The following is a 288,358-nucleotide window of genomic DNA, read 5'->3' as shown; positions in this document are numbered from 1 at the left end:
ATTAGATCGGTCGTGGACCCAAACCCAGGCCGGAGTGAAAACAGACGTTTGAAGATGTAAAGGACGCAGGATGTGGAACATCAACACTTAAAAGAATGAGACACCACTTGCCAAGTGAGGAAACGCCTTCTAGGAAAATTCTTGGCGGTTGTGTGTCGCAATTCTACCACAACCACTGTAGGCGGTACGCAACAGTTAAGAAACTTGTTGCAAAAGAATCTGATTGACCAGAAAAGAAATGAGCTGCCAATCGGCTGCAGGACTGCGTGCAGAACGCTAAGAGCGAGATCGTCTTAGTGGAAGACAGGTCTTCGAGACAGCAAAGGAGACACTTCAAGGCGAGACTCGATAGCAGAGACTTCACTTGGTGACGCCAAAGTAGAGACCTAATGATTGTCTAGCTGAGGCTCAGCTTGAATGAGCTCCTCCTCCTCCCTACGAGTATTCACTGACATTAGCGAGGAATGTGCACTCTCTGTCTTTATTAAGAAATCACGAAAATTCTGTAGCCCGATTTCTCCGTGATGGCAAAACGGCCGTTTTACAAACACCATTCGAGCGAAACAACTGGTGCTCAGAAAATAGACATTTGATTCGGCTGGCAAAATCGATTCAGCTCTAACACGTAAACAAGACAGCAAAAATCTGTGAGGGTAATTGGGTTTCGTGCTTCTCAAGTTGTGTTGCATGTGAACGTGACGACTGGCGGTGAAACCCCGTGTGGCACGCCGCTGGGAAGCGATGACTTGTCACCCAGCCTGCAGGTAAGCTCCTGGGAAAGAGGCTGACCTCGGCACGAGGCAGCGCGAACCTTCCGAGAAATGCGTGTAGACAGCGTCTCAGAAGACTGCGGCGAAACCGGCCTCCACCGCCTCACTTGCAGGACTGGCAGGAGCGTGCTCTGTTCTGGGGGTGGGGGTGGTGTGGGAGGCGGGGAGGTGGGTCATAGCTTTTTGTTCTCTCTCGACTTCCCCTCCCCCCCCCTCCCGAAATATTGCTTCCTGTCGTCCTCATATTAATCGTGGCACAAATGTCCAGCATTTTAATCCCAATAACAATAAAATGTATTAAATGTGATAATAATACTAAACTAACTTGCAGTTCAGAGTAATATAGCATTTGAAAAGCATTCGTTCAAAAATTTGAGAAGCGCACGTGTCATGCAAGTGATTTAAGAACTATAGTAGCTAGAATCTCTCACAACTTTGACCAAGTCACAACCTACGCGATATACAACCGAAGAGTGGTCTCACCATTTTCAGTATTTCATTTAGCACTACGGTTGTTGTCACAAGTCTGTACAATATTGTTATGCGAACATGTAAACGGGAGAGAGCTGTTTCTTTCCTCCAACGTTCGGGAAAATTAGTCTATGTGTTATTTTGCCTCCCCTCAACATCCTGACCTTTGCCGGTTCACAAACGGCGTCAGCTTTTTTCTTGTCAGCAGGTATGATCAGCCTGTGAAACGGCGCCTTGGTCTGTTCAGAATCTTTTCTGTTGTCGGTTCGACTGCAGGCCCATCCTAGCGGGTAATTTCTCAGACGAGCAAATGAAAAGTATTCCATGCTAAACTTTGCCTGTAATGTCCCAGAATCCTTCACCATTTTCGAGATTCTTAGTTTTCTTGCTACTTTTTTCCCTGAAAGTTATCTGACAAATATGGAAACTGATACATCTACCTATAAATAAAAACGTGATGTCTGTGTGAATGTATGTATATCGCACATCTCCTAAACTACTGGATGGATTTCAAGCAAATTTGACACACACACTACTTCTTGTCCGGAAAAAAAAACTTGTGGCGTTAAGTACCACCTAGCTACCATATAGGTGCAGGTGAGGGTGAAAAATGATCAGTAACATCTGATATCAGGCTGACTTCCACAAATAGCATGTTGTGCAGATAGTATTGGAATGCATTCCAGGGGTTTGCAGATGGATAGACGTGGCTCAGCAGGGAGACAGATAGTAGGTCAAGGATAGTGAGAGGGGGAAGTATGACATAAACAGAGAAAGGAAGGTGAGGAGATGGACAGATAAAGGTGGATGTAGGAGATGGACAGATAGAGGTGGGAATAGAAGCTGAACAGAGAGAGGATGTGAGGCAGAGATGGACAGAGAGTGAGTGGGAGGAGGCGCTGAACATATAGAGGTGAGAGGATGAGGCAGATAGAGAGAGTGGGAGGAGATGTACAGATGGGAGGGGGGGAGGAGGAGAAAGCAGACAGAGGTGGCAGGATTAGGTGGACTGAGAGAAAGAGGGAAGTGAGGATGGACAAAGAGAAGCTGAAAGAGGAGGTGGAGAGGAGGAGGAGGAGATGTATGGGAAGAGGAGGTGGATGCAGAGAAGGGGGAAGTGGAGACGGTTGAGAGACGTGGGAAAAAGGAGATGGTGGGAAGGAGGGAGGGAGGGAGAGCGAGAGAGAGAGAGAGAGGGAGAGTAGGAGGAGATATGTGCAGTATACATTACGTATGGATACATGGGCAAAACAACTGGTAAAAGGCTGGAAGTATTATTCCTGTACGTGAAGCCTGACTCAGGAACTACCAAATGGATTTTGATACTGTTTTGAATAATAGATAGACCGATTCTCGAAGAAGGTTTGGGCATATAATTTATTATTATAGTAATGATCAGTATCAAATACATGTATTGTTATTTATTCCATATTTAATTGGCGGGTCGAGTGATATCTCGTGACAGTTGTAGGAATTACGAGCTTATCAGATAAAGAGGAGGCGGTACATAATAAGTTCTTCCTTTTTTAAATGAAGAAAGGATAGAAATTACCTTAACGTCGAAGTCAAGAACACCAGACAAAGATAGCGAGGGAAATCGGTAGTATCTTTGGCCAGGGAACGATCCTGAGATTCGGCTAAACTCACGCAGGAAACAACACGAACCTGACAGGAAGCAGTGGACGGGGATTTGTACCCCGCTCCTCTTATTTTTCTATATAACTTGTTGCAATAGTAGTGCTACTTTCTCTCCCTTTCTGAAGACTTAACTGCTACGTTCAGCAAGAAGTTTCCTGACTACAGCACTTGATTATCGATCCATCAGTAACTACTGGCTTGGATAGAAGAGGCTGCCTAATTAGTCCGAAAAGGCATAAAGGAAGGTACTATTGTTTTAGCCACATTAGGCACTGAGTAATAGAGAGAGTTCTTATCAACCTTAGTAATTTTTTTAATTTTGTTATGGAGAATAAAAGCTGTTCTATTTTTTCTCAAATCAGTGTTTAGTGCTTTTTTTTATTTATTTGCAATCGATTTCAAAAACGCTACACCTTCATCATTAGGCACTTCACCATCGTGGATGATGCGATGTACCACCGGAAGTAAGTCCACCTCTCTGCCTCATTAAAAAGCACAATGGTCGCTCCCGAGCGTTGTAAATGGTGTACCAAACCGTTATGTGGACTTTCCACCGCCAACTTCGGTCATGGCAGTCAAGTGGTTTATTTGTGATAGTCGGTCCTACGGAATCAGCGCAGCCAGATGGGTCGACGTGAAGGTGACAAAATTTAGAAAATGAACTATCGTGTTGGAATATGCACATAATGTGAGAGGAGTTGCCGAATTTTTTGATGAATCAAAGCGCGCTGTGCAATATATGTGCAAGTAATAGTGAACCACTGGTAGCCAAGTAACAAATCGTACGAATAGTGGTTGTGAAAAGATATCTTTGCCAGAAGTGTTTTTTAAGTTTCTGATAAAAGCAATTTATAAGAGAGTAGTGGGTCATTTCAGTACACATAATTACCTGTCAGGCTCTGTTTGGCTTTGGTAAGGGGGTAACCACAGAAAATGCTATTTATTCGTTTATGTGTTAATCACTACCAGGACTGAACCATAGGTTGATAGCTTGTCTCTTTAACGGAAGCATTTGATTATGTGGACCACACAATGCTTCTGCATTAGTTGGAATATTGTGGGGTTAGCGAAAAAGGCGCAATAGCAGTTCACTTCGTATCTGGAAAGTAGCAAGCACAACTGCCTCCGTAGCTGAGGTCGCTAACGCATAGTTGTATGGTGACGCTCGGTTCGGAGATAATCTGCTTCGAATCGTGATGGTAGATGAAATTTTCACTCCTTGTATTTGTCCGGCAAGGAGAGGAGAGGCGGTGGGGTGAAGTTGCTGGTCAACACTCCTCGAATCAGTGTCCTGAATTAAATTCCAGGCCTCACATCAAGTGAAGCCACGCGACATTCTTGATCCGCGTGTTGGATGCAGACGTTAATCCCGGCGGCCCCCTTGGTGCTTTTCTAGGGAGGTAGGCTATGTACAGCACTGGGACTCGACTTCTCACATCATAATACAATACGAACCAAACACTACACTATACATGCAATCATTGCCTTCACCTATACACACCGCGCATGTAGGTCAACTCTCACGTATTCCCAAGGAAAGGAGCGAAAGTTCGCGGGAGAAGAACGCCCTTTCCAACCCACACTATGTGATCGAAAGAATCCGGACACCTGGCTGAAAATGACTTACAAGTTCGTGCAGCCCTGCGTCGATAATCCTGGAATTCAATAGGGTGTTGGCCCACCCTTAGCCTTGATGACAGCTTCCAGTCTCGGAGGTATACGTTCAGTCAGGTGCTGGAAGGTTTCTTTGGAAATGGCAGCCCGTTCTTCACAGAGTACTACACTGAGGAGAGGTATTGACGTCGGTCGGTGAGGCCTGGCACGAAGTCGGCGTTCCAAAACATCCCAAAGGTGTTCTATAGGTTTCAGGTCTGGACTCTGTGCAGGCCAGTCCATTACAGGAATGTTATTGTCGTGTAACCAATCCACCACAGGCCGTGCATTACGAACAGGTGCTCGATCGTGTTGAAAGATGCAATCGCCATCCTCGAATTGCTCTTCAACAGTGGGAAGTAAGAAGGTGCTTCAAACATCAAGGTAGGCCTGAGCTGTGACAGTGCCACGCAAAACAACAAGGGGTGCTAGCACTATCCATGAAAATCACGAACACACCATAATACCACCGCCTCCCAATTTTGCTGTTGGCACTAAACACGCTGGCAGACGATGTTCACTGGGCATTCGTCATACGCACATCCTGCCATCGCATCGCCTCATTGTGTACCGTGATTCGTCACTCCACACGTTTTCTCGCTGTTCAATCACTCAATGTTTACGCTCCTTGCACCAAGCGAGGCGTCGTGATGTGTGGCTTATGAGCAGCCACTCGACCATGAAATCCAAGTTTTCTCACCTCCCGCCTAACTCTCATAGTACTTGCAGTGCATTCTGATGCAGTTTGGAACTCCTGTGTGATGGTCTGGATAGATGTCTGCCTATTACACATTACGACCCTCTTCAACTGTCGGCGGTCTCTGTCAGTCAACAGACGAGGTCAACCTCGAGTGTGTGTGTTCGTTTGATTGTTGTTTAGGGGCGCTCAACGACGAGGCAATCAGTGCCTGTGTCAAGAAACAGCGAAGAGATTTGAACCTAATTAGAGTCTTGTAAAGTGTCAGGTGAAACAAGACTCCGTACTTTGTCCATTACTTTTCTTGATATACAGGAGTCCCTCCTAAGAGTCACCTGGCACATTTTCTCTGCTGTTTCGGCATATATTTGCAGTTTTGTTTTTGCAATGTATAGCTAGAGTCAGCCTAAACAAATACTGTTCATCACGTCGTTCGCGTGACACTCAATAAGTTTGCTTCCCGTTACGAGTAGCGTAATTTTAGTGCATATCCGATACAGCGGTCCAAAATAAAGTCTACTGCGATATTTGTTTTAGCCATATGTATTAACAGGGACAGTAAAACACGAATAATAACCAGCACTCCAATAGCGACACTACCGCCCTGACCCGCATATACTGTTACGGCCACGCAGCAGTGCTGCCCAGTCTCTGCAGTTCTGGTTATTCTTCGTGTTTTCTGTCAACACAGGGCGACGCTTGAAAGATGTGATGGGCCATATTTCTTTAGACTGATTTAAGCTACTCATACCAAAAACGAAATTGTAATTAACAGACAAAATGCGCCCGAGAATTCTTAGAAGGAGCACCTGGTATATTTCAGTGGTCTGACATAAAAAATGACAGGTGACACAAAAATTGTTCTCATTGCAGATAAGGGTTATTGAGGAAGATGTGGAACGGAATATAAATTCTGTAGCTAACAGAGTAGTCGGTAACATCAGGACGTGGCTTTCAGAGAACAGATTAAAGCTTAACTGTAACAAAACGCAATGCATACGCACTCTGACACGAAACTCATATAACATCGAAATTTTACTGACTTGAGGTGGGCGTACAGTCAGCGAAGTCGACCATTTTAAAATTCGTAACTGAGGGTGACAAATGACTTTCTTCGAAGTATCGCGTTCAGGATGTGCAGAAACAGTATGCTGCTATACGCACTACATGAATTGTCTCCACTGTCTCCTTTGCTTACTTTCTCTCTTTTACCTGGTATAATGTTATATTTTGGGGTAAGTCTGTGCACTCAGCAAGAACATTGTTAGTCCAGAAACGAGCGGTCAGACTGTTCGCGAACTTCGTGTTTTGTTCAAGTGCATCGAAATTATAATTTTAGGGTCCCTACGGAAATATTCCATCATATCTTGCTGACAATATTAATTCTTTCAGAACATGCTAAAACACTTATTCGGTGAACACTAGAAGGGAAATCAATAACCCTTCCTTAAGCATTGTGCAGATTCTACTTTCAATAAACTTCCAGGAGAACTGATTGATCAACCCTAAGTATTCAAATCCAATTTGAAATGTTTCCTTGTCGTACCCTCCCACCCTTCTGTATAGGAATTCCTCGTAGTAGTTGAGAACTTTCTCTGCAATGTTTTATATATTCGTAGAAACTATTTTTCGTGTTATATTAAGTCATTAATAGAGGTCTGTTTCTTTGCTCATAAAGGTTCTAACAAGCATTCCGTAAATTATGTGCTGACACGTACCACGACGTGGCTCCTTTAGAACCAGATTAATAAAGAAACAAAATAAAACATAACCGAGAGAGAATGGAGATGACTGTCGCATCTTGTCAATGACAATCTATATCTACATCATCACCTTGCAGTTCACAATTAAACGTCTGCCAGAGTGTTCATCGAACCACCTACAAGCTGCATCTCTACCGTTTCACTCTTGAACAGCGCCTGCGAAAAACAAACGCTTACGTCTTTTACTGCGACCTCTGATTTCTCTTATTTTATGGCGATGAACGTTCCTCACTCTGTAGGTGGGAGCCAACAAAATATTTTCGCTCTCTGAGGAGAAAGTTGGTGATTGAAATCTCATGGGGAGGTACTGCCGCAGCGGAAAATGTCTTTATTTTAATGATTGTCACCCAGCATTTTAGAAGACGACTGCGAAAACTACAAAGTATGTGACTAAAGAGAATTGACACAATCAATGGATACAGCCTCTCTCCAAGTTTTTAACTCACCTTATAGGTGCACAATTTTGGGGCCGTTCGTGCTATGGCAACTTCATTCAGTACGTGCGAAATATTTAATTAGCCCAGAAGGCGCAACAGCAGCCCGCTTCGGAAATGTGTTCACTGGGTTGCCTACCTACAGATGCTAACTAACTCGGTGCAATACGGATCGGATGATTTGTCTACGAGTTCTAATGCAAACATGCCACAGCATTTGCTACGAATTGAAACTCTTGTGAATCACTGGAGGTACTTATGAATAATCTTCTTTATATGTGTGCAGGATTCAAATGTTCCGTCACTGTCCTCTGCGACAAAAACAGAAATAAATGCGGACTAAAAAGACATACTGAGGTGATTGAACGACTGCATAGACGAAAGCCAAATGCGAAAAAATGTTATTCGACGCTTTTTACTCTCAGAAATAGATGTATCGACATCAGAATTTGTGATTCGCCATTCCATTAAATTTTATTCTGTAGAAGTTACGCCGCGCGGGATTAGCCGAGCGGTCTAGGGCGCTGCAGTCATGGACTGTGCGGCTGGTCCCGGCGGAGGTTCGAGTCCTCCCTCGAGCATGGGTGTGTGTGTTTGTCCATAGGATAATTTAGGTTAAGTAGTGTGTAAGCTTGGGACTGATGACCTTAGCCGTTAAGTGCCATAAGATTTCACACACATTTGAACTTTTTTTGTAGACGTTACTGTAATTCGGTCACTGAACATATCCTCTTGAACTTCACGTGTCTACGAAACGAACGATACCCAACGTAATTCTGATCTCCTCATCGAATGACGCAACGTGTGAAATGAAAGCTGTATATTACTTTTGGCCACTTCATAACGCTTTAGCGAATTTCCATATATCTGTCAGGAACTCGCATGTTTCCCCTAACATCATTAATTCCGAGAACTAAGGTTATATACTAACAAAGTAAGCTGCTTCTGACAAATCTGAGTGAGGGAAAACAAGATCGTAAAGTACTAACAACAACAGCCGACTGCAGGAGGATATCCGTCATTCCACCAACGTCTACACCTGTACCTTCACATCCCTGGTGCTCTAAATTACGTCTTGATTGCATGCCAATTTCTATCGTCTCTCCAGAACGTTTAACGACAAGAACTCCATTTCGGTTTACTTCTTTGCCAATAGCCAGCTCATAAAACGTTATGGTTCTTGATGTTTTTCCGGCGTAATGAACTAAGGTTCCAGAATTGCACCCAGGTGACGACGATTTCTTGCCATTCACCTGAAGATGGCTGAATGGTTATCAGCCGAAACATCGTGGTAAGTTGTCGACTCATCCCACTGCAATCCTGGAACCTCGTGGCATATTCATAAGACATTTCCTACACGGTATCCTCAATCATTTGCGCTCCCAATTAATCTTGTCTTAAACACACTCCACTCATCCAGTAATAGAGCCTTGGATAGCTTGTGGTGGCAATTCACCGCCATCCACGCATCTCCTAGTTGTTTCCTTTTCATCGCCTGCCGCTGTGGCCGAGCGGTTCTAGGCGCATCAGTCCGGAACCGCACTGCTGCTACGGTTACAGGTTGGAATCCTGCATGGCTGTGTGAGATGGCCTTAGGTTAGTTAGGATTAAGTAGTTCTAAGTCTAGGGGACTGATAACCTCATATGTTAAGTACCATAGTGCTCAGAGCCATTTCAACCATTTTTTTTTTTTTTGCCTTTTCATCCCAAAACAAGTCCATCGCTCTTCACGTGCAAGTCACTAATGCCGTTGTTACAGCTAGCCGCCGAACCAACAATATACTCAATCATCTCTTTCTTATTTTGGCAAGCCTCCGATGGTTCATAACCATCTTGACACCTGGTGATGTTGCGCCATTGTCCGATGCCTCGCATTTAGGAAAAGCAGAGTTCGAAGTACTGGGTAGTCATCCTTGGTTAAGTTTTCTGGGACTGTATTCTCACGGGTAGCGAGAAAGGCGCTTCGTCATGGCTGCGAGAAACTTTCTGCCCGATTCAAACGCACCTGAGCCAACGTTGCAGCTTAAGAGCTTTCACTGTTGATCATAAGTAAGTTTTTTCCTTCTGGATCATAACTATACGCTGGGTTTTACGTACATAAATTAATCCAGGCACCATGATCAGAGCTATATTAAGGTATACTCATAAAACGTTTAAAGGAATCTATCAAAAACACACTGAATTAGCTTCAGGAGTTGCATGAACTATTCTAACCGTATTAATTGTGGGTTGCTCTTTAGAGGATTACGACCTTACACTTCGTCCGACGTAGAAACGACTACTCCTGTTGCAGCGTGTTCTCTCTTCTCTTCTTTTCTCTCTCTCTCTCTGCCTGTGTGTGTGTGTGTGTGTGTGTGTATGTGTGTGTGTGTGTTCTTTAATGTAATTTTAATTCCCCATGCAGGGGCGGGCTGTTACAGGCGATGTAGCCACTCTGTTGCCTACAGTTTGTTAATATGAGAGTGGACGGTGAGCCAAATGTAGATAAAAATACTAGTATTGTACAGCATTAAAGACGATAAAAAAGACGATCTTTTTTAGAAAGCGGATGGTGCTGATTCGGTGGAGCTGACTCTTGTGTTATGAGCTGCTCGGAGTTGCTGAAGATGATTGTGGTGTCTGTTCTTGTTTGATTACCAGCTCCGGGTAATGGACATGTGTGACGAGATCGTGGTAGAGACAGAGAGTGACCGGAGAGTAAGTACAGGGACCTGACATTTTAGTTTTGAGTGTGGAGAAGAGGATGTAAGGTGCAGTTGCGTGTCGACAGGACGGATTGGGACGGTCAATTTAGGTTTGGTTGAAGGTGACTTAGCTTTGCATTTTTAGGAATAGGTGGGATAGGATCAGTTGTAGGTATTACAAAGTGAAAGTTTGGGAAATGTTGGTACAGTGTGTGTGTGTGTGTGTGTGTGTGTGTGTCAGAAGAGTTTGTTATTGGGTTTGTCGAGGCAGATTGAATGAAATAAATCTGGAACGACCTTATGAGAGAAACTACTGCGTAGAGGCTACTGCATTGGCCGTGAGCATGAATTATGAAGTGGCTGGCCTTCTCCGAGAATGAACGAGGAAAGAGGGGGCTTGGCAAAGCATAGGCAGCCGCAGCAGTTCGCGGAAGGCTCGCAGTCAGCCGGCAGCCGGGAAGAAAACTGACTCCGCCCCCCCCCCCCTTCCTATCCACCGGCCGGCCGCCAGAGGTCGCGTGGTGGCTGCCCAAAACAAAACAAGTGCGCGCCAGCGCTGCAGCCGGTTTCCCTTCCGCCAGCTGCATTATCTCCGCGCGCTCATGAGAATTTCACAATGGGAGGAGTGGCGACCGTCATCACCTCCTCACAGGTGGAAGCCGCGTCAGGGTTCTTACTGCTAATACGCACTCTACAGTGGCCTACGGAGTATTTATATCGTATCGGTATGCGAGAGCCAGGTGTAGAAGTCCTCCAAAACACAGGCAAGAATTATAGGATGAAGCATTCGTAGCTTCCGGTCACATAACCTTTACCTACAAATCTAGAACCTTCTCATCCACTTAACTAACACTCTAAAAATCTCGAACTAACGCTCGACCAGAAATAATCATGGAAACCGCATCTCTTAACTATCCAATAGGAAGCCGACAATAGCTAAAACTACTGACTGACCGAACATGGGGATCAGAACACTCCGCTATATTCCATACTTACAAAACGTTGATCCCCTTATCCACTCCTACTCCAGTTTTGCATGGATAATGGCTCCATTCAAATTATATCACTCTTTCCTAATCCCTAGTGCCATGAGCACAGTCGTTCTTTTCAAATCCTTTTAGCTTGCCCCCCAAATTGATTCTCTACCACATCTTCAAATTCTCAGTACACACTGAACTCCACAATTGCTACGTTATCCGCAAACTAGATTCCAATAACCCTAGTGTTTCTCCTGTGTTCACTAATTCTGGTTTGCTGCTGTGCCTATAACACACGTCTCACCATCCCGACAAATATAGGATGTAGTGACAAAATTCATGGGATAGTGATATGCACATATACAGATAGTATCGCATACACAATGTATAAAAGGGCAGGGCATTGGTGGAGCTGTCATTTGTACTCAGGTGATAAATGTGAAATGCTTTCCGACGTGGTTACACCCCCACAATGGGAATTAACAGACTTTGGAAATGAACATATGAAACATTCCATTTTGGAAATCGTTAGGAAATTCAGCATTCCAGGATGCACAGTGTCCAGAGTGTGCAGAGAATACCAAATTTCAGGCATTACCTCTCACCAAGGACAACGCACTGGGCGACGGCCTTCACTTAACGACCGAGAGCAGCGGCACTTGTGTAGTGTTGTCGGTGCTAATAGACAAGCAACACTGCTTGAGGTAACCACAGATATCAATGTGGGACGTACGAAGAACGTATCCATTAGGGTAGTGAGACTAAATTTGGCGTTAATGGGCCATGGCAGCAGACTGCCGACGTGAGAACCTTTCCTAACAGCACATCGCCTGCAGCGCCTCTTCTGGGCTCGTGACCATATCGTTTGGACCCTTGATGACGTCAGCTCGTGCACAAAATAATGCACCGTAAACATCTTCGCAATTATGGAGATTACACAGGCAGTGTTGCTCAATAGTTCTGCAGGGGACTTGCAACGACTTGTTGAGTTTATGCCAAGTCGAGTTGCTGCACTACACCGGGCAAAGCGAGGTCCGACACGGTATTAGGTCACTTCAGTGCACATGCTGCATTTCCTAACCATACGCAACTTCAACCGACTCCACCTTCCAGATGATGAAATCTGCCGCAATATTTATCCATCCTACGAACTGTAACTCTTCTCTGTCTACCCCACCCCACTCCACAACAGGTCTGTCCTTCTCTGTCTCTTTCGCCGTCCATTCTCCTCTTGGTACTAGAGCCCTGCCCACACACCCACGGTCTCCTCCCTGTCTTCACAGTAGCCATCCGAACGCTTAGCTTCGTCTCCATAGGTATGACCCAGCGATATCGTATATTTACAACCGCACCTTTCAGTTCTACAGAGAACCAAACGTTCCTCTTCACAAAATCATCTTTACCCACTGCAGTCCCTTCACCTTTTTAGAGAAAGTGCAGAGCTCCTTTGTAAAGGGCATTGCCATTTATGGAAAGTGTTGTAAATATCTATTTTTGTTTTTGTCCTTGCATTCTAGTCTGTCGATTTTCATTTAAAAACAAATGTAAACTATCAGTTTAGTTCTGTTATATACCATTAGCAACCTTTCTTTTATGTATTTCAAAAACTTTTGTAAAACTTTTTACCTTTTAATCGTATTTGTTTCTTTTTAATACAGAGTGTTTCAGAAGGGATAGTCAATATTCAGGGATATGACAGGAATGAACATCTGAAACAAAAAGGTCAAGTAAACATGGGATCTAAAACACATACCTTAAGAGCTATTAACAATTCTTGATCTTTGATACTGTGAAACAAATATGTTCTACTACAAGCTCTTTACTTTCCATATTTTGGGAAGTGGCAGTATGGACCAAAACAAGAAAAAAGTACAGTAAACATGTGCTCTAAAATGCAGACCTTAAACGTTATGAGCATTTGTTCATTAGAAGAGTTATGTTTCAAAGTAGCGAAGATGAAAAAGTGCTCATAGCTCTTAACGTATGCATTTTAGAGCACATGTTTATGGATATTTTTTCTTGTTTTGGTCCATACTGTCACTTCCCAAAATATGGAACGCAAAGAGCTTGCAATAGAAGAGATTTGTTTCACAGCATCAAAGCTCAAGAATTGCTAATAGCTCTTACGGTTTGTGTTTTAGACCCCATGACTTTTTTTGTTTCAAATGATCATTCCTGTCATATCCCTGAATATTGACCATCACTTCTGATACACATCGTATAAAGTTTGAAGATTTTGGCTGAAGAGTGAAATGCCGTCCCGCTGGCACCCCGGGTTACACTCATCTGGGGCGGCTGGAACACGAGACTAAATGTATGGGTCATCATCAACTATGGTTAGCTGCTTGGAAACGCTCTACAATGCCGCAAACTCATTCACTTTCCATGTGTTGCGATGTCTTCCCCATTTTTGTCAGTGAGAAACATCGCCTCTGTGCTTTATTTCCATCAACCTACGTGTTGTGGGAGCAGTATAGTTTACACCATGCGATGTTCAGCTTTCTGTGAGAGCCAATGGATCGAAATGTGTTAATGGTAGTTTAGCACCTGACACAGACCTCGAAGTCAAGGTAGAAAAACAAACTGTATGGCAGTGTACAAAGCTATGGTTTGTAAAAGAACAACAAAGCATACCTCTCTTGTGATTGATAGTCTGTTGGACATGGTTTTCCTCCAGTAGACAAACCTTTACACAGGTCAGTGCAAGCGACCTCAATCTCTGGTCACCTGCCCCAATGGTGCGATACATATATATGTAATATGCTCGATGTCAACATGCAGATGGTATTTGTTTTTCGGTATACTGGAAGAGAGAGATGCAGTAACATCTTATAGGAGGTTCTATTACAAGGAGTGGTATGACTCGTTAAAGTTTGGATGCAGATAGTGCTCTCAAAACTATACCGATTTTGCTCCTAAAACTAACAGAAATTGGCTGTATCTATTCTTGTGGAATCATGACTGTTTTTATTATAATCGTCACAATTTCATGTTTAAAAATAGGTGTTACCTCAAGTCCTATGCTATTTCATAATTCATAACCTCTAATTATAAAGTAGACACCACATGGATCATAGCTCACTGTGGAACCTAGAAATGATAATGTTTTTCCTGACATGTGAGTAGATTCCGTGAAACAGGCTGTGGTGATCAAAGTGATTACAAAACTAGGACGCAAGAATTTGCTGCTATTGCAAATGACTGTCCACTGTATGACAGAAACTTTACAGGCAGGTCGGTCGAGGGGAGCTATGGACCAGAAATGCCAAATGCAAACATGCAGATGGTACTTGTTTTGGATGTATCGGAAGAGAGAGACATAGTAAAATCCTGTAGGAGGCTCTATTACAAGACAGGCTCCCACGATTTGTTTCGAAAACGCCAGTGTGATATAGCATCACGTTGGTAAAATGGGACCTGCCGTTCGCTGTTGGCAAGCGGGGTGCACTCAGCCCTTGTGAGGCAAACTAACGAGCTACTTGACTGAGAAGTAGCCGCTCTCGTCTTGTAAACTGACATATGGCCGGGAGAGTGGTGTGCTGACCACATGCCCCTCTATATCCGCATCCAGTGACGCCTGTGGGCTGAGGATGACACGGCGGCCTGTTGCTCCAGTGGGGACTTCATGGCATGTTCGGGTGTTTAGTTTTTTTTCCTTTTTTGTATATCGCTGTGCATCCTGTCTCAATGGATCTTTTGCAAACTCTTTATTGTGCTGATTCACGGCTTTAAGGCGCGTCTGTTTCTCTTCTGTTGAGTTTGATATTTCTGTCTATTGATGGTTCTGTTACTTTACCGGTATTTGCTGCTCTGAGATTGTACTTTGCAGTGTTTTCCATCTTTACTAGCTGTGCTCGACACCATATTTTACTGAATTTTGGTACCTTCTTTTGTTGGTGCGTTACTGAACAGTTTCTCAATGTGCAACGCACGTTTCCATGTTTGGTGCCTATGGTCAGCACGGTTCCCTTCCAAGGATTTAGCCATGGAGTCAGTACGGAATTTCAACATCGTTTGCGCAGAACGTATCACTCACGTGTCCCTATCAAGCTCTTGTGGCTGATCACATTTGCCATCGTTAAGAAAAATTAGCGAGCATGTGTTCAATTGTGCTGCCCTTGTATGTCCGAGAAGTATATACAATAATAAAATACCACGAGGTTGTTACCGCAAGCGCTACTGTAACCGTCCATTTCTGAAGAGGAAATCTTACACAAATAACTCACCGACAGTCGCCAGGAAACGGTTTGTACAGCAAACACCGGAACTGTGCTTCATATCGATGAACTGATACGTTTCCGTAGTTTGGAGTTTTATTTTCTCTAGGGAGTAAATCATCTGACGATGCTATCCTGAATTTCCCAGCCCTTGAGTAATACAGAGATATTAAAATGAAGCAGTCAGTGTCTTTAAGGTTTGTCACAAGTGACGAAACTAAAACAGTTTACCGTTATTTAACGTGAAAATCCATCTATGAGTACATTTCTGAAAGTTCAACACTTGAACGATCTCTGAAGTAGTCATTCACATCCAGCGGTCAGACAGACGAATGCTCCACAGTCCTCATTAATGTGCAACCTGCGAGGTGTCAGAAGTGACACAGGTGCAAGACCTATAACGTCGTTACGTCGACATCGTCTTAATGTCCACGCCCCTAAACGGCACTAACAGCGAACGTAATGCGCCGCCTCACACAACACAAGTGCCGACCTTTTGGCCACTATTACTTGTCAAATCATTACGTAACAAGAACGAGAAAAGACATCATAACACGAGTCGACACGAGGACATCTTCCAACCCGTCAGCTGACACAAAGTGGAACAGAAAACGACGTACTTGACGCGCCTAGGTACCGCATCTGTGTTAATGATTCGTCAACATACTCGTATGACGCGGCGATATTAGCTTCAGTCAGTTTCTTGACTACGGCAATTCACACGTACGTCTTCGTCTGATGGAACCATTTGCAGTTTTTTTAGATGCTAGTCTGTAAGAAGCACCGGCAAGATGCTATTTTTGCAACTCGATAGCAGCACTTTTTTACCGTCGCTGCGAGACCTGAGCACATGTGAAAAATAAGCACTGGTCACTTATCCCCCACCTCCCATCCCCCCACACTCACGTATATGGATAAGAGGCCTGAATTTAAGCATTTCATACTTTGTTATAGCGATCTTAAAAGAGGCATGTTTCTCACTAGAAACAGAATGCATTTCCACGGCTTGTTTCTTGCAGTGCGAAGCCTGTTAACATTTCTGTAAGCATGGGAGACATTGTGACGGTAACGTCTTATAGCTTCCATCCAAGCAGATTTACCTTTAGTAACGTCTTGAATGGTAGGAAATGCAACAGACAAAAGTTCAGTTCAACTTGCATACTTTTCTTCGTTTCTCTACTTCTGCGAGGTAATTTGTAGAAATACTTTAACATGAAAATGTCTGCGTGGTGGCTCCGTCTTTCACCAACAGTTTTTCGATTACCCTTAGATGATATCCCGTCGGGTAGGATATCAAATATTGAAATTAGCACAAGCGTTGTTAGCGTTTGAAATTTATCAAATGCTCCTCCAGTGAAGGATTTACTCATGTACCCACTGCTGTGATACAAAAAAGTGATTTCATAGTTTTGACGTACTTTTACGCTCTCGACTACGCGACTGCTAAGCTAAGACGACCTGGGTTTCAGGACTCGCAATTAGAGACATTGTTATATTGTTCCTGCAGGTAGAAAATGTTATGCGCTCGTTAAATACCTTGCAAGACAAGTGACTGCGCCCTTATTGCGATCGAAAGTATTCGTGGATAATAATCACATGATCCCTATTGTCGTCTTTCTTTTTGCATTACTTCAATTATCTCTACTTTTCGTTACATATACACCAGCTTAGCCCAATTGCGACTAAAAGCAGGCACGTGATTAATGAGGACAAGTTTGTCGGATGTTGCAGGCTTCTTAAGAGCCTACAGCGACTTCATTTGCTACCTCTGCAAACAATAATTCTTGAGCTAGCATCTTTTCACCAAATAGGCGGCGTAATGGTAAGACATTGGACATGTGTGGTGGGCAGGATGGGGGGAGGGGAGGGGAGGGATGGGGATGTGGTTTAGCTTCCACGCGTACTATGCTTGGTCGGGCCATTCAAGGTTAGAACTGTAACTGCGGACCAGCATTAAAGATACACAGGACACTACTATAGAGCGCTTTGACGGTGGATCAAATTTCTCTTTATACCTCAAATAAGAGCACGCACACAGCGATGTAGTCCGACCTGCATGCGCGAAAACGATGGAAAATTCTTACAGATCGATACCTAAGGAATGACAGAATTTACCTTGGCTCAAGAACTGCTAATTTTCTCCATCGCACGTACACGTGACTGCAAATTGCAATGGTCAGAAACCTGGCAGAAGCTAAGATAAACAGTTCAAATGTTGACAAATTATTATCACGCTTCTCGTAGACATGTGTTACATCGTGATGTGCTCCACTCCGTGTCAGGAGGCTCTCGCGGAAACGTGTGTCATAATGACGTATCTCATTCCCATTACTTAACGGAACGACAGTCAGTAACACCACAAACTTCCGAAAATGTATGCGTCTATGGGATCGACAGCGCCGTAGATAAAGGCCTCCAGGTTGATGCGTTGTTTCTCGACTTGCTTTCGATACGGTGCCGCACTGTCGTCTAATGAATGAAATGCGAAATTATCGAGCATCGTGCAAGATTTTTTAGTTTTTCTTCTTTGCAGTTAGAAAGCAACACGTACTTCTTAATGGTACAAGAACGACAGATGTAGTTTCGGAAGTACCCCAAAGGAATGTCGCAGAACGGCGATTGTTTGCAGCTTATACATAGAGAATAACTTTGTAAGCTGAGCGAAGCTCTTTGCGGACGATGCTATTGTGTACAGGAAGATTGGACACCAGAAGACTGTAGCAAAATACAGGAACACCTGCAGGGGATAGAGATTGTTGCAGGAAATGGCAGTTGATCTTGAAAGTAAATACATATACATAAATAAGTGAAAAGATCCACTGCTGTTTGATTAAAGTACTGGCGCCAAGACACTGGAAAAGGAAACTGCCTTAAAATACCAAGAAGTAACCATCTGGAGCAATCGAAAGTGGTACGACCACATAAAACTAATAGTATGGAAACAGTGTCACTGAAATTCATTGGAAGAATCTAAAGAAAACGTATTTCATCCACGAAAGAACTGGCTTATGAAACACTTGTTCGACCGATTCTTGAGTATGTTCCTCAGCCTGGTTCCCTTACCGAGTAGGATTAACGGAAGAAACAGAGAAGAGCAATGGAGAGCGGCGCGTACCGCCAAGGGATCGTTTGCTCGACACGAGAGTTTTAATAGGATGTTCAACAAACTGCAGTGGCACACGCTACTACGAAGGCGTTTTGCACAACAGAGGGGTTTAGAGACGGACAATATACGGGGTGGACCATTGATAGTGACCGGGCCAAATATCTCACGAAATAAGCGTCAAACGAAAAAACTACAAAAAACGAAACTTGTCTAGCTTGAAGGGGGAAAACCAGATGGCGCTATGGTTGGCCCGCTAGATGACGCTTCCATAGGTCAAACGGATATCAATGGTGTTTTTCTTTTTTTAATAGGAACCCCTATTTTTTATTACTTATTCGTGTAGTACGTAAAGAAATATGAATGTTTTAGTTTTTTCGCTTTGTGATAGATGGCGCTGTAATAGTCACAAACATAAGGCTCACAATTTTAGACGAGCAGTTGGTAACAGGTAAGTTTTTTAAGTTAAAATACAGAACGTAGATACGTTTGAACATTTTATTTCGGTTGTTCCAATGTGATACATGTACCTTTGTGAACTTATCATTTCTGAGAATGCATGCTGTTACAGCGTGATTACCTGTAAATACCACATTAATGCGATAAATGCTCAAAATTATGTCCGTCAACCTCAATGCATTTGGTAATACGTGTAACGACATTCCTCTCAGCAGCGAGTAGTTCGCCTTCAGTAATGTTTGCACATGCATTGACAACGCGCTGACGCATGTTGTCAGACGTTATCGGTGGATCACGATAGCAAATATGCTTCAACTTTCCCCACAGAAACAAATCCGGGGACGTCAAATCCGGTGAACGTGCGGGCCATGGTATGGTGCTTCGGTGACCAATCCACCTGTCATGAAATATGCTATTCAATACCGCTTAGAACCAACGCGAGCTATGTGCCGGACATCCATCATGTTGGAAGTACATCGCTATTCTGTCACGCAGTGAAACATCTTGTAGTAACATAGGTAGAACATTACGTAGGAAATCAGCATACATTGCACCATCGATAAAATGGGGACCAATTATCCTTCCTCCCATAATGCCGCACCATACATTAACCCGCCATGGTCGCTGATGTTCCACTTGTCGCAGCCATCGTGGATTTTCCGTTGCCCAATAGTGCATATTATGCCGGTTTACGTTACCGCTGTTGGTGAATGACGCTTCGTCGCTAAATAGAACGCGTGCAAAAAAACTGTCATCGTCCCGTAAATTCCCTTGTGCCCAGTGGCAGGACTGTACTCGACGTTCAAAGCCGTCGCCATGCAATTCCTGGTGCATAGAAATATGGTACGGGTGCAATCGATGTTGATGTAGCATTCTCAACTCCGACGTTTATGAGATTCCCGATTCTCTCGCAATTTGTCTGCTACTGATGTGCGGATTAGCCGCGACACCTACTTGGGCATCGTCATTTGTTGCAGGTCGTGGTTGACGTTTCACATGTGGCTGAACTCTTCCTGTTCCCTTAAATAACGTAACTATCTGGCGAACGGTCCGGACACTTGGATGATGTCGTCCAGGATACCGAGCAGCATACATAGCACACGCCCATTGGACAAAAAAATGGCTCTGAGCACTATGGGACTTAACATCTGTGGTCATCAGTCCCCTAGAACTTAGAAATACTTAAACCTAACTAACCTAAGGACATCACACACATCCATGCCCGAGGCAGGATTCGAACCTGCGACCGTAGCAGTCGCGCGGTTCCGGACTGAGCGCCTAGAACCGCTAGACCACCGCGGCCGGCTCCCCATTGGACATTTTGATCACAATAGTCATACATCAACACGATATCGACCTTTCCCGCAATTGCTAAACGGTCCATTTTAACACGGGTTATGTATCACGAAGCAAATGCCGTCCGCACTGGCGGAACGTTACGTGATACCATGTACTTATACGTCTGTGACTATTACAGCGCCGTCTATCACAAAGCGAAAAAAGTGGTCCAACTAAAACATTCATATTTCTTTACGTACTACATGAATATGTAATAAAAAATGGGGGTTCCTATTTTAAAAAACGCAGTTGATATCCGTTTGACTTATGGCAGCGCCATCTAGTGCGCCAACCATAGCGCCATCTGGTTTCCCCCTTCAAGCTAGACGAGTTTCGTTCTTTGTAGTTTTTTCGTTTGATGCTTATTTCTTGAGATATTTGGCCCGGTCACTATCAATGGACCACCCTGTATTACTTCTACCTACATACGGCTCGTAAAATGATCACGGCGAGACAGTTGGAGAAAATGAGCTCTTACGGAGCTCTTTCTGTAGAATAAATCTTCCCACGTGCCATTCGCGAACAGAACAGAAAAAAAGGGGGGGGGGGAGAAGTTGTGATACTAAAAATCCGTCTGTCGCTCACTGTAGGGTGACTTGCGGAGTAGCAGCAGGTACACCATCTGATCAGTAGTGTGCGGACACCGCCATGTAATGAGGAATGGACCACTATATGTCACGAGAGGCGGACGCGCCAGTAGAAAGGGAGGCATGGAACATACACCATCGGGACACCTGGCTGAAAGTGACTTAGAAGTTCGTGGCGCCCTCCATCGGTAATGCTGTAATTTAATATGGTGTTGGCCCACCCTTAGCCTTGATGACAGGTTCCACTTCGCAGGCATGCGTTCAGTCGTGTGCTGGAAGGTTTCTTGGGGAATGGCAGCCCATTCTTCACGGAGTGCTGCTCTGAGGAGAGGTATGGATGTCGGTCGGTGAGGCCTGTCACGAAGTCGGCGTTCCAAAACATCCCAAACGTGTTCTGTAGGATTCAGGTCAGGACTCTGTGCAGGCCAGTTCATTACAGGGATGTTATTGTCGTGTAACCACTCCGCCACAGGCCGTGCATTATGAACAGGTGCTCGATCGTGTTGACAGATGCAGTCACCATCCCCGAATTGCTCTTCAACACTGGGAAGCAAGAAGGTGCTTAAAACATCACTGTAGGCCTGTGCTATGATAGTGCCACGCGAAACAACAAGGGGTGCAAGCCCCCTCCATGAAAAACAAGACCACACCATAACACCACCTGCTCCGAATTTTACTGTTAGCACTACACACTCTTGCAAATGACGTTTACCGGACGTTCGCCACACCCACACCCTGCCACCGGATCGCCACATTGTGTAGCGTGATTCCTCATCCACACAACATTTTTCCACTGTTCAGTCGTCCAATGTTTACGCTCCTTACACCAAGAGAGGGGTCGTTTGGCATTTACCGACGTGATTTGTGGCTTACGAGCAGCCGCTCGACCATGAAGTCCAAGTTTTCTCACCTCCCGCCTTGCAGTGGGTCCTTCAAAATGGTTAAAATGGCTCTGAGCCATATGGGACTTAACATCTGTGGTCATCAGTCCCGTGGAACTTAGAACTACTTAAACCCAACTAACCTAAGGACATCACACACATCCATGCCCGAGGCAGGATTCGAACCTGCGACCGTAGCGGTCACGCGGTCCCAAACTGAAGCGCTAGATCCGCACGGCCACACCGGCCGACGCAGTGGGTCCTGATGCAGTCTGTAATTCCTGTGTAATGCCTGCGTATTACACACTACGACCATCTTCAACTGTCAGCAGTCTCTGTGAGTCGAGAGACGAGGACGGCCTGTACACTTTTGTGCTGTACGTGTCCCTTCACGTTTTTACTTCACTATCACATCGGCAATAGTGGACCTAGGGATGTTTAGGAGTGTGGAAATCTCGCGCACAGACTTATGATGAAAGTGACACCCAATCACCTGACCACGTTCCAAGTCCGCTAGTTCCGCGGAGCGCCGCATTGTGCTCTCTCACGATGTCTAATGACTACTGAGGTCGCTGATATGTAGTACTTCGCAGTAGATGGCATCACAATGCACCTAATATGAAAAACGTATGTTTTTTGTTGTGTCCGGATACTTCTGATCACATAGTGTATGTAGAGTAGCAGTAACAGCAGGTTGGGTCGGTCAAGAGAGCTCAGTGACTTCCAACTATGCCTAGTCATTGGATGTCACCTGAATAACAGATCCATCAGGAATGTTGTACGTTGTAGCCCTTCTAAAGCTGCCAAAGTCGACTGTTGGTGATATGACTGAAGTGGGAAGGCGAAGGGACAGGCTAAACCAAGACTATACAGACCCCAGGTACTGACAGACAGGCGTAATCAAGCAATGCGGAGGTGGTTAAAAAACTGCTTGAAATCAGCAGCTAGAGTCACTCGTGAGTGCTATTAGCAGTCCAGGTAGCAAATGACTGTGCGTACGGAGTTAAAAACAAAGGCGTACAGTGGTCGATCAGTTCCTCATAACACACACATTTCTGTAGTCAATGGTAAGCGAAGCTTCAGGTGGTGTAAAGATCGATACCACTGGGCGATGTATGATTGGAAACGAATGATTTGGATGAGTTTTGGATTGGCGATTTGCAGGAAATGGTTACCTGCCATAATGTACAGTACCAAGACTGAAGCACAGAGGAGGTAGTGTTGCAGTGTGGTGATGTTCTTCGTGGTTAGGCTGCGGTTTCCTTATTGTGCTTAAGTAAACACTAAATGCGGAAGCATATGGAAACGTTTTACTGCACTGTGTGGTGCGTACAGTAGAGTAATAGTACGGAGGAGATGACTGTTTGTATAAGCTTGACAATGGGCCCTGTCGTACAGCAGCATCTTTGAGACAATAGTTTGTGGACGCAATAACCTTCCTGAAATGGACGCAATGGAACACCACTGTGTTGAGTTAGAACTCGACTTCGCTTCTGACCCCAGCGTCCAACATCGCTACCTCGTCTGGTTTCGGCTTTTGAGGAAGAATGGGGTGCCATTCCTCCACGGACATTCAGACACCTCATTGCAAGTCTCCCAGAAGAGGTCAACAGTCATAGAGGCGAAGGGTGGACACACCCCACATTAACGCCCACTAATAGGAGTCCGGATACTTTTGATCAGGCAGTGTATTTGTGTAAGATGAGTGACGACATAGAAAATGTAATCGAATGGATCATGTACGTGGACAGCTTTTGAGAACTTTTACAAGGATACTCGTACTGGAGATTCTTACGTTTCCAGGTTTGTGGACTAGGGTACGGTGGCTTGTTTCCTGCGGCCGAGACTCGTGTACAGTCGGCTAGTCACTGCAGGTCATCGCCCAGAAACCTCCCTTACAGCTACCAAGGCCTAGGGGAAGGAGAAGATTATTTGTACTTATCGTGCACAATATTTGACGTACGAGTTTATGTTAAAAATGTTTTCAGTTTTGTGGTAGTTGTTGTTCAGATTAGTCAGTGAGAAATGGTTAATATGTAACAACTAGAAGCAGTTTCTTATGAAATAGAAGCAAGAAGTATACTATTTTGTTAGAACATAAGTAGTAATATGAAAAGATTAACGCTCGAAACGAATTCGCACACTTCATGAACCTACTGAATACCATTATTAATAGCACCGTCGACAGTTACGTAGCTATGCCCACATCTACAATCCGAAGGACACCTTACGGTGTGTGGCGGAGGTACTTGTGTACCTGTGAAACTTTCCAATTTCCTGTTCCAGTCGCGAACTGTGAGTAGGAAGAATGACTGCTGGTAAACCTCCTTGTGGGCTCGACTCTCTCTAATTTTACCTTCATGATCTTTTCGCGAGATATACGTGGAAGGTATGAATATACTCGTTGACTCGTCTAGGAAGATACGCTCACGTAACTGTAACAGCAAACCACATCTGCGATTAGCGAAGACTCTATTGTAGAGCCTGCCATTGGAGCTGGACAAACATTTTTCGTGATGCTTCGGCGATTATTAAACAAATCCGCGATGAAACACGCTCATCATTTTTTGGATCTCTATTTCCTATATCAGTAGACCCTAGTACGTTGAAATTGAGGAGCAGTACTGAAATATCAGTTGAACAATGGTTTTATAAGCTACCAGCTACTTTGTTTGTGGGTGAACCACACTTCTTGGGGATTCTTTACTTGAATCTCAGTACAGCATCTGCCTTTTATACGAAGAGATTCATGTGGCGTTCCACTTTAAATTCCTCCGCACGCGTACTCCCAGACTTATAATGAATTTGAATATTTCCAGAGATTGGACGGGAATCGCGTAATTAACCAGTAACAAGCTTTTGAGTTTATTTATGTGAAATCGTTACATTTTCAGTTTTCATTTCCATCTATTTGCCTTGGCTTTGTGTATACGAGGTGCGGCTAGAAAAAAACCGGACTGATGCTGGAAAAAACATTTATTTACAATTATTTACAATTTCATGTTATCTCCTTCAATGTACTCTCCTCCTCGGTCTCTACACCGCTCCATACGAATTTTCCACTGTTCACAGCAATGCTGCAGATCATTTTCGGTAAGTCCATACATTACTTCCGTCGCTTTTTCTTTTACTGCTTCAACAGTCTCAAATCTAGTTCCTTTCAAAGCTGACTTGACTTTAGGGAAAAGGAAAAAGTCACAGGGGGCCAAATCAGGTGAGTAGGGTGGATGATCTAAGATGGGAATGTTGTGTTTTGCCAAAAACGTCTTCACTGACAACGCACTGTGAGCTGGGGCATTGTTTTGGTGAAGGATCCATGACTTTTTTCTCCACAAATCGTTCCGTTTTCTCCGTACTCGCTCACGTAGGGTAGCCAGGACGCTAATGTAGTAATGCTGATTCACTGTTTGTCCCTCTGGTACCCAATCAATGTGCACAATCCCTTTGATGTAAAAAAAAAAAAACAATCATCATTGCCTTGAATTTCGATTTTGACATTCGTGCTTTTTTTTTGTCGTGGAGAACCAGGAGTTTTCCAATGCATCGATTGGCGTTTAGTTTCCGGATCGTAAGTAAAAAACCACGATTCATCGCAAGTAATAACATTTTGTAAGAAGGTGGGATCACTTTCAATGTTTTCCAGGATGTCAGAACAAATCATTCTTCGGCGTTCCTTCTGTTCAATTGTGAGACACTTTGGAACCATTTTTGAACACACTTTGTTCATGTTGAAACTTTCATGAAGAATCTGCCTTACACTTTCCTTGTCAACTCCTGTTAACTCAGACACTGCTCTGATTGTTAAACGGCGATCTTGTCGAACAAGTTTACCGATTTTTTCAATGTTTGCATCAGTTTTTGCTGACAATGGTCTGCCAGTGCGAGTGTCATCACTGGTGTCTTCGCGGCCATCTTTAAATCGTTTAAACCACTCAACACTTGTGTTCGCGATAAACAATCATCGCCGTACACTTGTTGTAACATTACAAACGTTTCACTTGCAGATTTTCCTAGTTTGAAACAAAATTTGATGTTAACACGCTGTTCTTTCTGTACACTCAACATTTTCCGACGCACAGACAAAACGTCAACTACTTAAAACAGACGCCACGGGCAGACTGAGTGCAGGAGGCAGATGAAACTCGAGCAGTAGGCGGAGCGAGAGTCACGTGACAGGCCACGCGACTTTCAGCCTTATTGCATTCGTTTTATTGTTTCACCAGTACTAGTCCGGTTTTTTTCTAGCCACACCTCGTACAAACATTCTTTTCCTATGGTCAAGAATACTGACATCCAGCACAGAGTTGGTACAGCCATCCTCCAGACATGAGTGCTGGACAGTATTTCAAGTATTTTAGGAGATTAACGAAGCTCACGAAAGCTGATCTCACAAAATCAAAATTAACTGAAAAAATTCCGTATTTTTATTTTTTCGGTCTCCTGACCTATCTGACAGCGCCCACCTCAGATTCCTCTCCTATCCCAATCTCTCCTTCTCAGAGTCCCACTTGCATTCACCGTCTTCACTTGTCTGTTGAAAATATACCTCCACAATTCTCGCCCTCTACTGTTCCCGACTGCCGTCGTACACAGGAATTCTTAGGCGAAGCTCGCACGTTGAACGTCAGCAGCTTCAGGAGCAAAAGGCGGGGCTCTTAACGCAGTCGCACAGGTTAGCGCAGAGATGAGCGAGACAGGTTGTCGCTTATGTACATTGAGGGCAAGCTCGCTCCTTAACTGACCTCAAGGCTGTCTCTTTCTCCCTCTGCGCGATGCCGAACAACAGCCTCTGTCGTCACCAGCCACAGCAAGAGCGAGAGAGCTTGAGGGTAGCACAATAGACCCCGCACTCGAGGGAATCGGGGAATACCACCTGGCCTTTCAAATTTAAGGCATGCGTGAATGTCACGATAAATCCTTAAAGCTGATGTCCTTCTCGTTCCCCTGCCCCACCACACACACACACACACACACACACACACACTTTTTTTCATTAGTCTTTTGACTGGTGAGATGCGGCACACACCTTGATGTCTTAACACATATTCTTTAATCCTGCCCCTTCTTCTTGACGTTGTTTTCCATACATTCATCTCCTCCCAGACTCTGTGGCGGACCTCCTCCTTCCTTTAGTCCTCCTAATCTTGAATGTTCTTTTATAGCAGCGTCTCTCAGAATCTTCGATTCTCTTCCTCTTCGGTCTTCCCACAGTTAATTACTCACTTCCACGCAATGCTGTGCTCTGGCAAATTTCTTCGTCAAAATTAGTACACGTCGTTTGGGCGAGAATGCCCATTTTGCCTGTGCTACACTGCTTATTATGTCATCGTCGCTTCGTCGGTCGTGTGTTGCTTCAGTTAGCCTACTATGTGGTCTACAATGTTGATATTATCGCATGTTCCATTTCTCCTGTTTCTCATTACTTTCGTCTTTCTTGTTCGGTTCACAGTCAACCCACAGTGTGTGATAATTAGGCTGTTCATTCCATTCGACAGGTGCTGTAGCTCATCCTCACTTGCACTGAGGATAGCAATGACAACAGCGAATCGTATCACTGGTACCTTTTCACCACGAAAATTCACCTCGTTTCCCATCTTTGTCCTATTCGAAATTGTGCTCCATCACTAATAACGTCGGTTACGGATGTTTTAGCGGATTAATTACCGCGACCGTGGTAATTTACTTCGTAAGCCAATCTCGCTTGAAGATGATGTTTGGTAAACATATCTGAGGCATGAACCATGGTCCAGAATTGGGGAAATTCACCATGAAAAGTATATTGCAAAAAGCACGATATGTATCACACGGCACCGCTGTCAATGTTGCAGCTGTCAATTGGCCGACAACAGCGGTTAGCCGACGACAGGGCGAGAACGTAGCAGGCTTCAAAGAACACATAATCGCAACGGCCGAAGACTGGCCAAATATAACATATTAAAGGAAATAAAAAGAGCAGTGCTGTGATATATTAGTCTTGGTCACGTACTGATCTATACGGCGACAGTTAGGATTGTGGATATATTCTTAACTATTGTATTGCACTGAGAACTAGTTTGGGATTTTAAGTGGCGCATTAATGTGTTCGTTCCAAGTAAATATAACGATGTCGGATTTGAATTTTGATGGAAATGTTTAATAGTTTGGACGTGGAGTACTACTTCTGTTGAAGGTTTACGAAGTATGCTGAGGTGAATTGGACTTGTGCTTAGTTAGAAACATTCTTGAAATAAGATTGAGAGCTGTTTACGCGAGCGACAGTTCATTTACTCGATGGCAATGAGATCACTCTTCGACTTTGGTGAATTTTTCGTGTATTGTCGTAGTTACGAATTTTTCCCTCGACTTCTTCTGATCCGTCACATTTCAATGAGACAAATCAGGGCTTACTAACTATTAGTGGAATCGTATTAATTACGGGAATTTCTATTAAAGCCCAGTTTTGTGCGGCTTCTTCCTGAGTTGGTGACTACATATCGACGCACCAAGGTTTTCTCAGGACAGTCGGTTCATCGAACATCTCTACCCGAAGAACATAAGAACCCGCAGGATATAGCAGCACCGCCACAAGGAGGTATCCTACCCAAATGATAAACTGTGGGGAAGATTGTAACCGATGGCCAGGCCAACAGTGGCAGTGCCTTCAAACGTCCAACCGAGCGAGGTGGCGCAGTGGTTAGCACACTGGACTCGCATTCGGGAGGACGACGGTTCAATCCCGTCTCCGGCCATCCTGATTTAGGTTTTCCGTGATTTCCCTAAATCGCTTCAGGCGAATGCCGAGATGGTTCCTTTGAAAGGGCACGGCCGATTTCCTTCCCCATCCTTCCCTCACCCGAGCTTGCGCTCCGTCTCTAATGACCTCGTTGTCGACGGGACGTTAAACACTAATCTCCTCCTCCTCCTCCTCAAACGTCCAGAATATCGATGGCTACATTTGCATCCAGAAATTTTGTTCAGTCTTATAAACTACCGTATTTTATTCTCTACTGAACTTGTCACTTCTTTAATGAACTAACAGACACATTTTAATCAAAATTTCAGTCGCAATAAATAAAAATTCTGACAGCTGTATGCGGTAGTTAGCATGTTTACCAATTATATGAACTTGTGGAGTCATCCGTCTTAAAGCTAAACTTTCCTGTGCAACCGCCGCGTTAAGTACCTACTGTCACTTGTAATGATAATCGACAGAGATTAAAAGTCAGTCTCAGTTAGCTGGCCATACTTTCTATCCATTGTGTAAGCGAATACTTGTTACGTGGCAAATTGTATATGTAAGTTTATTAACCGAATGACCAGAGCAGCAGGGCATACAATAATATTACTTTATCAGCCTGAACAATCCCCTTAGGTCGCGAAGGTCCCCCTGTTGTATCCTACGCTCGTACCTCCGGGCGTTAGGAAGCGTTTCACCCACAGTTCACCTGTTGGGTACCACTTAGATACCACCTTTCTACCTGAATCCATAGCTGAGGTTGTTGACACATGTTCCGACGGTGGGGTTCGACTCGGAGGCACCTAGGGAATCCTGCAGTAGAAGAAAATTCCATCACCAGTATTTCGCCGCTGATTGAATTAGATGTAGCGTGTGCTATTTTGTCAAATAAAAAACAAACTATGGACGGTTGCTGCTGTCTACTGTCAACATTCTACATGAAATGATGTAGGTTTTCTTATAACCAGCCTGGGTATCAATGCCTTTGTTGTGGATTGGCAAGACAGCCAACCCACTAGGAGGAAGTCGAAAGGCACGCGTTTAAGCTCACGCAGGCTGGCGTGAGGTCTGGAACAGGATACGGAAATGAGACTAGTAAAAAACGTACGTAGCTTCTGGAATACTTAACTTTAATCCATAATTGGTGAATATCGCTCTTGACGGTACATGTTTTACAGCATCAATATTGACTGGTAATGGCGCCTTGCTAGGTCGTAGCAAATGACGTAGCTGAAGGCTATGCTAACTATCGTCTCGGCAAATGAAAGCGTAATTTGTCAGTGAACCATCGCTAGCAAAGTCGGCTGTACAATTGGGGCGAGTGCTAGGAAGTCTCTCTAGACCAGTCGTGTGGCGGCGCTCGGTGTGCAATCACTGATAGTGGCGACACGCGGGTCCGACGTATACAAACGGACCGCGGCCGATTTAAAGGCTACCACCTAGCAAGTGTGGTGTCTGGCGGTGACACCACAGCCTTGAGTTAAGTAAACTGCTCAGAATGAGTTTTGTAGTGTTTTAGTTTTTCTTTTATACATCGTAAACATCTTTCTTAATTTGCCTGCTGCCTACAGCCTCCCGTGTATTCGAGGAAAAAATAAATCTGCAGGTCAGTCGAGCGTGCTGTGTCTCCATTTGTGAACCGAGTACTGTCTTTGTAAAAACAGCTGGGAGTACTGTGTCAACCCAGAAAAAATACGATCTATTTGGCCTGCACGCGCCCATTGCTAGCAATGGTACAAAACCTCCAGTATCTTGCAGTAACGTTGGCTAGGGAAGACCATGAATGGCATCTGGGTTAGTAGCTTGAGGTTCTCTACATCAACATAGTATTTTTTGTTGATTGTGTTTCACAACTTTGACAAACTTTAGAAATGCCATTGTATGACACGGTAAGCAGAAAATTAGTGAATGATATTTTGGTCCGGTATAATTTATGGATAGCGACTGAGTGTAACTTCAAGAGTTGTGGAGAAGCGCGACATTTAGATGATGGGTTCAAGACGACAGTGCACGAGCCCACCGCACATATCTCGTGTACCGCTTCCTCCTGATGCAGGAATCAACGGAACAGAATGGCCTTCGGCATCTCCTAACAAAAATCCAATAGAGCTTACTTGAGACCAGTTGAAACTTGCAGCGTTTCGTGTCGAGAAATCTCGTCACACGCTGGAAGACATTAGGAGAACCAGCGTTGATCCGTTAGAAATAGATTAGTGCCTGATATCTGAAGGATTCGGTCGGAAATAATTGACTGTGGATAGGAAAGATTTTTTTTTTTTTCTTGGAAAGGGGGGCATCAGTTTTCTGACTGTTTGGATACGGCACCCATGACTTTCTCTCCTGGCCGACCTCTTTATCTCAGACCAGCACTTGCACGATCTTCGTCAGTTATTTGTACGATATACTCACGTCAGTTGCTGCCCCCTACGGCTCCCTCTACTAGCGTGGAATCTTCTGTGATGTCTTAGTACATGTCATGTCATCGTTTTTCTCCTTGTTCTTCTTCTTCTTGCTAGCGTTTATCCTGTCTAGTACGAGGTCCTCTTTCTCAGAATGTCAGATTTTTTTTTTTACTTTTATCTTTGTGTCTGGATGCCCTTCCTGAAGTCACAGTCGTCAAGGTAAGCCAAGGGAGGAAAGTCATGTGCGACACCTGTCTGCGAATCGCAGGAACTTCTATTCCGTTTGTTGTAGTACGTTAACTGCTTGCGTATCGTATTCTCTGATATGGAAGTTGGGGACCAACCAAGCGTTTGCCTAAACAAGCGTGAGTAAATGACTAAAAAGCACACTCAGGAAGGTCTGTTGCCCAGTCCGCGGTCCTTAACCCGCCGTGTGGATCCGATGTGGGTCTGACCTGCCTCGCTCTCCCGCTACACACTGTACGCTCTATCCTGAAGTACATGCTGATCCTCTTTCTAGTCAGTGTTCTCTACATATTCCTTCCACGTCGGTTCTGCGGAGAACTTCGCTTCTCATCTTATCAGGCCACTAAATTTTCAGCAACCTTACATATCAACACATCCCAAAAGCACCGATTATACTCTTTTCCTGTTTTCCCGTTCCCCATGATTTTCAGAAATTTCTTCCTTAAATTAAGACCTATATGTGATGCTAGTACATTTGAGGAAGTAACACAACAATATAAAATAAATGAGATACGGAATGGAACGGTACATTTAGGATAGGCTGAAATCGAATATGTGCTGAGATACAAGCCTTTGAAAATAAATCATTCAGAGCAAATACGAACCTGTCCGCATATACATTACATGCAAAGGAGAACTAGAGCACAACGGTCAATAGGAGACGCTGATTGAGTCACGTGATTCTCATTCCAATCCAGGCCAGACGTTGACATGCACAGTGGATGTTAGTATTAGTTTGTGCTTGTGTGCTCCCTCGCAACACTATTGCCTAGAACTACACTACTGGCCATTAAAATTGCTATACCAAGAAGAAATGCAGATGATAAAAGGGTATTCCTTGGACAAATGTATTATACTAGAACTGAAATGTGATTACATTTTCACGAAGTTTGGGTGCATAGATCCTGAGAAATCAGTACCCAGAACAACCACATCTGGCCGTAATAACGGCCTTGATACGCCTGGGCATTGAGTCAAACAGAGCTTCGATGGCGTGTACATGCAGCTTCAACACGATACCACGGTTCACCAATAGTAGTGACTGGCGTATTGTGACGAGCCAGTTGCTCGGCCACCATTGACCAGACGTTTCCAGTCGAACATTTTCTGTATCCAGAAAGGCCCGTACAGGTCCTGCAACATGCGGTCGTGCATTATCCTGCTGAAATGTAGTGTTCCGCAAGGATCGAATGAAGGGTACAGCCACGGGTCGTAACACATCTGATATGTAACGTCCACTGTTCAAAGTGCCGTCAATGCGAACAAGAGGTGACCGAGACGTGTAGCCAATGGCACCCCATACCATCACGCCGAGTGATACGCCAGTATGGCGATGACGAATACACGCTTCTAATGTGCGTTCACCGTGATGTCGCCAAACACGGATGCGACCATCATGGTGTTGTAAACAGAACCTGGATTCAAAATGACGTTTTTCCAATCGTGCACCCAGATTCGTCGTTTGGTACACCATCGCAGGCGCTCCTGTCTGTGATGCAGCGTCAAGGGTAACCGCAGTCATGGTCTCCGAGCTGATAGTCCATGCTGCTGCAAACGTCGTCGAACTGTTCGTGCAGATGGTTGTTGTCTTGCAAACGTCGCCATCTGTTGACTCAGGGGTCGAGACGTGGCTGACGATCCGTTACAGCCATGCGATTAAGATGCCTGTCATCTCGACTGCTAGTGATACCAGGCCGTTGGGATCCTGCACGGCGTTCCATATTACCCTCCTGAACCCACCGATTCCATATTCTGCTAACTGTTATTGTATCTCGACCAACGCGAGCGACAATGTCGCGATACGATAAACCGCAATCACGATAGGCTACAATCCGACCTTTATCAAAGTCGGAAACGTGATGGTACGCATTCTTCCTCCTTACACGAGGCATCACAACAACGTTTCACCAGGCAACGCCGGTCAACTGCTGTTTGTGTTTGAGAAATAGGTTGGAAACTTTCCTCATGTCAGCACGTTGTAGGTGTCACCACCGGCGCCAGCCTTGTGTGAATGCTCTGAAAAGCTAATCATTTGCATATCACAGCATCTTCTTCCTGTCGGTTAAATTTCGCGTCTGTAGCACGTCATCTTCGTGGTGTAGGAATTTTAATGGCCAGTAGTGTAATATTAATAATTATTACTAAGAGGACACCGTTACTTACCTGCTGTCCACATTTTCGGTAGAGTAGAGAAGCTTCTACGAAAAAAGCCAACAATTGTAACAAAATAGGAATATAATAAGGACTAGCAATCAGCGTATGAAGTAAGAGGCCTTGGTGAAGACTGGAGAGTGATAGATGTTAAATACCTATCTAAAGGTCTACGAAAGCAACATCACACATGTGAAATAAAACGAATTTTCATATACAAGTCTTAATCTGTGGGGAAGATAGTATTGTTGTGGAGGCAACTGCATTCCAGAGGTCCCAGCAAGACATAGAAGCCCGGAAGTCTCTTTAGAAACGCGGATGGACCGTTACGGAACTCTTTCCTAAACCACGAGCTGAAATACATCTCATCCATCCAATCTCATACCACAAGAAGAAAGACGTTGATGATTTACCGTAAACTATTTTCGGAGAATACTTGTGAAACCAAGTGGACTTACGTTGGTATGTATATCCATCATTGACAAGGCACTCATATTGTCCAACACAGAGAGAGAGGAAATTGCTTCTAATTATTTACAAGATGATTCTGGTTTATATGTTTAAGTGGAAAAGTTACCTCAAATAATCTTCTCTAAAAACAGTAAATTCCATTGTTACGTTACTGCATTCAGTTATGGAAATCTGAAATATTTTAAATAATTGTAAAGCAACAATAAAATCAGGCCTGTCGGTAAGAACATCAGTGATACGGTTGCCAAAAAATGGTTCAAATGGCTCTGAGCACTCTGGGACTTAACTTCTGAGGTCATCAGTCCCCTAGAACTTAGAACTACTTAAACCTAACTAACCTAAGGACATCACACAACACCCATGGCCGAGGCAGGATCCGAACCTGCGACCGTAGCGGTCGCGCGGTTCCAGACTGTAGCGCCTAGAACCGCTCGGCCACAGCGGCCGGAGATACGGTTGCCTATTTATAATTTTTTCCTTGATATCACATACTAAATTGTTCCAAATAGTAATATGATATAGTACAGCAAACATTATACTATAAGATTTAACTTACTTCGAAAAAAAGATATTTATGTTTGAAAAAAATTCAAAGCTGAAGATGTTCGGCGTTTTACAGGAATATACGAGAGTTGAAACTTAAATTGTGGCAACTATTTATTCACAACCGATACAAAAGAGTTATATGTTTGCACTTGTTACTGTCCTCCAAAGTAGTCACCAGTGTTGTGTAGAACCATATACCAATTGTGCGGAAGGTGTAGTATACCGTTAGCAGAGCCTGTTCTGCTGATGGTGCTAATGGAGCGGTCTACTGCCTGTCGAATCTGGAACAGTTCTGTAGCGAATATCACGAAGTGGTTTCTTCATCTTCGGAATCAAATCAAAGTCACAAGTCCGGGGAGTATGTTGAATGGTGCAGTACTTCCCAGTCCCATCGACCGAACAGAGCAGCCACAGCTTGCGCTGTATGCGCCCGCGCATTGTCGTGCAAAATGATGGGTGTGCTTCGCAGAAAGTGTCGCCGCTTCTTTCGCGAAGCTGGTCGCAGGTGATGCTCCAAAAACGAACAGTAATACTGTGCATTGACGGTCTGCTGTGGAGGAACGTAATGCGTTAGGATAACACCATCACAGTCGTACACGAGAATCACCATAACTTTAGACCGCTCCATTCGCGCCATCAACAGAACAGGCTCTGCTAACGGTATACTAAGCCTTCCACATCGCTGGAACACAACGCTGGTGACTACTTTGAAGGACAGTAACAGGTGCAAACGTAGAACTCTTTTGTATCGGTTGTGAATAAATGGTTGTCACTATTTAAGTTCCAAACATCATATTCATTATAAACTGCCTTTTGGCCCAAAAGTAAAGACGTTTGCGTAGCAATATGTTATTTTTATTCGTGTATATGCTTGAAATAAGTTTTGTTTTGATTATAAAAAACTGCATTCAGTGGATATGTTCGTCTTTGCATGTCATTTCCTCATTTGCTTTAGCGAGGAATGTCCTCTTTGTCTGGGATACTTGTTTTGAGCTACAGCAATTAGCAAACATTTACACTGTTAGTGTATTTACTGGTCATCAAACACAAATACATCTTACAAGGGTCACTCCAAAATAAATGCACACTATTTTTGTAAAAATACAGTTTTCATTCTGCATGTGTGAATGTTTACAGTGTGTAGATACATCCTTCCCGCTAGTTTTCAAAATTAATTCAACCTGATGTCGTGAGTGGCGCCGTCACAGCATGTCTTCAAGATGGCTGCTACACTTGACGTACGTCAGAAGCACATGTTGTCATAGAATTCCTGTGCTGTGAAAATGAGACAGTGGGAAGCATCCACAAGAGGTTGAAAAAGGTGTATGGAGATGCTGCTGTCGATCGCAGTACAGTTAGTCGGTGGGCAAGCAGGTTACGTGATGAAAGCGGGCACGGCAGTATTGAGGATTGTCCTCGCAGCGGCAGGCCTCGTACTGCACACACTCCAGACAATGTGCAGAGAGTTAACGAACTGGTGACTGCTGACAGACGCATCACAGTGAACGAATTGTCACGCTACGTTGGGACAGGGGAAGGAAGTGTTTGCAGAATACTGAAAGTGTTGGCGTTAAAAAAGGTTTGTGCCAGGTGGGTTTCCAGGATGTTGACAGTGGCTCACAAAGAAACAAGAAAAACAGTATGCAGCGAACTTTTGGAACGGTACGAGAATGGTGGAGGTGAATTCCTTGGAAGAATTGTGACAGGTGAAAAAACATGGTTCCATCATTTTTCACCAGAGACGAAGAGGCAATCAATGGAGTGGTATCATGCAAATTCATCCAAGAAAAAAAATTCAAAACCACACTTTCTGCTGGAAAAGTTATGGCTACAGTGTTTTTCGATTCCGAATGACTCTTGCTTGTGGACATCATGCCACGTGGAACCACCATAAATTCTGATGCATATATGACGACTCTGAAGAAACTTCAAGCTCGACTGAGTCGTGTTCGACCACATCGGCAAAAGCAGGATGTTTTGCTGTTGCACGACAATGAACGGCCACATGTCAGTCACAAAACCATGGAAGCGATCACAAAACTCGGATGGACAACACTTAAACACACGCTTTACAGTACTGACCTGTGACTATCATGTCTTTAGGAAACTGAAAGATCTCTTCGTGGAACATGGTTTGAAGATGATGAGTCCCTTGTGCACGCTGCCAAACAGTTGCTCCAACAGGTTGGTCCAGAATTTCACCGTGCGGGAATACAGGCGCTGGTTCCAAGATGGCGTAAGGCAGTTGAGAGGGATGGAAATTATGTGGAGAAATGAAAATATTGTTCCTAAAGGATGTATCTACACACTGGAAAACTTTCAAACATGTAGAATAAAAGATGGATTTAAAAAAAAACACCCCCCAAAGAAAGAGAAACAACATCAAACTAAGGAAAAAGACAATATATGGGAACCTCTAAATGAAGAAGACGTGAAAGAAGTAATAAAAGCACTGAAGAACAAGAAAGCAGCAGGACCCGAAAATATGTATAATGAACATATAAAAGATGCAAAAGAGGCCCTCCAACACATATGGACCAAACTATTTAACAAATGCCTGGAACTTGGAAGAATTCCGACACAATGGAGACACTCGACAATAAAAGTTCTCTACAAAGGTAGAGGAGACCCAATGGACCCAAACAAGTACAGAGGCATAGCCCTGGAAAATACTCAGTTAAAGATGTTTTCAAAGATAATAACACAAAAAATCCAAGTCTCCGTGGACAGTCATCTCCCAGAACGACAAATGGGTTTCAGATCTGGAAGATCAACACTTACGGCAGTCAGGCTTCTTCTAAACAACATCGACGAAGCGCTACAAAAGAAACAAATGTTCTACACAGTGTTCATAGACTTTACCAAAGCCTTTGACCTATTGGAAAGAGATCTAATAGTCCGAAAACTGGAAAACACAATGGGAGAAGATAGCGTATGGGCAAGAATAATCAAGTCAATCCTCGAATACAACTTAATCACAATATCAGACAACCTCTTTTTTTCGAACCCCATTCTGCAATCAAACGGAGTCTTACAGGGTGACGCAATGAGCCCTTTGCTGTACATTGTTGCCACTGAAGAAGTACTCCGAATTGGAGAAAATGAAGACGTGCATGTATATGCATACGCTGACGACATAGCCGTAGGTTCAACAGATATACAGAAGCTGCAGAAAAAAATGGTTCAAATGGCTCTGAGCACTATGGGACTCAACTGCTGTGGTCATAAGTCCCCTAGAACTTAGAACTACTTAAACCTAACTAACCTAAGGACAACACACAACACCCAGCCATCACGAGGCAGAGAAAATCCCTGACCCCGCCGGGAATCGAACCCGGGAACCCGGGCGTGGGAAGCGAGAACGCTACCGCACGACCACAAGCTGCAGAGAATCATTGAAAAAATAGACAGACGGTGCAGTGAACACAAACTACACATAAGCTTAACAAAGACAGAAATGGTAATTTTCAGAAAAGGAGGCAAAACACCCAAGAATGCGGAAATCAGCATCAGAGGACAAAAAAATAAAAATCTCATCAGACTTTAAATACCTAGGAGTGACATTGCAACCAACAGCCAAATGCTTCACAAAACATACAACAGAACGTGCAGCCCAAGCAATAACAGCAATACAGGACATCAAAAACATCCGTCTACTCAGTCTAGAAACAGCCATGAAATTATTCAACACAAAAATCTTGCCAATCCTGGCCTATGGGATGGAGGTTATATGGGACCACCTGACAGAAAAAAACCTAGAAACACTAGAAAAGGTAAAGTCGACGTATCTAATAAGAGCACTAGGTCTCTCAAAGACAACAAGATCTAGACTAGTGTTCCTGCTAGCGAGAGAGACATTCCTAATTGAAGACATCAGACTTCGATATATGATGCCACACACCAGGGCTTCCAGAAAGCAACTGAAGATCATGGAGGACAAACGAGAAGAAATATTGCCGGAGTTCTATGGCACCGAAGCAATGACGAACCGCTCATGGACAGCACCAAACTTCGAACATCGACATGTCGTAACTAGACTTTCTATTCACGGCTTTCATCATCTAATCTGCAAAAACAAAACTTATCACGACTCAACCACAACATGTGTATGTGAACTGTGTAACGCAGCCTGTGAACGATATCACATAGAACTGTGCAGTAAAAGAGTGAAATCGATAAATGAATATGCAAAAATGTAAAATGTAAATGTAAAATGTTAAGCAAAGTAACTGTATATGGCTATTTGGCTGCAATTTTATTAAATAAAAAAAAATAGTGTGCATTTCTTTTGGAGTAACCCTCGTAAATCGCAGGATCCTTGTATCTCGTAAAAATTAAAAATTAAAAGAAAATAAACGAAGTGGATTAATTGAAACAGTAAGCTCGACGAGTTCACCATGTGTTAGTTGATAATAACATAAGTTCAAAGCATTCCACGCGACACATAGCCTGTGATAACACAGGCAACCAGAAGAAATGTGAGACCTGAGTTTCTCCTGGCGTATACAACTTTCAAATAACTTCCGGGAATTCAGCCAGGTAACACTTTCAGCGACCGCCCACCTGTTACCTGGCTGAATTCCCGGAAGTTATTTGAACCAGAGGAAATGTTTCAGAGAGTATCGTGTGTAGCCGAGGCTGCTGACGGTGTCAAAATCGCGCGACAGTACAGCACGGCGTGATGACGAATTCGGCTAAGTCAAGCGGGGCGGAGCTACGTCATAATCATGACTCCAGCGGCTGTGACACAGGAAAGACGGGGGCTTCGCGTGGCTGGCCGTGATGTGCCGGAGTTGCCGGTCCCAAGAGGACTGACGTTCGCGCGCCCTGCGGCCGGTGCCATTGTCAAATTCGTAGTTCTTCCTTCATGGCCGGCAGTCAGCTGCCTAAATTTGCGATGTCCACGGCCTCTGCCGTATATTCTTCTTCGTCCTTCGACTAGTTTGGTTCTTATATCCTCCTTGCTTCGTACGTCGTACGTTATTTAGCTTCCAAGGCAATAGAATTCGTTCATTTCGTCTACTGCTTGGTTCCAAATTTTGATGTTGTGTTCATCGCTAACATTGTTTCCTGCACTGCTTTCTACATACAGGCGCTTAATAGCGACAAGAAGCGGTACGTCAAACTGGGGGAGCTGACCTCAGCAGTTCGCGCCATGTCGGACGAGCACATGTGGGGGCGGGGGCCGTGAAAGCGGCGATGGCAGCCCGTGGGCGAGAGCGTCGACCCTAGCCAGCAATTGGCCTCGCCGCCTCTAATTGCGAGTGCGTGGCCGGCCCGGCGGCTGTGTGTCCGCCGCCCTCCTATCCGCTGCTGGCCGCACAGCTGTTGGCACCGAATAGCGCCCGCAGCCCCACCATGGGGTTCCGGCACCGGCCGGACACCTCCCACTGCCAGCCTGTTTTTACCTACTTGCATCGCGTGGCTTTTAGGTGGTTTTCCACTCTCGTATAAACGAATGCTTGCGTGGTGCATAGTAACCACCTCTGAAAATACGATACACAAACACTTGAAATACAATAGCATGGAGAAAAAAGTTTACACGATGTACAGACAGATGGGGAACATGACTTCCTTTCCTTAGGTTAACTGACTAGGTTGATGATGATGATGTCCCATACTCCTTGACAGAGCGTAGGGGAACGATGCGGGAGACCCGCCACGCCGTACTAGGCAAGGTCCTAGTGGAGGTGGTTTGCCATTGCCTTCCTCCGACCGTAACGGGGATGAATGATGATGATGACGAAGAAACGACAAAACAACGCCCAGTCATCTCGAGGACCCCGTGCTCGGGAAGCGAGAACGCTACCGCGAGACCACGAGCTGCGGACTGAGTAGATTACAGGAAGTTAAAAAAATGCCTCTGAGCACTATGGGACTTAACATCTGAGGTCATCAGTCCCCTAGAACTTAGAACTACTTAAACCTAACTAACATAAGGGCATCACACACATCCATGCCCGAGGCAGGATTCGAACCTGCGACCGTAGCAGTCGCGCTGTTCCGGACTGAAGGGCCTAGAACCGTTCGGCCACACCGGCCGGCTACAGGAAGTTAAATAAAATAAATTTGCGAAGTCGTGAAAGACAGCTGGAACCTAACGATAGAGCCGTTTCTCTGTTTTTATTCTGTATTCCATTTTTCCCTGTCTTGTGCTCAACTTTTCATCCTTACATAAGCATTAAAACATCTGTATAATCCGTTTTGCAAACTCATATATTTTTCTGCCCCTAGTATTTTTTCCTCTACTACTTCTTCCAGTGCAAAATTAACTATTCTAGTACAATGTAACCCACAGACTTACCCCCTTCCTTCTGACACGATTATGTGTGGATATGCTGTCTATTTCGACAGTGGTGTGGACTGTCCGGCCACTGCAGCCCAGCATCGAACCGTTACACGCGAGTGCACTGTAGTTAAACAACCGTATCTTCCGATTGCTCACATTGCGTTACTGTATCACCTATCATTTTGACTACGGGGTTCTTTTCAATGTGTCTAAGCATGACAGAAACTGAAGATTCCTCCTCGTATGAGCAATACTTCAGTAGTTATTAGTGTTTTATCGAACTTAGATTGAAATCGACAGCGGCACCGGATTAAACCTACGAACACAAAATTTCGAATGAAGATCTTGGTAGAGATGGGGTTAGTGCTATTATGTGATCAGAGCAGCAGCTTTTGAGTTATCGTGTTTCTTTAGGTTTTTAATTGTGTCGTTGCACATTACCCGATACCAATTTTGGTGTGGGTCAAAATTGTTAATTTCATTGTGTAAGGCAGTTCAAATAATGAAGCTGTGCCAAGTTTGATGTCCTTCGTATCGATAACGCCGGCCTCAGGAACGTTTCAAGGATCTCATGTAAATCGTTAAATAGAATTCTGTCAGTCAGAAAAATTCCTTCGGCCACTTTGCACTAACGTAAGAAGAAAGCAAGTAATACCCTTCTAAGGAAAAATTACATGGAACTGGTACGTGTCCGAAATGGGCAGCGGGAAGCGGTTGAATGCTTCATTAGGCAACCCTTTGACTTTAAGAAGTCTGTGCAAGTCTAAAAATACCTAAGTGTTTTGCAGTCAGTTCGCTCCCCTCATATTTATAAGGCTCAGGAATTTCAGCACAGGAGTTAGTCGACAGTGAAGCTACGCCGAGATCACGTCGTTCGATTCTTTGACCTGCGGTGGTTACATAGCTACGGTCTTAAGTGAGGCCTTCAAAAATGATTTCCACATTATCATGGCAACTCAAGTAACTTTTATTGGATGCTACTACACTTCAAACTGACACAGATATATGACGCTATTTTTAACCTATCTAGGAAGTCTCTGTAAACAACTATCGGAACGTTCCAACACTTTACTTACTTTTCCGTGTCCAGAAACCAGGTCACAATCTTTCAGCCCAGTACAGGACCACATCCAAGACTTCTTTCTTGTCCAGCGATCAATCGTCGGGGTTGCACCTATAGAGCCAGTTTGGGCAGGCGAGCAGATGCTTCATATCCTGCACAGCGCGACAGTGACACTTATCATCCATGGTTCCAAGACCCCACCTAATCATGTTTGTCGTCACTGGGACCACCCCTGTCCTTATTCGGTTCGGTGTCCTCCACGTCTTCCAGTTTGTGCTGAATCCGCTGAGCACTTCTTGTGCAGGTGGGTAATCAGCTGGTGGTTCTTCAATTATCGTGGCTAAGAACCTTTTACGGAATTTCAGTCGCCCAGATTTACACTCACTGCAAAAACGGGGATACCTATCGTCAATAGTTTCTCTGAGCCTCTCTGTGAATTCATGTGATGTTCTCCGAGAGTTGGGACTCGCAAACCCGGCGGCTCTGAATACTTTTGCTAGGGAAGTAGGTTTCATGCATCCCGTTGTTAATCGACGTATTTCATTAAGACTTATGTCGATCTTCTTTTCATGGGTTTATCTGGACCATACTTGGCAGGCATATTCGGCTGTAGAGAAGCATAAGGCTTGTGCGGTGGCTCTTAATATGGAAGTTTTAGCACCCCATTTGCTGTTAGCTAGTTTCCGCAGAGTATTATTTCTGGCAGTTACTTTTTGTCGCGTCTCTTCGCATTGGTACCTGTAAGTGAGAGACAAGTGGGGGACTAGGAAGGAGCCTCCGCGAGAGCTTTCTATAGCAACATCAGATTGTAGCATGCCGGCGTTCCCTGGAAACTTTATCAGTAACGATAACGGCCAATCCTTCCACCACCGTAAACCTTGGAAGAAGGTAACAAATAGGCACTTCTCAGAGCCAATCCTGACGATTGTAAGCCTAAACGTCCAGAGAATTACAAACAACAAACAAGACATCTTATCGGAACTCAGCCAGACGTTCAAACAATCGTTCAGTTCCACCACGACGGAACTCCGCTCCTTGGTCACGGAGCCATTCGAGAACCGCTGCGTAAATGTCCTCATCGTTGTAAAATCTCTTCCCCCCCCCCCCCCCCCCCCCCCGTACAGTGTTTCAGCTTGCCGAAAAGATGGAAATGGTGTCGGGAAAGATCTGGACTGTATGGGGAATCAGGCTTGCCCATGCCTGTAAGTGCTTGGCCAAATTGTTGTCACTATTTCGCTATGGCTGGACGCGACATTGCATTTGGTCCATATTCCACCAAAATTTCGCGGCGAATCTGCGTGCCTGTGGAAGTCGTAATGCCTCGCGTACTTCGACCACGTTTCCATGTGCAGGGTCATTCCAGTCGTACACAGTGATGCACGTGTTGTCCGTCCCGCAGCAGGTCTGTATTTGCAGGACGTCTGGAACATTTACTCGCTTCACAATGCGCCGTTCCTGTTGCGTAAAGGTCTTATGCGCGGAACAAAATGTGCAACTTATTTTCTGAAGTCTCCACGTAAGACATTTTTTGCCAGGCAGCATTTTGTTGAGAAAGTACGGTAGTTTGAAATTTTTACAGCGAGTTTTGAACTCTGTACCTACAGAGTAGCACGCGAGGAGGCGTAAAATAATTCTATAGTGTGCGTGCTGTACGTTTCACATGTGTGCCTTTAATATGTGTGCTGAAGTTTGATTTTGAACAGTTACAGAGAGTGGAAACTTAAAATAATTTCGATCAGATATAGCATTGGTAAGTAGATCCAAAACAGAATTAATCTTAAAAGCGCAAGAGTATGACAAAATCGCTGAGGAAACAGGATTACGTGTTCATGGTGAAAAGGCAGAATACTTGGTCATAAGTAGAAAAATCAAGTGATGGACAGTTAGCTGTGTGCGGTAGCGTTCTCGCTTCCCACGCCCGGGTTCCCCCGTTCGATTCCCGGCGGGGTCAGGGATTTTCTCTGCTTCGTGATGACTGGGTGTTGTGTGATGTCCTTAGGTTAATTAGGTTTAAGTAGTTCTAAGTTCTATGGGACTGATGACCATAGATGTTAAGTCCCATAGTGCTCAGAGCCATTTCATTACAACAGTTAGCTGTATATGGATTCACTCTCAAGATAGTTGACCGTTTCAAGTACTAAGGCCTTCTTGTTTGTTTGTTTTGTTTTAGGGCGCAAAAACAACTGGGGTCATTCGCGCCTAAGGGAGTCTTTTTTTAATACCGGCAGTAGAAGGAATGTGTTAATAGATGCCGTCTACCAGCAACGAACAAGACACCTTTTATTTTCATCAAAATTCTAAACGAAAAATCACTTAGTAGTAACTTCAAAATCTGCTTGTATGAATCTACTATCACACCGGTAGCATTATACGGACGTGAAGCATTAATATACAGAAAGAAAGATGATGAAAACTGTTAATGTTGGAAAAAATACTTAGGAAAACGTTTGGATAGGTGTATGATGAAAATAACATGAAATTGAAGATAAAGGGGATGTACAAGATCCGTAACATTGTCGAAGTGCTAAAGAAGAGAATGTTGAACAGGGCGGGCAATATAGCAAGACTGATGGAGAATAACTACCTAATAGATGGAACAAGAGAAAGAGGAGATCCCAGAATGAGCTGGTGACGTAACATCCAGGAGGACACAGCTAGAGTGAACATCAACACAAAATGAACAAACAGTGCCTTCGACATCCTCGACGTAAGGAAAAGAAAGAAGCATGTAGAGCAGGCGCATTCGATAAGGCCCTTGTCACATGTGTAAACAATGTATTTAAGTGCGGCCTTCTCAACGTTTTCGTGTGTATTCCGTTCCGTGCTATAAAAACCGCATAGCAGGAGAAACGCATTTCTGACATTTGGGGGCACCCGTATTTTACGGCGAGCAAATATTTTATGAACTTTTACTGTTTATCATCCTTGCACTGATGAGATGCCAGGATTTTGATAGATTTTATCGTGCGTCCTTCCAAGTAAGAACTGGTGCATTTTATGAAAGAATGTACGAGCTATCTGTGCTTACCACTGTGCCGTGGTGGACACTCCACCGCTCCACGGCTGCCAGCAGCGCAGCTTTGAATTTGGCGGCTGCCGCGCTGAGCGCCGTTTGTCCTCGAGGGGGCGCACAACATCCTCACGGTGGAGCAGCGAGGACCGGCGGGCACACCGAAAGGTGTGGCCGAGCTGATGAAGTCAATACTGGTCAGGCTGGCGGGCCGGTTATTACTGCTGTCACAGGGCGACAGCTATGCTTCGGTTCAGTTTGGAAGTCTTGCCGAGTTTGGTGGGCCCGTCCTACACAGCCATGTCAACAGGACTCCGAGAGTAACTGCCAGCTGCGCAAGGGGATACTTAAAGAGTTTCGTAGAATAATGTCCTGAAGGCAATCCTGAATGTATATTTATGTAAAACAACTGATCGAATTTGTGTGTTAAAACGTTTCTCTGTTTTGTATTGGTGCCAATGGCAGTATTAGTGTGGGTTTTAAATTTCGGGCGACTAAGTTGTAAAAGTTTTTGTGAAAAGCTAGGTAATCAGGGGCACCGCCTACGTTGTTTTCTTGGAGTAGCCATTGGAGCTAATTACTGAATTAAAACTGTTTCCTATTACAGTGCCTGCTCAAAAGAGGAGAGTGAGGCCACAGCCATCACTGAGTCAGCTCTAAGCGAAACAGCATCGGTTGTGTATTTCTTTGCATTAAAGGAACCCTTCTGTGCACAAGTAAGGGATTTGAATGCCCGAATAACGCTTTATTTGAATATGTCAAGTAATCTGCATTGCATCAAAGGCAGCAAGCAGAGGGATAAACAGAAAGACGAGATACAGGAACAAGCCTCTCTTGAAATGTATTGGGGAAACATATGCTCCAAATTTAGGAGAGAAATCAGAAGCGAAGTTCAAAATGGTTCAAATGGCTCTGAGCACTATGGAACTCAACATCTGAGGTTGGTTGGTTGGTTGGTTGGTTTGGGGAAGGAGACCAGACAGTGTGGTCATCGGTCTCATCAGATTAGGGAAGGATTGGGAAGGAAGTCGGCCGTGCCCTTTCAGAGGAACCATCCCGGCATTTGCCTGGAGTGATTTAGGGAAAACACGGAAAACCTAAATCAGGATGGCCGGACGCGGGATTGAACCGTCGTCCTCCCGAATGCGAGTCCAGTGTCTAACCACTGCGCCACCCCGCTCGGTAACATCTGAGGTCATCAGTCCCCTAGAACTTAGAACTACTTAAACCTAACTAACCTAAGGACATCACACACATCCATACCCGAGGCAGGATTCGAACCTGCGACCGAAGCGGTCACGCGGTTCCAAACTGAAGCGCCTAGAACCGCACGGCCACACCGGCCGGCAGAAGCGAAGTGTTCGCAAGCTACTCAAGGGGAAACTGGATATGGTAGTCTGATCAATAGGCGAGTTGTTGATAACCGAGGTAGCACAGCACATCTAGAGTGTACTCATTTGTTTGCTAAGTTACGTAATCCTTTATTTGACTTGTTAAGAGAACGGCAAAGCGTCAGTCAATACAGTGGTTCCTAGATGAGTTACAAGAACAAGGCGAAAATTGTGGCTTGAAGAGACGTCACTTCTGTAAGTGCTACATCCAAAGTGTACAGGGCAGTTAATGGATTCTCTTAATGCAGCTAGGGTGGCGCAGTATAGCCTTAGCGACTTTCAAAAGTATTTCTGTAAACAACTGATACCCTGCAAGCACTGAAGGAATTGTACAAAGGCACTACTGCTGCGCGCTATGTTTGCCGCATAGTGAAGCGGAGGTTATCAACAATATTCTCAAAGGGATAAGTCTGGCGGACAGGTCTATGTTGCTGTTTGCGTGAAGAACACAATCACTTGGGGATTTAGAAGGTGTATTATAGCAAGTGGTTGCTGTCCGTTATGTGGATGTGAGCCAATGGCAGAGATTGGGATACAGGATTCGAAGGCACCTAAGAGAGGCGGAAAGGGCTCTCTTACAGATAATAGAACGCCGTTGGCCTTCATGGGTTTTAGATGTGGGACTCCAAATCATCATAAACGACTGTCCAGTCATCCAGTCAAAAAATGGGGGTGGGGATTCTTATTGATCAGAGCCCATTATGGGGGCAAGGTTAGGGCAATTGAACCCCTAGTGCCTAATAGGATACGACGTCGCCTATTGCTACTGTTCCATTTATTTGTCTTAGTGTGAGGGAAGAACCAATTTGGCACTACTTGACATGGCAAACTAATTAACATTAATTAATGAAGAGTGGTATCGCAAGTGCCAGTTACCATGTCAGTTTCCTCCACTAAGCACGGAAGTTGGTAACTCACGGTGGCTAATCTAGTAAACTGTACGTGTTGGGGAACTCACCATTAACCTGAGGATCCAGGGTTTCACTTGGACGTTTAGGGGAAGATAGTGAGTCAGGTAATCGTTCCGTGATTCTTGGCTCTGACTTTATACAGCACACTGGCTTTATTATTAATTGGAGGATTTGAGAATTTTCATTCCTTTTAACTAGGGAGCGAACTTATAAATTTTGTAACATTTTTGTGAAGTACTGGCGCAGGTTGTCACAGTCAAAGAAACGACGAACATGAAAGGAATAACTTTAGACATTTGCCATCCGAGCAGGCCGCACAGTTATGGTGCGTATGTTAGGCTTATCTGGATGTGCTTACCGATGTTTTGGGTGTTGCAAAATTCCGTGAATACAAGATTAAACTTGCTGACAGTATTCCTGTAAGGCGTCCATCCTACAGGCCTTCTCCTCCAAGATGAAACAGCTCAACTTGGATAATGAGGAAATGTTTAAGGACACACTCATTAGACCTTTCAACTCTCTGTACTCTTTACCCACTTCCTTGGATCCAGAAGCAGATATGGGATTTCGACTTGTCGTATACTATCGTGCTTTGGCCGAATGGCATCTCTGTTGAATGGATTAAGAAAAAAAGAAAGCCGGCTGGAGTGGCCGTGCGGTTCTAGGCGCTACAGCCTGGAACTGCGGGACCGCTACGGTCGCAGGTTCGAATCCTGCCTCGGGCATGGATGTGTGTGATGTACTTAGGTTAGTTAGGTTCAACTAGTTAAACGTTCTAGGGGACTGATGACCTCAGAAGTTGAGTCCCATAGTGTTCAGAGCCATTTGAACCATTTGAACCAAAAAAAGAAAATTCGAATGGGGTGCTTCCCAACAGGCTGCCCTTAGGGTTCTTAAGATAGCTTTATGAACAGTCCATTCAGTTGCCCGACCTCCATTCCTCTTTCTCCTGGCTTTGTACATCTGCATCTACATGACTACTCTGCAATTCACAATTGAGTGAGTGGCTGGCAGAGTGTTCATCGAACCATCTTCAAGCTTTTTCTCTACTGTTCCGTCTCGAACCGCGTGCAGGAAAAACCAGCACTTAAATCTTTCTTTGCGAGCTCTTCCTTTATTATGATGATTATTTCTCCTTGGGTAGGTGGGAGCCAACAGAATATTTTCGCAATCGGAGAAGAAAGTTGGTGATTGAAATTTCACGAGAAGATCGTTCTGCAACGAAAAAAGCTTTTGTTTTAATGACAGCCATCCCAATTCACATGTCATGTCCGTGCCACTCTCTCCCCTTTTTCGCGGTGATACAAAACGAGCTGCCCTTCTTCACTGCTCTGGATCGCAAACGATCCTATTATCAGATACCACCGAAGACTCTAAATCGATCGCAGTCTTCGCAGCCGATTGGAATTTCTGTAAGTTTAACTGCGTCCCACTCTTAACCGGAGCAGCAGTACTGTTGCATCTCCTAGATAGTATTTTCCCAGGCATTGGATTTACATTTATCACTGCCTAGATGACTTGGTTATCTTCAGAGAGAATTTTTCTAATGATATTAGACACATTGAGAAAGTCTTACGCCGGCTAAGGGTGAGGGAGGGGCGTGCGGGGGGGGGGGGGGGCGGTCAGGGCTCACAGTTAAGCTTTGTAAGGTAAAATTGCTTCAATCAAAGGTGTCGTTTTTGGGGAAAAATTGGAAATTTGTGATAAGTTCCTGTGGGACCAAACTGCTGAGGTCATCGGTTCCTAGGCTTTAATCTAACTTAAACTAACTTCTGCTAAGGACAACACACACATCCATGCCCCGAGGGAGGACTCGAACCTCCGACGAGGGCAGCAGTCGTTTTTGGGACATGTAATTTCTCCGCAGGGTATTACGGCTGACCAGTCGGAATGAGGTTATCCGCAATGGTATGGCATCTAAGAGTCCCAAGGCTGTGGCGAGGTTCGCGTCACGATTAATTTTTTTTTTCGAAAGTTCATACCTAACTTTGCTCAGTTGGCATCTGCGCTGAATGAGTTAAGAAAGAAGTGAAGGAAATTCGAATGGGCTACTTCCCAACAGGCTAACTTCAAAGGATCTTAAGACGGCATTAGCAATAGCCGCCTCGTTACCAACCCCTGACCTTTGCAAACAATTTGTAGTTCAAACGGTTCCCTCCATGCCATGTCTGGCAGCTGTTCCTTTACGATAATGCCCTTCAGGGAGACGACCGACAACGTGTGCCTCTTGGGGTTTGTTAAAATTAGAGGCTAAATATTCAGTTTGTGAACTAGAAGCGTTGGCCGTTCGGTTTGCCCTTCAGAAACTCTATATATATCTGGAGCACTGTCCATTCATCCTAGAAGCTGATAACCTGGCTGCTGGGATGACCACTGCGGACAGGGTGTATCACTAGATGACTATTCCGGATATCTGTTGTCCAGTATAGAGTGTGTCATACGGGGAGGGGGTAACGTTGTTGCTGACAGCGTTAGCCGTGTGTTTGAGGAAGAGGGTATCGAACTATCTACATTTGCACTGCATAGACATCTACATTTACATCTACCTCAATACTCAACACGCCACCTGACACTGTGTGCGGAAGGGTACGTCTGGTACCGCTAACTGATCACCCTCCCTTTCCCTGTTCCACTCGTGAATGGTGCGTGAGAAATATGACCATTGATAAGCCTCTATATTAGCTCTAATTTCTCGAATTTTTTCTTCATGGTCATTTCGCGAGATGTATGTGGGGAAGGGGGGGGGGGGGAAGTAATATACTGTCCGACTCTTCCCCCGAAAGTACTCTCTCGAAATTACTACAATTGTCAACCTCTACGTGATGCACAACGTCTCTCTCGTAGCGTATTGCACTGCAGTTGGTTGAGCATCTCTGTAACTCTTTCGCGCCGCCTAAATGATCGTATATAAAAAAAGTGAATTGTTTGATAACCTGTCTAAAATAATGGTGCCGAATGAACTTGTGTAATTATCGACAAATCGTTGTCTCCTTATTTACATCATGCACGTATAACAAAATTTGTATTTTTTTAAAGTAAGGAGTGGTAGATCCTCACTACCACTACTCCTGATATCTTCCAAATTGTATTAAGTTAAGCCAATATAAAATAGAGGGTATTACTAGATAACCTGTGTAAAATGAGGGTGCCCACCAAACTTGTGCAGTTGTGGGCATGCCGTTGTCTTCTTATGTGTATTATGTTTGTATATTAAAATTTCTATTTTTCAAGGAAAGCACAGTAGGTCTTCATCGTCTCTACTCATGCTAGCTATCAGTTTAATCCTGAATTGGAGACAGAGCTATACTAAAGGAAAGGACTTTGAGCAATTTGTTTGCATTGTAGTGTCGCGAATAGTAGAAGATAGAATTAAAATCATGTAGGCTGTAGGCTGGAAAATTATTGCTACAGATCAAGCGAGGCGGACGTGACCAGACTATCTCATGTGTAATGTGTAATGTGTATTCGACTAACAAGAGCGGAGTATGCAGTATCACGAGGCTCAAGCACAGTTAGTGGCAACCCTTGGACACAGCAAACAGTGGAGAATGGCTAGCTCATCACGTAGGCATCACATGCTGCCGCGTGACTAGCCTAAAAATGGCTCTGAGCACTATGGGACTCAACTGCTTAGGTCATTAGTCCCCTAGAACTTAGAACTAGTTAAACCTAACTAACCTAAGGACATCACAAACATCCATGCCCGAGGCAGGATTCGAACCTGCGACCGTAGCGTGACTAGCCTACTCAGGGCTCAAAGTTCGGGGGTGCTAGAACCTGCTAGAACCTTCTAGAACAAGTGGTGCCGGGTGCACTACCCCCTATAAAAGCGGATAGCCGCTAGATCGAAGGACAGTGATGGAGTGAGGTACTTAGGACGCTGGTCCACGTTAATCTGCGTCGGGATGCTGCAAGAGTTGCAGGAGAGTATTGATCACAGCAACAAGTAGGGACTTAGGCTGAATCGACGCAGCTGACACTTAGTCCGGTGCGCTCGCCTCTGCTGTATTAGGACTTAGGTTTGGGAAGTTAGGGATGGCAACTGCATAGCCAGATAGACAATCGTTGGAGACTGTATATAGAATCTTATTTAAATCACAAGTGCCAGGGGTACTTCCAGTATAATCGTTCTATACATCGAGTGTTTATACATGAAAGCTTCCCTAAGATCCTATCCGAGTTCCGTACTCTAGCTCACCTTGGAGCCTTCTCTACAACGGAGCAGTGAGGAGTTGGCGGCCCACACCACCGAGACCTCATGCCGAGTAAGTTCTCTGACGCGCACTAACGCAGTCCTTCCACTCCCTCTCAGGACACGTCAGTGGGACACGACAGTAGTTCCCCGTGAAGTGGCGGCCTAACATTGTCTTTTTGAGTTCCCTAACTAAGAAGCTCCTACCGATGAAGACGTTGTGCGGGTGAGAGGATGTGGCGCGACGGACACTGCAGCGTTCAGCGTCTGCCGGCTGCGCAGCTTTGAATTACGCGACGGCGGCGAGGCCGAGCAGCGAACGCCGGCGGCCAGAACGACCGCTGCGGCTGAGCTGATGGGCTCACAGAGGAAGTCTGCTTGCTTCGTTAATACAACAGCGCCGAAAAAACGCTAAAGAGATCGAATCTTACTAGAAGAAATATCTTAGTGTAAGATTGTTATGATTCTCGTCGTCAGTTGTTATGATGACAGATGGCCAATGCTAAATAGCAACATATATTGCAGGTTTGGCAGTGAAGTCGGTAAGGAGCTAGTTGCATAGTCTGTATGTGCAACGAATATAATTACAAACAGATATCTAGAGAGGCATTACTTATGCCATACTTGACTAAGCGCCTCGTTAGAGGTTGCCTCCTATCAGCTGAAGGCTATACTACATTCCTAGTTGACGTCCCGAGCGAGAGTGGACGAGAGCTCGCTAGACATTGTCACAAGCCGTGGAGCGGCGCCAGCGGCGCTAATCGCGACTCGCGGGTCCAGCGATATCTATTACGGACCGCGGTCGATATCTGCAACCCCTAACAAGTGTGGTATCGAACGTTGATACCACAAAGATACTGAGCTGTCCTTATATAGGGTGTACAAAATAGAACTGGCCCGTAAAACAATCTATAAAACTGACGGGGAATTGACCCACGTTAATGACCAACGGCATCAGGATGCAGAACGCAATGGAAACCACTGCATTAAATGTGTATCTACAAGACATAAGTGTCGTGATGATATTTCCATCGGCAAAAGATTCTGGACTAGTCCCACATTCGGTTCTCCGCAAGGGATTGCCTAGGGGAAGGTGAACGTGAGAAAAATATTGAATCATCAGTGAAAGAGTAACCTTCTACGAATTGAGGCGTGTAATGTCAGAAACCTGAGCGTAGTAGGAAATCTAGAAAATCTGAAAAGGAAGTGCTAATTGGGTGAAGGGGGTCATTGCAACGAAATGGAAGAAAAGGACGTTTGGTCATATGAGTATAGAGCAATACAACAACAGCAAAAAATGGTATAACGGGATTAGGATTCGTTATGAACAACAAGGTAGGGCAAAGAGAGGGCTACTGTGAGCAGTTCAATAATACAATTGTTCTCATCATAATCAATAGAAAACCAATACTGACAAAGGTAGCACAGGTATACATGCCAACGCCGCAAGCAGAAGATTAAGAGACAGAGGAAGTGTATGAGGATACTGCACGGGTAATTCAGTACGTAAACGGAGATGAAAGTCTGATAGCCAAAGGGGTTGGAATGCGGTTGTGGGAGAAGCAGTAGAAGAAATGGTTAGAGGAGAATGTGGGCATGCTACTAGGAATGAGAGAGCAGAAATACTAATTGAGTTCTGCAATAAGTTGCAGCTAGTAATAGCGAATACTCTGTTCAAGAAACACGATAGGAGGAGGTTCAAATGGTTCTGAGCACTATGCGACTTAACTTCTGAGGTTATCAGTCGCCTAGAACTTAGAACTAATTAAACCTAACTAACCTAAGGACAGCACACACATCCATGCCCGAGGCAGGATTCGAACCTGCGACCGGAGCGGTCGCTCGGCTCCAGACTGTAGCGCCTAGAACCGCACGGCCACTCCGGCTGGCGACAGGAGAAGGTATACTTCCAAAAGGCCTGGCGTTGCGAGAAGATTCCAGTTGATTACATCATGGTAAGGTAGAGATTACGAAATCAGATATTGGATTGTAAGGTGTACCTAGGAATAGATATGGACTCAGATCACAATGTAGTAATGATGAAGAGTAGGCTGAAGTTTAAGAGCCTAGTCAGGAAGAAACAGGGGGGCAAAGAAGTGGGATACGAAGTACGCTTGAAGTTCTCTGAGGCGATTATGAATAACTCAGCAGGCAGTTCAGTTGAAGTGGAATGGGCATCTCTAAAATGGGCAATCACAGAAGTTCAAAAGAAAAACATAGATACAAAAAAGGTAACTGCGAAGAAACCATGGGTAACAGAAGAAATACTTCAGTTCATCAACGAAAGAAGAATGTACAAAGATGTTCAGGGAAATGCAGGAATACAGAAATGCAAGTCTCTTAGGAACGAAATAAATAGGAAGTGCAGGGAACCTAAGTCGAAACAGCTGAATGAAAAATCTGTTGATACTGAACAAGAAATGATTCTCGAAACGACTGCATACAGAAAAGTCAAAACAATCTTCGATTAAATTCAGGCAAGGATGATAATATTAAGAGTGCAATGGGAATTTCACTGTTAAATGCAGGGGAGGGAGCGGATAGATGGAAAGAGTACACTGAAGGCATCTATGAGGGGGAAGGCTTGACCGATGTCGTGATAGAAGAAGAAACAGGAGTCGATATAGAAGATATAGGGTATCCAGTATAAGAATCAGAATTTGAAAGAGCTTTGGATGGATAACATTCCATCAGGATTTCAGAAATCATTGTTGAAAATGGCAGCAAAACAACTACTCTCATTGGTGTGTAGAATGTGTGAGACTGGCAAATATACCACCAGATCTTCGGGAAAACATCATCCAGACAATTTCGAAGATATCAAGAGCCGACAAGAGCGAGAATTATCGCACAACCAGTTTACCAGCTCATGCATCCAAGTTGCTGAAACAATAATATACGGAAGAATGGAAAATAAAATTGAGGTTCTGTTAAATGACGATATGTTTGGCTTTAGGAGAGGTAAAGGCGCCAGAGAGACATGCCTGACGTTGCAGTTGGCGATGGATGCAATAATAAAGAAAAATAAAGACACGTCCATAGAATTGTCGGCCAGCAAAAAGCGTTCGACAATGTAAAATGGTGCAAGATTCTCTGAAAATAGGGGTAAGCTGTAGGAAAGATAGGTAATACACAATATGTACGAGAACCAAGACGGAACAATAACTGGAAGACCGAGAACGAAGTGCTCGGAAAAAAAGGGTTTAAAACAGGAATGTAGTCTTTCGCCCCTACTGTTCAATGTATACATGGAAGAAGAGTGCGCTTAAAATTCAAAGTTAAAGAATATCAGTGATAAGATTCACTGTGACATTACCATCCTCAGTGAAAGCGAAGACGAATTACAGATATTTTTGAATGGAATCAACAGGCCAATGAATATAGAATTTAGACTGAGAATAAATCGAAGCAAAACGAAAGCGAGAAACTTAACATCAGAATTTGCGATCACGAAGTGGATGAAGTTAAGAAATGTTGCTACCTAGGCTTCTAAATAACCCATGAGAATTTACGTTTGGAGCACAGGATTGTATGGTAATGAAACATGGACTATGGGAAAACCGGAACAAAAGAGAATCGAAGCATTGGACGTGTGCTACAGAAGATGTTGAAAATTATGTGGGGTAACAAGAAAAGGATGAGAAGGTTCTACGCAGAATCGGCGAGGAGAGGAATGTACGGAAAACACTGACAAAAAGAAGAGACAGGACGACAGAAGAGCTTTTAAGACATCAGAGAATAACTTCCATAGTATAAGAGGGAGCTATAGAGGGTAAAAACTGTAGAGGAAGAAGAAGATTGGGATACATCCAGCAAATAATAAATAATCGAGGACGTATGTTGCAGTGGCTACTCGGAGATGAAAAGGTTGGCACGGGAGAGGAATTTGTGTGTGTGTGTGTGTGTGTGAGGGGCGGGGGGGGGGGGGGGTGCAGCCAATCATCGATGTGCTCTGTCCCGAGGACTTCACTGTACCGTTACGTTTGAGTGAGATGAGCATTTACATTTAGTCAGCAGTTGAATGCAGCACAAAATGGTGCTCGCGATAAAACAGCGCATGTTCACTGGAGTGTTGAGCGAAGCAAATTCGTGGAAAACGTCTGAGGAACTGGAACTGTTCGTGCAAGAGTTTAAAAATGAAAGTGTGTTGGTAAAACCAGCAGCAAAATCTGCAATGCAAAATTTAGTGGCAAAGTGGCGCCCAACGGGCTCTGTAGGAAATAAAAATTATAAGCATTCCAAAAGATTCCGAGTACAAAAAAAGCATCGCTCGAAAGAAGGAGAGAGTGTAACGAAGTCGGAAGAAATTTTTAAGAGGTCGTTGTCTCAAAAGGTTAGCAAAAAGAAACTGCATCTGCATCCTTACAAGATGAATTCTGACGGTGTTTGTGAGTGAGGTTGAACCAAGACTTATTGGTCCTCAGTTTTTGACTTTCTTATATGAGGACTGGTTCAGCCCGTCACGGTACGTGAACTTTCAAAACATGGACCATTATGCGTCAGATAATACCCATCAGTACTTTGAAGAGCCGTTGCATAATTTCAGGATTGGTGTTTGGTGCGCACTGTCTGATGTCTATCACCAATCTGTTAATTATAATCAGTACGTCCAAAAAGCGTTTAATCCAGATGTGGATCAACTCACAGAAGATGAACGACTGTGTGGACATTTTCGGCAAGACCGAGTAACAGCACACAGCGCCTTCTCAATCTTGACACGAGTGTGTGAGGTGTGAGGTGAGGAGAGGGCAATCAGCAGAGGCAGTGCAATCTCCTGGTCACCACGATCGCCTCATCTCTCTTCCTGTGGGAACTAAGGTGAAACTTGAAGGAACAGGTATACTCAAATAATCCAGTTTCGTAAATCGAGCACAGCACTGCATCGATGTTAACTGTGGCCATTTCCAGCACCTTCTGTGGCTTGCATTAACAAGGGTCAGTTTCGCGACAGTCTTATTGGAAATATTTTCCGGGTTAGTTTCATTTTGTCAACCCTGTATAATTAGAAGATGGTGCATGACTTTCCGCTGGCAAACGAGGCATGATGGTTTAAGACATTGTATTCAGGAGTGCGGTTTTCATGTTTACGTTGAAGGTATTTGTGTTCCTATGATAATTTCATTTCTTCGAAATATCTATTGCAACTGGAACAGACCGAGTTTCCAGTATTTAAAGAATGACAGAGTGCATGTAACTGCACAGTTAGTGGAAGCAAATAATCCGGAGATCACACGTGTACAGTACTCTTGTCTGAGTTCGGAACTGTATTACCTTATGCTAGCGAAAAAGTTTTGTACTTAATAAGTACTAACTAGTATTTCTTTCTCCTGTTTCGCCGCTTCTTCATTTTTCCTTACTCTTCTTCATTCTGGCGTTTTTCAACTCCAAAAAAGTAGTTGTTTAATGTGTGTAGCGGACAGTTCACGCATTAGCATGTCTTCGATTGTAGACTTGATTTTTATCCCCTGTTCTGGTAGCATAGGAACGTGGTTATAGGTCCAATTTTTGCCAACAGAGGGGCCTGATGACCGTGCATTGCGTCACCGAAACCGGTCTCTTTCGAATATAAAGAGATTTAAACACATAGCTGAAGGTGTTACCGTTAATTCTCGTTTACTGACCAGCTGTTGTCCCACACTCCATCCGAAATAGCAAATGGATGTACGAAAGGTAAACAGCGATCGCTGTATCTGGTTGCAGTCAGGCTGTGCTCTCTGATCTCTGGACTCGCACTCGTGTTCTCCTACGTCTGGCGACCCGCCTGGTAGTTACGATGCGCGGAGGGGCGACAGTGATGGAGGAAGAGCGAATTAACGCAGGCTGACGAGTGCTGGCCGAGGGTCAGTGATCTGGCTCAGCGCTGGGCCCTCGAGTCGTCTCTCTCAGTTGAGAATGAAGGCTACCGCTATAAAGTTACCCTGATGTTGTTGAAGCGAGATGAAATATAACCAAAGAGACTTACATTGTTGGATTTAGGCCCCGTGTCTATTCTATTAAGCATTATTTTTGCTTATGTAAAAGGTACGTTCCTAATGCGAATGTTCAGCTTGAGCAGTCTTTGTCGTAGAGTGATTGCAGAGAGAGGTTGTTCGAGTTTGTGGTTGACTTTTGACATCACATCAACTGTACGGTTCTTTGTGGCAATGACCAGTGACTGAAGTCTTCAGTGACAGGGAAAATGTGAGGTTGTGAGCACTTCCGTCAGGTATATTGATGAATACAGAGAGAACCGATAAGTAGTCACGATGCAGTCCGCGTGTGGTGGGCACTTTCAGTGCCCCTGTCCTAAAGAAACACCGACTTCCACTGTGCATCTCATTTTGCAATATCGGCAGGTTCTCTGAAATACGTCTTCACCACAGACGTCAGTAAAGCAGCCGCACGTTACCTGACTAAGTCTGCACGTACTTTTTTCTCTTCAAAAAATGTTCAAATGTCTGTGAAATCTTATGGGACTTAGCTGCTAAGGTCATCAGTCCCTAAGCTTACACACTACTTAACCTAAATTATCCTAAGGACAAACACACACACACACATGCCCGAGGGAGGACTCGAACCTCCACCGGGACCAGCCGCACAGTCCATGACTGCAGCGCCTGAGACCGCTCTGCTAATCCCGCGCGGCTGTTCTCTTCATAAACGATCATTTCTCATTACTTCACGTACCGTGCATCGAATTATAGAAACTACCTGAAGACAACTGGTCTACTTATTGCACTGAGAGGAATGGGAGGTGTCACACCATGAAGCAACAGTCAGATATTTGTCCACTTCGTACAGATCTTCATCACATAGCAGGTATTAAATGATTAAACTTTGACCGCAATGGGAACTGACGCCCGTCATCATCTGTATGAGATGTGGCCTCTACCGGCACACACTTCTGCATTCATTATGGAACGGAAGCAAATGGCTTCCGGATGCAGTCCTGAGGAAAGTCCTGCGACGCCTAAAATATATGCTGCGTCAGTTAAACGGGATTGCTGAAGCAGTTGGGATGTGGGCTGTCACCGACCCTCTGTAAGCTATAGGTAGAAGACTTGGGATAGAAAATGTGAACTTACGGAAGTGACAGCAAAAGAAAGCAAGTTATTCAGCCGGTATTTTGTAGCTGACCAGATTGTACTAGCAGAAGATGCAGATGATCTGAGCTATATGATAAGAAAGCTTGAAGATGAATACAATGAGGCTGGCCTGAAGATGAACATGAACAACCGTGAAGAGCCGTTGGAACGAATAATGTAAATTATCTGGAGGCTGATGGAGTAATTGTAGGTCTGGAAAAGATAAAACATCTTCGTGTGTTATTTAGTAACCACAGCACGGCTACTGATGTCATCACTTGTAGGATTAATAAAGGACGAGGTGTAACAAGGGCAATGAATTCTCTTGTGTGGGAAAAAAAAGATATAAAGAACAACAAAGAAGAGGATGTTTAAGACTATAGCGCAGAGTGTAGTTTTGTACGGAGCAGAAACTTGGGACGTCAGCAAAAAAATAAGAATAAACTGCTGCCACTGAGACGAATTACTTAAGACGAAGTTCAAACTGTACCAGACTGGATAGGATAAGAAATGACGTAATCCGACAAAGGATGAAAATGGATGCAGATCTTCGTGACGATGTGGTTTGGCCATGTGAATAGGACGAATGAAGGCAGGATACCGAATAGGATACTACGGTGGATATCACCCCAGCGGAAGAAAAGGGGTCGCGCACGACGCAACTGGCGAAATGATGTGGAGGGATATGAACACTGAGGGAGGTCAAGACAGAGGAAGCTGGCGACTGGGAGCAGAGAAGCGGTGCCAGCCGTAGATAATCCGTCTTCCCATCGCATCTCAGACACGCTCTGTGAGTGATAAATAGGGGGAACCGGCAGACGAGTCAGGTATCCATGTATTCCGCAAGGTGTTTGAGGCGTGAATTTCAGTGTGGTATCTTGAATTGTCGTGAAATGAGATGGTCTGTACCTACTGAGGTGACCAATGAATTCTGTATACTGTTGGATTCTGAAAGTCAGTGCCTTGGTTACATAATATTGTATTAAAATTGATTATCGGTATCGGCTGTTCAAAAATATTGAACTATTATGAGACCGAGACATTGACTCCAATTATTCCTGCTGGAATATGCCACTTGGTTCACTGTTCATGAAGAATATGTGAACCAGCTTATATCATTCTTACCACATGACTCCTTCAAGCGCTATTCAACAACTGCCAAATTTGTCCTGTTGTCGAGAACCGCTGCTCCCTGTGACATTTCACCGGACACTTTGGGGACAATCTTACGGTTCAAACAGTAGCGAGACGTCGCTGACCATTACAGAATGTCACTTGGTGCCCCGTTGACTCTGGCTCTGTACCACGCAATTATTCGTTTTCTGTAGAATGGTTTTGGCTGTAAATAACACATGACAACTCGAGGTGTCAATCGAAGTTCCAGTAATCTGTTGTCGACAGTGCGTGGTGTAGCTGTACCTGTAACCTCTGCTCAGATTTCGCTTGTTGTCGTCAGAGTCGATCGTTCTGTAGCGGTTCATACCCCTTCCTACCTAGTGAACTAACTAGGGTGAGAAGTGGAATGTTCCTCCCGTGCCAACAGCGCATGTTATTATTTGTGAATTGTTGCATATGGAGGGGCTACGTTGATTGACTCATAAAGAGGAGGTCCAGCAAGCTTCTTGCAACTAAACAGGAGGAGGTTTGCTTACCTCGTACCTTATAAAGCTGTCACGTTGTCACCAATGGTTTCTTCTGTACCAGTCGCAGATTTTAACATGCATGCAATCAACTATGACTAATGGAACGGCAAGTGGGAAAGTCTCAACGCCACTACAGTGGAAGCCTCGAAATAAAAGGACGCTGCCTTAGTTTATTCAAAATTGAGGAAAAATAGTCTTTAGAGTCAGCCTAACAGAAATACTTGAATGTAAGTTCGCGGAGTTTAATTTTCACTTATCGAGCACCACTGCAAGTTCACAAAAAATTCTCTGCATGACGATCCCATACGGGATCGCACACGCGGGAAATGGCATATAAACTTTATCGGTGGCCGAATAATACTTTCACGGAAGTTCAATAACACAATTCATGCTCTCACAGTAAATACGCCGGCCGAAGGGGCCGTGCGGTTAAAGGCGCTGCAGTCTGGAACTGCAAGACCGCTACGGTCGCAGGTTCGAATCCTGCCTCGGGCATGGATGTTTGTGATGTCCTTAGGTTAGTTAGGTTTAACTAGTTCTAAGTTCTAGGGGACTAATGACCTCAGAAGTTGAGGCCCATAGTGCTCAGAGCCATTTTGAACAGTAAATACATGGCATCGGTGTGTAAGTTAGTTCTATAAGAGAACGCAGCGCCACTGGTCTGAAGCTCGTTATAGTCGCGGAACTACAGCGGCGCCTTCATATCTTAAGTATGCACAACACGAACGTTAGAATCGTCTCGTTCCGTTTCTGATCTCTACTGTACATATGGCTTTAATGCAACCAAAACACTAAACATAAGGTCGCGTAAGGATGAAATTTCAACCGACGTATAGCACAGGCACGGAAATACTGGAGTATTAGTCTGGTAGCATTGGGTCAAAGTGTAAGACATTCCGCTTCGATCGGTGTAAATCTTACGCTGCAAAGCGCTTCGCTCAGGCCAGCCATGCGCGATCAAGAGCAGCGCGCGGCGAGCCGTAAACACGCGGCGCTCTCCCGCGGGAACGCGGCTTAATTGCTGGTGACGGATTGGCCTGACTTGCGCAACGCGCCGACACCGCATCGTGGGACCGCCCACCGACCGCCACGCACCGGCTCCTTCCGCGGGCCGCGGCCGGCCAAGTCGCGTCGCAGCCTGCGGGCTGCGCTCCCCCACGTCACCCACGCCCGGACCAGCCTCTGCCAACCAACCGGTCGTACTGATCCAGTCCATGGAACAGTACAAGACTCTTAAGCTCCCCGGACAAGAAAAAAGTCACATTTTAGCTGACAGCTTCAAGTTACAGCAGCGACTCTCTGTAGCATGTCCTGGAAGCCGGCCGGAGTGGCCGAGCGGTTCTAGGCGCTACAGTGTGGAACCGCGCGACCGCTACGGTCGCAGGTTCTAATCCTGCCTCGGGCATGGATGTGTTTAGGTTAATTAGGTTTAAGTAGTTCCAAGTTCTAGGGGACTGATTACCTCAGCAGTTAAGTCCCATAGTGCTCAGAGCCATTTGAACCATTTTGAACCACACCGGACAAAAAAAAGAAAAATCTGTCACCTCCAGAGATCATCCCACTAATACCGTGTAAGACCACCTCCAGCCTTTAAAATGGTCTCAGTTCATTGAGGAAGAGCGACCACAATTTTCTTAAGGCTTACCATACCCAGCTGAAACCATTCATTGTTGTCTATATCCTGTAGAGATACCAAAATTCGGGCGTGATGATTCTAACATTTCACCGCTTCTTTAATAGTCTCATACATTTAGTGAGGTCAGCGGAGGCGCGACAGGATGGCTAAACGTTCGTCAAGCCACGAAAGTAGCTGTGCAGTCCTATGAACACGTTTGTCCTCGTCTTAGAAGAGGGGAGTGTTAACTGCAAACTGCCGGCCGGTGTGGTCGTGCGGTTCTAGGTGCTTCAGTCTGGAACCGCGTGACCGCTACGGTCGCAGATTCGAATCCTGCCTCAGGCATGGATGTCTGTGATGTCCTTAGGTTAGTCAGTTTTAAGTAGTTCTAAGTTCTAGGGGACTGATGACCACAGATGTTAAGTCCCATAGTGCTCAGAGCCATTTGAACCATTTCAACGGCAAACTCATCATTAGTATGCAGAAAATAGGACACTACTTGGTCACCGTGAATTCTGAACGAAACTTGAGCGTTTACGGCCACGGTAACACGAATGACCAGTGCGAAGTTCTCAGCAGTTAAGTCCCATAGTGCTCAGAGCCATTTGAACCATTCATTCGTAACGGTGCTCAGTAGTGCGAGCACACATGTCCATATATCGTAAACAGCACAGCCAAAACGTCTGCATTTGATAATGGCCAAGGCTGAAATTGCAATAGTGGAAATAAAAAGTTTAACAATCACTGGCGTAAACATGATGTCTTTCAAAAAAAAAAAAATTCTCATGACTGTGACTCCCAGTTATGAAAAGTTAATTAATCTATTCCAAACGATTGTAATCACGCTGGGGGACATTATATCGAGATACCATATGTATGTTCTCTATTTGGAATATTTGGATGAATCCACATATATAATAAAAACAGATGTATGTAACTCTGTATCTGTGTGTGTGTGTTTCACATTTCCTCCTAAATCAATGGCTCGATTTCAACCAGAATTGGTACATATGTACCTTACTGTCAGGCAACAACGGCTGAAGGGGTAATGACCACCAATCTATCACACTTCAGGAGATCTGACGTCATAAACAATGAGATATGTGAGAAACTGCCTCCTATTGAGTGACGTTTAAATGTATTACTTCCGTGCTACTAACTGCATTCGCAACAAGTTCCGTTGGTGGTATCCACTTATGTCGCTAAATACATCTACAGAAGTACATCGTGGTGCGACACATAGCCCAGGAGATATGACGTCATTAATACTGAGGTACGAGAAAAACGCTGCATAATGCATGAAGTTTTAATACATTTACTCTCTGCTATTACGACACTCCCACAGTCGAGTCAACTTAGACAAAACCCCTGACTTTCGACAGCTTTAAATTGCGAAGCGCAAAGGGCTGTAGGCGAGAACGATAGCCGTCTGTAGAGCAATGAAGAGGCGTTGCCGAAGAGACGTTTACGAAATCGCCCTGCAGAAACGCGAAGCAGCTGCCCTCAGAGTACAGAAACTGACGAGGATCGTGTTGCCCAGTTTAGATACCGTACTTAAACGTTTCTGCATTATATATTTCTTTGTACGACTGTTTCGTAATTTCAAAGGAGATTTCACGAATACATGTAAATGAAAATTTTTCCGGTACTTAACTACAAACACAGTTAATGTTTTATTTTCGTTTTTAATAGAAAATTAACAGAATTAATAACTGGGCTGTGGTGGGTTTCTCAGCTTGTAGTTAAATAAATATTGTTGACTTTCGACTTGGTGTGTTGTGTCTTGGATATCGACATATAATCGTGACAAAATGGTTCAAATGGCTCTGAGCACTATGGGACTTAACTACTGTGGTCATCAGTCCCCTAGAACTTAGAACTATTTAAACCTAACTAACCTAAGGACATCACACACATCCATGCCCGAGGCAGGATTCGAACCTGCGACCGTAGCAGTCGCGCGGTTCCGGACTGCGCCCCTAGAACCGCTAGACCACCGCGGCCGGCTATAATCGTGACAAGGCGGTTCCGGGAGGCATGACGAGGACATGTGGACGTTATGCGTTCGTATGAAATATTCATTGCGAGAAAAGTTCTACGCTAAATGGCAATATTTCGCCATTGGCTGAACAGTCGGTTTGTCATAGCGGTGTGGAAACTACGAGTGCATTCATACTACGAGTAGTAGCGACAGTTGCGCGTGCCTCGCGGGATTAGCCGAGCGGTGTAGGGCGCTGCAGTCATGGGCTGTGCGGCTGGTCCTGGCGGAGGTTCGAGTCCTCCCTCGGGCGTGGGTGTGTGTGTTTGTCCTTAGGATAATTTAGGTTAGGTAGTGTGTAAGCTTAGGGACTGATGACCTTAGCAATTAAGTCCCATAAGATTTCACGCACATTTGAACACTTTTTTGACAGTTGCACGCATCCTCGTGGACAGCAACTTAGTGTCACGCAGTTGTTGTGGCTTGTGCGTATCAGAATGGAATTTATCTGTGTGCTGCAAAACTGCATCCAACAGGCAAAGCGATAAGAATACGGCAACCTTAAAAGTAGCTAACGAATGGCACGCCGTATTTACTTTACGTTTCTATGATCTCAATAGACGAACAGTTTTACCAGAGCTTCGTGTGATTGGGTTCAAAGTGTACTTCTTCCCCCTGCCCAGCAGATATTTGCTGTTGGTGATGATGATGATGATGATGATGTCTGGTTCGTGGGCCGCTCATCAGCGCCCGTACAAATTCCCAATTTTTTAACTCTCCAATTTTTTTACGCAGTCCAATCTAGGCACTATTACGAATGATGATGAATTATGACGACAACCCAAACACGCAGTCCCCGGACAGAGAAAATCCCCAACCGGGTCGGTAATCGAAACCGGGACCCCGTGATCCAGAGGCAGCAAAGCTAGCCACTAGACCACGAGCTGCGGACCATGGTCTTGGTGGAACAAAAGTACATGTACAAGCGTGATGCTGCACGACAGGTATGTTTTTTGACATAACAAACCCGGTCAGCATCAGTCATTACAGTGAAGGTATACGAATAGTCATCAATATTTATTACTGCGTTGAGTGTACGCGAATAGTCATCAATATTTCTGCCGGACCGCTTACTGGATGCAGAGCTGGACTCATTTTCACTCAGTTAATTTTCCCTCCCTGCCATAGCTAATGAAATTGTTGCAGAAGTGTTCCTGATGCTCATTTCTTAATCTTGACTTCGGTTCCGCAGTTTTCTTAGGTGAATCGCCTTAAAAAATTAATAAAACTCAGATTCGTCTTCTGCTTTTTATATACAGTGTTTTTCATTTTCATTGCGTAGAGTTTGTTTAGGATAGGTACATACCTGCAAATTAATTGATGTTAGCTCCATTCAGAAAGGAAGAAGCACTGATGGCGAGATAATAAGTTTTCCGTCCTAAGATTGAAGAAATGACCGCTATATACTTAGGACAAATACACAATGAAACTGACCAATCGATCAGGGTGCTCTTACTACTGTTTTCACTAAGTGCGATTACTAAGTGCGAAGAGAAAGAAGACCGTTGTTTCAGGGTTTTACCACAGCCCGAATCACCAGCATGCAACATTAAAAATTGGCAGCCACTGCAAGTGCTGAATTGCGTAGACTGTCTCTATTATAAATTATTGCAGCTTATATACCAAGGTGGCTTGTGTGGATAATGCTTTAGAACGTATGTTTGTATCTAGATTGGCCCCTGCACTCAACGGCAGACACGCAACGTTAGCGCGTTGGCCGAAAATATGGCAATTACACTACAATTCGTATTCTGGCTAGGTCGCCAGGAGCTTGGGCACTCAAAAAAAAAAAAACCACCACGATTATTACATACTTTAAAGTTCATTACATTCATATTACTAACGACTTTATAAAATCGTCGGCATAGCGTAGTAAATTTCAACACGTCTAATACGCTGCTGGTTTTAACACATGGCTCATTCTAATTCTCTTCACAAAAATCTCATACTTGCAATCTTCTGCATATATCATAAAATGTGCGAGGGATGTTTGAAAAGTCCGTGCAAAGTCCGAGAGATGGCACCACCGGCACGTATCGAGGTCATGTTTAGTTAGTAGCATCTTTGGAAAGAGCGCACACCAAGTTTCAGCCATATTGGTCTATTTCTTTGTGTTTGGCATTCGTGTGAATTAACGAAGTCGAATGATTGTCAAAAAATGGACGAAGAAGAATTTCATGTGGTGATTAAACATTACTCTATGAAAGGCAAAACGCCTCAGGAGAATAAAGAGAAGCTTGAGAAACATTACGGTGACTCTGCACCTTCGATTAGAACTGTTTATAAGTGTTTTCAAAATTTTCGGAGTGGCCATATGGGCACAAGTGATGCTGAACGTTCTGGACGTCCTGTGGAGGTTACGACTCCAGAAATCATTGATAAAATCCATGATATGATGATGGATGACAGAAGAGTTAAGGTGCGTGAGATTGCTAGTGCTGCGGGCATCTCGAATGAATGGGTACATAATATTTTGCATAAACATTTGGACATGAGAAAGCTATCCGCAAGATGGGTTCCGCGATTGCTCACGCTTGACCAAAAACGGAATCGTGTGAAGTGTTGCATTGATGGTTTGCAGCTGTTCAGAAAGAATCCGCAGGACTTTAAGCGTCGTTTCGTCACGATCAAACATAGATACACTACTACATTCGTGAGACCAAAGAACAACCTAAACAATGGGTTACCAAGGGAGAATCTGCACCAAAAAAGGCGAAGACCATTCCTTCGGCTGGAAAGGTTATAGCGACTGTCTCTTGGGATTCGCAAGGGATATTCCTCATCGACTATCTGGAAAAGAGTAAAACTATTACAGGTGCATATTATTCATCGTTACTGGACCGTTTGAAAACAAAGCTGCAAGAAAAACGCCGGCGATTGCACCGCAAACAAGTCCTTTTCCATCACGACAATGCACCAGCACACACCTCAGCAGTTGTGGTCGCAAAATTAATGGAAATAGGATTCCAACTCGTTTCACATCCCCCCTGTTCTCCAGACTTGGCTCCCTCGAACTACTATTTGTTCCCCAATTTGAAGAAATGGCTGGCGGGACAAAGATTTTATTCAAATGAGGAGGTGACTGCAGCAACTAATAGCTATTTTGCAGACTTGGACAATTCCTATTATTCGAGAGGGATCAACAAATTAGAACAGCGTTGGACGAAGTGTATAAGTCTAAAAGGAGACTATGTCGAAAAATAAAAAATGTTTACCCCAAACTCGAAAGTAGTTTTTATTTTTGCACGGACTTTTTAGACGCCCCTCGTATGTACTGTTCACGCAAACTAGGTCTACACTGGGAGCAAAAGAGAGTGACTGTAAATGGGAAATGCCTTAATGGTCGCTCCCATCAGCCACCGCGCCGAGTGTCAAATACGTTAGTGCGAAGAGAATGTATGTATGTACGCACATACATACGTACGTATCTATGTACCACATCTCCTCCTGAATCACAGGATCGATTTCAACAAAACTTCGTTGACACATTTTTACTACCTGGAACGAAGCACTCCATAAGAACCACGTACCTTGCCTGGGTGTCGAGGTGAAAACTGGATGACACAGAAGCATAACTCAGGAATTTCTCGAGAAATTTCAAGCAAATTTTTTTATATACATGACTTAGCGTTTGCATTATTTGACTAAAAATTATGTGTGGGCAATATACCGCTAGCAACCACGCGGCCCGTTAGTATGTGCTACATGTGCTGTATAGATGAACTGCCTCGCCAGAAACACGCGCGTCGAATGTGCGTAGTGTAACATGCAGTAATGTGGTTGCGAGGCTAAAAAACGGAATCTTGGTAGTTTATGCAGCGAGACGTATACGTGACAGGTTGCAATGATCGGTCCGTCAGACTGTGCTGACGTTTGTTTAGTGATCAAAGTGAACGTGGGCGTTTACGCATTCGTACCAGCAGCAGTCCTCGTGACAGGCAGCGTGAAGCTGGAGTACGTATTCCAGCCGCGTAGCTGGACGGGCTCGCCTGCGTGGCGCACGGTTTTTGCAGCGGTGTGCTGATATGGTTAATGGCTGTGCGGCGGCGCTCCAGCTACGTAATAACGACGTAATTGGCGTTACTGCAGCTGAATGACGCAGCAGATGCACGCAGAACGGCCTGGCTGCCCCACATTGCTGGCCTGATGTGACACCAACTCGAGGCTTAATCTGTTTTAGAATGACGACGAAGATATGCCGCGTAAATTCAGTTATGATCTAAACAGTTTTCCTGTTCTGGTTGTTAACTGCCTACAAAGCCCACAAATGACTAAAAAAAAAAAATATTTTGATTGGTCTCGCTATGGCATTCCAATGGAGACTCATTGTCGGCGTAATTGAACTGGTACCGTCGTCGTTTGATTACTTACACGTAATTAGAGCTGTGTCCGTAAAGCTTGCTCTCGATGGTAATGGTTACCGTCTCAGTTGGTACATGTTAGGCCGGCTGGTGTGGCTGAGCGGTTCTAGGCGCTTCAGTCCGGAACCGCGCGACCGCTACGGTCGCAGGTTCGAATCCTGCCTCAGACATGGATGTGTGTGATGTCCTTAGGTTAGTTAGGTTTAAGTAGTTCTAAGTTCTAGGGGACTGATGACCTCAGATGTTAAATCCCATAGTGCTCAGAGCGATTTGAACCATTTCTGGTACATGTTAATCGTCAATTTACTTGTGCTACTCACTGACTGACTGATGTATTCAACTAGGAGTTATGTACACAGAAAAAAATTCAAAGACATGTTACAGATCACTGATAAAAATAATTGTCTGTAATTATTCTTTCGTTAGTAATTTGCGGTGGAATTTACAACACCAAAGTGACGTCCCGACTAGGACAAGATTCAACGCTCAGGTTTCACAGCTACGAACCACGGTAAGACTTACAGCTTTCTTGAAGACCCATGTTTGCAGAAAGCTTCTTGAGATGTCCTTTTTCACCGGTAGAGTCTCATACTTAGAGAATATTCTGAATTTGTAACAGTGCACAGCACTAGATCGAACAAGAACAGTAGTCCAACAAAATGTTGAAATTTAAGCAAAATGTTAGTAGCCGTCGACGCAGCGGAAGGGCGCAAGAAATGATGTCAAACTGTTTAAACATAATGTGTCGTCCAGTCTTGGACAGCAGACGCAGTATGAAAGAGTAGCAATAATGCACAATGTACATGCGTTGAAGAGAGTAAGCGAACGAATGGCAGTGATCATGACGAAATACGAACTTGCAGTGAACTAATTACCGCGTATCACGATTTACTTTACATAAAGTTACCGTATTATATTATACGTATGGAGAAATGGAATGACTGCTAGAAGTTGACCTCGGAAATGATCAGTCTGGATTCAGGAAAAATGTAGGAACACGCGAGGCCGTAAAACTCATCTTAGACGTCAGAAGGAGTAAAGGTAGATCTACGTATATAGTATTTACAGATTCAGAGAAAGCTTTTCACAATGTTGACTTGAATACACTCTTTGCAATTCTGAAGACAGAGGAGATAAAATAGGGGAGGTCTAATCTTATTTACAACTTGTACAGACCCTATACAGCCCTTACAAGAGTCTTGGTACATGAAATGGAGGCAACAGTTGGAAAGGGAGTGAGACAGCCTATCTCCCATGTTATTCAATCTGTACATTAAGCAAATGATTAAGGTGTCTTAAAAGAAATCTGGAAATGGAATTATACAGTGAAGGGAAAAAATCGCAAAAACAAAAAATAATTTATGTTGATAATACAGTTACGAGAAGACATTGACCTAGGTAACATATTTAAGTGACTACATTGCAAGATTACAGGTTAATTTAAGTGCGAGATAAGGTATTCCAAATATGAAATACTGGTACATTAATAACCGGCGTAACTGCCAGAATGTTGAATGAAAGCATCCAAACGTGCATGCATTGTGTTATACAGGTACCAGAAGTCAGTTTTTGAGATGGATTTCCATGCCTGTTTCACTTATTTCGTCAATACAGGAACGGTTAGTGCTGTTTGTAGATGACACTGGAGTTGTCGCCCAATAATGTCCCATATTTAAAAAAAAATTAAAAAATTAATTAATTTTTGTGCAAAGAAAGCTTTGTTAAAGTGAAACGTTCCACATGATTACGAAATGTCGTATTCATGATCTATGAAAAAATGATTTATGTGTGTATGTGCTCGATTGGAGACAGATCTGGTGATCGAGCAGGTCAAAGCAACATGTCGACCCTCTGTAGAGCATGTCGGGTTACAACAGCGGTGTGTGCGCCAGCGTTATACTGTTAGAAAACACCCACTGGAATGCTGTTCATGAATGGCACCACAATAGGTCGAATCACCAGATTGACGTACCAATTTGCAGTCAGTGTGAATGGGATCACCATGCGAGGCTCCAGCTCTCATACGAAATCACACTCCACGCCGTAACTCCAGGTGTAGGTCCAGTGCATCTAGCACGCAGACGGGTTGTTTTCAGGCCCTCAACTGGCCTCCTACTAACCAACTGGCACCGAGACAGAACGACCTTTCATCAGAAAACACAACAGACTCTGTGATATGCAACGTGCCTCTCACAGCGCCTGTCACTGGTGTTTGATGGTCATCTCTGTAAGGCCCGTGATGAAATGCGGCACTTTTCGTTGAAGCTTCTCGTTTCCTTTCACTTTCTCTCTCTCTTCCATTGGTCCAACCTAATAAGGTCACAGGCTGATGAGCCCCAGCTGTGACAGAAGGGAGATTGAAGGCACCATCGGACCTTGATAAGAAACATGAGTCCTGAGACCAAAGACACGCATCCAGTCCTCAAGTCAGTTCTCGCGGTACAGCCAGTCTAGGCCGTCCACTGTCTCGGCGGTCGTTGCCAGCTGCCAAAGTCATTTTGGGGCTTGATGGGACTACACCATGCCTGGCGTGAATGCCGTCCTTGAACTGTAACTAAACCAACTGATGGCCTTTATTCCAATATGCAAGCACGTATTTCTTAGTTTCATCTTTAAACTAGACGTGCACCTGAGTAGTGTCTCGTTTCATTGTTTTCATTTACACTTCTAATCCTAGAGAACGCCAGATCTGCCTTATACTTTCTTAACGTCCCCGCGCCTGGAGAAGTTGCGGCAGTTTCTAGGCATGCTAGCTGGCACCGACGCTTCAGATTAAACTACCAGCTTTGGCCCACTTTCTGCACTACTACCATTAACAATGAGATGGCTAATATTTGCCGCAAGGACTTGGCTACTCGTGTTGCGCATGCGGAATAGGCGCTTTCCTATTACTGTGCTCCTCACCCAATCCTCACGGACATCTCGCAGCGCAATCACAGTATGCTGACCAATCAAACACTTCCGTTTACTGGTGTACAAAACTTAAGCACAGAAGTAGCTCTCGCATGGTGTCACAACCAAGTAACACAGTTCGGTGAAATTTGGACCATACACAAAAAGAACTGCTATAGTATAGTACCGAAGGCAACTGAAAGAAGTACAAAATGATTCGAACAGAAACTACACTTTTATTCAAGGAAAATAATTACACTGTGGTCGCTGCGATTTATGATGGCCCTCTGGACATAACAAAAGACGCGACGTGTTCTCAACAGTCTGTGTGATCAAAGCGGACGGCAGAGTGGTCATCATAAATAAATCAGAGCACGCAAGGATAGATTTAAGTTCAAAATGGTTCACATGGCTCTGAGCACTATGGGACTTAATTCTGAGGTCATCAGTCCCCTAGAACTTAGAGCTACGTAAACCTAACTAACCTAAGGACATCACACACATCCATGCCCGAAGCAGGATTCGAACCTGCGACCGTAGCGGTCGCGCGGTTTCAGACTGTAGCGCCTAGAACCACTCGGCCACTCCGGCCGGCTAGATTTAAGTGTTCATTTTTCTCGCGCTCTGTTGTTCGAGAGTGGGATGGTAGAGAAATGGCTTGAAGGGGGATCGACGAACAGTCTGCCAGGCAGTTAAGTGTGATTTTCGGAGTAATCGTATCGATGTAGAGGTAGATTAATGCATGCTCTGCGATGTGTTCCCACGCTAGCCGCACGGTTGGTAAGTTCTTGTGACAGGGCGTTCCATTCCTCATCCAGCACGATTGAAAACTTGTGAAACGTCGATGGTGCAGGTGGACGCGCTGCAGTACGTCTTTCCAACGCTCCCGCTCGTACTTGGTGGGATTTAAGTGTGGGGAATGAGCAGGCCAGTCCATTCGCTGAATATGCTCTCCTACCAAGAACTGCTGCACTTGCGCGGTTCGGTGCAGCCACGCATCGTCATCCATAAAAGTGAAGTCAGGGTCGAATGCACCCCTGAAACGACGCACATAGGGCGGGAGTAGGATTTCACACTAATTTTGACTGAAGTGCACCATGTTCAATGATTTGGAAGCCAGTAAGACATTATGTCTCCCCACACCATAACTCATGGACCAGCAAAACAATCATGCTCGACAATGTTTCTGGGGTTTTGTGTATTCCCACCTTTCGCTAAATGAGGGTACGTAATGCACCCGTAATGCATGCGAAAGCTACTTTCGTCCTTAAGTTTTGGAGACCGGTGTATTATAGCTCTGTTGATGGCCACTTGTGACAGTGGTCGAAAAGTTGGTTCGTACTCTATGATCACAAGCTCACAACCCCTGAATTTTTTTAAATATGATCTGGTGGTCTAAGCTTGCACCCACACATGTCGGCAGTTGTCGGGAGGATACAGCACAATTGATGCACTGTTATGAGCAACTTGAGGAAACTTCGTGAGTGTAGATCAAGTTCTTTCCTCGAAAAATTCGTACGAAGCAAGACAGCTACTCATTGCCTCGAGGTCTGAGATGAGTCACTGTCCGCTCTCACTTTGCAGCGCAGCTGAAGTCCACGGAACGACGTTTTACAGCAAAATTGCAAACACTGCAGTAGAAACAGGCTGACGCGATAGTAGAAACAGTCGGAGTTATGTGTCCAACATAAAAGTGACAGGTGTTACTGTTGAAAAACTTTGCACAATCCTGTCATACTGAATGGATGTTTTATTTTTTCAGACAGATCCGTTATATTACTGAGATTTTCACATCTCAACAAACTTATGATTAACAAAGTGAAACCGAGCGAGGTGGCGCAGTGGTTAGACACTGGACTCGCACTCGGTAGGACGACGGTTCAATCCCGAGTCCGGCCATCCTGATTTAGGTTTTCCGTGATTTCCCTAAACCGCTCCAGGCAAATGCCGGGATGGTTCCTTTCAAAGGGCACGGCCGACTTCCTTCCCCGTCCTTCCCTAATCCGATGAGACCGATGACCTCGCTGTCTGGTCTCCTTCCCCAAAACAACCAACCAACCAACAAAGTGAAACACGTATTCGCTATAAGCAAGTGATAAGATAAACCATTTTTAGATGGTCGCATATCGATGATTTTCTGTCGGGCTAGGACTATATATAGACGGGCTATTGATTCAATGGTATGGGCAGGTGGGTGCGGGTAATTTATTTAGTGTTTCCATTGGATAAACCCTTCACAGTTGCGACTATAGAAACATTTTTATTGCTTGCCAAATACCATTCTGACTGTCTCTGGAGATTCACGATTAACACGACTCGTAAGTATACATCGAAAATAAAATAGTACGAGGTAACAATGAAGTCTTCAGATCAGTAGATGAGTTTTGAACCTAGGCCCTTTGAAGACTGAACAGCAAAAGAAATAAACAGATGGAAAGAAGACTTAAAGTGCTTTCGATAAACTTTCGAAACCGGTTATGAATTACGGTATTGAGGCTTCGAGATTTAATGTGAAAACCGTTAAAGAAAATGAGGATCGGTCAGTGAGAAACAGAGAAAAGTATGCTGGAAATTAGTAGGAGACATGAAAAAATAAACAAAAACATCAAGCAAGACACATAAATCTGACTAATGAAAATGAAATCGACGTGAGGCGACATATGGCCGAGTGAATGGGCGATAGATGCGTCAAGAAAACTCTTTCCTCGATTCCAAGACGGGAAACCACCTAGACAACTACCGAGCATCAGATAACGTTCTGGAGTATCATAGAAGTGTACTATATAACTGTAGGCAGTATCTAACTGGATGCTAAATAGTTAGTTGATGACGGCTCCCACGTAGTCAGGTCCTCGTCAAAATCGTGCTTTAACGTAAATGAATGTGCGCGTACTGTGACATTACAGGTGACGCTGTGGGAGCACGCCGTGGCACAGGCGAGCAGAACTGGCGAGTAGGTGGCGGCCGAAGCTGTCTGCTATCCCAGCAGACGACATTTCTGTGTCTGCAATCAGCGGATTGAAAAACCATGAAATAAGACGACTAACAGAAGGGCAGAAGGTAGCCTGGCGAGATACTGCCGTTGCTGGTCGCTGGTAGGGTGAGGTGCCGCCATGTCGCCGAGACGGAGGCCGAAAAATCGGTTAATACACGCACGGCAATGGCACAAAGAGAGGTGAAAACTAATAACTTGTAAACACCATAAGCGCTTTTAAACAATCAAGTGTGCTTAACATTATGGCTGGAGCCACAGTGATGTTAAATTTTCTGAATGATGCTACCGACATTTGACTGTAATAATTTTTATTTTATTGTTATTCAATCCAGATTTCGGCCTTAGGCCATTTTCAAGTACAAAAAATTATTTATATAGTTCCAGAACTTTTATTAATGACTTATGCTAGTTCCAAAACTAAAAACGTATTGTAACGCTAAATAAATTACGAATCAGTAAATGTAGGGGCACTATAAGACGATAGCTACTGTAAGCATGTAAATATTATTGTTCTGAATAATAAGTAATAGAAAATAAGGGCAACTTGGCTATCTCACTAACTAAAATGTAAATTAAAAGAAAACCAAGGACACCAGAAATACAAGGATACCAGGAAAACACTAATGGGAAATATGGTGAAACCATAGTCATAACTCATGTGTAATAAGAGCAATAAGTCCAACATAAATTTGAGAATTTCGCCTCTATTTAAAGGCGGCGGCACATTGGCTGGGGAAAGTTCGTTTTCAGAATAACCGAGGAAAATCGTATGGTTTGGTGAGCGGAGTGTCGGTCGCTCTCTTAAAGTGACTGAATTTTTTCAAGTGGCGGTTTCGTGGACTTATAAAATTTTGTGCAAACCCTCTAGACACTTAGAAAAGTTTCGACATTTAGCATCTTGTCCTCTAATTTGCTTCGTATTTGGACACGTGAATTCTTGCAAACACATCTGTCAACATTAATTTTGAACAGTAACATGTGGTGCCGGACTTAGCACTTACGTAATCTAGCTAGTGACTCTACATGTAGTTGCTGCTTTCTTGATATTAAGTAAAGGTTTAATAAATATTTTTGTATCGAACGTTAACCAGCTGGTCTTTATAAATCTTAATTTACACCACTGACTACAATCCTGCGTGGAATTGATAACGTTATTGAACGTTAACAAAATAATCTATAGCGTAATGCAACGGGTCCGTGACTGTCGCCCAGGCACCAGCGTAGCCAACGAACATTAAGTCGGTCAAGCGCTTAGTAAACCCTTTGACTTGTCAGAACGCTAAAGGAGCAGGTACAGGCAGGTACGTAGCCGTACGTGAGCTGCGCAGCTCAATGTTGTGAGAGTGATGTTAATGGATAATGTGGACGGGTCTATTCAAAGATTCACCATTCTTTCCTCCCGGATGGGAACAGAGGGGAAGGTATGGAGAGGCTGAAACATCCAGTCTATTTGAAAAATATTTATCCAATTTCACAAGCCTGTATCTTCGGCACAAATGAAGACAGATACTTTGGCTGAATTTTAATTTTCGCACAAGACAACGAAGTTCTTATTTTGAAGAGAACCATCCGATCTCGGAAAGGTTTACTTTTACAAGCATGCTCATTCAGCTTTGTGGAACTTTTTACGATTACGTTGAGAATCGAAGTTTTCATTTACCTCCAGAAAAATGGTTCAAATGGCTCTGAGCACTATGGGACTTAACTTCTGAGGTCATCAGTCCCCTAGAACTTAGAACTACGAGGTGCATTCAAGTTCTAAGGCCTCCGATTTTTTTTTTTCTAATTAACTACTCACCCGAAATCGATGAAACTGGCGTTACTTCTCGACTAATCGCCCTGGAGACGTACACATTTTTCACAACGCTGACGCCATGATTCCATGGCAGCGGCGAAGGCTTCTTTAGGAGTCTGTTTTGACCACTGGAAAATCACTGAGGCAATAGCAGAACGGCTGGTGAATGTGCGGCCACGGAGAGTGTCTTTCATTCTTGGAAAAAGCCAAAAGTCACTAGGAGCCAGGTCAGGTGAGTAGGGAGCATGAGGAATCACTTCAAAGTTGTTATCACGAAGAAACAGTTGCGTAACGTTAGCTCGATGTGCGGGTGCGTTGTCTTGGTGAAACAGGACAGCCGGCCGCGGTGGCCTCGCGGTTAAGGCGCTCAGTCCGGAACCGCGCGACTGTTACGGTCACAGGTTCGAATCCTGCCTCGGGCATGGATGTGTGTGATGTCCTTAGGTTAGTTAGGTTTAAGTAGTTCTAAGTTCTAGGGGACTGACGACCACAGATGTTAAGTCCCATAGTGCTCAGAGCCATTTTTTGAAACAGGACACGCGCAGCCCTTCCCGGACGTTTTTGTTGCAGTGCAGGAAGGAATTTATTCTTCAAAAAATTTTCGTAGGATGCACCTGTTACCGTAGTGCCCTTTGGAACGCAATGGGTAAGGATTACGCCCTCGCTGTCCCAGAACATGGACACCATCATTTTTTCAGCACTGGCGGTTACCCGAAATTTTTTTGGTGGCGGTGAATCTGTGTGCTTCCATTGATCTGACTGGCGCTTTGTTTCTGGATTGAAAAATGGCATCCACCTCTCATCCATTGTCACAACCGACGAAAAGAAAGTCCCATTCATGCTGTCGTTGCGCGTCAACATTGCTTGGCAACATGCCACCCGGGCAGCCATGTGGTCGTCCGCCAGCATTCGTGGCACCCAACTGGATGACACTTTTCGCATTTTCAGGTCGTCATGCAGGATTGTGTGCACAGAACCCACAGAAATGCCAACTCTGGAGGCGATCTGTTCAACAGTCATTCGGCGATCCCCCAAAACAATTCTGTCCACTTTCTTGATCATGTCGTCAGACCGGCTTGTGCGAGCCCGAGGGAGTTTCGGTTTGTTGTCACACGATGTTCTGCCTTCATTAAACTGTCACACCCACGAACGCACTTTCGACACATCCATAACTCCATCACCACATGTCTCCTTCAACTGTCGATGGATTTCAATTGGTTTCACACCACGCAAATTCAGAAAACGAATGATTGCACGCTGTTCAAGTAAGGAAAACGTCGCCATTTTAAGTATTTAAAACAGTTATCATTCTCGCCGCTGGCGGTAAAATTCCATCTGCCGTACGGTGCTGCCATCTCTGTGACGTATTGACAATGAACGCGGCCTTATTTTAAAACAATGCGCATGTTTCTATCTCTTTCCAGTCCGGAGAAAAAAAATCGGAGGCCTTAGAACTTCAATGCACCTCGTACTTAAACCTAACTAAACTAAGGACATCACACACATCCATGCCTGAGGCAGGATTCGAACCTGCGACCGGAGCGATCACGCTGCTCCAGACTGACGCGCCTAGAACCGCACGGCCACACCGGCCGGAATTTACCTCCCACAAATATTCAATATGCCGTTCACCTGACCAACCAGAAACATCCAGGCGAAACTCAAACTAGTCCCTCGTTTTGGCATGCGTATCTGGAGTTCCTACATACACTGTTGTAAGCTATGCAGCGCTTCAGTTTACCCAAAGATGGTGAAATGGAAGCAACATAGACGGAAACAAAAAAACATCTCGTACCTTGAGACAAGGCGACTTCGGAAGCCACTGGTGCAATGAGAGGATCGGTCCGCTCCTGACGGCCGATCCTAGGGCCGGGCAGCTCATTGTTCAGAAATGCTTCTAAGGCGAGGATGTTAATGCAGTTACACTAAGTCCGCCGGCCACTGGTGGCCGAGTGTTTGTAGGCGCTTCAGTCTGGAACCGCGCGACCGCTATGGTCGCAGGTTCGAATCCTGCCTTGGGCATGGATGTGTGTGATGTCCTTAGGTTAGTTAGGTTTAAGTAGTACTAAGTTCTAGGGGACTGATGGCCTGAGATGTTAAGTCCTATAGTGCTCAGAGCCATTTGAACCATTAACTAAGTCCGTATTTGGTATCAATATTGTTCAACTGAAAGCTAAACGCAACTGCTCTGTCAAATAAGGCTTGTAACATCATTGTTTTATGTCATTTAGCCCCGCCCCTCGGGCTACCCGGAGTAGGGACTGCTAGGTCAACAGTTTTTTGGCGTTTTCGCACTCTTTCTAACCCTTGTGAGCCTACTGACGTTGCTGTTCTCAGGGCTGGTATCAAGCTGGCTTTATCGCTAAAACGTGCCTGTTGGTTACAAAGCTCTACGGTGGCAACCTACCACAGCATCTAGACGACATACGAAGTTACATGTTAATTCCCTGGAGAGTAACTAGCGCCCTGGGACCGCGTCTGGAGGCGTCTGCATTTTCGCAAGACTCTCCCCTTACGGTTTACTTCATGTAACAATATCTCTCCTAGTTTCGTCTGCCCTCAGCATCGTCTCTGCTTCCGCGCCTTGGAGCGCCTGTCATTTCTCACAGCTTCAAGATAAAACTACGCTAGCAAAGAATAATCAATATACACTACTGGCCATTAAAATTCCTACACCATGAAGATGACGTGCTACAGACGCGAAATTTAACCGACAGGAAGAAGATGCTGTCATAAGCAAATGATTAGCTTTTCAGAGCATTCACACAAGGTTGGCGCCGGTGGCGACACCTACAACGTGCTGACATGAGGAGAGTTTCCAACCGATTTCTCATACACAGACAGCAGTTGACCGGCGTTGCCTGGTGAAACGTTGTTGTGAAGCCTCGTGTAAGGAGGAAAAGGCGTACCATCACGTTTCCGCCTTTGATAAAGGTCGGATTGTAGCCTATCGCGATTGCGGTTTTTCGTATCGCGACATTGTTGCTCGCGTTGGTCGAGACCCAGTGACTGTTAGCAGAATATGGAATCGGTGGGTTCAGGAGGGTATTACGGAACGCTGTGCTGGATCCCAACGGCCTCGTATCACTAGCAGTCGAGATGACAGGCATCTTATCCGCACGGCTGTAACGGATCGTGCAGCCACGTCTCGATCCCTGAGTCAACAGATGGGGACGTCTGCAAGACAACAACCATCTGCACGAATAGTTCGATGGCGTTTGCAGCAGCATGGACTATCAGCTCGGACACCACGGCTGCTGTTAGCCTTGACGCTGCATCACAGACAGGAGCGCCTGCGGTGGTGTACTCAACGACGAACCTTGGTGCACGAATGGCAAAACGTCATTTTTTCGTAAGAATCCAGGTTCTGTTCACAGCACAATGATGGTCGCATCCGTGTTTGGCTACATCGCGGTGGACGCACAATGGAAGCGTGTATTCGTCATCGCCGTACTGGCGTATCACGCGGCGCGATAGTATGGGTGACACGTCTCGGTCACCTCTTGTTCGCACTGACGGAACTTTGAACAGTGGACGTTACATTTTAGATGTGTTACGACAGTGGCTCTACCCTTCATTCGATCCCAGCGAAATCCTACATTTCAGCAGGATAATGCACGACCGCATGTTGCAGGTCCTGTACGGCCCTTTCTGGATACAAAAAATGTTCTACTGCTGCCCTGATCATCACATTCTCCAGATCTCTCACCAATTGAAAACGTCTGAACACTGGTGGCCGAGCAACTGGCTCGTCACAATACGCCAGTCACTACTCTTGATGAACTGTCGTATCGTGTTGAAGCTGCATGGGCAGATGTACCTGTACACGCCATCCAAGCTCTGTTTGACTCAATGCCCAGGCGTATCAAGGCCGTTATTACGGCCAGAGGTGGTTGTTCTGGGTACTGATTTCTCAGGATCTATGCACCCAAATTGCGTGAAAATGTAGTCACATGTCAGTTCTAGTATAATATATTTGTCCACTGAATACCCGTTCAGCATCTGCATTTCTTCTAGATGTAGCAATTTTAATGGGCAGTAGTGTATTACAGTGCCCGCATGGTACCACTCTACTGGTCGGCGTCGGAGCTAACGTCTTGCTGCATCGATAACTTTCCCATCATCCACTTACTCCTTCCCATTTAGTGCGTCCTTCATTTGGTCAAATAGATGGAAGTCTAATATTTTGTGAGCTCCTCTCGGGCGCACAGACTTGTGTGAGGCCTTGCGTTGTCATGGAGAAGGAGAAGTTCGTTTGCATTTTTGTGGCGACGAACACACTGAAGCCGTCCTTCAGTTTCCTGAGCGTAGCACAATACGTTCATCGTTGCAGCATAATGGAGGACATTAAACAGACTCCCAGCAGACCGTCGCCATTACTTTACCGGCTGAGAGTGCCGCTTTGAAGTACTCTTCGGAGGACAAGGGGTTTGGCATCACTTCACGGGTTGCCATTTTGTTTCCTGTCGAAGTGATGAACCCATGATGCATCTCCTCCGACCATGTTCGACAAAAAAATTTTCACGGTAGCCTCCTAATGAGCGAGCAATTCTGCTCAGGTGGTCCTTCGTAGCTCTTTATGGTCTTCTGTTTTGCGACGAGGAACCCACCCAGTACCTCAGCTGCTGGACGAGTGTGGTACCATTACCTGCACGGACGTCCAGTTGAGCAGCGAGATGTTTGATTGTGATCTGTCGATGTCCTCGAATTAGAGTGCCCACCCCGCACGTTCCAACATTGGAGCTGTTTGTGGACGCTTGGCACCTGAGAGGTCGGATTGGTTCGTGCGACCTTGTTGCGACGTTGAGAGACGCCTCGCACGACTCACCGCGGTTTTGTTCAGTGCCAAGTCTCCGCAGATATTCTACAATCGTCTATGAATATCTTTGATGCTCTGGTTTTTCGCCAAAAGCCGGCCGCTGAGGCCGGCCGGGGTGGCCGAGCGGTTCTAGGCGCTTGAGTCTGGAACCGCGCTGCTGCTACGGTCGCAGGTTCGAATCCTGCCTCGGACATGGATGTGTGTGATGTCCTTAGGTTACTTAGGATTAAGTAGTTCTAAGACTAAGGGACTGATGACCTCAGATGTTAAGTCCCATAGTGCTTAGATCCAATTGAACCATTTTTTTCGCCAAAAGACACTGAACGCCAGCTTCCTGCCTGGAACACACCTCCGTTACAGATGCCATTTTGAAAGCTACGTATAGCGAGCGCCATCACCAGTCGGAAGTTCATGAGACTATAGGGCTGAAGCAGGAATATTCGACGATGTCGCACAACGAATTCCGCATTTTTTCAACCGAAATTGGGCAAGACAAAAATGGTTGTATTACTTACTGAACGCCCCTCGTATAAGGTGCAGACAAATGTAAGTAAACAGTTTATTATTTCAAAACAATAAGTAAACAGAATGAAATTTTCACTCTGCAGCGGAGTGTGCGCTGATATGAAACTTCCTGGCAGATTAAAACTGTGTGCCCCCATAAGGCAAACTTCCCCAGTTCGAGTCTCGGTCCGGCACACAGTTTTAATGTTCCAGGAAGTCTCAGTAAGTCAACAGTTTATTATTTCAAAATTAATCGCTATAACTCTTAATACATTTATCTCGCTCTGAGACAACACAGTCAGTACCTTAATGGGAAAACGTTTGCGGTTGCCTGAGGAGCCATGATTTTATCCAGGAGTGCACCTGCTCGTCTGCATCAAATCGACGGCCACTAATGTCATTCTTCAATGCTCCAAAAATATGGAAATCGCATGGGGAGAGACGCAACTGTATGGAAGAAGTTTAAGGGCTTCCCAGCGAAACGTATGCAGCAAAGTGGAAACAAACTTGGTAACATCTGGGTGGTAATTACCCTGCGAACACTGTGATGCCGCCCTTGATCCAACTGGGCATTGACTTCCTGGAACACGGCGCCGCAATTAGCGCACAACGATACATGGGCAGTGAAAGAAGCGAATCGCGCAAACGAACGCCCGAGAATGTTAAAGGGCGGCATCATTCTTTTGCAGGTTAATACCCGCCCACACGTTGCCAAAGTTGTTTTGGCTAAGCTCCAGAAGTGTCATTTGGAAGCCCTTACACGTCCTCCATACAATCCCGATCTCTCCCCACGCGATTTCCATATTTTTGGAGCCCGTAAGAAAGACTTTCGTGGCCGTCAGTTTGCTTTGGACGAAGAGGTGCACGCCTGGGTACAAGATCATGGTTCCGTAGTCCACCGCAAAGATTTTTCCATGAAGGCATTGACGTCTTTTCTCATTTTAGGATAAATTTATTAACAGTTACAAGATTAAATTTGAAACAAGAAACAATTTACTTCATTTTTTCTATTTGTCTCGTTATCATTTGGCTGCCTCTTACAGTTATCTTTATTTCATTATTTGCTTTGTTTCCGTCATGAATTGCACGAGGAAAGAAAACGCCTGTATATGCATTAGTGAGAACCTAAATAAATAAATGTTTTTCATGAAAATAGTTTCAACAGTGAATATCCCAGATCTCGAAAAAAATAAATATTTTCGATGTTATTTGGCACTTAGAAAGACAACAAGATCCAAAGCATTAAGTGAAAATTCGCAGTTTCTAAATATCGTTTAACATGTTTTTATGTATATATTTTGTCAGTAAACAAATGTAGCCTTTTAAAATATCTGGACTACACTTTTGGTATTTCTTCAGGTGCCAAAATTGTGGGAAATTTTCTATGCAGTTTTGTCCATAACATCCAACATGAATTTTGAATTAGTCATTATTAAACTTTTTAAAAAGGGAACATGCCTCGGATCACGGAACGGATTTAAAGGAAACCGACCGAGCAATGGAAAAGGATTACAAGATGGTTTACGACTGGGCACCTTAAACGTAAGGACTCTAACTGGGAAGTTAGAAGAAGTTGTAGAAATGATGGAAAGGAGGAAATTGGACATCTTGGGACTTGCTGAGACTAGGTGGAGAGGAGTTGGTGAAAAACCACTAAGTAAAGGATGTAAACTGTACTGGATAGGGAATTAGAGGGGAAGAAATGGAGTGGCAATAGTGGTCAGAGAGGGTCTGCAGGAGGAGGTGGAAGGTATCAATGATCGAATGATAAAAGCCAGAGTACGAGTGAAAGGAAAAAGCATTGAAATCATCCAAGCACATGCCCCACAGGTGGGGTGTACAAAAAAGGATAAGGAGGAATTTGAAGATGACATGCAAAAGCAGCTAAATGGAGGTAATCAGATTATAATAGGGGACCTCAATGCACATGTTGGCACAGACAGGAAAGGATTCGAGGTGATAATGGGACCAGAGGGCTGGGGGAACCGAAATAGAGAAGGAAAATTGTTGCTGGAATTCTGCAAGAGGAATGGGCTGGCGATCGCAAATTCCTGGTACAAGAAGAGAAGTAGCCACAAAATAACTTGGTACAGTGGAGACTGGTCCCAAACTTCAGTAGTAGACTATGTACTAGTGGATAGGCAGATGATGAGCAGCCTCACAGATGTTAAGGTCATTCCATCTGAGGCCTTAGACAGTGACCATCGGCTGTTGGTAGCCACCCTGAGAGAGAAAAAAGATAGGAGGGCAACAGATATACAGGAGAAAAGGTTGAAGACATGGATGCTGAAAGAGGATGAACGGAGGACCCAGTACCAGACACTGATCAGGAAGAAGCTGCCAAAGGAAGATCAGAGAACAGTGGAAGAAGAATGGGGAGATTTTAAGAGGGCTCTAGTTGAGGCAGCTGAGACTGTGTGCGGAAGAACTAGCACAAAGAGGAGAAGTAAGGAAACCCCATGGTGGAACAACATACGTAAAGAGGCAGTACTTCGAAAGAACAAAGCCTTCAGAGAATGGTTCCAGACCCGAACAGAGGAAGCTAGGGTAAAATATAAGGAAAGCAAGAAAGCGGCACAGACCATAGTAAGGGCGGAGAAGAAGAAGTGGATGGAAAAATGGACAAGAATGTTAGAAGAGGACAGTGAAGGGAACAAAAAAGTACTTTACACCATGGTAAGAAATAAGAGGAACGACAGAAGCGAGTGCCTGAGGATCATGGATAATAATGGAAGAGTTGTGGAGGAAATGCATGAGCTCAAAAAGATTTGGAAGGAGTACTTTGAAGATCTGTTGAATGCCGCCAAGCGGGTAACTAACAGCGATGGAGAGCCTAAGGCAGCAGACGATTATAATAGTGGGGAAATTGATGATCTAACTTGGAATGAAGTGGAAGAAGCCATAAAGAGGATGAAAGGGGGCAAGGCACCAGGTTGGGACGAAGTAACAGTGGATATGATACGAGCAGCAGGAGAAGTAGGAACCCAGTGGCTATACAGAGTGCTGAGGGTGGTGTGGAAGGAGAACAGAATTCCTGAGGATTGGAAGAAAGGAATTATAGTCCCGATCTTCAAGAAAGGGGATAAAAGGAGATGTGAGAACTACAGAGGAATCACCCTGCTATGCCACTGTGGAAAAATCTATGAAAAGATCCTGGAGAAGAGAATAAGAAGCAGTATTGAAAGTAGACTGCAAGAGGAGCAGTACGGTTTCAGACCGGGAAGATCAACAACGGACCTCATATTTGCGGTAAGGCAACTGCAGGAAAGGCACTATGAGTACGGGAAGGACTTAATCATGGCCTTTTTAGATATTGAGAAGGCGTATGACAGTATTTGTAGGGACAAGCTCTGGGATGTGCTGAACGCAAAAGGGATAGATGAAGAGATAACACGAAAAGTCAGAAAAATGTATGAGGGAAGTGAGAGTTGTGTGAAAGTGGGGAGGGAACGTAATGCATGGTTCAAGCTGGAAAATGGGCTGCGACAGGGAAGTGCACTTTCGCCTTTATTGTTTATTATTGTTATGGATGAAATCCTACAGCAAGTATCAGATGCAATTGGAGATCATAAAATGAAAGCAGTGCTTTTTGCCGATGACCTGATGTTATGGGAAAATTGCGAGAAGGAGGTGCAAGAGCAGTTAGATGCATGGGAGGCAACGGCAGCACAATATGGAATGCATTTCTCTGCAAAGAAAAGTGAAATAATTGTCACAACAAGGAAGAAGAATAGGCCAAATGTGGATATAACTTGTGGAGGGGAAAAACTACAAGTGGTAGAGAACTTCAAGTACCTGGGAAGCATGATTGGAAGTAAGGGGGGAAACGCAATGGAAATAAATGAAAGGTGCAGAAAAGCAGGGCAGTTCTACAAATGCATTAGGGGGCTTATTTGGAGCAAGGAGGTGCCACAGAAATCCAAGGGAATTATATACCGAACCTACTTTGTCCCCATATTGGTATACGGAAGTGAGACATGGGTAATGCACAAAAGCGACAAAAGTAGAATACAGGCTAGTGAAATGAAGTTCCAGAGGAGCAGGTTGAGTGTAACAAGACGAGACAGATTGCGAAATGTGTATGTGAGGGAAAGACTAAAGGAGGAACCAGTACAGGACAGGATAGAAAAATCAAGACTCCAGTGGTATGGACACATGAAGAGAATGGATGAGGGAAGAATTCCAAAGAGGATGTTTGATCTGCAACTGGAGGGGAAGAGGCCCAGAGGAAGACCAAGAGATAGATGGGTGAAGGGAGTGAAGGAATGTGTGACGAGAAGAGGAGAGAACTGGACGAAGGTGGAAGAGGGGGAATGGTGGAAAGACAGAACACGATGGAGAGGCTTGTGTTCCCGACAGACCCAGCCAGTGGCTGGAAACTGTCCAAGATGAAAAAAAAAATTATTAAACTCTATTATCGTTGCTCTTTCCTACATTCTGTTAGTATCGGGTGACAAGTATTGAACTATATGAAAATAACGTAAATTAGTTACAAAGTACAGCGAGCACACACTTTATTCAACATGTAAACGTCACTACAGATATTCGGATTTAGGTTATGACATGTTTGATATGCCTGCCATCATTGGCGATGATGTGTTGCAGACAAATAGCGAAATTCTGCATGACCCGCTGAAGTGTCGGAACTTTAATGTTGTCGATGACCTCCTGAATGGCTGTTTTCAGCTCAGCAACGGTTTTGTGGTTATTGCTGTACACCTTATCTTTAATATAGCCCCAAAAAAGAGTCGCATGTGCGGAGATCCGGAAAATATAGGGGCCAATCGAGGCCGATGCCAGTGGCCTCTTGGTACCCCAGAGCCAGAGTGCGGTCCCCAAAATGTTCCTCCAGGACATCAAACACGCTCCTGCTTCGATGGGTCGAGCTCCGTCGCGCAAGAACCACTTATTGTCGAAATCAGGGCCAGTTTGGATAAAGGGGATGAAATCATGTTCCAAAACATTCAAGTCCCGTTCGGTAGTCACAATGCTATCAAGAAATCGCACCGATTATTGCACACTACACAGTCTCCCGTGAAGAGACTTCACCATCTCGAAATACGGATTCTCAGTCCCCCAAGTGCTCCAATTTTGCTTACTGACGAGCCCATCCAAATTAAACGGGGCTTCGTCACTAAACCAAACCATGTATGCGCATACTAATTCCCATCATGCCCCGCGGGCAACCGTGTAGTTTGAATGTCCTAACGCAACCCGTTCGGAAGTTATGGTGATTTTATTTCATATTGTTCAATGATTGTCACCCAATGTGTTTAGATTTCTTTTGTAAAAAGGATTATTCATCCTAACTTCACATTGATCAGGTGCAAACTGCACCGCAGGCAGCTATCGCAACAAGGGCAATTTAAAGCGCCGACGTGTAAACGAAAACGACACCTCGTGACGGGTGAGGCTCGGTACAGGAACGAAACGACAGAGTCCATGCAGTAGACTCAGTTGCCACCAGTAGCCGCTGGAGGTAGGACAGTCGCTCGTGTAGAGTGGTCATACGGCACGCTCCGCGGCGCACACAAGTTGAAGGACAACGGCAGGCGGCCTGGTTTACACAGACGCCCGGGCGCAGTACGTCACATCTCTCAGCGCAGAGGCGGCGAAAAAACGGAGCGCCCGGGGCTGCTCTCGACGCATATGTGTGCTGTGTATGCGCCCGCTGGCCCGTCCTTGTACAAAATGACCACGAGGTACAGGATTCCACTGAATGCGCTACACGTCTACGCCAATACTCCGCGGATCGCCTCGCGATTTGTGGCGCGAGGTACTTCTGGTGACACAATCATTTTCCATTTTTCCAGTTCCATTCGTGAATGGAGCGTCAGAAGAACAACTGTTCATAGATCTTCACATGAGCTCTAATGTCTTTGATTTTCTGGTCGTGATCGTTTCACATGACGTTTTCTTTTGCAACGTACGCTCTCAGATGTAGAACGCCTCGGTTATAGCGCCCGTCAGTGGTATTTGTTGATGTTTGTTGAGCACCTTCGCAACGCTCTCACGCTTATCGATTCCGTGAAGAAACGCGCCGTTCCTCGTTGGATCCTCTGCGTATGTTCAAGACCGAAAACACCACTCAAGAACCAATAGAACGAGTATTTCGTAAGCTACTTCTCTCATGGATGGACTAGTATTTCTTAAAGTCCTTCCAATGAATTTCAGGGTTACATCTCCTTTACCTACTACAGGCTTTATATGTCACTCCAGTCCACGTTTAGTTGTAGGTATCTTGCAGTTGATACGGTGATCTACCGTCAATAGATTGACCCAACAGTAATGGATCTCTTCGTGTAAAAAATACTGTGATGATAAAACAGTAAAGGATCTCTTCGCATGTTTACCCGCAATGTGCATTTATTTACCCCGAGTGCACCTGCCAGTCTATGCGTACCTTCCTCCAACTCGCTGCAGTGTCCTGGTGCTGCAACCTTGCTATAGACAGTAACACACTCCGCAAATATTCTCAAAGAGCTTATCAACTAGACATTTCTTAAACAGTAAACGCTCACTAATTCGGACTCACCTAATTCGGAGATTCACTAAATCGGACTGGTGGTTGCTTATCACGAACTGACACGCACGTTACTCATTTAGGCTCATTCATTGTAAATTGTTAAACGCAACCTCTCCATTCCCATTCGCTTCACCCGTGGCCGATGATGAGTAACGTATCTATCATTGTGTGTCGCCAGTGCGGAACGAAGTGAAACACTTTTATTTCTCGTATAGGTAACTTCATGTTTAAAATATGTTTGTTTATTAAGGAACAAACAGATTTTAAACACAAAAAATATCCGGAAAATTTTCATTGACATTACAAAAGAAAAAGGGCTAAACAAACCCAAAAAGAAAGAACATCTATTATTTACGTAAACTCGCAAAATCCTATATTCCCCGCCCGCCCCCTCCCCTTTCCCTTTCCCACCTCCTCCCCATGCCCTCTCCCTCCTCCACCTACCCTTTTGGCGGCAATTTTGAGTTTTGGCGGGAATTTTGAATTTTGGCGGGAATTTTGAATTTTGGCGGTAAATTCGAATTTTGGAGGAAATTTCATTGTTCCAGGGCTGTGCAGATGTCCCAGCCCACTCCCACTTGCGAATTGGCACGAAATCAAAAGTGGTGGCCCCCTTTCTGGGACTAGAACCCCCAGTCCTGGATGGAAAGCCCAAGTGCAGCACCCTAACACATGAAAAATATCTAGGTGCAGTATAGGGTGTTAGATTAGCATACTGTATTTATCTTGGTTGGAAACTGAAGTAAAAATCGGTCCTAATTACACAACTATATGCATAGCGCTACACACGGGATGCTAAAATCGCAATACATCTCAAAAATGGACGATGTCATACAACTGGTGTTATCCTGCTGGAAAAAAAATGCACAGTACCACTTGAAACTTGCGGCAGAAATACTCAGTCACTACCCTTCACTTACGAGTTAACGGAAAAAAGGCTGGAGTGGAAGGTAGTACCTTTATTCTTGGCTGGAAACATTTTCAACCGGCGAGATGCTGCTATCTGACAGAGAGGAGTCTAATAAATCCTTGACTATCGCCCTGCAGCCCAGGTAATCGAAATTCTGGAAAGCCAATACATGCTACTACAAATGATTGAAAATACTTCTCTGTTCTAGTTACACGTCGAAATTAACGTGAAAAAAAAACCAACACTAGTAATCAAAGCGTCATAATGCAACACATGTACTGCGGATTGGGGAAAATCATCGTCCCAAAAGATTGCACCAGGAGAGAGAGGCGGCAGTCCCACGTGTATTCTCATCGATGTGTGGTCACGAACTGACCAACTTCGACTCGCTCATACCTCACCTCATCGCTCTCTCTCTCCCCACCGTAGGTAGGGGTGCTGGTCTGTTCTATCTTATCGCCAATGGTTCACAAAGATATCTATATAATGGGAGCGATATACTGTCTCCAGTCTGTGGAAATCCGTCCCAGATGGACGCTTCCTGCAATCTGTTAAACGAATTTCTCAGAAAGACTGGAGCAACAACGAAAACCCGGAGAACTCTCCAGAGCACTTTTTCAAATCACCAGCTGCTGTTGCTTCTGCGCACTGCCAGCACCCGCCCAGCAGGCAGACAGCACATTCGGCCAGGGAGCAGGTGGCTGGGTGATCCACACAGTCGGTCTGCACTAACGCTGCCGGCATACATAATAGGCCACAATTGACCGGAAGTAGGGCGATACTGCACCGGTTACATTCGACGCTTCATTAAGGAACAGAGGGAGCCGTATCCGGAACTACCGTTCCACGAAGACTATCCCACGCCAATCTTACTCATGGCACCCACCCAAGTGCACAAGATCTCTCCAGATAAGTCCATGTCGAGGAGGTTAGCACACCTTATCGGAGTACAGTAGACAGGACTGTTGTGGTGATAGCGCATGGATGTGTGTGATGTCCTTAGGTTAGTTAGGTTTAAGTAGTTCTAAGTTGTAGGGGACTGATGACCTCAGAAGTTAAGTCCCATAGTGCTCAGAGCCATTTGAACCATTTTGTTGTGGTGATATAATAGACGGTTAAGAAGAAACATGTGGTTTACACATGATGGAGCCCCAGCTGGATGGAGTTTGAAACATTTTAAGTAAATAAACTGTCCCATCAATTCTGGAGTACTAGTCCGGTGTCTGTAGTCAAAACCAAGAAGGTACTGGCACGAGACAAATAATGGTAGAGCACACACTCACATGACTGCACGGTTCTGCACCTAAAAATTCTATACTTAAAGTCATAGGGTTTCCAAATTATTAGTCGTGCGGAATGAAACGCTCTTAATACTCTACTGCAGGACATAATCTGTCCAACATCTGACACACAACCACTACGGCGACAAAGTTCAAGATGATAAAACTACATCCTTCTACACTATTCAGATGTTCTACGAAGGGACCGAGCTGTTCCTCACTACGAAGGTATCGTCGGTGCACATCCGTCGTTCGACCTGCTTACAAACAAACTAGAATGAAGTAGGGAATCCAGTGCTCCTAATACTCTAATATAGGACGTATATATCCAACACCACACGTACAACCACCCTGCAAGTTTCCTACCTCAAACACAATGGCGACGAACTATAAAATGATAAAACTACTTCCTTCTACACTATTTGGGTATCCTAGGAAGTGAGTAAGCTGTTCCTCTCTAGGAAGGCATCGTCGGCGTACATCTGCCACTCGAGTTGCTTATAAACTAACAATAACGAAGTCGGGCACTGCTATTCTGTCTCTTAGGAAATTGATGGATTTTATACGTCTTTTTTTAAGTCAGAAACGTACGTACCCTCAATCACACTTCCCACGTCAGTCATGCTTATTATTAGTAGTGGCGGTTAGGTCGAATGTGGGTATACCTCACTAGGAAATAGAGCGAGAATAAAACGACGTTAATACTTTCGGTAGTTGATACATCGAGTTACCACGCACGCCTGCTGCCCGCAAATGCACATGAAGAAGAATCAACTTATTACGAGGGCGTAAGCACCAAGATCCGTAGCCAAAGGAGATGTAACAGTCTTACTGGTGTTAAAAGTAGCATCAGGACGTCCCTGGTAGCATTCCTCTTGCACACAGAAGTCCTGGCCTGATGTTAAGTAGTTTTGCTCATGTGTAGGATAATATAGAAATTTCGTCGTAACACCACGTCTCTCGACTACACCCTCCTCACACTATAAAGGCTGATATATGTGGCATCAGTTCACTCTCCTACAGAACAGTCTACGAAATCGCTTAAGTCCGATAAACGCATTGATTCTTGTCCTTAATACTTAGGGAATAACATTGTTTGTGAGAAACAACCATAATTAGTACCTACATTCGACTGCACGCGTGAGAGCACAGCTCTGGATTGGGATACACATGTTTCGCCTGCTTTAATATAACGCCTCTGTGTGACACTTATATCACCTTTGATGAAGTATGTGTTACAAAAACGCACGTAGTTTACAGGGGGAGGGGGATGGTTAAAACTGAATTCAGACAGAGCAAAATTTTTAAGCTTTTCGCGACCTTGAGTGTCTAGGTACGAGTGTCTGGATACGCACAACCCACCTCAGTTCCCAGCCCTTCATGGTACTTTTTCTCTAATTTTATGTATCATCAGACAATTTACCTAATTTTGCATGTTTTTCGAAACTTTACGTATTTCGTCTTATTTCCCTCAATTTTACGTATTTCCCATCAATTTGTCATAATTATAACAGGTTTTTCTCTATTTTTACCGATTTTATGTCTTTTTCAGATTTTTTCGATAGTTTTCCCTATGTACATAGTCATTTGCTGGCATAGCATGCGTTGTTTAATTTTATACGAGGATATTTGCGTGTCCCATACACTAGCCTATTAAAAAATCCTAAGAATCCCTCCTCCCCCCGATGATCTACAAGCATGCAGTGTGGATAGGACGATCATGAAAAGTATAGTAATACTCGCCTCATACCTAGATGAGGCTCAACGAGAGGTGCAGATTGAAACTCGAAGTCTCGAAACAATTATGTGTACTGGTATGACACATCAGAGAGCTTGTCTGCAGATTCACGTAGCGATTCACGTGATGGAAAATTAAAGTCTGGCACACTTCCACATGTTCATTTGACTTCCACTCTATCGCATAGGGATCGGCAACAGGGGGTTGACTTGTGTACAGAGTTTATTTCTTCTGCTGCTCTGATATTCTTCCCGTAAGTACATGCTCTTATTGCTTACCAGTTGAGCATCGCTACTTTTGTTTATACCTTCCTAATCTGATACTTTCCCACAACCCTACCAGGACATCTACAAACTGTAGATGTAGGATATTTGTTTATCCTAGTAATAAGTTATTCGTCAGTTGACAGTATGTTGACTGCACTTAGCATCCTTGAACGTGGGAGTTTCCCTTCTCCGTACCTACAGAGTGCGCCTCCCTGGCAGAGTAATTTACAGACGAGCAGTTAAGTTAGCAAGTTATGCATTCGGACCGCAACCATCCACCGCTGACATCTCTAAACATATACATACAGAGACTATGCATGCATATTACTATTCGCGAAGTCTCGATTTTAACCATTTTTGTACATTATTTTCGACAGTGCTACAGCCTTGCAAATAGCGAAAACCTTTTCGTAAAACAATTGTGTATGGAACGTAAGCGCATTTAAATTCATCCACCTAAAGAGCATAACATCTTCGATGAAACTTATTTTACTAATATTTCGTAACAATACTCTCTAGATTCTCCAATAATAACAACAAACCAAGGCATCCTCCTTTTATACTGTTATAGATCCAATATGACAGCACGTGATCATCCCAACTCCGCTGTTTTGTGTGTTAGATATCCGTTGGGTGTAGGGAGACAGTCCTTGGTAAGTATTAATATTATGAGAACAGCACATTGGTCGGATGGTATAGTACAGCACTGTACTCGAATGCATCCATTCACTCACAACCATATATTCTACAGATGCAGTGCATTGGCTCTTTTTTCTTTATGTCTATGCGAGTGTCGTCGATGGATCTAACTCCAAACGTTGGTACACACAACTGTCTTTGGAATTTACCTTCTGCACATGGTGACACAATTACATGAACATGCGAGAGGTGCGTTATTTAAATCCTTGAGCTTCCATAGTTTTCAAAAATGGTTTGAAGCACATTCTGGGTTGATTCTTGGACCAGAACATCCTAACCATATCAACTGTAAGCTTACGTTACATCTCTATTGATCTCGATATGTAGACAGGCTGTTAAAATCTAAACGTCCTCTACTATCCTGCCTTCGGCAAACTTGCTTGTTTAGTAATAAGACGTGTTGGTGGTACGTCTTAGACTGATGACGGAGAGAATAATATGCACACAGTAGAAATAAGACGATTGTAATGAAACTTTATTTGAACGCATGAATGACTGGCACTAGGTTAAACCTAAGTAATCGCTTGCCTTATTGTTCTTAACGCGTGGACGTTATCCCAGCCAACTCCCAGGGTGTTAGCTGTGAACCAGCAGTGGTATCTGTGGGACGGACAGGCGCCAGTCTGTTGTCAGACGGAGCAACTTCTCCCGCGGCGCCGTGGTAGTCCGAGATAGCGCTGTGCTCCCCAAGTTGCGCTCTCGGACAAGTGGCCCACTTCTATCTACTCTGAGAGGCACTAGTTTGATACGTCTCGCGCTACTAAGCTTTGGGGTTTTATCTACATGTACTTTACACCAGCGTCAACACTGTGGCGAACAGAAAGTTCCATCAAACACTATTCTTCTGGTAAACGTCACGAAAAATGTTGCTCTCCATATACAGATGATTTTTCAGGTCTTGTTCATTCGCCGATTTTTTTCTGCCATCACTGAAACTTCAACGCTAGAAAGTACCTTCTGCTTAACATGGACGGCAAAAAGGAGAATTTTAATTAAGAAAAAAAGTGAAATGCGGGTTTTGGAACACGTTAACGTTGGATATGTTAGAAAAAATTATTCAATGGCTGCAATGGGCTTCATTTGGACATTACACGACTTACTTCTGTTAATCTTGAGATTTTTCGCCCAAGTCTCGATACACCCTTACGTTTTTTCACCAAGGTTAATCAGCATCACGAGTTATTGCAACAGACAACGCAAGGATAACGTGCAGTCTTGCGCCAGTTTTTCTCCAGAAACATTTAGCATCTACATTCCTTTGAACTGTTATAATAAGGTCACTGTTAACAAAATTGACCTGTACTAACGAACATCCTATTTTAGCAATACATGAAATGTATTCGTAGTTGCGAATACGGACAACCATCAGCTGTATAATGGAACGAAAATCTGTGCCGGACCGGGAATCGAACCCGGATTTCTCGCTTTTCGCTTCGCCTTACCGTTCATGTATGTCCAAGAACTTTGCATTGCAATATCGTATCCTATTTTACAACATGCCATGAAACGAAGTTCAAAAGAAAAGAGGTATTCTCTCTTGAATTCTGTTTTTGAAGTTGACTTTCCTGTTATGAGACATTAAGTTCTAAGAAAAAGAGAAAGGATAAACATAGATACATTCGGTTCACCGATATGAATACAGCTTTTTCCTCGCGCGCATGCTGCGTGCGTTTCCTAGCGTCCGGGGCCAGAAAAACTGGACATTAATACGTTAATTTAAGAAAATGTCAACTACTTATCGAGTCTTTTAATCAGTTGTTAATGTGAACTACTATTTTTGGTTATAACTCACTGTAGTGGTAAGCATGAATTAACCAAAATTGTGAAATGGTTCTGGATTGAGGTCAGTTGTGAATAACCAGTCGCAATAATTATAGTGAAATGTTTTTCTTTAACAAACCGCAGACTGCATTGTTTGTAAGTGAAAAACATCACTGGGGTGAGCTAGCACTATTAGCATGAAAAGTTGTAAAGTTTACTCGCAATTCTCGTTCGCAAGTAACCCCTCCACTACAAACTGACCACTTGAAAAAAATACATACGTATCCAGATCTTTGGAATAAAGTATCTAGTATAGTAATATTCTGAAATCATCAAAACATGCATGTATATTGATGATAATAACTCGGACACATTATTTTTACCTTATTTATTTTTATTACGTAAACGTAGCCATCTTTCTTTGTACACAAAAACTAATATTAACTTTTACTTTTGCAGTACCTAAACACTTTGAGATCAGTGACTATCATGTATAGAGATCAGAGAGAGAGAAGCGCACTTTTAAGACAAGCACCAAGAGAGAGAGAGTGAGAGAGAGAGAGGGGGGGGGACAGAAAGAGAGGGGAGAGAGAGAGAGAGAGAGAGAGAGAGAGAGAAGCACATTAAGACAACCGTCGACACTTGGGTGGCACCAACGATAAAGTGGTTTCCTTTTTTTAGACATCATTGCGACTGATTTGATGTGGCCCAGCACGAATTTCTCTCTTTGCTAGTCTCTTCAGACCAGAGTAGCTCTTGCACCCTAAGTCTTCAATTTTTTTTATGTTTTCTGATCTCTTTCTCTGCAAATTTTACCCTCTACACCCCTCTCTTATATTCCATCGAAGTTATTTCCTGATAGTAGTATAGGCAATGGGGCTTATCGCCCACGATTTATAAGCTTAGTGCCGTACTTTCCTTAGTACATCACACGCTCAAGTTGCCCACTTATAGGGGCGGTTGATGGCGAGGAGAGTGGCAGGGTAAGGGTTGACGCATGCACGCTCGCTCTCTCTCTCTCTCTCTCTCTCTCTCTCTCACACACACACACACATTTTTCTCTCCCAACACAGCCCCATATTTTACTGCAATAAAAAAATGAATCAGCCACAATAAGTAACCGAGAGCTGCCATCTTTTTCTCATACCTCGATCTCTGTATCCCATGTGGGGCCAAAATTGCGTATGTTTGATCTTTGACCAATGGGCGAAAGTTCGATCTTTGCACCAAAAGCAAAATAGCACTTTCAAGAAACGAAAATTTGTCTTTATTATTTGTCCACATACCTAAAAGTGTGTTCTTAAAACGGTACAAAACAAGCGTCGGTCAGTTATTGGCATTACTGGTGTAACTTCCAGGTTAAGATACACTTGGTGCCAAAACGATATTGCTGTTCGACATTTGTACCCACTTGGTGCAAGTGGCAAAGCGACAATGGACAACGCAATATGCCACACATCTCAAAGAGATTAGAAGTGAGGCGTGCGATGCTTTCAACTACCTACTGTCGACTGTCTTTGATTTAGGTGCTTAATGGGTCAAGCAATGCTTTCAACTACCCACTTTGAGCTGCTTTCCAGAAATCATGGTTGCTATGCTTTCAACTAACTACACTGGTGTCCAAAATTAAAGCAACAAACCGCCTTTTCCCCGTGTTGTGTCTAATTCAAGGTATAATCATACAAAATGTCAACAGACATCCGTACAATTGTGTTCTGCACGGAAGATGGCATTCCGGTCAATGGACAACAACGTCAACGATGACGTCAGAGCACCTATCAAGCTGGGTAGTGTTTTCCGGGTAGTCCCACATCCACAACCGCTGGGAGCACAATCACAGACGGTGCAATATGGCACAAAGAAGAATCCTACCAGACACTCTGCGGTGGAGAGCCAGAAGAAGAAGCAGGGCAGTCGCAAACTGATGTGCCCGAGGGCTTAATGTGAATCGCTCTGTAGTTCCTCGGATGTGGAGACAATTTGTAGAAACGAAAACAGTATCCCGAGGACCAGGGCAGGGCCGACCATGCGTGATACAAAAAGAAAAGACCGTTATTTGGCCGTAAGGGCACGACGGCACCGCCTTAGAAATGCACGGCATCTGGCATCTGACCTCGCAGCATCCAGTGGACGTGTTGTATCGACATAAATGACGTACAGAAGGCTTCGGTAGACTAGCCTATATTTTCGGAGATCTTCTGCATGCATACCTCTGATGAGTCTTCGCAGAATGGAACGTCTATAGTAGAGTCGTCAACATGCCACCTGGACGGTCGAACAATGGTCCAATGTTCTTTTCGTAGATGAGTCCCAATTCGATCTGCAGACTGATTCTCAACGATTTCGCATTTGGAGGGAACGTGGAACACGATTTCGGAATCCAAACGTTTTGGAAAGAGACCGATATCGAGGAAGATCCTTAATGGTTTGGGCAGGGATTATGCTGACCACGCGAACATCTATTCATGAAACTGTATGGGTGAATCGGCAAGGTGTAACTGCTGCCAGGTACCGCGACGAGATCTTGGGACCTTACGTGCGGTTATTGCGAGGTGCTGTGGACCCAGACCTCGTACTGATGGACGATAATGTTCGACCTCATACAGTACGGGAGGTTAGTGTTTTCTTGGAAACGGAAGATACTGCAGCCTTGCATGGCCCGCTCGTCTCCCGATTTGAATCCCATAGAGCATGTCTGGGATGCACTGTGGAGACTGGTTGCATCACGTCAGCATCCGCCAACCACTCCATAAGACTTGCGAGCAGCACTGCAGGAAGAATGAACGTCATTGCCTCAACATGAGACTGGTGACGTCAGTCACAGCATGCCCCGCCTTTGTTAGGCCTGTACTGCTGCCAGACGAGGTAACGCCCCAAGCTGAGCACATTAACCAGTTGCCGGAATGCGTATGCAAATCCGTAAAGTTGGAAAAAACGAAGACTTTTTTGTCTACCGTTATGCATGTTGTATTTGTTTACGTTCTGTGTCACTTGCGTTGTTTCTACTTTACTATCACCTGTTTATACTGTTTTGTGGCAAAATAAACGCGACCTTGATCAATTTCCGTTTGTTGCTTTAATTTTGGAGACCAGTGTAGTGCTGACTACTTTTCAGTGTCACCAAAACTGACAGAGTAAACAAATTTAAAGGCAATTTGTGTGCAAAAGTTGTAAACTTAATGATCTACACGGATATTCTACAAAAACGCGCAGGAACAGACACAAAACATTTACATATTGAGATCTATACTTGTTGTGAGATTATTATTCTACAGTTTGCTACTATTTGACAAATATATGGCAACAATCAATAAAATTATAGTAATTTTTGCTATTTTATACAAACATTCAGTAAGAGCAGTAACTATTAAGTGAGAGAAGTCGTGCGTATTACTCATCCTGAACTCGTCCTCTTTTAAAGTCTTCCATTCAGTTACTGTTAAAAAAAGAACATGGAGTGTAGATTGTTCATCTTTTCCACCAAAGTTGGTTTGCCAAGCAGTCTTCAGAATTCAGAAACAAATTATCCCTGAGGATGTCAAAATGGTGCAACTGGAAGACTATGTATTCAACGGCGCTAATGAAATGGAACAAGTTGCTACAGATTCTTGTTTAAATTGATTAAATCAAAACATATAGGTTAATTACTTTTTACAATTTATTAGAAATTTAGAGAAGAATGTGATAATTTGAATACAACTATCTGATTCCAAAGCAATTACTACAGGACTTGTGCGACATCTTACGTAGCTTTCACATGTTGCCATTAGTCTTTCAGACTGATAACTTTATCTCTCAATATCAGTATTTTTATGAGCATTACAATGTGAATGCGAAGCGTCAGATTGGTCTTCCACTTCCGATTAAATATAATTTTACAGTAAAGAACAACCGCCTTCAGTCACACTCGCGCTTTTATTTCAATGCACGATGCATTTCGAGCCCTGAGGGGTCATCCTTAGTCGGTTTCACAGCCTACATTGATTTTTTTCGGATTTGGTTTAATTATGGTTCTGGTAAAATTACAATGGTATTTTACAAAGTGGCAGATTATGAATATAAGTTTTCAAAACTAAAAAAATGGTTCAAATGGCTCTGAGCACTATGGGACTTAACTTCTGCGGTCATCAGTCCCCTAGAACTTAGAACTACTTAAACCTAACCTAAGGACATCACACACATCCATGCCCGAGGCAGGATTCGAACCTGCAACCGTAGCGGTCACGCGGTTCCAAACTGTAGCGCCTAGAACCGCTCGGCCACTCCGGCCGGCAAAACTAAAACAAATCGAAAAGTAACTTACTGTTTCCAGTAGTGGATAGTGGTTTTGAAGCACAGTATGAGTAAACATGTTTATGTATATACATACACTTCTCATTCTGCAGCACATTTGTGTACACTAATCAAAACAATCCAAAGAATTCCAGATGTAAAATCACTTTATTTCTACAAATACACAGCTGTTATTATTTTGAAGAAGATAAAAGCTATTACATTATTATTTATAGGCACTCCGTCTTCAGGCCACGGGTGGCCTACCGGGACCATCGGACCGCCGTGTCATCCTCAGTGGATGATGCGGATAGGAGGGGCGTGGGGTCAGCACACCGCTCTCCCAGTCGTTACGATGGTATTCGTGACCGAAGCCGCTACTATTCGGTCGAGTAGCTCCTCAATTGGCATCACGAGGCTGAGTGCACCCCGAAAAATGGCAACAGCGCATGGCAGCCTGGATGGTCACCCATCCAAGTAGCGACCACGCCCGACAGCGCTTAACTTCGGCGAACTCACGGGAACCGGTGTATCCACTGCGGCACGGCCGTTGCAACATTATTATTTATACTGGATATCATTTACAAAACAAAAAATTGTGAACATGTGGATGTATGTTATCAAATGGTTCCACTTTTAAGTATTTGTTTCTTTAGGGAAAATAAACTTTTAAAATTCTTCAAAGTCTGTGGCTGCTAAACTCTGTTTATTCACTCAACATTTTTTCAGAAGATTCTTCTTTGTACAACATTATTTCTACTTGTTCTCGCAGATCAAGATTTTTACCTTAGTTTTCTGTGTAGAGTACAATTAAGCTGTTGTGGAAGTCACTTAATCTGTGACTACTAACATACATCTGGTTAACTACTGTTGATTTGTCAAAGTGGTCCAGTCTAAAAGCATAAGTGTGTTCTTTGTAACACGCGTGGAAAGTTCATCCTGTTTTGCCTATGTAAAATGCATAGTAGTTTATAAATTCCACTATGTTCTGCTACTGGGTGTTTATGTTTGCCGCGTAAGATGAGTGATGTCCAAGTTCGTTGTTTGCGCAGAATGATATTTTAATACTGATGTTTCTAAATAACTTAGCTGTTTTTTGTTATGCTCTGCCTGGTGTCCTTGCAGTATGCGGCCGACAACTGTCATGACGAAAAAAACTTGTAACAGCTCCATGAATTCAGGCGAAACGCCTGAACAGGATTGCACACTTTGCGGGAGACACTATTTTCTAGGCATTTACGTGCTCACTATGTGCCCAGAACTCAAAAGTGCGACGCAAGACAATAGACAGACACACTAGAGAGGCTGTGTAACACATCTCCACAAAGCTTCAACGGATTTTCATTATGGTTTTTATTTCGCAACTAAACAGAGGTTGAAAAAATGCCCTAGAATTTTTATTCCCCTAAAATGGTGCTTAGTGAGGTACATCATTACTGAAAAACTTATAAAAACCTTAGGTGACGAAAGTTGCATTCCTGTACCACCAGTAGCATAACGTAAAGTAGGCAAAAGTTCGAAAATACTAAAAAGCTATATTAACCAGTCAATAGCATCACTTATATCTTTTTAATGTAGAGTATAATGCATTAGCCGGCCGGTGTGGCCGTGCGGTTAAAGGCGCTTCAGTCTGGAACCGCGTGACCGCTACGGTCGCAGGTTCGAATCCTGCCTCGGGCATGGATGTGTGTGATGTCCTTAGGTTAGTTAGGTTTAATTAGTTCTAAGTTCTAGGCGACTAATGACCTCAGAAGTTAAGTCTCATAGTGCTCAGAGCCATTTGAACCATTTTTTATAATGCATTATCTTTTCCTCCCTAGAATGGTTCTTGGTGAAATGAAGTACTACTGTTTTCGTAACTGTACTTACGTACTGCGCCGGCCGCTGTGACCGAGCGGTTCAAGGCGCTTCAGTCTGGAACCGCGCGACTGCTACGGTCGCAGGTTCGAATCCTGCCTCGGGCATGGATGTGTGTGATGTCTTGGGTTAGTTAGGTTGAAGTAGTTCTAAGTCTAGGGGACTGATGACCTCAGATGTTAAGTCCCAAAGCGCACAGAGCCATTTTTACTTACGTATTGCGAAAATATGCAGTTTAAGTTGCGCCACAACACCTAAACTGATTCACACAGTGCTTGTATCAAAAGGGGCGTAAATGAAACGAGCTTGCCGATTGCTAGCGGACGAGATACATATTAATAGGTCATCGGGATGTCAAATTATCCTAGCCAGTATCAGACCGTGGGGAGGCAATGACAATCTCCCTACTTGCAGGGGACCATTGATTTGTGTGGATACTTGGGTGTTGTGGTAGAAATCGAATTACCAATAAATAAAAAATTTGTAAAATAAACAGGGCTACATTTTGAAATCAGAACAGAACAAGATACTCTTAACTGAGAGCAGCCTCCACTGACATAAATACATCCACTGAACTAGAACCACACAAGCTTAACTGAGATGAGATGAGAATGTTGACCGATGAGATCTGGGTTTAGGCAACAAAAGGCCGGTGGCAGACTCTGATGGACCTCAGCGCCTGGCTGGTCCTGCTGCTCTGCCGTTGTATCATGAAATGCTCGTGATTATCAAACGACCGAAACGGCGACCGAAGCCAACAGTCAGTACTCAATTCTGTCCAAAGTAATGAACAGTCAAACTTTATTGCAGCATGGCGGTACCAAGACATGGTCGCGGGCATGATAGCAGCTCGTGGTTCTTCCAAGAAGATGTTTTCAGAATGGGCCGGTGCATCAGTGGCTAGGGGTTTGTTAGCGGGCCGATGCTTCACTCTAGCGTACCTACGCCTTCAAAAAATAGTGAAGATAGCAACTTGTTGGGCGCACCAATGTCTAACCCTTGCATGCTGGCCCATGGAACTGGCCACTTCTTTTTTGGCCCAGAGCCTCCCTGCCCTATCACCGTTACAGCCATCAGAGCTGGGCTTCTCTGTATTCTTGCGCATCTCATGGACGAGGTGCGCTCCGTTCAAATTTGAATCTTTTTAACATTTGCCACTATATTGAACAAATTTCTTAATTCCTTTCGGTTCCGCTATATGTGCGGAACAATTGTCTTAAACTTTCTTTCTTCTCTGTAATTACATTTATGTTTTAATTTGTAGATGCTTCTAAATAAAGTTGATAGGCAAAATTATGGATACAGCCGTAGTTTGTTCCTCATCGAAAGGTGTTCATCTGTCACCTGACATAATATTCATTGTTTATTTCTCAACTCATCCTTTATTTCTGGCCTTGCACGGCTAAGTAAGTGCTCGTCACGGCCCTTAGCATTTTTTGTTACAAATTGATACACCATGCTAGAAGATCTTTCCACTCTTGGAGATTATGAGTGATGTTGTGTTTGTGTCTCAGAACTTGGGAAAATATTGTGGCACTTGATTTGAAGGTCCATTCTGCTTTGCACCAAGTGGGTACAAAGATCAAGACTCGGGTTTTGACGCCAAGTGTACCTTAATCCATTTTGTTCTGTTTTGCGCTGTTATAGAGCAGATATTTATGTATATTGACAAATAATACAGACACTTTTTGGTTTGTTTAAAGGGCTATTTGGATTTTGGTGCAAAGATCGAATTTTATTCCGCAGTTCAGAGACCCAAATTTCATGCGCGGAGCAGAGGAACCTTGGAACTTTGTTCAAAGGCATTACCACTCCAGTAGCTGTTAGAAGTACAGCAAGTCTTTAACCTGCTGACTGCAATTCTTTCACTGTAATCTGTCTTGGAGATTGTGAGTGAAGGTGTTTTTGTGACTGAGACGGCTGGCTCTGAGCACTATGGGACTTAACGTCTTAGGTCAGCAGTCCCCTAGAACTTAGAGCTACTTAAACCTAACGAACCTAAGGACATCACATACATCCATGCCCGAGGCAGGATTCGAACCTGCGACCGTAGCGGTCCCGCGGAAAACTTCCTGACTGAGACGTGCAAATAAGATTTCGCCTTCCCCATGTAGGTACAAATATGCTGTTTTTGATTTAGTAGCAACTTCCTAACACGGCGGACGTCACAGCTTTGCTCGGCACGTATCCATCTAAAGAATATTGTACAGCACTTTCGCATTTTGCCCGTTGATGCCTCATATTTTAGATCCTAGACATGTATTTTTCACGTTGTCCGTTCAAGTAATCTAGCAAGCTTGTCTGTACAGACGAGAGTCAGTGTGCTTCTTCTGAGAATATTTAAAGGTTTTATGATTCTGCGCAAGTTTTGTGTTTTTCTTTCATCTTCTTCTGTTTCTACATCTACATCTACATTTATACTCCGCAAGTGTGTGGCGGAGGGCACTTTACGTGCCACTGTCATTACCTCCCTTTTCTGTTCCAGTCGCGTATGGTTCGCGGGAAGAACGACTGTCTGAAAGCCTCCGTGCGCGCTTGAATCTCTCTAATTTTACATTCGTGATCTCCTCGGGAGGTATAAGTAGGGGGAAGCAATATATTCGATACCTCATCCAGAAACGCGCCCTCTCGAAACCTGGCGAGCAAGCTACACCGCGATGCAGAGCGCCTCTCTTGCAGAGTCTGCCACTTGAGTTTGCTAAACATCTCCGTAACGCTATCACGGTTATCAAATAACCCTGTGACGAAACGCGCCGCTCTTCTTTGGATCTTCTCTATCTCCTCCGTCAACCCGATCTGGTACGGGTCCCACACTGTTGAGCAATACTCAAGTATAGGTCGAACGAGTGTTTTGTAAGCCACCTCCTTTGTTGATGGACTACATTTTCTAAGCACTCTCCCAATGAATCTCAACCTGGTACCCGCCTTACCAACAATTAATTTTATATGATCATTCCACTTCAAATCGTTCCGCACGCATACTCCCATATATTTTACAGAAGTAACTGCTACCAGTGTTTGTTCCGCTATCATATAATCATACAATAAAGGATCCTTCTTTCTATGTATTCGCAATACATTACATTTGTCTATGTTAAGGGTCAGTTGCCACTCCCTGCACCAAGTGCCTATCCGCTGCAGATCTTCCTGCATTTCGCTTCGCGGGGTCGGCATGTTGTTCTGGATTTGGCAGTGTTAGTAGCAGAGAATCGCCGGATGCCCTTGGTGTGGACAGCCCCCCCCCCCCTTTCCCCCCACTCTCTCCAGCGAACTCATTTTGTGTACACCACCGGCCTGTATCTAGCGCTATTTGATGTGAAAGTACGAGAGGGTTTTCGAAATCTTTATGATTTTATGCGTAAATTTTGTGTTAATATATATATATATATATATATATATATATATATATATATATATATATATATACTCCTGGAAATTGAAATAAGAACACCGTGAATTCATTGTCCCAGGAAGGGGACACTTTATTGACACATTCCTGGGGTCAGATACATCACATGATCACACTGACAGAACCACAGGCACATAGACACAGGCAACAGAGCATGCACAATGTCGGCACTAGTACAGTGTATATCCACCTTTCGCAGCAATGCAGGCTGCTATTCTCCCATGGAGACGATCGTAGAGATGCTGGATGTAGTCCTGTGGAACGGCTTGCCATGCCATTTCCACCTGGCGCCTCAGTTGGACCAGCGTTCGTGCTGGACGTGCAGACCGCGTGAGACGACGCTTCATCCAGTCCCAAACATGCTCAATGGGGGACAGATCCGGAGATCGTGCTGGCCAGGGTAGTTGACTTACACCTTCTAGAGCACGTTGGGTGGCACGGGATACATGCGGACGTGCATTGTCCTGTTGGAACAGCAAGTTCCCTTGCCGGTCTAGGAATGGTAGAACGATGGGTTCGATGACGGTTTGGATGTACCGTGCACTATTCAGTGTCCCCTCGACGATCACCAGTGGTGTACGGCCAGTGTAGGAGATCGCTCCCCACACCATGATGCCGGGTGTTGGCCCTGTGTGACTCGGTCGTATGCAGTCCTGATTGTGGCGCTCACCTGCACGGCGCCAAACACGCATACGACCATCATTGGCACCAAGGCAGAAGCGACTCTCATCGCTGAAGACGACACGTCTCCATTCGTCCCTCCATTCACGCCTGTCGCGACACCACTGGAGGCGGGCTGCACGATGTTGGGGCGTGAGCGGAAGACGGCCTAACGGTGTGCGGGACCGTAGCCCAGCTTCATGGAGACGGTTGCGAATGGTCCTCGCCGATGCCCCAGGAGCAACAGTGTCCCTAATTTGCTGGGAAGTGGCGGTGCGGTCCCCTACGGCACTTCGTAGGATCCTACGGTCTTGGCGTGCATCCGTGCGTCGCTGCGGTCCGGTCCCAGGTCGACGGGCACGTGCACCTTCCGCCGACCACTGGCGACAACATCGATGTACTGTGGAGACCTCACGCCCCACGTGTTGAGCAATTCGGCGGTACGTCCACCCGGCCTCCCGCATGCCCACTATACGCCCTCGCTCAAAGTCCGTCAACTGCACATACGGTTCACGTCCACGCTGTCGCGGCATGCTAGCAGTGTTAAAGACTGCGATGGAGCTCCGTATGCCACGGCAAACTGGCTGACACTGACGGTGGCGGTGCACAAATGCTGCGCAGCTAGCGCCATTCGACGGCCAACACCGCGGTTCCTGGTGTGTCCGCTGTGCCGTGCGTGTGATCATTGCTTGTACAGCCCTCTCGCAGTGTCCGGAGCAAGTATGGTGGGTCTGACACACCGGTGTCAATGTGTTCTTTTTTCCATTTCCAGGAGTGTATATACATTAGTCCGTATCACGACTGGCAGATTTTGACCACATAGTTCTCGAATATTAAGTACACATAGCCACTTGTTAGACAGTTTAACGACACACAAGGTATGTTCCTCTTCATTTAAAGCCGTTTTGGAGCACAGGTTTACTGGTTTAAGGGTCCCAGTGTGCTGGAGGAGTTGTCTTCAGATATTGCTAGATAGTAGTACAGGCTTCTGGCCCACGGATCGTAAGTTTGGTGCAATACTGGCCTTAGTACTGTTCCTGTGAAGTCACGCGGTTGGGTTGCCTGCATGCAGGGGCAGGACTGAGGCGATGAGAGCAGCGGAATGGAAGTCGGCACATACGCCTCATCCCCCTCCCCCCTTCCCCTTCCTCTCGCCCCCTTCCTACACACAAACGCGTTTTGCTCTCTCGATCCTCAGTATTTCAATGCCATAAAAAATGAAAAAATAGTCAATCAATATGTACCCCAGAGCAACCATTTTGTTCTTGTAGTACAATCTTTGCATGCCAGAGCTATCATCTTGATCTCATACTTTGATCTCTATTCGACGCCAAAATCGTGATGTCCGATCTCTGATGAGCAGACGAAAATTTGCAGCAAAAGTAAAATAGCACTTTAAACCAATCAAATGCTGTTCGTATTATTTGTCAACAGTACAAAACACACGTGGCTCACTTATTAGTACTACTGGTGTAAGTTACAGGTTAAAGTACCAAAAATTACCAACAGTACAGGTTAAAGTACCCAATAAAACCCTTCTGATGTTCGATATTTGTACCTAATTGTACCAACTACACCCAACGATATGTAACGACGTAGTACTGCAGCTTCCTCGGACATCTCCGCTGAAATGCTAGGATGTGTGCAGCAGTCGTTCCATACCATGGTGGGAGCGTGTACTGCCACTGCCGGTGCTAATTTTGAACACAGCCTGTGACGGCCAGTTGTCTCGTTACTGGTCAGAATATACGTAACTAGTGTATGCACTTGTGTTGTTCTCTAGTGTGGGCCACCACTGGTATTGTACAAGTGTCAGTGTGGAAACTTTTCAAAATACGATACCTCGTAAACGACTCGCACTAGAATCCTGCAACAAATACTACTGACATTCTAATTTACCCTACTTTTAGTCTGCCAATCTCAGTAGGTATTGTTCCATTCAAAAAGTCTATGTTTGCACAAAAAACACTATCTAACCGTTACTCGAATCTGTTGATTGGCTAACAATATGGGCCGCTGACTATCAGTCCATTCTGTAAAAACCGCATATCAGTAGCACTTCCCATTTCCGCAGTACTTGCGGTGCAAGTTTTAGGTGATTCGTCCTGTACAAATGACCTAGAGGATAACGTCGCCTTGAGGCTTTCCGCAGATGATGCCGTTGTATACAGAGGAGTCGCAACGATAGAAAACTGTATCGAAATGCAGGAAGACCTGCAGAGAATCGACGCTTAATACAGGTATTAGCAACATAAACAATTGCAACATATCACCAGTAAGTAGGCAGAAAGACTCATTATTTTATAATAACAAGATTACAGAACAGTCACAGGAATCAGTTGCAAGCCCGAGAAAGCTAGGAACAGGCGTATGGAGCGATTTAAAGTAATGAACTAATCCCAAGTGAGGCAGATTCCAGGGTAAAATTCATTGGAAGAATCGCTCCACCAACAAAGGAGGTAGCTTACAAAACAATCATTCGACCAGTACTTTAGTATTGCTCTGTAGTCTGGGATCCGTAGAAGCTAGGATTGATAGAGGACCTAGAACACATCCAAAGACGTTACGGGGTCGTTTAGTAAGAGCGAAAGCGTCACGAAGCTGCTCAGCCAACTTCAGGGGTTCCAGACGCTGCTCGAGAGACGTTGCGCATCGCGGCCTGGCTCACTCTTTAAAGTTCCAACAAAAATATGCTTCCCTTCTACGTATCTCTATCGGTATCCTGGACGTTTATCAGTTTCTCTTAGACCTGTTGAAGAGGTAGACCAGAGAACTTCTTGATATGAGCCGGTGGACAGATCAAATCAACAAGTTATCTGCTCTACCTCTTCAGTTGGCTCTAAGAGTAGGAAGTAAACGTCCAGGACGGAGACGATTGGTTCATTGGGTCACAAAGCTCAGCAGTAGCACAACGACTTGTGGTGATACTATCCCGAGAACTGGCCATGCAAGTAAATTAGAGATTCGAGCTCGCACGAAGGCTTAAAAGGAGTTGTTCGTCCTGTGAACCATCCGCTACCTGGAAAGAAAAGGAGAATATCGTAAGGTAGCTTGCGTAGTCTAGGTGTGACCGTAGAAGACTGACAACACACTATGTAGCGGTAGAGATCCAGCCGGACGTAGCCAGTTTGCCTCCTGTTGATGGAGGAAATGATCATGACCAGGGTTTGGACGATAGGAGAGATGGCGGCTTGCTCTTCATAGTCGAGAGACTGAGAGTCAGTTTTCTGGATTAAATAGCTTCTGTTTCAAAAAGTATTTAAATTGTCACTGTTTTCTTTGTTTAATACTTGTGCTTAATTTGATTTCATTTACAGTACTGATTATTGATTTAGTAGAGTAATAATGTAAGACATAGACTATTACATACACTAGTCACAAGATTTTCTCAACCGCAGCGTTTCTTTTTTTTAAATTTCAACCAAATATTTGTTCCTCCATGCATGACCACGTTGTACCTTGGAACATGATTTCACATTTGGAAATACCCTAATGTTCCGGAGCTATTTTTGTAATTTCAGAAAAAGACTGCCGCACATAAAAAAGTGAATACCATGATTTAAAAATAGAATAATAAAATATGATGAACTCGCCCTCCCCTCGCCCCCTCCCCCCTTCCCACACACACACAAACAAGTATATAAGCGAATAAACCAAACGACGAAATCAAAGACCTAACTTAATATGCTGCCAAACGATTTTATGCAGTCTATTGGCTGCGTTATTTTACTGTTAGATGTGGATGTGTGCAGCGATAGTATGCCTTAAGGGTACTTTTATTTGATCTTGCATTGCTAACAGTACCCTCTCACAGGTGATAAAGCTTCACATGTTCCTATGGGACAACTGTGGTCGTGTTATGTAGTCTGCAACAACCAAGAAAATATTGCCTGTGTCTTTCTTTTCTCTATGAGAACAGAAGCGTGCAAGAAGAAAGCTGCAGTTTCACAAACCTCTTGACTCTTTTCTGCGAAACCCCATGACATACTATTTGCAGTGCTTTCATCACTGTTGTGTTTTAAATGAAACTACATGTTCCAGAGATCTTTTCAAGTGTCAGGCATTTATGATGTACATATGCAGACCGAAGCGACGAATGAAAATTCGAACAGGGTTTCCTGCTCACTAGGCAGACGCGCTAACCACTGCACTACACTGCACAGCGGCTTTGCACATCTGCTCGGACTACCCTAGCACCCCTCCCTCCTCAACTCAAATACTCATTCATGCCTCAGTCCGCTTGATATTACTCCTAAACTGGGATCCTGCCTGAAACTTCAAATGGTTCAAATGGCTCTAAGAACTATGGGACTTAACATCCGAGGTCATCAGTCCCCTAGACTTAGAACTACTTAAACCCAGCTAACCTAAGGACATCACACACATCCATGCTCGAGGCAGGATTCGAACCTGCGACCCCAGCAGCAGCGCGGTTCCGGACTGAAGAGCCTAGAACCGCTCGGCCACAGCGGCCGGCTGCCTGGGAATTCAAATAGTGTTGTATGTGTTGGATTTGCTTCATAGCGATATATTAATATCCTACCTTAACGAGAAATACACTACCACTTCAGCACGTTGTAAGTAAAAATTTACTGTGCACTCATCCCTGTTAAATATGGTGCTTCATGAGTTGTTCCTCGCAATCATATGATTTTATGCAATACTGAACTCACCTCTGCAGTAATAAGGAATTCTCTGAAACACTCTGGATCAACTCGTAAATCTTCACAAGACCGAACAGTTCTCTGCACCAGTACGTGTGCTTCATCAAAGGGAGCAGTGCACTCTTCTCATTCGAGACAGCCTCAGGCAAAAAAGTCTAAGTAATCTTTAAGGTCAAGGTATAAGGGACGATCAAAAAGTATCCGTCTAAGAGCGTTGCTGCAGCGTATATACAACGAAGCGCGACTCCGATGCGGGTATATAATCACCGACGTGTAGGCAATGGATTGGTGTGATACTTAGGTCTTTCCGAGAAGCACGCGGTAATTGCGAAAAAGTTAACTACGGCGACGTTATTGCCAAACGCGTCCAAACAGGACCAACGCGCTGTTATTGTTTTCTTGGCTGCCGAAGGAGAAACACGGGCAGACACCCATCGGAGAGTCAAGAACGTGTATGGGGTTGTATGTCAACAAGTGTCGGTGTGCGAAACATTCAACGAAATATTGTCGACACAAAGCTTTACGCCTCGCCTGGGCCCGTCAACACCGATATTGAACTGTTCGTGACTGGAAACGTTTTGCCTGGTTGGACGAGTCTCGTTTCAAATTGTATCGAGCGAATGGACTTGTACTGGTATGGACACAATCTCATGACTCCATGGACGCCGCATGTCAGCAGGGGCCTATTCAAGCTAGTGGAGGCTCTGTAACAGTGTGGGTCGTGCGCAGTTGCAATGATATGGGACTCCTGATACGTCTAGACACGGATAGGCGATACGTACGTAATGATCCTTCATGATCACCTGCATCCATTCATGTTCATTGTCCATTCCGACAGACTTGGTAAATTCCAGGAGTACAATGCGACATCCCACACGTCCAGAATTGCTACAGACTTACTCCAAAAACACTCTTCTGAGTTTAAACACTTCTGCTGGCCACCAAACTCCCAAGCCATGAGCATTATTGAGTTTATCTGGGACGCTTTGCAACGTGCTGTTCCCCTCGTACTCTTACGGATTTATGGATAGTCCTGAAGGATTCATGGTGTCATTTCCCTCCAGCACTAATTCAGACATTAGTCGAGTCCATGCCACGTCGTGTTGTGGCATTTCTGCGTGCTCCCGGGGGTCCTACACGATATTAGGCAGGTGTGCCAGTTTCTTTGGCTCTTCAGTGTATTTTCTCATTATGTGTGTCGCCGCGTAGCACTCTGCGTAACACAATGCCTAAAAGTGAGGCATGATCTGTTTAGAATAGTTGCAGTTCCTTGCGTTGCACTCCGCAAGGTTTTCTTTCCTATTTAGCTTGCTTACTACTGCTGCATATTTTATATTCATCACTTCGAGCAGTACAAAGTTTCCGTTACCACAGGTAAGGCATACGAAATTTGTTAGGACCGGTTTTACAATGCAGTTAGATTAGTTAGAGCATTCAGTTACCTTGCTTTTCAAAATTCATTATAAAATGAGTTTAGGTAAAGTTTATTTCAGATTCTGTTTCATATCTAGATAGTTATTCTCACAGTGTAGTGTTACATTTGCGTGTGCATCATTCAGTGTTTATTAAATTTTTTTGTCAGTTTTGACTACGTAAATTTACAGGGCATTTTTATAGAAACGTTTTGGTTCATTATTCTTTAAAAATTCGATTGGTATTTTTATACAGCTTTTCATTCTGTTAGCTTTGTGTTGGATTTGCAAGTGACGTATTGCGAAGTCGCGTATTATGGCACTTCACTGTGCTGCACAATAGAATTTCACAGAACAGCTTATTTAATACACATTTCAAGTTTTCCTATCATTCTGGCAAAGTTAATTAAAAATATAGTTGTACAGATAGTTTTGGTGCCTCATTTTTTATCGTATAGCGTTTTCTGTAGTTACAGCACTTGTGTTGTTCAAGGTAATAACACAGATACACCAGTATAAAGAATAGCAGACCAGTCCAGTCCACGTTCAGTTCACGGTAACAGTATCTCCTAAGACAAATCGTATGTTCACTATCGCCTCGCTTGTCCGTAAACTTCTTGCGAAACCAAATTGACGTTACCCGAGATCAATCTTTCAAGTCTTCTGCATTAATTTGTATATTTTGCCACCGTGTCTCATTAAACTAATAGCTCGGTAATATTCATTCCGAAATTGAACGGCGAGAGAATCAGTAATGTTAGAGGTCATACAGAGGCTAATCGAGTGACGTAGAACAAACTGTACCAATACCAAGGGTATGTTATAAGATCATTAATGCGTACAATACACTAGTAGATAAATGATCGAAATATTGTAGAAAGCTCCGTGGGCCCCCATCTTGTTTTCCTTTCGTCTGACTAGGTGACGCCTATAGTTGGCGTTTTCCTTGCCGTGACTTTAGGTTAACCTTGCTGATTATCGCGAGGTTAGACTGTGGGGCTCGGGATTGTCGTAGTTACTTGAATTGCGATCGAGGTAGAGAGGGTTTTTTTTTTTTAAAAAAAAGGTATCTTTCTGTTTCGTGAACATACACACGAACGTTGCAAGAATTGGTTCTGCCTATATGGTTTCCTAATTTTTCATTTGTCACGGCCGATTGCTTTGGCAGCATATACTCAAATCATCATTTTGGTGTTTTATGTGCTGTGTGATACATGTCACACATTCCGTATCTTCCAGTATTAGTATTTATCTTTTGTCTCGCCTTCTCTCCTTTCTTTCGGATGCGCTGTATGATACATGTAACATATTCTCCCAACTTTAGCATTTCTATTCCTCTTGCGAATTGCCTTAAACTCCATTCCTCTCCTCCACTCATTCCTCCCCCCCTCCCCCCCCCCCTCTTTATTTACATTTGTGTCGTCAATTTGAACTGACGTTGACCGTCTTTTTACTCTGTCATTGCAGAACGTAGTACTTTATGGTCGTTGGTAATTTCTCGTCACGGCTTGACGCTGTACCCTCTTATGATCCCCTGTGGATTGACGTTAGGCTAGCGTATTACGAACGGCCTTTAGTTTATTCTGCGCTGTATGTGTGTTGTCATCGACTTTTAATTCTTACGGTATTCCGGCTTTTCTTTTGCATTTTGACACTATCTCATCATTACTCTGTTATTACTACTGTGTTGAATTTATTTTACGTTTTCTTGATTTTACGGATGACACGATTTGTATGTCATTTTATGGCCGGATGATTTTACTGATTATACTTGGCCTCGACACACAATATTTCCTGTTATGTATATGGGGTTCAGCATAGCTCAAGATTTACATTTTTAGAAAGAACTGTTTGTGAACTTTTTAATAAGTAATATTATTAATTTATTGTGTGTCATTTTATGTTTTAACGTTGATACGTCACCTGCTGTCAGGCAGGTATGTGCATATTTGTTTTCCTTTTTACTATTATACGTCCTTGGGTAAATAGATGTTACTATGTCACGTTCCATATCTACTCTGTAATCGTTTCTAAAACTATATCTTAATGTTTCTGCATTTATATCTTGAACTTTGTTCTACTTTACATTTCATTAATAATTCCTCTCGTTTTTTAATTTGTAACGGCTAACATCCTGTATTAAGTCTGTGTGTTTTATTTTGCTATATTTACGAGTATTTATTTTCAGTCTGTAGGTTACATAATTCGTGTTTTTAGTTTTATGTCTGCACAGTTCATCCAGCGCTTTCACATAATCGATATATTTTTGTAGTGGTTACGTTCTTTGATAGCCACCTGTTGGTCTGCGTGATTTTTAACGCAGTCTGTTGACGGCCGTTGTTTTCCTTACCACTTCGTTTCTCGATGAGCGGTCAGTTTGGCTGTACATGTATGAAAGTTATATTTTCTGTTCCTCAACTGCCCACTTTTGTGTGGGTTGTTTTTGTACTTCATTATAAGTATTGATGGAATTTGCTGTCCACAGCACATATATTTTTGCTGAGGTAAATTTCTTAATTTTGCATCTCTTTGTTTCTTATTTTAATTACGGGACTTAACTGCTAAGGTTACCAGTCCCTAATCTTACACACTACTGAACCTAAATTATTCTAAGGACAAACACACACACCCATGCCCGAGGGAGGACTCGAACCTCCGCCGCACAGTCCATGACTGCAGCACCTTAGACCGCTCTGTCTTTGTTTTTACCACAGCTATATCTGACGATGATGACGCATCGAAATGCGTCCATTAAATAATCTACGACCAGGGCCTTTGACAATTCATTTTGTGTATACAGAGAAGTTGCGACGCTAGAAATTTGTAGCGAAATGCAACAAAACATGCAGGTCGACTCTTGGTGGAGGGATTGGCAGTCGACCCTCTAAACGAAATTGTAACGTCTTGCGAATAATCAGTCAGAAAGACCCATTACTGTATGATTACACGGTTGCATCACTGGATTCGCATCCATTCACTATCTCGGAGTACGCCTATGGGGCGATTTAGAGTGGAACGGACATCTAAAATATATCGCTAGATTCATTGGAAGAATGCTAAGGAAGTGTAGCCCACCGAAGAGCGTGGTAGTTTGCAACACCATCGTTCGACCAACACTTGACTATTGCTCTTTAGTCTGAGATCCGTTACATAGCAGACTAACAGGGTAAATAGAGAAGATCCATAGAAGAACAACGCGTTTCCGCGCGGAAGCGTTGCAGAGATGCTCACAAGTGGACTGTACGAACTACCCCTCACCGATCTGAGCTGTATCGACGGGATGTGTAGGCCACGACTACGACTTCAACATATGTAAATAGGAAGACGCAACTCTCCATCGTTTTCGAGAAAATCAAGTTTGAACGTTTTACGCGTGCTCACATATTTCGTATGGTCGGCAGTCATCAGGTATTTCGCAGCCAAGAGAGTAAGGTCTTAGTTTGCTAAGCGCGACCTATGTGGACCGAATCTCGCTTCTGGGACTCTTTCTTATTTCATTCTCACGTAATTACAACAATAAACATGTTTGGTACGCGGCGAAATTGTGTGACGACTGAGCAACGCTTAGGAATGTCATCCAAGTTTGTTTTGCAATAGATACACTGAAAAAACCATGCACATCCAAAAATTCGGCATTCATTACAAATGCTGCACGCCGCAGTAATTATTGTTTCCCATATTTCTCTGATCTGCAGCCCTCTGATTGGTACAGTGCTCCATAGGCTACACATTATGTTTGCCTCGAATGTGGATGAAATGATATAAATAAAATGACTGTAATGATTTGATTGAAAGTTCTTGTGCATCCATTTTCGGAATCTCATTCTGAAGATTTTTTTGTTTTTTGTTCAGGATAAAGATTATATAATCATTCAGTAATGACAGTTTGCACAGCCATAGTGCAAGAAGTGGAGGCGAGGATATTCGATCCCTGGACCTCGCGCTTCTTAACTAGCCGCTTAAGACGTGCTTTCTTTTTTGCGACAGGAAAGAACAGACACCGGTAGCTTCAGGCTGGGTAGAAACAAAGTGGGCAGGGTTCGAATCCAGAGACATGGCTACAGTGCCTTGTCCTCTTGGTACTGGCCTCTTTCTTTTATTTATACACTCCTGGAAATTGAAATAAGAACACCGTGAATTCATTGTCCCAGGAAGGGGAAACTTTATTGACACATTCCTGGGGTCAGATACAGCACATGATCACACTGACAGAACCACAGGCACATAGACACAGGCAACAGAGCATGCACAATGTCGGCACTAGTACAGTGTATATCCACCTTTCGCAGCAATGCAGGCTGCTATTCTCCCATGGAGACGATCGTAGAGATGCTGGATGTAGTCCTGTGGAACGGCTTGCCATGCCATTTCCACCTGGCGCCTCAGTTGGACCAGCGTTCGTGCTGGACGTGCAGACCGCGTGAGACGACGCTTCATCCAGTCCCAAACATGCTCAATGGGGGACAGATCCGGAGATCGTGCTGGCCAGGGTAGTTGACTTACACCTTCTAGAGCACGTTGGGTGGCACGGGATACATGCGGACGTGCATTGTCCTGTTGGAACAGCAAGTTCCCTTGCCGGTCTAGGAATGGTAGAACGATGGGTTCGATGACGGTTTGGATGTACCGTGCACTATTCAGTGTCCCCTCGACGATCACCAGTGGTGTACGGCCAGTGTAGGAGATCGCTCCCCACACCATGATGCCGGGTGTTGGCCCTGTGTGCCTCGGTCGTATGCAGTCCTGATTGTGGCGCTCACCTGCACGACGCCAAACACGCATACGACCATCATTGGCACCAAGGCAGAAGCGACTCTCATCGCTGAAGACGACACGTCTCCATTCGTCCCTCCATTCACGCCTGTCGCGACACCACTGGAGGCGGGCTGCACGATGTTGGGGCGTGAGCGGAAGACGGCCTAACGGTGTGCGGGACCGTAGCCCAGCTTCATGGAGACAGTTGCGAATGGTCCTCGCCGATACCCCAGGAGCAACAGTGTCCCTAATTTGCTGGGAAGTGGCGGTGCGGTCCCCTACGGCACTGCGTAGGATCCTACGGTCTTGGCGTGCATCCGTGCGTCGCTGCGGTCCGGTCCCAGGTCGACGGGCACGTGCACCTTCCGCCGACCACTGGCGACAACATCGATGTACTGTGGAGACCTCACGCCCCACGTGTTGAGCAATTCGGCGGTACGTCCACCCGGCCTCCCGCATGCCCACTATACGCCCTCGCTCAAAGTCCGTCAACTGCACATACGGTTCACGTCCACGCTGTCGCGGCATGCTACCAGTTTTAAAGACTGCGATGGAGCTCCGTATGCCACGGCAAACTGGCTGACACTGACGGCGGCGGTGCACAAATGCTGCGCAGCTAGTGCCATTCGACGGCCAACACCGCGGTTCCTGGTGTGTCCGCTGTGCCGTGCGTGTGATCAGTGCTTGTACAGCCCTCTCGCAGTGTCCGGAGCAAGTATGGTGGGTCTGACACACCGGTGTCAATGTGTTCTTTTTTCTATTTCCGGGAGTGTATTTTGAAACGTTACAACTTGCGACTCAAATAAAAAAAAAAGAAACAAAGTCTGTGTTAATTGTACATGGCTGCTGCAACAATATTACCTTTATTTTTTATTAATTAAAAGAAAAAACCAGACAAACAGAGCCACAAAAATGAAATAAACTGTTTAACAATATATCGGAAAAGGGACCATGCTGAAAATACTACGAGTTTTTTGGTTTATTTTTTGTCAGTTTTACCAAAATCAAGTTAACAGGAATGAAACATACCAAAAAAAATGGATTCTGCACATCATCCACCTCCTTGACGATTAAATACGAGATACAGCATATTCGCAAAAACCGCACGATAGCGTGGCATTCTTTCCCATGTTGAATGGGCCGTAACCACATACTGGTAAAAGACACAATGGTCTGGACATGGTTTCTCATCATCACGTAACGAACATAATGCCCGACAGACAACATAATTATGTTGTTCTAAGTTGTGGGGAGCACACTAGATGGCTCACTCCTTGGGTACTAGCGACCACATAAAATATATAAATAAGTGTGAAATTTTCAAACTCGCTTTTCTTGAAAACAGTTGAGAGCTGTGTGTTTCGGCTTAATTTAGTTAAGTCGTAGTCGTGTCCTACACTTCCTGTAAATATGAATGAAAGGCTCTCTGAGCACTATGGGACTTAACATCTGTGGTCATCAGTCCCATAGAACTTAGAACTACTTAAAACTAACTAACCTAAGGACATCACACAACACCCAGTCATCACGAGGCAGAGAAAATCCCTGACCCCGCCGGGAATCGAACCCGGGAACCTGGGCGCGGGAAGCGAGAACGCTACCGCACGACCACGAGCTGCGGACTGAATGAAAGGAAGTTCGTACAGTCCCTTGTCAGCAAAACTCCAGTGGCAGACGTTGCAAGAGAGGCTTTGTGCACCACGTTGTGGTCTACGTTCGTTCCTTAAAGAGGCAACCGTATCTTGCTCCCTCCAACGTATATCCCACGAAAAAGTCGTGAAAGTGGAGATTGGAGATAGGCAGAGGCTTACCAGATCCGTTCTTGCTACTGAAGTTTGCGACTGATACAGGAATGGAGAGGAAGCGGCAGCGCTACACGATGCACCGTCTACCATACACCAGGAATGGGGAAAACCGATCTGTTGAAACCGATAGCGGTATGTCAGTTCTGAATAACCGGTATTTTTCGGTGTTTGCTTGGCCTCGGTTATAACAGGCGCTATTTTTATTTTTTATTAATAAAAGAGTAAAGAACCGAAATATCAACTAACCGCAGCTGTTGTGCTAAAATTATTGGTTTTTATATAAGCATTCTTTAAAAAGATTAGGTTTCATTCGTAAAATTTATAGTAGGAAATTTAGAACAGGAAATGAGAAAATGAATCAGCGCTATTTTAATAATAACGCAGAAGAAACGAGCAACAAACAGATGGCATAACAACGTACACCATTGCTGCGACAGTAGTGTACGAGTTCCTGTCACCGTGTGGTGGTTGTGGCCTACTAGACTGTACGCGTGTACACGCAGTGTGCTAAACTTTTCCCATCTGGTCTGTACGGTCGTTTCTCACTGTCGTCGTCGGACATCAGTTGTACTGCAGAATGGCACCATCGCTAGTGTGGAAATATTTTACGAAGCACGGTATCAATGAAGCACAATGCTCCATTTGGGTTAAAAAATTAAAAACGGAAGGAGCCAAAACAAACTTGAGATCATATGAGAAGAAAACTTCAAACTTAACAATTCATTCATAGTTTGCGGTAGAAACAAAAAGAAGCTCTTGAAAAAGTACAGAGTAACAGGAAAAATATTCTTCGACCTCACTTTTCGCCGTTTAACACTGACTATTCGTAATGCTCAAATAATGGCAGTATGAACCTCGACTACAACCTTATTTCTGAGCGTAGTTTGAAAACATTGGAATCAATAGGAGATATTGGTGGCTTTTTGTAGTACTGAAGCGCTTATCACCTGCATATAAGCAGCGAACAGTGGACGATGTAAGCTAACTGGCACACGTTAAGGGGACATTCGCGCGCCGGACATCATCACCATCCGTTTAATGTATGTGCCGTCGTGTTTGTGATCCAGTGTTTTTCAAGGCCCACGCTTCTTCGTTCGCATGTGTCGTCTAAATCATCAGTGTTTGTGCACAGTGCCGACAGTTTTCTTGTTTTTCGTCGAGTGTGAACGGCTTCATGTTTTTTTTAATTATTGTATCAACTGTTTTTTAACCACCATTATGTTACTTTTCTGTCTTCATTGGTTTTCTCATTTATTGTACTGCTTGTGGCTGAAGACCGGAGTAACATTTTTCCGCTGCCAGCCCACCTTGTGTGAGGTGCAAAATGACAATAAAGAAAGAAAAAAAAGACGATGTAAGTCTTCTTTTCTTTGGCTACTTAATTTAATATTTTGATTCTATGTATCTTGATTCTGAGAAAGTCAAAATGTGTCTTTGTTTATCTGATTTCTGCGTTTATTGCAGGAAGCGTTAGGAATAAAAAACCGAAAAACAGTTATTTTGGAAACCGGTTATTTTGAGCGGATTTAAGAGCCAGGTGAAACTGGCGTTGCAAAACATCGACATAGCCCAAAATCGGTTGTTTCGGCGATAAACGGCATCCGCACCGTACACTGTAAGGTGCCTCGCGGAGTAGAAGTGTAGAGAAGTATGCATTTTTCACACGCACCGAATGGGAGTACGCGAGGGTGACACCAGAAGGACCTTCAGCCGCATATGGAGCCGAGTAGAGACGGAGGCAGTGGGGCGGCTGTACCTGTAGGAGGTCCGCACGGCGGGCGGCGGGCGCAGAGCGCGGCACAGCAGCAGCAGCAGCGCCGAGAGGGCGCCGGCGCCGGCCACCGACAGGTCCGCGATGCACGCCGCGGACTCGCAGGGCCACGCAGGGCCGGAGCCGGAGGCTGGGGCAGGGCTGGGGGACGCGTCCATCGCTCGCGCCGGCGGCACGCGCACTGCGGCCGCCCCAGCCGCCACGAGCCGCGCCGCACTCCGCGGGCCCCCACCTCGGTGCCAGCCGCAGCGGCGGCGCTCCTGCGGCCGACGCTCATCAGCTCTCGTCTGCCAAACCATTACCGCCACTCAAACGCACACGCATTGCACTCTTTCCGAGCCCTGGTCGCCTCAGCTAAGCCTGTCTACATCTACATTTATACTCAGCAAGCCACCCAAAGGTGTGTGGCGCAGGGCACTTCACGTGCCACTCTCATTACCTCCCTTTCCTGTTCCAGTCGCGTACGGTTCGCAGGAAGAACGACTGCCGGTGTTGGGTTGGCAGAAGAGCCAACACCGTGTTACTAGAGGAGGCCGAAATGCACGCGTTTTAGCTCACGCAGGCTGGCGTGAGGAGGGAAGAACTATACTGAGGTGAGGTCTGGAACAGGACAAGGAATTACAATTCAGAAAGCGGACGTAGCTAGTCTGATATTTAACTTTAATCCATTAATGATTAACGTCGCTCTTGGCGGTACACGATTCACAATATTATCTGTTCAGAATAGTAACTGAATATGGCGTCTTGCTAGGTCGTAGCAAATGACGTAGCTGAAGGCTATGCTAAACTGTCGTCTCTGCAAATGAGAGTGTATGTAGTCAGTGAACCATCGCTAGCAAAGTCGGCTGTACAACTGGGGCGAGTGCTAGGGAGTCTCCCTAGACTAGACCTGCCGTGTGGCGGCGCTCGGTCTGCAATCACTGATAGTGGCGACACGGGGGTCCGACGTATGCTAACGGACCGCGGCCGATTTAAAGGCTACCACCTAGCAAGTGTGGTGTCTGGCGGTGACACCACAGCCGGAAAGCCTCCGAGTGCGCTCGAATCTCTCAAATTATTCGTGATGTCCTCGGGAGGTATAACTAGAGGGAAGCAATATATTCGATACCTCATCCAGAAACGCACCCTCTCGAAACCTGGGCACCAAGCTACACCGCGATGCAGAGCGCCTCTCTTGCAGAGTCTGCCACTTGAGTTTGCTAAACACCTCCGTAACGCTATCACGCTTACCAAATAACCCTGTGACGAAACGCGCCGCTCTTCTTTCGATCTTCTCTATCGCCTCCGTCAACCCGACCTGGTACGGATCCCACACTGATGAGCAATATTCAAGTACAGGTCGAATGAGTGTTTTGTAAGCCACCTCCTTTGTTGATGGACTACATTTTCTAAGGACTCTCCCAATGAATCTCAACCTGGCACCCGCCTTACCAACAATTTATTTTATATGATCATTTCACTTCAAATCGTTCCGTACGCATACTCCCAGATATTTTACAGAAGTAACTGCTACCAGTGTTTGTTCCGCTATCATACACTACTGGCCATTAAAATTGCTACACCACGAAGATGAGGAGCTACAGACGCGAAATTTAACCGACAGGAAGAAGAAGCTGTGATATGCAAATGATTAGCTTTTCAGAGCATTCACACAAGGTTGGCGCCGGTGGTGGCACCTACAACGTGCTGACATGAGGAAAGTTTCCAACCGATTTCTCATACATAAACAGCAGCTGACCGGCGTTGCCTGGTGAAACGTTGTTGTGATGCCTTGTGTAAGGAGGAGAAATGAAGACCATCACGTTTCCGACTTTGATAAAGGTCGTATTGTAGCCTATCGCGATTGCGGCTTATCGTATCGCGACATTGCTGCTCGCGTTGGTCGAGATCCAATGACTGTTAGCAGAATATGGGATCGGTAGGTTCAGGAGGGTAATACGGAACACCGTGCTGGATCCTAAAGCCTTCGTATCACTAGCAGTCGAGATGACAGGCATCTTGTCCGCAGCTCGTGGTCGTGCGGTAGCGTTCTCGCTTCCCACGCCCCGGTTCCCGGGTTCGATTCCCGGCGGGGTCAGGGATTTTCTCTGCCTCGTGATGACTGGGTGTTGTGTAATGTCTTTAAGTTAGTTAGGTTTAAGTAGTTCTAAGTTCTAGGGGACTGATGACCATAGATGTTAAGTCCCATAGTGCTCAGAGCCATTTGAACCATTTGACAGGCATCTTATCCCCATGGCTGTAATGGATCGTGCAGCCACGTCTCGATCCCTGAGTCAACAGATGGGGACGTTTCCAAGACAACAACCTTCTGCACGAACAATTCGACGATGTTTGCAGCAGCATGGACTATCAGCTCGGAGACCATGGCTGCGGTTACCCTTGACGCTGCATCACAGACAGGAGCGCCTGCGATGATGTACTCAACGACGAACCTGGTTGCACGAATGACAAAACGTCATTTTTTCGGATGAATTCAGCTTCTATTTACAGCGTCATGATGGTCGCATCCGCGTCTGGCGACATCACGGTGAACGCACATTGGAAGCGTGTATTCGTCATCGCTATACTGGCTTATCACCCGGCGTGATGGTATGGGGTGCCATTGGTTACATGTCTCGGCCACCTCTTGTTCGTATTCACGGCACTTTGAACAGTGGCTCTACCCTTCACTCGATCCCTGCGAAACCCTACGTTTCAGCAGGATAATGCACGACCGCGTGTTGCAGGTCCTGTACGGGCCTTTCTGGATACAGAAAATGTTCGACTGCTGCCCTGGCCAGCACATTCTCCAGATCTCTCACCAACTGAAAACGTCTGGTCAATGGTGGCCGAGCAACTGGCTCGTCACAATACGCCAGTCACTACTCTTGATGAACTGTGGCATCGTGTTGAAGCTTCATGCGCAGCTGTACCTATACACGCCATCCAAGCTCTGTTGTCCCAATGCCCAGGCGTATCAAGGCCGTTATTACGGCCAGAGGTGGTCGTTATGTGTACTGATTTCTCAGCATCTATGCACCCAAATTGCGTGAAAATGTAGTCACATGTCAGTTCTAGTATAATATATTTGTCCAATGAATACCCGTTTATCATCTGCGTTTCTTCTTGGTGTAGCAATTTTAATGGCCAGTAGTCTATAATCATATAATAAAGGATCCTTCTTTCTGTGTATTCGCAATACATTACATTTGTCTATGTTAAGGGTCAGTTGCCACTCCCTGCACCAAGTGCCTGTACGCTTCAGATTTTCCTGCATTTCGCTGCAATTTTCTAATGCTGCAACTTCTCTGTATACTACAGCATCATCCGCGAAAAGCTGCATGGAACTTCCGACACTATGTGCTAGGTCATTTAGATATATGGTGAAAAGCAATGGTCCCATAACACTCCCCTGCGGCACGCCAGAGGTCACTTTAACGTCTGTAGACGTCTCTCCATTGAGAAAAACATGCTGTGTTCTGTTTGCTAAAAACTCTTCAATCCAGCCACACAACTGGTCTGATATTCCGTAGTCTCTTACTTTTTTTATCAGGCAACAGTGCGGAACTGTATCCAACGCCTTCCGGAAGTCAAGGAAAATGGCATCTACCTGCGAGTCTGTATCTAATATTTTCTGGGTCTCATGAACAAATAAAGCTAGTTGGGTCTCACACGATCGCTGTTTCCGGAATCCATGTTGATTCCTGCAGAGTACATTCTGGGTTTCCAGAAATGACGTGATACGCGAGCAAAAAACATGTTCTAAAATTCTACAACAGATCGATGTCAGAGACATAGGCCTATAGTTTTGCGCATCTGCTCGACGACCCTTCTTGAAAACTGGAACTACCTGTACTCTTTTCCGATCATTTGGAACCTTCCGTTTCTCTAGAGACTTGCGGTACACGGCTGTTAGAAGTGGGGCAAGTTCTTTTGCGTACTCTGTGTAGAATCGAATTGGTATCCCGTCAGGTCCAGCGGACTTTCCTCTGTTGAGTGGTTTCAGTTGCTCTTCTATTCCTTGGACACTTATTTCGTTCGTGCGAGGATTTAGAGTAGGAACTGCAGTGTGGTCCTCCTCTGTGAAACAGCTTTGGAAAAAGCTCGTTCGACCACCTTAGTGCCAGGCACGGTCCCATACGACACCCTGTTTCACGACATCGTGTTTCACCTTTCCTTTCCTTTACTGTTTTTTCATGCCGCTCGCTCCTATAGTGAGAATTACGTCCTTCCAGCTACGTCGACGAGGCGAGGTCCTCCTTATTCGTCTCCGCAAAGACCACAGCCACATGCTCCAGCAAGAAGACCTTCCAATGTGTGGTGCTTGTGGCATAGAGGTAACTGTGCGCCACTGCTTGTTCGATTGTGCTTTATTTTCAGACCAGCGAGCAGTGGCAGAATTGTCGATGGATCTTCCCACTATTTTAAGTAACGTTCAAACGAATGCAGCGACAGTTTCAAGGTTTTGTGATTTGTCCAACATGTTTCCGAAAAATTTAGGTAGATGTTTTTCACATGTTAACAGGGTGACTGGCTCACCTGTGTTTATGTGCCCTGTGCCTCTCTTTTAGTTCCCCTCTTGTTTTTTTTCTCGTTTAGTCCCAGCTACAGCACTTTCCATCCTTTCTCCACCGTCTTAAGGCGTGTCACACAGAGTGATCATGTGGTCAACACGAGTGAGGTGCGAGTGACTGCGTGAGTGCCATTTTACAGGTTTCCTGCTCACTGCGTGGTAACGTTTCCGTAATTTCATCCACATTCGTTTCTTTTAGTGTGCATAAGGTCGATGAGCGCCCATAAGATCCAAACACACAAACAAATACACACACACTTACCAAACAATTTTGGGGCTGTTTTCCTATTTTAAATTAAAATTCAAAGACAGACAGTTTTAAAAAACGAAAATATATACTTTTTTTAAATACATCTCTCGTCAGGAAGGTGAAATTCTTCTGATAAAAAGACTGAAGCACTGCGCCTTCACTTAAAATCTGAAGGACTTGCATTGGGTGACAAGCATTGTCGGAGGAGAGAGGACGTTCCATACGGCTGAGAGGAGTGGGTAAAAATATAGGGGTCTATTAGGTAGGAATTGACGTACGTAGTGGGAAATACAGTCGACTGGGGAGACAGAGGGTAAGGAGTAGTGTGGTGTGTGGGTAGGGAAGCAGTTACAAGGGGAACGGGATGTGGATGGACGCAGAGGGATAGGGAGAGAGGAACCCTGATGTGGAGTGCGGCAGGTGGTTAAAAGTTGGTAGGCGGGATAAATATGGGGGCGGATAGTATTGCCTCAGAGAAGGGGTTGGTTGAAGTAGTTTCGGGGGAGGATCTTGGATGTGTGTAGGTGAACGGCGGAAGGACGTGTTTGTGAAGGCGCAGCAGCGTACCGCGGTTGGTGATCAAAAGGGAGACAATTGTATTATTGGAATCTATTTTCCGGATATAGGTGAACAGGGGTGGTAACTTGATGAGGTAGAAGATCCATGTTGGGGAATGTAAATGAATGCGGAAAATGAGGTGGAGCGCTTGGCGTTCGTGGGCATACAGTTTAACGTGGACCCGAACCACGATGCAGCTCGGTGATTTAGACATTAACAAACAACACCAGATTTGAATGAAGTGATAAGTTGTACGAGGGGCGTTCAATAAGTAATGCAACAATTTTTTTCTATTGGCCAATTTCGGTTGAAAAAACGCGTTCTTTGCTGTGGAACATCGTGGAATACTACCGCTTCAGCCCCGATATATTCAGGTACGCCCTCATATCGTGACGGGCGATCTTGATGCCCACCGACATGACTCATTGACACCCATACATATTCCATCGTCGTTTGCGAACATGAAACGCATGAATGACTACAAACGGTCTGCAAGTAGCTGAACATAACCTTTCCTATCTACGATCGGTTCAGTTGCACCCACACCATTATGGAGCCACCACCAGTTTATACAGTGCCTCGTTGACAGCCTGGATCCATTGCTTGGTGGGGTCTGCTCCACACTCGAACCATACCATCAGCTCTTACCAGCGGAAACCGGGACTGAGCTGACCAGGGCACGGTTTTCCTGTCGTCTAGGATCCAACTCATACGGTCACGAGCTCATGAGAGGAGCTGCAGGTGATGTGTTGCTAGTCTAGACACTCGTGTCTGTCGTCTACTACCATAGCACATTAACGCCAAATTTCGCCTCACTGTCCTGTAGGATAGCTTCGATTTCTGCGGTTACTTCGCGCACTGTTGCTCGTCTAATAGCACTGACAACTCTACCGAAACGCTGTTTCTCTCGGTTGTTAAGAAATGGAATTGGGCCACTGCGTTGTCCGTGGTGAGAGCTAATACATGGAATGTTGTATTCTCGGCTCACTCTTGAGACTGTGGATCTCCGAACAATGCATTCACTAAACGTTTTCGAAATGGAGTGTCCCATTCGTCTAGCTCCAACTATCATTCAAAGTCAATTAATTCCCGTCGTGCCGTCATAATCACGTCGGGAACCTTGTCACACGAGTCACCTGAGTAAGAATTATAGCTCTGCCAATGCACTGCCCTTTTATGTCTTGTCTGCGCGATATTACCACCGCCGGCCGGTGTGGCCGAGCGGTTCTAGGGGTCCAGTCTGGAACCGCGCGACCGCTACGGTCGCAGAGTCGAATCCTACCTCGGGAATGGATGTGTGAGATGTCCTTAGGTTAGTTAGGTTTAAGTAGTTCTCAGTTCTAGGGGACTGATGACCACAGATGTTAAGTTCCATAGTGCTTAGAGCCATTTGAACCATTTTTTTTGATACTACCACCATCTGTATATGTATGTTTCGCTATCCCATGACTTTTGTCACCTCAGTGTGCTTTCACGAAGTTCCAAAACGTGGTGGTGCTATACATAGCCTCCAAAATGGCGTCTGTAACCAAAGTGTGTTACAAGCAGACAGCTGTCATTGAGTTTCTTTTGGCGGAAAATCAGAGCACCGTAGACATTCATAGGCGCTTGCAGAATGTCTGCGGAGACCATGCAGTGAACAAAAGCACGGTAAGTCGGTGGGCGAGGTGACTGTCATCATCGCAACGAGGTCGCACAAACTTTTCTGATCTGCCGCAAGCCGGTAGAGCAGACACAGCTGATTCAAGCTGTGACTCTTGCAATGTTGGAACGTGGGGTTCACAATGGAATAGTTCGCTGCACACCTGGAGGTCTCTGTTGGTGCTGACACACTCATCCATCAGTTGAGGTACTCTAAGGTGTCTACCCGTTGGGCTCCTCACCACCTGACTGAGGACCATGAAAAGCAACGAAAGACCAACTGTGCATAATTGCTTCGCGTTACAAGCCTGATGGTGACAATTTTTGTCGTACGTCGTTATAGGCGATGAAACATTGTTTTGTGACTTCGAAGCTGAAACAAAGCGGCAGTCCATGGAATGGCGCCACTCCACCTCCGCTCCGAAGGAAAAGTTCAAAGCCGCACTCTCAGCTAGCAAAGTAGTGGCGACAATCTTCTAGATCTCTGAAAGGGTTCTTCTGTTTGATGTCCTCCCTCATCGTACAATGATCTTCTCTGAGGTGTACTGTGCTACCCTCAGGAAACTGAAGAAAGGATTTCAGCGAGTTCGTGGCTACAAAATTTTAAACGAACTTCTCTCCGACAAAACAAGGCCTTACACAAGTCTGCGCAACCGAGAGGGGCTCAAAAAACTTCATTGGGCTGTTCTTCCTCATCCACCCAACAGCCAGGATCTCGCACCTTTCGGCTTCCACATGTTTAGCTCAATGAAGGATGCACTCCGTGGGAAGCAGTAGGCGGATGATGGGGATGTTATTGAGTTAGCAAGACGTTGCCTCCTAACTCGACCAGTAGAGCGGTACGATGCTGGCACACAGACACTCCCAGGTGGCATAAGGTTGTTCTACTGCATGGAAATTATGTCGAAAAACAGGGTTTTCTAGTCAAAAGAATGGAGAATAACGTAGTTATTGGACTCCTGACTAAAACCGACCCGCTTTCATTAAAAATGATTGAAATGGCTCTGAGCACTATGGGACTTAGCATCTGAGGTCATCAGTCCCCTAGAACGTAGAACTACTTAAACCTAACTAACCTAAGGACATCACACACATCCACGCCCGAGGCAGGATTCGAACCTGCGACCGTAACGGTCGTGCGGTTCCAGACTGAAGCGCCTAGAACCGCTCGGCCACAACGGCCGGTCCATTAAAAATGCATTATTTATTGAAAGTCCCTCGTGAAATGTCGTTACCTGACAGTGCTTGTGTGGTGCCAGCCCTCCATGTAAAAGGGATGGTGTTCGGGGGAGGGGAGAGCGATCTGCGGGATAATAAATTTGTAAAATGTTTAATTTTTACACATTTCCGTTCACACGTTTCTCAGCTAAATTTCAAATATGAAACTGTTTACTGATGACTCTGTATTCAACGGGAAAGTATCGTGTTTGAGCTACTGTAGATGAATACTTCGATAGAACATCTATTTTGTGAGATGACTGGCAGGTTGCTCTAAATGTAACAAAATCTACGTTACTGAAAATGTGTCTTGAAAGCTGTCCTGCAGTGTCTGATTACCATGTTAGTGGTGTGTTACTTGACTCCGTTCCGTCACGTTACAAAGCGCCATGAAATGGAACGACCACATAACGTCGATTCTAGGTAAGGTCAATGGTCGGGCTTGGTTCACTGGGAGAATTCTACGAAATTGTAGCTCATCTATAGAGGAGAACACGTATAGAGCGCTTGTGCGATACATTTCCATCTACTTAAGAGTAGCACAAATATCCTTAAATGTAATTAATAGAATTTAAAAAATTCTAAATCACAATAGCTCATATAGTGTTGATGGAATTTCAAACATCGTTCTGAATAATTGTTGTAATTTAAAGAAAGGAGATTAGTGTGTAATCTCCCGTCGATGACGGCGTCATTAGAGACGAAGCAGAAGGTCGGATTAGGGGAGGATGAGGAAGGAAATCGGACCTGCCCTTTCAAAGGAACCATCCTGGCCTTTGCCTGAAGCGATCTAGGGAAATCGCGGGTAACTAAACAAGGATGGCCGGACGCGGGTTTTAACAGTCGTCCTCCCGAAAGCGCATCCAGTGTGCTAACAACTGCGCCACCTCGCTCGGTCTAATTTGAAAAGTAATGTCCTTACTGTGGACAGAAGCAGCGTGAAAAGTTTGTAAGGGTGTTGCAGGGTATGTAGTGCTGAGAAATAATTGTTCAGAAAACCATTCGATACGTTGCAACGTTTCCGATTCAATTGGCATTGAAGTTAGCTAACCTTGCCGTTGCGCGCGCAAATTCAAGAGGTCCGCCGAAATGGTGTCGCCAAGCGTTTTCTTCGTTTGGTTTCTTAAACAGAGTAGGAGAGCGAAACGAAAATTGGACATGAGCTGATAGTAGACATCGAACCCGGGGCAAAGGCAGGGCAGTCTCTTGCGCTATCATCTACGCTATGAGAACAACTGACAGGGGGCAGATCGCTTGAGTTTGGGCTCGTAACGGCCTGATTGCCTAAGTTCAATGTTAATCAATTCGGAAACGGCGGAACGTATAGAATTTTTTATTAATAATTATTTCACAGCAAAACCCAAATTGCAACACTCTAAGAAGTTTTCAGACCGTTTCTGACCGTCCTGTACGTAACGCATCACGGGTACAAGGAATTTTTCCACAGGTGAAGATATGCAATTGTTAAGCCACTTAATAAGAAACGAGACAAGAAAGGCTTATTACATCCAATTTCGTTATATCCAAAAAGTAATGTACTCAAGAGTAACGCCCGCATCTCGTGGCCGTGCGGTAGCGTTCTCGCTTCCCACGCCCGGGTTCCCGGGTTCGATTCCCGGCGGGGTCAGGGATTTTCTCTGCCTCGTGATGGCTGGGTGTTGTGTGCTGTCCTTAGGTTAGTTAGGTTTAAGTAGTTCTAAGTTCTAGGGGACTTATGACCACAGCAGTTGAGTCCCATAGTGCTCAGAGCCATTTTTTTTCAAGAGTAACCTTACACTTAACTAGAAACAATTTACTTATCACATCACAGTGTGGCTTCAAGAACGGTTGCTCGACTGAAAGTGCTATTTATGCATTCACTGATAAAATAGTACAAGCTTTAAATAAGAAAATGTCGCTAGTTGGCATATTTTGTGATCTTTCCAAGATGTATGGCAGTGTGGCCCATCAAAACTCAACTTTTATGGAGTTGACACTATACGCATAACTGGTTTGAATCACACTTAACAAACAGAATGGAAAAGTTGTGCTGAATAATTCAGACAATTTTGGAAAGGGGGAAAAATGTAGTGACCGGGGAGATATCAAAAGGGAGTCCCGCAGGATTCAGTTTTGGGTTCATTCCTGTTCCTTGTGTATGTGAACGTGAAACAAGCAGAATTGGTACTTTTTCCATATTATACTGGTGTCATAATAAATCCAATTAGAGAGAAAGCAGCAGAGGAGCTTGTTAATGATGCTTTACAAAGAATTATTAAGGGGTTCTCTGAAAAGGGACTATCCCTAAATTTTGAGAAAAGACATTATATACCGTTCTGAACAACGAATAGAATCATATCAACAGTCTTGTAGCACACGAAAAGGAGTCAATAAATAGCGTGTATTTGGATGAAAATTTGAACGAGATTAAGCATATTACTGAGCTCCCCAAACAATTAAGTTCGCCTACTTTTGTTCTTCGTATAATTGCTAGTCTTGGAAACAACCGAATCAGGCTCGTGGCATACTTTGCATATTCCCACACGGTAACGTCTTATGGAATAGTTTCGTGAGGTACTCATCATTTAGAAAGAACATATTAATTGCAGAAAAGCGAGCCGTAAGAATAACATGTCGTGTTCACCCGCAGTCACCATGTAGCCATGAAGCAATGGGTTGGGAATTTTAACTGCTCCATCACAATACGTATTTGCTAATGAAATTCGTCATAAATAATCCATTACAACTTGAGAAGATTACTGATATTCATACCTACAACGCTAGAGGAAAAAGTGACCAGCATTACTCTTTGTTAAAGCTCTTAGTGGCTCAGAAAGATAGATAGACACCAACAAAAAAATTTTGATCGTTTCGCCAATACCATAAGAGAGGGAAAACGGGCACTCGGGCACGATGTGCGGGCCGCGGGCAGGCACAAGCTCGGCCTGTCTCGGCTTTGCTCGGCACTTTCCGGAAGCACGAGGTGCAGCAGCGCCACATTTAGTTTAGTATTACGGTGCGGCACGACTGTCTTCAGATCGACAGAACCGTTGTGTCAGCGCTGTTTAGCCTTCCCTGTTTGTTCGTGATATGACAGACGTTCACTGCTCCAGTGGCTGTTAGCACAAAAATTGGCAGTCTAGTATGAATGAATTGAAATTCTTAAGTCCGCATGCATTATTCCACTGTCTGTTTCAAAAGTTTTCGGTGGAATTGGGTAGAGAGTATGGAGACATAGTATACTACCGCAGAGTACGTCGGTTAAGACAAGAGGAGTGCCTGGAACGATTCCTCGGTTTAAAGCCCGTTATTGTCGAATTTATGAAGGAAAAAGGAGTGCAGGAACGAAAATTAGAACGTCAAGAAATGACTGCGCACCTCCGTCTGTCTGTATACCGACAGTCTGTAGCACACAAAAATTATTTTCTTGTCTTCAGTGCGCCAAAAGTAATTAACTAATACTGAACATTTCTTTCGTTTGCGATCTAAGTTGTTGAGAAATATGAAATGAGAAACCAAGTCGTACGCAGTACGAGTGCGTTGTCATTTAAATACGGCGCATTCGCCGTTTATCCGTCTTCCCCCTTTTCCCGCTCAGACAGCGTGGCGTGGCGGTGGGGATGATATGCAGCCTGACACAGCGCTCGTGAGCCCACCCATGCCATAAAATGTGTGACAGGTTTAAACCGAAATCGTTTCTCTTGGACAACTACGGACGAATTTCTGTTTAAATGTTGGCGGGCTGAAAAAAAAAAAACAAGAGGGGGCATATATAGGAGTAAAAAATAATGTCGTCATCAATGCTTACATTTATCACGTATACCTGCAAACTGACTCGTTCCACATCATTTCAATAAAAGAATCGTTCAAATGATCCACGATACAATGTAGTTAACTAATCGAGTGATTGGTATCCCTACCTGGTCGTTTTACAGGAAAACACCGAAGCAACTCAGAGGAGAGCTTCTAGATTTATTGCTGGTCAGTTATATCAACGCCGCGCGTATTACGGAAATATTCCGTTAATCCAAATCGGAATACCTGAAGCGAAGACGGCGTTCTTTTCGGGAAACACTATTGAGAAAGTTTAGAGGTCCCCATCTGTGACAGACAGCGGAACGATCCTATTGCCACTAACTTGCGCAACGACAGCGATGACAAGATAAGTGAAATCAGGGCTCGTACAGAAAGATACAGACAGTCGTTCTTCCGTCGCCTCATTTACGACTATGAAAAGAAAGGGAATGACTAGAAGTGATACAAGGCACCCTCCTCCAAGCACCATGTCATGGCCTGCGGATTATGTATACAGATGCACATGTAGACATCTTCCAGTTGCTTGCCCAAGCGGATGAGCTCACTTTCTGTTCGCCTGTGGACATCATATTAGCGAGGTAAAGGCACCCATTCACTGGCTGACTGTACCTGTTGCCGACAGTAAGTCCGGCACGGTTCATGGATGTCCAAAGGTAGGAAAGTCAAACCACAGGAAGATGAGTAACGCAAAACAGCAGGAGAAAGGCAACCCCCCCCCCAGCCCCCCCCACCCCCCCCCCCCACCCCACTAATAAAAAGTAGAGTAAACATCGTGCTCTGAGATTTCCGTATAAACTTAATTATGTCTAGAGATGACTGTAATAATAATTTCGAGTGGCCTCGCGCAAGCCTTTCTGTTCCTCGCCACTTCGGCGGCTTGCGTGTGCCTAACCAACCCCAGTTATCCAGCCGGGGAAACGGGACCTACAAGTTCAACGTGGAATCCGAAATGAGAATTGTTTCTGTCGACGCCTCACATCGTTGATATGTGAAAGCTATGTTAAAACGAAGACTGAAAAATCCGTAGTCCAACTGACATTTGATCCCGCGATCTCTCGGTTTCCAGACACGCGATTTACCGCTATATCACCATTGTCTAAACCTATATAGATAGTTTATCTATAGGTTTTGATGACTGAGTTTGCGAATATCAAAATATGAGACATATACGACGGTATCTTTCGTCTGCGTTGACTTAGAAGCTTAAATCATGTGCGCCGCCACGGGGCTGTAGACCTTAGTATTTAACATAAATTTCAAGTTGATTACTCCGTCCTGAGAAAAATGGGCCTAAAAGGCAGACACGGACAGACGGTAACCAAAAAGCTCTATAAGGATTTCGTTTTTTCTCGACTTTGGTACGGAGCCCTGAAGATAACACAACGATCAGCTGCCTCATCGTAAGGAGAAATGAGTGAAGGAAACAACATTCCCTCACACACAGCCTTACTCTACAGGTCCCTGCTCACAATAACGGCAGTGCTGGGTGGAATACAGATACTGGTGAATGCTCACTTCAGTTTGCTATCGTGTAAATTTTGATGTCAAATTCGTTAGAGTAAATAAGTTGCATGACCCAGGCTAGCTACTTCTTCTTCTTCAAATGCAGTATGTTCTAAATTACTAATGTAAGCAAATTATTGCTGTTTTAATACGTACTTTATTGCTATTATTATTATTCTGGTAGGTATCCGGGCACTAAAATAACTATGCGAGCATTGTGAACAGGGGCCCTTTCGTCTCAGAACACAGCTTCATCACTGTGGAAAAAATACTGAGCCACGGGCTGGGCCTTATCATCTAAAATGGTCACAAAATCCTTGGCATTAATGAGTTCTTGCAGAGTAACTCTCGGACCAATTGGTTACCACGATGTGGCTGCCCAAATCATTACCGAAGCCCACCATGTTTCACTCTTCCGACGTAAACTCGCCCAGGAATTGGAAGCAGCATGAAAAGAGACTCATGTGAACGACTTTCTTCCATTGCTCCTCAGTCCAGGTTTTGTGGCTTCGGCACCACGTTTTCATGTTACTGACATTTTCATTACTGATGCGTGGTTTTGCAATTCAAGCTCCCCCTGCAATTCCCCGCTTATGGAGCTCCCTTCGTTTTGCTTTGGCTCTGAAACGTTCGCGAGGGCGACAGTCATTTCTGTAGTGTCTTTTGCAACTGTCGTCCTCTTATTTTACGTCACAATTACCGAACGCTGTGGCGCATTGGTTAGCACACTGGACTCTCATTCGGGAGGACGGCGGTTCAATCCCGCGTCCAGCCATCCTGATTTAGGTTTTCCCTGATTTCCCTAAATCATTTCAGGCAAATGCCAGCGTAGTTCCTTTAACAGGGCACAGCCGACTTCTTCCCCATCCTTCCCTAATCCAGTGTGACCGATGACCTCGCTGTTTGGTCTCTTCTCCCCAAATCAACCCAACCCAACCCAGCGTCACAATCCGCTTGAGTTATCGTCTGTCGCGATCACTCAACTAGCACTTTCATCTGCGCTATGGCTTAGTGGACGAGTATTTATTTGTAATTTCTGGTACCAGTCACATTTTTATTTTTTGTTTTATGTTTAATCTAACATAATACAACACGTTTCGAACATGTTCTGTTCATCTTCAGGCGTTTATACATACATACAGACAGAGAAATGTTACTTAAAAATAAATTGTCTTAACCTAGATTAACCTAGAACTTTTTTCCATTGTTTGTTACTGTAGCGGCTAGTGTGGCATTTGGGGAGGGGGGGGGGGCAGTGGATGGCCAGAAATCGATGTCAGCGATGTCTTTTGCTGGTTTTTGCTTGCGGTTGATTATGTGTGATATCACAGCCTGCATAGGATGCAGATACTTTTGCATCAGTTGTGTGTTGCGAAACTAGCGTGAAAGGCTTTTATATGACAGTTGTTTATTTACGATTTCATCGCCTTGTAGTTTCACACCAGTGATGCAAGGCGATGAAATCGTAAATAAACAACTGTCATATAAAAGCCTTTCACGCTAGTTTCGCAACACACAACTGATGCAAAAGTATCTGCATCCTATGCAGGCTGTGATATCACACATAATCAACCGCAAGCAAAAACCAGCAAAAGACATCGCTGACATCGATTTCTGGCCATCCACTGCCCCCCCCCCCCTCCCCAAATGCCACACTAGCCGCTACAGTAACAAACAATGGAAAAAAGTTCTAGGTTAATCTAGGTTAAGACAATTTATTTTTAAGTAACATTTCTCTGTCTGTATGTATGTATAAACGCCTGAAGATGAACAAAACATGTTCGAAACATGTTGTATTATGTTAGATTAAACATAAAACAAAAAATAAAAATGTGACTGGTAGCAGAAATTAGAAATAAATAATTATCCCGCACAGTCAAGATTCACGAACGTAGCCATTATGACCGAAAATAATTAGTGGATGATGTTTTTCCGCTTTCCCTATATGCAGTATAAATGTTCCATACGATGCCTCTTGAAACAGCAAATTCTTTGGCCACCTTGGTTACGGAAACACCCTCCATACGAGCCCCAATAATTTGCCCACTTTGAATTCGTTTAGTTCCGACATAATGCACTCAACGTTCGACCACGACTGACACTAGCAACGTACTGAGGGCATTGCACAGGTGTCAATTGTGGTCAAATACGAGGGCGTACTGTAAACTAATGCCTCCGAATTTTTTCCCCAAAAATTCTTAAAACTTTTAAAACAAAACAAATGTTGTTAACATTCTACATCTTTACTCTTCGTGTCTACATACTGTATTTGCCGCCTTCTGCCGCTAGAGGGATGCGAATTGTAGCGTCCCACTCGACGGTATGTTACGTAACTATACAGGCGCGCGAGAAACAGCGTGTTGTAATCGACTTCCTAACTGAAAAGTTCGTCCACACTTGGAGCACCCTCTTCTTCAGCATGACAATTCCAGACCACATACGACCGCTACGTCATCTGCAACAATCCGGCGCCTTGGGTTCTCTGTCTTCGATCATCCTCCATGTAGTCCCGACCCGGGCCTATCCGATTTTCAACTGTTTCCAAAACCTAAAGAACACCTCCGAGGACTTCACTGTGTTTTGTGATGAAGCGCCGCAAGCAGAGGTGTAGTTGTGGCTCCTCCAACAAAGTCACACATTCTACAGTGACGGTATCAACAAACTGGTCTCTCGTTGGGAGAAATTTGTTCGTCGCCAGGGTGACTATGTTGAGAAAGAGGGTTAGCTACCCTCTGTAACAAAAAAAACTGAGTGAATGGATCAACTAAGAACCTAAACCGGTGTCTTCGGACGTCCGCCCCAAACAAATTCGACGAACAATCGAGAACAAAATGTGACCAGAAAACATGGCCAACGTGACGGACTGCCGTCCCAAGGGGCCCGTGTTCGATTCCCGCCTTGGTCGGGGATTTTCTCCCTTCAGGGACTGGGTGTTACGTTGTCTTCATCATCATTTCATCCCCATCCGGCGCACAGGTCGCCCAACGTGGCGTCGAACGTAATAAGACCTACACCAAGGCGGCCGGACCTGCCCCGTAAGAGGCCTCCTGGTCAATGATGCCAAACGCTCATTTCCATTTTCTATCGATGGTCAAGCATGCGTTTCTCACTGTGTTCCCGTACTATTGTCCAATGCCTGCACTTAAGGACTTCAGAAAGTAAACTAAACAGCGCACAACAAGAGTGGAACATTGTCAGAAGAGAGTGTACGTTCCAATATTCTTGCAAAGACTGTTCTACTGCGGTACGGGTAACAGGTACAGTCGCTGAGATCCCTAGCCTCGTCATTATGCTCAACTGCACAGCTGCACTGCCTCTCTCACGGCATAACAGGCAAGGAGACGAAGTGCTACTAACATACCATCTGCAGGCATGAAGTAGAAAACCTGTTCGAGCATTGTCAGAGACTATACTGTCGCTTATTAATTTGTCTTTTATGTTTATCTTTGTTCAAGAAACTAACAAAAAACGCTATTATATTTAGCATGCACTGTACTAATAGATATGTATTACACTTTACCAGAAAAAAGTGTCTTTCTTGATAAAACAAAGCATCTAAAATTTTCACGAATTACCAGGACAATGCGTACTTTCGGCTTCGAAACGGCCTTTGACTACGTTCAGTCCACAGTCATACTCAAGTAGCGTACAGGAAGACTGCCACGAAAGTATACAAATGTAGCAATAGTGCTAGATACATAAAGAAATCCAGTTAACAAATTATTCAGCGCCACAATTAAGTCAATACAGCTGACAGAAGCAGAAGAAGCAGACATTAAGAAGTGTGCAATTCTACAAGTTTTTCACCTTCATAATAACAGTGTACAGAATCAATGCAGCGACAAAACTCATGGGAGAGAAGTTTTCTTAAGATTTCTTTACTTACTGTCGATCTGCCTGTTAGTGGCTCTTTCACAGAAGAGATAAAATATCCTGTCTCTAGCGGAATTAGGACTGAAAACTAATGCAGGCTTCCCTTGAAAGCCAAATGCCTGACCTCTCTTTTTCCGTTAAGCTAACATGCAGCAGTAGTAAACAGTGATCCCTTGGTGTTACGGTGATAGCTAAGACGGAGAATTCGCAATGTATATGACGAACTAAGCTGCAGTATCTATTTGAACGAGCACCCTGGACTCAAAAACATAACGTTACTACCTCTATTCATCTTTTAACTGAGAGTCATTCAGAATATTTAATCTACGTGACAAGAAAATATCCAGTGATTTTACCAGGATGATTCTGCACTCCAGGAGGTAAATCGATGGTTACATAGTTGCGAAATGTATTCTGCAACGTTGCCAATTCTCCATTAGACTTGTGGCAGCCAGAATAGATTTCCTCAGCCGATGTTTTTCTTGGGCTGGCTAGCATTGTAGAAGCTCGCACTTCCAAGATGCGGCAGCAGTCTCTATATTGACGAGTCTTGTTCGCATTTCTGTAACTATGATTTGGGTCTAAAGGATAGTTACGAATAATACCGAGATGCACCGACTGCAACTCGGACACGATACATACCATAAAGAGCAGGGGAAATTATTTGGGCAGCTCTCCTATTCAGTAGCTGCCGTAGCTACTTTTGTTTTTCTGCCTTTAGCTGACTGCAAAATAAAAAAAAAACCTTTCATAGTATGCGATTCACTTTTTCAGCATCATCAAACGGTATTAACACTGTGAATAAATAACATTCATTTTTAATACTATACAGGGTGGGCCATTGATAGTGACTGGGCCAAATATCTCACGAAATAAGCATCAAACGAAAAAACTACAAAGAACGAAACTCGTCTAGCTTGAAGGGGGAAACCAGATGGCGCTATGGTTGGCCCGCTAAATGACGCTGCCATAGGTCAAACGGATATCAACTGCTTTTTTAGAAATAGGAACCCCCATTTTTTATTACATATTCGTGTAGTACGTAAAGAAATATGAATGTTTTAGTTTGACCACTGTTTTCGCTTTGTGATAGATGGCGCTGTAATAGTCACAAACGTACAAGTACGTGGTATCACGTAACATTCCGCCAGTGCGGGCGGTATTTGCTTCGTGATACATTACCCGTGTTAGAATGGACCGTTTACCAATTGCGGAAAAGGTCGATATCGTGTTGATGTATGGCTATTGTGATCAAAATGCCTAGAGGGCGATTGCTATGTATGCTGCTCGGTAACCTGGACGACATCATCCACGTGTCCGGACCGTTCGCGAGATAGTTACGTTATTAAAGAAAACATTAAGTGTTCAGCCACATGTGAAACGTCAGCCGCGACCTGCAACAAATGATGATTCCCAAGTAGGTGTTTTAGCTGCTGTCGCGGCTGCCACAGAGACACACTCGTGCTCCCTACATCCAACTGAAAGAGTTTGAAAGGGTCAAATTGTGGCCTTCCGAGTGGCGGGATGGTCCTTTCAGAAAACTGTCACCAAGTTGGACGTGTGGCGTCATTTGTGCAGCGATGCTAGTAACAACGATCTCGTGAATGTTCTCACACCCGTAGAGGAGATTCTGGACGTCCATGCAGCACAGACTCCCGCCAGCATCGTCGTACTGTAAGGGCAGCATTGGCAGATCGTACACCTACCACACCACAGATAAGATGGCTTGTGAGCCCAGACGTGTCAACACGAACTGTTGCCAAAAGGTTGTTAGAACTGGGATTACTGGCACTCAAAACTCACATCTCTAGCCCGTCTTCCACTCACACCACAATATCGAAATGCACGGTTCTACGGGTGCTGTCAGAGGATCACTTGGAAGATGGTCTGGTTGCAGGCAGGTGATGGTCGTTGGGGCGTACGACATAGATCCGGCGAACACTGTCTCGTAGAGTGGATTCGTCCAAGGCGCACTGGCCCTGGTGATGTTCCAACAAGATAATACTCGACCACACACTGCCTGCAAGACGTGCAGCAACTTTCTTGGCCAGCAAAATCTCCGGACTTGTCTCCAATCGAGCGTGTGCGGGATACGATGGGACGAAAAGTGACTCGTCAACAAACAACTCATACAGAGCTACGTAAACAGGTCGAGCAGACTTCGTATAACCAATCCCAGGACAGTATTCGTCATCTGTACAGTCGATCGGACACCCGAGTCAACACTAGCATTGCAGCCCGTGGAGGCTACACCACGTACTGTACTGAACAGCCAAAGAAACTGATACACCTTCCTAATATCGTGTAGGGCCCCCGCGAACATGCAGAAGTGGCGCAACAGGACGTGGCATGGACGCTACTAATGTCTGAAGTAGTGCTGGAGGTAACTGACACCATGAATCCTGTAGGGCTGTCCATAAATTCGTAAGAATGCGAAGAGTTGGAGATCTCTTCTAAACAGCACGTTGCAAGGAATCCCAGATATGCTCAATAACGTTAATGTCTGGGGTGTTTGGTGGCCAGCGGAAGTGTTTAAACTCAGAAGAGTGTTCCTCGAGCCACTCTGTAGCAATTTTGGACGTGTGGGGTGTCGCATTGTCCTGTTGCAATTGCACAAATCCGTCGGAATGGACAATGGAAATGATTGGATGCAGGTGATCAGACAGGATGGTTACGTACGTGTTACCCGTCAAAGTCGTATCTAGACGTATTAGGCGTCCCATATCATTTCAACTCCACACGCCCCACACCATTACAGAGCCTCCACCAACTTGAACAGTACCCTGCTGATATGCAGGGTCCATGAATTCATGAGGTTGTCTCCATACCTGTACACGTCCATCCGCTCGATATACTTTGAAACGAGACACGTCCGACCACGCAACATGTTTCCAGTCGTCAACAGTCCAATGTCAGTGTTGGTGGGCCGGCGAGGCTTAAAGTTTTGTGTCGTGCAGTCACCAAGAGTACATGAGTGGGTGCCGAAAGCCCATACCGATGACGTTACGCTGAATGGTTCGCACACTGAAATCTGCAGCAATCTGAGGAAGGGTCGCACTTCTGTTACGTTGAACGATCCTCTTCAGTCGTCGTTGTTCCCGTTCTTGCAGGATCTTTTTCGGGTCTCAGCGATGTCGGAGATTTGATGTTTTACCGGATTGCTGATATTCACGGTGCACTCTTGAAATGGTCGTACGGGAAAATCCGCACTTCATCGCTATCTCGGAGATGTTGTGTCCCATCGCTCGTGCGCCAACTTTGTGTGACACCACGTTCAAACCCACTTAAATATTGATAACCTGCCATTGTAGCAGCAGTAACCGATCTAACAACTGCAACAGACATTTGTTGTCATATATAGGCGTTGCCGACCGCAGCGCCGTGTTCTGCCTGTTTACATATCTCTGTATTCGAAAACGCATGGTGCGGGATTAGCCGAGCGGTCTGACGCGCTGCAGTCATGGACTGTGCGGCTGGTCCCGGTGGAGGTTCGAGTCCTCCCTCGGGCATGGGTGTGTGTGTTTGTCCTTAGGATAATTTAGGTTAAGTAATGTGTAAGCTTAGGGACTGATGACCTTAGCAGTTAAGTCCCATAAGATTTCACTCACATCTGAACATTTTTGAAAACGCATGCCCATACCAGTTTCTTTGGCGCTTCAGTGTAATATGGGTGTTTCAGCCTGGGTCGATTCCTGGTACCTCGGAACCGCTTATGCAACTGATCTGTAAATGTAGGTCGTTATCTGCCACTTGGTGAAAGAAGTGTGAAAGTAAAGAGACGTCTATTTTGTGTTATGTGCCAACACTCAATAGTTTCTGAGAAATAGAGTGATGCCAGAAGTACTTGTGGACGTTAGCTGGCAACTGGTGTAGCACAGTCGACCTCTACGCAGCGTAGCTCCATAACCACAGCACACAGTTTTGTCAGTCAGTGGGGTGACTGAGTAGACTAGTGGGTTTTCTTGTTGCTTTTCCTGTTTTACGTGTAGAGGGCAAGGAGTTACAGAGTGATCTTCAGGGGTTTACGTTTGTACAACCAGGGGAACCGTCTGATCTTTCGCAATTTCGTGGTAATACAAAGGAGAGTTATTTACGACATGTGAGATGTGGTCGGTGTAACTTGACAGGGCATACTGCAGCTTGTACATACTCAGTCCCAGTAAATTGTATTGATTCTCATTAGTACAGGCATATGACTAGTCAGTGCACAGAGTAAAGATGGATGACGATAAGATGAAAGATGTAAGTGTGCATTGTGTCATACGGCCTGTTGCGAGTGGAGATTAAAGTTACGCAATGGCAGAGTCTGAAGTACAGGGTGTCAATAGTCAGGAGGCAGTTTGAGAACTGGTTAATGAAATGGGGGCAATTGAAAGTGGACAACGCAGACTTGCGTAACATGATTACATCTAGGAAGGAAGAATCGGAATTAACCGACCAGCCTTCTCCATTATTATATCCAGCCTCAGCCAGTTTCATCACGCCCTTCTCTGGAAAGTCGACTGAGAACGTAATGTCTTTTTTGGGTGACCTACAGATAGTAGCTAGTATTTTGGGGGAGGGGCACAGGATCATTCATTACATGTGACAAAGTTACGGTTAGCAGGGGCGGGCAAGATCTATGTCAGATTTACAGAGGGACTAAGAGGCGTGAATACATTTGATGAATTAAAGAAAGGCATGCTACTAAGGAACAAGAAGCAAAACAGAGCGAGACTTTCACGCGAGCCGTTGGGTAGTATGTCAAAGAAGCATTATGAGCGGTAGAAAATTTTGATTACAGAAAACAGAAAATGAATGCGCAGCCATATGGACTGGGGGAAAGTGACAAGCACAAAAATTCGAATCTGTGCTCTTAGCCACTACGCCGTTGACTCGGATAGTTTTACATCACGCACGTGACCTGATGAAATAGTGTTAAAACCAGCCTATATCATTTCTCAGAAACTGTTTAGTGTTGAAACGTCCCCTTAGAAAAATTAATGAATTACTGTACTGATAAACCTCTTACATTATTTGATTTTCAAACAGCTGAGCAGAACTGAATGTACTCAGACATTTCTCTCTTTACTTATTCTGATCATCATTAAACTGACACACAATATTTTTAGCGCAACGCAATCTGACTTTCAATAATCCCTACAAAAGAATGGCCCTGACTAACATTAACCTATACGTTTCACAAATCACTTATCTCACAAAAATCTTCGTTACTCGAACTACTGCAATACAGCGGGCGCCACTACTGCCAGCTAAATAAAAGATTCAAACTACTGAAGGCACTAACTACTGATAGGCATAGTTAGCAAATGAAAGATTTTGATACAGAACAAACAATGTATTTACCTTAATAGTGTTCAAAAGTCATAATATATATAGCAGTTCATGACATCTAGTCTTACAAATTTACTGCCTCTGATGGACACACGTCCAGATCATCCGCTCTCAAAACACCGCCATTTCTCTCCCCACATCCACCACTGCTGGCGGCTCACCTCCAAATGCGCAACGCTACGCGCTGTTAACAGCCAACTGTCCAACACTACAATAGCAAATTCCAACAATGCAAACCAGCCACAGATTGCACACAGCACAGTCAGTGATTTTCATATAGAGCGCTACATGACGTTACCAACATAAAAATCTAAACAGCCTACTTACAGTGTTGACAACTAAGACAAGATAGGTGTTTCTTTGTTTTCACACTTCTTTCGACTAGAGAACAACCTATGGGGGGGGGGGGGGTTCTACTTTCAGGAAACTGCTGGTGTAACACCACGCCTATGCAGGGAACATCGAGTTCTTGTAGTGTTTCCGCAGCAGAAATACAGCTCAACCAATCCCTACGGATTCCAAATGTCTCTCATGAGAAACTAACACACTGTCGAAGTTGATCACCACGTCCTGCGTTTCTCGACCCTGCTATGATGGTATTAGGCTTTTTGAAGTGATGTCTTTCATTTCCTGGGATTTGTAGACTTTTTTATTCTCTCTTTTTGATTCACTTTCTGAAAGTATATCATTGTTAAACTTTTAGAGGAAACTAAAAGGTGTTATTTGGGTTTGCATCGCACCGGGCCAGGAGGACGATAGTACTGGGTGGCAGACACATCCACTGCGCCGTAGAGCTAACCAATTGTTTTTAAAATGACTCAAAAAGAAGTTCAATGACACGTATTTGCCGTTTGTTAGCTATATAGGGATGATTTCAAAACAGAAATACTTATGGAAGTAACGATTTAGGTTTGCTCTCGAAATGTTTAATTCATTTCAACAACCACATTTCATCTAAATTCGTGTCCGCCTCGATAGCTGAGTGGTATAGCCGGCACGGTAAGTCAGCGTGTTCGGTCAGAGGGTTAGCTGCCTTGTTTAATAAAAAAAAACTAAGTTAATGGATCAACGACTAACATGAACAAGCCCGCCCGGTTGGTCGTGCTGTCTAAAGCACGGCTTTCCGGGCGGGAAGGAGCGCCTGGTCCCCGGGACGAATCCGCCCGGCGGATTTGTGTCGAGGTCCGGTGAACCGGCCAGTCTGTGGATGGTTTTTAGGTGGTTTTCCATCTGCCTCGGCTAATGCGGGATGGTTCCCCTTATTCCGCCTCAGTTACACTATGTCGGCGATTGCTGCGCAAACAAGTTCTCCACGTACGCGTACTCCACCATTACTCTACCACGCAAACATAGGGGTTACACTCGTCTGGTGTGAGACGTTCCCTGGGGGGTCCACCGGTGGCCGAACCGCACAATAACCCTGGGTTCGGTGTGGGGTGGCGGAGGGGTGAAGTGGACTGCGGTAGTCGTCGTGGGGTTGTGGACCACTGCGGCTGCGGCGGCTCCGTCGTTTCTAGGTCCACGGTTAACATACAATACATACAATACAACCTGAACAAACGTCATGGGACGTCCGCCACGAACAAATACAACAACCAATAACGAAAAAAAATGAGATCCACAAAAAAAAGTGGTTGGCGCGGAAGAATGCAGTGCAAAGGGGCCCGGGTTCGACTCCAGGCAGGGTAGGAGATTTTCTCAGCTCAGGGACTGGGTGTTGTGTTGTCTTCATCATCATATCATCGCCATCGACACGCAAGTCGCCGAAGTGGCGTCACCTAAAAACACTTGCTCCAGGCGACCGGTCTACCCGACGGGAGGCTCTAGCCACACGACACTTCATTTCATATAAATTCGTTGCCTGACCAATTTTCAAATTTTCACGTTATTGTACGGTGATGTAAAGAGTGAGCTTTCTAATGGTTCAAATGGCTCTGAGCACTATGGGACTTAACATCTATGGTCATCAGTCCCCTAGAACTTAGAACTACTTAAACCTAACTAACCTAAGGACATCACACAACACCCAGTCATCACGAGGCAGAGAAAATCCCTGACCCAGCCGGGAATCGAACCCGGGAACCCGGGCGTGGGAAGCGAGAACGCTACCGCACGACCACGAGCTGCGGACGAGGTTTCTAATACACGTGTCTATTTTTTCTTCTGGTTTTGGCCTATTTACGTGACTATCAAATTTCCAGTTAAGCAAGAGGTAATGGACAATAGTACTAGGGTACAAGTTGATGCGTGCAGTATCTATCTTAGGAGTTCTGTTATGCCTTTCCAATAGCCTCCAAAATTAAATTACCATTTGCTTTGTCCGCTGAGTCAGGTTCGGCCGCAGGTTCTGTTATATTTAACATAACTCCCTGCTTTAACAATTCCACTTTGATAATTCTCGTATGAATGTTGTGATAACCTAGAGGCGTCGTTAGCTGAAGCAAACTGGAAATAAACTATGAGCAAACTCGCCAACTTCTAGGTACTGCATAGAAATTCCGTACCACACTCATCTAGCGTTACCTCCTCTTTTTACTTTGGTTCCTCTCTGTCTTAAGTAGTATGAAAACTATAAAACTCATTGGCACTTTTTGTTTCTTGTTTCACAATGAACAGAAAAACATAAGAGATAAATTAATCAGCAGCAATATAGTCTCTCACATTACATAAAACAGTCTGACAATTCTCGGACAATTTTTCGACTTCACATCCGCACTTCGTCTCCTTGCAACTCATACGGCGAAAGCGACAGTAAAGCTGTGCAGTTGAGGGTAACGGAAAGGCGAGGGGGTCTCGCAAAATCTGTCAGCAAGTGTGTGTACATCACAGGGTGCGGATGAAATGGCGCGGCAGTTGTAAATGTTCTCTGCAATTGAAGTACCTCTGGACAGTAAGATTCTTGTAAGCAAAACTTTAAAAAAAGGCGTGTTGAATTAAGCGAAAGCATTGTTCTCCTTGCAAACAATGCAAGAGGTCACATGGCGCACAAACACAAGCTTGACTTCAGTGTTTCCGATGGGACGTATGGAAGCGTCAGCCATACAGCGCAGAGCTTGTAGCATGCGATTTCCAATCTTCGGGAAGTCTGAAAGAATATTTGGTAGGAAAGAGATTTTTAAACAATGAACACGTTCACACAGCGATTCTTGACTTGATTTGCGACCAAGGAGCAGCTTTCTACGGTCGAGGAAGTGACAATTGGTAGTAATTCTAACTGTTGTTTGCAGAGACTTGTTGGCTATGTTGAAAAATAGTGTAATATGTCTGTGTCACTTTGAAGTGTAATACAGCATTCAATAAATATTACTTAGTCTAATGTAATACTGTGTATCTTACTTTTTGAAGCTCCCTAGTATTACTTCAGAGACACAAACTGATTTAGGATGGCTGCTGTACAAATGTTGTACATTTTTTTAGCTGTTAGGATTACTTGTTGTATGATTTGACCAAGTGTAACAAATGAGCAGTTGCTGTAGAAAAGTTAGGCAATAAACCTTTGTTACCGAAATTCTTTTTTGCAAAATGCTAATAGTATTTCAATAAAATAGCCAACATATGAAATGAAAATTGTGGAGTAACAATTAGCATCACAGATTTACTTCATGCCAGATGTAACGACAATGTGTACTCTCCCAAAAGCAACTCACTCGATCCTGGTGGTGCACACTCAGTAGACAGCAGCAGAGCAACGACTAACATACGCGAGAACTTTCCTTGCGGTGCAGCGCTACCATAAGGATCAGCTGTGCTATGTCGGAGCTCGTATCCCTCTAGAATTTACAGTGCTGCACCACTGGTGGCATACGCCAAAAGCCGCAGGGGCTGCAACAGGGAACACCACTACCGTAGTTCGGAGTGCACGCCTCGCCGACAGGCAGCAGCGCTCCAACAGCTTTCGCACGATCGCGTGCTCGATAGGAGGTCTTACGGTATCCTGGCGCCTCAGCAGTATTGAGGCACATGGCTGCAGCTCAGCAATGCTTCAAGGACGAGCTCTCTGTGGTTTACGACAACCACTGCCACAGTTCCTTAATCAGAAACTCTTCTCGCAGCGCAGCCTGTTGTCCAACGTCGGTCTACCTGCCTGGGACCTTCGCCTCCAATACTATGTCGAGCCACTAGGCATCATCCTCGAGTTACGCAAGGATTTGTTCTCTGCAATGTGAACCTCTGAGATTTTGGCATTTTGGCGCGCCGCAGCGTCAGTGTAATTGAAGACAATCAATTCTTTGTGAACCAGTACAATGACTAGTAACTGTGATCCAGTTTTCCATGGCTGACAGTCCACCTGACGTGCATCTCGCTCACTTCGAAGAGTATGAACTGTTTCTTGTGTTGAGTAATTGCGCTCTGAAGAAGAAGGATTAAAGTTTTATGTTCATTTCAGTGTTTGAGTGAATTTGCTTCTTATTGTCTACCTGGGCTCTGACTTCTCTGTGTCGGAACCAGCGTGGGCCACTTCAGTTAGTGATGAAATTTTCTGTGGACTCGCTTCGCATGCTTATGCTATGCCCATGGTAGAAAGTGCTTCTTTGTGTCTTTTTCAAGTTTCTGGAAAAGTAACATTTTCTCTTCATACTTGTATGTCTACATCTACAGTGTTACGGCTTCTGCACATTACGCAACGTGCTTAAGAAGTGATGTTAGAGAAGATGGCTGCCATCACCATCACATTACCAGTAATCTCCACATAATTGTCTCGCTTCGACTTGTTGGTACAGGTACTCTTCATGGCAACCCCACAGTTCCAGGCATTTGACAGAAAGACAGAGCCATGGGCCAACTACATCGTCCACCTCCAACATCATTTCATTACCCACGGGATCCCAGGTAGTATCCAGTTGGGCACATTTCTTAGACCCATGTCGGAGAAGAACTCTTGTCACCTCTTGCAACAGCTCAATTCTGAGATGCTTTGCCTTATGAGCGTTTAAAATCCTTTCTGTTGGAATATTTTGATGACCAAGTGCACGTGGCATTCGTCCACCACATTTTTTTTAAACTGCCTTAAACAAAACAATCGTACAGGAAGTGGATAGCCCATATCCAAGGCCTTTCTAGAGACTGGCCTTTGCCGTATTCTAATTCTCAGTGCAGACAGTCTTAGGGAGAATCGCTGGTTAGGGATATGATCCTGGACCACACTCCAGAAGAGCGACTCCAGAGTGATCTCTTAAAGCTCAATGACCCATTTGTAGCTACATATCTTCCTCTTTTCCAGACATTTTAATGCTCCATCAGGTCCACAGCAGCTCTGCAAAACCTAACGAAGGTGTTTGTCGTCTGCTCAGCTCGCCAGACCTAGACTCAGTCCTGTCTCAAAAGCTGGCCTGATTCGCTGGCCAGGACCTCCTCCAGTGAGTGGACAGCGTTTCCAGCAATTATCTTCATGCTGTAAATAATCTTTAACACATTAGCACCAGCAGTGTTACTTTCGTAAGCAAAGTGCATATACTGTGAGAAGAATGGACACAAAGCTGAAGTGTGCAGATCGTCCATGAAGATGGAGGTTGAGTGTACCTATTTGACTGCAGAGATTCTAACGCAGGCGAAGCTGACTGCATCTACGGTCCTATGCCCTCTATGTCATATCCAGGCTGTCCTCCGTATCTCAGAGAGGTTATTAACACTATAAGTAGTCACCAATGCTATCCCAGCTGTTTTTCTAAATCCTGGATCTTTAACCACGATTGTCGACTGGCAGAGGTACCGGCGACTGGGTTCATCTACACTACAACTATTTTCTAAGTAGCTGAAATGTTATAGTTAAGTAGAGGGTTTGTTCAGCACTCAGGTCCACTACCAAGCAGAGTCTCTATCAACCTGTATCCTCGAGGACGACATAATGGATGCCATTTACATTCTGGGTTTGGATCTATTCAGTGACCTTAGTTTAGAATTCCATGACTCAACAAACTGCTTCCAGCCAATCACTCCAAGTTCCTACATTCAGTACCTTTGTTCAGAATATGTCTCGGTTTTCTCACATCCATAAAACGGCGTCAGCGAATTTGAAGCACACATTTCTTTACTGTCTTCTGTGATGGCCAGGTTTTTTGATGCATGGAATGTTCCTTTTACTTTGTGCAACAAGCTTCATCTTGAGTTGCAACGTCTATAGGAAGAAGGAAATCTGACCCTCCCCCCCCCCCCCCCCCTTACAAACAGTCAGTGGGACATGTCTGCTGTGATCATGGAAAAACTGAGTCGATCATTGAATTTTGTGGAGATTTTAAATCAACTACCAATGGCTAATCTGTCATAGATGCTTACCAGATTACTAAAATAGAGGATATAATGGAGTGCCTTGCTGGAGGCAAAGTTTTTGCAAAAAAAGTTGACCTTACAGTTGCCCTTGGTTGAAGCCTCCAAAAGCATCCTGCTCATCAACACGCCATTTGGTCTTTTACAGTACAATCGCCTCCCCTTGGCATCATCAACACAATGGACGATATCACTATCGCTGACCAAAATGCTCGGTTTCCAGCAACCAGTTCGGACACCTTGTTCAGCGAGCTCAAATGGGCTAATTCGAAATTCATAAAGGGAAAAATGCTGTTTCTTTGTGCCACAAGTGGAACATCTGGGATCAGCGATAGGCCCACTCTGCGTCATATGCAGGCCATACAAAACCTACCGGCTGCCAGAGATGCCAAATAACTCAACTCCATGTTATGTCAACTCAACTATTACAGAAAATTCATCTTCAAGCAGCAGCTATCGCCGAACCACTACATCAGTTTTTTCGCAAGAATGTTAGGTGATGTTTCGGCACAGAAAGATAAACTGAGCGAATGTGATTTTTAAAAGTTTTTCCCAGCCAGTACTGAGCCACATCAAGGCAGACTCGAACACAGTACCGCAACAGGAATGACAAAAAGATAAGAGAGCCAATACTACAGTATCATGGCACACAACAGAGACCATTGCCACACATCGCTTGAGAGAGAGCTATGAATTGCAGGTTCAGCAAGACGACCTCATTGTGGAAGTAACGTAATGTCATTTTGACAGTGCTCAATGTGCCACAACTACACATAAATCTAACACAAGAACTATCTCAGCCTGTTGATATTGCTGAAAGGCACCAAGCTGGACAGCTATAAACAACAGATGGGACACGAGATCTGATGAAGATTGATCATGAACCTAGAAAGCGAGGCTACATTCAGTCATCTTTCCCAAAACATAACGTCATTACCTCCGATAGACAAGTATAAATACTCTGGCTTCCAAGTCCCTTTGTCTTCCAGTTGCAGTGAGGCAGCCTTGAGGCAGGACCTGTGGTGTGCTGCCTACCTTTCACCAGATGACTATTACTTTCGAGACCACAACCAGTCTGGTCTGCTGGGCTGAGCCACTATGAGCTGCAAGCTTCACCTCCACTAATGTGAAGTCTTGAAGGCGTCTACCACCAGTAGGCTGGGACCAAATTGATGGTGCTTGACACACTATTACATTGTTGCAGTCGGGAGGTGTGCTAGCTGTGGAGAAGACAAATCATTTGTAAGCTACAGCTACTAAATGTATATCTCGTGAATGCTGTTTCATTAGCGCCCACGGCGCTTCATGTACCGTCACCACCATGCTCCACACTTTGTCATCTTGCAGCAATGGTCCTCTGCTTGCACCAAGTATTTTTGAGACAAACAGGCTTTTCTCCATCGAACACACCTATGGCATATGACCCTTCCAAGCGCATTATGATGGTAGCATCTGCATCGAACAACAGCTTGGGGGCTATACTTCTTCACAAAACTGAGAGAGTTGAATGCAATCGACGGAGTTCAATGCACAACTGAGATGTTAATGCAGGCACACTGAAATTGCACTCAAATCGAAAAGGAAGCCTTAGCTATCGTTGACTGATGTTCTTTGTTCGTTTCACTAAACTTCCTTCTCGTTGTCTACCTGGGCTATAATTTCTCTACGCCAAACCCCAATTCAGGCTTCATTTCATAAACCTTTATTATTCTCAATTCATGGACACCCTTAAGATATGGTTCATACTAGCATGATACTGTCAAAAGAACTGCGTGGGTTATTGTAGAGATACACTTGAGGTACAGTTGCTTCTAACATACTACAGTCAAAAGAATGCATGGGGCACGAAAGGCATGGCAGTGTTTTATTCTAAAATTACTGTGACACTGAGAGGTGGCGGGGTGGCCAAGCGGTTAAAGGCGCTACAGTCTGGAACCGCGCGGCCGCTACGGTCGCAGGTTCGAATCCTGCCTCGGGCATTGATGTGTGTGATGTCCTTAGGTTAGTTAGGTTTAAGTAGTTCTAAGTTCTAGGGGACTGATGTCCTTAGAAGTTAAGTCCCATAGTGCTCAGAGCCATTTTTGAACTGAGAGGTGGCATTCCACTCTCTCACTTCAACAACATTGTCAGAATATGATCATGTTTCAGGTCATGATCTCAGTGTTCCCCAGTACTACATTTGCTATATGTGGTTGAAGCCTTTTAGATGAGAAAATTATGAGTAGAATGTTATTACAACTAACTGTGTAATTTGCAGAGAACTTGTACTCTAGGGGCTATAGTGGAGGAGACGGAGAACAGGGAGAGAGACAGATTGGGGGCCATACATAAATGCTGAGTGCAGCGACCAGGCTGTGTGAGTGATTCTGGGAAGCAGCGCTCAGTGGATCATACATGCAGAGGGGCTTCTGGCCGAAGTACCCTCCTCCTTCAGCTTGGGGTCAGACAGGAGGTTTTTCAGATTGCAAAACATTTTACTTGGCCCAGGCAGCAGCCCATCGCAAAGATGGCCAGTTGGTGGAGAGTGGACGAAGGAAGCCATTTAAGATAGTCTGACGTAAACTGAGCATTTGTGCAAACGGTGGGATGGTTATAAGACTCTGAGAATTCTCATGTTAGAAGCTGGGGTGATACGGACAGAGTGGCTGGCTCAGGTCTGTAGTGAAGGCGAACCCGCCTGAGGTCAGGAAGTCGCCAGGTTCTTTTAGCACATGGCAAAAACATATATTTCATGAACAAGAGTGTCTGGCAAGCTTAACAGCCTTCTTTCAGTAACTGGAAATGGTCAGCCCAGAAAAATTAGATCTCTCTGTAAATGAGGGACTGTGGTTCCATCTAGATAGATGTTTTTTTGCGAAATCGAGGCAATGCTTTCCCTGAGAACCATGTCTCCCTAGTCTAAAATCTTCCTTTTTCAGACAAGAGAGATCTGGAGTCGCTGATTGGCTCCTCTCAGGACATGCAAAGTGGAGGCTCGCTTCCCCAGTGTTGGAACCCCGGTTCTGTGTCTGGATTGGCTACCAGGCCAGTTTAGAGGGGAGATTCAGTGAGTAGAGTATAATTTGATTGGTTTGTTCAATGTGGCAGCAGTTTCGTTTTTGCTGATTCTGCTCCCGTACCGACGTTTGGTGGAAAGTGGTTGTGATTTTTTACCTTCTTTGTCTTCTGGTCTTTCCCTGGTGGAAAACCAGATTTTTCCCTATGGGTGCGACTTGTGGTCTGCATCTTTTGGTGGACCGACAGCCAGTGACAGTTTCCAACTGTACCAACAGTGGAACTGTGTATCATCTCAGAGATATCGTGTATCATGAGAGTGATTTCGTCCTGAGTCGGCCGTCTGAGATTTGACAATTCCAGAACGCACCGTTGTGCCTGTGAGTCAAGTTGATATGGTCAGACAAGCGAATGGGTGCATCTCTCAGTGGAATCTGCCGGGCTTTCAGTACTGTAATAGGGAAATTTCCCACGTTCTGACAATCAGAACGCCAGACCGCACGGTTCGCAACTTTTGTGAATGCATCAGAAAATTACATCTGCTCCACGCTCACAGAGTGCCGTCTTCTGCTGCCACGTGAATCAAGGTGAAAGTGTAAAGTATTGCTGCACCAGCTAGGATTGTTAAATGATATTCACGGCTCCCTGTTCTCAGGTGAATCATAGTTTGTCGTATATTCATTCAGTTTGAATGGAGTTGCACCTCACAGTGGATTCATGTAAAAAAAGTCAGATTGTGTTGTGAAAGAGATAAACTCAGAGGAGAATTTGTATAACTTCCAGCTCAATATACACTTTGACAATCAATCAATCACCATTCCTTTTCGTATTTGTGTTTGTCAGTTTTGTGTAAGCTTTGAAGGACATAAGGAATCTGAATACAAGACAGTTCAATCTAGATTTTGCTACAAGAAGTGCAGTAAAAAAGTTTAAAATGTAGCAAAGAAGAAACATTGTTGCTAAAGCAAAGCATATGAACATGCATTTTTGGCATACTAGACAAACTGTGGGAAAGATAACCCCTCAAGTACAACTTCACGCCTGTGATTTCCTGCTTGAATCCAGAAGTGACATTAAACCATGAAGTAACTGAAAAAATATTGACAGTACGTTTGAAATTTTCAAATCAAACGGTACAATGTCGCGTTCAAAGGCAGGCCGTGTCAAAGTTGAATTCGTGGAGATTTGCAGAGAAAAACAATTGAAGACGAGATGAAATTTTACCAGTGCAGCGAAAATCGTTTCGATACAGTCTGGATTGATGTAATTAAATTATTTTCAAAGGTGTGCCCAAATTTCCCGGATTTAGTGCGAACAGTTCTAATAATCCACACGGAAACTCTTCTGTTAAGCGAGGCTTTTGTGTAAACTCCGAAATTATAGTTGAAAATGAAACAGAAAAAAAGCCGATTGTGCGAAGATACAAAGCGGTGCAGACCAGGAGGCTAATGTCGTTGACAGTTTCATCTACAGAGGTCTCATACACTGTTTTCGCAATGCACGTTCTTCCTACACGGGCGATATGAAAAATAAGGAGAAGAAAGCTGAAAAAAAAGGAGGAACGATTATTGAACAACGGAAAACAAGCTGGAATCAAGCAATTAAAAAGAAGAATAAACATGTTGAGTGAAGCCTCGAATATGTTGGCAGTGATAGAAAATTTAAAGAAATGATTTATTCATTATTAATGTGAAAATTTCTATGGTTTGTTCCATTTCATAAATATCGGTAGCAATAATGTAGATTTATTTTCAAAAACAGTTTGTAAGTATTTATTTAGTATTGTTTTGCCGTAAATCAAAACACAGTTTTTAATATTTTATAAATTTTTTAGTTCATAACTATGATTTATGCTACTAAAGAAAATCACCGTAATTAATTATGGCCGTTCTAAGAATTATCAGTAATAATTATCACCTAGAACTTGGAACACAGACACTGCAAAAATGGAAAGTGCTATTGATTTACAGATTTCACCGAGTGAATAGGTAGTCAGATGCTCGTATTGTTAACCAATCAGTAGATTGCAGTACAGCTCACAAAGTGTACTCTTGTATAACTTACACTTTTTTAAATGAAAAGTGCCATTTGAAATTGTTGTTGTTGTTGTGGTCTTCAGTCCTGAGACTGGTTTGATGCAGCTCTCCATGCTACTCTATCCTGTGCAAGCTTCTTCATCTCACAGTACCTACTGCAGCCTACATCCTTCTGAATCTGCTTAGTGTACTCATCTCTTGGTCTCCCTCTACCATTTTTACCCTCCATGCTGCCCTCCAGTGCTACATTGGTGATCCCTTGATGCCTCAGAACATGTCCTGCCAACCGATCCCTTCTTCTAGTCAAGTTGTGCCACAAACTCCTCTTCTCCCCAATTCTATTCAATACCTCCTCGTTAGTTACGTGATCTACCCACCCAGTCTTCAGCATTCTTCTGTAGCACCACATTTCAAAAGCTTCTATTCTCTTCTTGTCTAAACTATTTATCGCCCACGTTTCACTTCCATACATGGCTACACTCCGTACAAATACTTTCAGAAACGACTTCCTAACACTTAAATGAATACTCGATGTTAACAAATTTCTCTTCTTCAGAAACGCTTTCCTTACCATTGCCAGTCTACATTTTATATCCTCTCTACTTCGACCATCATCAGTTATTTTGCTCCCCAAATAGCAAAACTCCTTTACTACTTTAAGTGTCTCATTTCCTAATCTAATTCCCTAAGCATCACCCGACTTAATTCGACCACATTCCATTATCCTTGTTTTGCTTTTGTTGATGTTCATCTTATACCCTCCTTTCAAGGCACTGTCCTTTCCATTCAACTGCTCTTCCAAGTCCTTTGCTGTTTCTGACAGAATTACAATGTCATCGGCGAACCTCAAAGTTATTATTTCTTCTCTATGGATTTTAATACCTACTCCGAACTTTTCTTTTGTTTCCTTTACTGCTTGCTCAATATACAGATTGAATAGCATCGGGGAGAGGCTACAACCCTGTCTCACTCCCTTCCCAACCACTGCTTCCCTTTCACGTCCCTCGACTCTTATAACTGCCATCTGGTTTCTGTACAAATTGTAAATAGCCTTTCGCTCCCTGTATTTTGCCCCTGCCACCTTCAGAATTTGAAAGAGAGTATTCCAGTCATCATTGTCAAAAGCTTTCTCTGAGTCTACAAATGCTAGAAACGTAGGTTTGCCTTTCCTTAATCTTTCTTCTAAGATAAGTCGTAGGGTCAGTATTGCCTCACGTGTTCCAACATTTCTACGGAATTTTCTCCTTTCATCAAATAAATTCAATATTTCTTCTGTTACCCAAGCGTTTCTACTAGCCCTCGTCTTTTTACCTATTTGGTCTGTAACGCCGGAAATGCATATCCTCCTATTTCCATCTATTGTACTATAATTTTTTTCCTTGTTTTGTTACCTCAAGATATGACATTTCTGTTTCTTTATATATTGTAATTGTTTTACTATTTGTATATACACGTATATTTATGCGTTTATGTCGATGTATAATTGGTTTTTTCTGTAAATATTATTTGTATTTTTACGCTGGGTCTGGCCTAGGGAAAAATATGCTGTCGAACGAATACATCGATAGGTCGTGTGGAGAACCAAAGTGTTTAGGATCTTTGGCAGTGTTAACTCTGCCGCTTGGAGCGCGGGCAGAGAGGGAGTTTGGCTGGAGTAGTGCGGTGGAGAGGCGTGTTGTGTGACGCTCCCGCGAGTTGCCGCGCTTTCGGGGTTTGGCAGCATGTAATTGCGCTCGACTTGCTATTATAGTTTCTGACACGGTGTCGCGGACGGGAAGCATTAGCTGGCGCATATCAAGAGCCCGTTTCGCCTGGTGACCGTGTCGAGAAGAAGGCGCGCCAACATCCAGCTTCTGCAACAGCGACGACCGACAATGAGTGACTGTCGCCACCTCCTCCATCGACGACTTCAAACCTTCAATCAACCAACAAGGAAGACTGAAGCACGTAAAGTTTTAAAACTGTATGGCAGACCTCAGTTTTTAAAATTGTTGCATCACAAAATTACAGCAACTTAGCATGAACCTTTGTTGCTCATTGTCCCAATTGCATTACCAAGCAGGGTCCCTTCCTTTTCCGTAATGAACCCGAGTGTCGTTGAAATTCAGACGCCAGCATTAAAGTAATATCATTTCATTTCACTGCTTTAATTTCAAAGTTCACTTAAGGTATTCATAGCTGGCTACAATATTTAGATTACACAAGCACAAATTAAGAGTGAGAGTTTTGTTAGCATATTTTAGCTTACCTGTGACTGCAGCTCAGCTTGGTACGTACTAAATGTTACTATTGTTAATTGTCCAGAATCATTTAATTCAAGTTAAAAAATAAATCTCTTATTTCTAAATCGTGTAGATTCAAGTAGCTTTTGAAATGATTGTTGAGGTAGCCCAAGACTAACCTTATTTTACTGAATTTCGTAGTGCTTCAGAAACAAATCTCACTATTAATTTCAGTCACTAAATTAACTTTCAGTTTTCCGGTTTTATTAATTCTTTTACTAAATTAAGTCAGAGTGTAGCGAAATTTATTACTTCTGACAAACTTTCAGTTTTCACACAACACGTGTCAAACTTAAGTTGCCACGCTTTTAGTGCTAATTATATGTGCAATAACCTTTCTTTTCCAGTTATTATAGTAGTTGTCCATAGGACTGGCGACCGTAATTTTCCACAAATCTCAAATATCTAATTAACGCCAAATAATTGTTAACGTGACGACCGCACATTTACTTTCTTTATTAATTTTACCCTTTTCTCAAAATTAGTTTCCACCAATTTCATTTGCATTTTTCCTTTCATTTAGATGTAACCCTTTCCTCCCTCTTTACCGACAGATTAACTTCGGTGATGATTGCTTTTCCCAAATTTCCATTAGGTACACGCGGTTTAATTTTTCATTGTCATTAAGGTCGATAAGTGAGGGGGAGGTTACAGGTCCTCTGCTGCCTTCACTATTTCATTCCTCAAAGCTACCCATTCTTCTTCTACTGTTTTTCTTTCTCCCATTCCTGTCAATTGTTCCCTTATGCTCTCCCTGAGACTATATACAACCTCTGGTTCTTTCAGTTTATCCACGTCCCATCTCCTTAAATTCCCAACTTTTTGCAGTTTCTTCAGTTTTAATCTACAGTTCATAACAAACAGATTGTGGTCAGAGTCCACATCTGCCCCTGGAAATGTCTTACATTTTAAAACCTGGTTCCTAAAACTCAGTCTTACCATTATATAATCTATCTGAAACCTTTTAGTATCTCCAGGCTTCTTCCATGTACATAACCTTCTTTCATGATTCTTGAACCAAGTGTTAGCTATGATTAAGCTATGCTCAGTGCAAAATTCCACCAGGCGTTTCCTCTTTCATTTCATAGCCCCAATCCATATTCACGTATTACGTTTCCTTCTCTTCCTTTTCCTACTGTCGAATTCCAGTCACCAATGACTATTAAATTTTCGTCTCCCTTCACTACCTGAATAATTTCTTTTATCTCATCATACATTTCATCAATTTCTTCATCATCTGCAGAGCTAGTTGGCATATAAACTTGTACTACTGTAGTAGGCGTGGGCTTCGTGTCTATCTTGGCCACAATAATGCGTTCACTATGCTGTTTGTAGTAGCTTACCCTCACTCCTATTTTTTTACTCATTATTAAACCTACTCCTGCATTACCCCTATTTGATTTTGTATTTATAACCCTGTATTCACCTGACCAGAAGTCATATTCCTCCTGCCACCGAGCTTCACTAATTCCCACTATATCTAACTTTAACCTATCCATTTCCCTTTTTAAATTTTCTAACCTACCTGCCGGATTAAGGGATTTGACATTCCACGCTCCGATCCGTAGAACTCCAGTTTTCTTTCTCCTGATAACGACGTCCTCCTGAGTAGTCCCCGCCCGGAGATCCGAATGCGGGACTATTTTGCCTCCGGAATATTTTACCCAAGAGGACGCCATCATCATTTAATCATACAGTAAAGCTGCATGCCCTCGGGAAAAATTACGGCAGTAGTTTCCCCCTGCTTTCAGCCGTTCACAGTACCAGCACAGCAAGGCTGTTTTGGTTAGTGTTACAAGGCCAGATCAGTCAATCATCCAGATTGTTGCCCCTGCAACTACTGAAAAGGCTGTTGCCCCTCTTCAGGAACCACACGTTTGTCTGGCCTCTTAACAGATACCCCTCCGTTGTGGTTGCACCTACGGTACGGCTATACGTGTCGTTGAGGCACGCAAGCCTCCCCACCAACGGCAAAGTCCATGGTTCATTTGAAATTAAAAAACTAAAATTACGGTAAATTAGAATGTCAGCGGTGTTTTTTGCAGGATTCTAGTGCGAGTCGATACTTTTTCTTCGGTTATTTTTAGTTTTTCTGACATAGGCTTACTGCACTTAATTAAAGAGTATGTCGCACAGATGCATTTCACTTTCATATACAAAGCATCTTTTGTGCTTTTTATGGAAATATGGTTACACAATATGTCGTAACAGTTTAGTGTTCATTGATTGGAAACAGTAGTTCTTAATCGTCTTTTTTTCAGTTTCAGTTGTTCCAGTTCTTACGTCTTCTTTACATCCAATGTTTGTGACTATTTATAATGTGGTGTTCCTTTCTTTTGGTAGCTGTCTGTGTCTAATCGTACTCTTTGTAGTCCGTGAGATATGTACCTAAGTGTTGCTTGATTGTGAGAGTTTGGGTGATTTGATGTCTGATGTGTTATTGCAGCTGCTGTTGTCAGTTTTCGGTATATGCCAAATGTGTGTTGGTTGTTCTGAATCTTTATGGAAATGTTCAAGAAATTTAACTGTCAATTTTGCTCTTTTTCTATAATAAAGTTTATTTTACTCTGAATAGAACTTAACTTTCTATGTAACTGATCAATTTTATTCCTTGGTTCTTCTTTCCAACTCAAGACGTCCTCCATATATGTAGACATATAGATGGCGCCTTTCCTATGGGTTGTCAGCTGGATTTTCTCCGGTGTTTCAGCAGATTTTTGCGGTGTGTAGCTAGAGTCATTCCAAACAAATAGTGCTATCACATCTTTGACGCGACGTGCAGTTTCGATGGAAAGTGAAACCGTTTCCCGTTAGAAACGAAGTGATTTTTAAGGCAGAATTTTATGTATTCATTCAACTGAGTGGTCCCTGTTTAGTGTAGTGCGACATTAATTTTATGGATCTATATTACCGGTGACAGGGAAACACAAAAAGTAGCCACTGTTTCAACAGCGACAATACTGCTCAGGCCCACACTGACTGTTACTGCCATGCAACAGCGCCGTTCTGTCACTGCTTGAGAACCAGCTGTTCTTCTCGTACTACTGTCTCCATTAATACGAAATGTTGCACTAGACTAATTCTGGACTGTTCCATCAAATGACCATGTATAAGTGCACTTTCAAAATTATTTTATTAATTACTAGCACTGGAGACCTTAAGAAAGAGTTGATGAGCAGTATTTGTTTAGCTGACTCCAGCTACACACTGAAAACCCGAATTTGCAAATATTTCCCAAAACACCTGAGAAAATGTGCCTGACGATTTAGGGTAAAGTCAATGTTACGCCACTTGTGATATCAAATTGATATGCACATTAATTAAATTTTGACTGTTGATTCATTTATGATCTTATCCTATTGTTCTGCAAAGTGGTTCATGACCCCCTGGGAATAATCCATCCTTCGGAGAAACCCCTCACCGCATCCCCCTCTCCCTCCTTCCATCTGGAAACTGGCGGAGAAAAGACCCAGCCTGTACTGAAGAGGAAGGATCTCATGAAATGAAACTAAAATCAAAGTCAATAATACAGGGTGTTTCAAAAGTGACCGGTATATTTGAAACGGCAATAAAAACTAAACGAGCAGCGACAGAAATACACCGTTTGTTGCAATATGCTTGGGACAACAGTACATTTTCAGGCAGACAAACTTTCGAAATTACAGTAGTTACAATTGTCAACAACAGATGGCGCTGCGGTCTGGGAAACTCTATAGTACGATATTTTCCACATATCCACCATGCGTAGCAATAATATGGCGTAGTCTCTGAATGTAATTACCCGAAACCTTTGACAACGTGTCTGGCGGAATGGCTTCACATGCAGATGAGATGTACTGCTTCAGCTGTTCAATTGTTTCTGGATTCTGGCGGTACACCTGGTCTTTCAAGTGTCCCCACAGAAAGAAGTCACAGGGGTTCATGTCTGGCGAATAGGGAGGCAAATCCACGCCGCCTCCTGTATGTTTCGGATAGCCCAAAGCAATCACACGATCATCGAAATATTCATTCAGGAAATTAAAGACATCGGCCGTGCGATGTGGCCGGGCACCATCTTGCATAAACCACGAGGTGTTCGCAGTGTCGTCTAAGGCAGTTTGTACCGCCACAAATTCACGAAGAATGTCCAGATAGCGTGATGCAGTAATCGTTTCGGATCTGAAAAATGGGCCAATGATTCCTTTGGAAGACATGGCGGCCCAGACCAGTACTTTTTGAGGATGCAGGGACGATGGGACTGCAACATGGGGCTTTTCGGTTTCCCATATGCGCCAGTTCTGTTTATTGACGAAGCCGTCCAGGTAAAAATAAGCTTCGTCAGTAAACCAAATGCTGCCCACATGCATATCGCCGTCATCAATCCTGTGCACTATATCGTTAGCGAATGTCTCTCGTGCAGCAATGGTAGCAGCGCTGAGGGGTTGCCGCGTTTGAATTTTGTATGGATAGAGGTGTAAACTCTGGCGCATGAGACGATACGTGGACGTTGGTGTCATTTGGACCGCAGCTGCAACACAGCGAACGGAAACCCAAGGCCGCTGTTGGATCACCTGCTGCACTAGCTGCGCGTTGCCCTCTGTGGTTGCCGTACGCGGTCGCCCTACCTTTCCAGCACGTTCATCCGTCACGTTCCCAGTCCGTTGAAATTTTTCAAACAGATCCTTTATTGTATCGCTTTTCGGTCCTTTGGTTACATTAAACCTCCGTTGAAAACTTCGTCTTGTTGCAACAACACTGTGTTCTAGGCGGTGGAATTCCAACACCAGAAAAAGCCTCTGTTCTAAGGAATAAACCATGATGTCTACAGCACACTTGCACGTTGTGAACAGCACACGCTTACAGCAGAAAGACGACGTACAGAATGGCGCACCCACAGACTGCGTTGTCGTCTATATCTTTCACATCACTTGCAGCGCCATCTGTTGTTGAAAATTGTAACTACTGTAATTTCGAAAGTTTGTCCACCTGAAAATGTACTGTTGTCCCAAGCATATTGCAACAAACGGTGTATTTCTATCGCTGCTCGTTTAGTTTTTATTGCCGTTTCAAATATACCGGTCATTTTTGAAACACCCTGTATATAGATGCATATTCATTATTTAATCAGTTTGCGGGAGACAAAGTTCCCAATTGGTGGGAAATTGTTCAACTGTGGTACCTCCATTCTTATGATGACACCTCACATCCTGCTGGTGCAGTTAGCTCAAAATCCTTATTACATCAATCCCAAAATATTGCAATCTGTGGGAATAAAACTCATTGTGTATCAGAGGTCTTCTATGCACTTATGCATGATTACACAAGCACCCTCCTCCACCACCGCAACTCATGTCCGCCGAAAAAACCTTCCAATCGCGTCTCTGCACCAACTGTACACACGTGCTGGACTGCCGACAACCCTCTGAGTCCAGAGCGCTGGGCTGGGAGACCCCGGTCACCTGCGAAGATATACATAATACTGAATGTCAGCTTCCTTTGAAATTTTCTACCAGACTCATTTCTTGTTTTGTTCCCAAACACACATTCCACATCAGGTCAGTGGAAATAGCTGCTCTGTGTGCTCGGCCTGATGTGCAAATACTGACTGAGTTAGTTCACAATACCACCAGCAGACGATGCTGGGGAAAGCAACCTGTCCAACCCCTCCTCCCTCCAATCCCCTCCTCCCCTTTGTAAAGAAACTGGTTCTCTACTTCTGGAAAAAAACTTTTTAAATGATAAAACATGACCTATACAAGGAATCTGACTACCCCTGTTAGTCAGGGACAAAAAAATTTTGGCGTAGTCTTTATCAGAACGTGGCAGAATCTTATGTGGGGCCAATAAGATGTCAATTTTAATCTAAATATGGTATGCCAATGTTTACGTAATAAAGAAATAAATTAGGTATTCAGTACAATTATTATATAGATGCGATAAACCACTGTAACGGGGACCAAATGAACAATTAAAGTCAATATAATTCCAGTAAACCTGCAAAAGTAAAAAATATATATATATATTGTAGGGGCCTACATAGACATCGCGCAACTGCTAGATGCCCACGTAATACGTAATTTTGTTTTGAAACTGACAGCCAATAAGAAAATAGGTGCAAAAATGCTATTGGTCAGTTTTCAAGAGTAATGGCGGACAGCATCAGCTGGTAAGATACGTAATTTTATGATAGCTAATTTTACTGCACAAAAAATCAAATATGTACTCCCTCCAAAAGAAGTTACACACAAACATTAAAATAAAATTATGATGAGAAGCAAAATGTCTGAGAAGAATTTTGAAAGAAAATTATTGATTGAACTTTAATCTGGTGGGTTTTCAACACTGTCAACAAGACGAAATAATGGAACGAATATTTATTGGAACCAAACAAAATTGAACCTTGATATTGTGATAGTATTTTTTTAAATAGATAATATAACTACAGTTGTCTTTAATTTTGAAATGGGAGAAAGCGTAATAATTTTCTTTTAATGTCTTAACTGTATCTGCAGGCAGTGCGATGACGTCAGTGGTAGTCCGCGCGGGGACGATGTGTGAAGTTAATCCTGGTTCGTGGCGTGAAGATAATGATGTATCCTCCTGTTTCATTAATATTCCAGTTACGTCGGTGGTCCACATCTCCGTTGTAGTCGAATCAGCTGGCAGCACTGGCGCGATAATAATACAGGATGTCCAAAAGTCCGGAAACACTCTCATAAAATTCAAATGGAGTAGCAAACAAGGAAACAGAGTCCCTACACACGAGGAACGGGAAGGGGGAAACTTTACAGGCTATGTCACCAACATGGCGTCCATCTTGGAAGCCGCCATCTTGGATTCAACTCCAAAATTTCAAATGGGAATGTGGTCATGTGAAATATCAAACAGATAGAGAATTTCACCAGAAAAACAATGCCATTGTTATTTTAAACATAGCTTTACTCATTCTCGGGTTACAGCCAGGTACATGTGGCAGCAGTGGGATGCACGGCAGCATGTGTGTTATGCGCCGAAGAGACATTATACCGATGTTACACAGTCTCGAGAGACCACCAACAGTCATAGGAATGGCTCGATATGATGTCCATTATCTTGGATTGTTAATGCTGTCCTCCGAACCCAGTCCTGATGAACTTTGACCATGACATCTGGTTGAATTTGACCACACGCATCAACAATGCGCTGCTTCAGATGATGCAAATACTGTATTTTCACAGAATAAACCAGTGCTTTGACATGACCCCAAAGATAGGGGTGGGGTAGGTCATAATTATGCAATGTCTTTAATATTTACGATATATAGCCGGTTAATGCCAATACTTTGAACAGTTCTTTCACCGTGTTGCCACAGGAAAACAGTCACATGTGTTTATCACTGTAACAGTCCATTAAACACCAGTTCAATTTACGCCGTCGTCTTTAAGACAGTTTGGATGATATAATAAATGTTTCTTGATCAAATCACAGCACTGTTCTTTTACTTAACATTTTGGTTTGTTCCACTTTCACGCAATTCTAACAGTTAGTGTCTCCACACGACAATGGTGTCTCCTTCACGGCTAATTGTCACAAGTTCACACAGTTTGTAAAATCGTCAACGCAAACACTCGATATACTTTTCAGGTTTCACTGTTCACTTAATAATGCACGATCTCCTATTAACACAGCGGACGCACTGTAATTAATTGTCCCTCCGCGTATCACCGTCTTTCACGCCGAACTTTGCAACGTTTCTCCACCCGCGAACCGGCCACGATACCACAACAAGTCGCACGATCTCTATCGATAGTCGTTCACTCTCTCTCTGACACAGTACTTCTCCTAGCCTAACCGAAGATTTACAATGCATATAAAACCAGAACATTCATATTCGTACAATATAAAATATAAAACAGTAGCAAAATGAATGATGTATTAACAAATAAAGAATAGTTGAAATAAATGATACATACGTACTATGACAAGGTAATGCACAAAAGAAAAAAAATATTATCGACTTTCGGGGAAAGCAATGTCTTTACATGTACCCCCCATTTTATCATGAGATGTTCCACAGTACATCTTATGATAAAATGTCCTTACACATATAAGCCATATGCTACAAGTGATTTGTTTACGTTTAACTTTGGCACTTTGTCAATTTACATTATGAATTGTCAATCAATATTAAAAGAGATAACTTATCCAACAGCAAAAAAAAAATTACATAACTTTCACATATTAAGCAAAATATCTCTCTTACTGAAGCAAGTAACTAATTAATTACTCTACGGAAATTTGACCATAATGAAAAAGAATATAAAACAGTATGTGTTCAGGCCAAGAAAATATATATAGCTACAATTATACACTACGGACCTGAATATATACACATAAGCGTTTGTATTTTCCCCACACAAAGTATTGTCATTGTATTATTGCTTTTAAAGCTTGCTCTCTCTCTCTCTCTCTCTCTCTCTCTCTCTCTCTCTCTTTTCACGTTTTAACCACAGTGTCATATTTTTTATTTACCCTCACTGCCACAGATACAAAATAAGTATGGTACATATTGCCTGTCTAATATATATATATATATATATATATATATATATATATATATATCATCTTTTGGAGTGAGTATTCCCTAACTGTATGTCATATCATTAAATATAATTTGCAAAATTGCAGATTACCACATCATATTGTCTGTGTTCTTTGACATAAATTGCTTTAATTTGTCACAATACGGTCACTATTTAAAATTTCATGGGCTGACATATGTATACATAAGGTTTATCATCTTACCATCTCATTAACATTTGACCCTGTTCAGTAGCTATAGGTCATATTCCGCTTCTCACAAAATTATTTACTAACCAAATACCCAATTAAGGTTTCAGATTCCTTGCACTATAAGGCTTTAAATCCACTATATTTTTAAGAGCAAAATTCTTTTTCGATTTTGGGTAAACCATATAAAATGCATTCGGGTGGGGTATACCAGCCACCTCAAATGGACCTTTGTACACATCAAAGAATTTAGAAATCTCACTATTTATTTCTTTAGACTTCTCACGTGTTTTAACTAAAACTAAATCCCCTATTTTTAATTCAACACCTTTTACTTTGTCATCATGTCTTTTCTTCCTTTCCAACAGTTTCTTCTCTACCAGCTCTTACTCTTTTCTTCTTTTCGTCCCAACTTGATTCCTCCTTAGTAGGGAAAGATAACTTTTCATAATCTCCTGAGGAGTAAACCCTGTTACATCCTGAACAACAGTATTCATAACCTCTTCAATATTTCCAACTATATCTGCCCAAGAACTGTGGTTACTGCTACAGTAGGTACGGCAGAATCTGCCAATCTCCCTCATATAACATTCTATGGGGTTCCCCTGTGGGTGATATGTTGAAGTGTAAATTACTGTAAATCCCTGATTAGTAAGACCTTCTTTCCACTTCTTACATGCAAACTGTGACCCATTGTCAGACAATATGGCCTTAGGTTTCCCAAACTTCACAAAATAATCACCTTCCAATTTTCTCAAAACCGCTTTCCCAGTAGCTTTACGTAACAGATAGAGTTTTATAAATTTAGAATATACTTCTAAGACCACAAAAGTGTACGCAAAACCTCCCTTAGTCTTCTGCAATGGACCATAAAGATCCACAGAAAACAGTTCCATCACATCATTCGGTTTAATATTATGCATAGCAAGCTAACATGTTTAATTTGTAAATTTTGCTCTTTGACATTTGTCACAGGTTTTGATTCGGTTGTTCACTCTCCTTACCATGTTGTTAAAAGACACAATTTCCCTTTATTTTTGTACACACTTCTTAGCACCTACATGTCCAAAACTCAAATGTATATAATCTATTATCTTATCTATATATTCCTGAGGCCAACACACTTTCCAATCATCCGAATTTTCATCAGTACGCCTAAACAATACCCCGTCATGAATTTTGTAATATTTTGGCAATTTATTGTTACTATCCTTAATTTCCAACTCACGTTTCACCATCTTCAATATTTCATCCTGATTCTGGTACCTTTTCATGTTTATACAAATCCCTTCAATTTTCTTTTCCCCTTGAACACCTTATACACTCCTGGAAATGGAAAAAAGAACACATTGACACCGGTGTGTCAGACCCACCATACTTGCTCCGGACACTGCGAGAGGGCTGTACAAGCAATGATCACACGCACGGCACAGTGGACACACCAGGAACCGCGGTGTTGGCCGTCGAATGGCGCTAGCTGCGCAGCATTTGTGCACCGCCGCCGTCAGTGACAGCCAGTTTCCCGTGGCATATGGAGCTCCATCGCAGTCTTTAACACTGGTAGCATGCCGCGACAGCGTGGACGTGAACCGTATGTGCAGTTGACGGACTTTGAGCGAGGGCGTATAGTGGGCATGCGGGAGGCCGGGTGGACGTACCGCCGAATTGCTCAACACGTGGGGCGTGAGGTCTCCACAGTACATCGATGTTGTCGCCAGTGGTCGGCGGAAGGTGCACGTGCCCGTCGACCTGGGACCGGACCGCAGCGACGCACGGATGCACGCCAAGACCGTAGGATCCTACGCAGTGCCGTAGGGGACCGCACCGCCACTTCCCAGCAAATTAGGGACACTGTTGCTCCTGGGGTATCGGTGAGGACCATTCGCAACCGTCTCCATGAAGATGGGCTACGGTCCCGCACACCGTTAGGCCGTCTTCCGCTCACGCCCCAACATCGTGCAGCCCGCCTCCAGTGGTGTCGCGACAGGCGTGAATGGAGGGACGAATGGAGACGTGTCGTCTTCAGCGATGAGAGTCGCTTCTGCCTTGGTGCCAATGATGGTCGTATGCGTGTTTGGCGCCGTGCAGGTGAGCGCCACAATCAGGACTGCATACGACCGAGGCACACAGGGCCAACACCCGGCATCATGGTGTGGGGAGCGATCTCCTACACTGGCCGTACACCACTGGTGATCGTCGAGGGGACACTGAATAGTGCACGGTACATCCAAACCGTCATCGAACCCATCGTTCTACCATTCCTAGACCGGCAAGGGAACTTGCTGTTCCAACAGGACAATGCACGTCCGCATGTATCCCGTGCCACCCAACGTGCTCTAGAAGGTGTAAGTCAACTACCCTGGCCAGCAAGATCTCCGGATCTGTCCCCCATTGAGCATGTTTGGGACTGGATGAAGCGTCGTCTCACGCGGTCTGCACGTCCAGCACGAACGCTGGTCCAACTGAGGCGCCAGGTGGAAATGGCATGGCAAGCCGTTCCACAGGACTACATCCAGCATCTCTACGATCGTCTCCATGGGAGAATAGCAGCCTGCATTGCTGCGAAAGGTGGATATACACTGTACTAGTGCCGACATTGTGCATGCTCTGTTGCCTGTGTCTATGTGCCTGTGGTTCTGTCAGTGTGATCATGTGATGTATCTGACCCCAGGAATGTGTCAATAAAGTTTCCCCTTCCTGGGACAATGAATTCACGGTGTTCTTATTTCAATTTCCAGGAGTGTATATAAAATAATTTTACATGTTCCTCATCCACATCATACCCTACCTCTTTACCTTCACTCAACAGTAAACTGGATAAAGCATCTGCAATTTTGTTCTGTGTACCTTTAACATACTTTATCTCAAAAGGAAAATGTTATAAGAACAAAGTCCATCTTGTTAACCGTCTATGTACCAGCCGAAACTTTTCGAAAAATATAAGTAATATAAGTATAAGTAATAGTATAAGTAATATAAGTAATATCAGTATAAATGATAGTTTTATTTCCCCATAGGTAATCTCTAAACTTTTCGAAAACCCCAAACTGTTGACAATTCTTCACACTCAGTCACAGTGCAATCTCTCTCATACCTAGTCAATGACCTTCTTGCAAAGGCTATGGTCTTATGATGTTTATACATTTTCCTGATCCCCAAAATTTTGAAACAATTCCACTCCAATACCATACCCACTCAAATCAGTCCCAAACAAAAAGGTTTACTAAGATCAGGATAAAGTAAAATCTTTTCCTCTTTCTGACACTCTTCTGTCCAAACTTAGTTCACTTTAGGGCTCAATAACTTATTCAAACATGGGTTGTTAAAAACTTGCCCTGACACAAAATTATGGTAAAAATTACACATACCTAAAAATAATTTCAACTCTTTTCCATTCGTCAGGGATGGACACTCTTTAATTGCTTTCATTTTGTCTGGATCGACTTTAATACCAGTAGTTGACAAAATTCTACCCAAAAACTTTATCTCCTTGCGAACATACTCACACTTTTTGAGTCTCAGGGTCATGCCCCCTTTCCTTAAGGCTTGAAACAACTCATTTAATAAACAACAATGTTCTTCCCATTGACAACTAATAGGTCATCCACATATATTGTTAGTTTTGAACTCAACTCTGGTCCTAATACTTGATCAAGGGCTTGTATAAAAACAGATACACTAATATTCAGCCCAAATGGGACAACAGTGTACTGATAACACTTCCTGTTTACCACAAATGCTTTATACTTCCTATATCCCTTGGCAAGTGCACTTGCCAGTATCCAGAGGTCAGATCGAGACTCCTAAGATAGTTTAATTTTTGATATCTCTGTAACATCCCCTCCATACTCTCTGGCCTATCAATTTCTCTCCTTACCACTTCATTTAACATTCTGACATCAATAATTAGTCTCATACTACCATCTTTCTTGCCCACAACGACCAAAGGTGAATTATATTCACTCTTCCCTCGCTCTATAACACCAAAATCCAACATCCTCTCAATCTCTTTATTCACCACTTCCCTCTGTGCGAACGGTATGGAGTATGGGTTTTTCGAAAAAGGTTCATGCGGTTTGATATACAACTTACATTCAAAATTCTTTACTCTTCCCGGTTTATCAAAAAAAACTTCTCTATTAACCCACAAAACTTCTTTCAGTTTTTCTTTCTGGCATTCATCTAACCCTTCAACTTTAGACATTTGGTTCTCCAGTTCGTCTATAAGTCCATTTGTATCCTCCTCACTTCTGTAATCCAAGTTCAGCTTAACATCACCCAAACTAGTCCCTACAGGCATCATCTTAACTTCCAAATGCCCTAATAAGTGGTCCTTGTCTATAACCAATCCATCAAACTTCACACTGATCCTTGATCCATCACCCTCAAAATTAACAAAACTTTCCCCACAATTTATCTCTCCTTTGCACTCTGTCAACCAATCCACGCCCAATATACTATTCACTGTTAACCCAGGTACTACAGAAAAATTATGTACTAGACCTATGTCCCCAATCTCAAATCCACAATTATTTGATGTTTAATAACCTTGCTTAATTTCCCTGTAGCACCCACTATCTTCAAACCTACTACTGGTACATTCATCACTTCATTATGCTCCTTTATGTTATTAAATAAACTTTCAGCAATAGCACTAATTTCACTACCTGTATCCAAAAGAGCTTTTTCTTCCCCACCATACATTCCAATTCTCACAAAAGGTTGCTTAATTCTATCATCCTCATCACTACTTTCTTCATGTAACAAATCCTGCTCAATTTCACTATGAACCCAGTCATTACATCTCAACTTTGAACTTTCATTCCCTTCTAAACATTTCTGAAGAGCACAAACACCTACTTCCTCCCTATCATCAGCTGCTATTCCTACATCTCTATGAATAATAAAAACATTGATTTCTTCCTCATTAATTACTCTCTCTTTATGGTTCAAAGCATGTGTATTCATCACTTCTCCATTGACCTCAGAAATTGACCCTTCTCCTAACTTAACATCTTTTCTTAAATCATCACATTCATGGAAAGCACCCTTTTCACTACTTTCTTTCTCTCCTACCCTACTGCAACCATTACTCATATTCTTCCCTTCACTGTTATCACTAGCATTTTGCAATATCAAAATGGTTCAAATGGCTCTGAGCACTATGGGACTCAACTGCTGAGGTCATTAGTCCCCTAGAACTTAGAACTACTTAAACCTAACTAACCTAAGGACATCACAAACATCCATGCCCGAGGCAGGATTCGAACCTGCGACCGTAGCGGTCTTGCGGTTCCAGACTGCAGCGCCTTTAACCGCAGGGCCACTTCGGCCGGCTTTTTGCAATATCTTCTGTTCCTTTATCACCCTCTTTGGCTGCCCTTCATATTCTTTAACTCCCTCATACATCTGGGAAAATCTTTCCATACATGTGTCCCCTAATTCCTTACCACATTCACCATTAACTTCAGGTCCAATTTCTTCAATCACCAGACCATGATTACTACACACCCTATCACCATAATCATAACTAATACTATTACACATCACTGTATCCCTTACATTACCATGGTGATTTGAAAATTCAATAGGCCCTAACCTATGACCCCAGCACAGGCCATCACTGTAGCGGGGTTCCGTTTCCCTGTCGTGACTCCCCCACTGTCTGATAACCTTGGCTATTTCCTCTGAAATTTCCTCGGCCTCGGCCTCTTCCTCTATCTCTAAAATTTACTTGGTTAACTCTTCCTATTCTATCCTGATTCTCATTATGACCATCTACATGCCTGTTTTCATTAAATGAACAGCCCACTTGCCACCTATCTACGTCCCTCACTCTGTTCGGAAAATGTTTAATAGTATTAACATTTCCTATCAACCCACATCTTCTATTAGGAGGCAACTTCCCTATCAATACTTCTATAATGTCTTTGTCACTCCATGGGCTGTCCAAATGTTTCACTTTACTGATCCACTTCTCACAATATTCTCTCATATTCTCCCTACTCCTCCTATCATACCATGGGGCCTTCTTAAAAACTTCTATGACATCACTTTGTTTTTCTTTCGACCAGTACTCTTTCAAAAACGCTGACACAAAATCCTCAAATGTATCACCGTCTTTCACGCCGAACTTAGCAACGTTTCTCCACCCGCGAACCTGCCACGATACGACAACTCGCACGATCTCTATCGATAGTCGTTCGCTCTCTCTCCGACACAGTAGTTCTACTATCCTAACCAAAGACTTACAAAATATATATAACCAGAACATTCACATTCGTACAAAATAAACAGTAGCAAAATGAATGAAGAAACAATGTGACGTATTAACAAATAAAGAATAGTTGACATAAATGATACATACGTACTATGACAAGGTAATTCACAAAAAAAAAAAAAAATATTATCGACTTTCGGGGAAAGCAGTGTCTTTACACCCTCCCCTCACGACAATATGGTTACTTCTGCTGAACAAAGCATCAGCGGGCGGCAACTCTTTGATACTGATACCTGTGAAATTTCTATCGAAACACATGCTGGCTGTCTCTCTCTCTCTCTCTCTCTCTCTCTCTTTCTCTCTCTCTCTCTCTCTCTCTCTCACTCAAGTGTCTACTTCCTGCTACCTATTGGTGGATAGTAGGACTGATATATTTGTTGGGAAATTCTGGAGCTATCTAGTATTACACCCCAAAACTGCCTGGTTTCCAAACCCTTCTCCTGCCCCCATCTGGATTTTCCAAGCTTCCTGTTGTTGCATACTGGCACAGTTGAGTCGTCTGGCGGGATATGCGTTATGTTGGAGGTAGCTGGAAATGATTCAGTCGCACTATGTCCATAAACAACTTGCAGGACAGAATGGAGGGGTTTCACTAGAGTGTGCCCGCAATACAACTATCAAAAACAATGAATTGATTAACTGTGAATTTGACTTTATGATTGGAAGCGGTGCTGAATAAAATCATAGTTGTAATATCAAATTTCGGCGGGAATTTATGCCGCCGTGGTCGTTTAATTCCTGACCTCTTACTGGTCTGCTAACTGAATTTTTTACACCACTATAGAATTCGTAAGTTGGTTCTCTTTGCTACACCAGGAAGAACGAGGGGAAAGGATCTACCGCTTGACAGGAAAGTAACAACAACAATAACAAATAGTTCAAATGGCTCTAAGCACTATGGGGCTTAACATCTGAGGTCATCAGTCCCCTAGACTTAGAACTACTTAAACCTAACTAACCTACGGACATCACACACATCCATGCCTGAGCAGGATTCGAACCTGCGACCGTAGCAGCAGCGCGGTTTCGGACAGAAGCACATAGAACCGCTCGGCCACAGCGGCCGGCTAACAACAACAAATCGACCTTTATTTAAACAAATGCCACTCCACCTTTCCGCTGGAACACAGGATCCACTGGGGAGAAGCACTTAGTGCCACACACACAGCAGCCGTCACGTCATCGACACAGCACTTTGTAAACACAGACACTTAAACCACGATCAATTCCGTAGTAGCTGTCACAGACGTTGGAGATCACTGAAACTTGTTTAGGCCACCGCCTCGTATTGGCCTTAATTTCGACATAAAAATCGGAGAATACTCGCTATACGCGTGATCGCAAACGCTGCCTTACACATGCTATTAATTTGCTATTCACTTGCCCAGAGCATGACACGGTTATGTCAACTGCACCCTCAAACCCCACCTGACTGATTCGGGAGCCTCAGCAGTGGCTCATGCCTTAAGCAAGAAATGTCCATTTGTTCTGGCCACCCAGTACCTCCAACACATTCCCGGATGCCAAACGGAGTCGTCCTAGAAAATCAACCACACATTTATCACGTTAATTACAATTAAATATTACGATGGCAGTTAGCACAGTATCAGAAATGCCTCCTTCTGTTGACTGTGGCTCTAGAAATATGAATTTCTCATGTAAATCTCTATTCTTCTAATGACTTGACATAATTTTCCACATAAAACCTTTCATTCTCTTTATGGCAATCAATGTTTTAAAATCGGAATTTTCCACGTCGTATCTACGACCAGACATAGTCCCACCCACTTCATATTCTCTGCACGTGTCAGAAAACTGGCCCCAGTAACTTACAAATATACATTTCGGACAAGCAGTGCGATTATCGTTTGTATGTGCATAGCGTCTGAAAAAATTCGTATGTCCACACTCACACCAGCTAGGTGTCTCGATTCTCCTCAGTTCTAGCAAATTATTTAAGATTTATGTCTTCCAGCCAATCACATCCGAGGACAGACTGCGAGTATTTCCAGTCAGCGCTTCCATAAGGTGCTGCAAACCTGCATAGACTCTCTCAAACAAGTGTTGTAAAGCACAGGTGTCTGGCACCATGCGATAATCAACAGCGCTCCCACGGACGAAAGAGCTGAAAAGACGAGACTGTTATGGGTTGGTGTTCTCTAATAAACATCACAGTCGATTGTGTGACAAAGAACGTGTGAGAATCTGCTTAGGTCAGCAGATGAGAGGACGTTCTGTATATCCATGATGTTAAAGCCGTATTGCCTGCCCTGTCTGTACACCTTAGCAGACCCACTTGACCCTTGCATTGGTCCACTATTGAATGGATGGTGTGTATGTTGGAGTCCAGTAAAGCTATGAACTCGGTCTACGATACTGTTGTCGATGACAGATAAGGAATCTGTCGAGGTCAGATCTCTATATCAATCATTTTTTTCGTGTTCTTCCTCGGTTTTACGTATTTCCAATCAATTTCGCAATTTTACCAGATTTTTCCGTAATTCCAATGCATGCAGAACCACTGCTCTCGACGACTTCTCATGCCAATAAAACGTCTCAGGGCCTCGATCTCATGATGCTATGAGACAGTGTCATTGCAGAATTTACAATGTTTCACCAAGAACCCACAGTTCATTCAATTAAAATAAACAATTACCACTTTTGTTGGCTGGACTCACCACAGTAGAGATTATGAACGAAACGATCATGTTAAAAAAAATTTACTTAGCTGAAAGTGGATAAATTAAGTACCAGGGAGGTTTGTAAGCAATTAGAATGTCATTTAAAGAAGCAAGCAGAATGTATGGTAAAGGAACATAATCTAAAGACAAGCATATCTAAGTTTCACTTAGATGAACTTCCATTTGTAAATAACTTATCACCACAGTTCTCGAGAGTCGTCGGATGTGCCCCAGGAAAGTGTGTTGGGACCGTTGCTGTTCATGTTGTATAATAATGTCATTGAAGACAATACTAATAGCAAAGTGAGGCTTTTTGTAGATGACGCAGTTATCTGTAATGAAGTCCTATCTGAGAGAAGTTGCATAAATATTCAGTCAGATATTGACAAAATTTCAACATGGTGCAGAGTTTGTCAACTTGCTCTAAATGTTCACAAATGTAAAATTCTGCATTTCACAAAACGAAAAAACGTAGTATCCTACGACTATAACATCAGTGAATCACTGTTGGAATCGGCCAACTCGTGCAAATAAGGATGTAACACTTAGTAGGGATATGAAATGGAATGATCATATAGGCTTAGTCGTTGCTAGAGCAGTTGGCAGACTTCGATTTATTTGTAGAATACTGGGAAAGTGCAATCACTTTACAATGGAGACTGCTTACAAATCATTCGTGTGACCGGTCCTAGAACATTGCTCAAGTGTGTGGGAGCCACAACAAATAGGACTAACAGGAGATAGTGAAAGTATACAGAGAGGGCAGCATGAATGGTCTGTTTAATCCATGGGAGATCGTCACAAAGATGCTGAAGAAACTGAAATGGCAGACTCTTGAAGAGTCTCGTAAGCTTCCCCGAGAAAGTCTGTTAACAAAGTTTCAAGAACCGGCTTTAAATGATTACTCTAAGGATATACTATAACCCCCTACGTGTTACTCACACAGGTATCGTGAGGATAAGATTGGAATAATTACTGCACGCACAGACGCATTCAAACGATCATTCTTCCCGCACTTCATATGTGAATGGAAAAGGAAGAAACCTTAATAACTGGTACAACTGGACGTACCCTTTGTGATGCTCCTCATGGTGGTTTGCAGAGTACAGATGCAGACGTAGATTTAAAAAAAGAAACTAGTAAGTTCTTCCAGTGATATGATGGTCGTTATAAGACAGTTGGTATTACCCATCTCAATGCCATATTTCTTTTGAATCTTTGCACAGACTAAGAAAAAGGTTTTGTATGATGCAGAAGTGATAAAGAGATACCTAACATAGCATATTCCCCCATCCCTTCTCTCTTTTAAAGTTGACAAGAGGGTAGATATTGCCTTTCTCTTTATTGCAGGTAAATGTAAATGACAATATGTATAAATAGAGAACATTGGATAATATCTATTCAGAGATACCTACACGTATCGATCACTTTACAATAATAACATGACGTTTTGCAACTTCAACGAGGAGAGGAATTTAAGTAGAAAATTAGTACTGAGAATCATTTAAATATATTATCAAACTTTCCAAATGCAAACCATCAGTAAAAACAGATGTGAAGAATGTAAAATACTTATATGATAGCCAACACCAATAATACAATAAAATAAGAAATAGTATACGAAAGAGCCTATTCAGCCACTGTTGCAGGTGCTCTATGTTAGCACCGCCACGTACGCTGGGGAGAACAGACAGTAGATATCCACCGTGGCATAAAGCGAAGAGTAGCATCTAGGTATGCACATCAGCATGGGGCAAGGATAGTGTGTGAGTCCTTAACAATGTGCACTCAGGGCAGAGGAAAGCATGTGAGCCACAGTATTTAGGTAAGCTAATCAGTCCAAAAATAAGTTCTATATATAGAAGGATGCAAGCAACCTCGAGAATAAAAAAGTTGTCGAAGGGTAGAAACATACTTCATAATGTACAGGATAATGCACCTCGATATGAACTGGTTAGGTGGACCCCATTGAGGGCGAACCTATACCACAATGGGGTTAACAGGAGCTAGTAGGAGAACATCGAAGTAACAATTTAGGATTGTGCTGGAAGTATTTGTCTGCTGTAAGCATTGTGTTCTACAGGCTCACAGTGGGAAGATAAAAAGGCAGTAGTTGAATATGGAATGTACTCGATGGACAATCGTATGTGTGTACAGCACACACATCCCTGGTAATAAACTTAAAAGAGATCAGATGGTACGAAGAACATTAGTGTGGAAATAGAATTTTTCTTACCGAGTTCAAGTTAAATCCATAGATTGGTGTAAGCCCATGTGCATGTTCGGTTAAAGATGGTGGGCCAAGATGTTCAGAGATTGTTAAAACCTTAAGAGACTACTCTTTTGTGAAGTAAGATTTATGAAGTAGAACTTTTTATACGGGTCAGAAGACGTAAGTAGCACAATAGGAACAAAAATTATTATCGTTAATGTGACTCATTGAAGACGTGAAATGAAAAGTAGCTAATGCTGACTTGATTTAGTTGTAGAGTAAGGGTGTCTCGAAGTCATCCGTCTAAGTGCGGGACTGTGAGATGTAAAAGAGCGCTTTGTCTTAAAGTGATACGTTATACCTCAACATTTCAATTCGACTATGATGTCGCTCGTTGCACCAAGTGCTGTGACATGTCTATTAACCTAAAAAGAAAATTCCTCTTAAAATTCTAGGAAATAAAAATAAAGCATTCCGTATTTGCTTTCAAGACAGAACAGTTAAAGTCGCTGTTACACCATTAACTTTCCAAATGGCACCCGCAAAGTGCATCTGAGTGTGCTAGAAGGGTGCCACCGCATTCCACTGCCGAGCTGACATGACGATAGCCTGCGTTCAGGCACTGAAGTGAGCCGGTTAGCACAATTTTAGCCCTGCTATTGCTGTTGGGGCTGGAACATTTTCCACTCAGAGTGGTACGAGTGCAATAACGGCCTGGACTACACCATATCTGGGCCTGGTGCTGCACCGCTTCCACAGTCTACATCGTTAAAAGTGGTGCGCTGACACGACAGGCCCAGGCCGAACGCCTGTAAATACCGTCTGCTCTGGACATGCACTACCTGTCATTGACTTCAGCCTATCCTGAGAAAGTACTCAATGCTAGTCGTCATCAAGCCACAACTATTAGGAGACACTGCCTCTGCTAGCCATGTGTCTATGGTCTGCACCTGGTCCTGAAGCTGTCCCAACCAGGGCCCCTTGGTTGACCAATATGTCTGAGGGTGCTTTGTTCCTTACCAAGGGTCACCAACTATTGGCATTCAGTGCATCCCCACCTTAGGCTGTTGGCGAATGACTGCCTAAGACTCGATTGTAAGGCCCCTGTCGTAAGTGATTCTGACCAATGGAGCTAGCACTGACACGGGTTCCGCTGCCTGAAGACATCACACACCATTGAAAAATGTTCAAATGTGTGTGAAATCATATGGGACTTAACTGCTAAGGTCATCAGTCCCTAAGCTTGCACACTACTTAACCTAAATTATCCTAAGGACAAACACACACACCCATGCCCGAGGGAGGACTCGAACCTCCGCCGGGACCAGCTGCACAGCACACCATTGAGACGATGCCTTCGGCTACTGTATGAATTCATTGAAATAAACTTGTTATTATTCTCATTGCCTGTATGACTATTTGACGGCCGAGGAGCTGGTTCATGATACCTGCAGCTCTGAATTCCATCCCGCACCGATGTTATGGCCTGTAAGGAGGTTAACAACATTTAGGAAGATCCTGACGCTGTTACAACCGTTGTCAGAAATGACCAGTGACGTTAGGCAACATCCTGGGCTGGCGTACAGCATCGACAGCAGTGGGGTGGGTCAAGAAATATTACGTGTGTATTTGCACCGCCATCTTCCGCAGCAGCAGTTACAATCAGTTATCATCGGTTTTTCTGTCTTAAGCTTAATGCAAGCAATTAAAGAGTGTTTTACACGAAAAACCTTCCACGTTTATTTACAAAGTGTCTTCTGAGGTTAATCTGAAAATTTGGATACGTAATATGGCTTTACATTTTGGTCTTTATAGATCAAAAACAGCATTTCTTTATGAAGTTGGCACGGAGTTTACTTATGGTGTTTCTGCCTCTAGTTAACATATTCTGCAAAACACTTTTTTTTTTTTTTTTTTTTTTTTGTAGCGGAGGCTGAGGTCAAAAGACATGAACTCTTGGCAATTTTTCTTTTTTGAAGTACGAGGAACTGTTACGTCCTTCGTAGCCAAACAACATGGCATTACCAGACTGAAGGCTACAATATAAAACTACAAAACTACACAATGAGTCGTGCGTTTGACCCTATATAACACTGTTTAAGCGTTTTAAACTCTAGCAAACAGTATCTACAATGTGGTCTTTTTTAGTCATCAGTCTTCTGACTGGTTTGTTGGGGCCCACCACGAATTCCTCTCCTGTGCCAACATTTTCATCTAAGGCTAGGCGCAAATTGAGACGCGTATAGCGCGTGTGGCGCGACGCAGCGCAGCGCGCGTTTTTGTAACTTCGCAGGTTCAAATGGGACCGCGCAAATTGCAACGCGACGCGACTGGGACACGACACGCGACTGGGACGCGACACGCGCCTGCGCCAGGTCGCCCGGCGTTGTGGTTGAAGAGTAGCACTTGCAACCTGCGTCTCTGTATACACCTGAAAATTGACTGGTTTGCGAGTTAGTGTACCAGACTCTTAAAACAGAGAAAAGTTTATAAGTTATGCAATGTCTGCATACAGTTTTAACTATCTACCTGTAAACTATGTAGCGATTCTTAACACTGTCTTCAACAAAGACAATATAAATATTACATAGGAGTGCTATATTAAAGCAAGCGAAACATATTTCTCTCAATCCAGGACTTCGTTCTCCACAATAAAGTCAGATACAGCTATCACCAAATTAGAGCTGGTACCCAAGAACAATGTTATTCCACAAGTCTTAAGAAAAAGAACCAATGTGTCGAATAGACTTAACCCATTCACCAGTAACCAAATTACGACTTTAGTTGCAGTTGATGTGATGTGTGTACCAAAAAGAAAACTGGAAATGGAAGAGATCGAAGCCAAAAAACGAAAACTACAGTATATGGCGAAGACAACTGCGATATAGGAAGAATACAAACTAAAATCGGAAAAAGATGAAGCTGTTGCAAATACACAGATAAGGCTTAAATATTGCCTTAAACACAGTGTGTGGCGAAGTCTGGTTACCATTGGGAATATAAAATATTTGCATCTACTGTTGATATCAATGGCTATAAGTTGGAGTCATGGCCGAAAGAATGGATTGGAGCACATTTACTTCATTAAAGGACATGCGAAAAACCTGTTTAACAACCTCCGTTCTCACCTCGATCTACACTCCTGGAAATGGAAAAAAGAACACATTGACACCGGTGTGTCAGACCCACCATACTTGCTCCGGACACTGCGAGAGGGCTGTACAAGCAATGATCACACGCACGGCACAGCGGACACACCAGGAACCGCGGTGTTGGCCGTCGAATGGCGCTAGCTGCGCAGCATTTGTGCACCGCCGCCGTCAGTGTCAGCCAGTTTGCCGTGGCATACGGAGCTCCATCGCAGTCTTTAACACTGGTAGCATGCCGCGACAGCGTGGACGTGAACCGTATGTGCAGTTGACGGACTTTGAGCGAGGGCGTATAGTGGGCATGCGGGAGGCCGGGTGGACGTACCGCCGAATTGCTCAACACGTGGGGCGTGAGGTCTCCACAGTACATCGATGTTGTCGCCAGTGGTCGGCGGAAGGTGCACGTGCCCGTCGACCTGGGACCGGACCGCAGCGACGCACGGATGCACGCCAAGACCGTAGGATCCTACGCAGTGCCGTAGGGGACCGCACCGCCACTTCCCAGCAAATTAGGGACACTGTTGCTCCTGGGGTATCGGCGAGGACCATTCGCAACCGTCTCCATGAAGCTGGGCTACGGTCCCGCACACCGTTAGGCCGTCTTCCGCTCACGCCCCAACATCGTGCAGCCCGCCTCCAGTGGTGTCGCGACAGGCGTGAATGGAGGGACGAATGGAGACGTGTCGTCTTTAGCGATGAGAGTCGCTTCTGCCTTGGTGCCAATGATGGTCATATGCGTGTTTGGCGCCGTGCAGGTGAGCGCCACAATCAGGACTGCATACGACCGAGGCACACAGCGCCAACACCCGGCATCATGGTGTGGGGAGCGATCTCCTACACTGGCCGTACACCTCTGGTGATCGTCGAGGGGACACTGAATAGTGCACGGTACATCCAAACCGTCATCGAACCCATCGTTCTACCATTCCTAGACCGGCAAGGGAACTTGCTGTTCCAACAGGACAATGCACGTCCGCATGTATCCCGTGCCACCCAACGTGCTCTAGAAGGTGTAAGTCAACTACCCTGGCCAGCAAGATCTCCGGATCTGTCCCCCATTGAGCATGTTTGGGACTGGATGAAGCGTCGTCTCACGCGGTCTGCACGTCCAGCACGAACGCTGGTCCAACTGAGGCGCCTGGTGGAAATGGCATGGCAAGCCGTTCCACAGGACTACATCCAGCATCTCTACGATCGTCTCCATGGGAGAATAGCAGCCTGCATTGCTGCGAAAGGTGGATATACACTGTACTAGTGCCGACATCGTGCATGCTCTGTTGCCTGTGTCTATGTGCCTGTGGTTCTGTCAGTGTGATCATGTGATGTATCTGACCCCAGAAATGTGTCAATAAAGTTTCCCCTTCCTGGGACAATGAATTCACGGTGTTCTTATTTCAATTTCCAGGAGTGTACTTAAAAACGATGGTTTCAATCGCTCTAAGTAAGCTGGACTGGATGTTGTACATTTAGCAACAGATCAACCGTTTACAGAGCATAAAATCGACGACATAACAACATTTAACGGTCACTAGTTTGCAAACGCTGTAAACATTAAGTTCTTCGCGGAAATTCCACAAGAACGTGCGGTAGAAGAGCTGTTAGTTTACACCAGGGAAGATATGGAGTGCTATAACAATAGTACAATGCAAGAAATAAGTGGCAAGATTAAAATCACCGGATGCTCTCGTCTAGAAGAACTGCTGGAGAAACAGAGTTAATTGTTAAAACTGTAAAAGACACAGTTTACAGGAAAAAGTAGACACGATTTGGAATTCGAGTGCATACCTTCTTTCTACCCGTCAAATTACTGGCTGGAGAAAGAATTAGAAGAGTACAATGTAGATTAAAATTATAAGATAAAAATTAAGGCGGATGTTATTAAAAATACAGCAACCAAAAATAAAGAAAGAGTTGCTTTCTGTGTGCAAATGTACATATGGGAATTAATAAAGTTTTTATGAGAATATTTCCTTGTCTTATTTGCTAACCTAACAAAAATTTTAAGAATTTCCTTATCTACGATGATCTATGTGCTCGTATTTCAAACGCGGGTAGTGGGTAGTAGGATGACCTTGAAAAGTAATTGAAACAAGGTAGCTGAAGAAAAGGCAACCCTCGTTTCTTACCAACATGAAGGTACTTATATGCTCTCCTGGGTGTATTAAAACCATTCCATTCCTCCAAGAGTGCAGTTGACAACTGATGGTGCATACTATCCCAGCTCTACGGCTTTACGTCCTGTAGAATACCCCTTCTTTCACATGCAGTTATGCATTGTAAGCTATAAATATGAAAGACGCAGTGTGCAAAGATTTGTAGGTCAGCATGAGCATCGCCTAGGACCCGAAACAGTGATCGTATGCCTGGGTACATTATGCAACACCGATATGAGAAATCAATGCTCTTGGTCTCTTCAAAAATGGAACAGAGACAACTACTACTCCTTCCCCGCCTTTATCTCACGAATGCGAAAATACTTTTTGAATCCCATACACATACGTGGAGGTGGTCAATCTTAATAAAATCTAACCGAATTTATAAAGTGTTTTGACTAAAGAACGTAGTTTTTGAACCAAATTTCTGCTGCTAGCTATTTCCCACAATATGAAACAGTATTTGCGTCATTTGATGCAGGCTGTATAAGTAGTGGATGTGTAACTAATGGACGTATCAATGGAGGTAGCGGCTTAGAAATGATATAGATATTGAGAACCATGCGGCAATGTCATTGTCTGATAGCATCACGAGATGGAGGCCCTGAAACGTTTTATTGGAATGAGAAGTCGTCGAGAGCAGTGGTTCTTAACTCAAGTAATTGGGTAAAAAACATTGGACTTACGGAAAAATCTGGTAAAATAGCGAATTGGATAGGAAATAAAACTGAGGAAAAAAACGAAAAGTGACTGATATAGAGCTCTGACCTCGTCAGATTCCTTATATGTCGTCGACAACGGTATCGTAGACCGAGTTCGTTGTTTTACTGGACTCCAACATACAAACCATCCATTGAATAGTGGACCAACGCAAGGGTCAAGTGGGTCTGCTAAGGTGTACACAGGGCAGGCAATACAGCTTTAACATCATGGATTTACAGAACGTCCTCTCATCTGCTGCCCTAAGCAGATCCTCACACGTTTTTTGTAGCACTATCGACTATGATGTTTATTAGAGAACACCAACCCATATCAGTCTCGTCGTTTCAGCTCTTTCGTCCGTGGGAGCGCTGTTGATTATCGCATGGTGCCAGACGCCTGTGCTTTACAACATTTGTTTGAGAGAGTATTGGCAGGATGCAGCACCTTCTGGAAGCGCTGACTGGAAATACCTGCAGTCTGTCCTCGAATGTGATAGGCTGGAAGACCTAAATCTTAAATATTTTCCTAAAACTGAAGAGAATAGAGACACCTACCTGGTGTAAGTGTGGACATACCACAATTTTTTCAGACTCTATACACGTACAAACGATAATCGCACTGCTTGTCCGAAATGTGTATGTGTAAGTTACTGGGGTCAGTGTTCTGACACGTGCAGAGAATATGAAGTGGGTGGGACTATGTCTGGTCGTAGATGCGACGTGGAAAATTCCAACTTCAATGAATCGATCTTCATAAGGGGTGTGAAAGATTTTATGTGTAAAATTATGTCTAGTCATAAGGAGAATATAGATTTACATGAGAAATTGGTATTTCCAGAGCCACAGTGAACAGAAGGAGACATTTCTGATACTGTGCTCATTGTCAAATGTCACCAGATTGGTGCTGCAATCGTAATATTTAATTGTTATTAAACTGATGAATGTGTGATTGGTTTCCTAGGACGACTCCGTTTGGCATCCGGGCATGTGGCGGAGGTAGCGGGTGGCCAGAACAAATGGACATTTATGGCTTAAGGCGTGAGCCACTGCTGAGGCTCCCGAATCAGTCAGGTGGGGTCTGAGGGTGCAGTTGACTTAACCGTCTCATGCTCTGGGCAGGTGAATAGCAAACTATTAGTATGTGTAGGGCAGCGTTAGCGGACACGCGTATAGCGAGTATTTTCCGATTTTTATGTGGAAATTTAAGAAGATTCAGTATGACGAGTGTTTGCATGGGCAATTATTCTCCCATGTAAATTGATCAGTCATGGCATCAATCTCTCTGACCTCTGAGTGTCCAGAATTGCTGGCCTGTGGATGCCAGGAGATGAGCATGAAGTTGGCAGCATAGCCAATGTGCGGCGGTGGCCTAAGCAAGCATCAGCGATCTCCAACGTCTAACTGTGAAAGCTATTACGGAATGGATCGTGGCTCTGAGCACTATGGGACTTAACATCTATGGTCATCAGTCATGGATCGTGGTTTAAGTGTCTGTGTTTACAAAGTGCTGTGTCCATGAGGTGATGGCTGCTGTGTGTGTGGTGCTGAGCGCTTCTCCCCAGTGGATCCTGTGTTCCTGCAGAAAGGTGGAGTGGTATTTGTTTAAATAAAAGTGGATTTGTTGTTGTTACTTTCCTATCACGCAGTAGACCCTTTCCCCTCCTTCTTCTTCTTGGTGTAGCAGAGATGACCAACTTCGGAATTCTATATCGCTGTAAAAAATCGAGTTAGCAAGCCTGTAAGTGGTCAGGAATTAAATCACCACGGCGGCATAAATTCCCGCATAAATTTGAAATTACGACTATGATTTTATTCAGCACCGCTTCCAATCATAACGTCAAATTCCCTATCAATCAGTTTATTGTTTTTGATAGTTGTATTGTCAGCACACTCCAGTGAAACCCCTCTACTGTATCCAACAAATTTTTTATGGACATAGCGTACCTAAATCATTTTCAGCTACCTCCTGCATGATACATCTCCCGCCAGACGACCTAACTGTGCCAGTATTCAACAACGGGATGCTTGGAAAATCCAGAAGGGAACAGGAGCAGAGTTTGCACACCAGGCAGTTGTGGGGTCTAATACTGGATAGCTCCAGAATTTCCCAACAAATATGTCAGTCCTACTATCCACCAATAGGAAGCAAAGAGAAACTATCCCACACAGTGGTTATCGATTCAAGTTACTGGTGAATCAGTTTTATTGAATAGAGGTAGCATAGATGGTTTATTTCCAAGACATCGCCAGCCCAGCATTTGGGAGGCTGGGGGGTCGGGGGGGGGGGGGGGGTTCTGCAGATTTACCAGGCATCCACTAATTTGTTCACGACAAAAGAGCAGTTACTGTGGTTTCCAGCGGCATGCGACAAATATTCATTGGACAGAAAGTAGACACTTAGAGAGAGAGAGAGAGAGAGAGAGACAGCAAGTGTTTCGACAGGAATTTCGCAGGTATCAGCATCAAAGAGTTGTCGCCACCTGATGCTTTGTCCAGCAGAAGTATCCAGAGTAGCCAGAGGGGAGGGGAGGATGGGATTGGAGGGAGGATAGGATGGACAGGTTGCTTTCCCCAGCATCGTCTGCTGGTGGTATTGTGAACTAACTCAGTCAGTATTTGCACATCAGGCCGAGCACACAGAGCAGCTGCTTCCACTGACCTGATGTGGAATGTGTGTTTGGAAACAAAACAAGAAATGAGTCTGGTAGAAAATTTCAAAGGAAGCTGACATTCAGTATTATGTATATCTTCGCAGGTGACCGAGGTCTCCCAGCCCAGCGCTCTGGACTCAGAGGGTTGTCGGCAGTCCAACACGTGTGTACAGTTGGTGCAGAGACGCGATTGGAAGGTTTTTTCGGCGGACATGAGTTGCGGTGGTGGAAGAGGGTGCTTGTGTAATCATGCATAAGTGCATAGAAGACCTCTGATACACAATGAGTGTTATTCCCACAGATTGCAATGTTTTGGGATTGAGGTAATAAGGATTTTGAGCTAACTGCACCAGCAGGATGTGAGGTGTCATCATAAGAATGGAGGTACCACAGTTGAACAATTTCCCACCAATTGGGAGCTTTGTCTCCCGCAAACTGATTAAATAATGAATATGCATCTATATATTATTGACTTTGATTTCAGTTTCATTTCATGAGATCCTTCCTCTTCAGTACAGGCTGGGTCTTTTCTCCGCCAGTTTCCAGATGGTGAGAGGGAAGGAGGGAGAGGGGGATGCGGTGAGGGGTTTCTCCGGAGGATGGATTATTCCCAGGGGGTCATGAACCACTTTGCAGAACAATAGGATAAGGTCATAAATGAATCAACAGTCAAAATTTAATTAATGTGCATATCAATTTGATATCACAAGTGGCGTAACATTGACTTTACCCTAAATCGTCAGGCACATTTTCTCAGGTGTTTTGGGAAATATTTGCAAATTCGGGTTTTCAGTGTGTAGCTGGAGTCAGCTAAACAAATACTGCTCATCAACTCTTTCTTAAGATCTCCAGTGCTAGTTATTAATAAAATAATTTTGAAAGTGCACTTATACATGGTCATTTTATGGAACAGTCCAGAATTAGTCTAGTGCAACATTTCGTATTAATGGAGACAGTAGTACGAGAAGAACAGCTGGTTCTCAAGCAGTGACAGAACGGCGCTGTTGCATGGCAGTAACAGTCAGTGTGGGCCTGAGCAGTATTGTCGCTGTTGAAACAGTGGCTACTTTTTGTGTTTCCCTGTCACCGGTAATATAGATCCATAAAATTAATGTCGCACTACACTAAACAGGGACCACTCAGTTGAATGAATACATAAAATTCTGCCTTAAAAATCACTTCGTTTCTAACGGGAAACGGTTTCACTTTCCATCGAAACTGCACGTCGCGACAAAGATGTGATAGCACTATTTGTTTGGAATGACTCTAGCTACACACCGCAAAAATCTGCCGAAACACCGGAGAAAATACAGCTGACAACCCATAGAAAAGGCACCATCTATATGTCTACATATATGGAGAACGTCTTGAGCTGGAAAGAAGAACCAGGCAGTAAAATTGACCAGTTCCATACAGACATAAGTTCTGATCATAGTAAAATAAATTTTATTATAGAAAAAGAGCAAAAGTGACGGGAGTGCGAATGATTATCTTCGTAATCATCACGCCCGCTTTCCACAATCTACAAACTTCTGCTTTTTATGACGTCTTCTTTCACAACTTGCTGCATCAAGATATTCAGATTATGTACGGGGAGTTCATTGTATAGAAATCGAACCATCGTGTAAGAATGATTCCAACAAACGTACTGTTGAAGTGAAGAAAGTTTTGGAGCTAGCAATTCGTCATTGACAGCTTAAGGAACAAGTCTGAAACTCGATGACTGAGGAATGTTTTTCGATTTCTTTGTCTTGCTTCAGCTACATTGGCAATTTCGACCCATCTTGTTGCACAAAATGACTGGCAAGGATCAAGTTACCTCATTCTATTGGGTGCGACCTCCTGCAGGTGAATCACGAAATAAATCGGTACACGTGCGACAGCATAAGCTACCTAGTATGTTCCGAAACGCAGCGCATGAAAATGGGATTCTCCCGGGGCTCATATCTCAGTTTCTATTGGTGATAGAAAGATAGGGTCAAGCGTTTTGGATAGCCCTTGGGCTATGGACCATGTGGCTTCACAACACAGGGTCTAAGTATGAATATTACACACTTCCTCCTGCTTAGCGAAATGCAGCAAATCGGCTGATTCCTTTTGAATTTGATCGTCTACGGCGTGTCTTAAGCGGCTTCTGGAGGCACCATTAATTTACGGGCGGTTTCTCAGAAAACAGCAAACGATTGTTTTTTTAATAGCAGAACCGAACATCAGATTCCAAGACGTTTATGCACATGAAATGGCTGAAATTTTTATAATGTATTCATAACATCCCGATCTCTAAGAATAGAGAAAATTTTCTTCATATTTTTATCCGTTTCCCAGATACAGACGTTCAAAATTACTCTATTTCTACATGTTAAAAATAATAAATACCTAGGCTTTTATCTAAAAGTGCCGTCTTCCCTTGTTCAAAAGTCTTTATTAGTTCATGGGTGGTTACTTAGAAGACACCAAAAATAACGTTTTTTTACCATTATTTTGTACCAAAGCGGAGTCGCGGATTTCAAGACTGTTATGCATAGCAAATGGCTAAAACTTTTTACGATGTGTTCCTAAGATCCCGATATCGAACAACCTTGAAAATTTTCTTGATGTCTTGATCCATTTCCGAGATGCACAAGTTCGAGGATGTTAGCTAATGGCCGGTTCCTTAGAGAACGCCCAAAACTGCCCGTGCCCCTGCCACAGTCTCTTGAGCCCAGACATTGTGATTAAGCGGCGATTACACGTGGGAAGATGCGTGGAATACTTCCACCAACATTCCCTCTCCTTCGGATCAGCGATTAATACCATTTATATTTCTTTATAATTTTCTTATTTATCTGTAACTACTTTTAAGTCTTCCATCATTTTCTTTTCTTTCTCAGCGTTGAATCTATAATCTATAGTTATTAATTTTAAGGTCATACGGAAAAAAACTATCAAGCCTTAATCTGTAGCTGAAGCAACTAATCTGCAGTGCATTTACTATGTATCCAGTTTCGTCGAATTTCAAACTGTTTGCGTTCCAGTGACCTTCTTTAGGATTTAGCTGTTACTTTTCTCAACAGTAAATGACACTGCTTTTAAAACTGCTTGTTGTGAGCCATAAAGCGTGATCTCGGCATGTTGGAAAGCAGGCCCTCTCGATACCCGATCACAGCCATTATTTACTATAAGTACTACGGACACACTAGATAGACACTGGCGGTTTATACATTTTTTTTTCAACAAACAAAGCATTTAAATGCAAGTTACTGGCTGTCCTATGACCTTCCACTTTGCACAGCACATGTGCCGACGATCTCCCGGTTGACGGCAGCCGACGGTCGGCAGTTTCAGAGGAACAGTGTTCGCTTGCTTTGTTCAGTCAGGTAGCGAGTGAAGTGTGACATAGTGTTCGACCTGTGGTTTATGTCGCTGATGTAGGTCTGTACAGCTGTACTTATTAGAACATTTCATTTGCCACACCGAATTTATTTTTATCTATTAACTTCGAACAGTACTCGCTTGGGTGAAGAAGATTCTGTCACTGGTCCCATCATTCCTGTTGTAGGCTGTACAATAAGAACGATAGCAACAATTGTTTAAAAAGTTAATATTTGGACATTCAGCTGACAATATGCAGGAATCAGTGGTTTAATGTGGAAAGGCCACCTCGCTGTGACGTGACGTGTATTCATTTTGCTGTATTGCAGATGTTTTAAACTCTTACAAAGTCTGACGATGGGAAGCGCCTCTCAGGAAGCCAGTATAGGAAAAGAAACGAGCTGAAAGAGAAAATGTAAACAAAAAATTGAAATTTTCGTTAGATGAATTTGTTCGATCTATAGAAGGTTTTGATCAAGATGATCCATGCACGAATGCAGATGTCGACATAAATCAGGGTAAGCCTGCGGTAGGTGACGGTCAACCTTCATTGTCACAGGGTAAATTAGACATTGTATGCGAGCTCTCTAATGAGTGAGAAACTCTTCCAACTCAGTCTAGCAGCTACACACATCACACTCAAATTAGAAATTATGTTGTTGATTTAGATCCCGCAAAATGGCCCGACGAAGTACAATATTTTGTTAGAACAACTTTAGTAAAAGAGGTCCTCCAGAACAAATAGCTGAATTTGACAGCTGTACTAATCATAATTCTAGTCATCGCTTTACTTCTAAAAATTGCAATTACATTTTGCGCAATGATGAAATTGTTCAGAGAAAATGGATAGTTTATTCAAAAAATGCGAATTTTATTTTTTCGTTTCTGGTGCGAACTATTCTCTAACATTAAAAATTACTCACTCCAGGTTCATAGTAACTGACAGTACATTTCTGAGACATTAGCTAACCACTGTTGGTTCCAAGTGCACTTAGAATCGCATCAAATGTGGGTAGAACTCTCCAGAAGATTAAAATCTGGCACTACTGACGATGTATTCCATGCGGAAACCCATCATTGGAAATGTGTAATCGAACGCCTTATAGCAATTATTCATTTTTGAATAGACAGTGTCTTCCTTTAAAATGAATTTCAGACAGACTGTTTGCTCACAACTGTGGGAAGTTCCTAAAGTTGGTCGAATTGTCTGGAAAATTTGATTTAGTTCTGGGAGAATATATAAAGAGAACAACTTGTGGTGAAAATTAGTCTCATCATTATCTGGAGAAAAAAAATACAAAATGAAGTAATTCACATTCTGCATCAAAAAATTAAAAACAAAATATTGTCTTTACTGAAAGCTGCTAAATATTATACTATAATTTTGGGTTGGACACTAGATATTTCTGGTGTTGAGCAAGTGACCATGATAATATGTTTCGGTAAAGTGAATTCGATTGATGTTGACACTTGAGATATAAATATTAGAGAACATTTTCTTGGCTCTGTACCAGTAAGAGATACCTGTAGTTTGGAGCTAACAGGGGTACTCTTAAAACAGAGAAAATGAAAATACCTTGGGAAGACATGAGGGGAGGGGGGGGGGAGGTGAAGGCTATGATAACGGTTCTAATATGAAAGGGAAGAATGTAGGAATGCAAAAGCGGATTTTGGATATAGATCCTACGCCATTTTGTGTTCTGTGCTGTGCAAATGTTGCTGCAAAGGCATCAGAAGATGCAGTTTCGTTCTTTTGTTTGGTGAGAAAAATGTAGGAATTTTTCCTACGTCTTTGCGAAGCTGGGCAGTGACGAATTGTCATATATCTGCCCTAACGTTGACGCTATTGAGTACAACAAGCTGGGAGTAGGGTTGACACTGTCGCCCCTTGTAAGTATAACATAGGAGGGGTTTATGATGCACTAGTTGAAATAAGGGAAGACGAAAATACCGACAGAATGGTTGAACATGAGGATGCCAGACTGACAAACCTTATCAGCGATTTTACGTCGCTGTGTTCATTGATGATATGGTATGATGTATAACTCCATATTAAAGTTGTCAGTAAAAGCCTACAAAGCATTACCACAGATATATAGAAAGCTGTTGACTTACTCGAGAAGACAACAGATTATTTCACAAGCTGCAGTGAGGACCACATATTCCAAGGTTTCCTACTACAAGCTATGTAACTGACAACTTCACTCGATGAAGATATTATTCGCGCAAACAAAGTTGACACTCGGCGCAGTGGCTGATGGGAGCGACTGTAAATAGGAAATGCCTTTACGGTCGCTCGCATCAGTCACAGCGCGAAGTGTCAACTTTTCGCGTGTAAAATAACCCGACTGTAGGCGGTACAACAGAGATACTAAAGAGACAGAAGAAGAAACAGTCCCAGTATGAGGGAGAAAATGAGAGAACTGAATCTCAGTGATACATTTCAACAGCTTAAATGACACGTGAGATTTTGTTTATTTTTTGTACGATGTTTGTAACATTAAAGATGTGTCACCTGACGTTCTAAGTGACAAGTATTCCAAACTGTACGACAGTTTCAGCCCTGGACAGGCTAAGGACATCAATCTTCTCGACTTTAAAGAAGAATTTAAATTTGGTCTCAACGTTGGTAAAGCGTGGCGGCACACCAATAGAAACGTTAAAACTTGCGTTCGATGTAAGTATAGCCTTATGAATTTCGGTAGCACAACCGGTGACTGTGGTAAGCAGAGAAAGACGTTTTCCGAAGCTTAAACTGATTAAAACGTACCTGTTGACAACAGGCCACGCAAGACTGTGTGGGTTGGCAACAGTGTCGACTGAACATGAGCTAGTTGAATGTTTTGATTTCAACGAAGTTATATAGGAGTTCGCTGATGCAAAAGCACAACATGTAAGGCAAATGTGTTAACTAGGGGTGCCATCCGTCGCAATATATGGACTGTTATGGACCTGAATGAGATTTTCACTCTGCAGCGGAGTGTGCACTGATATGAAACTTCCTGGCAGATTAAAACTGTGTGCCGGACCGAGACTCGAACTCGTGACCTTTGCCTTTTGCGCGCAAGTGCTCTACCATCTTTTTTGTTTTTTTTTCATCTTTTTTTTATTTATTTTTTTCTTTTTTTTTCGCACGGCCACTTTTTTTTTAATAAAATGGGACTAAAAAAACAAGTGCCACCGCCACTTTTAATCCTATAACAAAAAAATCTGGGCCACTTCAGGCGTTGGCTCCTGACTAAACCTACCCCAGAGAGCTGCCTATATACCAGGGGAAATATGGGAAATCAAGGTTAGGGCTATCCTTACAAACAAAACAAAATCTTCCTTTTCCTGAATTTTTATTTTAATTTTTTTTGTGTTTTATATTTATTTATTTAATTTCTTTTTGTGTGGTTTTTTTTTGTGTAATTGATCAGAGGCCTTCTGCGCCCCGCTGGTAATATGTTGAGTCACGTCTTCTCGAAATTGATGTGTTCCGTTCAATTGTTCAGAAATGTTCATTGGTTCAAACAGGAAACCTTCTTCTCTCTTGGCTTAACACATTCCAGCTGCGAGGCGGCTCGTGGAAAGCACTCCCAAGGAAGTTCGAGAAAAATTGTCTGTATTTTGGGTGACGGACAACGACATAATGACGGTCATTGAGGTATGTCCAAAAATCGAGTACAGAGTCTACAGTTTGTCCAAATAAGTAGTGAATGGCATGTCCGCGAATCCAATTCACAGCATTCGTCTTTGTCCGAGGAAAATATTCACGTTCCGGAAATAATAATGAAGGGGGAGTAATCCTATCCGGAATGTCCCGCGTTAGAAAAGCCACAATACGTCGAACCAAGTGCCAAACCTCCGCCGCCGGTCCGCAAACAAACCGATGTTCATCATTGTCTGGCACTCCACACGTGGAGCATAGAGGTGATTGGGCGAGGTGGATACGATGAAGGCGAAATTGGTTGATTTGCTTACCATTGACAGTTAGGTACCAGACAGATTGAACATTCGTGTCAAGGTAACAGGCGAACACCGCGCGCCATACATGACGCCAGTCAACCTGGGGGAACTTTTGTTCAATCGGGTTAGGTGGACGACCTAATTGGAGGACATTGTATACTGTCTTTGTCTTGAGTAAAAGCTGTCTTGGTAAGGTGAGGCGTAGATAACTGAGTTCCAGAAAGAAGTACCGGATATAATGGAACTGGGCCGGAACATCCGAGATCATCACTGGGGCTGAGAGTGAGACCGGCGAGTATGCCGACAGGAGGAGACCAGTGAGGCTCGTTGGGCAACGTGTCCATACCGTCATCTGGGAGCTGACAAATAGGGCGCGAGCTCTATCCGGCACGTGAAACAGACCTATCCCACCTCGTTCACGGGGAAGAGTAAGGGTTGTATAGTTAACTTTGAACAACATCCCAGAGCAGACGAAAGATGCCATCGCTGCCAACATGCGACGTGCCACAGTAAGCGGGAAAGGTAGAACTTGCGCTACATGAGGAACGCGGGATGCGATATATGTATTGACATATCGAGCTCGTTGGAGAATATCTAGGGATCGAAGGCGATGGTCCATAAGACCTGCTCTGATCATTAAAAGGAGGCGTCGGCAGTTGATGGTGGCTGAACGCCGGAGATCAGATGAAAAATCTATTCCCAAACAACGAATGGTATCAACGATGGTGAGAGGTGTAACGCACTCCACGGGAAGTCCCGTGCCAATGAACATAACTTGTGACTTACGTACGTTTAAAGAGCTACCCGACGCCTCACCATAAGTCGCTACCCACGTCAAAACAGCTCGAACCTCGTCGGCATTACGTAAACAGATGACTACATCGTCAGCATAGGCCGTGCAACAGAATCGGTAGCGATCTATGGACAACCCTACCAAACGTTGTCTTAGTCCACATAGCAAGGATTCCAAGGAAAAGGCGTACAAAATTGCTGATAGAGGGCAACCTTGACGTACAGATCGACCTATTATTATCGGTGGAGTGAGTCTGCCATTGTACATAATCCTGGATGAGGCACCCCGCAGAAGGCGCATCACTACCGTGATAACGGCGACTGGGAAACCCATATGGTGGAGAATGGCCGTAAGGAACGAATGGTCAACCCTATCAAAAGCTTGACTAAAGTCCAAAGACGCAAGTGCCCCAGAGAGGCGTTGTGCCTGGGTAACGGCGATCATATCCCTGTAGCGGCATAAAGCCGTGCGAATATTATTATCTCCTCCCAAAGATGCTTGGTCTGGCGACACAACATATCGGGCAACGTTTTTAAGTCGTGCTGCCAAAAGTCGAGTGAAGATTTTCATATCACTGTTAAGGAGGGTGAGGGGCCGATAATCACTGATATTGTTGCCACTGTGCGGTTTATGTACAGGAATAATAATTCCTTCCATGAAAGCGTCCGGCACGGGTACTTCCGGAGACATCAGTTCCCGACAGATGGAGGTGAAGGAGGACTCTAACAAATCACGGAAGGTGCGATAAAATTCGAGGGGAAGACCGTCGGGTCCTGGGGAGCGATTGATGGTTCCTGCCCGGATCGCATCGCGGACTTCCTCATCAGTCACCTCTGACATCACGTCAATCGCCGCATCTCCTGGGATACCACCGAAGTTCAGCTGTGAGACTTCCTCGATCAACTCTGGGGAATGTGGAATTGCGGCGTAGAGCTGCCGGTAGTGGGCGTGAAGCACATTCCCTATGGCAGATTGGTTTACGTATCGACGCCCTTCTTGATCCGTTAGGACGTGAATCAATTTTCGGCGTCGATTTTGTCGTTCTTGGATGATATGGTACATCGACGGATGTTCATGAGGCATGCGATCAGCAGTACGAGATCGTACTATCGCTCCTTCCAAATGCCGTCGCATGAGATTGGAGATTTGGGCCTTAGCTTGGTTCATCCTTGTATGGCGCTCAGGGGAGGCTGGCATCGTGGAGCCTTCTCGTAGGATCCTGTAGTAAAAGTCCATAGTGCTCTTCCTCCAGGCGACAACATCTTTGCCATACCGGATTAAAGTTTTTCGAAGAGCAGGTTTTGCACACTGGATCCACCAGGATATGGTAGACGGATACGTGGGTCGGCGTCTATTACATGTAATCCAAGTGTCTTCTATTACAAGTCGACAGTCAGGTGAATTAAGAAGTGCCGTGTTCAGTTTCCATAAACCACGTCCGTGCCATACTGCCTGTCTTGTGAGAACAACATCACAGAAGTAAGCCTCATGGTCTGAGAAAGCAACAGGCCAGATTTCAACCTGTCGAGTGTATTGAATTAGGGATCGCGAGATGTAGATGCGATCCAGTCGGCTAGAGGAGTGCGCAGTGTAGTACGTAAAGCCCAAAAGATCACCGTGAACATGTCTCCACGTGTCGACAAATTGTAGCCGCGTGACGACTGTTTCCAGAGCTGCGCATGGTGAGTGACGCGGCAATTGATCCTGAGGTCGCTGGGTGCAGTTGAAGTCTCCACCCATGACCCAGTCATCGTGTGGTCCCATAAAAAGGGGTGTGACTTCATTCGCGAAGAAGGCATTGCGTTCACGACGGTAGCTGGAGCCCGACGGCGCATAAATGTTGACGATGCGTACACCAAAGAGAGTAAGGGCCATACCTCTGCCGCTGGGGAGGTATAGGACATCTTCGGCAGGAAGACCTTCGCGTAAGATGATGGCAACACCACTACCGGTGTCCGAAGCGGGAGAAATATGCACCGTGAAGCCATGTGGTGGTGAAAAATCGGCGACATGCACTTCCTGAAAAAGCGCAATATCTATGTCCGCATCATAAATCATATCGCGGAGCAGCGCTAGTTTGTGGGGCGCACGAATGGTCGCGAGGTTAATCGTTGCGACACGATAATGCTGGTGTTGGAGTCCCACAGGCACAGGTGGGGCTTCTTCTTCAGGAGCGAGAGGTCGTCGATCCTGCCGGTCCGCTGAAGAGGCTGCTATTGTGGAGAGTTTGCGGGCGCGGGCGCAACCGATGGGGGTGCCCCATCATCAGCAGCGTCCACCCCGGTCCCTTCGATCTCCACGTCGTCTGCCCAGGAGACTGATACTGCGGTAGGCCATCGGCTGTGCACGTCATCCACGTGGAGAGGAGACGTAGTTGTCGTCTCATCGGATAGGCTCTCTTCAACGTCGACCTGTGGGGGCGACGGCGTCAGTAAGGAGGGGTGTTCGTTGCCAGTGGTCGCCTGTGGCGGGTCTTTCGCATCAGACTTTTGGTCATCAAAGAGCGGTTTGTCGTCCATCTTCGGGTCTGCATCCCTGGTATCCATCTGTAGAATGGATTCATCAGGGGGTGTACGGCTACGTTTCTTTCTCTTTCGTGTCGACCCTTGTTTTCTAACATGTCGTTCAGAGTCCGATTGCGGGTGGCTTTCATCTGACTCTGGACCAGTCTGAAGGAAAGCAGAAGTAGGTACCACTCCCGGATCAACGTCCATCTCAGTAGCATTTTCAGTCACAGTGCTGCGATGATTCGACAGGTTAGGATCTGGTGTCTGGGGCACCTCAGAAGGAATCTCAGGAGCGGTTGCATCTACCTGATCAGACGACGTCAACGGAGCAGGAAGACTCTGTGTAGACGTGCTACCTTCCTGGGCAACCTTAGCGTATGTGACAGGGATCTGAGTCATCACCGCTGGGGACGCTTCCTCGCCGACCGGCGTCTGGATCAGGCGGCGTCGCATGCAGGCGGATCGGACGTGGCCTTCTTGTCCACAACCCGCACATGTTCGGGGTTGGCCGTCGTACATGACAATGGCTCGCACCCCGCCAATGGTCAGGTATGATGGAATATGTTTTTTTCAGTTCAATTTTGACCTGACGCACACCATTAAGGACATGGTAGGTCGTGAAGGTTTGCCATTTTTCCTCTACGTCACCGATGACGTTACCGTATGGTTGTAACGCAGAGACAACTTCGTCCTTCGGCACTTCAAAAGGCAGTTCAAACACCCTAATCGTGCGTTGACCGTACTCTGCGAGTTCAAGTGTTACAGCTCCGACGTGACCATCAGAGTATTTGAACTTAAGTCCATTGGCATGGCGGCGAATAACATCTTCACACACCTCGGTGTTTGTCATTTTAATATGAACGACACTACTCGTGATCGAAAAATGGATTCCGATAACGTGGTTAGGATCTAAACGAACTTCTTCACGTATGAACGTTTCAACTTCATGTGCACGAGGTCGCGCATGTTCAGCCGGGAAGGAAACTTTTAGGGTCGCACGGCGGTAAGCGCTCGACATGTTGTTCACGGTGGACGGACACAAGCCTTTAAGCTACGACGCGGAAGTAAACAACGCCTGCAGCGGAGCACTGGCCGGCGCGCGGGGCCGTCCGCACGCTGCCACGGCTGAGAGCCGACTAAAACACAGCGTCAGATGCCATCTGAGCCACCCAAGCACGACTCAGGTTCCGTCCTCACAGCTCTACTTCTGCTAGTACCTCGTCTCCTACCTTCCAAATTTTACAGAAGCTCTCCTGCGAATTCGAGTCTCGGACCGGCACACAGTTTTAATCTGCCAAGAAGTTTGTTATGGAACTTCTTGTCCCGACAAGCCCAATTTTGTTCCGATTTTGCAAAATACTGTTACAAGCTTGGTACAAATACTGAAGTAACGGCATCTGTTGGCACAAATTGTGAATTCAACCACAGTTACTTTATTTATGCCAACAAGTTTATTGACAAAGTCGTCTCACAGATGGTGTTGCATGTTGCGAATCCTGTATCGACGATACAAGCACCTTCTAGATCTAGCGCCATCATTCCAGAAAATACCAGACTTCTCCAGTAGTGCGGGGCTGGAACTACTGAAGCAGCGCCACGCGGAAGAATCGGACAAATCACATTTGAATAGCGATCTGATACGACGATTCTTCCTAAACGAAATATGAATGAATGCAAGTTAGTAGTGTCTAAAGTGTTTACTGCGGGTATATAGGGCGTGAAGTGTATAGTAATACGTACTTCGATGACTAAAGTGTTATTGTCGACTGTTTACCGCCTAGTAAGCTTATGTAATCATAGCTTATGAAAATGCCTGAGGATGGAAAGTGTCACTTTTCGGATGATTACACAAAAGAGTGGTCTTCTGTCAAGAAAGGACGTACGGATCAGGAATCGTTGTGTGAGATTTGTAGCTATTTCACCTCAGTAAGTCACAACGGTAAGGCAGATTTAAGGCATCACATTTCTATGAAGAATCATACAAATAGATTCTCGGTATCATCGAAATCAAAGCCTATTTCTACCTACATGATTAAAGAAGATATCCAGGAAGAATTGCTCGTTGTTGCTGCAGAACTAACAACAGTTCTCTTGACTGTACCGTAAAACTGAATGCCGCAAAGTATCCCGACTCCAAAGTCGCCGCAAAAAAAAAAAAAAAAAAAAAAAAAAAATGTTCAAATGTGTGTGAATTCTTATGAGACTTGACTGCTAAGGTCATCAGTCCCTAAGCTTACATCAATCCCGCGTCCGGCCATCCTGATTTAGGTTTTCCGTGATTCCCTAAATCGCTCCAGGAAAATGCCGGGGTGGTTCCTTTGAAAGGGCACGGCCGACTTCCTTCCCCGTCCTTACCTAATCCGATGAGACCGATGACCTCGCTGTTTGGTCTCTTCCTTCTACCAACCAACCAACCAACCTAAGCTTACACACTACTTAACCTAAATTATCCTAAGGACAAACACACACACACTCATGCCCGAGGGAGGACTTGAAGCTACGCCGGGACCAGCCGCACAGTCCATGACTGCAGCGCCCTAGACCGCTGGGCTAATCCCGCGGTCGCCGCAAAGCCAGCTATAGTTAGGACCAAACCTACACCACCACACTCCGTGTCTGAATGCATAGACACTTCCAAGAACTTTCATTTTATGGCACAGGCAACGACGCATCAAACAACAAGGCTGAAAAGATGTTTCCGTTAGTCGTTCAATACTTTATTGACACTGAAGGAGTCCAACAGAAGTTGCTGGAGTTTGAGTCGCTGAATAACGAAACATCAAAGACAATTGCAAAATTTTGTCTAGACACTTTAAGACAACTGCAAATTCCATTACACAAATTAATCGTTTTTTGTGGACACAGTTCGAATACCAACTTTGGAGGGCTTCACCGACGAGGCCAGCGGAATCTGTTTCACCAAATTCAAGAAGAGCTAGGAAAAAATATAGAATGAACTGGATGCCCTGCCCATATTCTCCACAACACTGTATCAAGCAATACTGGAGTCGTAACTGTCAACATTGAGATAATCGTTATGAAATATTTAATTATTTTTCAATATACACGGTAAGGGTAGAGAAGCTGAAAGAGTTCTGCATATATGCTGATGTCAATCATTAGATTCTTCTCTTACTCAAAATCAAGATGGCTTTCGTTAACACCCACAGCTGAGAGAATTCTTAAGCTTTGGATTACACTAAAATATTGTTTTGAGGCTGAAGGCGGACCACATAAATACACTACTGGCATTAAGATTGCTACACCACGAAGATGACGTGCTACGGACGCGAAATTTAACCGATGGGAAGAAGATGCTGTGATATGCAAATGATTAGCTTTTCAGAGCATTCACACAAGGTTAGCGCCGGTGGCGACACACAACGTGCTGACATGAGGAAAGTTTCCAACCGATTTATCATACATAAACAGCAGCTGACCGGCGTTGCCTGGTGAAAAGTTGTTGTGATGCCTCGTGTAAGGAGGAGAAATGCGTACCATCACGTTTCCGACTTTGATAAAGGTCGGATTGTAGCCTATCACGATTACGGTTGATCGTATCGCACATTGCTGCTCGCGTTGGTCGAGATCCAATGACTGTTAGCAGAATATGGAATCGGTGGGTTCAGGAGGGTAATACGGAACGCCGTGCTGGATCCCAACAATCTCGTATCACTAGCAGTCGAGATAACAGGCATCTTATCCGTATGGCTGTAACGGATCGTGCAGCCACGTCTAGATCCCCGAGTCAACAGATGGGGACGCTTGCAAGACAACAACCATCTGCACGAACAGTTTGACGACGTTTGCAGCAGCATGGACTATCAGCTCGGACACCATGGCTGCTGTTACCCTTGACGCTGCATCACAGACAGGAGCGCCTGCGATGGTGTACTCAACGACGAACCTGGGTGCAGGAATGGCAAAACGTCATTTTTTCGGATGACTCTAGGTACTGTTTACAGCATCATGATGGTCGCATCCGTGTTTGGCGACATCGCGGTGAACGCACATTGGAAGCGTGCATTCGTCATCGTCGTACTGGCGTATCACCCGGCGCGATGGTATAGGGTGCCATTGGTTACACGCATCGGTCACCTCTTGTTCGCACTGACGGCACTTTGAACAGTGGACGTTACATTTCCGATGTGTTACGACCCGTGGCTCTACCCTTCATTCTATCTCTGCGAAACCCTACATTTCAGCAGGATAATGCACGACCGCATGTTGCAGGTCCTGTACGGGCCTTTCTGGATACAGAAAATGTTCGACTGCTGCCCTGGCCAGCACATTCTCCAGAAGTCTCACCAATTGAAAACGTCTGGTCAATGGTGGCCGAGCAACTGGCTGGTCACAATACGCCAGTCACTACTCTTGATGAACTGTGGTATCGCGTTGAAGCTGCATGGGCAGCTGTACCTGCACACCCCATCCAGGCTCTGTTTGATTCAATGCCCAGGCGTATGAAGGCCGTTATTACGGCCAGAGGTGGTTGTTCTGGGAACTGATTTCTCAATATCTGTACACCCAAATTGCTTGAAAATGAAATCACATGTCAGTTCTAGTATAATATATTGGTCCAACGAACACCCGTTTATCATCTACATTTCTTCTTGGTGTAGCAATTTTAATGGGCAGTAGTGTAGTTTCAGAGCTTTCTTTAGGCTGATCTGCGAAATCTACTGCATATTTCTCCAGTCAAACTTGGCACCGTTTGAAAAAAATATAAAAAGCGTGGAGAAGAAAACAGTCTCAATAATTGAAATAAGAAATACATTAATTGACACTAAAAGATATCTGCATGACAGGAAGACTGCCAGTTGTATTGGCATGCAAACCAAGATGAATTTGAACAAATTAAAGAATGAGAACCCTAACCAAGAAATAATTAATTTCATTATTTTAATTTGAGGAAGAGGCAATGGCTTCGTATATCACAGTATTTGATTACTTAGAGAAATGGGCTATTTCTTTCCGTAAATATCAAGTATTTGATTGGATGACGCTATTTGAAACACCAGATTGGGTGATAATTGAAAACACTATATTATACCTAACTAAAAATAGCGTGAAGGTTTCAGGTGACAATTGTTTTCAGGAATATATGTATGTGAAGAGCTTTTTAGAAACTAAGCGTGACTCAGAAGAATGGAAATCCAAACCCTCCATGGAAGAAATATGGATTTACTTTCTTAAGGAAACTGAAAATCTTGAACGCAAATGCCAACTGATAAAGTATGCGAGTATTTGTTTTCTGTTACCACAAATTTGGGACTGAACTGCTGAGGTCATCAGTCCCTAAGCTTACACACTACTTAACTTAGCTTAAACTACCTTACGCCATGGACAACACACACACCCATGCCCGAGGGAGACTGGGGGAGCCACGTATTACCACACAAAACGCCATTGTGGAAAGAGTATTTCCGTTGATGTCAGCCCAGTGAATTGATGAAAAAAAATCGACTGCTGCCAGGGACAGTGGAATCAAACTTACAATGCCAGTGTAATTACAAGCTGACTTACATGGAGTTTTACCAATGCGTAGAAAGGAAAAAAGACTTGCTGAAACAAGTTTCACGCACTTGAGTGCTAAATGAAAAGTAATTATATTAAATAAACTTTTGACTTCATTTCTATACCACCATATAAGAGCATCCTGGCGAAGTCCCAGCTAGATCTGGCAACCGTAGTGTAAACATACGTTTATCCTAAATTTTAGGTTTGAATTGTGTATGTAGTGATTTTTCATTCATTTACTTCAAAAAGATTTGTTGTATGATGTGGCTCCATTTGTTTTGTCTAACGCACAGATAGATTACCAAATGTCACCCACCTGTGCAAATCTATTGTTGGTGGTGCTGTTTCACATCCTACAGACTGTTTACTCTTTCTTGTCACCTGAGATTCATAGTTCTGTTCAGGACTCACTGACATAATTCGGAACGTTTCGTGCCTTTTGCAGGTTCTGCCAATGAATGCATTCTACCACTGTTCAACATTGGAGTGAGCTGTGGTTCAGTGCACAGTGAACCGGTGTGCGTCTGCTTCTTTGACTTTGTGGTGTGCTACGAGTATGTTCCGCGCGTGAACAAAAACGTCTGTGCAAATAGGCGCTTTGACAAAACCTGTCCCTCCCGCGTGTCATTTACACCGGAGCGAAGCGCAAACCGTGAGTGCTGTAAGTACTGTGAGAACCTCACGTGCCTCTACTACCAGCTAACTTACTCTCCCCGTGGTGGTCATGGTGCTTCACCCTCCACACTGCAGGCTCCCCCCTCGTCAGAGAAAGAGAAAAATTGAACAGATTTTGGTTATATACTTTTTGAGCAAACATAACTTAAGTCTGAAGTTATAACTCAAAGTGTATTATGCTGTGAACGTTTCCCTTCTGATTCATTGACTGATGCCCCATACCTGGCTCTAGTCTTAAAGAAACATTCATATTAGGCAGTTGTATGAGTAAGTGTATTATATGAAAATCTACATTTACATCTACATCTACATACATACTCCGCAATCCACCATACGGTGCGTGGTGGAGGGAACCTCGTACCACAACTACCATCTTCTCTCCCTGTTCCACTCCCAAACAGAACGAGGGAAAAATGACTGCCCATATGCCTCTTTACGAGCCCTAATCTCTCTTATCTTATCTTTCTGGTCTTTCCGCGAAATATAAGTTGGCGGCTGTAAAATTGTACTGCAGTTAGCCTCAAATGCTGGTTCTCTAAATTTCCTCAGTAGCGATTCACGAAAAGAACGCCTCCTTTCCTCTAGAGACTCCCACCCGAGTTCCTGACGCATTTCCGTAACACTCGCGTGATGATGAAACCTAACAGTAACAAATCTAGCAGCTCGCCTCTGAATTGCTTCTATGTCCTCCCTCAATCCGATCTGATAGGGATACCAAACGCTCGAGCAGTACTCAAGAGTAGGCCGTATTAGTGTTTTATAAGCGGTCTCCTTCACAGATGAACCACATCTTCCCAAAATTCTACCAATGAGCCGAAGACGACTATCCGCCTTCGCCACAACTGTCATTACATGCGTGTCCCACTTCATATCTCTCTGCAATATTACGCCCAAATATTTAATTGAGGTGACTGTGTCAAGCGCTACACTACTAATGGAGTATTCATACATTACGGGATTCTTTTTCCTATTCATCTGCATTAATTTACATTTATCTATATTTAGAATTAGCTGCCATTCTTTACACCAATCACAAATCCTGTCCAAGTCATCTTGTATCCTCCTACAGTCACTCAACGACGACACCTTCCCGTACACCACAGCATCATCGGCAAACAGCCGCACATTGCTATCCACCCTATCCAAAAGATCATTTATGTAGATAGAAAACAACAGCGGACGTACCACACTTCCCTGGGGCACTCCAGATGATACCCTCACCTCCGATGAACACTCACCATCGAGGAAAACGTACTGGGTTCTATTACTTAAGAAGTCTTCGAGCCACACGCATATTTGGGAACCAATCCCATATGCTCGTACCTTAATCAGGAGTCTGCAGTGGGGCACCGAGTCAAACGCCTTCCGGAAATCTTGGAATATGGCATCCGTCTGATACCCTTCATCCATGGTTCGCAAGATATCATGTGAAAAAAAGGGCGAGTTGCGTTTCGCAGGAGCGATGCTTTCTAAAGCCGTGCTGATGCATGGACAGCAACTTCTCTGCCTCAAGGAAAATCATTATATTCGAACTGAGAATATGTTCGAGAATCCTGCAACAAACCGATGTTAAGGATATTGGTCTGTAATTTTGAGGATCCGTCCTTCTACCCTTCTTATATACAGGCGTCACCTGCGCTTTTTTCCAGTCGCTCGGGACTTTACGTTGGGCAAGAGATTCGCGATAAATGCAAGCTAAGTAAGGAGCCAATGCAGTAGAGTACTCTCTGTAAAACCGAATTGGAATCCCATCAGGACCTGGCGATTTATTTATTTTCAACCCATTCAGCTGCTTCACAACCCCAGGGATGTCTATCACTATGTCCTCCATACGGGAATCTGTACGAGACTCGAACGGCGGTATGTTTGTACGAACCTCCTGCGTGAAAGATTTCTCAAATGCTAAATATAAAATTTCAGCTTTCGTTTTGCTGTCTTCCGTTGCCAGGCCAGACTGATCAGTGAGTGACTAGATGGAAGCCTTCGACCCGCTTACCGATTTTACGTAAGACCAGAATTACCTTGGGTTTTCAGCAAGATCTTTTGCTAAGTTATGACATCCTGGACGAATGACATTGTGGAAAGTGTTGACTATGTCTGAAAATTCGACGAGGGGGAGGGGTAGCGCTTGATATTTTTTTTTAATTCTGAGGAAGGTAGAATTAGGCAGCTGGTACTCTTCTTTTCACCCAGAGTCTTCTAACAGGAGCATATTCGTCATTTTTGTGGCTCAATAGAAGCATTTTTCCTCTGGTAAAAACTCGCTCTCAAAAATGACATAATTTCCCAGTTAGTTTTGGATATGTCTGTTTTGAAAGTGCCCTGTGACGCGTGCAAATTGAGTCGAAGGTTGAAATATTTCGTTTGATGCAATTCTCGTAATATAAATAAATAGAACTAATATACCACCAAGAAACGTTAAAAATAAAATATATGATAACCAATATCTTTCCATATTGTTTTAATTCTTGCTAAAGTCATTCAAAAGTTTTAAATTCACCTTTGGTCCATCCATTGATAAATGCATTTGGGGGGTGGGGGGGGGGGGGTCCAAACCCATCCATATTTTTACACCGTGGAGCAAATCATTTGCACTTGCACGTTTCAGAAAAATGGGAATCAAAGCAACATTTCGTTATTAATGATTTATCAAGGATCTAAAATCGTACATATAAATCCATCTGGGTCTTTAGAGAAACAGTGTTCATGCTTTCATCAAATTCGAGTACAACCAGTTACACTTGTCAACGGGGTCAGTAAATTTACTCTTTATATGTGGTGACAATCTGTATACAATGCTGTAGCAAAGTTTTGATTTTTGCAATTAGATTGTCTTTGCAGTTTGTCTATGCGGAGACAGCAAAGGGAATAGCGCTACACGATCCGATAAGCACCGAATTTACTTGAAGAGCAGCGCACGCAAGGGATTACTTCATGCAGTGACTATCTTTGACACACTCTCTCCTTAATTTATGTTTCCTTTCTGTTTTTGTAATAATTCTGTTCTTTGAATTCTCTGTCCAGAAAACCTCGTATGAGTCACGCGATAATTTCAGATTTTGCAATAAAGTGAATTTATTAAACTGGTGCGCGCGACATGATATTCGACGGTCACCGACGCCTCGTACCGTGTCGCGTCGTGCTAACAAGGTAAGTGAAGAACATTTGCGTCCGGCTTCTTTTGCGTCCTTTCTCACCGTAACCCGCTATCGACTGCGACGTGCCTACACGCGCAGTAATCAATCGCCATCGTTTAGGCAACAGAATCCTGTCCTGTGGTTCGTGCAGTTAGAAAGCCAATTTGTGCCAGCACACGTAGCCGCAGACGAAGCGAAGTATCGTTACATCGTCGCAGCACAACAAAGATATGGCCACGAAGGTGCAGCACTTTCTGGCGTCGACAGCGAGCGCTGATCGCTACGCAACTATCAAGAACGTCCTGATTACCTGCATCTCGCAATCCGAGACGAAGAGATTGGAGAAGCTGGTCCACACTGAAGAGCTTGGTAATCGCACTCCATCGCAGGTATTGCTCCGCCTGCATACGTTAGGGAGGAGTGCTGTTACCAAAGACATCTTGCAGAATATTTGGTTACCGCGCCTGCCACCTTGCGGCAGACGACATTAACAGTGTTTGCTGGCGATCTCGAAGCACCTGCACAAACTGCGGTTCGCATAGCGAAGATGTATCCTTCCGCAAGCATCACCACAGTTTCCCATCAGCCTCAGGCTGTTAACACTCTCGCTGCATTATAGGCGCAGATGACCGAGCTCTCGAAGCAAGTTGCTGCTTTAAAATCTTTGCTCACTCTCGTCATCATGGGTCTGCTGGTATCACAAACAGTTCGGCTCAGAGAGGCGGAGGTGCAGTCCAACATGCGAGAAGGGAAACTGTTATGTACATAGTTCCGCGTAGTCAGCGCGTACACAACTTTCCCACTAGAGCGCGCCCCACTAAGCACAACAGCGCAGGCGCAGCGCTCGCCCGTCTCCGCATTACGAGATGGCGCTGCCATAGAGATGGACCAAATTCTGCTTCCGCCGATCCGCGTATTAATATGTAACGCAGCCAATGAGATTGCTGCTAGCGTAGAACCTTTTCTCCTCGCGGATCACACTCGCGCAGTGATACATGAACGCGCGAGGTATAACGAGTGCACAGACCTCCGATTATTCAATCTGCATTTGTCTGCACCAGTCTGTACCAGTCTGCATTAGTCTGTACCAGTCTGTACGAGTTCTACATTTGTCTGTACCAGTCTATAGTCAAGTTTCAGTCTGCGCCTAATAGGATTACCATATTCCTATACATAGCCATGAACATAAATGTATAGACACTTTTGGCAAGTATCAGAAATATATGTGAGAATAAGATTAACGTATCAATACCAAAGGAACTTCAGATTGCCAATTGTAAATAGCATCCAGAACCAAGTTAAGTATTTTTTATGCTTGTTATTATTTTAATAAATGTGTGTGAAAATTAATCAAGTTCTGTTCAAAGTTGGTCACCGTCAATCTGCTACTCTAAGCGTGCAAGTGGCATTTCTATCGTCTGACCTAACGGCAGAAGATAAACACGCCACGATAAGACCATGAGACATATTTCTGACACTCGCCTACTTCGTTAGAGTGACAAGTCAAATAATCTGATGGTGTGTGTACTGAAAGGTCTTACAGTACGCACACCACAGAAACTGAGCAGAAAGTCAGTGATAATGGCCACTGATTCTTCAGATGGCAGCCAATGACTATTCGTGACAAGGGATAATACAAAGCTATAGTTTCTGATAGAAACGGGTGCTGATGTGCCAGTTTATTCATCTGCCAGTCTGCTACACCACAGCTGTGACGACTGCCTCCTTTTTGCAGCCAATAGTTCCATGATCTCAACATATGACCGAGTCACATTGACGTTAAACTATTGCCTGTGACGCAAATTCGATAAGCAATTCATCATAGTGGACGTAACACACCACATATTCAGAGCAGACATCCTATCGTTCTATGGACTCCTGACTCAGTCCATCTTTGGTGCCTCCCTGGTACCACTAACAACCTGGTAAGCCAACGGGAGTAACCTGGTAAGACAAGGGCGAGTGCGTCATGTGGATGACACTGCAATGCGGATGATAACTGGTGACTCTCCACTGGTAGAGCTCCACAAGCAACTCCCGTAGATCACATGCCAGACGCCCACACTGCTACCTGTGCAGCACTCGACGGTACACTATATGTTAGCCGCACCAGAGCCACCACTGCAAGTTCGACCACGCCACCTGACACCAGAGAAACTAAAACAAGCGAAGCAGGATTTCTCGTTCGTGCTCGCACAGGGCATCTGCCGCCCGTCGAGCAGTAGTTGGTCATCTCCTCTGCAGGTGATTCCAAAGAAGAACTACAGATGGGACCTATGTGGAGCATACAGACAGATCAACGTCAGAACCATGTCTGACTGGTACCTAATACTGCATATCGAAGATTTCACATTCAATGTCCATGGTAAGCAGGTTTTAATTACGTTGGATTTAGTTCATGCGTTCTACCAAATACCAGACGACTTTGCAAAGACCACCGTCTGCACACTGTTCAGACTGTTTGAGTTCACTAAAATGTCTTCTGGACTTTGTAATGCTGCCCAATCATTTCATGGATGAGATCACACACAAACTAGACTTTTGTTATCTGTACGTGGAGGTCGTTTTGGTCATGTCAGTTTCTGAGGCAGAACACACAACTTGGTTTGTCATTGAAATATCGAAATTTTTCGCCCGATATATTGATATCAAAACGACGGTATCGAGAGCCGATATTTTTACTTTATATATTTTTTTCACGATTTTCGGTAAATATTTGAAGTTGTTCTTTCGAAATTGTGGTAGAACATAATTTTACTTTCACTGTGTGAAGGAGTCTTGTTACTTTTTCAGATTTCATCGCGTCAAAAAACTTAAAACGTATAATAATAATTGTCAATGTGTCATTCTGTGTTCTCTATTGGATATCTCCTCATAGCAAGAGAAAAGGTTATCGCAAAAGACTATCCACGCTAGTCCATTCATTTTCTAGAAGATACAATATTTCTGCCCATAGATGACTTACAAGTTTCCTTCATTCTGGACTAACACTGAAGTGTAGGCTGATCATACAATGATATACACATGTGATTGCTCTTTTTAACAAATCTTCATGGGAAAATTCAAAGAGTATCTGACATACTGAAGCTTCAGAAGGAAATGGTTAGATACACGGATACTATGCAGTACAAAGGCACCAATTGTTTTAGAAGCAAAGTCTTATCTGGTCTGTCATTATACATATACAAACTTATGATAATGTTTGGAGAGAAATTATTTAAGAAGATCTATTTTAGCCACACAGTATGAGGCACAAAGATAATTTCATGACTCCCACACATGGGACACGCTGAAAGAAATTGTATTCTCAGGCTCCACAAAATATTGACAAATTAATACAAAAAACTCAGCTTGAGTCTATATCCCCAAAACTGAAGGCTACAGGATATTCTCTGGAAAAAATGTTACTTTTCAGCAGACAAATATTTGCTGGATGAAATGATAATTTTAGCAAAATATAACTTATTAACTTATTCATATTGTGTGTCACCTAGCATGAAAGGGAGCCATGTTGTTGTTGTTGTTGTTGTTGTTGTTGTGGTCTTCAGTCCTGAGACTGGTTTGATGCAACTCTCCATGCTACTCTATCCTGTGCAAGCTTCTTCATCTCCCAGTACCTACTGCAACCTACGTCCTTCTGAATCTGCTTAGTGTATTCATCTCTTGGTCTCCCTCTACGATTTTTACCCTCCACGCTGCCCACCAATGCTAAATTTGTGAACCCTTGATGCCTCAGAACATGTCCTACCAACCGGTCCCTTCTTCTTGTCAAGTTGTGCCACAAACTCCTCTTCTCCCCAATTCTATTCAATACCTCATCATTAGTTATGTGATATACCCACCTAATCTTCAGCGTTCTTCTGTAGCACCACATTTCGAAAGCTTCTATTCTCTTCTTGTCCAAACCATTTATCGTCCATGTTTCACTTCCATACATGGCTACACTCCTTACAAATACTTTCAGAAACGACTTCCTGACACTTAAATCTATACTCGATGTTAACAAATTTCTCTTCTTCAGAAACGCTTTCCTTGCCATTGCCAGTCTACATTTTATATCCTCTCTACTTCGACCATCATCAGTTATTTTGCTCCCCAAATAGCAAAACTCCTTTACTACTTTAAGTGTCTCATTTCCTAATCTAATTTCCTCAGCATCACCCGACTTAATTCGACTACATTTCCTAATCTAATTTCCTCAGCATCACCCGACTTAATTCGACTACATTTCATTATCCCCGTTTTGCTTTTGTTGATGTTCATCATATATCTTCCTTTCAAGACACTGTCCATTCCGTTCAACTGCTCTTCCAAGTCCTCTTTGCTGTCTCTGACAGAATTACAATGTTATCGGCGAACCTCAAAGTTTTTATTTCTTCTCCATGGATTTTTCTTTTGTTTCCTTTACTGCTTGCTCAATATACAGATTGAATAACATCGGGGAGAAGGAGCCATAGGATCACTGTAAATTTTTAATGTTGCAAAAATGCATGCTGATGCAGAATATAACTTGATTGGTGTAGTGAATGGTAGGGGACATTTGTTTTCATTAGACGAGGTGCCCTCATATCTGTCACAAGTTTAGACCTCACAGGGAACAGGTGATCAAATCCTCCATTGCATTGGTTACAAGGAGTTTGGAGTAACAATGTACAGTTGCTAGGTTGAGCAACATGGACTTTTCAGATGGGAGCAGAGCAGTTCCAAGAAAATATGGAGGCTTTGCCCCATTTATAAAAGGTTACTGCACGATCCTATGACTAGATTTTCTGTATAAGCATCATGCTGAAACTGACAACACATTGTAGTACTCAGGAAAATATTGTACATCTGAGGGAAACTGTTGTCAGTGACATATTGTCACAAGGTTTGTCTCTCATGAAAGATGAATCAGTGAAACTAGATGCAAGATCACTAAAGGTCAATTCACATGATAAAGTACTGCAAGGTACAGGGAAACTGTTGTTGGTGAGCATAGAAACAGATCTAACCGTAAAAGTAGTGTGTGTGGTAGAACCACAGGTACAAAATGAGAGTTACATAAATAATGGTGTCTTGTGCACAGGGGTATTGTACCTATACTGGAAATAGATGGTGAGCAAGTAGTGCCCATTTTGGGACCATATACATGGATTTGTCCGAAGGACTGTTGGTAATCAATTCAGATATTCTAGATGAAGATGATCTAGACACAACAAATTAAAACCCTAGCCATGACAAAGCCATCAGAATAACTGCATTACATGAGAAGCTTAAACATTTAAAGGGAATGGAAAGAGCAGCAATGGAGAAGTTACTGTTAGAATTTGATGACTTGTTTGATCCTCATGGAATCTTCCCAGCAACTCTATAGAATCGCAGCTGAGAGTGTACCATATGTGTACTGTAGGCAGTGCTGTTTTTTTGGGGGGAACGCTGGGGGATTCGTACCCCTAAACTTTTTCATCGACAAAGTAAGTTTTTTGCCATGTTCAGAACCTGGAAGAGTGCCAAAGATTTATTTCATAGACATGTAGTGCCCTCGCCTGCTAATAGTGGGTGATGGTAGTGCTAAACAGATATGCGTACGCTCAAACGCCGAGCTACCGATAGATGTCTCTACGGCCCCACTACCACAATCCTTCACGATTCATTGCCATCTTTGTTCTGTTGTTCTTTATTAGTTTTCGTTTACTGTTCCATTCTTGTCAGTCGTGCGAAGTTTTGCGGTCTGTCCTGTCTTTCGTTGCAACTTGTAAGTTAAGTTGGTGGTGAGAGATGAGCAGTAAACTAACAAACTATTTTACTTGTTCTCCTGCATCTAAAAAACCAAAAACTGTCAATAATTCGTGTGCAAGTGAAAAGACAGGAAGTTCAACATCAGTGGATGACGAAAGTCAACTGTAAACCTGAGCACTGAACCTACATGTGAAAATGCAGTGAACGAACGTGTGCATGATAGAAAATTAAATGATCGTCCAGAATGCTGGACTTTGGAACAAGAAATTTTATTTTTTTGAGAAAAATGACTGGTTGATCATTTCAAACCAAAAACTTGGCTGCAGAATATGAAAAGTAGGAAGTTTAGGTGCAGAAAGAAATAAACAACGCATGAACACTGCACATCCTTGGGCTACAGTATCTGTGTCATCTTCAGGTGGTTCCAGAAAAGAAGAAATGGTTTCTATGTGTAAAAAAAATATTTAAACATAAAGAAAGTTCCGCTCATCAAGCTGCTGCCCAAATAATACTTTGTGACAAACAGAAGACTATGGAAAACGCTTACATTAGTGTGTTTCAAAATGAACAGGAGGTGACAGCAAATATATTTCGCACTGCTTATAAAGTCGCGCAAAAGAACCAAGCATTCAATGATTTTGAGACCAAAATTGACTTGCAAGAACTTAATGACGTTGACATGGGCCGCATTTTACATTCTAGAAATGCATGCACTAACATTATTAATCACATTGCACAGGAAATGAGAAAGACAGTGATAAAAACAATTATTGAAACGATTATTCAATACCACATTCTCTTGTATGTTTGGGTGTTTCTCGGTATCGCCTGCTTTATTTGAGCTAGAGTAAGATACCTTTTTTTTTTTTTTTTGTAGTTCAACGTGTTGATGACGTCATGGCTAAAAGCAGATGGGTGGTATCCCATGCTTCAGTTATAAGTAATTTTCGCTGCATTATATCCAATGTCGGAGTACCTTCAAACTTTTTTTAGAAAAAAGCACTGACTGTAAGCCATATGTGGTGCCCATAACCTACAAACAGCGATGGAGAAATTGATTAACCAATAATTATGTGATGGTATTAATGAGAGAACTAGCCCATGGGGTGCACCTGTATTAATAGCGCCGAAGAAAATTTCATACAGAATGAAGAAGTATAGTCTCTGCTCTAACAATAGGTACTTCAACAGTCGTACAATTACAGGCATGTATCTAACACCAAATGCAATGGAACCCTTGACAACTTGGGGCAATCTACATATTTTTCCACTGTAGATCTGCGTGGTGGCTATCATCAGCTCGAAGTAGTGAAAGAGGATTGGTCACAAACTGTACAGGGCTATTACAAATGATTGAAGCGATTTCATAAATTCACTGTAGCTCCTTTCATTGACATATGGTCACGACACACTACAGATACGTAGAAAAACTCATAAAGTTTTGTTCGGCTGAAGCCGCACTTCAGGTTTCTGCCGCCAGAGCGCTCAAGAGCGCAGTGAGACAAAATGGCGACAGGAGCCGAGAAAGCGTATGTCGTGCTTGAAATGCACTCACATCAGTCAGTCATAACAGTGCAACGACACTTCAGAACGAAGTTCAACAAAGATCCACCAACTGCTAACTCCATTCGGCGATGGTATGCGCAGTTTAAAGCTTCTGGATGCCTCTGTAAGGGGAAATCAACGGGTTGGCCTGCAGTGAGCGAAGAAACGGTTGAACGCGTGTGGGCAAGTTTCACTTGTAGCCCGTGGAAGTCGACGAATAAAGCAAGCAGGGAGCTAAACGTACCACAGCCAACGGTTTGGGAAATCTTACGGAAAAGGCTAAAGCAGAAGCCTTACCGTTTACAATTGCTACAAGCCCTGACACCCGATGACAAAGTCAAACGCTTTGAATTTTCGGCACGGTTGCAACAGCTCATGGGAGAGGATGCATTCAGTGCGAAACTTGTTTTCATTGATGAAGCAACATTTTTTCTTAATGGTGAAGTGAACAGACACAATGTGCGAATCTGGGCGGTAGAGAATCCTCACGCATTCGTGCAGAAAATTCGCAATTCACCAAAAGTTAACGTGTTTTGTACAATCTCACGGTTTAAAGTTTACGGCCCCTTTTTCTTCTGCAAAAAAACGTTACAGGACATGTGTATCTGGACATGCTGGAAAATTGGCTCATGCCACAACTGGAGACCGACAGCGCCGACTTCATCTTTCAACAGGATGGTGTTCCACCGCACTTCCATCATGATGTTCGGCATTTCTTAAACAGGAGATTGGAAAACCAATGGATCGGTCGTGGTGGAGATCATGATCAACAATTCATGTCATGGCCTCCACGCTCTCCCGACTTAACCCCATGCGATTTCTTTCTGTGGGGTTATGTGAAAGATTCAGTCTTTAAATCTCCTCTACCAAGAAACGTGCCAGAACTGCGAGCTCGCATCAACAATGCTTTCGAACTCATTGATGGGGACATGCTGCGCCGAGTGTGGGAGGAACTTGATTATCGGCTTGATGTCTGCCGAATCACTAAAGGGGCACATATCGAACATTTGTGAATGCCTACAAAAACTTTTTGAGTTTTTGTATGTGTGTGCAAAGCATTGTGAAAATATCTCAAATAATAAAGTTATTGTAGAGCTGTGAAATCGCTTCAATCATTTGTAATAACCCTGTATTTACAGGTCCTTTACGCAGTGGCATTAATTGATCAATAGCAGTAATTGTAATTGCATTTAAATGCGTTATGTGGTATGAGATACAACCACAAATGAAAAGTGTACATTTAGGACATTCTCAGTGCCATTTTATCACAATACATGTTTTGGGTACTATTGTGTTTTTAGTATATTTTGATGCATGTCCCCAGACTTGTTCCGAGTGCCAAATCATCAAAAAAATATTTCAGATATTCGTTACTAGATGGCATGGTCTTTGTGCCCAGCAGTGTTTCCCAATGTATCTCAAAGCGACAAGCGTAAAGGTCTCCTCTATTTGGGTTTGAAGAGATAACACACAAGTCTTGGGTAACTGGGCACAGCTTTTTGAGCTGCAACACAAAGATGGCGCCGGTAGAACAGTGCAGACACTTCAGTCTCAGCTAAAAAGAAGTTTCATAACAGCTCAGAGCGTAAAGAATGCGAACAACGTGTGATTAAAGGCACCCTCTGTGTAAAATACAACTTCTGGTTACACGAAAAATGTGCGAATGTGAATCTCAAGTTCGTTAATGACGATATTAGGTGGTCATGCCGTAACTGTGTTAGTGATGAACATGAAGACTTCCTCAATACGATAAATTCAAAAGACGAAATTATCAAGGTGACATTGAGACTCTCAGAAAAGAAATTGTAATCTTGTCGCAAGAAAACGCGAAACCATTAAATGAAAAACGTTTATGGATCCGTGGAAACAGAGAATCGTTGAAGTAAAATGGCCAAAAACACAGTGAGACTCAAAGTGTTAAAAGCGATATGCAAACCGAAAAAAGTGATGATAATGACGAAAATCGCGTAGAAAGAAATACAAAATATGTCGAACCTAGAAATAAATACAAGTGGGTTACAGTGACGTACAAAAACAAAGGAAAGAAGCATCAAGAACGTGGCAAACAAGGCACGCAAATGACTTCTTCATAATTGGTGATTCACTAATTGAAAACGTTGCAGTATCGAATACTAAAACTGATATCCGCCCAGGGATACGTATTCATCAATTAAATAGTCACCTCAAGAGCATGCGGACAACGAAACAAAATGCATTCCCGCCGGTACATCGCGATGAAAACTACAACGGAGTATTCATCCACGTGGGGACGAACTCGCTGCGAAACAGCAGTGAAGAAGAGACGGTAAACGAACAACGAAGCAAGAAATCTAATCCGGATGGCGAAAAAGGGGTACCCAGCATCAGAGTTACTTGTTAGTAGTATCCTACACAGAAGATCGGTAAGTGATGAATACATAGACAGGATAAACAATCGCATTAGAGAGCAGTGCTACAGACTTGGTGCAGTTTTCGTGGATTCGAATAAATTTATTAGTGAAGAATGGCTAGGACAAGATGGACTGCATCTGAAGGCGCTCTAGTCTGGAACCGCGCGACCGCTACGGTCGCAGGTTCGAATCCTGCCTCGGGCATGGATGTGTATGATGTCCTTAGGTTAGTTAGGTTTAAGTAGTTCTAAGTTCTAGGGGACTGATGATCTCAGATGTTAAGTCCCATAGTGCTCAGAGCCATGTGAACCATTTGAACAGCAACATTCAGCAATATGTTTAGTGATATATGTAAGATCATACTTAGTAAGGGAAACTAGTATGCAAAGATGGTGGTGTAAAAATTGTTAATGAATTTGAAACAAATATACACAAACCGTTTCAAACCAGATGCCATTAGGAATATTCAAAAAGGTAACAATACGTTCTTAATGCAGTTGAACATAAATGGGTTAAGCTCAAATTACACAAATGGCAGAGAAACTAAACTTAACGACTTGCATATCATTTTGCCGGAAATACCAAATATCAAGATTGTATGCATGAATGAACACAGGCTTACAAAGGATAGTATCAAAATCTTAAATAACCTTGGTAATTTTTATGTTGCCAGCAGCTTTTGTAGAAGTAATTTAACTCGGGGAGGATCGTGCATACTAGTGGAAAGATCAATGGAATATAAAGCAAGACTCGATTTCGATTCCCTTAATGAAGAATGCTGCTGCGTAGAATTAGGGCAAAATATATTTTAATCCTATCTGTGTATAGAATTCCGGGCGCAGAAATAACGAAACATTTTTTGTCGAAATTCCACTGTCTATTTCAAAAACTTCAAAAAGAATCATAAGAACCGCTGATTTCAACATAGATCTAGCCAGTGAAGCCAATAACTCAACAAAATTCATTGATATGATTCAAACATCGGGTTTCTGCGCAAATTTCACTGATGTCACTCGAGTAAACGAAGTGTCTGCAACATGTAGCCTATAGATAATATTTTAACCAGTTACACTTATAATGACGCAAATAAGTTTTGTTTAGATTTAGGACTTTCTGATCATTGCGCTCTTGTTTTTTCTGATCATTGCGCTCTGTTTATGGAGTTACCAAAAACAATAGAACCTTGCACAAAAAACCTACACCAAACACCAGTTCAGCAAAGAAAATATAAACTTATTCTGTCATAGATTAAATAAGGTGGAGTGGTCTATAAATCATAGTAATTAATGCTCTGAAAATTTTGCTACTTTTCTGGAAAAAATCCTGCTCGTTTTAAATGAAACTTTCCACTTACTGTACATCATAAAAAAGTAGGAAATAAAGTGAAGGGGATTACTTAAGGAATAAAAATCCCGAGTGCAAGAAAAAGACGGTTACATAGGGAACTAAAACATAATAAAAGGCCTGATTTTGTTACCTATGTAAAAGATTACAAAAATATTTTTAAAAAAGTTGTGAAGGCAGCCAAAGAGCTGGCAAATAATAGATTTATATTGGATAGTGAAAACAAATCAAAGGCATTATGGTCAGTGATCAAAGCTGAAACAGGTGCCACAGGTAGAGGCCATGATATTTCTGAAATCAAGACAGAGGATAAAACTATTGTAAATCCTGCTCAAATTTCTGAATTGTTTAATGAGTTCTTTATAAATGTAAACAAGTCTAATGTCAATGTAGCAGAGTATTCAGACACGGTAAATTTCTTCAACGGTGTGCAATTTGACGGTGAATTTTTCCGTACCTTTACAAAAACTACTGTAAAAGATATAGAAAATGTGATACTGTCACTAAAAAGTAACACATTAGCGGGATGGGATGGGATGGGATGGGATACCAACAAAAGTGTTAAATAATTGTACAGCCACTAACTACAATAGTCAACCAGTCCCTTCAAGAAGGTTATTTTCCAGGAACACTGAAGTACGTACTAGTTAAGCTACTATTCAAAAAAGGCACAAAAGATCACATGGGAAACTAACGTCCAGTCTCTCTTATTCCATCACTGTCAAAATATTTGAGAAGGTAGTCACCATACAAATTCAAAAATGCATAGAAAAATTTAAAATAATTTTAAAATATCAGTATGGGTTTCAAAAAGGCAAAACCACAATATCTGCTATAAATAATTTTGTTGATAAAATTAGCTGATCTCTAGACAACTCACTGCATGCCAAAGGAATTTTTTGTGACCTATCAAAGGCCTTTGATAGTGTGAATCACTCCTTGCTACTTTGTAAACTGGAAAAGTATGGAATTAGGGGCACGGTATTAGAATCGTTTAAATCCTATCTAACCAACTGGTGACAAAGAGTGATTATAACATCAGAGAGAAACTTGATTTGCCACTTAATATTGAGTGTCACTCAGTTTTATTTGCAGATGACACATATTTAATCATTGAAAGTAACATTATAGATCAAATTCCAGAAACAGTATTAAATACTCTAGAAAACTCAGATACCTGGTTTGATTTAAATGGGTTAAAATTAAACATGGATAAGACTCAGTTAATGCAATTTAAAACAAAACAAGCAAAATTAAATGATATTCTGGTCAGTCACAGACACCAGGATTTGCAGGAAGTTAGGTGTGTGAAATTCCAAGGAATGCAACTAGATAAAAATCTATCGTGGGGGTCACACATACAGCACCTTGCAAATAAATTAAATAGTCTAGCTTATGCAATGAAAATACTGTACAATGCTACCAGTATGGGCATAAGAAAAGTAGTATATCACAGCTACTTTGAGTCAGTAATAAGGTATGGAATTGTATTTTGGGGTAGGCTACCTCAAACCATATGTGCCGAATACTAAAACTTCAGAAAGCCATCATTAGAAATATGTACAATGTAGGGCCAAGAAAATCATGTCGTCCACTCTTAAAAAATCTGGGTATACTAAGTGTTCCCTCACTATACATATATGAGCTGATTATCTTTGCACATAGTAACTCTGGTTTATTTGCAGCAAATCATTTTTAACATGATTACAACACCAGAAATTAAAATAATTTTAAGCTGCCCACCTACTGTTTAAAACTTTAACTTCAAACTCCACAATATATGGGTATGAAAATTTATAACAAAGTGAAAGGAAGAGAATTGCTCAGCATAAATTTAGAAACACTGAAAAAATCCTTATATCAGAAACTGGTGCAGAAATGTTACTCTTCAGTATAAGAATTCATAAATGACAACCTGAAAATTTGAGCAGGAGAAAGCAAATACTTAGGACTGAAAGTGTTAAAAGTTTGTTACTTTTGAAGAAAAATTATTAACTGCTTAATTAAGTAATTATTCAGTACTGTATATTATATTACTAATATTATAAGGAAAATTGTAAATCAGTTTTTGTGTTTTGACAAGTCTCCTGTACTTTTAAGTCAATGGCTTGAAACTGTATGTAATGAGACAATAAACTTCTACTACTACTTCTACTTCTACAGAGATTTTTCAGTTACAGAGAAATGAAGAAAGGTAAGCAACTTTTTTCTACAAGAAGTACCAAAGGTTGATGAGTCAGCTAAAGCTATGAACCCATTCTATGTAATTCCAATGCATACAATTGACTTCTTTGATTTTAAAGACGCTGCTAAAACATTGTTGTCAATGCGGACATGTAGGATCTCCAAATGCAGAATGAGCAATGTGACTCGAATTCATCCATCTGAAACAGCTACATAAAAATACCTACTCTCAAACAGGAGAGTGGAAAAATGTTAATCTGTTCAAAATAGGAAAGACCATGGCAGATATATGGCACAATGTACTTCAGCCAAAAAACAAGTCATGTTCATCAGTTGCAAACCAGAAAGAACAGTTGACAACAGTGCCATTTTTTCCTCAAGAGCACAGGGAAATTTACAGTAAACATTCTAACATCTGATCCCAAGAATGGAGTTGTGGAAAAAGCAAAAGTCAACACTGAGAGATTTTTCCCTTGATTGTAATTATGTTATTCTCTTGTAAGAAATGTAAAAGAAATGAGAAATGGTTTTTGTTGACTACAGTTCTATAGTTAAAATTTACTGTTGTACTTCTGTATTTTTATTATCACTAATAAAACATAGTGACTCTGAATTAATAGCATTTGAAACAAAAACTTTCTTATTGATATTTAGAACCAATGAGTTTCCTTTTATGGTTCTTAGAATGTTCTTAACAATTTTTTTCATTTGTCTCTTTTTGCAGTAATGAGATGGAAAACCTATTTCTGCAGTATCAGAATATCTTCTCCATTTTTTGTATACAATGAAGTCAATTACAAAAAGAGCTACATTATTTTCTGATTATCTTGACTAATGTGAGCTTCAAATGTTCATTAAATGTTTTGAATGTTTTTTTCCCTCTGCTAATTGTGTTGTATTACAACAGCCTTATTTTAATTTCTTGTGTCTTGTTACAAATGTGTACAGCATTTGAACATGACCATCTCTGTAATGTGCATTCACAACTCTATGTTACTGTTGTGTCAAAATTTATACCAAAGCAGCTGATTCCTACAAAGCGCACATGCCCGTGAGTTGTCAGCACTGGGAGAAAAACAATAAAACAATCCCTGCTCTTACATCCTCTACCACTGCAGTGGCCAATTGGCCAACTTCACATAGCTAATGGCCGAATTCATGAAAATCAACTGAAATTAAGCAAATCTCATAATATTTTCTGTCTCAGTAAGTGTTTTTGTTACTGAGCAGGGAAACTACACTCTTAAGGAACTTAGTTGGCATTTTTGGATTCGGCTGTTAGTTGCTAGATATATATTATGAAATACATCATAGAGCCATGGACCACACAAACACTTTATTTGAGCTGCATGCAGCCCACGGGCCACAATTTGACAATCCCTGACTGAGGATATTGACCAGCATTGGCAGAAGTTGTTTGGTTAGAAAATGTGCCTGTCATGTTACAGTGAGTGTTGGATGGAGTTTTGATGGGAATGAATCCAAATCTGTGCATGGTGTCTCGAGACAATATCATTGCGTTTGCAAAGGGTATGAGAGAGCAAGTGCAATGACTGAGATAAATTTTTATGAGATTATGCTCAGCATGCCTATGTCTTAGCATAGTAAAGTGTCATTTAGCACAATACATGTTTTGGGTACTATTGTGTTTTTAGTATATTTTGATGCATGTTCCCAGACTTGTTCCGAGTGCCAAATCATCAAAAAAATATTTCAGATATTCGTTACTAGATGGCATGGTCTTTGTGCCCAGCAGTGTTTCCCAATGTATCTCAAAGCGACAAGCGTAAAGGTCTCCTCTATTTGGGTTTGAAGAGATAACACACAAGTCTTGGGTAACTGGGCACAGCTTTTTGAGCTGCAACACAAAGATGGCGCCGGTAGAACAGTGCAGACACTTCAGTCTCAGCTAAAAAGAAGTTTCATAACAGCTCAGAGCGTAAAGAATGCGAACAACGTGTGATTAAAGGCACCCTCTGTGTAAAATACAACTTCTGGTTACACGAAAAATGTGCGAATGTGAATCTCAAGTTCGTTAATGACGATATTAGGTGGTCATGCCGTAACTGTGTTAGTGATGAACATGAAGACTTCCTCAATACGATAAATTCAAAAGACGAAATTATCAAGGTGACATTGAGACTCTCAGAAAAGAAATTGTAATCTTGTAGCAAGAAAACGCGAAACCATTAAATGAAAAACGTTTATGGATCCGTGGAAACAGAGAATCGTTGAAGTAAAATGGCCAAAAACACAGTGAGACTCAAAGTGTTAAAAGCGATATGCAAACCGAAAAAAGTGATGATAATGACGAAAATCGCCTAGAAAGAAATACAAAATATGTCGAACCTAGAAATAAATACAAGTGGGTTACAGTGACGTACAAAAACAAAGGAAAGAAGCATCAAGAACGTGGCAAACAAGGCACGCAAATGACTTCTTCATAATTGGTGATTCACTAATTGAAAACGTTGCAGTATCGAATACTAAAACTGATATCCGCCCAGGGATACGTATTCATCAATTAAATAGTCACCTCAAGAGCATGCGGACAACGAAACAAGATGCATTCCCGCCGGTACATCGCGATGAAAACTACAACGGAGTATTCATCCACGTGGGGACGAACTCGCTGCGAAACAGCAGTGAAGAAGAGACGGTAAACGAACAACGAAGCAAGAAATCTAATCCGGATGGCGAAAAAGGGGTACCCAGCATCAGAGTTACTTGTTAGTAGTATCCTACACAGAAGATCGGTAAGTGATGAATACATAGACAGGATAAACAATCGCATTAGAGAGCAGTGCTACAGACTTGGTGCAGTTTTCGTGGATTCGAATAAATTTATTAGTGAAGAATGGCTAGGACAAGATGGACTGCATCTGAAGGCGCTCTAGTCTGGAACCGCGCGACCGCTACGGTCGCAGGTTCGAATCCTGCCTCGGGCATGGATGTGTATGATGTCCTTAGGTTAGTTAGGTTTAAGTAGTTCTAAGTTCTAGGGGACTGATGATCTCAGATGTTAAGTCCCATAGTGCTCAGAGCCATGTGAACCATTTGAACAGCAACATTCAGCAATATGTTTAGTGATATATGTAAGATCATACTTAGTAAGGGAAACTAGTATGCAAAGATGGTGGTGTAAAAATTGTTAATGAATTTGAAACAAATATACACAAACCGTTTCAAACCAGATGCCATTAGGAATATTCAAAAAGGTAACAATACGTTCTTAATGCAGTTGAACATAAATGGGTTAAGCTCAAATTACACAAATGGCAGAGAAACTAAACTTAACGACTTGCATATCATTTTGCCGGAAATACCAAATATCAAGATTGTATGCATGAATGAACACAGGCTTACAAAGGATAGTATCAAAATCTTAAATAACCTTGGTAATTTTTATGTTGCCAGCAGCTTTTGTAGAAGTAATTTAACTCGGGGAGGATCGTGCATACTAGTGGAAAGATCAATGGAATATAAAGCAAGACTCGATTTCGATTCCCTTAATGAAGAATGCTGCTGCGTAGAATTAGGGCAAAATATATTTTAATCCTATCTGTGTATAGAATTCCGGGCGCAGAAATAACGAAACATTTTTTGTCGAAATTCCACTGTCTATTTCAAAAACTTCAAAAAGAATCATAAGAACCGCTGATTTCAACATAGATCTAGCCAGTGAAGCCAATAACTCAACAAAATTCATTGATATGATTCAAACATCGGGTTTCTGCGCAAATTTCACTGATGTCACTCGAGTAAACGAAGTGTCTGCAACATGTAGCCTATAGATAATATTTTAACCAGTTACACTTATAATGACGCAAATAAGTTTTGTTTAGATTTAGGACTTTCTGATCATTGCGCTCTTGTTTTTTCTGATCATTGCGCTCTGTTTATGGAGTTACCAAAAACAATAGAACCTTGCACAAAAAACCTACACCAAACACCAGTTCAGCAAAGAAAATATAAACTTATTCTGTCATAGATTAAATAAGGTGGAGTGGTCTATAAATCATAGTAATTAATGCTCTGAAAATTTTGCTACTTTTCTGGAAAAAATCCTGCTCGTTTTAAATGAAACTTTCCACTTACTGTACATCATAAAAAAGTAGGAAATAAAGTGAAGGGGATTACTTAAGGAATAAAAATCCCGAGTGCAAGAAAAAGACGGTTACATAGGGAACTAAAACATAATAAAAGGCCTGATTTTGTTACCTATGTAAAAGATTACAAAAATATTTTTAAAAAAGTTGTGAAGGCAGCCAAAGAGCTGGCAAATAATAGATTTATATTGGATAGTGAAAACAAATCAAAGGCATTATGGTCAGTGATCAAAGCTGAAACAGGTGCCACAGGTAGAGGCCATGATATTTCTGAAATCAAGACAGAGGATAAAACTATTGTAAATCCTGCTCAAATTTCTGAATTGTTTAATGAGTTCTTTATAAATGTAAACAAGTCTAATGTCAATGTAGCAGAGTATTCAGACACGGTAAATTTCTTCAACGGTGTGCAATTTGACGGTGAATTTTTCCGTACCTTTACAAAAACTACTGTAAAAGATATAGAAAATGTGATACTGTCACTAAAAAGTAACACATTAGCGGGATGGGATGGGATGGGATGGGATACCAACAAAAGTGTTAAATAATTGTACAGCCACTAACTACAATAGTCAACCAGTCCCTTCAAGAAGGTTATTTTCCAGGAACACTGAAGTACGTACTAGTTAAGCTACTATTCAAAAAAGGCACAAAAGATCACATGGGAAACTAACGTCCAGTCTCTCTTATTCCATCACTGTCAAAATATTTGAGAAGGTAGTCACCATACAAATTCAAAAATGCATAGAAAAATTTAAAATAATTTTAAAATATCAGTATGGGTTTCAAAAAGGCAAAACCACAATATCTGCTATAAATAATTTTGTTGATAAAATTAGCTGATCTCTAGACAACTCACTGCATGCCAAAGGAATTTTTTGTGACCTATCAAAGGCCTTTGATAGTGTGAATCACTCCTTGCTACTTTGTAAACTGGAAAAGTATGGAATTAGGGGCACGGTATTAGAATCGTTTAAATCCTATCTAACCAACTGGTGACAAAGAGTGATTATAACATCAGAGAGAAACTTGATTTGCCACTTAATATTGAGTGTCACTCAGTTTTATTTGCAGATGACACATATTTAATCATTGAAAGTAACATTATAGATCAAATTCCAGAAACAGTATTAAATACTCTAGAAAACTCAGATACCTGGTTTGATTTAAATGGGTTAAAATTAAACATGGATAAGACTCAGTTAATGCAATTTAAAACAAAACAAGCAAAATTAAATGATATTCTGGTCAGTCACAGACACCAGGATTTGCAGGAAGTTAGGTGTGTGAAATTCCAAGGAATGCAACTAGATAAAAATCTATCGTGGGGGTCACACATACAGCACCTTGCAAATAAATTAAATAGTCTAGCTTATGCAATGAAAATACTGTACAATGCTACCAGTATGGGCATAAGAAAAGTAGTATATCACAGCTACTTTGAGTCAGTAATAAGGTATGGAATTGTATTTTGGGGTAGGCTACCTCAAACCATATGTGCCGAATACTAAAACTTCAGAAAGCCATCATTAGAAATATGTACAATGTAGGGCCAAGAAAATCATGTCGTCCACTCTTAAAAAATCTGGGTATACTAAGTGTTCCCTCACTATACATATATGAGCTGATTATCTTTGCACATAGTAACTCTGGTTTATTTGCAGCAAATCATTTTTAACATGATTACAACACCAGAAATTAAAATAATTTTAAGCTGCCCACCTACTGTTTAAAACTTTAACTTCAAACTCCACAATATATGGGTATGAAAATTTATAACAAAGTGAAAGGAAGAGAATTGCTCAGCATAAATTTAGAAACACTGAAAAAATCCTTATATCAGAAACTGGTGCAGAAATGTTACTCTTCAGTATAAGAATTCATAAATGACAACCTGAAAATTTGAGCAGGAGAAAGCAAATACTTAGGACTGAAAGTGTTAAAAGTTTGTTACTTTTGAAGAAAAATTATTAACTGCTTAATTAAGTAATTATTCAGTACTGTATATTATATTACTAATATTATAAGGAAAATTGTAAATCAGTTTTTGTGTTTTGACAAGTCTCCTGTACTTTTAAGTCAATGGCTTGAAACTGTATGTAATGAGACAATAAACTTCTACTACTACTTCTACTTCTACAGAGATTTTTCAGTTACAGAGAAATGAAGAAAGGTAAGCAACTTTTTTCTACAAGAAGTACCAAAGGTTGATGAGTCAGCTAAAGCTATGAACCCATTCTATGTAATTCCAATGCATACAATTGACTTCTTTGATTTTAAAGACGCTGCTAAAACATTGTTGTCAATGCGGACATGTAGGATCTCCAAATGCAGAATGAGCAATGTGACTCGAATTCATCCATCTGAAACAGCTACATAAAAATACCTACTCTCAAACAGGAGAGTGGAAAAATGTTAATCTGTTCAAAATAGGAAAGACCATGGCAGATATATGGCACAATGTACTTCAGCCAAAAAACAAGTCATGTTCATCAGTTGCAAACCAGAAAGAACAGTTGACAACAGTGCCATTTTTTCCTCAAGAGCACAGGGAAATTTACAGTAAACATTCTAACATCTGATCCCAAGAATGGAGTTGTGGAAAAAGCAAAAGTCAACACTGAGAGATTTTTCCCTTGATTGTAATTATGTTATTCTCTTGTAAGAAATGTAAAAGAAATGAGAAATGGTTTTTGTTGACTACAGTTCTATAGTTAAAATTTACTGTTGTACTTCTGTATTTTTATTATCACTAATAAAACATAGTGACTCTGAATTAATAGCATTTGAAACAAAAACTTTCTTATTGATATTTAGAACCAATGAGTTTCCTTTTATGGTTCTTAGAATGTTCTTAACAATTTTTTTCATTTGTCTCTTTTTGCAGTAATGAGATGGAAAACCTATTTCTGCAGTATCAGAATATCTTCTCCATTTTTTGTATACAATGAAGTCAATTACAAAAAGAGCTACATTATTTTCTGATTATCTTGACTAATGTGAGCTTCAAATGTTCATTAAATGTTTTGAATGTTTTTTTCCCTCTGCTAATTGTGTTGTATTACAACAGCCTTATTTTAATTTCTTGTGTCTTGTTACAAATGTGTACAGCATTTGAACATGACCATCTCTGTAATGTGCATTCACAACTCTATGTTACTGTTGTGTCAAAATTTATACCAAAGCAGCTGATTCCTACAAAGCGCACATGCCCGTGAGTTGTCAGCACTGGGAGAAAAACAATAAAACAATCCCTGCTCTTACATCCTCTACCACTGCAGTGGCCAATTGGCCAACTTCACATAGCTAATGGCCGAATTCATGAAAATCAACTGAAATTAAGCAAATCTCATAATATTTTCTGTCTCAGTAAGTGTTTTTGTTACTGAGCAGGGAAACTACACTCTTAAGGAACTTAGTTGGCATTTTTGGATTCGGCTGTTAGTTGCTAGATATATATTATGAAATACATCATAGAGCCATGGACCACACAAACACTTTATTTGAGCTGCATGCAGCCCACGGGCCACAATTTGACAATCCCTGACTGAGGATATTGACCAGCATTGGCAGAAGTTGTTTGGTTAGAAAATGTGCCTGTCATGTTACAGTGAGTGTTGGATGGAGTTTTGATGGGAATGAATCCAAATCTGTGCATGGTGTCTCGAGACAATATCATTGCGTTTGCAAAGGGTATGAGAGAGCAAGTGCAATGACTGAGATAAATTTTTATGAGATTATGCTCAGCATGCCTATGTCTTAGCATAGTAAAGTGTCATTTAGCACAATACATGTTTTGGGTACTATTGTGTTTTTAGTATATTTTGATGCATGTTCCCAGACTTGTTCCGAGTGCCAAATCATCAAAAAAATATTTCAGATATTCGTTACTAGATGGCATGGTCTTTGTGCCCAGCAGTGTTTCCCAATGTATCTCAAAGCGACAAGCGTAAAGGTCTCCTCTATTTGGGTTTGAAGAGATAACACACAAGTCTTGGGTAACTGGGCACAGCTTTTTGAGCTGCAACACAAAGATGGCGCCGGTAGAACAGTGCAGACACTTCAGTCTCAGCTAAAAAGAAGTTTCATAACAGCTCAGAGCGTAAAGAATGCGAACAACGTGTGATTAAAGGCACCCTCTGTGTAAAATACAACTTCTGGTTACACGAAAAATGTGCGAATGTGAATCTCAAGTTCGTTAATGACGATATTAGGTGGTCATGCCGTAACTGTGTTAGTGATGAACATGAAGACTTCCTCAATACGATAAATTCAAAAGACGAAATTATCAAGGTGACATTGAGACTCTCAGAAAAGAAATTGTAATCTTGTAGCAAGAAAACGCGAAACCATTAAATGAAAAACGTTTATGGATCCGTGGAAACAGAGAATCGTTGAAGTAAAATGGCCAAAAACACAGTGAGACTCAAAGTGTTAAAAGCGATATGCAAACCGAAAAAAGTGATGATAATGACGAAAATCGCCTAGAAAGAAATACAAAATATGTCGAACCTAGAAATAAATACAAGTGGGTTACAGTGACGTACAAAAACAAAGGAAAGAAGCATCAAGAACGTGGCAAACAAGGCACGCAAATGACTTCTTCATAATTGGTGATTCACTAATTGAAAACGTTGCAGTATCGAATACTAAAACTGATATCCGCCCAGGGATACGTATTCATCAATTAAATAGTCACCTCAAGAGCATGCGGACAACGAAACAAGATGCATTCCCGCCGGTACATCGCGATGAAAACTACAACGGAGTATTCATCCACGTGGGGACGAACTCGCTGCGAAACAGCAGTGAAGAAGAGACGGTAAACGAACAACGAAGCAAGAAATCTAATCCGGATGGCGAAAAAGGGGTACCCAGCATCAGAGTTACTTGTTAGTAGTATCCTACACAGAAGATCGGTAAGTGATGAATACATAGACAGGATAAACAATCGCATTAGAGAGCAGTGCTACAGACTTGGTGCAGTTTTCGTGGATTCGAATAAATTTATTAGTGAAGAATGGCTAGGACAAGATGGACTGCATCTGAAGGCGCTCTAGTCTGGAACCGCGCGACCGCTACGGTCGCAGGTTCGAATCCTGCCTCGGGCATGGATGTGTATGATGTCCTTAGGTTAGTTAGGTTTAAGTAGTTCTAAGTTCTAGGGGACTGATGATCTCAGATGTTAAGTCCCATAGTGCTCAGAGCCATGTGAACCATTTGAACAGCAACATTCAGCAATATGTTTAGTGATATATGTAAGATCATACTTAGTAAGGGAAACTAGTATGCAAAGATGGTGGTGTAAAAATTGTTAATGAATTTGAAACAAATATACACAAACCGTTTCAAACCAGATGCCATTAGGAATATTCAAAAAGGTAACAATACGTTCTTAATGCAGTTGAACATAAATGGGTTAAGCTCAAATTACACAAATGGCAGAGAAACTAAACTTAACGACTTGCATATCATTTTGCCGGAAATACCAAATATCAAGATTGTATGCATGAATGAACACAGGCTTACAAAGGATAGTATCAAAATCTTAAATAACCTTGGTAATTTTTATGTTGCCAGCAGCTTTTGTAGAAGTAATTTAACTCGGGGAGGATCGTGCATACTAGTGGAAAGATCAATGGAATATAAAGCAAGACTCGATTTCGATTCCCTTAATGAAGAATGCTGCTGCGTAGAATTAGGGCAAAATATATTTTAATCCTATCTGTGTATAGAATTCCGGGCGCAGAAATAACGAAACATTTTTCGTCGAAATTCCACTGTCTATTTCAAAAACTTCAAAAAGAATCATAAGAACCGCTGATTTCAACATAGATCTAGCCAGTGAAGCCAATAACTCAACAAAATTCATTGATATGATTCAAACATCGGGTTTCTGCGCAAATTTCACTGATGTCACTCGAGTAAACGAAGTGTCTGCAACATGTAGCCTATAGATAATATTTTAACCAGTTACACTTATAATGACGCAAATAAGTTTTGTTTAGATTTAGGACTTTCTGATCATTGCGCTCTTGTTTTTTCTGATCATTGCGCTCTGTTTATGGAGTTACCAAAAACAATAGAACCTTGCACAAAAAACCTACACCAAACACCAGTTCAGCAAAGAAAATATAAACTTATTCTGTCATAGATTAAATAAGGTGGAGTGGTCTATAAATCATAGTAATTAATGCTCTGAAAATTTTGCTACTTTTCTGGAAAAAATCCTGCTCGTTTTAAATGAAACTTTCCACTTACTGTACATCATAAAAAAGTAGGAAATAAAGTGAAGGGGATTACTTAAGGAATAAAAATCCCGAGTGCAAGAAAAAGACGGTTACATAGGGAACTAAAACATAATAAAAGGCCTGATTTTGTTACCTATGTAAAAGATTACAAAAATATTTTTAAAAAAGTTGTGAAGGCAGCCAAAGAGCTGGCAAATAATAGATTTATATTGGATAGTGAAAACAAATCAAAGGCATTATGGTCAGTGATCAAAGCTGAAACAGGTGCCACAGGTAGAGGCCATGATATTTCTGAAATCAAGACAGAGGATAAAACTATTGTAAATCCTGCTCAAATTTCTGAATTGTTTAATGAGTTCTTTATAAATGTAAACAAATCTAATGTCAATGTAGCAGAGTATTCAGACACGGTAAATTTCTTCAACGGTGTGCAATTTGACGGTGAATTTTTCCGTACCTTTACAAAAACTACTGTAAAAGATATAGAAAATGTGATACTGTCACTAAAAAGTAACACATTAGCGGGATGGGATGGGATGGGATGGGATACCAACAAAAGTGTTAAATAATTGTACAGCCACTAACTACAATAGTCAACCAGTCCCTTCAAGAAGGTTATTTTCCAGGAACACTGAAGTACGTACTAGTTAAGCTACTATTCAAAAAAGGCACAAAAGATCACATGGGAAACTAACGTCCAGTCTCTCTTATTCCATCACTGTCAAAATATTTGAGAAGGTAGTCACCATACAAATTCAAAAATGCATAGAAAAATTTAAAATAATTTTAAAAAATCAGTATGGGTTTCAAAAAGGCAAAACCACAATATCTGCTATAAATAATTTTGTTGATAAAATTAGCTGATCTCTAGACAACTCACTGCATGCCAAAGGAATTTTTTGTGACCTATCAAAGGCCTTTGATAGTGTGAATCACTCCTTGCTACTTTGTAAACTGGAAAAGTATGGAATTAGGGGCACGGTATTAGAATCGTTTAAATCCTATCTAACCAACTGGTGACAAAGAGTGATTATAACATCAGAGAGAAACTTGATTTGCCACTTAATATTGAGTGTCACTCAGTTTTATTTGCAGATGACACATATTTAATCATTGAAAGTAACATTATAGATCAAATTCCAGAAACAGTATTAAATACTCTAGAAAACTCAGATACCTGGTTTGATTTAAATGGGTTAAAATTAAACATGGATAAGACTCAGTTAATGCAATTTAAAACAAAACAAGCAAAATTAAATGATATTCTGGTCAGTCACAGACACCAGGATTTGCAGGAAGTTAGGTGTGTGAAATTCCAAGGAATGCAACTAGACAAAAATCTATCGTGGGGGTCACACATACAGCACCTTGCAAATAAATTAAATAGTCTAGCTTATGCAATGAAAATACTGTACAATGCTACCAGTATGGGCATAAGAAAAGTAGTATATCACAGCTACTTTGAGTCAGTAATAAGGTATGGAATTGTATTTTGGGGTAGGCTACCTCAAACCATATGTGCCGAATACTAAAACTTCAGAAAGCCATCATTAGAAATATGTACAATGTAGGGCCAAGAAAATCATGTCGTCCACTCTTAAAAAATCTGGGTATACTAAGTGTTCCCTCACTATACATATATGAGCTGATTATCTTTGCACATAGTAACTCTGGTTTATTTGCAGCAAATCATTTTTAACATGATTACAACACCAGAAATTAAAATAATTTTAAGCTGCCCACCTACTGTTTAAAACTTTAACTTCAAACTCCACAATATATGGGTATGAAAATTTATAACAAAGTGAAAGGAAAGTGGTTTATTTGCAGCAAATCATTTTTAACATGATTACAACACCAGAAATTAAAATAATTTTAAGCTGCCCACCTACTGTTTAAAACTTTAACTTCAAACTCCACAATATATGGGTATGAAAATTTATAACAAAGTGAAAGGAAGAGAATTGCTCAGCATAAATTTAGAAACACTGAAAAAATCCTTATATCAGAAACTGGTGCAGAAATGTTACTCTTCAGTATAAGAATTCATAAATGACAACCTGAAAATTTGAGCAGGAGAAAGCAAATACTTAGGACTGAAAGTGTTAAAAGTTTGTTACTTTTGAAGAAAAATTATTAACTGCTTAATTAAGTAATTATTCAGTACTGTATATTATATTACTAATATTATAAGGAAAATTGTAAATCAGTTTTTGTGTTTTGACAAGTCTCCTGTACTTTTAAGTCAATGGCTTGAAACTGTATGTAATGAGACAATAAACTTCTACTACTACTTCTACTTCTACAGAGATTTTTCAGTTACAGAGAAATGAAGAAAGGTAAGCAACTTTTTTCTACAAGAAGTACCAAAGGTTGATGAGTCAGCTAAAGCTATGAACCCATTCTATGTAATTCCAATGCATACAATTGACTTCTTTGATTTTAAAGACGCTGTTAAAACATTGTTGTCAATGCGGACATGTAGGATCTCCAAATGCAGAATGAGCAATGTGACTCAAATTCATCCATCTGAAACAGCTACATAAAAATACCTACTCTCAAACAGGAGAGTGGAAAAATGTTAATCTGTTCAAAATAGGAAAGACCATGGCAGATATATGGCACAATGTACTTCAGCCAAAAAACAAGTCATGTTCATCAGTTGCAAACCAGAAAGAACAGTTGACAACAGTGCCATTTTTTCCTCAAGAGCACAGGGAAATTTACAGTAAACATTCTAACATCTGATCCCAAGAATGGAGTTGTGGAAAAAGCAAAAGTCAACACTGAGAGATTTTTCCCTTGATTGTAATTATGTTATTCTCTTGTAAGAAATGTAAAAGAAATGAGAAATGGTTTTTGTTGACTACAGTTCTATAGTTAAAATTTACTGTTGTACTTCTGTATTTTTATTATCACTAATAAAACATAGTGACTCTGAATTAATAGCATTTGAAACAAAAACTTTCTTATTGATATTTAGAACCAATGAGTTTCCTTTTATGGTTCTTAGAATGTTCTTAACAATTTTTTTCATTTGTCTCTTTTTGCAGTAATGAGATGGAAAACCTATTTCTGCAGTATCAGAATATCTTCTCCATTTTTTGTATACAATGAAGTCAATTACAAAAAGAGCTACATTATTTTCTGATTATCTTGACTAATGTGAGCTTCAAATGTTCATTAAATGTTTTGAATGTTTTTTTCCCTCTGCTAATTGTGTTGTATTACAACAGCCTTATTTTAATTTCTTGTGTCTTGTTACAAATGTGTACAGCATTTGAACATGACCATCTCTGTAATGTGCATTCACAACTCTATGTTACTGTTGTGTCAAAATTTATACCAAAGCAGCTGATTCCTACAAAGCGCACATGCCCGTGAGTTGTCAGCACTGGGAGAAAAACAATAAAACAATCCCTGCTCTTACATCCTCTACCACTGCAGTGGCCAATTGGCCAACTTCACATAGCTAATGGCCGAATTCATGAAAAACAACTGAAATTAAGCAAATCTCATAATATTTTCTGTCTCAGTAAGTGTTTTTGTTACTGAGCAGGGAAACTACACTCTTAAGGAACTTAGTTGGCATTTTTGGATTCGGCTGTTAGTTGCTAGATATATATTATGAAATACATCATAGAGCCATGGACCACACAAACACTTTATTTGAGCTGCATGCAGCCCACGGGCCACAATTTGACAATCCCTGACTGAGGATATTGACCAGCATTGGCAGAAGTTGTTTGGTTAGAAAATGTGCCTGTCATGTTACAGTGAGTGTTGGATGGAGTTTTGATGGGAATGAATCCAAATCTGTGCATGGTGTCTCGAGACAATATCATTGCGTTTGCAAAGGGTATGAGAGAGCAAGTGCAATGACTGAGATAAATTTTTATGAGATTATGCTCAGCATGCCTATGTCTTAGCATAGTAAAGTGTCATTTAGCACTATAAGAAGTGAATTAATTGGGATATGTAATTAGCCAAGATGGAATAAGAACAGGTCCAAGATTGGTGAACACTGTATGGAGTTTTCCAACGTCTCATACAGGCAAGCAGTTACAGTCATTTTTGGTGTCAGCAAATTACTACGGGGAAATTTGTCCCAGGATTTGCAGAAATAGAATGACCTCTCATGCACCTATTGAAGAAGGGTGTTACGTTCCATCGGACAACAGAGTGCAGAGTACAAAAGCACATTTGGGAAACTGAAAGAATTGCTGGAAACTAGTCCAGCATTGGTCTTTCTGGATTATAAGAAAGAGTTCATATCATCATGTGATGCTAGCAGTTATTCAGTAGGTTATGTTTTAAGACAGGGGTGAGAGGGTAAGAAACATCCCATTACCTACATATCACTACAACAGAATAAAGCAGAGAGGAACTATTCTACCTCAGAAAAGAAGATGTTAAGCCCAATATATGTTGTGACATATTCATCCTGCCATTTGATGGGAAAAAGTTTTAGCTGTTTATTGGTCACACAGACTGAAGTGATTACTAGGATTAAAGGCTCTGTTGAGTAGACTTCAGAATATTTTTTTGTGAGATGGTGTGTATAAAATTCGTGTGCCAATTTGAAGTTCGAGATTCACATTTTTAACAGTTCATATCACTTACGTGTAATCTTTCATTGACTGTATCTGTTGTGTCCCAGGTAAAAACTATGAAATGAAAAGTCGGAATTAATTAAAACTTAGAAGATTTATTCTGAAAACAAGGTGAAACATAACTCAGCATAATCACTCATATCCAGGTCCGTAGCCAAAGTACATCTCCCGTAAACATTATGACAGTAACAGAGTCGACTGAGAGGAGACCTGCTCCATACTTCAGGAGGCCCATCAGATGACTCCCCTTCCGTGCCGTGATGATGGGACCTAATCACATGGGTGTTGCAACCTGATTGGCTCCATCACCTCCAGTGGTATGACTGCTTCATCTCCTATGGTACCCCCACTGTGAGTATTCTGCAGTATGCCATGCTGCTGCTACTGGAGCATTGGTACATGGTGTTCAAGAAGGCGGTGGCCATGTCTTATGTGCAGTGAGTGCACTGTATGAATGAATGGCAAAACAGAATCATTCACGAGTGCTGTGATAAACTCAACTGTTATCATCAATTGTAGGCTTAAACTTAATTGTACTGTTCAAAATTTTTGAGAATGGTAGGCCTATCCTTGTTCAAAACAATCTTCCTCTCAGCTCATTGTACACCAATGAGCCAAAATATTATGACCATCTGTTTAATAGCATGTTGTTCCACTTTTCAAACACAGTACAACAGCGATTCTGCTTGGCATGGATTCTGTAAGTTCTTACAGGATTCCAGAAGTAAGTGGCACCAGATGTCTACAAACAGCATAATTCCTGAAAATTACAGGAATCAATGTTGCAAATTACAGGAATCAATGTGAGTTCACTGTAATGTTCCTCAAACTATTGTAGCACAATTCTGACCTTGCAACATGAACATTTATTTGTCTGGAAGATGTCATCACCATAGGGGGAGGCTTCAAGCATGACACAATGCAAGTGGTCCGCAGTAATGTTTAAGTAGTTCACTGCTGTCATGATTCCTTTGATTACCACCACTTATCCCATGGAAGCTCAACTCAATGTATCCCATAGCATATTTCTATCCTCATCGGCCTGCATCTGATGTGCAGTGCACGTTCCATGTAGCCATTTGCCTGGATGATGGTGTGTAAGGTCCCAACTGTTGACCTGGTGTCACAAGAAATGTGATTAATTTGACAGGTGACATGTTTCTATTGATCCATGATGAAAACTCAGTGATGCTGTGCCCACTGTAATCATAACTGAGAATGTCAATGGGTCACCACAGGAGCACATAGGGTTTGTGAGATGTGGAGTTCCATGTCCAACAATAGCCTTTGGTTGGTTTGCTCCAAAACACATGTGCCTGCACCAGCATTGTAGCCTGTCATCACATCTGCCACAGATCTCTGCCTAACCTGGATTACACAATGGTGGGTCCTCCTACCTCTATGTTTTGTGATGAAATGTGGTTCTCCAACATTATATGGCCTACTTGTTGTTTCACCATCCTGCAACCTTTTTCCATAGGTGCTTATTACAGAAGTACGCCAACAGGTGAGCAGGTTTGCCATTTCAGAGATACTCATTTCCAGCTGCAGGGCCATAACAATGTGTCCTCTGTTAGAACTATATCAGTGGATTTCTGCTTTTGTGGCCCTCATCTTCACTATAATAACTGACTATTTGTCTTTGTTCTGTTTATATTCTTTCCTTACTGCATCACATGCCTGCCAACAATACCAGGAGGCATTCAACCTCACAGTGGGCAGTGGTCATGGTGTTTAGACTCATCAGTGTATAATTGAGTGAGAAATAGGTTATTCTCGAGAATTTTTGTATGTTTACAAAATTATATTTTTGTAAGTTACCAGTACATATGTATTGGATGTAGCAAATCAAACTGCCAAAGAATACATTACTCCTGAATTTCATTGTATATTTACGCAAACAAACACAAGTTTTTGAGAATTTTCCGAGGCTACCATTGTCCTTCACATATTGTACACTTCATCTGTAGCAAATTGGCATTTCTGATATAGTTATTGCAGCAGATTTTCTAACATGTTGTGTTACATCTAGTTTTCCCTTAAAGAGGAATAGCCCTATAAATTATCTACATTTATCCTAAAATAACTCTGGTTTTTAGATTACTATAATTAACCTCAAGACGTTTTAGGAGACTAATAAATTTTGCCTCAGGTCTGTGTGTTGCCTTAACAGAAATCTCATTTTATGCATTTGCTTCACTTTTTATACAGAATTAGCAACTTTTTAACTCAACAGATTACGTGATAACCAGAAGGCTTAATTGAAAGTTATCTGTTCACTGCCTTGTAATACTTTGCACCAGTCAAAATGCTGCCCCACCATGAATGCTGTTCTCAAACATGGGATGAGTTGGGTGATATTCCTAATCACATGGAATTTGCCCTGACTACTGTCAAATGATTGGCAGCTGCTGTGAATCGGTGTGGTGGAAGTGCTGCCGAGAGTCGTGTACCTGTGATACCGGTATCAGAAGTTCCCCAAGTACTATCCTCTCCTGTGGATCATGTCCCCTATGCAAAAAGTACAGGATCTGTTATTACTTGTCTGTATGAATGCAAGTGGCATGTCAATGGCAGATCTAGGTGTCCTGTCCAGGATGATCAGGGCCCAGGGAAGATTCAGGGTGTTGAACTGATCCCCCCAACCAAGAAGTTTAAGGTGCTGTCTTTAACTAAAACTGAAAGTGGGCCTGTGGGACTCACTTCACATGTTTTTTCCTGTGTCAAGAAGAGGCAATCACAAAAGGCAGTTAAATTTACAGTGAATTATGGTACCCCTAACGGAAATGGCAGCAAGGGACAGGAAAGGACACTGGAGGCCTCATTCAGCATGCATGGAACAAATAACAACTGTCGTCTGGGCTCCGTGGTCATGCTTGGGTGATTCCAGTGACTGGCAAAGTAGGTTGAGAAGACCAGCCTCGTGCATGGAGTTTCAACGAAGCTAACAATTTGCAGTATTGTCCCCAGAACTGATAGTAGCTCTCTAGTTCTGAGTTGAGTGGAAGAACTGAAGCTGAGACTTTGAAGGTTCTGTGTCAAGCTAGGCTGCAACTTACTGGACTTGCGCCACAGGGTTGAGAACTGCAGCTCGCCCTAAATGGCTCAGATGTGCACTACACATTAGAGGCTGCTACTCAGGTAGCTGACTGTGTGTGAGGTGCACGCAAGCTATTTTTAGATTAGGTGTCTCTCCAACCAATCCTGACAACAATAGCTGTAGGAAACCCAGAAGTATCAGTGTAAGATCAAAAGAAATGCTTGCCACATGTGAGACTATTAAAATCCTAATGGTTAACTGCTGAAGCATTCACAACAAAGTACCACAGTTTGAAGCATTCCTGAAAAGCAGGGGGGAACTTACATAATACTAGGTACAGAAAGTTGACTCAAACCTGAAATTGACAGCAGTGAGATTTTAAGTGCATGTTGAAAGAATAGGCAAATCTGAAGTGGAGGAGATTCATTTGTTGCAGTAGACAAGAAACTCAAATCCACTGAGCTGTAAATTGAAGCCACATGTGAGACTGTCTGGGCAAGACCCACTATGGGAGGGGTTGGCATAAAATGATAACTGGTTTCTTCTATTGCCCACCAGACTCATCTGCTGATGAAAACAAAACTTGTATTTAAGTTCTCCAGTCTAATCATCAGTGAAGACTTTAATCGGCCAACAATCAAATGGGAAAATTATAGTTTTGTTTGTAGTGGGAGCAACAGCCTGGCTGCAGTGGATACACCAGTTCCCGTCAGATCACCGAAGTGAAGCGCTGTCGGGTGTGGCCGGCACTTGGATGGGTGACCATCCTGGCCGCCAAGCGCTGTTGCCATTTTTCGGGGTGCACTCAGCCTCATGATGCCAACTGAGAAGCTACTCAACCGAATAGTAGCAGCTCTGGTCACAGAAAACCATCGTAACGACCAGGAGAGCAGTGTGCTGACCACATGCCCCTCCTATCCGCATCCTCAGCTGAGGATGACACGGTGGTCGGATGGTCCCGATGGACCACTTGTGGCCTGAAGACGGAGTGCTAGTAGTGGGCACGATAAGACATCCTGTGAAACTTGCCTTCTCTGAAAACTATCAAGAATAGATAGGTTAGAATCCCACTCATGATAGAAATATATTGGATCTAATGGCAACAAATGGACCTGACCTCTTTGACGATGTCATCGTTGAACTGGTATCAGTGACCATGACATGGTTGTGGCAACAATGATTACCAAAGTACAAAGGATAAGTAAAGCAAGGAGAAAGATATATACAAGGGTGGTTTGAAAAGTTCTCGGAACAGAATAGAAAAAAGTATTTACATAACTGAAACTTTTTTTTATTTTTTAATGTAGTCTCCTTGTAGATTAATCCACTTGGTCCAACAATGTTCCAGAGCCTTGGTCCCATCTCAAAAATGAGTTTCCTCCAGGCCTGCAAAATAGGCTATCAGTTCTTTGTATGAAGCGAATCTTCATCCACCAAGAAAAATTTTCAGTTTTGGAAAGAGATGGAAGTCTGACAGAGCCATATCGGTGAATAAGGCAGGTGTGGCAACAATTCATAACTTAGTTCATGTAATTTTGCCATGGCAACGGCACATGTGTAAGGGCATGCATTGTCTTGATGGAAGGTGACTTTCTTCCTTGCTAAACTTTGCCTTTTTTTGCGTATCTTTTGTTGCAATTTGTCCATGAGGTTAGCATAGTATTCTCCAGTAATTGTCTGCCCAGTGGGGAGATAATCTGCAAACAGAACCCCTTCACATCCCAGAACACTGATGCCATGACCTTTCCTGCCAAAGGAATTGTCTTTGCTTTCTTTGGTGGCAGAGAATCAGCATGTTTCCACTGCTTTTTCCACTGACTTTTGTTTTGTCTCTGGGGTACAGTAGTCCACCCAAGCTTCATCTGTGGTCACAAACTGGTGCAAAAGATGTTGTTCGTTTCTCTTAAAAGGGGCCAGGCCAAACATTGTTCTGATATGTCCATTCTCATGCGGTTTTGATCCAGCATCAAGAGTCGTGGCACCCATCTTGCAGATAATTTTTTCATTTCTAATTCTTCTGTTAAAATGTGATAGACCCTTTCAGATAACATCTGGCAAGCGTGAGCAATTTCACATACTTTCAATCGGCGATCATCCATGCCCATTTTGTGCACTTTTGCAGTGATTTCTGGAGTAGACACACATCTTGGCTGACCACTGTGCATATCATCATCTAAGCTCTCCTGGCCAAATTTAAATTCATTTGTCCACTTGGCAACAGTTGAACATGAAGGAGCAGAGTCCCCCAGTGTATTCTGCAAATCAGCATTAATGTTCTTTGCTTTCATACTTTTCTTTGCGAAGTACGTAATCACTGCTCGAATCTCAATTTTTTCCATCTTCACAAATCACTAAACGGGAATAACAACAGAGCCACGTAACTGTCACAGCTCTCTTCCAAGAGCACTGATGTGGCACATGTTTACAGGTAACAGTCCAATGAATATCACGTAAACAACTTGTTGCGCTAGTGCTGACCTCTCATGGTGATTCCGAGAACTTTTCAAACCACCCTGGTATGTTCAATAAACTAGATAAAAAAATCAGCAGTGTCATATCTCAATGTGGAACTTGAAACTTTCAGCACAGGGCAGGGGCATATAGAGGAACTATGGCTCAAATTTAAGATTGGTTGACCATCCACTGGATAGGTATATATGCAGTAGAACAGTTCATAATGGCAGGGAACCCCCATGGTATACAGTCACTGTAAAGAAACTTCTAAAGAAACAGAGATTACTGCATAATAGCATAGGGCTACAGAGATGCTGAATGAAATGTTTTTGGCTGTCAAGATAGCAACACATGATGCCTTTAAGGATTACCATAGCAGAATTTTGAGAATATCATCAAATTATATTTCACAAAACCCAAAGAAATTCTGGTCGAATGTAAAGGCTGTTGGTGTGACCAAAGTTAGTGGCCAGTCCCCAGTAAAACAGACAGGAACTGAAATTGAGGGTGGCAAAGCTAAAGCTGAAATGCTTAACTCCATTTTCAAATGATCCTCTACAGGGGAAAACCCTGGAGAATTTCCCCAATTTAATGCTCATACAACTGAAAAGATAAATGAAATATTTACTAGTGTTAGTAATGTTGAGAAACAGCTAAAATCATTAAAACTGAACAAAGACTCAGGGCCCAACGGAATGCCTCTCAGATTCTACACTGAATTTGCAGCTGGGTTAGCCCCTCTTCTTACTATAGTGTATTGTAGATCCCTCAAACAAAAAACTGTGCCCACTTCTTGGGAAAAAGCACAGGTTACACCCAAGAAGGGTAGTATAAGTGATCTGCAAAACTACCAACCAATATCTTTGACACTGATTTGTTGTAGAATCTTAGAACATATTCTGAGCTCAAATATAATGAGGTATCTTGAACAGAATGACCTCCTCAAAGCCAACCAGAATGGATTCCAAAAACATCAATCATGTGAAACCCAACTTGCACTTTTCTCACATGATATACTGAAAGCTTTGGATCAAGACAGGCAGGTAGATGCAGTATTTGTTGATTTTCAAAAAAGCATTTCACTCAGTACCACACTTACACTAACCGTCAAAAGTAGGGTTATGTGGAGTATAAAGCAAAATTTCTGACTGGATTGAGGACATTTTGGTAGGGAGGCTGCAGCATATTATTTTGGATGAAGAGTGATCGTCAGATGTAGAAGTAACTTCAGGGGTGACCCAAGGAAGTGTGTAGGAAACTTGCTTTTCGTGTTGTATATTAGTGACCTTGTAGACAATATTAATAGTAAATTCACACTTTAGCAGATGATGTAGTTATCTATAATGAAGTATTTTCTGAAAGGAGCTGCATAAATATTCAATCATATCTTGATAAAGTTTCAAAGTGTTGCCAAGTTTGGCAACTTGCTTTAATTGTAAGAAATGTAAGATCACGTACTTCACAAAATGAAGAAAACACAGTATCCTATGACTGTAATATCAATGAGTCATTGTTGGAATCGGCCAACTCTTAGAAGTACATAGGTATAACGCTTTGTAGGATATGAAATGGAATGATCATGTAGACTCAGTCGTGGATAAAGCAGGTGGCAGACTTTAATTTATTGGTAGAATACTGGGAAGGTGCAGTCAATTTACAAAGGAGACTGTTTACAAATCATTCGTGTGACCAGGTCTAGAATATTGCTTATGTGTGTGAGACTCATACCAAATAGGACTAACAGGAGATATTGAATGTATATAGAGAAGGGCAGCATGAATGGTCATAGGTTTGTTTGATCCATGGGAGACAGTCACAGAGATAATGATGGAATTGAACTGGAAGGCTCTTGAAAATAGGTGTGAAGTACCCCAAGAAAGCCTATTAACAAAGTTTCAAGAACCAGCTTTAAATGATGACTCTAGGAATATGCTGCAACCCCCTACATATCACTCACATAGGGATCGTGAGGATAAGATTAGAATAGTTACTGCATACACAGAGGCATTCAAACAATCATTCTTCCCATGCTCCATATGTGAATGGAATGGGAAGAAACCCTAATAACTGGTACAATGGGATGTACCCTCTGCCGTGGACTTCACAGTGGTTTGCAGAGTATAGGTGTAGACATACGTGTACGTGGACGTAGACTTGCACATCAGGCACTGAAATTGGGCGAATTTGATTCCAAGTAGTTCATAAACCTGCTAAGGAAAATGATAATGCTGATGGCCTCAAAAAGGAAGACTGGTTTACTATGGATAGTAGGTCATTATATTGCAGAGTGGCAGGCAGTGCAGGCTGCTGACCAGGATTGTAAATTATTTGCGGTTTCTGTTGTAATGCAAGAAGAACTATTAAAACAAGCACATAGCATGAGCCACCCGGTCACAGGAGGCATAGAACCATGTACCAAAGAGTAGTCACTTACACAAGACTAGAGCAGTATGTCAAAAACTGTGTGATGTGTGCACAGCAGGTGAAATTAAGTCATCAACATGTTCCACTGTAGAGGTTATTGAAAAACACTAAATCTTCTGAAATTATCAGGATGGACATTTTAGGATCTTTTAGGCAGACACCAGTGGGCAACTGCCATGTTCTGACCATAGCAAATCATTTCGCGGACTATGTGGGGATGGTTGCCATCCCAAATCACCAAGCAAACACACTAGCACCAACACACTATGAGGGCTTTCACCAAAAAATAAATGAAATGATTGTGGTGGCCCTCAACTATGTATCCTCAGACTCAGTGTTGAAATATTAAAAGTTTTGGCTGGTTTCGTTTTCTAGGGGCTGGGATACATAGTAGCCACATTACAAGCCAAATACTGCCAAGTCTATAGTATACAATATGAATATACACATGAATCGAATGGTTGAAGGTTCCTATCACTTGGCAATTGTGAATGTAATGTAGAAATTTATAAATGAAAGATTGCAACTAAATAAAATCTGCAGGTAGTATCTTAACAACTTTAAATGAAAAGTACGATAGTAGAAGTACTTTTGAGAATGTGATATATTTCTGCAAAACACTTATTGGTGTCGATGGTCCAGCAATTAAATAAAATACAAGTTGAATAACAGGGAAACAATAGATTCCTACTTCATGTAATTAGTTATGAACAACAACATAGCTCACAAGTTATTCACTTCTAAACACATACTGTGTCTTCACTGCAGAAGCCACGGAAATCTCACAAGTGCACAGGCCGCCACTACGAAATATTTCTATCTTCCGTGAGAACGAGCAAACTGCTCCACTGTCCAAGTCTTTCCCGTGACCGTGCGTCCATCGTGCCGTCGCATCCAGCACTTCCCGTGTCCTGTGCAACCGTCCTTTGCACCGCACTGTTCCAAACTGGCCTCCATTCACTTCGGTAGTCACCTCCTTTAGTAATGAGCACTGTTATTGGTGATAGCACTCCCGTTATGTCTCAAAGCCAAAGCACACTCACAAACATTTTGAAACACATTCAAAATACTGGATTTACATTTAAATAACTTGAATTTAAATAAATATTCCTACAGTTGGACCATAAACATGCTCTAACACACACAATTGAATACATAAACAAATTAAATAAACATATATTAAAGGAACAGAAACAAAAGGTAGGCCAGTAGCCTAAAGTATCTGTGCTTTCTAAAACACTAATTATTTGACCAGTTTCCTCATGAATAGTATATATCAGATATAAACAAAGACATAGATGAATAAATATATTTATAAGCATGCTGCTACCATATTTTCGTGTAACTGTGGAGAACTTATGGCCTGATGTGATCAATAGTAATTGGCCAATTTGACCTCAAATAACTCATATACTATTCAAGTTACATGCCTGTAATTTACACCAATTTAGGTTTACACTAACAGCTTCCTAAAGATATGTCAATTGATGAAATCGGATGAACCATTTGTATTTTGGAAATTCATTGCTGGGTGTTACTTGCATAATTTACAGTCAAATATTAAACTTTAAACTAATAAAGATATTGAAAATCTGATTACACCACCATAATCGTCGTGCAAATAATGGTAATGTATATGTTTCTTTTTGAGGTATCATGATTCATCTGGCTACTATTAATTTCTATATGAACTGTTTCACAAAGTCCGCCATCTTTGACACTCCTGGCATGTCTCCTTCATCGGCACAGTGTCACCATGGAATTCCCAGCCATGCGATTGGACCATGTGCTGGGGCTACCGCTCATGCTCAGCTAACATTCGGCACCACGTGGTTGCTGCGGGGCCATGGCCTGCCGAGGGCCCCCATGTGGCCACACCAACTTCGAACTTAGAATATTTCCAGGGTGCCACAACTCGCCCATTACTTCACAACTAGCAAATGCACTGGCGAACCATTGGTTCCTTAAGTTTGGTGTTCTGGAGACAATAACCACAGATTGGAGCACTAAATACCATTTGCTGTATATTTGCAAGCTGAGAACAAGTCCATTACATCTACAGGTTAAAAGAAGAACAGAGCATGCATATCAAATGATAGAGAAAATGCTAAGCCACTATGTGAATAGCCATCACAATGACAGGAAGAATTTAATGTCATATGCGGTAGTGGCTTATAATGTTAATACGAAAGTACAGCTCTGTCTCCATATGATGTAGTATATGATCACAAAACCCCATCACCATTTGAAGTAATCAAAGCTGGGATAGGGAAAAATTGTGAGCCACTGCAAAATATCATGAAAATGTAGAGAACTATGGAAATGAGTGTATAATGTCATATGTGGTAGTGGCTTATAATGATAATACTCATGAAAGTACAGCTCTGTCTCCATATGATGTAGTATATGATCACAAAACCCCATCACCATTTGAGATAATCAAAGCTGGGATAGGGAAAAATTGTGAGCCACTGCGAAATATCATGAAAATGTTGAGAGAACTATGGAAACGAGTGCAAAAAGCCAATACCAAGGTGGGGGAGCACAGTACTAAGCTCACAGAGTATCACATGGGTAGTTCTGTACACCCAGAAGGGTAAAACAAAGAAATTAGTGACCTGTTACCATGGCACATATCAGATTAAAGAGATAACATCATCAGTGAACATCAAATTGCAGTTGCCGATGCATACGGCCACTGTGTATGTCAGATGCATACACCATTACCGGTAGGTACACACCGGGTACATTGCTACCAATACTGGTAGCACTCACAAGGAATGTGTTGAGATCATGTACAATACTAGTAGGTTTATGTTTTTTGTGGTGGTATTTACTTTGTCACAAACCACAGAAACAAAAGTGTGAGAATATCGTACAAATGATAACGGAAGGACTGCTAGGAGTGCATCAAAGAAGTGTGACAGGACTACTCTTATTCTCTGTATACATAACGATCTGACGGTCGGAGTGAGCAGCAATTTACGGGTGTTTGCTGATGACACTGCAGAGCACGGAACAGCGTCGCTATTGAGTAACTTCAGCAATATGCAAGATGACAGACAGAATTTATGGCTGATGTGATGAATGGTAGCTTGCTCTGATGTAGAAAAATGTAAGTTAATGTTGATGAGTAGAAAAAACAATCATTTAATGTTGAGAGTGCTGCTTGACACAGACACATTGATTAAATATCTGGGTGTAATGTTGCAAAGCAATATGAAATGAAATGACCATGGCAAGTTGGTGATAGCAAAGGTGAATGCTTGACTCTTACTGGGAGAATTTTGGGAAAGTGTAGCTCATCTATAAATGAGGTGATGACCCATTCTTGAGTACTGTTCGAGTGTTTGGGATACCCAGCAGGTTGGAAGGAACACATCGGAGTAATACAGAGGTGTGCTGCTACATTTGTTACAGGTAGATCCACTCAGCTCGCACATGTTATGGAGATGCTTTGTGAACTCAAATGGGAATCTGTGGAGGAAAGAGAATGCACTTTTCGTAAGGCACTATTGCAGAAATTTAGACAACATGCATTAGAGACCAGTTGCATAATGATTCTACCTCTGCCGACGTACATTTTATGTCAGGGGCACAAAGATAAGGTGCAAGAAATTAAGGCTCTTATGGAGACTTTTAAACAGTCGTTTTTCCCTCACACTATTTACGATTGGAACAGGGAAGCAAAAGACTAGTAAGGGTATGTGGTACCATCTGCCATGTACCTTACAGTGGCTTGCAGAATATGTACGAAGATACAGAAATTGTGGTATCTTGGATGACAGTGTGTAAAGAAAGTAACCATTAACCCAGCATTGGTTTTTTTGCATCATATTACTGCGATAATTTAGGGGTGTACTGTGTTTACAAGGATATGACAGATGTGGAAATCGTTTTGTTTATTTCTGTGGGGAATATAGTTGTCATCGTTATTTTATTGAGGATAGGCTTGGATCTAGGATGAGAGAGCAATTAAGTAAATTTTTTTATAAAGAGTTTTTTTTACTTACTGCGTCGCATAGATAGATTTTCCTTAAGATTTAAATTTGAGGGTTCTTTACTGTATTTCAGATGTTTCTTTATTGTGATTAATTGTAGCAGTATGATTTTCTGTTGTTAGAATAGTGAATGGATTGCTTTGTAGCCTCTTTGGTGTCCTGAGGACTTTATCCTGTGCCCACTGGTGGGAACGTAGATGATTGACAGTTCAGTGTCAGCAATTTTTATGGCGTTTTGTGAGGGATTTGCACACTTTTCAGCACTTTGAGATTTTCAGAGTGGCAACTGGAGATGCCAGTGCTTATGCATACACGACAGTGTGGATCAGTCAGAATCACTGCTGACTGATGAGTGATCTATTCGGTATTTGGTGACAGTTTTATTTTGTTATGTGTATTTTTTCTTGGAGTATTGTTTATTTGTCTTGTTAGTGTATAGAGCTGGGGGGTTTGATTTGTTCTGTTGGCAGAATACCTGAGAAGATGTTTGTTGCAGATAACTGTGTGTAGGTTTAGGATGAGCATACTGTAACTCACTATTTTTGGCATGGAAGGAAAACACAGCAAACAGTTTTGTATAGTGCCATCCCAAGTGATCCAAAATGCTGCAGGAAAATGTGAGACAGAATTATTCTTAGGAGCGAGAGGAGCAGAACGATGCCTATGGAACATCCTAGCACCACAACCCTATTTCCTGAAAATAGGTCCACACTGGGAACATTCTGTATAAGGGCTAGTGGTGATTATCATGAATTGTTACAAGCAGGGGCGACCTACAGGTATATAATGATTGGAGTGGCATACTGATAGATGCTACGACTTGTGGTATTTTGGGGCCAACTTTTTACTTCCCAGCAACCATAACAAGGGCTATGATTTTAAACATAAAACATCCACTACTGTACTGGCCTGACAAACCACTAAAAATGCTCCCTGCCCAGAACCTGATCTACCTAAACAGTATCTTGGAACCCAAGTTCCTTAACTCTGGACAAAATGATAGCTGCACAGAAGGTGCATTTTAGCAAGGGGCAAATGCTTCAGTATGTGCAACAATATCACAAAAATTACTGCCACACAGATATGGCAATATGCATTTCAACTTCAGGTACCATCTTGTGCAGCCTATATCTGCTTACAGTGGAAAACTACCTAGCCTCTTGAACTCCCTCTACACCATTCGCCGACTGAGTGGGTCACCATTAGCAAATAAACAGTAGTGAAGTCATTGAAGATAGTGAACTAGAGTGGATTAGCATATAAGCAAGTAGAACAAGAAGTGTACATAAATGTAAGGCTTATTGTGAAGTGATTTTCAGAAGTAATAAAAGTCTGCAATCCAGTGGATGTGATCCACTAAAGAGGAGAGGAATGTTATGTCGCTATCTTCCCAAACAAGCGTATGTAATTTTTGGCAAGGTAGGCCAGAAGGCTGCCATTACATTCCGCTGCTGGAAAGGTGCTGAGCTGATACGATGAAAGCCTACATTTGGGCAGTGGCCAGTTGCCACACTTTTAGCCCTGCTGCTGGAACATTGTCAGTGCAGCACAGTAAAAGGGTCAGGCAGCCATAGTGGTGACCTGGATTACCCCAGGCATGGGCCTAGTGCTGCAGCAGTTCCACGTCTATGTGGTCAAAAGTGAGATCCTGTTGCAATACTACCCACTCTGGCTATGCAGTATCTGTCATCAATCACAACCTGTCTTGAGAAGTATTCCACACAAGCTGTCGATCTGATGAGGGTCATCTAGCATCAGTTACTATTGGACACTGCATCTGTTAGCCATGGGTCTATGGGCTGTACCTCATCCTGATGCTGCCAGGAGACGAACTGGTGCCATCCAGCTGGGGCCTACTACTGGCTGACTTCAGCCAACTCAAGATTGCCAATGAGGAGTCCTTAGTTCAATGGCCTCAACTCAAGGTGCCTCTTTTCTTACTGTCACCGGCTACTGGTACTCGGTGCTCTCATGCCTTAGGCTGCTGATGAGCTGTTGGCACTGCTTTGGCCATAAGGCCACCAAAGCAGCCAACTCTGACCTCTGGCATCTGTGTACAGCCACCACATCATTTGTGTTGTGCTGACATGGGCTGGGCTATATGAAGACAGCACATGCTATCGAGACACCTTCAGCTGGTGCACGACTTCTGCTAAATGAACTAGTTGTTACTCTCACTGCCTGTATCATTTCCTAGTGGCCAAGGAGCTGGTTCAAGGCACATGTTGCCCTATCTTCCATCCCGCATCGAGATTGTGACCTGTAAAGAGATCAGGACCATCCTGATACTGTTACATAATAAAGGAATATAATGGAAAGTATAAGGTGGCTAAGAGAGTGGTAGCAGGAAATGGATGGAAGACCAAAAACAGTGGAAGAGGACAAAGGAATAAGAAGGTTCTCTATGGAATGGGGAATAAGAAGGTCCTCTATGGAATGGTTAAGGCTACCAAGATAGCCATGATGCAAAATGTCAGGACAACCAATAAAGAAGGAAAGGAAATTTAGAATGCACAGGAATCCAATGCAATGTCAAAGGAATATGTTGAAGAGTTATTAAACTCCACTGGAAACATGAGAGATGAAAACGAGGAGCCTGCAGATGTAGAGGATGCTGAGATGGAGCTAACTTGGACTGAAGTAGAGGAAACAATGAAGACCAGGAGAGGAGGTCAAGCTTCTTGACTGGATGGAGTAAGTGTGAAGATGGTGACAGCAAGTGGCATTTTTGGAGTGCAGTGGTTCTATCGGGTCATGAGAACAGTATAGAAAAAAAGGAGGATGCTTGGGACTGGAAAATGGGAATCAATGTGCCAGTTTTAAAAAAATATTGCAGGAAACAGTCAAAATTTTAGAGGAATTACTTTATATCATGCTGCCAAAGTATTTGAGAAAATTCTGGAAAAGTGTGTGAGAGTTAGGAGGAAGATAGAGACAATGTGGGATTAGACCAGGAAGGTCAATCGTGTATGTAATTTTTAGTGTAAGGCAACACCAAAAGAGAAACATGAATATAGTATGGATGTAGCAATGGTGTGAAAAGAAACAAGAACGAGGAAAACTATCAGAAAATGGGAACTGGTAGCCTGACAATGAGAAGATTAAAGGAAATAACTGTGTGTTGTGTAAAAGTCGGAGGACAGAAAACACGCTGGTTAGAACAGAGAACTAAGTTGAAGCAACTTTACATCACCGTTATGGATAAGATACTGGCTGTACAGACAGCATAAATACAAATTAAAATATGAAAGGAATGGTGTTTGCAGATTATTTAATGGTATGAAGAAATTGAGAATGTAAAGTACCAGAAATGCCAAATGTATGGGGAAAAGTGGTGGGAAAGTATGAAGAGATGATGACAACAAAGAATAAGATGATAGTAGCAATGGATATATAAGTAATAGAGTACTAAAGAAAATGGAAAGTTTCAAGTATCTGTGGAGCATAATAAAGACAGTGGGATGGATGATAAGCAGATTAGTGAAAGGGGAAGGCAAGCTCCTAGATTTCTACAGAGTGTAAGAAGCCTGGTATGGACCGAAGATGTATACCCAAAAGCAAGTGACCGTTATACTAAGCATATTAAGCTCCAGTACTCACATATGCCTCAGAATAACTGGTAATGAAGAAAAGGCAGATAAGTAGAATACAGGTTTATGAGATGCAATTTCAGAGAAGTAAGATATGGTTACTAGAATACATAGTGTAATGTGTGTGTGTGTTGGGGCTTATGGGAGCTCAACATTATATAGCGTAAGGAATGACAGAAATACTGAAGGAGAAGTCCATCTAAGAGACTGCAGAAAAGATGGTATGGGTATGTTAAAAGAATAGGAGTTCACAGGATACCAAAAGACAGGCTCAGGAAATGACCGTCGGAGGCAAGATATCTACAGGAAGACTGAGACAGATGGGTCGTCGGAGTGAAGGAAAGTGTAAAGAAGAGAGGAAAAGGCTGGGACAGAGTGGAGAGAACAACATGGTGAGAGGACAGGAAAAGATGGATAAGCTTATATTGCAACACAGAAGGAACCAATTCCACAACTGCTGTCACATCAAAGCAGAAACAACAGACACCCAAACATCAGAATCTTCAACACAAATAACTTCTGAAGTATTGAAACTGAACAGAATTATTCCTTTGTCAGGAAAACAAGTAATGTGTAAGAATGTGCACATCACTGGACATAATAATGCAGATTGCACAAAATAATGGTTACAATAATAACACAGTCACACCACATAGAGGAAGCAATGCAATGTGGATAGATCCAATGAAAAAAACCTGCTAAAATATTTTACGCTTATGGACAAAGTCCCTCCAAAATAGAAGAAATCCCAGACACAGCAACACTCCTCTCATTTGATATAGAAAACATGTATTCCAACATACCAGTACCAGGAACAATAGAAATTATACATAAGAACCTGAAAACTTATAGTCAACTTCCTGATGAACAGATTAAGGAAATATGCACACTAATAAAGCTCATAATAGAATAAAATTACTTCCAGTTCAATAATGAATTTTATTTACAAGAAGATGGGTTGCCAATGGGGTCTCCAGTTTCAGAAGCCTTAGCAAATACTTTTGTAAATCACACTGAAGAGATCATTTTCACAAAAATAGTAGCAAAAGTATACAACATATTATATTGGTTCGGGTATATGGATGACATCCTTTGCTTAACAGATGAACCACAAACAAAAATTGAAAAACTACATACTGACATCAAGAAGATACATAAAAATATAAAATTCACAATTGAAAGAGAACAGAATAACCAAATTTAACTTTCTGGATATAACAATCAAAAAAGAAAACAATAACCATATGTTTGAAATTTACCGTAAACCCACAGCAACGGACATTATCATTCCCCAATCCTCGAACCACCCACACGCACAAAAGCAAGCAGCACTTCCATACATGCTCCATAGACTCAACACAGTACCACTCACCAAAGAAAGCTACCAAAAAGAGCTGGACATAATAATGCAGATTGCACAAAATAATGGTTACAATAATAACACAGTCACAAAGCTAAACAACAAAATAAAAAGTAAAATAAAAGCAGAAAGCTCCAAACCACAGATAACAACACAACAGAACCAAACACAAACACGCAGTCCCATAACAACTACACAGGATATTCAGAAAAAGATGAAAGAAAACACAACATGGTACACAATGACATACAAACACAAATTCACCCATAAAATCACCAACATTTTCAAAAGACAGGGAATAAACATAGCATACACAACTGACAATTCTATACAAAAATACACCCCAAAATTGACAAAAAACAGAGACATATATCAGAAAGCAGGTATGCAGGGTGTTACAAAAAGGTACGGCCAAACTTTCAGGAAACATTCCTCACACGCATATAAAGAAAAGATGTTATGTGGACATGTGTCCAGACACGCTTAATTTCCATGTTAGAGCTCATTTTAGTTTCGTCAGTATGTACTGTACTTCCTTGATTCACTGCCAGTTGGCCCAATTGAAGGAAGGTAATGTTGATTTCAGTGCTTGTGTTGACATTCGACTCGTTGGTGGTGGTGATGGTTAGTGTTTAACGTCCCGTCGACAACGAGGTCATTAGAGACGGAGCGCAAGCTCGGGTTAGGGAAGGATTGGGAAGGAAATCGGCCGTGCCCTTTCAAAGGAACCATCCCGGCATTTGCCTGAAATGATTTAGGGAAATCACGGAAAACCTAAATCAGGATGGCCGGAGATGGGATTGAACCGTCGTCCTCCCGAATGCGAGTCCAGTGTGCTAACCACTGCGCCACCTCGCTCAGTTTCGACTCGTTGCTCTACAGTACTAGCATTAAACACATCAGTACATAGCATCAACAGGTTAGTGTTCATCACAAATGTGGTTTTGCAGTAAGTGCAATGTTTGCAAATGCGGAGTTGGCAGATGCCCATTTGATGTATGGATTAGCCGGGGCAATAGCCGTGGCGCGGTACGTTTGTATCGAGACAGATTTTCAAAACAGAGGTGTCCCAACAGGAAGACGTTCGAAGCAATTGATCGGCGTCTTAGGGAGCACAGAACATTCCAGCCTATGACTCGCGACTGGGGAAGTCCTAGAACGACGAGGACACCTGCAATGGACGAGGCAATTCTTCGTGCAGTTGACAATAACCCTAATGTCAGCGTCAGAGAAGTTGCTGCTGTACAAGGTAACGTTGACCACGTCACTGTATGGAGAGTGCTACGGGACAACCAGTAGTTTCCGTACCATGTACAGCGTGTGCAGGCACTATCAGCAGCTGATTGGCCTTCACGGGTACACTTCTGCGAATGGTTCATCCAACAATCTGTCAATCCTCATTTCAGTGCAAATGTTCTCTTTACGGATGAGGCTTCATTCCAACGTGATCAAATTGTAAATTTTCACAATCAACATGTGTGGGCTGACGGGAATCCGCACTCAATTGTGCAATCACGTCATCAACACAGATTTTCTGTGAACGTTTGGGCAGGCATTGTTGGTGATGTCTTGACTGGGCCCCATGTTCTTCCACCAACGCTCAATGGAGCACTTTATCATGATTTCATACGGGATACTCTACCTGTGCTTCTAGAACATGTGCCTTTTCAAGTACGACACAACATGTGGTTCATGCACAATGGAGCTCCTGCACCTTTCAGTCAAAGTGTTCGTACGCTTCTCAACAATAGATTCGGTGACCGATGGATTGGTAGAGGCGGACCAGTTCCATGGCCTCCACGCTCTCCTGACCTCAACCCTCTTGACTTTCATTCATGGGGGCATTTGAAAGCTCTTGTCTACGCAACCCCGGTACCAAATGTAGAGACTCTTCGTGTTCGTATTGTGGACAGCTGTGATACAATACGCCATTCTCCAGGGCTGCATCAGCGCATCAGGGATTCCATGCAACGGAGGGTGGATGCATGTATCCTCGCTAACGGAGGACATTTTGAACATTTCCTGTAACAAACTGTTTGAAGTCACGCTAGTACGTTCTGTTGCTGTGTGTTTCCATTCCATGATTAATGTGATTTGAAGAGAAATAATAAAATGAGCTGTAGCATGGAAAGTAAGCATTTCCGGACACATGTCCACATAACATATTTTCTTTCTTTGTGTGTGAGGAATGTTTCCTGAAAGTTTGGCCGTACCTTTTTGTAACCTGTATACCCTGTATACCAGTTACAGTGTAACACTTGTGAAGGCACATACATAGGGCAAACAGGGAGAACATTTGATGTCAGATGCAAGGAACACATGAGAGCATGGAAATATGGGACAAACCATTCCACTTTTGCAGAACACCTAAGAGAAAATGACCACAAACCAACCACTAGAGAAGATGACATGGGAATAATTAGAATCAACAATAAAAATCACCTTCTGACCATGCAAGAAAATTACCACATACATAAAACCAAAGCAGAGGGGAAAATCCTGTTGAAGGACGAAGTACACATGACAAACAATTCATTATTTACACTAATAGATAAAATAATAAAATAATGTTTGCAAAAAGGAGAAATATAATAATACTGTTCAATGTAATAATAATAGAACCCAACATCTTTACACTCACTCATCCATGACCCCTCCCCAGAACATTGAAACGAAAAATCAAAACAGCTGTCACAAAATTTTCAAAGTTTTCAGCCACTCGCTAACAGCTAGTATAACTGCCCCCCCACCCCCCTCCCCACCAACAAAAAATATATATCGGCTCTATCCCCCCCCCCCCTCTCTCTCTCTCACTCATACGCACTCACACAGTATAAACAGAAGTTAGTAACGAACATATACTTCGTTAGGATGGCAACACATAGGTAAACATACGAAAGATGATGAAACATGTAATGGAGTCGCAATATTCACGCTGTGAAAAGAAGTATACGACGAAATAGCTGTATCAAGTGACAGAAGAATGATAGTCCACCACAAAAAAAGAGTGAGAAACATGGTGAACAGTGTGTGGATGGCGAAAACACAAAGATGTGAATATAGAACAGTGTTAAAAGTGGTAGTGTGCCCTCCAGACCAGATGTGAGGAAACGCAGATCAGCAAATCATAAGTAATTACATTTTTACAAAAAATTGCGAAGTGAACTGTTTGATAATCTATAACTAACAAAACTGTATCATTATAGATCCCACTGATGATGCCTTAGAAAAGGAGAAGGCGAAACGCATATGGGATTAATAAAATAACTAGCAGCAGGAAAAGGCAGTTTGATTTGCAAAACAAGTATTTATATGCTTGCTGCGGAGGATGGCCACACAAACAAACTTGTGACACACACACATAGTTGCATGAGCACATCACACATGGTCACTGTCTCTGGGTCCTGGGTCCTGATTGCAACTGTGTGTAACATGAGCAGCAAGCTCCTGGGGCAGGTGGTGGGGGTACAGAGGAGGCATGGAGTGGGAACAGATAGTGACAGCAGAGTAGGGGGGAATGCTGTGATGCCTTTGGCATCATGCAGGGACACGGAAGGGACAGGATAGGGCTGCTAGGTGCAATGTCGAGAGGCTATGCTGGGGCAGGTGAGGAAGATTGGACAATAGAGAAATAGGGAAGTGAAAAAGACTAGTAGACGCATTAGTGAAATTAAGGGGAAAGGTAGGTGACAGACAGGGATTAGGGAAGGCTGATGCTAGGAGTTACAGGAATGAATGATATGTGTAGGGAAAGTTCCCACCTCCACAATTCGGAAAAGCTGGTACTGGTAGGAGAATCCAAATGGCGCTAGTTGTGAAGCAGTCATTAAAATGGAGAATACCATGTTGGGCAGCATTTTATCATTTGGCCATAGTTTGGAGCTGGCCATTCATGTGGACAAACAGCTCGTTAGTTGTTAAGCCCATGTAGAAAGCGGCACAGTGGTTCCAGATTACTTTGTATATCGCACGATTGCTTTCACAGGTAGTCCTGCCTTTGATGGGGTAGATGTGGCAAGACTGGAGTACGTGGTAGTGGGAGGATGTATGTGGTAGATCTTTCACCTAGGTCTGTTGCAGGGGTATGAGCCAAGAGACAAGGAGTTGGAAGCAAGGGTGAAGTAGAGATGGACAAAGATATTGCGTAGGTCCAGTGGGCAACGGAATACCACTATTGGAGGGGCAGGAAAGGTACAGTGCTGCTAGACCAACATGCTGCCCAACACTATGTGCTTCACTTTAATGTCTGCCGCACAGCCTGTGCCATACACATTCTTCCTAACATCAACAGCTTTTCTGCATACATGGGAACTCTCCCTACAACATATTCTTTGTTTCCTTAACCCTACTGGCCTCAAACTTCACTAGTCCCTGTCCTCCAAGTACCTATTCCCTTCCCTGCTCCCACTCCAGCTCTACAAACACATATCCCACCATTGCACCCCTCCCTACCCCATGCTTCCTCCTTATCCCCACCACTCACCTAAGCGATTGCTGCTTACGTTGGGTGCAGTAGCAGTCAGGCTTGGAGACAGTGGGAATGTGTGTGTGTGTATGTTTTCTATTTTGACAAGCGATTGCTGCTCACGTTGGGTGCAGTAGCAGTCAGGCTTGGAGACAGTGGGAATGTGTGTGTGTGTATGTTTTCTATTTTGACAGAAGGACTTTGTCCAAAAGCTCCAAACATTTTAGCAGTCTCTTTCACTGTGCCTGTCTGCAACTCAACACCTCCACTACATGGTGAGTAGCAGGCTATTCTTTCCATAATGTTAAATAAATAAATAAACATGCTCTTGATATATTATTAAGCCAGATTAGGGCACGACTGAAGGAAAAAACATGGAAGCAAGATGAAAATAAGTTGAGAAATATTTCTTCTTGAATACATTGTATCTTATGTCATTTCATTTACACCTTTTGACTCTGTCTACAATTATTTTATGACCATCAACATCTCTTAATATTTTACTAATGCCTGGAAGTGATGATAAAACTATTGTGTAAATTATGTACAAAAAGAATTAATAAGAATTATTACTTGTACAGTGCATATGACAGCTGGCTTTCTTGGAACTTCAGGCAATAGTGTCACTCTGAGTGTCACACAGTAATCATTTTCATAGCAGTGACTGTCAGGACCAGTTTAATGGACCTGCAATACAAACTGCATTTTCACCACATGCGCCGTCTGTATTCTTCTCCCAGACACAAGTTTCTTAGAATTCTGCAGCTGGAAATTAGCACTACAATATGTACTTGGTTCTCAGCACCCATCTGGCCTTAATTTACATTAATTTCTTCTGTCTCAGCATTTATTTACAGTAACTACCACTTTCTTCACTCCATTTTAGTTTTCTACATTTTTCATTTTCTTACTTGCCTATTTTTTACCTTTCCCCTCCCACCTCTGTTTCATGGAATGCAGTCAGTCTTATTAACTCATACATGACATTTCAGCAGTAATCTCCGTCTTGCCTATTACCCTGTCTTCCACAGTCTTTCCTTCTCATCCTGTCTGGTAAACCTCCTCTGACCAGCAGTTCTGGGTGACTTTTCCCTTTTTCTAGACCTCTCCATCCCCTTTCCTTCATCCCTCTTCCCTCCCCTTCAACCCTTCTGCTGAAAGGTGGAGCCACTGGCTTTGCAAGCTTGCATAATTATATCTCTTTTATGTGAGTGTTCTGCCACAAGCTTGGTGAGTAAATTTTTACCTATCCAATTAAATTATGCTGTCATACCTGCACTAAGTAACAACCTACAAAGAAGAGGAGCTGCTAGTTGATGCCATAGTGCGTTGAAGTATTTGATGGTTCTTTACATGGTAGATAATTTTTGGAAAATATACCAGTAACCAGTATTATATGCCACTTTTTTCCCAGGAAACCTCTGAAATATTCCTGACCAAAAATCTCTTAGTAGCTCTCAATATGTACCAGACTGCATTCAGTACAGTTATTTCCTGTTCAAGTGACTGCTTAAATGAAATGAAGAAATTTTCTTCGCGTTTTTTTACTTTTTGAGCTTTCCAGATACCAAGTACACTGTTCACTCAAAACAGAAGGCCACATTTATGCTTACCATGTTGACCCATTATTAGCCTGTTGTCCTCAGGCTCAAACAAGCTGCAGAATCGCAACATCACAAGCGCACTTACGTTCCAGAAAGTTCCAAGAGGCATGCTTTACAAGAAGGGTATGATCTCGACTTATAGAACATGGGCTCTGATTTACATGCTTAAAAACAGCTTATTATCCTCATCAACACACATGTAAAAGATCACTGTCTGTCAGTAACCACAATTTGCAGGATGGGTATTGGACATGGGCATTTTTGGTCACACCTGCACAAAATCAACAGAAATGCAGCACCATTTTATAACTAATAGGGAGTTAATCAGAGATGAAAACTATCTATTGATCTCTTGCAGTAAGTATGAAGTTCTGAAGAAAAAATTTATGCGGGAGCTGAGATCACAGCGAATTCAGTTCTCTCAGATTATTACTTCAATTTTCAATGAGAACAATGTGCAATTTCTTGCAATTATCATTGAATTTGTATGAGAATGTAATTTTACTATTTGAATTTGAGTACAATTTCATTCAAAATACCTTGTGAGACCCTGTTTCTTTACATGTTACACATGATCTGCATTTTTAACATGTGTTGATGCCAGTTGTGTGTTGAGTTAGTTCACTGTGAGATGTTTGTTCTTAAGACTTTATCTTATAAATTCATTGCAATTCATTTTTAACACTAGAACGGTAAATGGAAGGTGCCATTGTCATTCCCCAAGTAGGATAATTAAGGTTGTGTGGACTTGGCATCTTTTTTTTTCCACAGTTGCACATATACAAGTCGTATAGATTAATTGTTGTCTTTAGCAACTGTAATGTCTTTCATTACAGTTGCTAAAGATGGCAATTAAGCTACACAAGTTGTGAAAATACAATGTTAATGTAATAATCGAACATTGGAAAATGCAGGATGGAATGTAACAACATGTAACAATATTATGAAAAGGAAAGTTGCTACTCACCATACAGCAGAGACGGTGAATAGCAGATTGGCACAACAAAAAGTCTGTCACAAATAAGCTTTCAGCCAACAAGGTCTTTGTCGAAAATAGACGACAGTCTTACCCCCCCCCCCCCCCCACACACACACACGCAAACACAACTCATGCACACGTGACTGCAATTTCTAGCAGCTGAAGGCACACTGTAAGCAGCGGCAGCCACAGTGCATGATGGGAGTGACAACTGAGTGGGGGTAAGGAGGTGGTTGGGGTGGGGAGGGGGAGGGATAGTAGGGTACAGGTGGGGGACACTACAGTGCTGCTGGGGGGGCACCCAGGGACAAGGTGGAGAGAGGGTATGGCAACTAGGTGCAGTCAGAGGCTAGACGGAGGGCAGGGCAGAGGGTGGTTCTTTTTTTTTTTTTTTTGTGGTGGGGGGGATGGAGAGGGCTGTAGCAGAAAAGGAGGGAAGTAAACAGACTGGGTGCATTGGTGGAATGAGAGCTGTGTACTGCTGGAATGGGAACAGCGAGCAAGGAGACTTCTCACCTGCAGAAAAGAGAAAAGTTGGTGTTGGTGGGAAGGATCCATTAGGCACAGGCTGTGAAGCAATCATTGAAATGAAGGATGTCGTGTTGGGCAGCGTGCTCAGCAACAGGGTGGTCCACGTGTTTCTTGGCTACAGTTTGTCAGTGGCCATTCAAGTGGACACACAGCTTGTTGGTTGCCATGCCCACATAGTATGCGGCACAGTGTTTGCAGCTTAGCTTGTAGATCATATGACTGGTTTCACGGGAAGCCCTGCCTTTGATGGGATAGGTGATGTTTGTGACCAGACTTGAGTAGGTGGTGGTGGTGGTGGTGGTGGTGGTGGTGGGAGGACGTATGGGACAGGTCTCGCATCTGAGTCTATTACAGGAATATGAGCCATGAGGTGAGGGGGTTGGGAGTAGGGGTTGTGTTGGGATGGACAAGTATATCATGTAGATTCGGTGGACGGTAGGCTACCACTGTGGGAGGGGTGGGAAGGATAATGGGCATGATATTTCTCATTTCAGTGCACAATCAGAAGTAGTCAAAACCCCAGTGGAGAATGTAATTCAGTTGCTCCAGTCCTGGGTGGCACTGAGTTACGAGTGGAATGCTCCTCCTGGACAATGAGATTTGGGAGGTGGTGGGAGACTGGAAGGATAAGGTGCAACAGACTTTTTTTTGTATAATGTTGGGAGGACAATTATTGCCTGTGAAGGTTTCAGTGAGACCCTTGGTATATTATGAAAGGGACCGCTCGTCATTGCAGATGTGATGACCATGGGTGGATAGGCCATATGAAAGGGATTTCTTGGTATGGAACCTGTGTCAGCTATTGAAGTGGAGGTATTGCTGGTGGTTAGTGGATTTGATGGACAGAGGTACTGATGTAGTCATCTTAGAGGTGGAGGTCCAATATAGAAATGAGGCTTGTTTGGTTGAGTGGGACCAGGTAAAGCAAATGGGGGAGAAGCTGTTGAGGTTCTGGAGAATGTCCTCACCCTCAATCCAGATCACATAGATGTCATCAATGAACCTGAACCAGGCGATAGGGGTTTAGGATTCTGATTGTTTAGGAAGGAGTCCTCTAGATGCCACATGAATGGGTTGGTATAGGATGATGCCATGCGGGTGCCCATAGACGTATCCCAGATTTGTTTGTAGGTAATGTCTTCAAAGGAGAAATAATTGTGGGTGAGGATACAGTTGGTCATGGCGACTAGGAAGAATTTTGGTTTGGAATCTGTCAGGCAGTGGGAAAGGTACTGTTCAATAGCAGTAAGTCCATAGGCATTAGGAATGTTAGTGTCATCAACAGTGATGAGCAAGGCAACGTGTGGTAAAGGGAGAGGAACTGTAGAGAGTCAGTGGAGGAAATCTTTTATATAGGAGGGTATGTTCCGGAACCTCAGTCTAACCTCCCAACTGCACCAAATTGCCCTACCCCTTCACCACATCACCCTTGTGTGCACCCCAGCAGCAATTCAGTGTCCCCCACCCAGTCGCCACTCCCATCATGCACTGCTGCTGCTGCTGGTGTGTGTGTGTGTGTGTGTGTGTGTGTGTGTGTGTGTGTGTGTGTGTCTCATGTTGTGCAGGAGAAGAATTCCACATTTCCTAAAAATCTCTTCATACTTAAAATATCTCGTTATTCACAGTGTACTATTATTTTACATAACATATCAGAATAATAAAATTCTGTAACTGCTATTATAACTTAAGCATGCAATGAAATTGTTGCATCCCATCATTTCATTCATTTTCTTTGACAGTCAAAAGATGGCACACCAGTCGAAAACCCTAAGGCAAACAGATACAGACATCCTGCAGCAGGCAAATACTGGAGAGAGTACGTTACTTTATATTACTTTATTAGAAGGACCTGTGCTTGTTACATATAATAATGAAACTAAAATTAAAAATACATCTTGTACCACACACAAGTACCCATCATTATATGCTGAAAAGCTTTTACGTTAAAATATTGAAAATTAGTTTTACTTTCATAAACTGTATGGAATACAAATCAGGAGCTGCCACAGCACTCTGGAGGTCAGTTCTATAAAGCAGCTGATCTTAGATTAGCATAGGTAATGAATTCATGTGATGATGTATCATCCTGAAATAAGGTCACTTTTACTGACAATATTGCACCGAGAAAATCAAATTTAATTGCAAATGTCTGTTCATAACCTGGTGACAATACAAAATTGCAGTTTTCTTTTGCAAATACAAATTGAAAAACAGTAAATAATAAAGAAATTGTTGTTAATACAAACAATGTTAAGCAAATATGTGAATACTCCACTCCAACACTACTGAAACCTGAAATATTTTCTATATGTAAGGTTAGGTTAACACTTTAACTGCTACGGATGTGCTGTCTGCATTCCATGCTTTGCGCAGCTTTGCTGCCATTGTACAGCTCACCAAATGCTAATACCTTCACTGAGAGGCAGCATTCTGGCCAATAAGAAATACTTATCATCCAATATTACAAAAACTATTTGCTGAACAAATTTGATTTTCGCACATCTTATAGTCTGATATCTTCGCTCGGTAAAGAACTTTTCATTATTCATCGCAGTTACTGTGTTGCATCAAATTAAGCAAAATATGGCAGAAAATTTTAAAGAGTTTGTTAAGGCGAAAATGTATTGGGTAAACTTTGTGTATGATTGATTTTAGCTCATACATTGCTCCTTATGAAACGTAGGTAAGATACAGAAATTTTATTCAAAATTGAGAGCAGAACAATATCTTATTTCATTCTCGAATTATTTGTTTTTAAATCAGGTGAATGGTCATGAGCTATGTACCCATTTCCATACTTGTGCATCAGGAATCACGGGGTCATGACAACTGTCATATTTCATAAACAGTTTAAGATAGCGAAATGTTTTTTTTTGCTAATTATAGCACACAAAGAGGCATCTATGTTCTACGATAATTACTCAAAACTTGTTCATTCAATGAGATATGGAAGTAACTCGTCCACAATAATGAGAAGAGAGGTGGAGCGCGAGTAATTGCCCATCCACAGCCGTCAACGGGTTAAGGAAAGTACCAGCTGCACAAGTACTGAGTGCAGACAGCAATTGATCTCTTAACAACTCTTGAAGCCAATCACAATTAATGTGATTAGTTTAAAGGTATTTTATTGACATACATTGGCACAGTAAGAAAGAGAAACTGAAATATTTGCGGTGAAAAGTTAAGTTTATGGAGCTTTACAACACCCAGTAATGAATGGACACCTCTAACAAAATGGTCTCTAGGTTCGAACAGCAGTAACTAAACAATTTCTGCCACATTTTTAATTACCCAACACATGCTTCAAATGATACGCTTGTGCACTGAAGAACAGAAATAGTAGTAAGCATATGTACATCAATTAGCAGAGTGATATTTGTCAACCAGCATTCAGCTGTGGGTTGTTCTGGTAGCTCATTGGCTGACCTTTTCTTTTCTTTTCTTTTTCTTTTTTTTTTTTTTTTGGGGGGGGGGGGGCGCAAAACATCTAAGGTCATAAGCACCCAGTCAAGAACCAGAGAATGCTGGGACTGCGAGGGAGAAAAACCGCCGCGAGGTCCAATACAAAAAGGAAGATAAAACATATCTAAAACATCAAGACATTATGGAAGAGTATCTCAAAGACCGGAGTCACCAGGTAGAAATCAAATCTCTTTTGCCATATTACTGCTTTTTAAAAAACTTAATACGCGAGCCACAGCTCGCACATCATCTGCTAAAATGTCCGGCAAAGCAGGCGGCAGCCCGACCCTGAGACGTAAGTGGCTAAAATAGGGGCAGAGGATCAGGAAATGTCTGACCATTAATGGCTGGCTACAGAAGGGGCAGCTGGGTGCAGGGTCGCCACTCAACAAGTGGCGGTGACGAAAGCAGCAGAGCCCTACTCACAACTGAGCTAACATTACTTCCTCACGGCGAGACAGCCGGAGGAAGTCGACCAGGCTGTTGGGAGAGGTTTGACTTCTCTGAGTTTGTTCCCATCAAGGGAGTATCAATGGTCATGCCATAGTGACGATATGCTGATAGAGAAAAGTACAAATACCTTGCAAGGGAACAGAGTAAGAGGCAGGCCGACCGAGATGAATGGCAGCCTTGGCTGCAACATCAGCACTGTCATTCCCAGGCCAACCAACACGGCCAGGAACCCACATGAACATCACATGGGCTCCCCCATCCGGGAACAAATGGAGGAAGTCCTGGATCCGTCGAACGATGGGGTAGACTGGATCGGGATCATCTAGACTCTGAAGGGCACTGAGGGAGTCAGAGCAGATGGCATGGCAAGTGAGCTGGTGCCTACGGATGTAGTGAACAGCCTGATAGAGGGCAAAAACATCTGCTTTAAAAATTGTGCACTGGTTGAGAAGCCCCAATGACAAAAGCACAGCCAACGCCGTGGGCGGACTTCGAACCATCAGTGTACAAAAATGTTATCAGCAAGTTGTGAGTGATGTTTGAGAAATTTGCAGTGATAGGTCAGCTTGGGAGTCGAATCCTTCGGGAATGAGCTGAGGTCAAAATGAACACAAACCTGTGTCTGAAGCCAAGGTGGTGAAGGGCTCTCTCCCATTCGGAAAGTGGCAGGAAGTGTGAACCGCAGCTGCTGAAGCAGGTGACAAAAGCGGATGCCGGGAGGCCATAGAGAAGAAACGTACATTTTGTACTGGCGGTCAAGAATGTCATCAAAAAAAAGGTCAAAGGTTGGGTGCCCTGGCATGGAAGAAAGCCGACACACATACCTACTGAGTAGGATGCCACGCCGATATGACAGTGGTACTTCACCAGCTTCTGTGTAGAGACTCTCAACGGGGCTAGCACGGAAGTTACCAGTGGCAAGACGGATCCCCAAGTGGTGTATTGTATTTAGACAGAGTAAGATAGAAGGTCGTGTGGAAGAGTAGACAATGCATCCATAATCCAACTTGGAGCGGACAAGGCGGAAGAGGACAGTTCGGTCAGCCCCCAAGAGGTACCACTCAATACACGAAGGATATTGAGGGACTGGGTGCAGCAAGCACCCAGGTAGGACACGTGGGGAAACCAACTGAGTTTCCTATTGAAAGTAAGCCCTAAGAACTTTGTTGCATCCACGAACGGGAGAGCATTTTGGCCTAGTCGCAAGGACGGTGGAAGAAACACCTTGTACCGCCAGAAGTTGATGTAAACGGATTTGGTAACAGAGAAGCAGAAACCATTTGTGACACTCCACGAATAGAGAAGGTACAGCAATGCAGAAGATAGCGTTGCAGGAGACACGTCTGCTGGGAGCTGCAATAAATAACAAAGTTGTCAACGAAAAGAGAGGTGGAAATGCCAGCTGGAAGGCAGTCCATAACGGGGTTGATGGCTATGGCGAAGAGGACAACACTCAGTACGGAGCCCTGAGGCACCCAGTTCTCTTGTGAAAAGGTGTGGGGTAAGGAGGAACCCACAAGTACCCGGAAAACCCGGTCCATTAAAAATTCCTGGATGAAAGTGGGAAGACGACAACAGAGGCCCCATGTGTGGATGTACATAGAATGCCTGTCCACCAACAGGTATCATGGGCTTACTCCAAATCAAAGAAAACGGCCACTGTTTGTCGCTTTTGCAGAAAATTTCATGATGAACGTCAACAGGGCGATGAGATGATCAACCACGGAGCGGCGCTTTCGGAACCCACACTGAACATTAGTGAGAAGATGGTGTGACTCCAGCCACCACACTAATCGACCATTGACCATGCGTTCGATCACTTTACAAACGCTGCTCGTAGGGGAAACTGGATGATAGCTGGAAGGAAGAGATTTATCTTTACCAGGCTTAGGTAGGGGAACAGTAGTAGCTTCACGCCAAAGCGTGGGAAATGCACCATCAGTCCAAATACAGTTGTAGGTATCGAGGAGAAAGCTTTTTCCCACAGGAGGAAGATTCTGCAGCATGAGGACATGGATAGTATCAGGCCCAGAAACAGAAGAGCTGGATGAGGAGAGAGCACGTTCAAGCTCCCTCATAGTAAAAAGAGTATTGTAGCTTTCTCGATTCAAAGAGAAAAAAGAGATTGCACGAGCCTCCTCCACCTGTTTCCGAGGGAGGAAAGCAGTACGGTAGTGGGTGGAGCTTGAAACCTCCGCAAAGTACTGACCCGAAGCATTGAAAACATCGACAGGGTCGACTATGACGTTTCCCGCCACAGTCAGACCAGAAATTGGGGAGTGGGCGGTAGTCTCAGAAAGCTGGCACAGGCTACCCCAAACGAGAGAGGCCGGAGTAAATCTGTTGAATAAGCTGGTGAAGGAAACCCAGCACACTTTCTTGCTTTGCTTAATAATCCAACGGCACTGCGCACGTAGTTGCTTGTAGCGGATGCAGTTCGTTAATGTTGGATGACAGTGAAAGACACGAAGTGCACATCATTGCATGAATCACACTGCTGCACTCCACAGTCCACTAAGGGACCAGGACCCGATGGGGAGAAGTAGTGGTACGAGGGATAGAGGATTCAGCAGCCGAGAGAATAACGTCCACGAGGTGCTTGACCTGATCATCCCAGCTGGGAAATGGCCGGTCATCAAAGACTGCCAACGAGGAATATAGCCTCCAGTCAGCAAGAGAGAATTTCCAATGAGCAGGCCGCTGTGGTGGGGTATGATTGTACAGGTGAGTCACACAAGGGAAGTGGTCACTCGAGTAAGTATCAGAGAGAGCACACCACTTGAGACGTCGAGAAAGCTGGACAAAGCAGATCAAGAGGTCTAAGTGAGAATAACTGTGCGTGGAATCAGAGAGAAACGTGGCTTCACCAGTGTTAAGGCACACGAGATGAAGCCCCAAAGAGGATGATGGGCATTGGTGTCACCGAGGAGCAGAAAGGGTGGAGGAAGCTGAGCAACAAGCTGCATCAGGTCCGCCCTAGTGACAGCAGAAGACAAAGGGATATAAATGGTGCAGAGGGAAAAGGTAAATTCAGGAAGGAAAACACAGGCAGCAACTGCTTGCAGGTGAGTGTCCAAGGTGATAGGATGATGACAAACATCATCTCGTAGTAGCAGCATGACCCCACCATGAGCAGGAATCCCTGCTGTAAGAGGAAGGTCCATCCGTAGCGAAGTAAAATGGGAAAGAGCAAAATGGTCTTGAGGACGTAGCCTGGTTTCTTGGAGACAGACTACAAGCGGACATTGCGATCGCAGGAGCAGCTGGAGGTCCGCCCTGTTAGCCCGAAGGGCCATAAAATTTAGGAACGCCGGAGAATTAAGACGAAACACTCACCTTGACGACCGCTTAGAGCAAGCCATCGAGGGAGGACGGCCACTGGAATCCACAGATGGAGGATCTTCATCCATCAACTCAGTGGGATCAATGGAGCTTCCCCGGTGTCGGTCAGTTGAAAGGGACCGATGAGTTGAAGAGGGCCGACGACTCAGAGAGGGGGAAGACTGTTTGCCTTTGGATGATTGTTTTGGCTTTTGGCGACTGGCAGATGAGCTGCAAACTCGAGGTATGCAAGAAATCCTCCAGGGAATATTTCTTTTCGAATTGACGGTTCGCTGGCTGCATTGCAACCATCTTCGCCAATGAGGGCGAAGAACGGGTAGCAGAATCTACAGCCCGGGAAGCGTGAGACGGAGTGTCAGCTTGAAGGTGAGGTGACTTTGCCACGATCGAACTGAACTGTAAGTCACAAATTTGCGTAGCCATGTTTTTCGTGGGATGGGGAGAGGCTAGCATGGTGCTGTAGCTTCCAGACGAAGGGACAGTCAGTTTACGGTTCGCCAACAGTTTCCAGGCAACAGAAAAAGGTACCTTCTCCTTCAGCCTTATCTCCTGAACAGCCCAGTCGTCTTGATAGATGGCACAAGCACGAGAAGAAGCAGCATGATCTCCACGAGAATTAATGCAGTGGGGGGAAGGAGGTGGACAGGTGCCTTCATGAAGAGACATTGAGGCAGGAGTCTCATTCCACTTTTGTTTATGGAAAACACTTGGAGAAAGATAAGGAAAGTCAGTCACTGTGAAGAAGTCTCCCGTGATTGCCAGCGTCTTCGATGGTGCGCTCCTTGCAGCAGGGGCACTACAAAGGGGAGCCTCCCCCCCCCCCCCCCCCCCGCCTTAGGTGATTGTCCTCACCTTAGGTCACACCTCCCGAATGACAGACAGAGGGACCAATCGGCAGAAGAGGAAGGTAACAGCTCAGGCAATCACCCCTCCCTGAGCCTGGCCTGTACCAGGGGGTACGTGTCGGCCCTACGTGCCAACTCGGGGCTGGGAATTACCCGTTACCCAGTCTCCTGATACACGGCAAACACATGGGTGGCAGTCAGGCACACACAGGGAGGAGAAGAGAAGGAAAGGAGGAAAAAAAGAATGGCCTCAAATGCCACAGGGGAGGAAAAAGAGAGCAGAACAAGGAAAGAAAGGAACAAGGAAAGAAGAAACAGGGAAAGAGAAAACAGGGAAAGAGCAAAATGAGGAAAGAGCGGGACAGGGAAAGAGCAGTGCAGGGAAAGGGTAGTGAAGGAAAAGAGTGATAAAGGAAAAGAGTGATGCAGGAAAAGAGCAGTGCATGGAAAGAGCAGTGCAGGGAAAGAGCAGTACAGGGAAAGAGCAGTGCAGGGAAAGAGCAGTGCAGGGAAAGAGCAGTGCAGGGAAAGAGCAGTGCAGGGAAAGAGCAGTGCAGGGAAAGAGCAGTGCAGGAAAAGAGCAATACAGGAAAAGAGCAATACAGGAAAAGAGCAATACAGGAAAAGAGCAATACAGGAAAAGAGCAATACAGGAAAAGAGCAGTGCAGGGAAAGAGTGATACAAGAAAAGAGCAGTGCAGGGAAAGAGTGATACAGGAAAAGAGCAGTGTAGGGAAAGAGCGACACAGGGAAAGAACAGTGTAGGGAAAGAGCAGTGTAATGAAAGAGCAGTGTAGGGAAAGAGCAACACAGGGAAAGAACAGTGTAGGGAAAGAACAGTGTAGGGAAAGAGCAGTACAAGAAGAAGAGTCCTACATGTAAACCAATGCAAATGAGCTTCAAAAGCCCATGGAGGCATGTGAGATCTCCCCAAGAGAGGGGAAAAGGACAGAAGAAGAGGAGACAAGCAGCACTGAAAGAGAAGTGGTGCTGCAAGGGCTGGGGCCCTGTGGTCACCAAGCACATACTCACCAAAGAGCAGTCAGCCCCCTGGGGAAAGCTCAGTGGTTGAATTCTGGAGTACTCTCTGGAGAATCTTAGGTTAAATCCTGAGTCAATTGTCAGATTGTTCTTTCATCTTTGATAATGTATGTTAACTTGAAAAAGAGCGAGTTCTTTAAGTTTATGACTCAAGGTAAAACTGAATCCCATGGCAGATATTATAGTTGCAGCAATTGTTTTGCACAATACAACTGTCAGTGCATCGGATGAGGAGCCTGAAACAGACAACACTGTATTTTTTAGAAGGGTCCACAAAGAAATTCCAGTACCTACAGAAAATGAGGCCACTAGGAGTCACAATACAGTGAGAGCATTATTTACTTACACAAGACATACATACAGTTACAAAAAACTGAATAAATTTGCTACACATCAGTTTGAAAACCTCATTTTCTTTCATTTCCTCCTGTTGTTCTTCAATTTGTCGACTTTCAGTGTTACTTCTCTTATTTCATATTCCCGAAGCATGCACTTTTATGTTTGTGCTGGAGGTACTCTAATTATCTTTTGTAAAACTGTCGTTTCTTATCAAAAACATTTTGAGTTTTTTTACATTAATGTATTAAGCTGCTGCTGTTGTTGTTGTTATTATTATTACTTTGGGGACACAGGCTGACACTGTACATTCTGTAACAGAATCCTGGCATGCGTGTTGCGCATTTATCTACAGAGATTATTTTTAGTTTCAAATGTGCTGTATTGCTGTCACAGTTAACTCACACTATCATTCTTACCGGCTCAATATAAACACACTGTCTCTCTTATTTTCACTGTCATCAACGAGGGGAAAAACATTTTCATTTGAAGGTAGAGTCATCTCCTCATTTAGTGATATAGCAAATTAACTCCAACCTTTGGTGGTCTTTACATTTACTTTAATATCTATATAATTCTGCAACCACCTTCTGGTGCACAGCAGAGAGAAACTTTTATCACTAGTAGTCATTTTCCACTGCAAATGCATCAAAGGAAAAAGGCCTATCTATACATCTCTGTAAGAGCCCTAAATGTCTCTTATCTTGTTTTCACAGTCTTTATGCAGTAGTAGAATCATTCTGCAGTCAGCTGCAAATAGCACTTTCTAATTTTTCTAGATAGTGTTTTGTTTTCTACCAGGGATTCCCATCTAAGTCCGTGAAGCAACTCTAATAGATGCTCATTCAACCTGTTGGGAACAAATTCACCAACATGCCTCTGAATTGCTTCAATGTCTTCCTTAAATTTCACATGATGGTGATCCAAAATACCTCTGCAGTATTCAAGAATGGGTCACACTAATATTTTATACGCAGTTTACTTTATACAACAGCTACATTTTCCTAAAATTCTTCCAATGAACTGAAGTAGATCATTGTCTTCCCTACTACCATCCCTATGTTCTGTTTCAATTTGATACAGGTGACTGTAAAACATTACACCATTAAGTACTAGAACATTACAGGGCTGGTTTTCCTATTCAGGTGCATCAACTTGCACGAATGTATCAGAATAAGAAATAAACAAGGACATAATGAATAATATTATAAACTACATTTTACGCAGAAAATTTGTCTCAAGAAATTAATCTAAGCATACAAACCACTGCATAAAACTTTGGGATGAAAATCCTCATTGTCGTCACAGGATTAGAAACAACACTAAATTGTGGGTTCAAGGCTGCAATCAGCTTTTGTCCACTTACTGTTAAGAGCAGACCAATGAAATTTCCAACTCCAGTTTTATGCATTTCAACACTGAAATGTTTCAACAGTGTTTGCGTGAGTTGAGTTTACACAGCATACAAGATGTGATCGAAAAGTAGCGAGAATTTTTTTAATTTCGCAGACTTCAGATTTAAAACAAAAATTATCTTGTTGGAATGCCTCTTCCTGATGTATGCTTGCATTTTCAGCTGTTTTGAGTATTTATTTAGTGTTGATAGTCAAAAAGGTTATATGCGTGAGTGCTTGGTGAATTTTTACTTTCAAGAAAAATGATTCAAAGAATATAAATTAAATTTGCTTGGAAAAAATGGACTAAAGTATAGCACTACATTCAAAATGTTGATTGTGACTTTTGGCGCATCTACTATAAGAGTTTATGAGTGATATAAGAATTTCAATGAGAGTCAAGGTATGTTGAAGACAATGACCACACCGGACAACCTAGTATATTAATTACAGGTGACAGTGATGAAGAAGTAAGGAAAATGGTTCTGAAAAATCACCGAATCACCATCAGAGGTTGCTGATGATGTCACCATATTCTCTGATTCATGCCAAACAATTTTTTCGGATGTTTTCGGCACGAAACATGTAGCAGCAAAGTTTGTCCTGAAATTGTTGAATTTCAGCCAAAAATGACATTGTGTAGACATCACTCAGAAATTGTTGAATGAAAGTCAACAATGACCCAAAACTTCTAAAGAAGGTTGTAAGAGGTAACGAAATGTGGTTATAAGGGTATAACATCAATACCAAGGCCCAATAGTACCAACGGAAACTGCCTGATGAGTCAAGACAAAAGAAAATTCGACAAGGTCAATTATATGTGAAAGTTCTTCTGACTGTTTTCTTTGACTTCAGTGGAGTAGTGCATCATGGTTTCCCACCTTATGGTCATCCAGTCAATAAGGAATACTTCTTGGAAGTTATGTGCCATTTGCATGAAGCAATCCATTGAAAACGTCCAGAATTATGGCAAAAACACCCGTTGAAAGTATATCGTATTAATTCTCCAGTTCACACCTAATGCTTGTTCATTATTTTTTGGCAAAGAAGGAAACCGCTACATCGCCTCAGCCATCACATTCACCAGACATGGCCCCCCTGCGACTTCCTTCTATTTCCGAGGCTGAAGAGAACCATGAAAGGACATCATTTCACCACCAATGACAAGAATCGCTGAAGGAGCTGAACACCATAAGGAAAAGAGAGCTCCAGGAGTGCTTCCAAGATTGGAAAAAGTGCTGGCACAAGTATATATCATCTGAGCGTGAAGGGCACTAAGTTGTTGTTGAATACAGATTATTCAAGAAAAACAAAAATTCTGTTACTTTCTGATCACACCTGTATGTAACTACACAAAGATGAAATATAATAACTGTAAAGTGCACCTTAAAATTGTGCCTTTGAATGCACAAATGTTTTCTTAGTCCATTGCTTTATACTGTCATAATGCATTTTTCAACTTTTCAAACTGCATGGGCAACGTACATTTGATAATTGATTTTTTTATGTTGGTACACATGTCCCGAACATATGTTCACAATTTCAAGTGTACAACGTACTTCATTTGTTTTTGACAGATAGAAAGGTTAGATATGTTTTAGCATGCTCAGGAATTTTCGATTATTAAAAAAAAAGAAGCAAAGAATCTGCATCAAATTTTGTGTGAAAAATGGAATCAAGTGCTCTTCACTTGAAAAGTTGACAATGGCATACGGCGAGTCTGTTTTAAGTAAAAACAAATATTTACAAGTGGTATAAGCCCTTTCGAGATGACCAAGAAGATGCCAATGATGAACCTCGGTCTGGATGCCCCAACACATCAAAAACAGATGATAATGTTGAAGCTGTGAAGAAAGTTGTTTTGGAAAATTGTCAAATTACCATAAGAGAAGTCGCAGAGGATGTTGGCATATTGGTCAGCTCATGTCGTGCAATTTGCTCAGATGTTTTGGGCACAAGACGTTATCTATATCTGCATATATACTCTGCTAGCCACCAAGCGGTGTGTGGTGGAGGGCACAATTCGCGCCAAAGTCATATTTCCCCCCTTTGTTCCACTCGCGGATTGCGCGAGGGAAAAATGACTGTCTGAACACCTCAGTACGAGTTCTTATTTCCTTTATCTATGAATGATGATCATTACTCAATTTGAAAGTTGGTGATAATAATATATCCACTACATCCTCAGCGAAGATTGGATTTCGGAATTTAGTGAGCAGCCCCTTCCGTTTAGCACGTCATCTATCTGCAAGTGTGTCCCATTTCAAACTTTCTATGAGATTTGTAACGCTCTCGCGATGGTTAAATGTACCAGTCACGAATCTTGCCGCTCTTCTTTGGACCTTCTCAATCTCTTCATTCAGACCCAACTGGTAAGGGTCCCATACAGACGAACAATACTCTAAGACTGGACAAACTAACGTATTGTAAGCTATTTCCTTTCTTGAAGGACTGCATCGCTTTAGGATATTATCAATAAACCGCAATCTAGAGTTTGCCTTACCCGTTACTTGTGTAATCTGATCATTCCATTTGAGACCATTTCGAATAGTCACACCCAGATACTTGACTGATGTTACCGCTTCCAAAGACTGATCATTTATTTTGTATTCATACATTAATGGGGATTTTCACTTACTAATATTGAGAGATAACTGCCAGTCATTACACCACGCATTTATTTTCCGCAAATCCTCATCGATTTGTTCACAACTTTCGTGTGATATTACTTTCCTGTAGACTACAGCATCATCGGCAAACAGTCTAAGGCCGCTGTCCATAAAAATCAACCAGATCATTTAAGTAAATCGTAAAAAGCAGAGGACCCATTACGCTGGCCTGGGGCACACCTGAACTTACTCTTGTTTCTGTTGAAGTTACCCTGTTCAGGACGACATATTGCTCCCTGTCTGATAGAAAACTTTCTATCCAACCGCATATGTCATTGGATAGACCGTAAGCGCACACTTTTTGTAGGAAGCGACAGTGCGGAACTGAGTCAAACGCCTTTTGAAAGTCGAGAAATATGGCATCAACCTGGGAGCTGGTATCTAGAGCCCGTTGTATATCATGCACAAAGAGGGCCAGCTGTGTCTCGCATGACCGCTGTTTCCTAAAACCATGTTTGTTCCTGCAGATGAGCTTCTCAGAGTCTATAAAGGTCATTATGTCTGAACACAAAATAGGTTCCATGATTCTACAACAAATCGATGTCAGTTAAATTGGCCGGTAATTATGTGCATCCAATTTTCTACCCTTTTTATAGATTGCTATGGCCTGGGCCTTCTTCCAGTCCCGTGGAACTTTCCGCCGTTCCAATTATCTCTGATAGATGACAGATAAAAATGGTGCTACACTACTGGCCATTAAAATTGCTACACCACGAAGATGACGTGCTACAGACGCGAAATTTAACCGACAGGAAGAAGATGCTGTGATATGTCAATGATTAGCTTTTCAGAGCATTCACACAAGGTTGGCTCCGGTGCCAACATCTACAACGTGCTCACATGAAGAAAGTTTCCAAACGATTTCTCATACACTAACAGCAGTTGACCGGCTTTGCCTGGTGAAACGCTTTTTTAATGCCTCGTGCAAGGAGGAGAAATGTGTACCATCACGTTTCCGACTTTGATAAAGGTCGGATTGTAGCCTATTGCGATTGTGGTTTATCGTATCACGACATTGCTGCTCGCGTTGGTGGAGATCCAATGACTGTTGGCATTATATGGAATCGGTGGGTTCAGGAGGGTAATACGGAACGCCATGTTGGATCCCAACGGCATCGTATCACTAGCACTTGAGATACCAGGCATCTTATCCGCATGGCTGTAACGGATCGTGTAGCCACATCTCGATCCCTGAGTCAACAGATGGGGACGTTTGCAAGACAACAACCATCTGTACGAACAGTTTGACGACGTTTGCAGCAGCATGGACTATCAGCTCGGAGACCATGGCTGCGATTATCCTTGATGCTGCATCACAGACAGGAGTGCCTACGATGGTGTACTCAATGACGAACCTGGCTGGGTGCACGAATGGCAAAATGTCATTTTTTCGGATGAATCCAGGTTGTGTTTACAGCATCATGATGGTCCCATCCGTGTTTGGTGACATTGCGGTGAACGCACATTGGAAGCGTGTATTTGTCATCGCCATACTGGCGTATCACCTGGTCTGATGGTATGGGGTGCCACTGGTTACACGTCTCGGTCACCTCTTGTTCGCATTGACGGAATTTTGAACAGTGGACATTACATTTCAGATGTGTTACGACCCATGGCTCTACCCTCCATTCGATCCCTGCGAAACCCTATATTTCAGCACGATAATTAATGATGGGATGGCGAGGCGCGGCGACTCGAGCGCACCAAGAATTTCTCGAGTCTCTAGTTCTCAAGCAATTCTCAAGAAGCTCACGAGAAACGGCTCGGCGGCGGCGTGTGCCGCTGCGCGCCAGTTGGCTGCGACAACATACGCCGCGCCGCTGTTATTTATGAACTGAATGCTGCCGCTAGACAAACACGCTCGCTGTGCTCGTAACTAGTATGTCTCAGGTTTCATTCGAGTAAAGTTGTTATTCAGATCAATATGGACATCTGAAAATGAACGTCATGATGCTGGCAATACTTTACGGAGGATGGAGATAACGTTACTTGCAACATTTGTCGTAAAAATCTCCGTAATGTATCAAAAAATACAACGGGCATGATTAGACATCTTAAGCTGCACAATTTATCGAGCAATAAAACAGCTACGTCTGTGGATACAGAAGCTCATTCTTCCAATAGTGCGAGGCAGACAAAATACCCAGGTACGTGTGGTACAAAAGGTGAATTCCGTGCAAAAGTTCGGATAGTGTCCAAAGCGGTCCGTCACGCTCAAAAACACATCGATTTTTTAATTGTTCTCCGATAATCTACAACATACCCCAAAATCAAACCTATACTATCCTAGCTTTCGCACGATACAATATGTAATTTTATTGAACTAGTTGTCGTGCATAACGTATCCCCTTGCCGGAGCACTGATCTAAATCTTACGTTTCTCTTCATAGAGGGAAGTAAACTGCAACAACAGCTAGTTGAAGCACTAGTGGCCATGATAACAGACGATTTTCAGCCGCTTTCAATTGTCGAGGACACTGGTTTTCGACGTTTTGTTTCACTGTTGGACCCACAATACTCGATACCAAATCGAAAAAAGTTGCGCCTCATGATTGAGGACGATTACCATAAACAGAAAGAGGCTGTAAACTTGGCCGTGGAAGACTCTACTTGTGTTTCTTTAACGACCGATATTTGGACCTCACTCAATAGTGATGCATATATTGCTGTAACTGGTCATTTCATTAACGCTAATTGATGCCTGAAAGCTTTAGCTCTCGAGACATTCCGTTTCCCGGAAAAAAATACAGCGCTAAATATTAGTGAGGCGTTAGATAACATGATTTCAAACTGGAACATTGAAAATGAAGTTGTAAGCATCACAACTGACAATGCCAGTAGCATGACGGCAGCCGTACAACTTATTCACAGTGGCAACACAGATATGCAACATGTGCCTTGTTTGGCACACACCATCAATTTAGTTGTGAAAAGTTCTTTGAACAGCAACAGTGAGCTCTGCATAATGCGGGTATAGGCCAGAAAAATTGTTAGCTATTTTAAAACAAGTTGCAATGCTAATGAAAAACTCCATGAGATCCAGGATCTAATGAGAAAACCTGTTCATAAATTGATTCAGGAAACAGAAACCTGATGGAACAGTACGTTTTATATGCTACAACGTCTAGTGGAGCAAAAGGAATGCATTGCGGCCTGTTTATCAACTTTGTATTCAGGGGTAGAGAACCTCACAGCTGACGAGTGGCGAATTTTGAGAGAATGTTTATGTATACTACAGCCATTTGAAGTGGTAACAAGTGAAATCTCAACTGAAAACTATACCTCTCTTTCGAAAGCTATTCCAATAATCAGACAGGTAATCATAACTGTATGCAATGGGAAGTGGGCTACCACGACAGCGCAAGAGCTACAGCAACATCTGCACAACTCACTAATAGCCCGGCTAGGATTAATAGAAACAACCAAAGAACAAGCCGTTGCCACAGTTCTCGACCCAAAATTCAAAAGGTTACCATTTACGAATCCCATTCATTCAAAACACGCAGTTGCAAGCCTAATTGCATAGTGCACAAACGTGGTAGAGATCATACGATCTACTCATTCAGCTGCTGACGACACTAGCCACGAGTACCATTTCATACAAAACGCCAGTAGTTCCTTATGGGCTTCTTTCGATGAAGAGGTTTCCAATAAAAATCTAATGAAAAGCGGTTGTGATAGATCCCACACTGCTGAGCAGTATTCAAGCAGTGGGCGAACAAGCGTACTGTAACCTACTTCCTTTGTTTTCGGATTGCATTTCCTTAGGATTCTTCCAATGAATCTCAGTCTGGCATCTGCTTTACCGGCGATCAACTTTATGTGATCATTCCATTTTAAACCACTCCTAATGCATACTCCCAGATAATTTATGGAATTAACTGCTTCCAGTTGCTGACCTGCTATTTTGTAGCTAAATGATAAGGGATCTATCTTTCTATGTATTCACAGCACATTACACTTGTCTACATTGAGATTCAATTGCCATTCCCTGCACCATGCATCAATTCGCTGCAGATCCTCCTGCATTTCAGTACAATTTTCCATTGTTACAACCTCTCGATACACCACAGCATCATCTGCAAAAAGCCTCAGATTGCAGTTGCAGCTTCCTCAAAAAGATCAGGTCTGTTTGTCGCCAAGATATCTAATATGTTCCCATCTTGAGTTGGTTTTCTAACCAATTGCTCAAGGTTGTATGTTGAGAGCATTCCTAGAATAACTTCAACGAATCTTTGCTTCTGCCCCATGTGATAAACGTGTAATTTTCCCAGTCAATGGATGCTAGATTAACGTCTCCACCTATAACTAATGGATAATTTGGATGTTTACTTCCTATGTACTCAAGACTTTCCCTGAAACGTTCTGCGATGTTTGTTGTGGATGCTGGTGGTCTACAAAAACATCATAATACAATGGTCAATCCTTGTCTGATTGTCAACTTTATCCAGACTACTTCACAGTCCGACACAGTATCGATCTCAACTGTGTTTAATCAACTTGTAACTGCAATGAACAGCCCCCCCCCCCCCCCCCCATAGCATCAGTCGTATCCTTCCTAAACATTGTCCAATCAGAGTTCAAAATTTCATTCCTTTTTATGTCTGGTTTCAACCAGCTTTCGGTACCTAATACAATATTGGCACTGCTACTGTTTATTTTGGAGATTAACTTGGGGGATCTTGCTACAGACACTTCGACAATTAACTAACATGAGATTAAGCATATTTAAATCCTTTGGAATGACCTGTTTAGGCGAACTAACAATTTTTACAGTTGGCACACCCACATCAGTGTCATGAACTGGTAATTTTTCGGGCCAGCGGTTTGTTTCCCATGGGGAGGAACCTAATCTAAAAAACCTCCATGTGCACGCCACAAGTACTGTGCTACCCATGTAGCTGCTTCCTGTGTGTACTGCAACCCTGATCTATCAAGGGGCGTCCTACAACCTTCCACCCCATAGCGTAGGTCGAGGAATCTGCAACCATTTTTGTCACAGTCAACCTAGCCTCTGGTTTAGATTCTCCACTCAACTACAAACCAGAGGATCCCGGTCCACCCTGGGTACGATGCTGCAGATCGTCAGCTTGGCTTCCACTCCTCAAGAGATGGAGGCTGCCTTCACCAATTTAGCCAGCCGTCAGAAGGACCCAAGGATTTCCTCGGAATCCCGACGACAGGCATCGTTGGTGCCGACATGCGCAACCATCTGCAGCTGGCTGCACCCTGCACGCTCGATAGCTGCTGGAAGAGCCTCTTCGACATCCAAGACAAGGCCCCCTGACAAGCACACTGAGTGAACGTTGGACTTCTTCCCTGCCCTAGGCGCTATGTTCCTGAGGGGCTCCATGACCCGCCTAACATTGGCGCTCCCAATAACTAACAAACCCCTACCCCCATGTGCCTGTCCGGACCTTGCTGAAGGAGCAGTCACTATCCTGTCAGAAGGTGCAGTCTGATCTGGCTCAGCCTCCCCCCAAGCATCAGATAGCACACTGAACCTATTAGCAAAGTGCGTGTGATTTGGCAGGAGCCTGCTTCCCCCATGCAGCCTTCACCTTGAGGCTCGCGACCTCAACACAGTCTGCCACCCACACTGAGGTGAGAGTGGGCCAGCCGGCTCAGTCGCACCTGAGGTCGGCTCAGTGACAGATAGCTGTGACATCCCCCCTGCACATCTAGTACAGCAGAGGCTGCCCCCAGACACCCCATCCCCACCGCACCTCAAGGTGGCACTCTGGAGCTTGTTGACTGTGGTGAACAAAGCTTCCAGCTACATTTGGACTTTGACCAACTCCTCCTGCATCCGCACACAACAGACACAGTCCCTATCCATCTATCTAATAACGGATTTACTATAAAAAAACTTAAGGAAACCTACTGTCACACAAGGTTAACAGCTACACTCTAGTTGGCAGGAAGGACACTCAATAATGAAAATAAAAATTTATGGTAGAAGCGAGATCTGGTGCTTATTTTCCTGCTAGGAGTTATTTAGTGAATACTAAAGAATAAGACAGTGACCTACAGTAAACTGCTAGGGGCTATCTAGTGAATATTATAAACGAATTAAACAGTGACCTACGGTAAGCTGCACCTACTGATTATCCCTCGTATTTGTAATTTAAACAAGAGTTTACGTACACGCGAAAGTGACCTATAAAAACTGCTACCTGAAATGTACCAAGTCTAAATAACAATAATAAACATAAATGCTGGGTATTGTACATGACAGATGCAGATACAAAACAAAACCTTTAGCTAAAAATAAGATTTAAGAGTGTAAAGCATAAATACAAATTCTACTTTATAGGAACCGATGGGCTTACAGTACACAATCACTAAAGCCCACAACAAGCTAAGGAATTTAAGCAGGCAGCGAGGTGAGTTTTAGCTTTCTGCTAACTAAACCGTACGTAATAAGGGCTCAGAAGTTGTATTGTTACACTGATTTACTCAGATATTGTTGTGTAATTTACCACATATTATACATTTGTTTAACTTAACGGTCGCAGATATCAGCGAAGTTTGTTCCAAAACTTCTCAATTTTGATCAGAAGAACCATCACTTGAGTATCACTCATGGTCTCTTGAATGATGTTAATGATACTGAGCTGCTCAGGAGGGTTGTAACTGGTGACAAAACATGGGTTTATGGTTACGATGTCAAAACCGAAGCCCAATCATCCCAATACAAGCACCCCGGAGATCCAAAAGTTTGAGATGCAAAGTTTTATCAAATGTCAAAGTTTTGCTCACTGTTTTTTTTTTCTTTTTTTCCCCCCCCAATTACCATGATGCAGTGCATCATGAAGTATTGCCTCAAGGTCGTACAGTCAATAAGGAATATTACCTTGACATGAAGTGCCTTTTGTGAGAAGCAACACGCAAAAAACGTGTGGAATTGAGGAAAAACAATTCATAGCTTTTGCATCACAACAATGCACCTGCTCATTCATTGTTGCTTGTGATAGATTTTTTGGCCAAAAACAACACAACAATCATGCCTCAGCCACCATATTCACTGGATTTGTCCCCCTTCGACTTTTTCCTGATCCCAAAACTAAAGAGACCTACAAAAGGATGAAGATTTTCAATGATTGAAGAAATAAAAACTGAATAGCTGGAAGTACTCAAGGCTGTTCCAAAAAGTACTCAACATGAATATTGATGAATAAATAAATATTTTTTCATAAAAATATAAAGTCACCTTACTTTTTGAACACACCTCGTGCCTCAAATATTCTCTTCAACCTTCTCCAAAAATTTTTGAAGAGTTTGCAGATGAATATCATGTTATCTCTAACTCAGATATTCAGTGGCAACAGCCTGGAAAGCCTGCATATTTATATGATCCACCTACTGTGAACAAATCTAATTTTATTATAAAAAATTAATGTTTCATATAAAAATGACTGATCCTGAAATTTTTGGCACTTTCAAGACACTTGTGGATTTCGTGGTAATTGTCAATCTCAGTTGTGACATGTCATATTACATACAATGTTAAGAGACCCTGGTGGTGGAATACACGTTTTTAAATTTGTGGTGATTACTATAAAATCTAATTTGTCTACAGATAATGAGACATTACTCTCAGTATTATAGTGTTAATACATAGATATAATGTGCATTATAAAATGAATTTTAATAAATAATTGTCAATTGCTAATAATGTTGAATTGGTAGATACATAGGACACACATTTTGATTGTGATGTGAATGAAGATTGCAATGGATATGGTTTGAAACAGAATAATTCATTCTTTAAAGATGACAGCATATTTTATTCCATGAATACACATACACAATATGGCAAGTAACAACACTGAAACTTTTGTACATTCTTGTTGAGATTCACAGTCCCCCGTATATCAGACAAAGTGCTAACTGCCTTAAAAACTGTAAAAATCTCATCTGCATCACTGTTCACATAAACAGCCTTTTTATGTATGTGCACTATATTTTCTAAACTTCCATTGTCCCGTGATACCACAAAGAATGATTTCCACTTGAACAAAATCAGAGCAACACATCTGCTCAGCAAGAAACTATACGAATTTAAAATTACAATAATGACGATAAAACAAAATGGGAATCTTGTTACATATAAAAGACTTTATATTTTGTGCTTTTTTCATGTAATTCAACAACCAGTGCGTAGTAAAACTTCATATTGTGCCAAAACGGAAGACGTTCAGTTATTCACTTTTAAAATTAACAATGAGACTTCATATATATGATGACAGATAATATTATGAAGACAGCATTTCTGTGTGCAGCAAAATCTGTATGAACACAGACTGTATGAAACCATCTGGCAAACAGATTATTATAATTATTATTATTATTACTATTATCATCCTTATTAGTATTACTGCAATCAAATTGATTATGAAAGTGCCTTCTCCTTATGATATTGAGCAGATTAAAATACTGTTCATATCTTTGGTTGTTCAGTGCAATTCTGTAATCTGCAGTTGCCAGAAAACTTCAATAAAAATTCCACTTACTCAATACAAGAAAGTAAATTTCCAAATTGAACATTATTCCCAACTTTCAGAAACACATCTATAAGATTGTTTATCTTCCAGCAACACACAATACAAAATGCCCAGAATTTCTGGACCAGCAATATGATAATATGAAGTGATATCACTAGGAAGGCTACACTTCTAACTTCCAAACTAAAATTGTGTATTATACATCTAAAAAGAAGATCCTCACTTGCAAAAGCTCTTGAGGACTACTGGACAAATAATCACAAAGCAGAATACACATTACAGTATTTGTCTCCCTAAATCTAACCTATATAGATTTTAACACATACATCTGAGGTTTTCCACATTTCATACATACACATTTTCAACAATCACACAAACTTATTTACTTACTGACATTCATACAATGAGATTAAGAGAGCTTCAGTGGAAATCTGACTTTAATTTGTAGACGTATAAACACTGATTTTTAAAAAGTATTCAAACCGATATGTCCGTTTCTGATCTACAGTCCCTATAAAACCGTCAAAGGGACTTTCGAAAAGCAAATGCCCATAAATAGCAGTTTATGTGACTTTTGACATTATGAAATGGTACTGCAAATATAGGAATACGCAAATACTATTTTAGTTGTCTGACACTTTTATAGATTTGAAATAAATATTTACAAGTCTCATATCTCGACAATAATATCAATCTTCGTAGCATCATTACACTTATGACAGACAACTATAGTATTTTCAATGTTTCATTGCGTGAACAATATGTTGTGATGCAACTTCTTCTGAAGCCCTGTATGAGTCATACATGAGTGGATACCGAAAAATATATAAAATATGACATAACTATCAGATTTCACTTTCAGTGCTTGAGAACATTTACACTGTCAGTACTTACTGGTTCATTCATCGTTAGAAGTTTGAGTGTATCACATTTAACTTAACTCTACTAGTTGAGTATAGTTAAAATATCAGTTTCTGCTGACACTATTACAAACAGTGAAGCTCCAACTGGTTGTACTGCAATCAATTTAATTAATTTTGAATGAAAAAATGCTAGCTTAGTGAAAGAAAACTGCAAAATTAAAGCTATGTGTCACACTTGACTAAATAAATTTAATAATCTGAATAGGCTAGTTAAGTAACATGTTCCCACATGTGTAAAATATGATTTTCAACAGTAAAATTTAAACGAGTCAATTCATGAAATTGTAACAGTTTAATTCAGAAAATTATACCACAGCATGATATGAAACAGAAATTTTAAGGCTAATTTTTGTGGCTAACTGAACTGAAGGTAACAATCTGTCAAAAAATATTTGGGTAATTTATGTGCCTTGACTGAAGTCTGTCTTAACAATGATAAAAATAACATAATTTGGAAAGTTACTACTTATTCAGAGAACCAATAACTAAAAACTTGTCAGCAAGTATTAAAATTATTTTTAATGCACTAGATAAGGTCTGAAAAGTCCCATAAAGTAAAAATACACGATTCACAGAAATTTAAATGCGTAAACTTTATAAATATAAAGTTACATATTTGAATAAACTTTCTGTTGACCAGAAATTAAACTCTTTTAAATCATGTTACTTTAAAAGTAAAATTACCTTCCTTAAAAAATACAACCACTACAGCTTCAGTTCACTGTTTCAAGGGGGACATGGGGATATGTTCTATACTACAAAACTACATTTGGTGTTTCATTCTGCTACAAGAGAGCACTGCTCACCCTTGTATTTGGAAATAATACATTAATGTAACTGTTGCTTTGTGTTAAAAACCATCATTAAGAATGATGTCATTTGCAAATTTGTAAATAATTTAAATAAAGCACCCCTTGTGTTACTACAGAAAAACTGGCAGTATTATAACTTTGTAGCAAGATCTTGTGAAATGCATTTCAACAACTCAATCCAGAAAGTTCTTAAATTTAATTTGTGACAAAAAAGTTGAAAGGTTAACATGTCCCAATTACATCCAAGCTCTGCATTTGCAAAGTTAATGTGACTACCATCTGCCTCTGATTACAAAACCAGTCCTGGAAGACCGGTAGGTATATAATATAAATTCACATAAACATAGACTGTTTATCATTAAATGAGCTATTAACAGTCACTTAAAATGGACAATACATTTCAAAAAAATAATAAAATAAAACAATACTTATTTACAAAACTCTTGAAAATAGCAATGAACATTCCCACAGCATTACAAAACTTTCTGTAATGTTTCATAGCCAATCACTATTATAACGCACATTAACGGAAAAACCGTAAAAATACCACACAGCATCATTTATTGCATGAACAATCCCCAATGATTTTTCATTTTCCCATTCTGGACATGCTACAAAAAATCTCTTTCTAATAAAGCACTTTCCTCCAGAAACAATCCAACAATTGAAAAACCGGAAGCAATTTTTAACACCACCTAAAAATGTAAGAAATAAGGTGATAACTGTTAAGTCTGCATGGAGAAACTGTTGTCATTTGAAGATTCGGTTAGGTATTAACCCTGAGTAGAACATTCCCTTCGCTATGTTTGTGTTTTGCTGTCAATACTGCCAATTTCACATTAGTGTAGTAACTTTAGGGCTTATTTGGTTTCCTTCATGCACAGTTTGTGATATGAAATATCTGGAACATGTAAATGTTTCAAAATCCAGAAATATTTATGCTCTATCTCATTCATATGAACAGTAACAGAAAATAAAATATGAAGGAAAACACTTGAGTAGCAGCCATATGCTCATAACGCTGTATGACTATAACTAAAGCTAGCTGCCAAGCTACATTACAATCTTCTTCAAACAAGTAGAGCAATAAGTTTTTAATGTCATGAATCAACTTCTTCATCCATATATTTCTTCATAATTTCCACACAAATGTGAATGCTGGTGGTAGTGATGACGCGTGAACATTGAGGCAAGTGAATTGTTGTCATGTATGTTAAGATAATGAATATGAGATGCGGCTCTTCCTAGCCAAAAAGTCTTCAGTAAGGTGCAAATCTGTTGTAGCCACTTCTATAGACAGCAGCCTGAAACAAAGTACGTACTATATTGAAAAAGTTCATCAAGTGTTAAAACTGACAAGCACAAACAACTGACAATCTTATAACAATTTGTAGAAGAGCTGAATTTGAAATGGTTCACACACAGTTTAAATCAATAAATATAAGGCAGCAAATACACTTTCTATCTGCAGATGACACATACATCATTTTATAGATCATGAACTCATTTGAAGCGTGTCATAAAAATAAATAAATAAACAAAGGAAGAATTTACCCCATAACCCGCTACAGGACCTATGCTGTGCCCAAGGTAAGGATCTGCATATTCACGACCGTATCTGTAACATCATTCAATTATAAGAATTAGCTATATTAAATAACATGCAGAACGAACATTCAAAATTTCTATAAACCATCTCATAGTGCATTAAAAACAGTTGCTAATAAATGGCTGTATTACGCTAACATAAGAAACAAACAGATTTTGGAAGGATACAGCTGCAGGAACATGGGGGGAAAATCCCTGAAAGGAAGACAATGAAGGGAAAGGAACACTGGAATCTCTTTCACAATAAAACATAAAAAACATGCATCAAAATTCCACCAACATCACACACGGTCAGGTTTCTGGATGGAAATTGGGCATTGCAGGTGTGATGTGAAGCTTCAATACATGAGTCAAAGCATGGCTGTCGCATATCTGTAATCATTTACATCACCAGTTTGCAATTACAAATGAACCTTCTGGTACGCAGCATTTGGCAGCCATCTCACTCACCCCGCAACAGCGGCGTAACCGGCAACCGGTTGCGCAGCAGCTGCTGCAGCTCCATACGCTCGTGCTGCCACTGCTGTGTAGCTGGCAGCAGCAGCATAGCTCGCCTGTTGGGCAGTCGACAGGGGGGTTTTAAGCAGTGGGGCAGCCGCGGCGGCGGCAGCCTGTAACATTGTGATCGTACCACTTGCAATTTGCTGAATACATATGTTGCATTCTCTCCTCTATCTGAAGATCAAAGGCTACACCGTACTCCTCTGCACATACTGTAGAAAAATGAGCCTTGTGGCTGCTGAAAAACTTGACATAAAGAACTTTAAGATTTTTGTCAGTTTATGAGACATTCACACAACAATATTTCTAAAAACAGTAATGTTGTAAGAGAAACCTAGTATATTACAGAAGGCAAAAATCAAGGTAAAATAAGGAAAGCAGATTAGGGCTTAGCATCCCGTTGGCAGCACAGTTATTAGAGACAGAGCACAAGCTCAGATTGTGGAAGGGTGAGACAAAAAATCTGCCATGCCCTTTTGAACGGAACCACAGCATTTGCCTGGAATGATTTGGGGAAATCACAGAAAATCTACATCTGGATGACCGATTACGGATTTGAACTATCATCCTTCCCATTGCGGCAACTCATTCAGTAATAATCATGGGCATGATTAATCTGACCATAACAGTAACTTCAATTAACTATCTATCTAATACATAAGATGTTACAAAACATAATGAGTTCCCAATAATAAATAAAATCACACCTTCAATCTAAAAATCTAAAACTTGGAGAGAAAATACTTTTACACTTACGTCAGACATAACATTAAGTATTTCATCAATAGATGTCGATTCCAGTTTCCTACAATGGTAACTTTTGGCAAAAAGCCTTTTCCTATGATCTTAATATAAACCTCCCTTATAAGGAAGCAACGTGAACTATGCCATGAAAAAATGGAGCTCAGCACATTAACAATAATTTACAATGGAAATAAATACGAAATATAATTACATTCTAACAAATTCTGCCTTTACTATGTATACAAATATTGCTCTGCTTTTTGGAGAGCAGTTTAGTATGCAAAAGTTCTGATTAATATTTGGCATTAAAAACCTCCCAATGTCAAACATGATTGAACAATAATTCTAAGAGACATCGTGCAAATATCAAAGGGGTTCCAAAAGCATCACGTATATTCCATTGAACAAGGAGGCAGAACATCTCCAAAGCACAGTTTTCCTGGAAAGAGAATATATTAATTGTGTAATTTCTTGTGACTCATTATTCTGCTTTTAACAGTTAAATACTAGCTTCCATCCTCGAGGGGAAAGGGGGAGGGGGGGGGGTGCTGTATGAGGGACAGGGATTCTTATCTTTCACATTCCTTTTCCAGCTTGTTTCCCATCTGGCCTGGATGCATGCAACAATTTGTTGGGGAGAGTGTCATAGAGCCATCCTACCCTCACCTGAGGCAAGCTGGTCCACAACTGTTGTTAACTGGTCCACAATGTGCTGAATACTGGCACTGAGTGATGTCCTAACTGGTCCCACACATGTTCTATCAGGGACAGATCTTGGGATGTTGCTTGCTATAGGAGTATCTCAATATTATGCAGGCATTTCATAGAAACAATGCCAGGTGTGGACGAGCATTTTCCTGATCAGTAATGGCACCATGATACTGTTGCAACCACGGTTTGAAGTGACACCTGATGATTCCCCATAACAGGGAATAACACCATGTGCCTCTCCAAAACAATGGTAGAAAGGGACCTCTCGCCATGTCACCAACATGCTCACCAGCAACATTCATTCAAGGTGGTTCATAAATGTGTATCATCACTGAACACAATACAGCACCATTCACCAGTATCCATGCTTCCTGGTCTCAGCATCTCCCCTAACACAACTGTGTGTGTTGTGACATTTATATCAGCCTACGCAAGTTTGTTCTCAGATGGCAGGTGCGTATGTGATCCTCCCTTGTTGTGGTCAGACATGGTCGAACAGAACCTTGACAAAGAGTAAGGCTGCTCCAGTTTCTTAAGACAGTGTTCCTCATCCAACACTACCTTTCGTCCACACATAGATTAGATTTCGTTCCATAGATCCGTGCTGAGGACATCCTCGTGGATGTGGAACATGTCTGTTTTGTTTACTGGCAAATTATTGAAGATGAGTGTTCCTGAGTAGTGGACCCCTTTTTGAACTAAAGTAAGTGCTTTTAAGTCCTTGTGCAGATCATTTTTGTTCCTGGTATTGTATGTATGAACTGAGCTGTTTGTTGGAAAAAGAGATATATTATTTAGGAAAAATTTCATTAATGAGTAAATATACTGAGAGGCAGTATTTAGTATACCCAGTTCTTTGAAGAGGTTTCTACAGGACGTCCGTGAATTTACTCCACAAATAATACGTATTACACGCTTTTGGACTCTGAAAACTTTTGTTTGACTTGAAGAGTTACCCCAAAATATTATACCATATGACATTATGGAATGAAAGTAGGCAAAGTATGCAACCTTTTTCATTTTTATGTCGCCTATGTCTGCTAACACTCGAATTGCAAATACAGATTTGTTAAGGCGTTTCTGCAGTTCTGTGGTGTGCTCTTCCCAACTGAATTTATTATCAAGTTGTAATCCCAGGAATTTAAGACTGTCAACCTCTTCTATCTGCTCTTCTTCGTATTTTATGCATACGCTGGGTGGAAACTTCTTACAGGTTCTGAATTGCATATAGTGAGTCTTTTCGAAGTTTAATGTCAGTGAGTTGGCTTTAAACCATTTATTAATATCCATGAAAATATCATTAGCAGATCTTTCTAGAACTACACTTGACATACTATTTATTGCAATACTTGTGTCATCTGCAAACAAAACGAACTCTGCTTCTGGTAGTGTAACTGATGAGAGATCATTAATGTACACAAGAAAAAGCAATGGCCCTAAGATGGATCCTTGTGGGACACCACATGTAATTTCTTCCCATTCTGATGATGACTGATGACTTAATTCACTAGTCCCTTGCACTGACACCCTTTGTTTCCTGTTAGTGAGGTATGACTTGAACCATTTTGCAGCACTGCCCGTGACACCATAGAATTCTAATTTACTTAAAAGGATGTTGTGGTTCACACAATCAAATGCCTTTGACAAATCACATAAAATACCTGCTGCTTGTAATTTGTTATTTAATGAATTAAGTACATTTTCACTGTAGGTGTAAATAGCCTTCTCGATATCAGAACCCTTCAGAAATCCAAACTGTGTTCTTGATAATATGTTATTTGTGGTCAGATGGTTGAGCAGCTGCCTGTACATTACTTTTTCTAAAATTTTTGAGAATGCTGGCAAAAGTGAAATCGGTCTGTAGTTTGATGGTATCTCTTTATCCCCTTTCTTGAATAGAGGCTTAACATCTGCATATTTTAGCCAGTCAGGAAATGTCCCAGTTATAATTGACTGGTTACACAAGTAACTCAGAATTGTACTAAACTCACAGGAACATGCCTTAATTAACTTTGTTGATATTTCATCGTACCCACTAGAATGCTTTGTTTTTAAAGATTTTATTATGGACGTTATTTCTTTTGGTGAACGACATCCTGCCACCCCAAGAGAGAGGTCAGGTTGGCACCTTTCAGCGAAAGTATATTACTGGATGAGTCACCATAAAAGTTAGAGATCCTTCCAATTCTTCAGACATTTGCAAAGAACTCCATGGTGGAAATGTACCTACATTTTACATTGTCAGATAAAACTTTCAGTATCTTCCTTCTACCCCACAGGCTTTATTATTAATCATTTACGGCTTTCTGTTCCATCTTTTTTTACAAGCTACTCGGTTTCTCTTCTATGTGCATTTCTCTCTCTCTCTCTCTCTCTCTCTCTCTCTCTCTCTCTCTCAGCCTTGAGCCTGAACTGATGCTACCTTGACCTTGTTTCTGTACTTATGTAACCATTTGTGCACAGTGCAACATAGCTCTAAGGTTACTATATTTCTGTGAGATTATACAGACAATGCACTAACTGTACTTTATAATTTATCCTAATTATTTGAGACAATTATTTTGTATGCAATTATGAATCTCCAAATAACTTTCCAGCACTGACAAAATAGCTTGGCTGCATTTTTTCATGCTAATATCTTCACGACTTATGTACAGCAATATTCATAAGGCTCCAACAATCTTTATGATCTCAATTCTAGGCCACTATCCAATATTAATTCTTGCAGAACATCAACGTAATCTCCCATTCCATTTCAAATGGCTCCCTGTGTCTTCTGCATCCACACGACCTTCTGCACCCAACGTGTGTGTGCAACCGCACGCCTGATACTGGTAAGTGGAGTCATACTACCTAGTTCTCTACAAATTTGATTTGATTTTGTGATCACTCACTCAAAGTAACATCACATACCCTCTCAACCTGTAAAGTTTCGTTTTGTTTCATTCTCCCATGTGGATGCTTCATTTATCCCGGAGTGCATTAAACCTAAAACGTAGAAATGGTAAGGATGCAGCAAGATTTTTTAGGTATCAGCGAAACATGATGGCCAGAAGAGGTGGGGGAAAGGGGAGGGGTTAGAGGAGGTAGAGGAAGGGCTTGGGGTGGGGGGAGGTAGGGTTATAGGGTTTTTCATATTGTTGATAATTAATTGAAGCCCTCAGCTGCCGACAGGTGGGTGTTGATATGCCTCAATCGGGACAGCTGAAAATGTGTGCCCCGACTAGGACTCTGATTCGAACCCAGGATCTCCTGCTTACATGGCAGACACTCTATCCATCTCAGCCACCGAGGACACATGAATAGCGTGACTGCAGGGACATTTGTAATGTTCCTAATAGATATTTGCCCATCCACTCACTACTCGCACCAACTGAGGTGTCGATTCCCGTAAGAGAACCTGCATGGTCATCAATGGTATATGGTCTTTCGGGAACAGTTATTATCTTCATATATTTTTCATACTGTATCAGCCATACATGGAAGTGAAACATGGACGATAAACAGTTTAGACAAGAAGAGAATAGAAGCTTTTGAAATGTGGCGCTACAGAAGAATGCTGAAGATTAGATGGGTAAATCATCTAACTAATGAGGAGGTACTGAATAGAATTGGGGAGAAGAGGAATTTGTGGCACAACTTGACTAGAAGAAGCGATCAGTTGGTAGGACATGTTCTGAGGCATCAAGGGATCACCAATTTAGTATTGGAGGGCAGTGTGGAGAGTAAAAATCATAGAGGGAGACCAAGAGATGAATACAGGAAATATCCCAAACTCACATCCAACCCCCATCTGCATCTTCTTCTTCTTCTTCTTCTTCTTCTTCACCTGCATCTATACTCTACAGACACTGTGAAGTGCATGGCAGAGGATATATCTCAACACATCAGTTATTAGGGTTTCTTCCCATACCATTCCTGTATAGAGTGCAAGCAAAATGATTGTTTAAATGCTTCTGTGCATACTGTAATTAATCTAACCTTATCTAATCTTGTTATCATCACTATGAGAGTGACATATATGGGGTAGTAATATATTCCTACAGACATCAATTAAAGCTGGTTCTTGGAACTTTGTAAGCAAGCTTCCTCAGGTTAGTTTTCATCTGTCTTAGAGGGTCTGCCAGTTTACTTTCTTAAGCGTCACTGTGGCACTCTTCCATGGGTCAAAGAAAACTGTGACCTTTCATGCTGCCCTGCTCTGTATACGTTCAATATCCCTTGTTAGTTCCATTTGGTATGTGACCCAGTCACTCAGCAATATACCAGAATGGGTCTCGCGAGTGATTTGTAAGCAATCTCCTTTGTATACTGGTCGCATTTCCCCAGTGTTCTAACAGTAAACTAAAGTCTACCATCTGCTTTACCCATGACTGAGCCTGTGTGTTCATTCCATTTCAAATCCCTACAAAGTGTTACGAACAGGTGGTTCTACGAGTTGGCAGATTCCAAGTGTAATTCATTGCTATTACAGTCATAGGATACTCTATGTGTTTTCATTTTGTAAGTGTGTAATTTTACATTTCTGAGCATTTAAAGCAAATTTCCACCAACTTGAAATCTTATCAAGATCTGACTGAATATTTATGCAGCTTCTTTCAGACAATACATCATTATAGGTAACTCCATCCTCTCTGACAAGTCTGAGGTTACTATTAACATTGTCTGCAAGGTCATTAGTATACAACACGAACAGCAAGGATCCCAACACACTTCTCTCGTGCACACCCAAAGTTACTTCTCCATCTGATGTGGGACTCTCCATCCAAGATAACAAGCTGCAGCCTCCCTACCAATAAGTGTTCAAATCAGTCACAAATTTTGCTTTACACCCCATACGAGTGTACTTTTTACAATAAGCATTAAAGTGGTACTGAGTGAAATGCTTTTAAGAAATCAAGAAATACTATCTCACTGCCTTGATCCAAAACACTCTGTATTTCATGTGAGAGACATTAGAGTTGGGTTTCACATGATCAATGCTTTTGGAATCCATGCTGGCTGGCAAGGAGAAAATCATTCTGTTCGAGAT

The 288,358-nt window shown here is 42.8% G+C and overlaps 1 protein-coding gene across 10 annotated transcripts in view; it reads right to left on the bottom strand.

Moving 5' to 3' along the window:
- Positions 1 to 277,292: 277,292 nt before the first annotated feature.
- The window catches only part of LOC126259353 (RNA binding protein fox-1 homolog 3-like), a 456,111-nt gene continuing 445,045 nt past the window's right edge, over positions 277,293 to 288,358 (bottom strand). For all 10 annotated transcript variants that reach the window (XM_049956084.1, XM_049956093.1, XM_049956134.1 and 7 more), the window contains 3 exons: positions 281,821 to 281,981; positions 281,317 to 281,380; positions 277,293 to 281,066 (listed from right to left, as the gene is read on the bottom strand). In XM_049956084.1, coding sequence (XP_049812041.1) covers positions 281,022 to 281,066; positions 281,317 to 281,380; positions 281,821 to 281,981 — 270 coding nt within the window. In that variant the 3' untranslated portion in view covers positions 277,293 to 281,021. The remainder of the gene's footprint in view (positions 281,067 to 281,316; positions 281,381 to 281,820; positions 281,982 to 288,358) is intronic.

This window comes from Schistocerca nitens, chromosome 1, assembly GCF_023898315.1.
Source record: "Schistocerca nitens isolate TAMUIC-IGC-003100 chromosome 1, iqSchNite1.1, whole genome shotgun sequence".
NCBI classification, from domain to species: domain Eukaryota; kingdom Metazoa; phylum Arthropoda; class Insecta; order Orthoptera; family Acrididae; genus Schistocerca; species Schistocerca nitens.
The sequence above is the reverse complement of the archived record's forward strand: the minus strand, read 5'-3'. Positions and strand labels throughout refer to the sequence as shown.